The following is a 288,358-nucleotide window of genomic DNA, read 5'->3' as shown; positions in this document are numbered from 1 at the left end:
CATGTCTTTTTTTTAAATTTAAATTTAAATTAAAAAAAATTATATATATATTTATTAATTATATATATATATATATATATATATATTTTTTTTTTTTCCCCCCAATCTCACGGCCCGGTTTGGAATGTCTAGCGGACCGGTACCGGTGGTTGGGGACCCCTGCTATAACCTATCAGTCTGATAAACTGCGATGGGAAAATATTTTCAAAAGCCCTTGCATATCGCCTCGAGCGTATCCTCCCCTGTGTCATTTCAGAGGATCAAACTGGATTCATTCAAGACAGGCAGTCTTATTTCAATCTGAGACGACTGTTCAATATAATTTACACTAAATCCAATGCCTTATCTCCAGAAGCAGTCGTATCACTAGATGCCGAGAAGGCATTCGATAGAGTCTCGTTAGAATACCTTTTTTATACCCTGAAGCAATTTGGATTTGGTCCCCAATTCATAAAATTAATTAAACTTATATACACCAACCCAGTAGCCTCAGTCCGTACAAACTCTATCTCCTCTCAATCTTTCCCTCTTAAGAGAGGGACCAAACAGGGGGACCCACTCAGTCCATTACTTTTTGTTCTTGCTATAGAGCCCCTATCTATTGCCCTGCGAAGCAGCTCTAGCATAGAGGGCATAACACGTGGGGGCCTAATACACACTGTCTCGCTATTCGCGGATGACTTGTTATTATATGTAACCAACCCCATTTCTACCATACCAGAAGTTCTTAACTCTTTCGGTGCCACTGACGTCTATAGACGTCAATTTAAAAAAAAAACGTTCACTGCCAAAAACGTCTATAGATGTCAATTGCGTTTTTAACGGAGCAGGCTGGGGGACAATCTAGCTGAGTTCGTCACTAAATCTTAGGCTTGTAAACACTAAACAGAGAATATACTGGCAAAATTACCCGCTAGGTGGCAGCAGTGCCACTATGCGCAAAAAAAAAAAAGAGCTCGTTTTCTCAATCTTTTGGGTCAAACAGCTGTTTTTGGTGAAACCAACCTATGTTCTACTGTCTATTACTAAAAGACTGAAAATGGTAGAAACAAACTTTTTTTTCCTGATCAAAGAAGAGAGTCTACTCTTTCTTTTGGTAATTTCGGTGTGTACATAGTCATAAGACACACTTTTCTGCGGGTCTTGGAAAATCAGTCAAAATACTGAAAAACACTTGGCAGTATGGGTGGCTCTGAACTGAAAATGGCTGGCAGCCAATGAGTTAATGTCCTAGCGGACTTTGGTAATATATCAGGATACAAACTCAACTATGAAAAAAGTGAATACTTTCCTATCACCACCAATGCCAGGACAGTTCCCAATTTACCATTTAAACTTTCTCTAGATTCAATCACATATTTAGGAACAAAGGTTACCAAATCATACTTTGACTTATTCAAAAACAATTTCACTCCTTTGTTAGAACAATCTAAAAAAGATATCAAGCAGTGGTCAAATTTACCTTTATCCCTTATTGGGAGAGCAAATTCTGTAAAGATGAATATGGTGCCTAAATATCTATATTTGTTTCAAGCCATACCTGTATTCATACCACAGTCTTTTTTTAAATCATTTAACCATATGATTACTTCCTTTATTTGGAATAATAAATCTGCCCGCATCAGGAAAGAATTCCTGGAACGACCGAAAGTGGAAGGTGGGCTTTCCCTTCCAAACCTCCGCTCGTACTACTGGGCCGCAAATCTCAATGCCATCTCCCTATGGCTAAGGGATTGGAAAGATTCTGCCCCGGCATGGCTCTTGATTGAAAGGTCGACAAGCAAGCCATATTCACTTCCGGCCATACTTTGTTCATCTTTGCCACAACTTGTGAAAAAAATCAAAGGAAACATAGTTGTTACACAATCTCTACGTATTCTGAAACAATTTAAGACAAGTTTAGGTATTCAGGAGATCTCTATACATTCACCTGTAGTGAATAACCATCTTTTTCAACCATCTTTACTAGATAAGGGTTTTCAAACCTGGTATGAAAGGGGTATACATTGTATTGGGGACTTGTACATTGATAACACATTTGCCAGCTTTGAACAACTGTCCCAGAAATTTAATCTGAACAATACTCATTTCTTCCGCTATTTACAAATTAGGGATTTTGTACATAAAAAACTGACCATCTTTCCCAACAGCCCACCCCTCACATTCCTAGATTCTTTATTGAACGGCAATTTTCTTAGCAAGGGTAGGGTCTCTAAGTTTTATACACACATAATGACCACATATAGTCCTTCTACTTCACATATTCGAGAACAATGGGAAAACGATTTGGGGGTCTCGCTCTCTGATGAGGAATGGGAAATGGCCCTCACAAGGGTTCATTCTTCATCAATATGTTCCAGACATGCCCTGATACAGTTTAAGGTTTTACATAGACTACACTTCTCTAAAGCTAAACTAGCAAGAATATTCCCTAATACAAACCCCATCTGTGATAGATGCAAACAAACGACAGCAACCTTGTATCATATGTTTTGGTCTTGTTCAAAACTTGCCAATTTCTGGTCATCTTTTTTTGATACCTTGTCTCAAATATATGGTTTTGATGTTCAGCCTTCTCCCTGTGTTGCAATTTTTGGCATAATTCCTAATTCAGACCAATATGGTTTACCAGCCTACCTACAGAGAGCGTTTGCCTTTTCCTCTCTGTTGGCTAGAAGGTTTATTCTATTTAAATGGAAGGACACAACTTCTCCAGCACATAGCCATTGTATCAGAGACATGATGCAGAATTTAAAACTGGAAAAAATGAGAGGCACGCTAAATGGCTCCCTTCAGACATTTCATAAAACCTGGGACCCCTCCATAAGCTATGTGGATGCATTGCCTGGCCTGGACCTCTGAAATGGTCTTGTGACCGTGTGACCTAAGAATCACGGACTATCCTATCCCATGTATGAGCAGTGAATGCATTTTTTGTTTTGTTTTGTTTTTTGTTATTGTTTTATTGTCTTGTTGTGGGGTTTTCTGTCTTCAGTTTCTGTTATGTCTTGTTTTGCTTTGTCTTGTTTCATGTACATGTAGCAATTATCCTTTCAGACATGTTCTCATCCACTTTTGTGCTAAGTGTCAATGGTTCTTTTTCTGTTTTGTTCAAGTTGCTCTGTAACTCCTTTTATTTTTTAGCTGGATCAGTATTTCTTTTAACTTTGAAATCCATGCAACAGCCCTCTTCAATCTGTACCAACTGGAGCAGTAGTCCATCAGCTGGCCGAGAGGGTGTTGCTCTTCTCGAACTCCCAGAATGTTCACTGTAATGCTTTTGCTTTTAACCTCTGGGTCACTTGGATGGAGTTTGCTTTGAAGGTTTGGTGTTTTTGGGCCTGGAGCAGAAATGGTGGACCCCTGAGCCATACTTCTTTTCTTGTATGAAGTTTTTTGCTTTGGCCCCCTAGTGGCCAGGTCGGCAGGGTTTTCACTGGTTTTCACATAGAACCATTGGTTTGGGGTCGTAGCCTCACGGATGAGGTTCACTCTGTTTGCCACAAATGTTCTAAAGCGAGCAGCGTCATTGTTTATATAGCTGAGCACAGTAGTACTGTCTGTTCAAAATGTCATGTGAATCTGTTTTTAACATTTTGTCCATTTTCACGGCTTTACACACCGTTTTATTTTGAAGTCCGCAAGCTCAGAAAAATCCTTCAGCCATTGTGTCCATAGCTTACAGTGTGAGCTGCTGATTTCTTCATCCCATCCTTGTTTCTCTTTGCACAAGTCTCGGAGAAGTAACTTTGCGGGTAGGATGACTGGAGAAAGGCCACCAAGAGGGTCATACAGGGAGTTCACAACAGACAGAATGCCTCTCCCGGTTGCTGGTTTGTCCAGGGGCTTCATACAGTATGTGAATGTATCATCTGTGCACCACTGGACTCCAAGAGCACGTTGTGAGGGCAGGATGTCATGTGTGAGATCTAGATCCTTGTACTCACTGGCCCTCTGATCATTTGATATAGATGATAGAACATTTCTGCTGTTGCTCACCCACTTGGTAAGATTAAAGCCTCCTTCCAAGCATAGACTGTGCAGATTCCTTATTAACCTGACTGCTTATTTTTCTGTGGGCAGTGATCTCAAGCAGTCATCCACGTAGAAGTTATTCAGAATTCAATTCAGTTCATTTTTATTTATATAGCGCCAAATACAACAAATGTCATCTCAAGGCAGTTAGATAGTAAAGTCCAATTCAAGCCAATTGGAATTCAATTCATTGTAATCATAATTATTCATAAAATAATCCAATTCGTTCATATAGAGCCAATTCAAAAACAATTTCCTAGCTAAGGAAACAAACAGATTGCACTGAAAACTTTTTCTTTTTCGGTCCAATCTCCCATCCTGAGCGTGCCTGAGGCGACTGTGGAGAGAAACAACTCCCTTTTAACAGGAAGAAACCTCTGGCAGAACCAGACTCAGGAAGGGTGGCCATCCGCCTCGACCAGCTGGGGTTTGAGAAGACAGAAAGGGGGGGACGGCACTGTAACACCATTCAAAGGATATCTGTTGGAACAGGGAAACACAAGTTAATGACCACCATAATGTCACATATACATAAAGAGAGTAAAGTGAGGAAAGGTGTGACAGATGAGGCCCCCCAGCAGTCTAACCCTATAGCAGCTTAACTATGGGATGTTTCAGGATCACCTGAGCCATCCCTAACTATAAGCTTTATAAAAAAGGAAAGTTTTAAGAGTGGCCTTAAAAGTGGAAAGGGTGTCTGCTTCCCGGACATTTACTGGCAGCTTATTCCACAAGAGAGGGGCCTGATAACTGAAGGCTCTGCCTCCCAAACTGGCAGCTGGTTCCACAGAGAGGGGCCTGATAACTGAAGGCTCTGTCTCCCATTCTACTTTTAGAAACTCTGGGAACCTCAAGTAAATCTAGTCATCTATTTATTATCATTTATCACATGCTTTTATTCTTATCAAACATGCTGCTGTTGATATGACAAAAATGGGGGATATTTGCAATGTTTGCATGTGGATGTGGATGTGTGTGTGTCTGTGTGTATGTATGGATTGTAAAGATGGACTTTTTAAGTGTATTTGTGTTGACGCACTTTACTAGACTGGCTCTAAGAAATCTCATTGTACTAAATTCAATGACAATAAAGGCATTCAATTCAATGAACCTGCAGTTTGGGAACGAAGTGCTCTGTTAGGAAAATATCTTATAATGAGATCTTTAAGATATGATGGAGCTCGGTCATTAAGAGCTTTATACGTTAGGAGAAGAATCTTAAATTCTATTCTGAATTTAACAGGGAGCCAATGAAGAGAAGCTAAAACTGGAGAAATATGATCTCTCCTGTTAGTTCTCATCAGAACTCTGGCTGCAGCATTTTGGATCAACTGAAGGCTTTTCAGAGAATATGTGGGACAGCCCAATAATAAAGAATTATAGTAGTCCAATCTTGAAGTAACAAATGCATGGGCTAGTTTTTCTGCATCACTCTGAGACAAGATGCTCCTGATTTTAACAATATTACGAAGGTGAAAGAAGGCAGTCCTAGAAACCTGTTTTATATGCGAGTCAAATGATAAATTCTGGTCAAAAATAACTCCAAGGTTCCTCACTGTAGAACTAGAAGCCAAGGAAATACCATCTAGAGTAACTATATAGCTAGATAATCTCTCCCTGAAACGCTCAGGTCCAAAGATAACGACTTCAGTTTTGTCTGAATTTAGAAGCAGACAGTTCTGAGTCATCCAGGTCTTTATGTCTTTAAAGCTGCAGTCTGCAGGATTTGTTGTTGTCATACGTAAAGTCCTAATTTTTGGCATTTTAAGAGTTTACATGATCTATCAGAATGCTTGAAGTTGAAAACGGTGACCTCCGTAGTCGCAAAATGCAAGAAATGCTTATTTTTTAACCGAAAAATAAAAAGTTATTCAACTTCCTGTCCCGCCCCATCAAAACACATGAGAACTCGTGCACGTCTATGTGCACGCCAGATGCGCGTACACGACTCCTCATTCATCAACTCACCTGTCATTTGCGATCATGGAAGACACAGTAAGTAGACTAGCCCGTAATGAAGTTCAATAGTCTAGATAAATAAGCGTGGGGACGAGCCTACCTTGTATCGCGCGTGCACAATCGGTGATTGACAGGCAGCAGAGCCCAGCTCGTACCCTGATTGGTTACCTTTTACCGGTCCGGTCTGCAATTTTGTAAACAAACCTGCTGGCTTTGGAGGGACCTAGCGGGACATATAGGGGACCTAGAGAACTAATTTTTTTTTTGTATTGGGGTATTTAATGTACTACTTTCAGAATCCCCGGACAGTTCCAGGCATTATGCTTGAAAAAGAGTTGCAGACTGCAGCTTTAAGACATGCTTGTAGTCTGACCAACCTATTGGGTTCATCTGGTTTTATAGATAAGTACAACTGGGTATCATCAGCATAGCAATGGAAATTTACGCCATGCTGTCTAATGTTACCTAATGGAAGCATGTATAAAGTGAAAAGAATCGGTCCAAGCACAGAACCCTGAGGAACTCCATGACTTACTCTGGTGTGTGAGGAAGATTCTTCATTTACAAGAACAAACTGAAATCTATCAGATAAATATGACTTAAACCAGCCTAATGCAGTTCCTTTAATCCCAATAACATGTTCAAGTCTCTGTAATAAGATACTGTGATCGACCGTATCAAATGCAGCACTGAGATCCAACAGGACAAGCACAGACACAACTTTCAGCAGTGCTGTTTCTGTGCTATGATGCACTCTGAATCCTGACTGAAACTCTTCAACCAGATTATTTCTGTGTAAATGATCACAAAGCTGAGCTGCAACTATTTTTTCAAGAACTTTAGACATAAAAGGGAGATTGGATATAGGTCTATAATGAGCCAACACTTCTGAATCAAGAGTAGGTTTTTTAAGTAAAGGTTTAATTACAGCAACCTTAAAAGTCTGAGGTACATATCCTGGCAACAAAGACAGATTGATCAAATCCAATATGGAAGTGTCAATCAATGGGAAAACCTCCTTGAACAGTCTGGTTGGGATTGGGTCTAAAACACAAGTTGATGGTTTAGAAGAGACTATTGCTGTTGTTAGTTCAGAGAGATCAACTGGGCAGAAGCCGTCTAAATACAAATAAGGTTCTAAAGATACTTCTAAAGCTGCTGTACTTGATGATACATCACTGATAATAGTGGGAAGGACTCCATTAATCTTCTCTCTAATAGAAACAATTTTATCGATAAAGAAGCTCATGAAATCATCACTGCTGAGAGTTAAAGGAATAACTGGCTCAGCAGAGCTCGGACTCTTAGTCAGACTGGCTACAGTGCTGAAAAGAAACCTGGGATTGTTCTTATTCTCTTCTATCAATGATGAATAATAAGCAGTTCTAGCTTTACGAAGGGCTTTCTTATACGTTATTAAACTATCTTTCCAGACTAATTGAGACTCTTCTAAATTAGAGGAACGCCACTGTCTCTCCAGCTTTCTTGCAGTCTGCTTTAAAGCACGCAGCTGTGAATTATACCAAGGAGCCAACCTCTTCTGACTGATTACCTTCCTTTTCAGAGGGGCAACATTGTCCAGTGCTGTACGCATTGAAACTATAGTGTTGTCAACAAGAGAGTCAAGTGTTGCTGGAGTAAAGTTTAGGTAGTCGTCCTCTGTCATATCTGCACATGGCAGTGAAGAAAAGGATGATGGAATTAATTCTTTAAATCTGGTTACAGCATCCTCTGATAGACACCTTCTATTTGTAAATTTCTTCTCAGAAACTGTATAGTCAGGTAATGTAAACTCAAAGGTTATCAGAAAATGGTCAGATAAGACAGGGTTATGAGGGAACATTGTTAACTGTTCACTCTCAATGCCATAAGTCAGCACAAGATCAAGGGTGTGATTAAGGCAGTGAGTCGCTCTGTGAACACTCTGAGAAAATCCAATAGAGTCTAATATAGAATTAAAGTTCATATTCAGGCTGTCATTTTCAACATCTACATGAAGATTAAAGTCACCCACTACAATGACTTTATCTGTACTCAGCACTAACTGGGATAAAAACTCTGAGAATTCAGACAGAAACTCAGAATAAGGGCCAGGTGGACGATACACAACAACAAACACAAGAGGTTTCTGGGATTTCCACTTTGCGTGGGAAAAACTGAGAATCAGAGATTCAAAAGAGCTCAAACTAATCTTGGGTCTGGGACTGATGAGTAACCCTGATCTGAAAATAGCTGCCACTCCTCCTCCTCTGCCTGTGGTTCCAGGAACGTGAACATTTAAACAGTCAGAGGGAGTTGATTCATTAATGCTAACATGATCCTCCTGCTGCAGCCAGGTTTCTGTAAGACAAAATATATCAATATGATGATCACAAATCAACTCATTCACTAACAGAGACTTCGAAAGGAGAGATCTGATATTCAGCAAACCACATTTAATAGTTTGATGTTTTTGTTCAGTTAAAGTTTTTGTTTTAATAATTTCTTTTTGCACAAGAGGATTTGCTCCTTTTGTGTTAATTGATTGGGTGGGTAGCAGCAGGTGGGAAGCTGCAGAGAAGTGTGTAAGACTACAACTCTGCATCCTGGTCTGAGCCCTGGGTTGTCATCAGGGTCGGACTGGGAAAAGAAATAGGCCCTGGCATTTTCCCTCTGGACCAGCCCCCTATTGGCCCGACGAATCCACCCCCAAACACGCAGTCACCCGTCCATACCGAACCCCAAATGAACAAATACTATACACCTAAACACCATGAACACACACCTAAACACACACTTTCACTGGCATTACATCTTGATCATAGTACAAAACAGAAGTAAAAGTACACAGACGGAAAAAAAGCTTTTGTGTCTCCAAAATGTGTGTGTGTGTGTGTGTGTGTTTACTTTATCTTACCTTACAGGAGACAGTCTCAGGGATGGCCATGCACATGTTAGGCGATGAGAAGGCGTCTCATTAGGCTGCTCTTTTCGGCCACCAAGTCAACAACTTTGTCTGTGTCCAAGGACATCAAAATGTCTTTTTTCACATGACATTAGCATGAATGCCTCCAGGTGGTCCTGGCCTGTGGTGCTCCGTAATCGGTTTTTAATGAATTTCAGTGTGGAGAAGCTCCGTTCACATGCCACTTGGGTAACAGACAGGGTGAGAAGGAATTTATATCCCAGTCCAATAAGGTGGTAGGCATCCGTTAACAAATTGTAACGAGAGAGGATGTGGTAGCAGCACACTGGACAGTTTTTGCATGATGTGCAGGCCTTAGTCAACACTTCAAATTCCCCTTCAGATTTGTCCTGTCCATAGTCATCATCATTCTCAGTGCTGGTTCTCACCATATATTCCTCAGAAACAGACAACTTCAGTCTGTCCCAATGAGAAGCCAGACTTTCCAGCTCCACCTTGAGGGCATCTGCTGTAGCACAGCTGTCATATCTGAGAAGCTGTTTACTCAGCTCCTGGAGCTGAGATGCCTGCACACCTTTACTCTGTATTTCAGCAAAGGAGCGTGGGTCAAGAAGGCACAATTCAGCATAAAGTTTACCATTTTTTTCAAAACGCCGGCTAATGCTCTCGGTTACGGTGTCCAGGATGACATTATGGACTTTGTTTTGGTAGTTTGTGTTGCTGTCAGTAGTGGTCTCATCCTCAGCCCTCTCATCAAACATCCTCTTCTTCTTTCTTGGTCTTTTCCATGGCAGTGCATTTTCAACCTCCACTTCACAGTCCTCCTCATTTTGCAGCTTGTCATTTGCCCATGCAACGAAGGCATCTGCTGACCTCTGAACAGATTCAAAATCCCTTGCATACTTTCTGAGGTTCTCCTGGGTGCCAGTGACGAGGCGATGAGCTGTGACTAGATTCATTCCAGAGGTCTGTAGGTATTTCGACAAAGCAGATGTCTGTTCAAAGATGCGTAGGAAGATGTGAGCTGTCAATATTGTTTCATATTTCAGCAAACTCTCCACATAGCCTTTTGCCTTTGTGCGCACAGTGGATGCCATGTGGGTGTTGTCTCTGATGGCAGTGAGAGTTAACACAACACTGACATATGCACAATTATCAGGGACACCATACGCTCCAAATATTTTGGTTAGGGCAACGTCCTTGGCCCACCACCTTGTCTGCCCGATGACTGTGAGGCGCTTCAGGTGAGTATTAGCTACCTCTTCCCAAACACCCATTCTTTGGTGGGATTCTCTGAGGAACACGGCAATTTCATTTAATAGAGAGAACAGGGAAGCACTCTCTATGACCACACCTGTTGTGTCTGCAAGCACCAGGTTCAGTATATGGGCATAGCACCAAACGTGCACTTGCCCTGGGGCATGAGATGAAAGCAGAGTTGAAAATCCTCTATATTCCCCTTGCATATTTGCTGCCCCATCTGTCGCGTTACCTGCACACAGCTTCAGGTCAATGCCCATTTGGCCGAGGAGATTTTGGATTAATTCAACGAAGTACTGACCAGTGGATGCCTTGCAATTAATCACACCTATCAGTCTCTCATGAATAGCATCAGTTACATATCTGATGACGACAGAGCACTGGTCATGTGAGGATATGTCCTGTGTTGTGTCAATCTGAATGTAAAACATCTCTGCTTGTCTGACCTCAGCAGCAACCTTATCTTGAATGAGGCGGCCAATAACCTCTATCACTGTGTTGACAGTTGACTTGGACAGGAAAGTGACCTGTGACCCTCTACCCCTCACAGTACTGCCTGAGCCATGTAGCTTTTTGCTTGCCTCAATGCATTCATGTACATGTTTATGCAAACAGGGGTCAAACTTACTCAGCAACAGTACAAGTTCCAGAAACGTTCCGTGATCCATTGTGGCATCGTCAAGGCTGTATGCTGCCTCGGATATCCCTCCTCCTCGAAAGCTGAGCCCACGCTTCCCAATGACTTTGACAATCTCAACGACTCGTTCCATCACTTGTCGGCGCTGTTTCACTTGCTCACGCCTTGTGGACATCTGCTGCTCACACAACAAGGATGCGATGTCCTTCTTACTGGCCCATAGAAGATACGCATCAGCGCATTCTCGGTGCTGCTCACTTCTCTCATGCTCCTCGATGCGCTGTTTTATATGACGCCAGTCCTCCATACCTTTTGTGAACGAATTCTCGTGAGAAGAAAAGGCTAAGCAGAGTGAACAAAATGCAGTCCGTGTGATGTCGTTATAAGTTAGCCACGAACGTTCAGTACCATTCCTGCAACACAACCACTTATTCAGGGTCTTTTTTGTGTTCGGTGTTGGGTGTTTTTCAAAAAATAAAGACAGCTCGTTTCGGCCAGGGCGGGTGAAATAATCCATAGCAGGCTCGGCCTCGGACGTACCTGACGGGACGTTGACAGTAGAAGCACTACTACTAGCGTGATGGAATTCAGGTTCTGTCATCTCATGTGCATCCTTTCCCACGACCTGCTCTCTGGACACGGAATCCTCCGATTCCAAGTCAACATGGACATCAATTGGCTTTGAACCTGGACTAACCTCTCCAGTAAAGTTGTCCTCATTTTCGCTCGTAGTCGTAGAAGTTGCATTTTCGCCCGTTGTAGTAGGCACTTTGGGAGCACTAGCAGCAACGGTAGACGGAGCACTGCCGGAGATAAACAAATTATCTATTTTAAAACACCCGGACGCGTTAGCTTGTAGAGCTTTCTGCTTTTTGTCCCGAATCTTCTCCGCTCCCCCCTTCTTCCTCTTTTTGCCAGCTCTTTCCATGATTTATCCAGTGAAAATATAAACGCAGCAACATGCATCCTAGTTCCCATGGACCAGCACACCACATTAGCAAGGTCAGACTAATTTCAAGCGATGCCATTGGTTACCAGATGCATACCCCCATCATACACAGCAACACATTTTTTCGCTAAATATTCATTATAAATTCGCCAAACACAATAGGAACATCGTAGTTTGGTTTAAACAAAGTATTTTTTATTATATTGTAGTTTGTTGCACTTTCAAGGATGTAAGGCTACAGTTTTAATAAAAAGAAAATTATACCATCTGCCAACCGTCAGGAAGATGTGTACTACAACAACATATATACCCATGAAAGCGGCATGGACCGACTTTTATTTAAAAGTTAAAGTTGAATTTCTCCTATCGCTTTTTGAGTCATCACTAGTGACGCTCATTCGCCTCATAAATGGGGCCGGTGAGGAAAGTTCAGGGCCGGTGTAAACTTGATATGATCGGCCCTCGCACGTCCAAAAATGGACCGGCCCACCGGGCAAATGCCCGAAATCACAGATTACCAGTCCGAGCCTGGTTATCATGTTTTAGGGTGGCAAATAAATTCATCCATATTTCTAGAAATGAGAGCTGCTCCTTCCAAAGTGGGATGGATGCCGTCTCTCCTCATCAGACCAGGTTTTCTCCAGAAAGATTGCCAATTATCTATGTAGCCCACGTTGTTTGCTGGACACCATCTAGACAACCAGCGATTGTAGGACGACATGCGGCTATACATGTCATCACTGGTCAGATTTGGCAGGGGTCCAGAGAAAACTACGGAGTCCCACATTGTTTTGGCAAAATTATACACCGATGCAACATTAATTTTAGTGACCTCCGATTGGCGTAACCGGGTGTCATTAACGCCGACGTGAATAACTATTTTACCATATTTACGTTTATCCTTAGCCAGCAGTTTTAAATAGGATTCTATGTCGCCCGCTCTGGCCTCTGGAATGCATTTGACTATGGCCGCTGGTGTCTCTAATGCCACGTTTCTGAGCTGCCAATTACCAGGGTTTTGTCCTCAGCGGGTGTGTCGCTGAGTGGGGAAAATCTGTTAGAAGCGTGGACAGGTCGATGGTGAACAACGGGCTTGACTTTAGAGCTATGGCTCTTCCTGACAGTCACCCAGCCACGTTGTAATCCTGGCTGCTCAGGTTCTGCTAGGGGGAGGCTAATTGAGCTAGCTACGCTAGGTGGCTCCACACTGGCTAAAGGGACCTGGCTCGTAGGGCTGGGCGATATGGGAAAAAAAGTATATCACGATATGGATTACTTTATATCCCGATAGCGATACATATCACGATATACCACAACAGAGGTTGCATTAGACTTTTTCATAGTCCGTTATTTTGACGGACAGGGTCGGAAAAAATCCGCCATCGCCTATTTTAACCAGTCATCTCGTTTTCCAATGTGGGAGTCGTAACCCCGAACCGGGAACAACGCAGCGCAACTCTGGGCCATAAGAGTAAACAAACAGCTTTGTGAATACATGCTCTTTTACTCGACATTTACTGCTTGACATTCACAACTTTGAGGATGGAGTCCATTTTGCTGCGTCTGCTGTGTCTCGTTGCATTGCTTTAACAAAAACTGCAGATCTCTCTCTCTCACACTGACGTGCGTCTGCTCAGTGTTCAGCGCTTTGATCACCACAAGCACTTAAAAAAAACAAAAAAAACAAAGACCCGTGCAGAGATTTATCCAACAGATCAGGCTTTACCCTACTGTTTTTCGCGATGACAGTCAGGAAAGGTTGCGCTGTCAGTACAACTAACAGAGGAAACAGTAGTTCTTGGTACTCTAAAAGCCGGTCTGCAAATAGCCATAGCACTAGAACCTCCCTGGTAGTTCTACTCTGCACGGCTACTAGAAGGCTAGGCTAGCTTCAGTCCATCGGCCACGACTCACAACCAGCACATGTGTGCTAAAATACCCGCGACAGTAAACGACTTGATTTGTTATCAGTACCAAAGCAGTGTAGAATCATTGAACACCATGCACTCGGCGGTGCTATTATTAAGTAAACATGACTGACTTACCGGTACCCTTCCTTCAAACTTCCAAAAGTCCGTGAGCCTCTCTATATCCGTTCATCAATACGCCTATCCAATATGTTGTCAATTCGATCTGTTTAATACCATAGTAATTATACAGAAAGGTCTTTAAATCGTGCATTTCGGCGTAGCTTTTCAGACTGCAATCCATCGATGGCCCACGGCTTGGCTCCTAGCAACTTAACTAAGAGCAAAGCCGCGTGACGTAAAGCGGTGTAGTGTCGCAAAACCACGTTCTCTAAAAATATAATTTTATTCTCTTTTTTACAGTTTTATAAACTTAGAGTTTGCATAGCAAAAACGCAAAATGTTATATTAACATGTGAAATTATATTATAATGTATATTAGCTGTAATGATGAAAAAAAAAGTTTATCACGATAGAAAAAATAGAGGAGAAAGGTCACGATAGACATGTTTCTATCGTCCTCACGATATATATCGTCATATCGCCCAGCTCTACTGGCTCGCTATCGGTTGATTTTCAACAGTGCAGAGCCGAGCTTCCAATTCAGAGAACCTCGCCTCCAAAACTACAAAAAGACTACATTTGTTACATGTACCATTATCGCTAAAGGAGGCAGAGGAGTAACTAAACATCTGACACACGGAGCAGGTGAAAGCAGGAGATAGAGGGAGAGAACTGGTAGCCATGCTACGCTAGAGAACCAGACACACCGTTAAAAAGTGAAAATAAAGATTAAAGATCTGTAGGAGTGTGTTAGAACAGAACGGTAAGCTATAGAGTTTAACTATGCAAAATTGTGTTAGTTATAAATAGAAATAAAGTGATTATCAGTAGTCCAAGCGGAGCAAGAAATTCCACAGTGCACAAGCAAGGTAACAGGAAGTGATGCAATACGTCTTACCGCAAAGCAAAGCAAAACAGATCAGTTTGATCAGTTCTGACTGCTTCTGGATCTCTTTTCTGTCCTCCGCTGGTCTCCTCGGTGCATATGAAGCAACACTGGGGGATGATGTTGCACCAAGAATATGCACCGTCATCCAGTAATCTTTGAGCGGTGCATTCAAGTTTGCATCTGGCCACCAGAGAAAACGCAACATGTCGGCATCTTTGTTTGGCACTTTTACCTGGTAAAACATTGATTCAAAGTCCGCCATCATTGCCACTGGCTCTTCCCTGAATATTTGCAAAACACCTATGAGTGTATGAGTGAGATCAGGTCCCTGTAGCAGTTCACCATTTAATGAAACATCTCGATATGAAACAGTACAATCAAAAACAACTGGCATCTTCTTTTTTTTTGGGTGATACACCCCATGATGTGGGATGTACCAAACCCTGTGATCATCACGGTGTAGCTGCTCTGGGGGCATCTCCTCAGGATAGCCTTTTTCAAACAAAGAGTACATGAAGGCCATGTAATCCCCTAACAAGCCAGCATTCTTTTTGAGTTTATTTCTTAGTTCTGAAACACAGCGGTTGTTGGGCATTTTAATAGTGTCCTGCTTTAATGGCAGGCCAATGCAATAACGTCCATCCACACATTTTGTTGTCTTTTGAACAGATTTCATAAACTGCTTGTCCTCTTGTGACATTTCTACTTTGTCATCGTAGTGTCGCTCTGGGAAATCTGTGTTGTACTGCTGCACCAGGAGTTGCTCGATTTCAGTGAGGGAGATGCGATTTATTTTATAATGTAACGAACCATCGTCTGCTGCGCCATATACCATCCAGCCCAGCACAGTTTTAACAGCAAAAGGTCCATTTTGTTGGGTGTAAATCACGTGCCATGGCTCCAATCAGGAGACCAACATTTGCGCTGATTTCAGGTATGTACACTTCTGCAAGGTAAGGCCACCTCTTTAAATGTTGTTGCTTTGGAATGTTCTCCTCTTACAGGAATGGACAGGAATGGAGCTGTGAGTGAAGACTTTAGATAACTTGATATAAGCTGACTCGTCGAGGCCTGACACTTCTAAATCAGAACGCATGACACTTTTAAACGGCTTCTGTCCATTTTGTTTGTCCTGGCCCATTGTGTTTAGCACAATCTGAGTTGGCTTCCCTTTAACATCCAGTTTCTTCCTCAGCTCTTCTGTACAAAACGTTCCTGTAGTCCATGATTACTCCATGAATCAATAAATGCATATGTTTCAACACACATCCCACTTTGTTGAGATCTCACTTTAACAGGGATGATAGACAGCAGACACTCTGAGGAACCGGCAGCAGTAAACCCCACAGTTTGTTGAGGGACAGAGGTTGGATTGCATACAACATCTTTTTTGTCTGTGGTGTTGTCCTTTTCAACGTGTAGTATGTTTCAGAGAGCATGTCTTGCACTGCATTCGTATTTTTGCACGTTTTTATCATTTGTCCCTGAGTAAGGCATCCATAACATAGTCCATTGTTCTTTAAAAGTCTATTTGTTCCTTGTGAGCCAGCTGTTGGATTTTCCTGCAAGACTCCAGTGCATGGTTGTTTTGACAGTGGGTGCAGGGTGGCTCAAATGCAGCAACAGTAGCACTTGGCACAGATTTAAATGCAGTGACTTTTGGTGCACCGTAATTATACTTTTCCACAGTTACTTGTGTTGCAAAACTGTTACCCTTTACTCCACTTTTTGCATACTTGAAAGAGTCTTTTTGTTTTTCCACTTTTGGCAATATACTTTTGTCCTGAACGTTACCAAAAAGAGGATCTGTAGCTATTTTAGCTTGCCGGTCAATGAAGTTCACAAGATCTGCAAACCTTGCTCTCCTTCCTCTTTGTTCTTTGATATCATAGGCTATGTCCCGCCATCTCTCTCTTATTTTGAAAGGCAACTTTGATACTACAAAGTGGGATTGTGGGATTGTCCATTCCTCCATAGTATTGTTACACCCAGTGAGAAACAAAGCATAAGCACTCATAGCCTTGACATCTTCTGCCCTTATAGATGGCCATTGTAGGGCTTTTTCCATATAAACACTTGCAATAACCTGCTCATCTCCAAAATAGTTTTCTAAGAGTCTTTTTGCTTCTCTGTAGGCCTTTCTGTGGGGCATGTGTTCACAGCTGTGCACAAGCTCCTGTGGTTCACATGCTGTGTACTATAGCAAATAATACAGCTTATCAGATTCATCATCAGTCTTTTTTTGAACAGTCTGCTCAAAAGCCCTGACGAGGCTTCTACAAGTCAATGGATCACCTTTGAAAACAGTTACCTCTTTTATGGGTAACTGACAGTTGATTCTGTCACAAGCATTTCAGCGATTTAATTTTGTTTATTCATTACTTGCAAAAGATCAACTGCACTCATTGCATTTAAAGACTGTGTTGAGGCTGCTCCTGCAGTATTTATTGCTGGTGGTCTGGTGCTTGCAGACAGTGAAACTTGTGGGTGTGGCCCCCGTGGCTGGGTGGTTCTTGTGACAGGTAAGTTCAAAAAGATTTGTGTGCATTCTTCAGTTTTTCCACTAGATGGCCATGCTTGCATAGTTCAAGTTCCTTTTTTTCTGCTAAAAGTGCAGCACTTTGTTCTAATGCAGCCAGGTTTGCGGATTCTGTGGCGCAAATGATGCTATAGAACAGTGGTCCGCAACCAACGGACCTCGGTCCGGATACGGACCCAAATGCTATCCCATCCTGACCCGGAATAAATTGTTAAAATATTTTTAATTTTGACGGGAGAATTCATTTTAAGCCGGAGCGTTACTTTTTTCCCTATCTGATACAACCGTGCTTTTACCAGCCAGCACTGCACTGAGCAAGGATTGGAAGCTACAAACCAATCGCGTGCGAGTCATACTAACCATGTGGTTCAACTAGCCAATCAAATTCCCAGCTTGAACTCAGAGCGAGTTGTATGAGCAAACCAAAGACAAGGTTTTTGTAGCCAGACATCCACGTAGTGTGATATAAGGAAGAGAAGGTGAAAGGAGAGCGAAAAGCGATTAAAGCGAGAAACGCAGGGAGAAGATACAGGGAGACAGGACGTGAGGTAGTCAGAAGAGGTGCAAACACTATGGCGCTTTCAAATAAGAGAAAAGTAGACGCCGAAAATCGAGCGTTCAACACGGAATGGACTGATGCATACATGTTCATTTTTCCGCCCGCGAGCACGAAACCAGTGTGCCTCATATGCTCCAAAACCGTGGCACTTATTAAAAGTGCCAATGCCAAGCGCCACTATGAGACTAAGCACGAAACCAGTGTGCCTCATATGCTCCGAAACCGTGGCACTTATTAAAAGTGCCAATGTCAAGCGCCACTATGAGACTAAGCACAAAGCATTTGACCAATCATACCCACCTAAGTCCGAACTCCGGACGCAGAAAATTCGAAGTCTCACTGCCCAATATGAGCAGTCCACCAGGGTATTAAGCCGTGCTTTCAGCGCACAACAGCGTGCTAATGAATGTTCCCTCCGTGTTGCTTGGGTTTTAGGAAAACACAAAAAGCCCTTTACAGATACAAGTGTTGTTAAAGAGTGCATGACTGAAATAACAGAGGCGTTACTTGATGGTAAAGAAAAAGATGAGCTCTGTGACAAAATAGAGAAAATACCCCTGTCAGCCTCCACAGCCACAAGGAGAAGTGAGATACTAGCTCAAGATTCACTGTCCCAGCTGGAAGAAGCTATTTGTAAAGCACCGTGTGTAGGCTTGGCTGTGGATGAATCTACTGATGTGTCTAACAATGTTCAGCTATTGGTTTACATGAGATTCTTAAACAGGGAGAAAAATGAGTTCTGTGAAGACGTCTTAGGCGTGACTCCCCTGCAGACCACTACCAAAGGAGAAGACATCTACCTGGCCATTAAGGAAATGCTATCAAAGCGAGGAATAGAGCCAAAACAAGTCATATTAATAACCACTGATGGAGCCCCTGCCATGATAGGGAGAGAAAAGGGAGCTCTGGCAAGACAACGCTGACCTGATCTCTTACCACTGCATTATTCATCAGGCTGTCCTTTGCTCCGCCCTGTCAGATGAGTATGCTGAGGTGATGAAGACAATGATGAAAATCATAAACTTTCTCAGGGCATCTTCTTCTTGTCACCATCGCATGCTCAGGGAATTTCTCAAAGAAGTTGATGCAAACTCTGATGATATTTTGCTCCACAACAATTTGAGATGGCTCAGCAAAGGCAGGGTGCTAGAGCGATTTTGGTCAATTAGACGTGAAGTAACAGCTTTCTTGGAACAACTGGAAAGTCAGAAAGCAGCCAACTTTTCTGTCTTTCTAAATGACGAGAAAAACATTGATATCATTAGTCTGGCTGACGCGTCCACAATCTCGATGAGATGGTGGTCTGGGAACTAGGTGTGCATTTTCTCGTATTTGAGGCGTGGTTTACGAATGCCTAGAGCCGTTTATTGGGCGCTACGAATGTCTATCAAATGGCGTCTGGTTCTTCCCATGCAGCTTTGCGCACGATTCATAGCCAATTGTATCACTTAACTCTGGGCCTCTCCAGATGCAAATGATTGACCTCCAGGCAGATGTGGCCCTGAAAGAGCAGTTTGCAAGAACCAAATCTACCACCTTCTGGCTCCAGATGGTTTCTGAGACAGCTTTCCCAGAGCTGAAAAAAATGGCCCTGTTTATCTTGACCATGTTCGGCTCCACATACAGCTGTGAGGCAGCGTTCTCTACAATGAACATAATAAAAACAAAATATCGTTCCACGCTCACCAATGAGTATCTGCACATGTGCATGAGAATGGCCCTGACCTCCTTCAAGCCCAGATTTAAAATGTTGGCAGGGCAAGCCAAAGCTCAATTCTCACACTGAGCAGGGGAAATGAAGTATAGGGGGGAAGACATGTAAGAGAAATCTGTAAGAGAAATAGTTAAGGTGTTTTGAGAATGTTTTGTTGAGGAGAAATATTGAGATTGTTCAATCAAAAGGAAACTGAAGCTGCTATTTTTTCTTAAAGGCCAACTTCCATCGTCATTTCATTAATACTGCTGTGTTCACCATTGTTATTGAATGCATTAGGCGTCAGTTCTGTTTAAAAAAACGTTATGGTTGATTTGTTTCAAGCTGTTTTTGTGGGCAGGAAGAATGGCTTGATGACATACGACAGGGTTTTCCGGTCCTTCTCATGCATATCGGCGACGCGATAATGAGGCGTCTCTGATTGGCTCCCTCCCATGAATGAATGAATGAACCCCCGTCCTCCCCGCTCTGTGTGTATCCGAGAGCCTGCAATTTTTTTTTCAACTCAAAACCTGTCGAAGATCAAACTTAAACACAACCCATGCGGTAATAATTTAATCAAGCGTTTTCCTTTCCTTTTTCCAATATTTTTTACGTCACACGTCAATGTTTCAAAATGTAGTCCTATACAGCGCAGCACTGAAAATCGCGCGGCAGAAGTAGTGATTGTGGTAGACTGCAGAGATTGTTCGTGGCGTGGAATATACAACCAAAATGAAAAGGCAAAAACCAATTTTTGAATATTTCAAAGCAAAATAAGTAAAAAGCACAGCATTATCCGATGGGACAGCTGTGCCCCAACCTTCAACTGTGGACCAACCAAGCAACAGAAGCCCCTTTCACACTGAGGAATAACCCACGTTTAATTCGCGAATTTAGCGTGTCCGCTGTTCCTTTCACACTGCCGACCCGGGCTGCCGTGTCAACTCGACTCGCCTTTCGACCCGCGTCGGACCCTAGTCTTTTTGCCGAGCCGAGTTTGGTGTGAAAGCAATTGACGAGGGTCGGACGTGGGCGTGGCGTGACGTGAGGAGTCTTACAACGCCTCATCAACCAAGCAATCCCGATGTGCTAAAAAGAACCAGGAGGGTGCAAGGGACAGGTTCTTCACAACGATAGGCGCTTCGACCAGCGTGATTTCGGAGTAGTGGTGGACATTGAGAGGCTACTAGTGACAGCTGGGGACGGGGATGAGGTGACACTCCCATCATCTATTATGTCTCTATACAAAGATTTTGACTTTGATCAACTCTGCGCACAGTTGCGCATGTTGCCAGACACGATTAAGATATCTACACTTCAAAATGACAAACTGTCAGTGAGAGTCATAAGCAATGCAATAAATGCTGTTCCTGTCGCAAAAGACCTGCAGCCCGAAGTACACAAACTTTTTTTCACCATCCCAGTCAGTACGGCATCAGCAGAGCGTTTGTTTTCCACACTTCGTAAGTCAATGGTTTTATTAGCACCGCCGTGTGCACTCTTCTTTGTTCAATGTTTTTATACTGCATTGTACTGATACAAGCGAGTTTAAGTTGAGTTAACATCTTACTGAGGTACTTTTGTTGTGTACTGAGCATTTTACTCTGCACAGTTATGTGCTGGCATGTTGTGGGCTAAAGTCATGACCATTGATTCATCTATGTAGGCTATAGCCTTCTGTGCTGTGTTGACTGTTTTGGCAATTTGCGCACTTCTGTGCTGGCATATTTTGGACTTGGGTTATTAGTGTTGTTGGCTGTTTGGACATTTAAAGTAAAATCATCCTGGCAACGTGATGTGCATCCGCATTCTCTCTCTCTCTCTCTCTCTCTCTCTCTCTCTCTCTCTCTCTCTCTCTCTCTCTCTCTCTCTCTCTCTCTCTCACTCTCACACGCGCGTGCGCCCAGCTCTGATAAAACAGCAAGCATATTCCCATACATTCCTCTGACCAAGCACCACAGAACGTGCACTTCTCTGTGTTCAGTGTTTGTCATAGTGTTTTAGTACTGGTACAAGCAAGCAGCTTCAGTTGCGTTACCACCGACCACGATGTACCTTTCTTGTGCATTTTATTCTGCGCTGTTCTGTGCTGGCTGAAATGACTGATGGCATTACGTGCGTGTCCGTGTATACTGTGCATAGCCTCGGCTATGCATCATTTCCGACCTAAAATTTTGGTGACTCCCTCTTGCGATTGTGGCCCCCCCCCTTGTTCAAACACGTTCCGCGGTCTATGTAATTTGCCATGGTGGCTATGAAGTCTCCGTGTGCAGCGTTAGCATTTTAGTATTAGGTTAGCCAAGGAAAGATTAAGCTAGTTATTTGCTTGTTTTTTTTAGCAACTCCTGAAAATAACATTCTGTATATGCTCAGTGTCAAATGTAGTTGATGGAAAGGTGGTAGTGAGAGGCTCGATGAGGAGGAATGAGGAGCCCCACAGACTACAGGTTTCTGCTTAGTTATAGGGCCCGTCCGAGGGGGGCGGGCATAATCCCAAGTGGGCAACGCTTTTTTTTCAGTGTGACGTAGAATGTACAGGCTTTTTTGATTCGCTCGTGGCTCTGCATTGTTTATGTAAATTCGGGAACACAGCCTGTGGAGGTGACGCAACACTTGGAAGCCTAGTATGTGTATGTAACTAGGGGTGACCCTCTCTTTTTCAGAAGGAGCGAGTAAAACCGTTTTTTAGTGAAAATTGGCCTTTAAGCACTTTCTTTGTTTTTGAATACATCATTTAGTTATTTTTTATTTAAACTGCAGCCTCACAAGGTTATCCTGTGTTTCAGTGCTAATAAACTTCTTTGAAATGATTTTAACCTGTATTTTTATTTTTTTTAAACACAATTTATTCCGATATCGTCATACTGCAAATAGACATATGATGTTCCGGACCTCTGCTTGAGGAAATTTATTTGAACTGGACCTCCTCACAGTTTTCTTGAATAGCCCTGCTATAGAAGAGCGCCCAGTTTCTCACTTAGGTAAAGTTAGTTTTAATTTGGATATTCGACAGACATTTGCAAGCCACTCCAACATTTCAAGTGGACCCATATTGCAGACTTTAAAGTAAACACACGGAGAGGACGACCAACTTCCTGTTTTCAAAATAAAAATGTAGGAAATTTAAAGCAGAGATAAGCTACTATGTTTAAATTTATTGAAAATTATGAACAGATGTAAAAACAAGAGGTGTCTCTCATGCAGCCAGTGTAATTACATGATCCCACACTGATTTTGAGTCAATTGATCACGTGACCTGGGAGCTATGGAGCTAAAATGCTAATATTTACATAATAAATAAATTAACAAATAACAAATTAATAAAAATGATGAACAGATGTCAAATGTAAAACGTAGAAATAGAATAAATAAAATTAAGAAAAAAATAAATAAAATAAATAAAAATGTAAACCCTTGGAAAATAACACACGGACAAAACACATGATGAAAAACACGCTAAAAAAAAAAAAACACGAAAACTTCGGCTTTCCCGGAGCTGCTTTGACACTTTGCCTGGGATTACCATAACGGCCCGAATACCACTGAAAAGCGCAGAGTGTCTGCTTTAAGAAAACGTTTTCATTCTTTCGATTGTGCGAATCATTAAAAAAAAAAAAAAAAAACGGTGTAGAATTGTTATTGAGTCCTGCATCATTTAAAGGTTATCTTCAGCACCTACAAATTGATCCATTTGCTCTACATTTGTTCACACAGAGGTTCACGTAACATTCTGACTGAACACCTAAAAAAACCCATTACCTGTCACTCTCTACCTTGATGCTACAGGCTTTGTTGTCCAGAAAGTACCAGACCAAAACAAGAAAGTTCTGTATGTAGCACTTACTACAAGTACTAAAATAAAATAGTTGTTGGACCAGAAACCTAGATTCGTAGAAGAGCAGTAATTGGTTAAAATAATAATTGGCTAGAGAAACCAGAGAAAACACCACAGACCAAAAGATAAGTTTAGAACTGCCGGCTTTATCAAAAATAGAAATAGAAGTAGTATTATTAAGAAATAGGATCCTTCAAAACATTACAATACAAACATTCAACACAGAAAAACCATTGCATATGAATGCAAAGTGAATCCAAAGAAGAATCTGAGGTTTACTCAGTTACCCTTTAAAGCTGCAGTCGGCAGGTTTTCAAAATTACGAGTCTAAAGTCGGAAAATTCGAACTGATACAACTTTCAGGTCCCTCCCCCAACCTCTAACAAGCTCCGAATCGCCCCCCAAACCCCTCCCCCTCTGTGGACGAGGTTGTGCACGTGAGTTCACACCAGTGTGAGCACACACAAGCTGGGGCAGACTCACGCTCAGCAGCGTGTGCACAAGCTGTGATTGACAGGTAGGATTCCTCCACCCTAACTTGATTGGTTAAAAACAGCCGGGAGCGCTCGGTTTTTGCAAGCATGATTACAGGCTTCAGAGGGAGCTACAGAATTCGGGATTTTTCCTAAACAGCCTATTTAATATTCTACTTCCAGAATCCCATGACAGTTCAAGCTAATTTGACTAAAAAAAAGTTGCCGACCGCAGCTTTAAGTAAAGAAAACCATTATGAATTCTTAACATCTAATTAACTTCAACTCAGTCAGTTTCAGTTATTTAGTTAGTATCTTAGTTGAGCTCTTATTAGTATTCTAGTTTAGTTTGTCATCCAGTTAGTTTGCAGTTATTTGGTATAACTAGTTATTTTAATTCTACCAGTAGGTTATTACAACCAAGAAACATAGAGCATCTCAATAAACCCACATGAGAAAGTTAACACCAGTAGCAGTATCAATCAACCTTTCAGTTAAACTTGGGTGACCAACCGTCCCGCGTAGCGCGTGCGCGTACAGCGTTCGAGGCCAAAATAGTCCGTCCCGCAAATTCAGAGCTTGTCCCGCATAATTGATTCTTGCTGGGGTTGTCACTTTCCCCGCGCCACCCAGATAGCCAAACGAGCGTTACTTGACATTTCAGAACAGCACAGTCGCCGCAGACTGTAGAGCTACAACAGATCCCCACACGCGCGCACACACACACCCCTTGCAGTTGCATCTGACAGGCTGGCTGTTATCAAATATTTGTTGTTGCCATGACAATTGACTCAACGTTCGCAGTGATGAAGAACGTCAATTCACGCGCCTCATCACTAGGCACTTCAGTCAGTCAGTTGGCGCGGCATACTTGGCTAGAACTAGTTGTGGATTGTGGTTTGTGGAAAAAAAAAAAAAACACAGGGGAAAATGGCAGGTGAGGCACCTCCAATTAAAAAGCGAAAATGTATGTACCAGAAAGAATGGGAAAATGTGTATGAATGGGTGAAATTCATTGAGGGGTACGCCGAGAGGGCATTTTGTGACTTGTGTAAATCATCCTTCTCAATCGGACATGGGGGTGAATACGACGTCAAACGCCATATGATGACGGACACACATAAGAAGAGGCTTCTTCAAAAAGAAACGTCCAAATCTATGGACAGTTTCTTCCGGCCGAAAATCGATTCGATGGCAGACAAAATTACCGCGGCTGAGGTTACAAATGTGTACCACACAGTACAGCACGGGCCGTCATATCGAGCTGGTGAGTGTAGCTCAAAGCTAGCTGCAACAATGTATCATGACTCTGACATCGCGAAGAGGATGTCTTGTGGTCGCACCAAGGCAGAAGCCATCGTCACGGAGGTGCTTGCCCCTGCCTCGGTCGAAGACTGCTTGAAGGTCCTCAAAATAAATAAAATAAAATTCAATAAAATTAATATTGTGCTAAAGTTCCATCACGCAGTCACGCTTTTGCGTTGGGGATGGACAGAAAGCCACGGGTGGGAGGTTAACTTACTAAAATAAGCACACAAGGCCTTATTGAAACACATATACGACCAATAATTCTTTAAGAAAAGAAAAAAAAACATGGAAATAAATGTGGAGTTAACCATTCCAGTGGGCAGCCAGTTTTGTGAAGCATTTAGTTTAAACATGATGGACTTGATTCTTTCAGTATATTTTAGTATTTTTCTATTATACACGTAGGCTTGTTAATAAGCTCGGAAACTGTAAACACTGTGAAGCGATTTTACAACCTTATGTAAAAAAAAACAAAACATTTAAGACAAATACTGGACGAGAAATAGAGAAGTAAAAAAAAAAAAAAAAAAAAAAGAAGGAAGGGAGGGAGGGAGGGAGGGAGGAGTTTCCCATTCAGATTTGGGAGGTTTCCGTAGAAAATTAATGGACTACGTGACTCCCAAGTAAACAGGAGCTACGTGCGGAAAAGTGACGCAGGCAAGAGCCCTCAAATATTAATCTCGGGTTACTTCATCACAGTTTGAACAAAAAGTTTCGCGCAGAGGTTCAAACTATCTGAGCTACTGTACAGCTGCTCAGCAGGGACCTGAAATTTGTATCAGTTCGAATTTTCCGACTTTAGACTCGGAATTTTGAAAACCTGCCGACGGCAGCTTTAATTGTGTGCCCTATTCCTCGAGTCGGGCAAATTAGACGTGTTTACCTTATCTCCCCCCCCCCCCCCTTCCTGAAATGGTACAGTCTTCAAAGATACCGCATCGGAGGTGGTGGAGCATCCTCCTACCTGACGTTTTCCGAGTTATGCCCGTTAACAGTGAAGAAGATTTAGAATGTCAAGTAAAAGGCCACATGATTCTGGCGCTGACAAAAGAAAGAAAAGAAAACGGAGAGATGACGCTCGTGCATCCCTTGCTGGTAAGTTTGTGTTTTTGGTGTAATTGTTTTGCTAACCTAACGTTCAGTGATACTGTATTGCTGCGAGCTAACGTCAGCAACCTAGGCTAGGTTAGTGATTGGATTTGACGAAAAGTTTGGAGTTACGAACAAAATCTACGAATGCTGGCGACCGTGTGTAGAGTTTGTGTAAAGTTTTCGTTAGCGCATATAACGCTTGTCACTGTTGGAATTTGGAAATGACATTATTTATTCATATTGCGCTCTGTTATGTACACAAGACGCAGATGCCTTTGAAACAGGCGATCTAAAAACGAATAAATATATAACACACGGTTTCACCGTGTGACACACTCTTGCCTGTTTTCACACGCACACACGCCACACATCACATTTCACACGGCAAAAAATAATAATGCGACCTTGAGCCGCGAATACTCCTCCCCGCCGCTAGTCGGCGCTAATGAGCGCCACTGAACCCTCTGCGCTGCATCCAGAGTCAGCAGCAGAAGAAGAGACACAGCGGGACAGCTTGAGAAAGTCTGATGGATGAGAGTAATACATTTACAAGGTATGTTATTGTTAAAGGCATATTCCGGTTTTTAGCACTTTGAGCCTTATTTTGAGTTTGTTTATGATGAACTATATCAGTTCTGGTGCTAACTTGCACAAAAGTCTGTGTTTGGCGAAATGCATTATTTTCGCTAGCTACTTTTGACTGCTGGTGTTTTATTTTTGTGGGAACTGTGCAGAGCTAATAAATGCTTGTTGCTAATGCTAAGTAGTCATCCGCCTACATTTTTCAAAAATTGTACATTTCCACTTTTATTGTTCACACTTTTCACACTTATCTTTGCAGTGTGCACTTTCAAAACTTCATCAGTTGATATTTTATACAAAATGCACCCAAACTCATCAACTTACAGATCCTGAAATTTCAGAAACACATAACACACATAAAACATCTTTCTGTGGCAATGTCTGCTTGGGCCTGGGATAATGTTGAAGTCACCAGAAACTTGAGTGACTTGCATAAAAAAATCAATTCTCAATCTTGCCATTATGGTTTACATTAAAAAAAAATCAGAGGGCTGTGAATCAGATGGGATTTGCCATTATTCACCCCAGAATTGGTTAAAATGCAGGAAATTGCATCTAAGAAATAAAAAAATTTCTGGGGGAGGACCCCCAGACCCCCCCCACAAATGAGGTGTCCCTCAAACTTAGTTGGTGGTGGAGTGGCAAATTATGTCCCCACCAATGTCAACACCATTATTACGCCCTTGCAGCAGAGTGTCTAATCCCTCTCTGATTGTTGATTTGCTGGAAACGGCTTGTCATTACGTCAGTCGGTACGTCAGTCGGTACGTCAGTCGGTACGTCAGTGACGTTGGTTTGCCAAGGCGAAATCTGATTGGTAACGCAGCGCTGTCTCACTACAGCAATGTAGTGTTATTCGATTCAAGCGAATTTAGGATTTGCCATGTCTAAATAGTCACCCTAAAATCGACTAGAATGGAAGAAATTGCATTTAAGAAATGCAAAATTTTCTAGAGGAAGGCCCCACACTCTGCACTATTGCATATTCATAAAATGTATACATGTATCTACATCATATCTACACAGATATATATATATATATCTGTACTGTGGAACAACTTCTGAGATGCGTGTCGCGAACCGACCCGCTGAAATCTCACTCCAAGGTTTTTGGAAAAGTTGGCAACCCTGGTTGGCAGGTTTAAGATCCAGATTAGGTTCATGGTTGTGAATTATCTATGTAAATCGATTCTATAGATTGCACGTTCTTTCTACATGTTGAATGATGATTGCGTAATAAAAATATGGGCTATACATACAATCACAAAAATGCCTTTTCTAAACTGAAACTCATTAAAACCTATCTACGGTCAACAATGGGACAAGGACGCTTAAGTGGCCTTGCTGTCATTAGCATCAATGCTGACGTGGCACATGGTGTGTCTTATGATGACTTGATTAGTGATTTTGCTGCCAGGAAAAGTTGTCGTGCACCTTTGTAAAGCCTCCTGTGTCAGTGTTGGTGGTTAGTTTGAGAAGGACACGGATGCGGATATTCAAAAAAGCAAAGTAGATTTATTTTACAAAACAAAGTAACAAACAAAAGGCGCGGCTGAGCCGGATTCAAAAACCTAAACTGTGGAAAGATATATAACAAAACAATAGCATGGAAAATAGACTTAACTGTGGCGTGGCGTGGCGTGGCGTGGCATGTGATTTTCATAATCATATGGCTCTACCAAGCTCCAGAAATGCTGTGAATGCTGCTGCGACTTTAACTGCACATTGTTTTGAAGGTTTATAACCTCCATTTCCATTTCCACAGGATCAACACAGAAAAGTTCAGCTGTCTGTCCTGAAATCTCACTTATGTCCACATTCATAAAAGGGTTGGCCATAAATGTCACACAGGGCTCAAGTTTGTCAAAGTCACTGAATCTGTCAGCAAACTCCTGTCCAAGCCTTGATAAGAGGTCACAATACTTGGACACATTTAAAACGCTGGCTGCACCTGTGTGACTGTCCAGCATCTTTGAGATAGAGGGGAAGTGCTGAAATCTTCCCCTTTTCACTTGCTGAATGTACAATGAGAGTTTTGCACTGAACGCCTTGACAGCACTGATCATGTCACATATATTTTTACCGTTGCCTTGTAACTGTTGGTTCAGGTGGTTAATTTTCTCAGTTACATCGGTCAGGAAAGCAAGATCAAGTAGCCACTCAGATAATAGGGTGGTGTCCTCCTCCCTCGTTTCCATGAATGCCTTGATTTCACCCAGCAAGGAAAGAAAGCGCTGTAGTATCTTGCCCCGACTTAGCCATCTGACCTCGGTGTGAAGGAGGAGATCCCCATACTCCGCAGAGCATTCCTCCAGGAACAGCTTGAAGCTCCGGTGTTGCTTTGCCTTTGCTCGAATGGAATTGATGATCCTGATAACAGGCGTCATGACATGGTCAAATCCCATCACTTTGGCGCATATAGCCTGCTGATGAATGATACAATGATAGTTCAAAAACTTTGGAAAGTCCGGGTCCGCTTTGCAGTGCGCAATAAATCCGGAGTGACGACCTTTCATTGCAGGTGCTCCGTCAGTTGTTACAGCTGTTTTGCCGCATCCGCAGACAGCGCAGACACTCTCCTTCCCATGGTATTGGCGCCAAGCTGTACATCGGCAATAGCAGACAAAATGTCCTCCTTATTTTTATGGTCCCTGAATAACGTTTCAGCCACCGCGGTCATGGCCTCCTTCACGATCCCGCCATCGGTGAACAGCTTTTTGCGCTTTGTTAAAATGTGCGCCACTTTAAACGAAGCCTCTGTTGCTGAATTGGCTTTCTTTGTCGGTTTGGTGAACAGAGACTGTTGCCGTTGAAGCGTTGTCTTCAGCTCCGTTATCTTGTCTTTTCGTGGACTGCTACCCGCAGGAAAGTCCCGCAAAAAGTTGCCGTGGACTTTGGTGAAATGGCGCTCCACATTACACCTTTTACCGACCGACACACTGGCACCGCAGATCAGACACACACACACCTGTCGTTCACGTTGGTAAAACAAAATTCTGTCTCCCACTCTTGGTGAAAATGGTAGGTTTTAATCCGCTTGTTGGTTTGTCCACTTGTTGTCGCCATCGTAAACTCCTTCTCACTAGCCTAGCAAGCCAGACCTGTACAGCTTTTTATTGACGCTGGCTAGCATAAACAGTTGTCTTAACGACGCTCTGATTGGTTGTCATTGACAGCGACCTGTACGTGTCCATGTGGACACATATCACCCGAGACAGGTTTTCAGATTTTTGATTATGTTGTCAATTTTTTTAAGTTGTTTTTTGGACATCCACTTTGTACCCGTTACTTATAACATAGAATGTCTTTATTTTTGTTTACTTTCAGTATCACAGCAACAGTGGGCGGGAAATGGCAGCTTCAAAAAATACCAAGAGAAGAGAGAAACCACTGTATACTGTACAGAAAAACATTGTTCTGACTGGAAATTCAAGTGGATACCACATTGAGGATTTCCTCAGTGAGGGCGGTTTTGGAAAAGTGGCTAAGTGCACAAAACTGGATACAGGAGAGATTGTGGCAGTGAAAATTGTACGAAAAGACCTCTTCAGAGAAGGCAGAAGAGAGGCCAGAATGCTGAAAAAACTCAGACAGCTTGACCCTGACAAGAACAACTTGGTGAAGTTCAGGGAGCACTTCAAATTTAAAGGTCACTTCTGTCTGGTTTTTGAAAAGCTGGATTTAAGTATTTTTGACCTAATCAAAAGCAAGAATTTCATGCCACTCCTTGTTTCTGATATCAGAGTGATTGCTCAGCAGATGCTGGTGGCTTTGGATGCACTGAAAAGCATCAGCATGGTTCATGGTGACATAAAGCCAGACAATATAATGCTCGTGAACCATCAGTCTCAGTCCTACAAGGTAAAGCTGATTGATTTTGGATTGGCTACAAAGACATCCAAGCTGTGGTGGGGAGGCACCCTTCAGGCTATTGGTTACAGGGCTCCTGAGATCATCCTGGAGATTCCAATGGATGAAGGTATAGATATATGGTCTCTTGGATGTACTTTGGCCTACGTGTATCTTGGCCAGAATCTCTATCCTACACACTGTGAGTACGAGGCTGTAAGGATAATTGTACAGTTGCAATGTCAACCAACAAAGGATCTCCTGAAATCAGGATTCAAAGTAAAGCACTTTTTTACTCAGGTCCAAGACTCCCCTGACCGTATATTTAGGCTGAATACACCAGCTGAATACACAAACGTGACAAGTTTCAGTACAGAGGAGCTTCAGGGCATCTATAACAGTCTATACTCACTTGATGATCTGCCAAAGATGAACCCAGAGCCTTTGGATCCCTCTGAATGTACCCAAGCATTTATAAGTCTGCTCAAGCAGATGCTGACTGTGGATCAGGGTAAACGGATCACTCCCAGAGAAGCCCTTGGACACAATTTCCTCACTATGAAACTCCCAGCCTCTTCCTTAAAAGAAAAGGAGCCCTCTCATCTAAACTCAGAACAAACAACTTTGAAAAGTTGTTATCGAGGGAAGACAGAGATGAAGTCAGCTGGAAAATGCTCCAAAGACGGCAGGTGGAATAGAAGAACCATTATAAAAGTGAGGCCCCTTTATCCTATTGATGAATAATCTGAAGACAGAGCTGAGAGTGCAACAACCGTCAGCAAAGATGAACCATCGGCAAACGTCACAACTGCCGGGACCCATGAGAAGCTCACTGCAGCAGAGAATGAATCCACTTAGAGCTGGGCGATATGACGATATATATCGTGAGGATGATAGAAACATGTCTATCGTGTCCTTTCTCCTCTTATTTTTTCTATCGTGATAAACTTTTTTTTTCATCATTACAGCTAATATACATTATAATATAATTTCACATGTTAATATAACATTTTGCGTTTTTGCTATGCAAACTCTAAGTTTATAAAACTGTAAAAAAAGAGAATAAAATTATATTTTTAGAGGACGTGGTTTTGCGACACTACACCGCTTTACGTCACGCGGCTTTGCTCTTAGTTAAGTTGCTAGGAGCCAAGCCGTGAGCCATCGCTGGACTGCAGTCTGAAAAGCTACGCCGAAATGCACGATTTAAAGACCTTTCTGTATAATTACTATGGTATTAAACAGATCGAATTAACAACATATTGGATAGGCGTATTGATGAACGGATATAGAGAGGCTCACGGACTTTTGGAAGTTTGAAGGAAGGGTACCGGTAAGTCAGTCATGTTTACTTAATAATAGCACCGCCGAGTGCATGGTGTTCAATGATTCTACACTGCTTTGGTACTGATAACAAATCAAGTCGTTTACTGTCGCGGGTATTTTAGCACACGTGCTGGTTGTGAGTCGTGGCCGATGGACTGAAGCTAGCCTAGCCTTCTAGTAGCCGTGCAGAGTAGAACTACCAGGGAGGTTCTAGTGCTATGGCTATTTGCAGACCGGCTTTTAGAGTACCAAGAACTACTGTTTCCTCTGTTAGTTGTACTGACAGTGCAACCTTTCCTGACTGTCATCGCGAAAAACAGTAGGGTAAAGCCTGATCTGTTGGATAAATCTCTGCACGGGTCTTTGTTTTTTTTGTTTTTTTTAAGTGCTTGTGGTGACCAAAGCGCTGAACACTGAGCAGACGCACGTCAGTGTGAGAGAGAGAGATCTGCAGTTTTTGTTAAAGCAATGCAACGAGACACAGCAGACGCAGCAAAATGGACTCCATCCTCAAAGTTGCGGGGTTGCGACTCCCACATTGGAAAACGAGATGACTGGTTAAAATAGGCGATGGCGGATTTTTTTCGAAATAACGGACTATGAAAAAGTCTAATGCAACCTCTGTTGTGGTATATCGTGATATGTATCGCTATCGGGATATAAAGTAATCCATATCGTGATGTACTTTTTTTCCCCATATCGCCCAGCCCTAAATCCACTACATGCAAAGAAGTGAAAACCTCTGATCTTGTTGAAGTAAAAACCCACAAGAAACCTTTCAAAAGGATTCAAAACTTCTTCTCCAGGATATTCAACTCCATCACAAGCTGCAGAGGAAAGAAGCAAAAGAGGACACTTTCACCAGCAATTTCCACCACACAGACAAGAGTTCCACTTTACTCCCACCATCAACAAGATGAGACCTAAAAAAAACAGCAGTGTGTCTTATTGCAACAACTTGATGAATCGTGACAAACTATTTATTGTAAATTCTTCTTAAGGTATAAAATGAGTTGTTACAGCTGTCCTGTACTGGGTATATTTCCCTCAGACATGTACATTTTCAGACATTTCAGTAGTTTCTACAGACACTGACTGTATTTAACCCAGTATCATAGGATGATGTCTATGTATGAATACAATTGCTACTGCATTTTTTAAATCTGTGTTTAGTAAATGCCCATTTGCTGCTCAAAGTGTGTATTTTTTCTTATTTTCTAAGAGGTTTATGGCGTTACACAAAGCCACAAATCTGTTCGGATTCAGGAATCAATCTCACTGCTGCCTTAGTGAAAACGATTTTTCCAACCTGCAGAACAAGAAGTGATTAGTACAGTAAAGCAATATTTTAGAATTCGGTCTGACATGTAACTACATTATTCTCTGTCTTTCTCTTAATGCAACTGTCTTCAACATTTGTTATGCATAGAGGTGTTAAAACTGACAGCTGGATTGACCATATAGGTTCTTTGCTCATACTCTTAATTACAACCTACAACGGTGTTGTACTGTAAAGTACCATCCCTACAACTGGCATGTGGGAAGTACAACTAATATGAATGTTTCCATGTCAGAGCAGAGGCCATTCACGAGAGTTTCCTTTTAAAAGCCACAAACTCCTCACAAGGAGGAAGGAGGAGGGTTGGATGGTGATGCACAGTGCTTTCAGTCATTCATGTGTTCATGACACGAGTTCAACACTATCATATGACAAGCTGACGAGCCATTTCCAAATTCAAGTAATAATACAACATCTTACTAAAACCCTTTCTTTGTCTTTATTGGTTTTAGGCGATATCATTACGTGGTTAGAGCTGTAACAAAATCCGGGTTATCCGGTTTTCAACCCGGATAAATACGTCACCCGGGCAGACCGGATGGTGGCATGCATTTGATCCGCCTTAAAAAAAAAATTAAAAAAAGATTAAACCGGAATATATATATATATATATATATATATATATATATGTGTGTGTGTTCCCTCTCTAGTTGCCTACTAGGCTACGGTCTTTCTCAAGCATGGTGTTCAGTCACGAACACAGTCACAGACACACTGAGTGAAACGAAACCTAACTCCCGCCCCGTTTGTCACGAGCCGGTTAAGTGAGCCATGCCCCCTACTGATCCGTCCGTACTTGCGATCCGTCCGGACGGGACGAATCCCCGCTGACTCGTAACTGCTGGAACGGCTCATCTGCTCGCGCTCGGCTCTATCTCTCTGCTCGCTCGCAACTCTTAGTTGTATAAATGAGCCACACCACCACTTATGTTCCAACTTCGTAGCGTTGCATTTTTTTCTCTCGTTAAAGGTAGGGTAGGAGATCCTGGATTTTGAGTCCAGCGAAGCTGCATTTTGAAAATACACAGGGAAAAAGTCCCAACCCTTTTCTTCACTTTCCCCCCGAAGGCACGCCTCTAGAGTACATGAACGCGCACGAGCACGAAGGTGCACGAGCGCTGTTCTGACAGCAAGCATCGATCGTTGCCGTATTTAGTATTTAGTTTATGCTAACTATACGTTTAATAATGCTAGGTGCTAGCCAAGCTGGCTCTAGTTTAGCTTCCTGCCAAGCTTCTGGACGTTCACGGAGCAGGGTACGCGCACAGGGAGAAGGAGGGGGAGGGAGGGGGGGGGGGGGGGGGGGGGGGGGGCAGATTGCAGTTTGATAGACGGCATCAGAATCCAATCATTGTGAACGGTCCGTTCACAATGATTGGATACTGTTTTTCCTAGATTGTACGTTCTAGAGGCCACTAAAACTTTTCATATTTGTGTCAAAACTTTTAATTAATTGGTTGCAATGGGGGTGTGAAGAGTATTTCAAGCAATATGTAAATAAATGTTCCAGAAAAAGATCCCCTACCCCGCCTTTAAGCCAGCCACTTTGACGGATCCTTGCTCGGTCAGATCGTATATTGTGTTGTTTCTGTGTGGAAGCGGGTGCCTGAGTCTGGCGAATCATGCTGGCCTTCGGTGACTCACGGCCAGTCGAGTCACGCGGTAGAATCGAAACTTAAAATGATCCGAGTTGGCACGGATCCGCTACTTGCCCGTCTGACCGCTGAGTCACCCAGAGCCAGCGATTCAGCGGTCAGACGGGCAAGTAGCGGATCCGTGCCAACTCGGATCTTTTTAAGTTTCGATTCTGCCAGCAGCAAGGATTGTCGTCAACCCATCTGACTGCTGAAGCCTCTGTAGCTCGCTACAGGCTCGGTTAGCGTGGCTTCATGCATCTTGTACAGTCGTTGAAAAATAATCATTTAGTGATATAGGGAGGGCAAGATCATTCCATGTTGTTTACTTGTAGGTCTAAACTCAGCATTGCCTCACCTAATGCTACCACATTTGTCGCTGTGTAAATGCACACACTAGCTGTTGTGTCTGGCTTTCAGATAAAATGGCATTGAATTATTACTTGACAAAAATAAATGAATGAACTTGTAGCCGTAGGCTGCTCTTTGATTTATCAAAATGAATTGATAAATGGGACAAAAAAAGGCAAGGCCACTAAACGGCAGAAAGTTTTTTTTTTTTTTTTTTTTTTTTTTTTTAATAAGTGACTCAAGTGATTCAAGTGGTCCGTATAACTCGAATCCCCTCCTCGAAATGATCCGATCAGCCCGGATCACCCAAAAGATTCGAGTTAAGCATCTCTATACGTGGTTGGGGTTGGGGAAAATTCACGTAAACACAGAATACTGTGATTGAAACTTTGCCCACTCCTGCTTGGGCTTTGAAAATATCTTCACAAGCTTTGGGTTATAAATCCAAACTATTTGGTTTGGGATAGAAGGCAATAATGGTCAAAGCTAAATCACAATTACGAGTGCTACACTTGAGTTTGGGAGTATCCATCACAAGTGGCATCTCACATACAGGGCTCTAGAGTGCGACCAATTTGGTCGCACGTGCAACCTATTTTCTCAATGGTGCAACTAAAAAAAATCTGAGGTCGAACCACCCGTTCGAGGAAAAAAAAAAAAAAAAGTCTACGGGACTCTGAAAGTCTCCCTATGGTTCAACAACAGACACACATTAGACCCATATCGTGGTCTAAACCAATCAGAGATAGTGAAGGGCGGGACCCCCTTCTGATTGGCCCGTGTACGTGTGTATGTTTGAACACGTGCTTGCTAGTCAGACAGAGTTGATGAACCTCGGCCCGTCAGATAAACAGTGGATGTAGCCGCGGGTGATAAGATGAAAAGAACGATTGACAACTTTTTGGTTAAGTTAAGGCCTGATTCGTCCGAAAATAATCACAACCAATACTCTGACACGGAGCCATCAACCTCCCACGTTTTGTCATGCCCTGGTCCGGAGCTAGCATCAGATAATGAGCCACATACGATCGACTCCGAGCCAGAACCAACTGAAATTAAAAGGGATAAAGTGTATACATTTCTAAGAGAGTGGCTTGACCAGTTTCCCTGGCTAAGATACAGTAAAGCCGATAATATAATGCACTGCATTTACTGTAAAGTGTGGTAATAGTGCATTTGTGACTGGTTCTAATACATTTCGAATTGAAACGCTGAAAAAGCACAACGCATCTATGAAACACATTACCTGCTCAAGTGTCCCCTCTCCCCGCTGCCTTAAAGGGATAGTTCGCCTCTTTTGACATCCCATATTAGCAATATCATTTATGAACATTGACGATAGCCCCACCTGTTACGGTGTTTGCTGCTCGGAAGCAGGGGACTGCTCGGTCTGCTCTTCGGTCTGCACAGTTTACATTGGATGCATTGATATCAAGGGAGGCAAAAATAGCGCCAAGCGATGCGATGTCTGACTTTTTCATGCAAAACGATTTTGTGATGCAAATGTATTACTCTTTTGAATGCATATTGTTTTGAGAAGCAAGACGCTTTATTTGTTTAGCCCCAGCCAAGTAGCCGGACTACCTTCGTCAGCGCAAAAACTCGCCTGGAACTCTGCTCACAGGATGCAGCGGGGGGTAAGTCAATGTTCATAAATGATGTTGCTAATATGGGATGTCATACAGCTTCATGTCAAAAGAGGCGAACTATCCCTTTGAAGCGGCAGGCAGCAGCAAACACATCATCGGACGAGGCCGAGATGATAATCAAGTTTAACGTTGCCTACCATATTGCAAAAGTTCCCTTCACTAAGTTCAAGTCCGAAATAATTCTTCAGAAGAAAAATGGCTTGAACATAAACCCGACGTACAGCAATGATGTCACGTGCGCGCAATTTATAGGAGTTATAGCAGATACATTGAAAAAAAAAAAAAAAAAAGACGTCTGTGCTAACTGCGAACAGTGAGTGCATGGCATTCCTGATTGTTCAGGAATGCGTCAGTTTGTACAGCCGTATCTTGAGGAGAGGAAGACCGGTGAATACACTGATATTTATGTGTGTGTATATATATATTTAACCCAACTACAGGAATTGGCCATCCAAGGGGCATGTGACTGCAATGGAGGATAGTCCATAAGACATTGAGCCATGAGATGTTCAGTTTGAAGCCCTTAAAACACTTGCAATTTTAATTTAGATTTTCTTTTTATTTAATTTATCTTGAGATGTTTTATGTTTAAATGCCAGTGAAGCACTTTAAGCACCAACACTTTTTCAGTAAGTTTCAGTAAGTAGTTAGTAAGTTAAGTTCAGTAAGTTTGTAGAATTGTGCTTCAAATAAAGAACTTTATTTTGACCAGATTGCTAGTTAATCATTTACAAGTCAATATTGCCTATATGGACAGCGATTTAAAAATAAATAAATAAAAAAAGTGAACCTGTAAAACTGCGGTGTTAAATGCAATGCATTTGAAAATTTGGGTGCACCTAACTTTTGTGCTGGTGCACCTAAGAAAAAAAAAGTTGGGCGTACCAGTGCAAAAAGTTAGTCTAGATCCCTGTTCTGTCTACCTTGACAGAGCATAGAAAATCGGAATGGGACAAACCAACCTTTACAGTGCTTCATCTTTGCTTTGCCCACATTTTGAAGGCTGTATTATAAGCATTGGTGAAGAAAACCACAGACAAAGGCATAAAGGAATATGCCTTATACACCTATGCCAGGGGTCGGCAACCTGCGGCTCTTCAACCTCCTTATAGCGGCTCCCTTTGGCCTTGACAAAAAAAAAAACCCGAGCACAAGTAGAGTATTTCTTCATTAATTTGTATTCATATATTATTATTAGTTTATTTTGTTGCGCAGTTATCTTGGAGTTTGAGTTGATACGATCCAATTTTTAAAAAGCTAGACCTATTTCTAATTCATAATTTGTCAACAAAATATAGGCTACGTCACATCAACATCAAGCGCCTTTACCTGCTGGCAGCTTTTAGAATGTGTGAACCCGTGCGAACCTGTGTGCGAAGTTGTGAACCCTGAATAGCCATGAAAAAAAAAACAAAAAAAGGAAAGTTTCGGAAGAAAATAGAGAGTTTAATTCAGCGTGGACTTATTTATTTGCATTCACCGTCAACGTTGCTGGCTTCCCTGTATGCTTGATATGTGGCGAGAAAATATCGAACAACAAAAAATGTAACATTGAAAGACATTTTCAAAACAAACACTTAGCATTCGCTGAAAAATACTCAACCGAAGATGAGCGAAAGAGAGCAATTTCGGAACTGCTACGAAAATGAAGAGCGCCAACTATCTTTCAAGAAGTGGATCAGTTCTCCACAGTCAACTAGCACTGCTAGCTTTGTGGCAGCTCTGGACGGAGAGTATATGAAAGAGTCGTTCATGAAAATATCAGAGCATCTATTCTCCGACTTTAAAAACAAACGGGAAATTATTCAGAAAATTAGAGAAATGCCTCTCTCCGCAAAGACCGTCAGAGACAGGACCATTAAAATGGCAGAAAACATCAGCAGTAAGCAAATTGATGACATCAATTCAGCTCAAGCATTTTCAATTGCCTGTGATGAGTCAAGTGATGTAAACGATGTTGAGCAGACAGCACTGTTATGCAGATATGTAAACTCTGATGGGCCGCGGGAAGAACCGATTGAACTCATACTGCTAAAGGTCCAAACACGAGAAACTGTGCCACAGAGGCCCTGTCTGTCACACCTCTGCACTTTTCTGACCACTATTTCAGAGTGAGTCTCCCAAGAAGACCCTCTGCTTCCACCCCTATGGTTTCCTTCCGCCGCAGCCTGTCGCCCACCCGCTTCTCCTCCCTTGTTGCCTCCGCTCTTCCGAGCTCCAGCACATTTTCCTCCCTTGAGGTTAATGATGCCACGGAGTCCCTCTGCTCTACACTGAGCTCATGTCCTCTATCCACCAAACCCGCTCGATTCTCCCAGTCCCACCCTTGGCTTAATGATACTCTTCAAGCGTTGCGCACCAAACTCAGAGCTGCCGAAAGGAAATGGCACAAATCAAAAGATCCTGCAGATCTAACTAAATTCCAGGCACTACTGTCATCATTCTTATCCAGTGTCACTGATGCGAAAAAGTCTTTCTACATTGACAAGATTCACAGTACTACTGACACCCGGAAACTTTTTTCCACTTTCAAAACTCTACTTAATCCTCCGCCACCTGCTACCAATCTGACGGCAGACACCTTTGCCTCATTCTTTACTGACAAAGTGGCAGCTATAAGCAAACAGTTTACCCAACTGCCCACACCCGAACCTTCTACCACAAAATCGACATCCAGAAGTCCTACAGCATCATTTTCTTCATTCACCCCTCTCGCTGAGGACTGTGTGTCTAAACTTCTCACATGTAGCCGTCCTACTACATACCCGCTGGACCCTGTTCCTACTATCTATACCAATCCATCGCTCCTCCTGTAACTGCAGTGGTCACACATGTGATTAATGCTTCACTGACATCGGGCACATTTCCTACCACATTCAAACAAGCTCGGGTTACACCGCTGCTCAAGAAACCTTCCCTCCCTCCAACTCAAGTGGAGAACTATCGGCCGGTCTCTCTCCTCCCGTTTCTGTCTAAAACCATTGAAAGGGCGGTCTTTAAGCAGGTCACTGATTACCTCTCACAACACAACCTTCTTGATCCAAACCAATCTGGTTTTAAAAGTTGACACTCCACTGAAACGGCTCTGTTGGCTGTGACAGAAGCCTTAAAAGAAGCCAGAGCAACAGCTAAGTCCTCAGTACTTGTCCTGCTCGACTTATCGGCTGCGTTTGACACTGTCAACCGTTGAACCCTTTTGTCCATACTCTCCAGCATGGGCATCACAGGGAGAGCACACTCCTGGTTTGAATCATACCTCACTGGTCGGTCATTCAAAGTATCCTGGCTTGGTCACACTTCTGCAGCGCAACACCTCCCCACAGGGGTCCCCCAAGACTCAGTACTGGGACCTCTTCTCTTTGCCATATACACCACCTCACTTGGCCAGATCATCCGATCACATGGCTTCTCATACCAAAGTTATGCTGACGATACCCAGCTCTATCCGTCATTCACACCTAACGACCACACTCAGCACGAATCTCAGACTGTCTCTCTGACATATCAAAATGGATGAAAGCCCATCACCTCCAACTGAAACTCTCTAAAACCGAACTACGTGTCTTTCCAGCCAAATCAACCATACACCACAGCTTCTGCATCCAAACTGAATCCCTGTCTCTTGCTCCATCAAAGGTAGCTCAAAACTTGGGTGTCATGATTGATGACCAGTTCAACCTTCAAAGATCATGTTACCTCTACCGTTCAACCGTTGCTTGGTCATGCCGCTTTGCATTGCTAAACATAAGAAAGATCCGAACCGAACACGCCACCCAGCTCCTGGTGCAGGCTATGGTCATCTCCCACCTTGACTACTGCAATGCACTCCTAACTGGTCTCCCAGCCTGTGCTGTGAAACCGCTGCAGATGGTCCAGAACGCGGAGGCGCGTCTGGTCTTCGATCAGCCAAAAAGAGCACACGTCACCCCTCTATTCATTGAACTCTACTGGCTACCCTTATCCGTGCGCATCAAATTCAAGTCATTGATGTTAGCCTACAAAGTCCTTAATGGAACGGCTCCCATCTACTTGAATGCTCTTGCAAAGGCTTGTGTCACAACTCGATCACTCCGGTCGTCACAGGATTGTCGTCTAGCAGTGCCTACACCACACTTAAATCATTCTACTTCTTTCCACAAGTCTCGGATATAATTTTAGTCTTTTATTCTTTTTCTTTTAATTGTATATTTGTAAACGGTATTAGCCCTCCTGTTTACAAAGAGAATCGGACAATGTCTCCATAACCCTGCAGTATCAGTGAACTGCACACAGTGTGAGCAACTCTTTGTTAGGATAACACAGCTCGAGAAGAGGATTGAAACGCTGCAAGTAAGGCCCCACCGATATATCGGGCCGATATTTAGCATTTTGGGGATATCGGCATCGGCCATACTTTCCATAAATTTCCACCAATAATTTTATATAATTTTCACAACCAATTTTGCAGCCGTTTCTTACTGAACGCGTCTTCTGCTCTCGCCACTTTGAGTTCATGAGCATTGCCCCGCCCGTCACATTATCTGATTTGTTTGGCACACAGAATACAACCAATCAACACGCAAGGCTGCGAACGGTTTCAAGGCGGCTGCGGTGCAAGTGGGGCCACGGTGGTGGCAGTACTACTTGAAGCAGAGAGAACAAAGTCCCTTCAAAGTAAGCATATACGAAGCCTTATCCCCTGCAATAAGTCACAAACACACCAACGTTGCAAAAGCACGGCACCACAACGTCTTTATTAGTGTATACAACTAGTGAAAATGGTCCATTTGATCTGTGTAACAACGCAAACCTTCAGCTCACGTAAGGATAACCAGAATGACAGCGAATACTCCTCACTGAAACGGTTGTCCATAAAGCAGTCTCAGCATAGTGTACAGTCATTTTTAAACCCCCACATGGAAACGTGAACGTGTCTGCAGTTCTACACGAAAGGTGGACTGAAAGCCATGGTCAATGAAGACCAAATAAAACGTGTTTGTGTTTGTTCCTGAGACTAACCATTTGTTAGTGCAAGCCTGCTAGCTACTTGTTAGCCTGCCGGTGTGAGAGCCTATCTTGTTCCGTAACAACTGGTTACCCAGCACGTTAGAACCAGCGGTGATTGGTCGTAATGTCCCTCTTAATTAACTTTAATAGAATTAAGTTTTGGCCAGTTTTGACATCTTATTACGGGTAGCCAGACAGGCTGTCACACCACCACCAAGAAACTAGCAGGCTTGCGCTAACAACCATGGTGTTAGGTGAACAACTTCATGAAGCCGTACGCGACGCGACTCAGGCCGTAAAGGCACATTGCACGTTTAGCCTATTAGTTACTTTATTATGCGTTGCTAAGCCCTTTGACCATTTAAATGTAGCCCGTGGGAATTTGTTACACACGCACAGGACACAATAACTGGGGTTTTATAGCTTTACAGTTTATTTCAACAGATCAGTTGGCAGTAGGACAGTAACCCAAAAATCTGAGGGCTGTTCTCAGATATAATACTTGAAAGGATATAAAAATAAAATACAAAAATGTCACAAAATACGGCAGTGGCCTTTGGATTTCTCAGCAATACCTCAGCTCACACTCCACACTGGAGTACACGGATGGCCGCACGTCTCATTCCCACGCACAGGAAGTAGCCGTTCTGTGCCCCACATGCAGGCCTCCTGAACAATCCGTTTCAGAAATACACGATCTTGTTAAAATACTGATGGCTTAACCTTTATATGTAAATGTATTCACATATTCCAACAAGTTATGTGCATATTTACCAATTTCCTGGCCAAAATAACACCTTGTGTACTACGATGTATCACATCCAAGCGCCGCATGTAGCACAGCGAAACAGGAAATTACAAGATCCACTTCCTGCCACGTCTTGGAACATAGTAATGAATTTTAAACACGGCCCTCTGGTGGCCAAAATGTGCAACAACAGAGACCAACTACCTGAACATATTTACATGTGCAAAACTAACAGATATGAAATAAAATGCTGTAACCAAAACAAAATAATTCAATAGCATTGCTGCTGTAACATAAAAGAAGACTAACACCTTAACCAGGATAGTCACTCAACCAGAATAGGAAATATTTATTTACCACCCGGTTACATTCTCCCCTGCAGTAAGTCAACGTCCTCGGTGACTACAAAACATTTACCGACTCAAATGCTCCCTGCAATGCCTTTTCAAAGAGAGCAACACCAAGGCTTGTCAAAACCTGGGAAACCATGTCGGTGCTGACAGAGACAACATTGCAAACTGACTTTGGCAAGTTATTGGGGTTTGAATGAGACCCGGCATTTGCCCGCTTGCTACGCCTAATAGCAGGTGTAGGTGCATAAGCTTTACTTTCAGCTGGGTCTGTTGAAATGTCTCTGACCCCATTTTCCTTCACAAACAAATCACTGTCATTAGTGTCTGAATGAACATCATTGTTTACACAATCCCAGTCACTATATCTCACATCTGTCTGACCTTCCTCAGGTTCTTCGCTGCCACTGTCCTCCACAGGTACTGTCACAGGTAAATTTACCCTGTCGGGAACCCAGGACAGTCTTGGTGTCTGCATAGACTGAGGAGGCAGGATTTTTTCAACCACAACAAAATCTGGGTCAGGTGACTCAGGAGGTACATCCTCAACTACAGGCTGTGCACTGGCCGGTGACCTAATTTTGGTTCTGGGTTTGGGAACTGGTTTTGCACAAGGTCTCAACTCTGACCTATGAACTCTTTTTATAGGACCTCCTTCCAGAGGTTCAACAGTGTGTGTAGTTCCCTGAATGTCAACTACCTTGTAGATTGTTGGACTCCATGCATCTTGAATCTTATTTCTCCCTGAGGGTCTGTGACGTAGGAAAACAACCTGACCAATGTCTATAGGAGGACAATACACCTTCTCATTTTGCAGGGCAATTCTCTCAGCTGCCTTCTGCTCTGAGTACTCTCTGGCTCTCTCATGTGCCTGTTGGAGTCTCTCCTGATGAACCGACAACCAGTCCTGTTTACGGTCTGACATACACTCACGCCCCAATAATGCATCGACTGGGAGATGTGGCTGTACCCCAAAAAGCAGAAAATAGGGCGCATACCCTGTGGTGGAATGAGGGGTAACATTATAGGCATACACTAATTCAGGAAGATGCTCAGGCCAACGTTTTTTCTTCTCCGGAGGAAGTGTCCTCAACAAGTCATGGAGGGTGCGGTTGTATCTTTCACACTGAGCATTTCCTTGTGGCCTGTATGGAGTTGTCCGTGTCTTTTTGACCCCATAGAGTTTACATAGCTCTGCAACCACTTCACTCTCAAAATTTCTGCCCTGGTCAGAATGCAACCTCTCAGGGACACCATACTTCATGAACCACTCTCTGAGCAGAACTTTAGCTGTTGTATCTGCTTTTTGGTCCTTGGTAGGATATGCCTGTGTGAACTTTGTAAAAACATCAGTCACAACGAGGACATTCTCGCGGCCATCTGAAGCTGGTTCTAGCACTGTAAAATCAATAGCCACCACTTCAAGGGGTCTGGAGGCTAGAAATGCTTTAACTGGAGCCTGGATTTTTGGCTGAGGCATCTTTGTCAAAATGCACCGCTCACAGTTTTTAACCCAGCTCTCAACATCTTCATAAAGCCCAACCCAGAAACATCTCCCTCTGAGCAGGTTCACTGTACGTTCTATGCCCTGATGTCCCATGTGGTTGTGTACACTCTCTAAGACTTGGTCTCTTAGACAACCAGGCACAAGTAACTGCCACACTTCACCATGACGTGGATCTTTGATAACTCTGTACAACAAGCCTTCCTTTTCCTGTACACGACTCCACTGTTTCAACAGTCTTTTCACTGAGCTAGATAGGGCTGCTCGCTGCTTGGCAGTGGGCTTCTTCCCCTGCTCCCAAAATGTTCTGAATTCTTTCAGGGTGGAGTCACTAGTCTGAAAACCTATCAGCTCCTCTCTGGTAAAACCTGGAAGTGTGGGTGTGTTGCCTTGTCTCGTGCTTATCTCACCTGATCCTGACTCCATAGCACGGATCTGTCTCACCTTGTAACACTCAAGACTCTTAGAGACAAGATCAGAATCCAGAACTGTCCCTCTCTCAATCAGGTTACACAGAGCAATACAACCATCAAAATCTGAATCAGGATCAGTTTCAGGCTCCCCTGCAAACTCCTGCCTAGAGAGGGCATCTGCGGCAGCATTGCTACTACCAGGTCGGTACTTCACTTCAAAATCAAAAACAGACAGTTGAGCTACCCACCTCTGCTCAATAGCACCTAACTTGGCTGTTTTGAGGTGGCAGAGCGGATTGTTATCAGTCAGGACAACAAATTTTGCACCCAGCAGGTAACCTCTAAACTTTTCCGCAATTGCCCATTTTAAGGCGAGCAACTCTAACTTCATACTGCTGTAATTCCTGTCATTTTTCTCAGCCTGACGTAACCGGCGACTTGCGTATGCTATGACACGTTTGGCGTTACCTTGCTGCTGATACAATACAGCGCCTAATCCGTGCTGACTTGCGTCTGTCTCGACTAAGAAGGGTTGTGTGAAATCAGCAAAACCCAAAATGGGAGCAGAGGTAAGTTTACCTTTTAACTGGTCAAAAGATGACTCACACTCTTGTGTCCACATAGAGCCAAACTGGTGACCTGATTTAGTTTTCTTTCCACCTGAACATTTGTTGACCAAGTCGTGCAGTGGTCCAGCAATTTGTGAGAAACCTTGAATGAATCTCCTGTAATAACTACAGAAACCTAAAAAGGACTGCAGCTCTTTCGCAGTGCTTGGGACCTTCCAGTTATTAACAGCGGAGACCTTGGACGGGTTAGTCCCCACACCTTCCGCTGACACCTGATGACCCAGAAACTTTACTGACTGCTGTAGGAAAGCACACTTTTGCAACTTCACTTTAAGGCCTGTCTCTGACAGTCTTTTCAACACGGTTTCCAGTCTCTCCAAATGTTGCTCAAATGTCTCTGAAAAAACCAAGATATCATCTAGGTAGACCAGGAGTATTTGAAAAATGAGATCACTCATAGTGACTTGCATGAGTCTTTGAAATGTAGCTGGACCATTACAAACACCAAAAGGCATTCGCACATATTCATATAAGCCAAAAGGTGTAGTGAAAGCAGTCTTACTCATATCTCTCTCGTGCATGGCCACCTGATGATACCCACTCGCTAAATCTATAGTTGAGAAGAATTTCGCTCCTCTCAATGCATCAAAACTCTCATCAATTCTTGGTAGTGGGAATGCATCACGTCTCGTCTTGGAATTAAGTTTTCTGTAGTCGACACATAGCCTTAGACTACCATCTACCTTCCTCACCAGTACTATCGGTGAAGCATAAGCACTCGAGCTTTCTCTGATAACTCCTTTTTTCAACAGCTGGCCTATGTGTTCCCTGACTTCACTGTACTGTGTGGGTGGGATTCGTCTGTATGGTTGTGTCACAGGTATGTCGTCTGTGAGATGGATCTCATGTTGCACTTTGTCAGTGTGGCCTAGATCAGTATCCTCTGTTGCAAACACAGAAGAATATTTCTCCAGCAGCAAAGCCAGTTGTGCCTGCTGTTCTGGGCTACCACATACATCAAGTTGATTGAGGATGGACTGTACATCTGTAGGTGTTTTGGGATGTTTGTCGATACTCACTTCTTCAGTATCTGCTGAGATTCTCTGAAACTGTATCTCACAAAGTTCATCACTTTTTACACTGTCTACATGTGTCAAAACCCCTAGCCTGAGCCTTGGCTTCAGCCAGATATCTTCATCCGACATGTTCATGACTTGGACAGGAAACACATGACTCTCAGATGAAACTAAGGTAGGAACCACAACCAAACCTCCAGGCAAGGGTGCACTCACCGGCTCCAGCAACATTAAAGGGCCATGTTCACTCACAGTCCTAAGTCCCCTTGCCATGACTGTGGCAGCAGATAATGCAGGAACATGGACCATCTCCCTACTCACCACTCTTGCAAAAGAGAGCCTGTCTGTTACATTTACTGCATGAAGATTATTGAAAGCCTCTCTCCAGTTCGAATCAAGTTTATTCTGTAACGTGGTGCCAAATTCGGTGTGTACGAGCTCTCGACATTTTTGGACAACATTCATCCCTATGAGACCTGGTACAGAGGAAGAGTGCGCAGAATCCTTGACTATCAAGAAACCTCGCTCTGGAATAGTCAGACCCATTACTTTGACCTCGAGTTCTACATAGCCCATATAGGGTATGTCTAATCCATTTGCTGCAGTGAGCTTTAACCACTCAAATGCAGGATGAATGTCTTCACTTTTATCTGACAAGTGTTCCCTGAAAAAACTCTCAGAAATTGTGCTGACCTGGCTACCAGTGTCAAGTAGGCATGATACTGAGACTCCCTGAAGTTTCACCTCGACAGTTTTGCATTCCCCGACTGCCCGCTCTAAGATCCTACTTCTGTCTAGTGTTACTGCTGGTGAGCCAGGAGCTCCCCCTCGAATTGCCTGGCTCATGGCAAACGAGGGTGAAAGTTTTCCTGCACTACGCAAGGACCAGAAGTTGACTCATCTTGGCCTCTTTTGGCCTGCAGGCACTTTTTTGCAATGTGACCCACACCTCGACACTTGAAACAGATAGGCTGGCCGTCTGGTGTGAACCGTGGTTGCAATCTGGCTCGTGGCTTGGGCTCTTGGAAAGTCATTTGAGTGGTCCGTCTACTCAGCTCAGTTACAGCACTTGCTAGGTTGGCAAGTGTTTTGCCTAACTCTACTAACTGTATTCCTTGTTGAGCTACTGCTTTTTGAACATCACCCAACACAGTAGATTGGCCATTGTTTGTCTCAGTAGCAGAGAACTGGGATTCTGAAACCTCTGACTTAACCTGGCTGCTCTTTACAACTCTGGGACGGTGGGGCCTGCTTTCCTCCATTTCCCACAGGAGGGCTTCGCGCCTCACATCTAAAAGGCTACAGCCTGGTTGGTCCCTTACCATCTTTCTGAGGTCACGCCTGAGAGCTGAATCCCTTAAACCATCTGTGAACTGGTCCCGGAGAAGGACTTTCTCATTTGGTATCACATTTGCTGACTGCTTCACTACAGAGCTCAAGATCTGGGATAGTGCATGGGAGTAGTCACGGAGGTCTTCACCCTCTGCTTGTTTACGGTTGTAAAAGGTCTGCAAAAGCTGTGTGATGCTGCGTTTTTCCCCAAATGCATTCCTTAGATAGGAATATAAATCACTGGGCCCCACTGACTGACCCCCCATGCATAATCGAACCTCCTCCAATGCAGGACCACGCAACAGAGACAGTACGTAGTCACACTGCCCCTCTGTTGTCTGCTCTCTGGATCTTAAAACCCTTTCAACCTCTTCAATAAACTCTTCCACAGACCTCCCATCTGTACCACCCTCCCCACTAAATGCTTGGACCTGGCGTTCTCTTGGAACATAAATGTATGAACGCGTGGGTGCACTGTTATCATTTGCCCTCAGAGCCCCCATCTCTACATTTAACTTGACCAGTTCATCTCGTAATTTAGTGAGCTCTTGCATGCGAATCTGCATTTCTGCTGCAGCATCTGTACTTGTTCCTGCTACCTCATCGGAGTCCTCATGGGACTGGACATCCTCATGACATGAAGCAACCTCATCTTCAGCATCACTAAGCATGATGAAATATTAGCTTTTACTCAGTCCAGTCTGAAAGTGAATTTTAAGTCCAACACAAAAATCAAGGATACGGTGAATACAGTCTTTAACTTGAAGCACTGCTGAACCTTGCTCTTGGCAGCCGAAGGAAGTGCTGGGCAGCTGACGTCGCGGTGGGATCCTCGCGCAGGTCTGTATGAGCGTGTCGATCAGGAAACTGTGGCACCGCTTGGAGCTCCTCTCGTCGTCTCTCACCGGTCACCACTTCCACCACAGGCTGGCCTCTCCGACACAGTCCACCCACAGGCTTCTCCTGCAATCTTCACCACTGCCGTATTTCTCAAATAAAAATAAAAACTATGCTACTACTGCCAATTTAAAAAAAAAATATTTTAGCTATACCCCACTCCTGGTACCAAATTGTGTAGCCCGTGGGAATTTGTTACACACGCACAGGACACAATAACTGGGGTTTTATAGCTTTACAGTTTATTTCAACAGATCAGTTGGCAGTAGGACAGTAACCCAAAAATCTGAGGGCTGTTCTCAGATATAATACTTGAAAGGATATAAAAATAAAATACAAAAATGTCACAAAATACGGCAGTGGCCTTTGGATTTCTCAGCAATACCTCAGCTCACACTCCACACTGGAGTACACGGATGGCCGCACGTCTCATTCCCACGCACAGGAAGTAGCCGTTCTGTGCCCCACATGCAGGCCTCCTGAACAATCCGTTTCAGAAATACACGATCTTGTTAAAATACTGATGGCTTAACCTTTATATGTAAATGTATTCACATATTCCAACAAGTTATGTGCATATTTACCAATTTCCTGGCCAAAATAACACCTTGTGTACTACGATGTATCACATCCAAGCGCCGCATGTAGCACAGCGAAACAGGAAATTACAAGATCCACTTCCTGCCACGTCTTGGAACATAGTAATGAATTTTAAACACGGCCCTCTGGTGGCCAAAATGTGCAACAACAGAGACCAACTACCTGAACATATTTACATGTGCAAAACTAACAGATATGAAATAAAATGCTGTAACCAAAACAAAATAATTCAATAGCATTGCTGCTGTAACATAAAAGAAGACTAACACCTTAACCAGGATAGTCACTCAACCAGAATAGGAAATATTTATTTACCACCCGGTTACATAAACATGCCCGGTGTGATATCAAAGTGGCAAAGAAGGAGCAGTGCGAATCTCAGCAGGCACCATCACACCAGCCTAGAGTGACGGACCTGTTTCAGCGACAAAAACAGTGAGCCAATTCAGATGAGATATCTAAGCAAATAGATAAACTTATCGCAGAAATGATAGTTACTGACAACCAGCCATTTTCCGTTGTCTCCGATGTTGGCTTTCAGCGCATTGTGGCTGGTCTTAATCCAAGATATGCACTGAAAAGTGAGAAATTTTACCGCACTGAGAAGATACCTGAAATCCATGCAAAGGTTGTGCAAAAGATAAAAGCCCTTATCCAACCAGAGAATGCTGGGTTCCCATTATCGTTTACCACAGACTGCTGGTCTGGAAAAACAGAGTCCCTAATGAGCCTGACATGCCACTTCATTAACAACGAGTGGGAGAGGAAGCAAGTTGTTCTAAACACGACGGTCATGGAAGGATCCCATACAGGGCAGTACACCAAGGATAAATTCCTTGAAATGATTGAGGAATGGCACATTGACAAAGAGCGCATTGTCCTTGTCCTTCGTGACAGTGGTGCCAATATGTGACCCGCTCTGACGAAATGAGTCGGAAGTCGCAACATTCTATTTTGAGGTACGGGCAGATAACGTGAAAAAACAATGGATTAAAAATTTTTTTTTTTTAGCTAATTGCAAAGAATAGACATTAAAAAACAATCTCCCAAAGTTGTATAGTCCCTATAATTGAGGAAAGGCACGTAAATGACAATTCAAGTTGACTTGCAAGTTGTGTTAAATGCGTTAAAATTTAACAGGTTGAACAAATTCATCGACTTCTCTCCCGTTAACGTCTACCGTTCCTATTACCTCTGAGGATTTCCCTATCTCTGCTCGCTTCATAAAACCAATCAAAATGCTTAAAAATGTACACAAACAGTGACACAAACGCCCACAATAGGCGGGAAGTCACGTTTCGAGTGACTGGTGCACGCAATTGGTCCAGCCATCACTCCTGTCAAACTAGCTATCTGTGTTGGTGTAGCCTAAACTAATCGTAGAAAGTCTCTCAATATTCCATCCATCCATCCATCCATTATCTTCCGCTGGTCCGGGGATCGGGTCGCGGGGGCAGCAGCTTGAGCAAAGAGACCCAGACGTTCCTGTCCCCGGCCACTTCCTCCAGCTCTTCTGGGGGGACCCCGAGGCGTTCCCAGGCCAGCCGAGAGACATAGTCTCTCCAACGTGTCCTGGGTCTTCCTCGGGGCCTCCTCCCAGTGGGACGGGCCCGGAACACCTCACCGGGGAGGCGTCCAGGAGGCATTCTCACCAGATGCCCGAGCCACCTCATCTGACTCCTCTCGATGCGGAGGAGCAGCGGTTCTACTCCGAGCCCCTCCCGGATGACCGAGCTTCTCACCCTATCTCTAAGGGAGAGCCCAGACACCCTGCGGAGGAAACTCATTTCGGCCGCTTGTATTCGCGATCTCGTTCTTTCGGTCACTACCCACAGCTCGTGACCATAGGTGAGGGTAGGAACATAGATTGACCAGTAAATCGAGAGCTTCGCCTTCTGGCTCAGCTCCTTCTTCACCACGACGGGCCGGTGCAGAGCCCGCATCACTGCAGACGCCGCACCGATCCGTCTGTCAATCTCCTGCTCCATTCGTCCCTCACTCGTGAACAAGACCCCGAGATACTTGAACTCCTCCACTTGGGGAAGGATCTCATTCCCGACCCGAAGAGAGCATTCCACCCTTTTACGGCCGAAGACCATGGTCTCAGATTTGGAGGTGCTGATGGTCATCCCAGCCGCTTCACACTCGGCTGCGAACCGCTCCAGTGAGAGCTGAAGGTCACGGCCTGACGACGCCAACAGAACCAAATCGTCCGCAAAAAGCAGAGACCCGATACTGAGGTCGCCAAACCGGACCCCCTCAACGCCCTGGCTGCGCCTAGAAATTCTGTCCATAAAAATTATGAACAGAATCGGTGACAAAGGGCAGCCCTGACGGAGTCCAACCCTCACAGGAAACATGTCCGACTTACTGCCGGCAATGCGGACCAAACTCTGACACTGGTCATACAGGGACCGAACAGCCCATATCAAGGAGTCCGGCACTCCATACTCCCGGAGCACCCCCCACAAGAGTCCCCGAGGGACACGGTCGAACGCCTTCTCCAAGTCCACAAAACACATGCCAAATCTGACCAGTGATGACATGTTTAGCCGCATGTCGTCCTACAATCGCTGGTTGTATAGATGGTGTCCAGCAAATAACGTGGGCTACATAGATAATTGGCAATCTTTCTGGAGGAAACCTGGTCTGATGAGGAGAGACGGCATCCATCCCACTTTGGAAGGAGCAGCTCTCATTTCTAGAAATATGGATGAATTTATTTGCCACCCTAAAACATGACAACCCAGGGTTCAGACCAGGATGCAGAGTTGTAGTCTTACACACTTCTCTGCAGCTTCCCACCTGCTGCTACCCCCCCAATCGATTAACACAAAAGGAGCAAATCCTCTTGTGCAAAAAGAAATTATTAAAACAAAAACTTTAACTGAACAAAAACATCAAACTATTAAATGTGGTTTGCTGAATATCAGATCTCTCCTTTCCAAGTCTCTGTTAGTGAATGAGTTGATTTGTGATCATCATATTGATATATTTAGTCTTACTGAAACCTGGCTGAAACAGGAGGATCATGTTAGCATTAATAAAGCAACTCCCTCTGACTGTTTAAATGTTCACGTTCCTCGAACCACAGGCAGAGGAGGAGGAGTGGCAGCTATTTTCAGATCAGGGTTACTCATCAGTCCCAGACCCAAGATTAGTTTGAGCTCTTTTGAATCTGTGATTCTCAGTTTTTCCCACGCAAAGTGGAAATCACAGAAACCTCTTGTGTTTGTTGTTGTGTATCGTCCACCTGGCCCTTCTGTCTGAATTCTCAGAGTTTTTATCCCAGTTAGTGTTGAGTACAGATAAAGTCATTGTAGTGGGTGACTTTAATCTTCATGTAGATGTTGAAAATGACAGCCTGAATATGAACTTTAATTCTATATTGGACTCTATTGGATTTTCTCAGAGTGTACACAGACCGACTCACTGCCTTAATCACACCCTTGATCTTGTGCTGACTTATGGCATTGAGAGTGAACAGTTAACAGTGTTCCCTCATAACCCTGTCTTATCTGACCATTTTCTGATAACCTTTGAGTTTACATTACTTGACTATACAGTTTCTGAGAAGAAATTTACAAATAGAAGGTGTCTATCAGAGGATGCTGTAACCAGATTTAAAGAATTAATTCCATCATCCTTTTCTTCACTGCCATGTGCAGATATGACAGAGGACGACTACATAAACTTTACTCCAGCAGCACTTGACTCTCTTGTTGACAGCACTACAGTTTCAATGCGTACAGCACTGGACAATGTTGCCCCTCTGAAAAGGAAGGTAATCAGTCAGAGGAGGTTGGCTCCTTGGTATAATTCACAGCTGCGTGCTTTAAAGCAGACTGCAAGAAAGCTGGAGAGACAGTGGCGTTCCTCTAATTTAGAAGAGTCTCAGTTAGTCTGGAAAGATAGTTTAATAACGTATAAGAAAGCCCTTCGTAAAGCTAGAACTGCTTATTATTCATCATTGATAGAAGAGAATAAGAATAATCCCAGGTTTCTTTTCAGCACTGTAGCCAGTCTGACTAAGAGTCCGAGCTCTGCTGAGCCAGTTATTCCTTTAACTCTCAGCAGTGATGATTTCATGAGCTTCTTTAATAATAAAATTGTTTCTATCAGAGAGAAGATTGATGGAGTCCTTCCCACTATTATCAGTGATGTATCATCAAGTACAGCAGCTTTAGAAGTATCTTTAGAACCTTATTTGTATTTAGACGGCTTCTGCCCAGTTGATCTCTCTGAACTAACAACAGCAATAGTCTCTTCTAAACCATCAACTTGTGTTTTAGACCCAATCCCAACCAGACTGTTCAAGGAGGTTTTCCCCTTAATTGACACTTCCATATTGGATTTGATCAATTTTTCTTTGTTGACAGGATATGTACCTCAGACTTTTAAGGTTGCTGTAATTAAACCTTTACTTAAAAAACCTACTCTTGATTCAGAAGTGTTGGCTCATTATAGACCTATATCCAATCTCCCTTTTATGTCTAAAGTTCTTGAAAAAATAGTTGCAGCTCAGCTTTGTGATCACTTACACAGAAATAATCTGTTTGAAGAGTTTCAGTCAGGATTCAGAGTGCATCATAGCACAGAAACTGCACTGCTGAAAGTTACCAATGATCTCCTCTTAGCCTCTGATAGCGGACTTGTGTTTGTGCTTGTCCTGTTGGATCTCAGAGCTGCATTTGATATGGTCGATCACAGTATCTTATTACACAGACTTGAACATGTTATTGGGATTAAAGGAACTGCATTAGGCTGGTTTAAGTCATATTTATCTGATAGATTTCAGTTTGTTCTTGTAAATGAAGAATCTTCCTCACACACCAGAGTAAGTCATGGAGTTCCTCAGGGTTCTGTGCTTGGACCGATTCTTTTCATTTTATACATGCTTCCATTGGGTAACATTATTAGACAGCATGGCATAAATTTCCATTGCTATGCTGATGATACTCAGCTGTACTTATCTATAAAACCAGATGAACCCAATAGGTTGGTCAGACTACAAGCATGTCTTAAAGACATAAAGACCTGGATGACTCAGAACTGTCTGCTTCTAAATTCAGACAAAACTGAAGTCGTTATCTTTGGACCTGAGCGTTTCAGGGAGAAATTGTCTAGCTATATAGTTACTCTAGATGGTATTTCCTTGGCTTCTAGTTCTACAGTGAGGAACCTTGGAGTTGTTTTTGACCAGAACTTATCATTTGACTCGCATATAAAACAGGTTTCTAGGACTGCCTTCTTTCATCTTCGTAATATTGTTAAAATCAGGAACATCTTGTCTCAGAGTGATGCAGAAAAACTAGTCCATGCATTTGTTACTTCAAGATTGGACTACTGTAATTCTTTATTATTGGGCTGTCCCACATATTCTCTGAAAAGCCTCCAGCTGATCCAAAATGCTGCAGCCAGAGTTCTGATGAGAACTAACAGGAGAGATCATATTTCTCCAGTTTTAGCTTCTCTTCATTGGCTCCCTGTTAAATTCAGAATAGAATTTAAGATTCTTCTCCTTACATATAAAGCTCTTAATGACCGAGCTCCATCATATCTTAAAGATCTCATTGTAAGATATTTTCCTAACAGAGCACTTCGTTCCCAAACTGCAGGTTTACTTGAGGTTCCCAGAGTTTCTAAAAGTAGAATGGGAGGCAGAGCCTTCAGTTATCAGGCCCCTCTCTTGTGGAATAAGCTGCCAGTAAATGTCCGGGAAGCAGACACCCTTTCCACTTTTAAGACCAGGCTTAAAACTTTCCTTTTTTATAAAGCTTATAGTTAGGTCTGTTGAATCTGATAGTGTGTCTGCTAGTGTGTCTTGTTCTACCTCCACCTCTGGCACCCTCTATACTTTCATTACCCCCTACCCGAACCAGGGTTTGAATCCCATTCCCGCCTACCTTACCTCTTTTATTTCTACCCCTACCCGAACCAGGGTTTGCATCCCCACCCCGCTGTGACTGGTGTGCAGTTGGTGAGAGTGAGTTGTATGGCTTTGTTTTTGCTGGTATTTTTAGTGATTATAGGACTGTTTAGGTGAGTTTGTCTGCTGAATCTGCTAGTGTGTCTTGTCCTGCCTCCACCTCTGGCACCTTCTATACTTTCATTACCCCCTACCCGAACCAGGGTTTGAATCCCATTCCCGCTTTTCTTACCTCTTTTATTTCTCCCCCTACCCGAACCAGGGTTTGCATCCCCACCCCGCTGTGACTGGTGTGCAGTTGGTGAGAGGCTGAGGTAGCTTGTGGCTGTAAAAGATGGTTCTATATATGGATCTATATAGGGAGTATAGGGAATTACTCACTGAGTCTGGTCCTTTATTTATTTATTTATTTTCGTTAGCACAAGTTTCTTGTGTTTACCTTGAATAGGGATGGCTCAGGTGATCCTGAAACATCCCATAGTTGCTATAGGCCTAGACTGCTGGGGGGCCTCATCTGTCACACCTTTCCTCACTTTACTCTCTTTATGTATATGTGACATTATTGTGGTCATTAACTCGTGTTTCCCTGTTTCAACAGATATCCTTTGAATGGTGTTACAGTGCCGCCGCCGCCGCGTCCCCCCCCTTTCTGTCTTCTCAAACCCCAGCTGGTCGAGGCGGATGGCCACCCTTCCTGAGTCTGGTTCTGCCAGAGGTTTCTTCCTGTTAAAAGGGAGTCGTTTCTCTCCACAGTCGCCTCAGGCACGCCGCTCAGGCCGGGAGATTGGACCGAAAAAACAAAAAGTTTTCAGTGCAATCTGTTGGTTTTCTTAGCTAGGAAATTGTTTTTGAATTGGCTCTATATGAACGAATTGGATTATTTTATGAATTATGATTATTATTAATTAATTGAATTCCAATTGGCTTGAATTGGACTTACTATCTAAGTGCCTTGAGATGACATTTGTTGTATTTGGTGCTATATAAATAAAAATTAATTGAATTGAATTGAATGTAGACCGGTTGGGCGAACTCCCATGCTCCCTCCAGGATCCTGCGGAGGGTATAGAGCTGGTCCACTGTTCCACGGCCAGGACGAAAACCACACTGCACCTCCTGAATCCTAGATTCGACTATCCGGCGGATCCTCCTCTCCAGTACCCCCAAAAAGACCTTACCAGGGAGGCCGAGGAGTGTGATCCCCCTATAGTTGGAAAACACCCTCCGGTCCCCCTTTTTAAAGAGGGGGACCACCACCCCGATCTGCCAGTCCAGAGGCACTGCCCCCGATGTCCACGCGATGCTGCAGAGGCGTGTCAACCAAGACAGCCCCACAACATCCAGAGCCTTAAGGAACTCAGGACGGACCTCATCCACCCCCGGGGCCTTGCCACCGAGGAGTTTTTTGACCACCTCGGCAACCTCAGCCCCAGAAATGGGAGGTCCCACGTCCGAGCTCCCCAACTCTGCTTCCTCATCGGAAGGTGTGTCGGTAGGATTGAGGAGGCCCTCGAAGTATTCCCCCCACCGACTCACGACGTCCCTAGTTGAAGTCAGCAGAGCCCCGCCCTCACCATACACGGTGTTGACGGTGCACCGCTTCCCCCCCTGAGCCGCCGGATGGTGGACCAGAATCTCCTCGAGGCCGTCCGGAAATCGTTCTCCATGGCCTCCCCGAACTCCTCCCAAGCCCGAGTTTTTGCCTCAGCAACCGCCGAGGCTGCGTTCCGCTTGACCTGTCGGTACCCATCAGCTGCTTCCAGAGTCCCACTGGCCAAAAAGGCCCGATAGGACTCCTTCTTCAGCTTGACGGCCTCCCTCACCACTGGGGTCCACCAGCGGGTTCGGGGATTGCCGCCACGACAGGCACCGACCACCTTGCGGCCACAGCTCTGGTCGGCCGCCTCAACAATGGAGGCACGGAACATGGCCCATTCGGGCTCAATGTCCCCCACCTCCCCCGGGACATGGTTGAAGCTCTGCCGGAGGTGGGAGTTGAAACTCCTCCTTACAGGGGATTCCGCCAGCCGTTCCCAGCAGACCCTCACAATACGTTTGGGCCTGCCAGGTCTGACCGGCTTCCTCCCCCACCAGCGGAGCCAACTCACCACCAGGTGGTGATCAGTTGACAGCTCCGCCCCTCTCTTCACCCGAGTGTCCAGGACATACGGCCGCAAGTCCGATGATACGACTACAAAGTCGATCATCAGGCTGCGGCCTAGGGTGTCCTGGTGCCAAGTGCACATATGGACACCCTTATGCCTGAACATGGTGTTCGTTATGGACAATCCGTGACGAGCACAGAAGTCCAACAACAAAACACCACTCTGATTCAGATCGGGGGGGCCGTTCCTCCCAATCACGCCCCTCCAGGTCTCACTGTCATTGCCCACGTGAGCATTGAAGTCCCCCAGCAGGACGAGGGAGTCTCCCGGAGGAGCACTCTCTAGTGCCTCCTCCAGGGACTCCAAAAAGGGTGGGTACTCTGAACTGCCGTTCGGTGCATAAGCACAAACAACAGTCAGGACCCGTCCCCCCACCCTAAGGCGGAGGGAGGCTACCCTCTCGTCTACCGGGGTGAACCCCAATGTACAGGCGCACAGCCGGGGGGCGATAAGTATGCCCACACCTGCTCTACGCCTCTCACCTCAGGCAACTCCAGAGTGGAAGAGAGTCCAACCCCTCTCGAGGAGGCTGGTTCCGGAGCCCAAGCCATGCGTCGAGGTGAGTCCGACTATATCTAGCCGGAACCGCTCAGCCTCGCGCACCAGCTCAGGCTCCTTCCCCAGCAGAGAGGTGACGTTCCACGTCCCAAGAGCCAGCTTCAGTAGCCGAGGATCAGACCGCCAAGGTCCCTGCCTTCGGCTGCCGCCCAGCTCACATTGCACCCGACCCCCATGGCCCCTAGGTGAGCCCGTAGGAAGGGGGACCCGTGTTGTTTCTTCGGGCTGTGCCCGACCGAGCCCCACGGGCACAGACCCGGCCACCAGGCGCTCGCCGGCGGGCCCCACCCCTGGGCCTGGCTCCAGGGGGAGGCCCCGGTGACCCGCGTCCGGGCAAAGGAACATGGCGTCCAAAAGTATCACTCATCATAGGGGTCTTGTGAGCTGTTCTTTGTCTGGTCCCTCATCTAGGATCTGTTTGCCATGGGTGACCCTACCAGGGGCTTAAAGCCCCAGACAACATAGCTCCCAGACTCATTGGGGCATGCAACCCCCCCCACCACGGTAAGGTGACAGCTCAAGGGGGAGCTCTCAATATTCGTCATTGTCAAAAAAGTCATCGTCTTATTACAATATTAGTATCGTCTAGTACTGTAGTATCGTGTAGTGTGTTGATCTGTGTTTTTGTTTTAAAATGTCATTCGCTAAAGAAAGTAGAGTCGCGAAAGCTTTAAACTCTCTTGTGGCATCCAGTTTTAGCTCTGCTGCTGGACAGCAAGACTTGCTAGCGCTAGTTACTGATTTTTTTGGAGCTGAGGTGATATCTTCTGAAGAAGAAAATGACAGCGATGTTGAAGACTCGGATATGGAAAAGGAGCAAGAATTCGCCACTCATGTGGAAGATGACGATGAAGTCATTGAGCAACCTGTGACTGATATTAATGAGGTGACGAGAGCTATGTCGAGCTTTGAAGCAGTGTGTGTGGGAACAAAAATAAATATTTTGGGCTTCAGTCTGGTTTAATACCATTTTATATGTGTACAAATGCCTTTGGTAAAATTAAGATTTAAGATGAAGAGTTTATCCCTTTAAATTCACTTTAAATTCACAGGATTTTGAAAGATGTCAACAAAAAAACAGGCAAAAAACTTTAAACGCGATTTTCTCAGGTTTTCAATTGTAAAAAGAGGGTGGAAGATCATAAATCAAATGGCCATATTTTGAAAACCATCCAACGTATGACTTTGACTATGGAATCATTTTAAAGCTTATTTCCCTTCCTTTCTTTTGATACCAAAATCTCAATTTTGACATTTGGGTCACTGTGACTCATTTTGCTGGATCAGGTCACATATGATGAAAAGCATGAGGCTTGCTGAAGTGCCAGACCTCAGCTGCACTGCTCACCAGTTGCAGCTTGTTGTAAATGATGGCCTGTCCTGTCAGAGAGCAGTGATTGACACAATTGCTACAGTGAAGCATTGTGTCACACATTTTCAACATTCTCTCCTGGCCAAGGACCGTTTTAAAAAAATTCAGAAAGAACTTGGCCTTCCAGTCCACCAGTTCATCCAAGCAGTTCCAACCAGGTGGAACTCAACACTCCACATGCTGCAGAGAGCACTGGAGCAGAAAAGAGCATTAACACTATACTCTGGGGAGTATGGGGGGTTTTCTGCTCCAAGTGCTCACCAGTGGTAGCTAATCTTGTGGAGACCCTGATTCCCATTGAGGAGGTCACGCTGGAGGTGAGCAGCAGCAGTTCTTCTGCGTCCTCAATCATTCCATGTGTCAGCGTGTTGAAGATGCTGCTGGAGGATGAAGGACCCAGAACAACCGGGATCAAAACTCTTCGGCAAGGTTTGAAGGAAAGCCTCATCAAGAGGTTTGCAAAGCTTGAAGAAACAAAGCATGTTGTTCTGGCCTGTCTGCTAGAGCCAAGTTATAAGAATCAGGCCTTTTCCTCTGACCACACATTATTGAAGGCGAAGCAATGGCTCAAGGATGAAGTTGAGAGTGCCTTGGCGGAGGCACATGATGATGAAGGAACTTCAGCACAGGAGGTTGATGTGGAGCAAGAGGCCGAAGCAGAAGAGGACACTGCAGAACAGGACCGAAAAAAACAGAGGAGAGATGAGGCACCATCTGGCAGCCGGATAGATGCCATGTTCAGTTCTCTGCTGCGACCACACACTGGAGAGGCAGTCACAGATGCTGGTCTTGATGAAGAGTTGAGATTGTATCTCATGGAGCCCATCATTGACAGACGAAAGGGGGATCCACTCCAGTGGTGGAACAGCATGAGGATCGCTTCAAGCTTCCGTCAAAACAAGCCAGAAAGTTTCTTTGCGCGCCGCCCTCATCTGTACCCAGCGAACGGGTCTTCAGTGAGATCTCTGCAATTTACACAAAGAACAGAAAAAGCCTCACTGGACAACACCCAAGCGAATGTGCTTCCTCCACTACAACATTATCCTGCTAAATTGGCAATATTAGGCTTGAGAATGGGCATTAAAGCATCCCAATGTAGATGGTTCATTGTAAAATTGTACAGGGATGTTTATGTTTATTTTACTGTTTAGAAATGCTATAAGCAGCTCCCTACACTTGATTTTTAGTTCTCAGTCAGTTCATTTTCTATTACTTCTTAATATAAAAAATAGTATATATTCAAGTATTCTCATAACAGGGAATGATTTATTTTTTTATTGATAATTATGTATTTATATTATTATTTTATTTCCCGTTTTATTCTAAGTTATGTTTGGCTTTATTTTACAAATGCTGCTGGCAGCTCCCTGCACTTTGCATTTTTACGATTAAAAAGACTTAATGGATATGAAAGTTTGTGTCAGTGTGCTATTTTTAATTTATCGTGAATAATGTTTCTATTTATCGGTTGCACATATCGGTTATCGGCCTCCCATTTCCATAATTATCTGTATCGGCCCTGAAAAAACCATATCGGTCGGGCCCTAGCTGCAAGACATTCGTAACAACGAGGAATTTATTGACTATTATAGCTCCTGTGCAGGCTGTAGAGCCTTCATGTGCCAAAGGACTAACTCAGATCTTTCTACGCGTGATAACAGCTGATGTGGAATCTCACACTGCAGACCTGGCTGACACACTTCCCTGGATCTGTCCAAATGACACTGGAATATCTGGTGAAGCTCCCAAACCGGACGGTCCGACTGACATCTCCCACTGGAACAGTGTTGGTGCCAAACCAAAGTCATCAACCCCAGCCAGGATCTGGTCTCATGTTGTCCATCTGTCTACAGATAATCCCAGCACGAAACCTAAACCTCCAGCACTCACTCTGCCACCTGAAGTTCCATTGCATAATAGATACGATCCGTTGACTCCAAATAGAATGTGTGATGATGAATGCAACCCAAACATGAATGAAAACAAGAGAAAGGGCCCCAAACCTCAGCCAAGGGCTGACCAGATTATCAGGAGAAGCCCAAATCCCACAACCAAGGTGAGGACTACAGAAGCGATCGACACCTCCACACAAAATGGAATAGATACTATTCTGATAGGGGACTCTATAACACAGCATGTCAGAATGGCAAAGACAGAAAATATAATTTTTTCTGATACATCAGTCAGGGAAGTGATAGATATTTTGCCGACCATTCTGTCTACTCATCCAGATGGCACGAGGATCATTGTCCACACAGGGTTTTTTGATATTTTTAGAAGGAAGACTGGCTCTGAGATCCTGAAGAAAGACTTTTCTCTGCTGTTGGAGAGACTGTGTCACTATGGAGCACACCGTGTCTAAATTTCAGGCCCCATTCCTACTGTGGGTAAAGGAATTGAACTTTTCAGCAGACTTCTTGGCCTGAACACATGGTTGTCAAATGCATGCATCGCCCATGGGATTAAGTTCATTGATAACTTTAATATCTTTTGGAACTGTAAGGAGCGTTTCAGACCTGATGGCATGCATCCCAATCGAACTGGATGCAGATTACTTTTTTGCACACTTACGTCATGCTGTTGGGACGGCAAACCCAAACATGACTGTACAGATTAGACTGAAGGACACAGCAGCGAGGCAAACAACCCCCAGCCCTCCCCCTCACCAGACCCTTTACTCCACATCACCCAAGGTCTCCATAGGATGTCTCTATCCCAGCCAGGACTCCAGCGACCCCCATCAACCAAGAAACGCAGGGCACTCCCTCCTCCTCCTCCTTACATCATCTGTCCTGGCAGAGCAGGACACAAGGGGATGTGCAGGATGTTCAAGGAGCAGCAGAACATCCAGAGTTCAAAACAAAGATAGCATGCCATGATGTGTTCAGGGTCCCTGCTATAGTAGTCCTACTACTGACAGCTGTTCTGAGAACAAGCTGAGACCCAATAGGATTCCTGTATTAGTTGGTAAAAGAAGGAATCGAAAGCAGTCAACTTGCTGGGTGAATCTATCTAATCTGTTAACAGTACCACGTACAACTCAGAATACAACAGAGACCAGTGTAAACTCAACAAAGCTAGCCTTACTTAATATTAGATATCTGTCCAATAAGTCACTGTTAGTTAATGACTTCATAATTTCACACAATTTAGATTTTCTTTTTCTGACAGAAACATGGTTAACAAAGAGCACAAGTGCCACTGTTCTTAATGAAACAGCCCCCCCAAATTTTTGTTTTATGGATAAATGCCGAAATGGGAGGAAAGGTGTGTGTGTGTGTGTGGGGGGGGGGGGGGGGCTGCCTTATTTAAAGATACATTGTACAGTGTAAAGAGATCTCATTTTGCAATTTCACTTCTTTTGAATATCTTAGTTTTATTTTAAAGGGTGTTGCTAAAGTCCTGTTCTTAATCATTTACAGATCTCCAGGATACTGTGCAAGTTTTATTGATGAATTTTCTGAATTATTGTCTGTTATTTCGACTGATTTTAACCATTTATCTTGACCGGGGATTTTAACATTCACATAGATAACATGACGGATGGTAATGCCAAAGAATTTTCTTCTGTGCTGGACATGTTTGGTTTGTGGCAACATGTAACAGAACCAACCCACCTGCGAGGTCACATTCTGGACCTTGTCATTTCTAAAGGTGTTGATATTTCTTCTGTTGTGGTTATTGATTTGGCCTTGTCTGACCATTTTTTGTATTTTATTTTATTTAAATATTACTCAGAATGTTCAAACAACCAGCTTCTCAGCTTCTCTGTTGCACCGATAAGAATCAAGAGCACCTTGAGCAAACAGAAAACCCCATGGAGAAACACCACTACGGTCAAAGACCTAAAAAGAGAATGCAGGAAAGCTGAACGTAAATGGAGCAAAACAAAGCTTCAGATTCACTTTGAGCTGTACAATAAAAGCCTGCGTAGTTATAACAATGAGCTGTGCAAGGCCAGACAGCTGCATTTATCTGAAATGATTAATAAGAATGTCAACAACTCTCCAACTCTGTTTGCTATGGTTGAAAAACTCACAAATCCTCCTAAACAGTCAAACCCAGACCTCCTCTCCACAGAGAAATGCAACAAACTTTTTTAGCCAAAAAAAAAAATCAAAACAATTAGACAAAACATTCACGCAACACAGACAAACAAGAAAACTAATCTGTGTCTAGAACTTGGAAATAAATCTGACGTTATGTCACAATTTAATATTGTTGATTTAAAAATCCGAGAGGAAACAGTTGGGCATCTGAAATTAACAACTTGCACCCTGGACATAATACCATCCGACTTTTTAAAAACTGTTTTTTACCTCAGTAGAAAGTGATCTCCTACGAATAGTTAACAGCTCACTGGCATCAGGCATTTTTCCCAAGTCACTAAAGACAGCTGCCATTAAGCCACTCCTAAAGAAGAGAACTCTAGACGCCTCTATGATGAACAGCTACAGACCTGTCTCTAATCTCTTTTTTATATCTAAGATTATTGAGAAAGTTGTATTTAACCAGCTCAATGACTTTCTGAATGAAAGTGGAAGTCTTGATAACTTTCAATCAGGCTTCAGACGTCATCACAGCACTGAATCAGCTCTGGTCAAAGTGTTAAACGACATCAGGTTGAATACTGATTCTGGTAATGTTTCAGTCCTGGTTCTGTTGGACCTCAGCACTGCGTTTGATACTGTAGATCACAGAATCCTGTTGCACAGGCTGGAAAACTGGGTTGGACTTACTGGAGCGGTCCTTAACTGGTTCAGGTCCTACTTAGAAGGCCAGAGTTATTTTGTTACAATTGGCAGCTATTAATCTGAGCGAGTGGCCATGACTTGTGGAGTCCCCCAGGGGTCAATTCTTGGACCTCTTCTGTTTAACTTGTATATGCTCCCTTTGGGTCAGATATTGCAGAATTTTAACATCAATTATCACAGTTATGCAGACGATACACAACTTTATGTGTCTCTGTCACCGGATGACCGCAGCCCAGCAGACGTACTGTGTCAGTGTCTGGAGGAAGTAAACACCTGGATATGAGAGAATTTTCTACAATTAAATGAAGACAAAACTGAGATCATTCTGTTTGGTAGCAAAGAGAAGAGGGTCAGCGTTGGTAAATATCTTGCGACTCTGGCCCTTACAAGACTGCGCTCCAGGAAAGCAGCCAGCCCTGATGGTGTCTGTCCAAGACTTCTGAAAGCTTGTGCTGTTGAACTGGGAGAGCCCCTTCAGCACATCTACAACCTGAGCCTCCAACTGGGGAAGGTCCCAAAGCTGTGGAAAACATCCTGCCTCATCCCCGTTCTGAAGAAGCCACACCCCAGCGTAATGAACGACTACAGGCCCGTCGCGCTAACCTCCCACATCACAAAGACTATGGAGAGACTGCTACTGTACATTCTCAGACCACAGGTTCGCCATGCACTAGACCCGCTGCAGTTCGCCTACCAGGAGAAGGTGGGCGTTGACGATGCCATCATCTACCTTCTGCACAGAGCACACTCTCATCTGGACAAGGGAAAGGGTACTGTGAGAATCATGTTCTTTGATTTCTCCAGTGCCTTTAACACCATCCAGCCCCTCAGACTGAGAGACAAGCTTGTGCAGATGGGTGTGAATGCCCACCTGGTATCCTGGATTACGGACTACTTGACGGAGAGACCACAGTTTGTCAGGTTAAAAGACTGCCTCTCTGACACTGTGGTCTGCAGCACTGGCGCTCCACAGGGGACTGTGCTCTCACCAGTCCTGTTCACCCTGTACACATCAGACTTCTCCTACAATACGGAGTCATGCCACATCCAGAAGTTTTCTGATGACACTGCTATTGTGGGGTGTATCAGGGAGGGGCAGGAGGATGAGTACAGGAGCCTGGAGGATGACTTTGTGCAGTGGTGCAGACATAACCACCTCCAACTGAACACCACTAAAACCAAAGAGATGGTGGTGGATTTCAGGAGGTCTCAGCCTCCTCTGTCACCAGTCCTCATTGAGGGGGTCAGTGTGGAGGTGGTCAACACCTAGTTCACATTGACAACAAACTGGACTGGTCAACCAACACAGACGCTATTTACAAGAAGGGTCAGAGCCGGCTCTACTTCTTGAGGAGGTTGAGGTCCTTCAATGTCTGCAACAAACTCCTGTGCATGTTCTACCAGTCTGTTGTTGACAGTGTCCTCTTTTACGCTGTGGTGTGCTGGGGAGGCAGCATAAAGAAGAGGGATGCAGGGCGACTGGACAGGGTGGTGAGAACGGCAGGAGCTGTCGCAGGCACTGAGCTGGACAGTCTCATCACAGTGGCGGAGAGAAGGACACTGAGCAGGCTGCTGACCATCCTGGACAACGTTCACCACCCACTGCACAGAACTTTGGACAGTCAGAGGAGTATTTTCAGTGACAGACTCCAGTCACTGGCATGCTCATCAGACAGGCTGAGGAAGTCCTTTGTCCCCAGGGCCATTCAGCTTTTCAACGCCACACACAAGGAGAGGAGCAGCGAGATGGACTTCACTGCGTGAATCATCCAACACACCCTCCTCTACTTGCTATATTAGCCATTTGCACAAACATTTGCACAGACTCTGTCATCATGCACTCTCCCATTTGCAGCACAAGATCACTTCCCCCTGGGGCACTCACACTGACACAAACATTGTCATACCTCTCTACCATCTGCATCCACTACCATCCCACTCTTCTTCTTGTACATTTTTGTTCATTCCTTGTTTTGTGTATGTGAACTGTGATCTGTGATTTTAGTAAGCTGTGTTGAGTGTGGTTGTGTGTTGTGGTGCACTAGTGTTGTATTTTGTATTCTGATTTGTAATCAGTGATTTGTGTATTCTGTGTCTGTCTGTTGCACTGACTGTATAAGCTACTGGATCCTTAAAGTATCCATCTATCAGTAGCCCCTTTCACACTGCCGAATAACCCGCGTTTAATTCGCGAATTTAGCGTGTCCGCTGTTGTGTTCACACTGCCGACCCGGGCTGCCGCGTCAACTCGACTCGCCTTTCGACCCGCGTCGGACCCTAGTCTTTTTGCCGAGCCGAGTTTGATGTGAACACAATCGACGCGGGTCGGACGTGGGCGTGACGTGAGGAGTTTAAAAGACAGAATGGACAGCTGATTCAGAACAACAGCGACAGGTGAGGACAAGTTTTACTCTGTTTTAGCCCACATCAAGTTGGAGACATTTTTTAATATGGCCAACTGGGGAGACAAGGAGGTCCGCGAGCTCCTCAGCCCCCGAACAGAGGACGTTATTTTCCGCCACATTTCGGGGACGGTGAAAGATGGACCTCTGCTGGAAGGGCTGGCGAGAAAGATGGGAGAGCGCGGTTTCCCACGCAGCAAGACGCACCGTAAAGTAACATCTCCATGAACTGCATTGCAAAAACGAGTTCTCAAGGTGTCCCGCCATCGTTTGTTTGAAAAAATTGATGCAGACAGGTGTATTTAACCCTACCTCCGACGCATGGCTTGTGCCTACGTCATTGTACACGCCCAGCATTTTATGTGTTTCGTGTGACGCTCTGCCACTAGGCAACGCCCCCTGAACTCGGCTTCAGGCGACACGGGTCACCCTGACACGCCAAGCGTTCACATTGCTCGACGCGGGTCGAAGGTGCAATTTGGACCCGCTAAGATAGCGGGTCGCAGTGTGAAAGGGGCTTATCTATCTACAATCACTGACCAAGTTGGTAACCTCGGATCGGAGTGTTGATAGACTCAGATCTGACTTTCAGCAGCCACATCAAAGCTGTCACCAAGGCAGCTTTTTACCATCTCAGAAACATCAACAGAATTAAAGGTTTCCTCTCCCAAAAAGACCAGGAGAAACTCATCCATGCATTCATCTCCAGTAGACTCCATTACTGTAATGCTCTTTTAACTGGACTTCCCAAAAAGAGCATTAAACATCTGCAGCTCTAGCTCTAGAACGCTGCTACTGGAGTTTTAACCCGGACTAAGAGATCTGAACACATCACAGCAGCTTTAAAATCTTTACTCTGGCTTCCAGTAAGTCACAGAATAGATTTTAAAAGCCTGCTGATGGTTTACAAATCCCAGAACGGTTTAGGCCCAAAATACATCTGTGATATGTTCAGAGAATATAAACCCAGCAGAGCTCTTAGCTCCAAGGACTCAGGTCAGCTGGTCCAGTCCAGAGTCCAGACTAAACATGGAGAAGCAGCATTTAGCTGTTATGCTGCAAACAAGTGGAACAAACTGCCAGTAGAGATTAAACTTTCACCAAATGTAGACATTTTTAAATCCAGGTTAAAAACAATTCTTTTCTCATGTGTCTATGCATGAAATCTGCACGATATCTTTTAATTTATCTGGACTGTTGCTTGTTTTTAAATTCATTTAAATTATTTTATTTGTTTCTCTTTATATTCTTTTATGTATTTTTAATGCTTCTTCCAGTCCCTGCTGTAATGCTTTTATTTGATGTAAAGCACTTTGAATTGTTTTGTACATGAAGGCCCAATCCCAATTCTATTTTCTACCCCTTCGCCTACGCCTACGCCTCGCCCCTACCCCTCGCCCCTTCAAACGTAGGGGTAGGCGAAGGGCTAAGAATGTCACCCCTTCGAATTGGGACAGCACTTCACACTCACGAACGTAATAAGTCCGCACCGTCAGTTGTTACGTAACCAAAAGCGACAGCTTTAGCCAGAAGTAAACAAACATGACCGGTGCTGTGGTGTTCGCGCTGTCCTGGGCTATTCGGATATTTTTAGAAATATCTGCGTAGAATCGACGGAGTGCCATCAGGTGAAGGCGTCTTCGACATGTGGGAGCATTGCTGGATCTTGTTACGGTATGTAGAATGATAAAGTAATTTAAATAACGTGTGTGAGTGAGCAGCTGGTAGCTTCCAGAGCCGGCGTGTGAATATGATAATGTGTGTGTGTGTGTGTGTGTGTGTGTGTGTTTGAAAGTGCTTCTAACTGTACATTTGTGATATCGTGTAATATAGAAACAATTTGCTTGACTCGTTGGATTTGCTGATTTATTGACTGGAGTAATATCCTAACATGGCTAACCTAGCTGAAAGCATAAGCTAACGTTTAGCCTTTGTTACTCGCCTTGTTCCGTTTGGGATAAACATGCAGCTCATGCGTTTTTGAAGCGGTTTTCTTTGTACCAGGTTCAGATTTGATGACTTAAATAAATGCACTGCATTGTGTGTGCTATCAATGTGTTGGTTTGGGAGGATGAAAGCCTGATCTTTCCATGTTTTTCTTTTTTTTTTTCTTTTTTTTTTCTTTTTCAGGACATTGCACATTAATGAACATATACATAGTGTACATACATGTAAATGTGCCAGATTTTAGCACAAATGCTAATTTCCATCTGGTGTCCAAATAGACAGGCTAGGTGGAGCAAAGAAATTAAAAAGACAAGCATTACAAACAAGAACACTGTTAGTAACAAAAGAAATGGTACAAATACAAAAGCAATAAGCATGTTAATAGAAACAAAGAGACCCCAAAATAGGGCTATGTATTAGTGATGTGTGTGTGTGCGTGTGTGCGGGTTCAAACTAGTGGTGTGTACATGTTTGTTGAGCTCGAAGCCACGTTTTAATCTGGCTCTTGAAGGTGGCTAAAGAGGGACATTCCCTTATGTGCAATGGTATTGAGTTCCATAATGCACTGCCTTTAAGAGATAGTGCATTATGGCTAAAAGCGGTTTTCCTAAAAGGAACCTCCACATCTTTGTTAGCCACTGCTCGGGTAACCCGTGTCTGACGATATTTAAAAAAATCCTGTAAACAGGGTGGCGCCAGGCCATGCAAAGTTTTATAAAATAAGCAGCTGTAAGAAAATTTACAGAAATTGTCAAAGCTCAGTAGATTGTACTTATCTAAAATGTTACAATGGTGGTTAGAAAGAGGTTTTTTATCTAAGATTTTGAGTGCTTTTTTAAATACAATCTCCACTGGCTTGAGTGTGGTAGACCCCACCATAGTCCAGCTTGTGATGCAATAACTTAGGTGAGAAAAAATCATTGCATGTAAATATGTCAGGGCAGCACTATCTGACATAGCACCTCTAATGTGCTTAAAATTATGAAGGTGAAATTTAATTTTATTAGTTATCATTTTTATATGTTTTTTAAAAGAAAGATTGGAGTCTAGAATGACTCCTAGATATTTAAAATCCGTGACCACTTCTAGTTTTTCCGTACCTAAAGTGACACCAGGCAGAGCCATAAGACGGGAAGGTTGCTTGGACAGATACATGCAGACAGTTTTTTTTGCATTCAATATGAGACATGATCTGTTTAGCCATGTTTGTATATGTGTAAGAGATGTAGAAAGTACACGTGCTGCTTCTGCAGGGTCTTTGGCTTTGGTGAAAATGACTGTGTCATCAGCATAAAGCTGGACATCAACATGTGGACAATATTCAGGTAAATCATTAATGTAAAGAGAAAATAAAAGGGGGCCCAGAATGGACCCCTGGGGGACCCCTACTGGACAACTTATGAAGGTGGACCTAGAACCATCCACAGACGTACATTGTTCTCTATTTGACAAGTATGACTGGAACCAAGTTATAGATTTAGCAGAAAAATTAAAAAGAATAAGTTTTGATAATAATACTTTATGGTTAACAGTATCAAATGCTCTTTTTAAGTCCAAGAAGACGGCCCCAACACAACCATTTTTATCTAGGTGGCATTTGTTCTTTTCCATGAACATGGCCAGTGCAGTCTCAGTAGAATGGTGAGGACGAAACCCAAACTGCATTGGGTGCAGAGGTGTTCGACTATTACTGAGGTAATCAATGATTTGTTTACAGACCCATTTTTCAATCATTTTTTAAATGACAGGTAAAATGCTGATTGGTCTATAATTGTTCATATCAGTTTTATCGCCTGCTTTAAATATAGGGATAACAGAGGCCAATTTCCATGCCTTAGGAACAGTGGAATTTTCTATAGATAAGTTGATGAGGTGCGTGAGTGGGGGTGCAAGCACCTCTTTGTGTAATTTTAGAAAGTTAGTATCAAGACCATAAACATCTTTAGCTTTGGAGTTGTTCAAGGCAGTTATGATCTTGATAATATCTTGTTCTGTAATTTGTTGGATGTAAAAATTATTTTCATTGTCAGTGTGATCACTCAACAGCTCAGAGCCCCCAGTGAGTGTGAATTGCTTGACAAGGTCCTCTATGGATTTAATAAAGAACGAGTTAAGTTCTTGACATAGGACAGCAGGATCACTTACTAGCTGATTATCAATTGTTAATTGTAAACCTTTGTTTTCTTGTTTAGGACATTTCCCTGTCAGTTTATTAATACTTTGCCATATTTTTTTACCGCCTCCTCTGGCATTGTCAATGATCTGAATAAAAAAATTTGCCTTGGCTTTACGTAATTCTGATGTTACTTTATTTCTCGCGCATGTAAAGTTCAGTCTGTCTGTGTTAAGCCCAGACTCGACTGATTTTTTGAGTAGCTGATCCCCTTGTTTTATTAGTTTTAAACATTCAGGGTTAAGCCAAGGAAGAGAGTTGGGATTCCTCCTTCCAGGGCGCCCCCTCCTGGAGAAAGAAAGCACAACCTCATTTACTTTTGATAGGAATAAATCACAGCTAGTACTCGCGTCTTTACAGGCCAAGAAGACACTCCAGTCCACATTTTTTAACGCATTATCCACGTTTTCATGTTGGTTATTGGGAATGATCATAGTGTTAGTAGGCCTGTGTTTGTTCTGAGAAGGAAGTTTGTTAAGCTTCCTGGAGAAGAAAATAGCGTTGTGGTCTGAGAGGCCTGTTAATAAATTATGAGTGTTTGTGATTCTTTCCGGTTTATTGGTGAACAGAAGATCAATTGTGGACTGCGTACGGCATGTGATTCTTGTGGGTTTCTTTATTAGCTGTGTGAGATTAAAATAGTCAGTTATAAGTTTAAGTTTTTTTCTGTCTTGTTTGTTCTCCCAGTTGACGTTGAAATCGCCAAAGAGGAGTATTTCACGTTTATGATTACATGCCGCAAGGAGAGCTTTCAATTGGTCATAAAATTCTGGGCCAGCTGTGGGTTTGCGATAAACACAAATAGCTGTAAGAGACATCTCTTGAGAGAGGTGAATGTCCACACCAATACATTCAAGGAAAATGCCACTGGGAAATTTAATCTCATTACATTGGAACTTGTTCTTTACATACATGAGAACTTAAATAAATGCATTGCATTGTGTGTGCTATCAATGTGTTGGTTTGGGAGGATGAAAGCCTGATCTTTCCATGTTTTTCTTTCCAGCAGACGGGTCGTCCTACAAATTATTGCCCATTGGACCACAACATGTACCCCAATTTTTTTGTTATCCCTTGTATAATAAATCTCCTCATACCAATATCCGTTCCAGTCGTTAATATGATGTTGATGTGATAATCATGCTCACAAACCTTTTGTCCTTAATTTCTTTTATTAGGCTCAAATTACAGACTGGTAAGGCAGCTTGTTTTCAGAAATAACAGCTTAAAGTGTCTGCTGTAAAGTGTCTGCTGCAAATATGGACAATAAACAGTATGAATATAAACGGGCAACTGTGCAATCATCGAGAACGAGATGACTGGAGCAGGAACAGCGAAGGTGCATGGCACATCGGAGGTGCTGCATGGGCTCAGTGATGTTCTGGGGGAACAAGACATGACATTATAGCATGTACTTTCATCCATTGTAAAAAATTTAAAAAAGGTGTTTCAGAATGCGGTAGTGGTGGCTGTGTGTACAATAGGTGCATGGCGCATCAACTCACCGTAAAGTTTGTCTATCATGCGCTCAAACCGAGCTAAAAAGCGCTCCGTTTTCTGCTCGTGGCGCTTCTGCTCCTTCAGGCTCTCCTGTATCAGGTAATCCATTATGGGATTGGACTTCCTACTTCTTTTTGGGGATGGGGATGACTTTAGAAACAAATCTTCGTTTTCGGCGCTAAACCTGATCAGGCTCTTTGTTTGTGCTTGAGTCCCTGTGAATCAGTCACGTATATGAATACTTGTGATAATAGGTAGCGAAATGACGCTCATGTCACTCAAAAGGAACTTCTCTATGGTTAACCAACTACATTGCTTGTAAATACTCATGTTACAATTTAAAAAAACAACTCTTTCGCAGCACCTTCACATGCATTGACCGATTACTCCATGTAAAATAGCGACTTTTCCCATGTGCGTTTATAACAGAAAATAACTACACATTGCCACCATGTTAAACTCACACAATACACCAGTTATCACAACCTAAAACGATTAAAACAGTTAAATTATGGCAAAAAGATAGAAGAACTTACATTTGTGTGGTGCTCTTGCTTCTGCCATTTTTAAAAAGACTCACGATCTCCTGGTAGTCGCGTTGTACTCTGGGAAATATATCATACCCCTTCAAACGGAGTCTGCCTGGCCGAAGCCCTCCGTTTCAAGGGCTACAACGGAGGGGTAGGGTTAAAGGATAAGACCGGTTTTTTGACATTGGGCCCTTGATTTCACATTATAACATGATGTTCTACTCACCCCTGCTTGTTGTTGGTCATTTGGAGCTGTTCCGAAGATATTCGCGAGGCGTCTGGCTGCTCTCTTGAGATATTCGGCCATGAAACGGTTTCCTATGGGCAAGCTTATACAGGCACAAACTATGCTGTTTATAATTTATTAATTACTCTACACTAGCACTGATAACGTGGAGGTGCGTCGCTTACTTAAAAAAATCCGGGTTACTAATTTTGAATTTTAGCCGAATGAATAAATAGGCAGCAGGTCTGTGGGCTGTCTGTGGCAGTAGCACGACGAGGACGTCAGTAACACCCACTTTACGACAAAAAAATCAAAATTACAGTAACCCGGATTTTTTTAAGTAAGCGACGCACCTCCACGTTATCAGTGCTAGTGTACAGTAATTAATAAATTATAAACAGCATAGTTTGTGCCTGTATAAGCTTGCCCATAGGAAACCGTTTCATGGCCGAATATCTCAAGAGAGCAGCCAGACGCCTCTCGAATATCTTCGGAACAGCTCCAAATGTTCAACAACAAGCAGGGGTGAGTAGAACATCATGTTATAATGTGAAATCAAGGGCCCAATGTCAAAAAACCGGTCTTATCCTTTAAGGGGAAGGGCTTTGGAAGAGTATTGGGACAACACTACCCCTTCACGTGAACGCGCAAAACGGAGGGGAAGGGGTAAGGGGTAGGGCCAAGGGGTGAATTGGGATTGGGCCGAAATGTGCTATACAAATACATATTATTTGATTTGATTTAAGAAAATCCAGACTCTTTTCATGTGTTGTTCCACAATGGTGGAATGACCTACCAGAACAGGGGCGTCCCTGAATATCTTCAAGAAACTCTTGAAGACCCCCATCTCCTATTGAAGCACTTACCCTGTACTTCCCTCTATGCCTGCACTCTATCTCTACACTGTCACCTCTGACAGAGTCTGACTGGTGGTTTCCTTCTATGTAGGTTATTGTTAGCTTTGGTATTAGCTGTAATGTTATATATTTTTTCAATTGTAAGTCGCTTTGGATAAAAGCGTCTGCTAAATGCATAAACATAAAATAAAAGATTTATCGATTGTAACAAAACATTGACTATTGCTGAGCAGTGTTGGGAGTAACGGCGTTTAAGTATAACGGTGTTACTAACAGCGTTATTTTTCCAGTAACGTAGTAATCTAATTAATTACTTTTCCCATCATTACAACGCCATTATCATTACTGAGAATATAAAGTGGCGCGTTACTACAATTTGGTTGTAGGCTTTCGGCTACACATCAGCTACATGTTGCCTGGAGAGAGCAGGGGTGGGGATGATGACATCGTTGCAAATGCGATGATGATTGGCTGTGTGTGATGTGTGTGATGATTGGCTGTAAGGTGCTTCATCTACTCTGATGAAGCACCTTATATCAACCCACGCGCATATGACGCTTGTTGCTAACCCAACCGCAAGCCCAAATGCAGCTAGCGTGAACCCCAGCGAAGGAGACGGAGCCACGCTAAAACAAACCACACTTGATTCATTTTCATGACGCCATTGCAGTTGAGCTTGACAATATACCCTCAACATATGGGATAACACACAGAATCACAGCAACAGTGACTGATAATTGCTCAAATTTGGTTAAAGCATTTAAGAGGTACCAGCCACTTGAGAGTGATTCTGAAGACGATGAAGATGAGGTGACATTTACAGACATTAATGATGCTCTACATGCAACTGATGATGATGATGATGATGATGACGGTGATGATGTGATCACTTTGCCCCCCCACAAGAGATGTGCATCACACACACTAAACTTGATTTCCTGCACAGATGTTGACAAGTGGCTGCTGTCTCAACCTGAAACAAAGGCTGTTTACAGAAGTGCTACTGCCAAATGTACTGCCCTATGGAACAAGACTAGTCGATCAACTTTGGCTACTGAAACAGTTGATGAGTTGGTGTCAAAAAAGCTGCTTGTACCTTGTACAACACGATGGAATTCCTTCTATGATGCCCTGGCTCGAATCTGTGAAATATCCATCCAAGACCTTAACACCATCTCCTCCAAATTAGGATTGACAGCGATAACAGAAAGGGAACACCAGTATTTAAAGGAGTACTGTACTGCGATGAAGCCCCTTACAGTTGCTTTAGATATACTTCAGGGAGAAGACAACTGTTTTCATGGTACACTCCTACTAACGATGGAGACATTAATGCTGAAGACAGAAGCCCTTTAAAGCGGCCTGCAAATACTGAGGGACCTTCCTGATGTCACGCCATGGGACTCTGTTTAAGTTTTATGTTTTAGGTCACGTTTTGGTTCTTAGTCCATGTTTAGTTTAGTCTTAGTTTCCCTGCACTCGGTTAATTAAGTTCACTCACTTCACCTGTGTCTTTTCCCTCAGCTGCACTCACTCTCCAATCACTCTCACTCCCTATTTAGTTTCCAGTCTCCCCTCTCAGTTTGCCGGATCTTTGTTGCCATTCATCCCATCCTTACACTGCTCCTGAATTTTCAACCCCTCATGCAATGCCACAAAGTCACTTTCTGTTAAATATTTATCCATGCCATGCTTAGTCTTGTTTTTGGTCATAGTCCTGTTTATGTTTTTTGAGTCCACAGTTTAAGTTTTTGAATCCGGCTCAGCCGTGCCTTTTGTTCTTTGTTTTTGCTTTAATAAATCCAGTTTTCCTTTTTAAGTCCGCATCCGTGTCCTCCCTTCCATCCTCACCAGACCTGAAAGAAAGATCCGGCCCCCTCCTCACAAAATCTGACAGAAAGATCCGGCCAACAATGGACGCGGCGGACTTTAAAACCGCATTACGGCTGGCCGAGGACCTCTGTTCCTGTTTTGAGCAGGACAGCACCTCCTGGAGGAAATTGGACCCGGCCAATGACCTCATTAACCTTTTTTAGCAAAGCAAGTTCTCCAGACCTGGCCTGTGGACCTGTCTCGCATCTGGGGGAAGGCGAGGACTATGCAGCGCGCTGCAACACTCGACATTTTCGGCATGGAGCCACATCAGGTAGCTGCACTATACTCCTCCCCCCTCACCTCTTCAACATCTCAGTCCACAGTGTCCAGAGACCCAGCAGCCCCAGCCGTCCCAGAGGTGGCCCCAGCCGCCCCAGAGGTGGCCCCAGCCGCCCCAGAGGTGGCCCCAGCCGCCCCAGAGCTGGCCCCAGCCGTCCAAGAGCTGGCCCCAGCCGTCACAGGGCCTGACCACGAGGCCACAGGGCCTGACCACGAGGCCACAGGGCCTGACCAAGAGGCCACAGGGCCTGACCAAGAGGCCACAGGGCCTGACCAAGAGGCCACAGGGCCTGACCACGAGCCTGACCAAGAGGCCACAGGGCCTGACCACGAGCCTGACCAAGAGGCCACAGGCGGTGGTCTGGCGGACGCCCAGACCTCTGACGGCGTGGCAGGAACAGGCGGTGGTCTGGCGGATGCCCAGACCTCTGACGGCGTGGCAGGAACAGGCGGTGGTCTGGCGGACGCCCAGACCTCAGACAGCGTAGCAGGAGGAGGCGGTGGTCTGATTGGCACCCAGACAACCGTCGACATGGTAGGAGGAGACGGTGGTCTGGTTGGCACCCAGACATCCGTTGACGTGGCAGGAGGAGACAGTGGTCTGTTGGCACCCAGACATCAGTTGACGTGGCAGGAGGAGACAGTGGTCTGGTTGGCACCCAGACATCCGTCGACGTGGCAGGAGGAGACAGTGGTCTGGTTGGCACCCAGACATCCGTCGACGTGGCAGGAGGAGACGGTGGTCTGGTTGGCACCCAGACATCCGTCGACGTGGCAGGAGGAGGTGGTGGTCTGGTTGGCACCCAGACATCCGTCGACGTGGCAGGAGGAGGAGGTGGTCTGGTTGGCACCCAGACATCCGTCGACGTGGCAGGAGGAGGCGGTGGTCTGGTTGGCACCCAGACATCCGTCGACGTGGCAGGAGGAGGCGGTGGTCTGGTTGGCACCCGGACACCCGTCGACGTGGCGGCAGGAGACGGTGGTCTGGTTGGCACCCGGACACCCGTCGACGTGGCGGCAGGAGACGGTGGTCTGGTTGCCACCCGGACACCCGTCGACGTGGCGGCAGGAGACGGTGGTCTGGTTGGCACCCAGACATCCGTCGACGTGGCAGGAGGAGGCGGTGGTCTGGTTGGCACCCAGACAGCCGTCGATGTGGCAGGAGGAGACTGTGGTCTGGTTGGCACCCAGACATCCGTCGACGTGGCAGGAGGAGCCGGAGACCATCCAGCAGGCGGCTAGACATCCGGCGGGGAGGGAACTAAGACATGAATAAACTAAACATGGACTAAGAACCAAAACGTGACCTAAAACTTAAACAGAGTCCCATGGCGTGACACCTGACGCCATAGTCACAGTAAGAACTTGAATTGAATACTTTATTACTTAAGTGAACATTGCTGTAGTACTCAATAATAAATAGGCTACTACTAATTATAATTATAATAATAACACTGATTTGCGTGGATACATACATTTAATGTGATTATTCTTATCATTTCAGGCTATCAAAACCAGATTTGCTGATGTCCTGGGAAATGAAGAGGCTATACTTGCTGCTGTAACTCTTCCAAAATTCAAACTTCGCTGGTTGCAGTCACAGGAGTTAAAGGATAAGGCTAAGGCAAGTTTGCTGGCAGAGTGCCGTAAAATGGTCCTCGAAGAACCACAGCCAGGTACCAGCACATCTTCACATCACACAGATTCAGCCAAAGAAAGCGATTTCTTTGCTTTTCAGGAGGATGAGGAGGACACCTCCTCTTCAGCAGAAAGCCAGGTGGCAGACTATATTAGATCTCCAGCACAAAACTTCAACTCTCTGTGTGGATTTTCTCTCATCAAGAAAATGTCACTACGTTACAATGCTGCTACTCCATCTAGTGCACCTGTTGAGAGACTGCTCAGCCTGGGCAAACTTGTCTTCTCTCCGAAGAGAAACAGACTATCAGACAAAAGATTTGAAAAGCTTCTCCTCCTACGTTACAACCACTGGTTTAGTTGTTAGATGAGAGGAGTATTTTAGTATAGATAGATTAATACATTGTTCATTTTCACTGAGAACGAACAACATGTTAATCTACATTGAGAGTTGGATAGTGCTCTGTTTATTGTGCGATAATATACAGGTACAGAGGTTTGCACCACTTAATGGCCAGATCTTCCTTTGTTCCTTTTTACCCAAGTTTACATTTGTGTGTCTTAGTTTTGCACTTGATTGCAAACTGTGAATAGCTGAATATCATTTATTTGAGATTTAATTTGGTTACTGTACTGAATTATGATTATTATTAATTAATTGAATTCCAATTGGCTTGAATTGGACTTACTATCTAAGTGCCTTGAGATGACATTTGTTGTATTTGGCGCTATATAAATAAAAATGAATTGAATTGAATTGAATATTTAAGAGTTGGATAGTGCTCCGTTTATTGTGCAATGGTATACAGGTACAGAGAATTGCACTACTTAAAAGGTTAATTTTTTCTTTTTACCCAAGTTTACTTTTTTGGGTATTTGGTTTTGTACTTGAATGCAAAGTGTGTGAATATATAATATATTTGTTACTTTATGACATATAAGAGTAGGATAGTGTTCTGTTTATTGTGCAGTAGGCCTAAAATAGAATTGCACTACTTAATGGCCAGATTTTCCTTTGGTTCTTTTTACCCAAGTTTACATTTGTGTGTCTTAATTTTGCACTGGAATTTTATATTCAATATTTATGTTTTTATTTCTATGCATCATATGGCAGGCTGAGTTCAAATAAATACCGAATGTTCTAAATTACTGTATATAGTGTTTTTATTCTTCAATCAGTTAATATAAACATATTTGATGTTAAAGCACAGAATTTTGGGTGCCAATGCCGAAGCCATTAGACACACATCTTACTCTTGTTACTTTTACAATGTTGTAACTGAGTTACTAACTCAATTACTTTTTGGGAGCAGTAACTAGTAACTGTAACTAATTACTTTTTAAAAGTAACTTGACCAACACTGTTCCTGAGCATAAAAATAATAATAATTCTTAAATATAACACCAAAACTGGTATGAGACAGAAATACCGTTGTCATAAGTGAAATATTAGTTTATCTCAGAACTTTATTTTGATTCAGTGATTATTTTGATTAATATGTAATTACTCCAATTGTAGGCGAACTTCACTTAATTTGGAGCTGTCCTATCAACAATAAACACTGGAACTTGCTGGTTTGTAAATTTTGGATCTTGATCTCCTGATTTTTGTCTTTAAATGCATATCATCTAGCAAGTAATGGCACAGAAATATAGTGCCATGAGCCATGTCGTAAGGTACATTGACTGTGAAATAACCACAAAGATGAGTGCATAGCACAGTGAAACAGACAAAGAGAGACACAGGGGCAGACAGGCAGAAAGCAACTGACAGTACTGAGTAGCCATGCTACTGCCTAAATTCATAATATTAATATCACACATATCTCCATCACAATGTGGCATTCTCAACATTTTGGGCCAGAAATTTTGCAGTTTGACATTGTTTAGTTTGTTTTGTCACAGAACATGCATGCAGAAACCAGCACAGTGTACCTGGTGGATCCAGCGCAAAAGAGATCGGAGCTGAAAGCTTCACAAACTGCCGTTAAAAGAATGAGTGTATGTGTTGATGAATTTGAAGCTACTTTCAGTTTATGTTACAAATGTTATCAAATAAAGTGTACCTGTTTTCATTCAATGGGCCACATGCCAAGGTTCTTTTAATGATTCCCCCCTCCCACCAATGTTGTGATCTAATTCTAACTTTGGACTTCTGAAAATCTACCCTTAGCATTGATATTTTGGCAACATATAAAATAATTTGTTCCCTTGCAGTGATCAAAACTCCAAAGTCCCCTATTTTTTCTTGTTCTGGATCACAGTATCTGGAATTTTAGGATCCGGATCAATTTTTGATATCTGAACCTATTGGGAACTTATCCTGTATTTTTTTTACCAAGCACCCTGGCTATTTATTGTGGAGCTACATGCGCATATGCTTAAAACAGCCCTATCTCCCAATGATAAAGAATTATTTTAAAAGATCCTGGATCCAGACGGCGATCTGGATCACCCCCAAAATCTAATCACTTGTCCCATTGCGGACATTTCCTGAAAATTTCATCAAAATCCGTCTAACTTTTTGAGTTATGTTGCTAACTAACAAACAGACAGACAGACAAACAAACAAACCCTGGAGAAAAAAGATAATCTCCTTGGTGGAGGTAAATAAGACATTTCTAAAACGATATGGGTCAAAATCTTGATCAAAGATGTAAAGCCAGTGATTTATACATTTGCATTCAATGTTCAGACCTTAAAGCTATGACTTAGCTGCTGGGACTTCACTTGTAAACGGGACTGTTTCTTACATCTGCAGCAATGTCAGTTCAAAATGTTATCAATTGATGCATGTCCCTAAATTCATGTTTTGTAGTAAGAGCTAACAGAGAGGAAGGTTTTTCTATTTTGCTCGCTGTTGACATAACTGTCTGTGTCTTCCTGTTTCCGTTAGTGTGACTATCTTAAACCCATGCAGGATGCAATCATTGTATCATTAATTATCCTGTATCCCATGTTGCACTGTAACCTTAACAAGTTCATTTTAATTTAATTTAGATTTGAAAATAGTTCATAAAATTGAACAGTGCATCTCCATCTTGGGGGTTGCATTTGTAATTATTGAAATCATTGGTTATTCATTGGGTTGTTGCAAATGTGTGTGATAATCTCTGGACACGAGGGACCTGAATATAAAGAGGATGATAAATATAAACTTTATTCAGGGAGTACTTCATGATGAGGTGCATATGTCATGGAGAGACGGAATGGGTGGAAAGAGGGGGTTATGTCCCATTCACTCCAACAAGATGGAAGCAGCTGTGGTGTCATTGTTTTAAAGGTAAGCCAAAAACTATTTCTTTTCATTATATGTGAGGTAGGAATTTTTCTTGGGACAGATGAATTGATGTGAACCAATATCGGCAAATGTACAAATTATAGTGTGAATAGAGATAACAATTTTTTTGATAGCGATCACGAGTGTATGTCATTTATTATATGCCCCCCATTATTGTTGTAAGTACCTGCATTTGATGTTGTTTAGATGGCAAAAGCCCTGTTAAAGGCTTTCCCAGACATGAACTTCAGCACATCTAAAAAAAGGTTAAAGGTTAATTAAGCATACAAATCAAAAACAAGATAGAAAGGAGGTATATATAATTAAATGAATGTTTTTCTTTTTAGTCTTTGATGATCAAAACTGCTGTGCTATGTGCCACCTTCAAGCCACCAGGACCAGGAACTGCCATTGTACAATGGGTGAGTACTTGAAAAACAGTTAAAGACATGTTGAATTGTTATATAGCCATGAAAAAAAAAAAAAAAAAAAAAAAAGTTTAGGTGTCAAATAATAAATTATATCATTTGTTTTCAATTAAACAGATCAAATGTGATGACTGCGGCCGGTGGCTCCATGGTTCATGTCTGTCCATGGACATAAAGGATGCCAAGGACAAAACCTGGAAATGTCCCTTGTGCCAATAGAAACACCATGTTGTGTTACAATTAAATCATTCAAGCCCTACTAGTGTTGCATCATGTTATTCCACTGGCTGCACGGGGTACACCTCATATTTTTATATTTTACATCTGTTCATAATTTTTACATGTAAATATTATTATTTTTGCTCAATAGCTCCCAGGTCACGTGATCAATTAACTCCAAATCAGTTGGAATCATAGTACTACACTGGCTGCATGAGATATACCTCTTGCTTTTACATCTGTTCCTAATTTTTATTAATTTTTACATGTAAATATTATCATTTTTGCTCAATAGCTTCCAGGTCACGTGATCAATTGACTCCAAATCAGTGTGGAATCAAAGTACTACACTGGCTGCTTGAGATACACCTCTTGTTTTTACATCTGTTCATAATTTTCCTAAAAACTTTAAACAGTAGCTTATCTCTGCTTTAAATAGCCCACATTTTTATTTTGAAAACAGGAAGTTGGTGCACGCTGAAGTCGTCCTCTCCGTGCGTGTACAGCAAAGTCTGCAACAATATATAAAGATAATGTCTATGGTCTGCAGTACCGGTGCTGAAATGGTTGAAATGTTGGAGTGACCTGTGAATGTCTGTGGAATATCCAACTTAAAACTAACTTCACTTCAGTCAGTTTCTGATCCTGCCAATGATGCGCTTTCCACCATATCAAGATTAAGTGTTAAGGTGTGTGATCTCACATGACCTACGTCATTGCGCACTACGTGCTGTTATCTATATAAGTGAGTGATTCAAATAAATTCATTCTCTTTCCGGTTTACAATAACTGATGTGAGCGTGTCATGTGTTCTACTACTACTAGCTTATAAAAGTGAAATGGCTGCGCCAACAGGTTATGGGCCCAGGCAAAGGCATCATGATGTAGGGAGTAGGTGGAACAGATTATGCTTCAACGGAGATGAACGAAATTACGAACTCTGGGAAACCAAGTTTCTCAGTCACTTGCGTTTGCTGGGGCTGAAGGACACCATCTTGAACGAGCTCGCCTCGGACGACGGGGATGACGACCACATCGAGGACGACATAAAGAAAAATGAAGAGGTATATGCAGAAATGATACAGTTCTTGGATGATAAAAGCCTCTCGCTAGTAATGAGAGATGCTACGGACAATGGAAGAAAGGCTCTGACAATACTAAGAGACTATTACGCGGGAAAAGGCAAGCCAAGAGTGATTAGCCTTTACACTGAGCTAACGTCCCTGCAGAAAGGTGCAGATGAAAGTGTTACAGACTACTTAATTAAGGCAGAAACGGCGATAACAGCACTCCGAAATGCAGAAGAGAGATTAAGGCTACGGCTACACGAAAACGAAACGAGGTTTTTTTTGAAAACGGGTTCGAAAATTCTTGCGACCACACGGAAACGCGCTGCTGTCCAGACGAAAACGATGAAACGAGGCAGTACACACGCCACTGTGTCACGCCACGCTGTGAGACAATAGAGAAGTGTTAAAATTGGCTCACAGCGTCAACGTGTGACTGACGCAAAAACGTTTTAGCTGTAACAATGGAAACGAAACGAGGCCGTTTTCAAACTTTCCCACTCTGGAACCCGTTTTCAAAAACTATCGTTTTGGGGTAGTGGGAACGCCGGCTCCGTGTGGCCGCGACAGTGAAACGATAAGAAAAAGTATCGTTTACAGTGAAAAACGTTTCCGTGTAGCCGCAGTCTAAGTGACGGACTGTTGATTGCCATGATACTCAAGGGACTACCCGAGTCTTACAAGCCATTCATTATACACATTACGCAAGGTGACGAACATTTGACGTTGTTGTGGAGAAAAGAAGTCGAATCTGCATCGGTCAGCCTTTCATTGGGGAAGTTTATTTGAACAAGCCGTCACAGCAAATGTGCGTACAGGATGTCCGGAAACCTCCACCGACCTCATTTTGTGACATGGCTTTATACTGGTCCTGGATCATAACAAGCGTACGTGGCCAAGCCCCAATCTTCCTCAGACGCCTAGCTTTCGCCATTATCATAAACAAGCTCATTCTAACTATCAACAATATTCATATGAACCAGTCAACAAAGCACACAATGTAATTAGGCCATGTTATGACATTTCTCTCCCACATAATCCCCCCTGAAATCACTTATCAGTGATTTAATAAAGAAATAATCTAAAATGAAAGAAAATCATCCCACATAATTAACCTAACTAATTAATTAATTAACATAATCAACACTAAATGATTCTAATAATTCTACATCCTAAGTCAAAGGGAACATATTGAATAAATGAAAAGGAATATATATATGTACCCAAATCACATTAAATGATACTGAATTCAACAATAATACAAATTTTAACATTGCCAATTGCCATTGCTGAGTTCAAAACCAAGCTGAGGAGCTTCGAGGACACAGAGAAGTATCGTGCCAGCTCGGATGACAACGTGATGAAGGCGAGTGCTGCACTACGAGGGAGAGAGATCGCTAAAGGCACCGACATTGTCTGTTACAACTGCGGAGTGAAGGGACACATGTCCCGGGTATGTCCAAAAGAGCCACAGGAGAGGCAATGGTGCCGGCATTGCAGAAGTGCGACGCATTAAGAAACACAGTGCCGTCGCAGAAGAAAAGACGACATGAAACAGATAGCTGACTAACAAAGTGAGGAACAACATGCATACTTATTCCAAGCGAGCCACCTCCAGCCAGGCGGATTGAAACATGGAGGGCTGATGGTCGACACTGGAGCAACGTCGCACATCATTACAGACATCAGAAAGTTCAGAAAATTCGACTCTACGTTCCAACCCGAGAAACACTTCATCGAATTGGCGGACGGCACCAGAGCCAACGGTGTGGCACTGAAGAGGGGCGACGCGGAGGTGAGCCTGACGAGTCGTGAGGGGAAGATGGTGAAAGCTACGCTGAGAGATGCGCTGTTCATCCCGGGTCTAGATGACTATTCAAGCAAAGTTTTTGTGTACTTCCTGAAAGCTAAGAGTGACACCACAAAGGCCACAGAGCGATTTCTTGCTGACGTATCCCCATACGGGAGAGTAAAGTGCATTAGGTCGGATAATGGCACTGAATTCACAGGACAGGAATTTCAGTCTTTGCTTTCGAAGAATAGCATTAGACACGAGACCTCTGCACCGTATTCGCCACATCAAAATGGCACAGCAGAGAGGAATTGGCGCACACTTTTTGATATGGCAAGATGCATGTTGATTGAGAGCAACTTACCCAGAGAGCTCTGGACATATGCCGTGATGACTGCTGCAGTAATACGCAACAGGTGCTTTAACAATAGGACGAAGCAGACACCATATTACTTGCTTACAGGGAAGAAACCAAATTTGTCTAAGATGAGACTGTTCGGATCCGTATCCTATGCATACAAACATGACAAGAAGAAGTTAGACTCGAGATGTGATAAGGGAGTGTTTGTAGGTTATGACAAGAATAGCCCCTCATATCTAGTCTACTATCCTGACACACAAAAAGTTCAAACATCGATTGGTGAGGTTTATTTCGAAGAGTGTAGCCGAAAAAGACACCCAGACAGACACAGTAATGGATGAGTTCACTGAGAGAAGATATGTGCCACCCAGAGACAGTGCAGGTGATGCGACTAGGCAGGAAGCAGGGAGTTCAGAAGATTCCCAGGGAACTTTTGATAGTGCAGATACACCTGAAGAGATCCATGTTGAAGAGAGTGAGCCACGTTACCCTACAAGAGATAGGAGAGCACCACAATATCTCTCAGAGTATGTAACGGATACTCAGTCTAATGATCAGGTGTCAATCTGTGTTGATTTTTGTTACAGGATGTGTGAGGTGCCACCAGAGCATGTGAACGGAGCGGAGCGTGGAGCGGACGGTGGAGCGGAGCTGTGAAATATGGTGAGAGCGCAGAGCGGTTTTCAATTCAAAAACTGGAGTGAGGATTTTGCTCCGCTCCAGTTCGCACCGATGCGCTCACAACATCAATTAAAAATGTCGGATTATAAAATTTGTAAAATAACATTTTTGATTTAATGTAGTCTAGTGTAATAAATTAATAATTAAATAGGAAACGCGGGGCAACATGAATAGAGCGAGATGTTACGTTCACAGCTGGGGACAAGCAGCCACGCGGATAAATGAGGTAAATGTGGAAGTGAGCAATTCAAGTCGAGGGCGCAACGGTGTGTTCTATGTGTGGCGGAGCTAGCATTAGTTGCAGAGAGAGTGCGGATAATAAACAGGGAAACGCCCGAACTGTAGGGCCTACAAACGCTATCGAGCGTGGATTGTGTATTTCGTCTGGAGTTTTGGGACACGGGAACGCTCTGAACAGGTCAGGTACCGTGAAGACATATTCCCCTTTCTGATTGTCTGAATTAGGCTGACTGCTCAGGTGCTAGTTCTAACCGTGACCCTCGTTTCCTCTGCTTTGCTTCCGTTTCTGCTGATGCTCTCGCGGCCACACACACACACACACACACACACACACACCTCTCCCTCCTCCTGCCTAGCCCAGCCTGGGGTCTCTCTTTGCTGTGTCGTGTGATGCATATTTAAGCTGAGTAATCTGGCGGGCTTCGTCCTGACGTGGTAGTTTTCTACCTGGTGCCCAACATTTTCTAAACATTATTTTTTGTACGTCAGAGTGGCGATAATTTAACAGCCAGTTAAATAAGACAATACACCGGTCACATCATTAAATCAAACGCCGTGTGTCCCAGGGCCCTGTCATAATGACATGACGTAAAAATGTCAGAAAATTCCTTCTCCTGAAAATTTGAGCGAGCGTGGAGCGATTTCGCCTGAGCAGCAGGAAAATTAAGGTGAGCGTGGAGCGAGTTTTGAGCGGAGCGTCCTGGCTCAACTTTGAGCGGGGAGCGAATGAGCGAACATCCTCCTGAGCGGGGAGCAGGAATTGCGCTGCGCTCCGCTCCGTTCACATGCTCTGGGTGCCACAGACATACAAGGAAGCTATGAGTTCACCAAAAGCTGCGGTTTGGGCTAAAGCCATGCAGGAGGAAATGAAGTCGTTAAAGGAAAATGATACATTCACCCTGACCACCCTACCAGAGGGTAAACATGAAGTGGGGGGCAGATGGGTTTATGCCATTAAGTCTAATGCAGATCAGTCAGAAACCTATAAGGCCAGGTATGTAGCCAAAGGCTACAATCAGGTGATGGGTATAGACTACAAGGAAACATTTTCTCCAACTGCCAACTTAACGTCAGTTAGGATCCTGATGCAAATGGCCGCACAATATGATCTTAAATTGCATCAGATGGATGTCAAGACCGCATATTCAATATAAACACAAGAAACTTGTGCTAAAGAAAATAAAAAATAAAATAAAATAAAATAAAGGACCAGACTCAGTGAATAATTCCCTACACTCCGTATTATATAGATCAATGAGCAGTGCTGACCAACATATCATTGGGGTCATCAGGTGGGAACCTCCTTTCATCAGTGTTTTGTCTAGTTGGGCCCACGACACCTCCAGGAGGCTAGACAATGACCACTGGCGTCCCAGAGTCACCCCCCTAATGCCAGCCAACACTGCCCCTCACACCACAACAACCATAATCTACCTCAGCTTCTCACCAACTGCACACCAGTTACAGCGGGGTGGGGATGCAAACCCTGGTTCGGGTAGGGGAAGAAATAAAAGAGGTAAGAAAAGCAGGAATGGGATTCAAACCCTGGTTCGGGTAGGGGTAATGAAAATATAGAGGGTGCCAGAGGTGGAGGAAGGACAAGACACACTAGCAGATTCAGCAGACAAACTCACCAAAACAATCCTATAATCACTAACAATGCCAGCAAAAACAAATCCATACTACTCACTCCAAGCCAACTCACCCAAAATGGCCGCCTGGTTTCAAAAGGATCACATGTGCCAAACCCTCCACTTAAATAGCTTGAACTTCTTCTTTGCTTTTTCAAAAGTCTGTTTACCCTAAGTGCCCCCCCTGCTGGGCCCCCAGTTGCTATTGCATCTTCTAATCCAAATCCACTGGCTGGATTTTACTGCTTTATCTGAAACCTCCTTCACTATTTTTCTCACACTCTGTCCACTTACACCCAGCTCCCTCAACAATGAGACAACAGACTTTGCAACAAATCCTCTACATCCTACTTCCACTGGACAGATTCTAACCTTCCATCCTCGCTGCTCTGCTTCTGCCCCCAACTCCACATATCTAAGCTTTTTCCTTTCATATGCTTCCTCTACTAATTCCTCCCAAGGAACAGTCAGCTCTATGAAATAGACTCTCATTCTACTCCTAGACCACAAGACTATATCAGGCCTTAGGTTTGTAGAGGCTATTTCCTGGGGAACAACAAGCTTATTTCCTAAATCTACCTGCATCTCCCAATCACAAGCATCCTCCAAGCTGCCGTGCCTCCTTATCGTCTTTTTAACTTTCTCCCCCTCTTGAACAAACTGAATTGCAACTCTCTGTACCTTGGACCCTCCTAAGTTTACCTGCCTTTGTTTATCTTCAATACCTGCAGCTAAACTTCTTAATACTTGGTCATGTCGCCATGTATACCGGCCTTGTGACAGACTAACCTTACAACCTGACAAAATATGCTTTAGAGTTGCAGTACCTGAACATAACGAACATAACGGGTCTCCATTTACCCAGAGTTTTAGGTTCTGGGGAGTTGGCAATACATCATATGTTGCCCCTATCAAAAATCTAATACTCCTTTCCTCCATACTCCACAGTTCTTTCCAACTAAGCTTTTTCTTCTCTACACCTTCCCAATTCACCCACCGTCCCTGCTTAGCCTGAGCCACTGCCTTTGCACCCCTTAACATTTCCTCCTGTCTACGAATCTGCTCAACAACTAGCTTTCTCTTCTCCTTGGGACCTGCTCTACTCCACACTGGTTTGCCTGGGCCAAGCCCCAAGCCTCCCCGGCCTATTTGCACATTACCCACAACCTCTGTATGTCTAAGAGTTGCTTCTGCCTCCTGAGCTGCCATTCTTGGTTTCCACTTCCTCCCCTTGGTTGGGTTTGGAACCACCTTACTAACTACCACATCTTTACTCCCAGCTAACAGGAGCTCTGTCCTAACTTTAGTACATTTAAACTCCTCTACTAGACTAGATACTGGGAGCTGGAGTATGCCTTTCCCATACAGTGCCACAGTACTTAAGCATCTAGGAACACCTAGCCACTTCCTAATATAAAAGCTAACTAATCTTTCCATTTTTTCTACAACAGATAATGGAATCTCATACACAGACAGTGGCCACATCAACCTAGGAAACAATCCAAACTGCAGACACCACAGCTTCAACTTTCCTGGAAGCTCTGATTTATCTATTCTATCCAGTCCCTCAACAACATCTTCACGAAACTGCACTGACTGCTTTCCATCATTCATGTCTGCCTGGTACCACCTGCCTAAACTCTTCACTGCCTTTTCCCTTATTATTGGAATGCTTTCTTCATCTATTACAAACTTTCTATCACTTAATTTCCCTCTACTTATTGAGATACTTCTAGACTTAGTAGGTTTGATTTTCATCCCAGCCCACTTTAGATTTTTATCAAGTCTCTCAAGTATTCTCTTCATACATGGTACTGTTGTAGTCACCAGCGTCATATCATCCATGTATGCTCTAATTGGCGTAAGGCGTATGCCATCCTGACGTCTCTCTCCTCCTACAACCCACTTGGAAGCTCTAATAATTATCTCCATGGCCATTGTAAATGCTAATGGAGAAATTGTACACCCTGCCATAATGCCTATTTCTAGCCTCTGCCAACCTGTTGTGAAACCTGCTGTACTTAAGCACAGTCTAATATCTTGAAAATATGCTCTTACTAAGTTAACCACTACTACAGGCACTCTAAAATACTCAAATGCTTCCCAAATAAGGCTATGTGGCACTGAACCAAATGCATTTGCTAGATCTAGAAATATAACATGCAAGTCTTTTTTCTCAATCTTGGCTGTCTGAATCTGATGCCAAATCATGCTAGTGTGCTCTAAACACCCTGCGAAACCTGGTATTCCTGCCTTCTGCACAGTAGTATCTATTAAGCTATTCTTTTCTAAATAACTAGCTAATCTCTGTGCAACCAAACTAAAGAAAATCTTCCCCTCTACATTTAGGAGAGAGATCATCCGGAACTGACTCAGGTCCGAGGACTCTTTCTCCTTTGGAATAAGAACGCCTCCTGCCCTGCGCCATGCTCTAGGAATAACCTGTTTCTCCCAAACTATTCTTAATTGCCTCCACAAAAACTTTAGGATATCAGGTGTACTTTTATAAACCCGGTAGGGGACTCCATTTGGCCCTGGGGCCGACGAAGCCTTTGCACGCCTGACTACCTCCTCAACCTCCTTCCACCTAGGTGGTCTAACGTCCATCTTATGAGCTATCTCTCCTAATGGTGGCATGTCAGGTGGAAGGCCTACTACTCTACGCTGCTCAAGATCTAAATATATGTATTTCTTAGATACTCTTCCACCTCTAACTTTGTTGCCTTAAGCTGCCCTCCCTTTTCCTGGTTAAACAACCCTTTAACAAACTTGAACGGGTCCCTATAAAATGCCGTCCTTACATATTCTTTCTTCTTTCTCTTTTTCCTAACACATTCAGCCCTTCTAAGTATTGCTAGCCTGCCTCTCAGTTCTTCCTGCAAAACATTAATTCCCTCTCTCTCTTCTTCTGTAGCTTTTTTTCCACTGCTTTCTTAAATTTCTTCTTTCCTTAACCAATTTCTCCATCTCTTTTTGCCATCTAGACTTACCTAAATGTACTTTTTCAACCCTCTTTCTATCTTGCACCCCAAATCTCTCTACACCATAGGAATAAATTATATCTCCCATCTTCTCTAGCCTATCGCTTGCATTTCCTCCTAACCTACCCAATATTATTGACAAATCTTTATTGACTGCCTCCCATTCTTTGTAACTATTTGCCCTAGGCCACTTAACTCTATCTTTCTGCTCCATATTTCTCTCTCTAACTGGCCTGTTCACCTCAGTATCAGCTACATCCCTTCTTAGAACCTCCTCATCCACCTCCATAGCTGTGTTATTGATATCCTTCGGACTGTGGTTTTCTACCTGCCGCTGGACTTCATCCGACTTAATCGATTGACTTCTTAAAAAGTACTGATCGATGCGGCCACACTGCCCTTCTTTTACCACACATCTCTTTCTTCCCTGATGCATTTTAAGGCCTCTTACTGATGTTACTTTCTGCCAGCCACAAGGACAAACCTGAAGCTTACTTCCCTCTAGTCTACCACTTTTATTTACGCTCTCTTTCCTCTGAGAACTATTCTGGTCAGTTCTAGCCCTAGAGAATAGGCCCGTGCCCCTATCCTTCACTGAGTCGCGTATCCACCTCTTAGTCATGTTCATTCCAGTGTCAGTTGCCATGTAGTCTGCCTGTGAGTCATCTTCCGCCCCTGCTCTCGCTGACTCTAGGGGTATTCTCCTTAATCTTTCTGTAGCTTATGCTGGTTGTAACAAAGCGGCTAGGCCTCGCTACTGCTACCATGGATTGCTAGCCCATGGCAGCACCTTTGGGGTCTTTGCCTCCTGTCAGCTGTCTTTCCAATCTGTCACATGGTCTTTCCCTTGTTGTCAGCTGCCCTATTCACAACGGTCACTAGCTAGGCTAGATTTGGATTCAATATAAACACAAGAAACTTGTGCTAAAGAAAATAAAAAATAAAATAAAATAAAGGACCAGACTCAGTGAATAATTCCCTACACTCCATATTATATAGATCAATGAGCAGTGCTGACCAACATATCATTGGGGTCATCAGGTGGGAACCTCCTTTCATCAGTGTTTCGTCTAGTTGGGCCCACGACACCTCCAGGAGGCTAGACAATGACCACTGGCGTCCCAGAGTCACCCCCCTAATGCCAGCCAACACTGCCCCTCACACCTTACATACTTACATGCGCCTATAGATTGTGATGTATACATGGAACAACCAGAGGGATTTGAGGTGAAACCTGCCAGAGGTGAAAAATTGGTTTGTAAACTGAACAAGTCACTTTATGGTCTGAAACAATCCAGTAGAAACTGGAACAAAATACTTAGTGATTACTTGACTGAAAATGGATTTGTGCAAAACCCTGCAGATCACTGTGTGTACACGAAACAAGCTGGAAAAGAGAGAGCAATATTGGTCATTTGGGTTGATGATTTACTTATTGCAGCCAGTAGTAATGATCTACTGAATAATGTGAAGAAAACACTTGCTATGAAATTTAACATGAAGGATCTTGGGAAATTAAGACATTTCTTAGGAATTGATTTCGAACAGAGTGATGGAATAGTGAAAATGAATCAGACAAGGTACATATCAAAGGTACTTGAACGATTTGGAATGTCACAATGTAAACCTAGGTCAACCCCATGTGAACAGAAAATTGAACATGACTGTGATGCTGACCCTGTTGATGCCAAAACTTACCGTGAGGTTGTAGGCAGTCTGATTTACATAATGACATGTACGAGACCGGATTTAAGCTGGGTTGTGAGTAAGTTGTCACAACACTTGTCTGAGCCAAATGAACAACATTGGATGACTGCTAAACATGTGATGAGGTACCTGAAAGGTACATTGGACCGTGAATTGTGTTACAGGAGAAGTGAGACAAACCTGAAACTTGTAGCATATAGTGATTCTGATTGGGCTGCAGATTTGAATGATAGGAGAAGCACAACAGGCTATTGCTTTAGTCTAACTGATGAATGGAATTGAGGAAGATTGTCAATATACACCGGTGAAAATATTTGAGGATAATCAGGGAACAATCGCTTTGTCAAAGGACCCAGTTTGCCGCCAAAGGTGTAAACATATTGACATCAGGTACCATTTTGTCCGTGAAGCTGTCAATGATGGAAAAATTGTGATCGAGTACTGTCCCACTGCCAGTATGGTGGCAGATGCCATGACTAAGCCAATGACACAGTTCAAAATGAAAACATTTATGAAATTTATGTTTGGTAACTGAAGATATGAATTTCATCCAGAAAGAAAAGGAATAGACCAATGATATGTTTTATACTAGTGTGTTTATTATTGCACTGGTATCTTATTTTATTTTATTTTATTTTTTTAGTTTATTTTCTGATATTTTTGTTGCTGTTTTTATTTTATGTTTTTTCTGTGTTCATTATCTGAAGGGCTTGAGATCAAGTGGGGGTGTTAAAGCATTACTATGTAACATTTCTACCTTAAAATAACAGCTTGAAAAAAATTGTGCAGCTAGAATGAGTTTTAATATTACGATTGGCCTGTCTCCTATGCCCTTCGGGGGTCTGAGTTGGAATAACTGCGCTATGTAACTTTGCTGGACCGGCCCGGTAGCGGCCCGGGAGCTGAGCGGAAGTACTTCGACTTGTTTTCTGGCACACCTACCGCAAAAACAAATAGACCCCTCTCACGCTCCCAGGTACATTTGATTACTCTTACCTTCTCGGTCGACATAGCTAGCACCTTCTGACTCCTCGCCGGTTCGTCAACAAACGTGAAACGTGAAAGTGAAAGGGTGTTGTATTTACGACAGTGTAACCGTACATTACCTCCAAGCCTGTAGGGGGAGCTCCGAGTGGGCTTTTTGAGAAGTTACATTGTATTGCTTTAAAGTGTGTGATCTCACATGACCTACGTCATTGCGCACTACGTGCTGTTATCTATATAAGTGAGTGATTCAAATAAATTCATTCTCTTTCCGGTTTACAATAACTGATGTGAGCGTGTCATGTGTTCTACCACTACTAGCTTATGAAAGTGAAATGGCTGCGCCAACATTAAGATTAAGATCAGATTTATTGGTCATGCATACACACGAAATTTGTCCTTCGCTTTTAACCCATCCAGGTTGGCACCTGTTGACACACTCATGCACAGGGTCACACACTCAGAGACAGATGCCAACCTGGAGCGGTGGGCAGCCATTCACAGCGCCTGGGGAGCATGTACGGTGCCTTGCTCAAGGGCACCTCGGCTGTGACAAAGAGGTGGACTGACACCCCTCTAACTGTCAGTTTCACCAATCTTTTTGAGTGGGAAACGAACCGCCAACCTTCCGGTTATTGGACCACCCACTCTAACCACCCTATCATAAAGCATAGATCATCATAAACCCCTCCAGGAGCCTCGTACGTTTCCAATTTCAGACGTCAGATCTTTAAATTTGCACATCACGTTTAACAGCTGTTACTTGATTTCTTTGACTTTGTCAACATTAGCAATGTCATTCATTAACTTTTCAACTTTTTTTTTTTTTTAAACTTGTGATATGACCCAAAACTCCTCTTCTTGAATTAATCAGTCTGTGTAACTTTTCCTCCGCGGCTTTTTCAGCTCGTTTACTCACTCGTTTTGACTCCATGGCCTTTAGGTCCACGTCCTTTTCATTCAGTTGTCCTTCTGTATCCTTTCATCTTGCTGCTTTCACTTTCCCACCATCTTCACCACCATTTTCTTCAACCATCGTGTCCACAAAGAACAATCCGTGCGTAAATTGTGCGAATCCACTTCTTTAGAGCGCACAACTTCATCCAAACGCACAATCTTGGCTTTTTTTTTTTTTGAACTCACATTTTATTTTCACAAAGGTATTCCATTCCATACAAACAGTACACATTTACATTTTACATTTTTGCATTGTACTTTACACCATCACAGCTGCTTAGATATCCACTTCAACTTATCCTACACAAATAAATAAGACTGAATACACACATGAATAAATAAAGAAAAACACGAAAAGAGGGTAAAAATTAAGTACCGTATTTTTCGCACCATAAGGCGCACTTAAAATACTAAAATATTGTCAAAAATGGACAGAGCGTCTTATAACCCAGTGCGTCCAATGTGTTAAAAAAAAAAAAAAAAAAAGTTAACGGCCGCTACACTCATACATCTGTCAATATTTTAGAACGACTTCGGGAAAATGAGCCGAATGTTATCGCGTTCTTTGGCGGGATACAGTTAGTGTACTGTACACAATGGCACCTGTTAAGAGGCACGCGTACGAAGCTGGCTTTAAACTTTTGGTGATCGGTTTCGCATTAGAGCACGGGAATAGAGCTGCGGGGAGAGAATACAACATAAATGAATCAATGGTCCGGAAATGGAGAAAACAAGAGAATGAGCTGCGTCAAGTAAAAAAGACCCAAAAAAGTTTCAGAGGGAACAAGGCAAGATGGCCACAGTTGGAGGACAAGCTAGAACAGTGGGTTATGGAACAGAGAGCGGCGGGTAGAAGCGTCTCTACCGTAACAGTCCGACTCAAGGCCACAATGCTGGCACAGGACATGGAGATAAACGACTTTCGAGGGGGGCCTTCTTGGTGCTTTCGTTTCATGAAAAGGCACAATCTCTCCATCCGTACACGGACGACGGTCTCGCAGCAGCTGCCTAAAGATTATGAGGAGAAGCTAACCATTTTCCGCAGCTACTGCAAGGACAAGATTGCAGAGAAGAGTATACCGCCAGAGAACGTGATTAACATGGACGAGGTCCCACTCACCTTTGATATTCCCGTGAATCGGACCGTCGAGAGAACTGGAACCAGCACCGTGTCTGTACGAACGACAGGGAACGAGAAGGCATCATTCACTGTTGTCCTGGGTGTACATGCTAATGGTCAGAAACTGCCTCCCATGGTGATTTTCAAAAGAAAGACTTTGCCAAAAGAAAAGTTTCCGCCCGGTGTCATCATCAAAGCGAACCCCAAAGGCTGGATGGACGAGGAGAAAATGAGTGAGTGGCTTAGAGAAGTCTATGTCAAGAGACCGGGTGGTTTTTTCCACCAAATTCCGTCACTGTTGATTTTCGACTCCATGCGTGCTCATCTCACTGATGTTGTGAAAACCCAAGTGAAGCAAACGAATTCGGTGCTTGCCGTTATTCCGGGTGGGTTGACCAAAGCACTCCAACCTTTAGACATTGGTGTCAACAGATCGTTCAAAGCCAACTTGCGAGCTGCGTGGGAACTCTGGATGACCGAGGGCGAACACACTTTCACCAAGACAGGGAGGCAGCGACGGGCGAGTTACGCCACCATCTGCCAGTGGATTGTGGATGCCTGGGCAAAGGTACCGGTCCCCTGCGTTGTACGAGCTTTCGCGAAGGCCGGAATCATCAATGCACAGCAAAATGTCAACGACACTGACTCGGATGGTGACGACGAGAGCGAGCGGGCCATGCTCATTGCCGAACTTGCCCAGCTGTTTAACTCAGACACCGAGGATGAAGAGTTTCAGGGATTTATGGAGGAGGAATGAACACTGTTTTATCTCGAATGAATTGCATGGAAATTCTTGCCTCAGTTCATTATTGCAGGTGGACTTTTCTTTCATCTGACTGTTCTGTCGTCCCCGCTGTTTGCTGGGAGTCAAATGGATTAATATGACATTAAATGGAATTAAGAGGATTTACAATTGTTGCCTTATGGCAGTTGATCCTTGAAACGTGAGTGATTATATTTACATTTTTAAACTATCCGAATTGTAAAGTGGAAAGTAGTAGAATAAAGTTTGACATATGTGAGACATGTTTCATTGTATAATTCTACGATCTCTGTCTAACATGTTTGATTTCTGCCAAGTCCCCGTATGTGCGCGACTTGTGAGTAACCATGGCTACGAGAGTGCCTCTGCCTAGCATTACTCTGTTTCGTCTGCCTGTTGTTTGCTACTGACAGCTGTCTCTGCAGCGCAACCAAGTTTCTTGGCTGTCATCGCGAAAATGGCATTGATCTGGCGTTGTTGTACAAATAAATACAGACAAAATGCCGTTACGCTGTATTGAAAATAAGCGTATCGGTCCAAAATTATAGCGTAGCGGGCCGTGACGCAAGTTTGCGCTAGCTAGAACCCTGAATATATTACTGTATGAATATTACATGGGTTGAAACGTTTATTTTCATTGGGAAAAACATGCATGGAAAGTGCGCCTTATAACTCTGTGCACCTTGTGTGTGAAAAAAGTCACGCTCGATGATGGTGCGTCTTTTAACCCAGTGCGCCTTTTGGTCCAAAAAATACGGTAGGTAAATGAATAGACAAAGTGAATGAAAGTAATAATTACAACTAAAGTACACCTCTTATTGCATTAGTAAACGTATTACAGGGCTCCATCTCTTTATAAATATGGGTCTTTGTAACCTTATTACATATGTAATTCGCTCCATCTCGTACAATTCCCATTGTTGTGGAGGAAATAAAGTAAAGGACTGTATGGGCTCTATTTTAGGAGTTAAGCTGTCACTACTCTGGAGTGCCGGCCAGAGCACTACTTGGGCCAGGATGAATGTGCAGATGGATGGAGAGAATGAGGAGGCAAGGGTTGACGTTTAGGTTTGTATTGAACATCAGATGAATACAGGATGACAAAAGGTGTGACACGTATTATATAGGTGTGTCTGTGTGGTCTCTGAAATAAACATAAATAAAATACACAATTACTAAGTTGTCCTTACTGACCAACAATACACAGGAATAATACAAATGCACAAATACACAGGAATTGTATTTGTGGAATGTGTATGAGTGTTTAAGCCATAAACACTAAACTAAGGAATATACACACTAGGTACAGTCTACCCAACAGCATGAGAATGAGTTAGCTTGAATCATGCTAGCTAGACAGAAAAAGACGAATGGCAAATAAGGCACTTAAATCGACTACCAGAATATCACACACAGATCATATAACATCACACATGTTAGGGAACAAACTTACTTCTGCATAAACGCACACTTGACAGGAATCACACACACTTTGCATGAAGTATTCACCAGGAGAAACGAACTTCTGAAACCATGTCTAACTCTACTGGCGGTACAAGCACATAACAGGCTGCAGTGCCCCCTGGTGGACACTCCGAAACTACAACCAAATAACGCATTAAACTAAAACAGCCTTATTCAGACTGTTGACATTGTGAATGTTTTTGTGCTCTCATTTGTTGTTTTTTTGTTGTTTTTTTGTTATTGGATTATTGCGTGTCACATCACGTGACCTGTCTAATTGAACACACTCGTGTACAATAAAGGGTGTGTCCTTCAGACAATGAGGAACAACATGAAAGTCAAACCGACTCTCATTGTGTCACGTTGAACGCTGTGCCGAAAGATGATTCTGCTAACAGGTTATGGGCCCAGTAAATGAAGAAACGGGTGAACGTCTAGACAGACAGTGAGCACCTGCTGTGTAAGTAAACCAGGAAAATGAACAGAAGAGAAAAAGAAATGGCATACAGCCGCTGGTCAAGACTTCTCTTTGATGGAGACGAGAAAAATTATGAACTATGGGAAACAAAATTTTTAGGACATCTTCAATTGCAAGGGCTGAAACAGACAATTCTGTCAAGCACCACCGAGGATGACGATGAAGACGAAGACGCAAAGAAAAACGCTGAAGCTTATGCAGAGCTCATTCAGTTCTTGGATGACAAAAGTCTATCACTCATTATGCATGACGCGGCAGACGACGGACGTGCGGCGCTTGGAATCCTGCGGGCTCATTACGCCGGCAAAGGAAAGCCCAGAGTGATCAACCTGTATACTGAGCTGACTTCACTGCAGAAATCGCCCGGTGAGTCGGTTACAGAGTATGTCATCAGAGCTGAGACCGCGATCACCGCTTTGAGAAGTGTAGGTGAGGAGCTGAGCGACGGACTTCTGATAGCCATGGTCCTGAAAGGACTTCCAGAGACATTTAAGCCATTTGCTATTTATATCACTCAAAGCGAAGTTGGTGATCAGTTGACTTTTGCAGAGTTTAAGACTAAACTCAGAAGTTTTGAAGACATTGAAAATATGCGTTCCACAGTATCTGAGGACAATGTGATGAAAGCTAAAGCACATCCTGGCACAAGATGCGCACCAAGAGCTGTAAATGATCCTAGAGCAGGAAGTTCTGACAACATGTGCTTTAAATGTGGGATGAGAGGGCATATAAGCAGAACCTGCCAGCGGAAGCAGTGGTGCAGTCACTGTAAGAATAGCAGCCACAGCAACGCAACCTGCAGACGGAGAAAACAAGGGGATAACGCATACAGAGTAGCCGCTGAAGAGACGGGCGGCGACAAAGAGTTTGCTTTCCGGGTGAGCGACGCTGACACGGGAGTGGACGACATCAATAGAAGAGGTCTGATGGTGGACGCCGGTGCGACGTCGCACATAATCACCGACATCAGGAAGTTTCGGAAGTTTGATGAAAGTTTCCGGGCCGAGACGCACTGCGTGGAATTGGCTGATGGATCCAGGTGTCTTGGGGTTGCTAAGCAACGAGGAGACGCGGAAGTGTGTTTGATCGACAGCAGAGGTCGACGTCTTAAAACAGTGCTGAGGAACGCACTGTACATCCCTTCATATCCGCAAGACATGTTCTCTGTGAAAGCAGCAACATCCAGCGGAGCAACGGTGATCTTCAAAGAAGGAAAGAACGTTCTTCTCAGAGACGGTACCAAGTTCCCCATTCACGTATGTAACAAACTGTATTACTTGCACACGATGGACAAAGAATGTGGTGATCAGTGTAAAAAATGTTATGACTTACAAAGTTGGCATGAGATTCTTGGACATTGCAATTTTAGAGATGTACTGAAGCTAGAAAATGTTGTTCAAGGCATGAAAATTAAAGGGAGAAGTGAACCAATGCCATATTGTGAAGTCTGCACAAAAGGAAAATTTGTTCAAACTAGGAACAGGGAGCCAGATGTAAGAGCTAAAATACCACTAGCAATGGTCCACACAGATTTAGCAGGACCTATAGACCCAATGTCAAAAGGTGGTCACAGATACGCATTATCCTTCACAGATGATTATTCTAGTGCAGTCTTTGTATACTTTTTGAAGAATAAGAGTGACACAGTACAAGCTACTGAAAAGTTTATTGCTGACATGGCCCCACATGGAAAGATTAAATGTATGAGGTCAGACAATGGTACAGAATTCACAGGAAAAGATTACCAGGCATTACTGAGAAAAAATTGTATCAGACATGAGACCTCAGCACCATATTCTCCACATCAAAATGGTACGGCAGAACGAAACTGGAGAACTTTATTTGACATGGCTAGATGTATGTTAATCGATGGTGAGTTACCAAAAATGTTATGGCCATATGCAGTACAGACAGCTGCTGTAGTGCGAAACAGATGTTTTAACAATCGCACAAAGCAAACTTCTTACTTCATGCTGACAGGCAGACAGCCTAACATTTCTAGGATGCACAGGTTTGGATGTGTTTGTTACACTTACAAACAAGAGAAAGGGAAGCTGGACTCAAGGTGTGAAAAAGGCATTTTTGTAGGGTATGACAAGAATAGCCCAGCCTATATGGTTTACTATCCAAATAGCAGAAAAATACAGAAACACAGGCTTGTGGAATTCATATCCAAAGAGAAAAATGAGATGGATGTAACTTTGGATGATGATATGATTGAAATGAATCCCAGAGCAACCAAAACTCCAGATGCTGACCCAGTAAATGTTTCTAACCAGAAACTGAGCACAGAAGACAAACCAATGGCGAGTACTAGCCACACAACAAAACATGAGGAACCTGAGAGGCGATACCCTGCCAGAGAGAGAAAGAAGCCAGGTTATTTAGATGACTATGTATGTAGCATTGATGATGAAGAGCAGATAGCTAACATTGATTATTGTTACAGACTGTTAAGTGGAGCACCTCAAACCTACAATGAAGCTGTAACATCTGTGAATGCAAAAGAGTGGGTTACAGCAATGGATGATGAAATGCAGTCATTAAAGGACAATGTTACTTTTTCCCTGACCAACTTACCTGAGGGTAAAGCTGTAGTGGGGGGAAAATGGGTGTATGCAATCAAAAAGAATAGCGATGGAACAGACAAATATAAGGCCAGATATGTTGCTAAAGGATTCAGTCAAAAGAAAGGTGTGAACTATGATGAAACCTTTTCACCAACAGCTAGTATGACCAGCATCAGAGTGTTGATGCAAAAGGTAGCACAGGAGAACATGTTTGTTCACCAGATGGATGTAAAGACAGCATATTTACACGCCCCGATCAAATGTGAACTTTATATTGAACAACCAGAGGGCTACAAGAAGAAATCTCAAGAAAATGAAAGACTGGTGTATAAACTGCAAAAATCTCTGTACGGACTTAAACAGTCGGGCAGAAACTGGAACAGAATGTTGCATGACTACCTATGTGAAATCAAGTTTGTTCAAAACCCTGCTGATCATTGTGTTTACACAAAGATGACTGATACTGAAGCTGTGTTCATCATTGTATGGGTTGATGATCTGATTATTGCTGCCAGTGATATGAATATCCTTAGAGATATAAAAGAAAAACTTGCATCAAAATTTAGGATGAAGGACTTAGGAAAGTTGACATATTTTCTTGGCATTGACTTTGAGCAAGATGCTGACAGTATTAAAATGTCACAGTCGAAGTATGTGAGAAAAATACTGGAAAGGTTCGACATGCAGAACTGCAAACCACAAACTACCCCTTGTGAGCAGAAACTTAACTATTCTGATAAAGCTGAAGTAATGAATGATGTCAGAAAATATAGAGAGGCAGTAGGAAGCTTAATATATTTATCAACATGTACAAGACCAGATTTAAGCTATGTAGTAAGTAAACTGGCACAGTACTTTGCAAACCCAACCACAGAGCAGTGGAATACGGTAAAGCATGTTTTTAGGTATCTAAAAGGCACACAAAATAAGGAACTATGTTTTAAAAAGGGTGCTTGTGATAACCTTATACATGCATATAGTGATGCAGATTGGGCAGGTGACGCATCGGATCGAAAAAGTACAACAGGTTACTGTATAAGCCTAAATAAAGATGGTCCGCCAGTCTCATGGAAGACCAAAAGACAGCCTACAGTAGCACTATCTACATGTGAGGCAGAGTACATGGCACTAGCTGCTACTGTACAGGAATGCTTATACTTGAAACAACTGTTATTTAACATGGATAATAAGGATTATTTAGCTAAGATTTATGAGGATAATCAGGGTACCATATCCTTAGCCAAAAATCCTGTGGATAGACAAAGATGTAAGCATATTGATATTAAATATCATTTTGTCAGATCAGTCATAAATGAAGGAAAAGTTTTTCTAGAGTACTGTCCAACTAACGAAATGGTTGCAGATGTACTAACTAAACCAGCAACAAAGATCAAGTTGAGGAAGTATGAAATGTTTATGTTTGGTGTATAATGAATGTATTTTGGATAAAATATTAAGAGTTGGAGGAAGTTACCCAAATGTGAGCAAGTGGGGGTGTTGACATTGTGAATGTTTTTGTGCTCTCATTTGTTGTTTTTTTGTTGTTTTTTTGTTATTGGATTATTGCGTGTCACATCACGTGACCTGTCTAATTGAACACACTCGTGTACAATAAAGGGTGTGTCCTTCAGACAATGAGGAACAACACGAAAGTCAAACCGACTCTCATTGTGTCACGTTGAACGCTGTGCCGAAAGATGATTCTGCTAACACAGACGTAGAAAGAACTGAAACAGAGGGGCCTTTTGTACACCCATACTTTTTCAAGCCATACATTATATGTTGGTGGTTCTGGCTTTAACCATCTTATTGTGATACACTTAATAGCAGCTCCCAAGAGTATTTGTAAAAGGTAAATTTTTGCTCTTCCCTCAAAGCCTTCTGGGATTGAACCAAGGAGGACTACCCTTGGATCATTAGGGACTTTTTGGTGGAACACTTCTCTCAGGGCGTCTAGTACGTCCTTCCAAAAAATATTCAACTTCGGGCAGGACCAGAAAATATGAGTGTGGTTTCCAATTTGTGGCCCACAGTTCCTCCAACATTTGTCTGATGTCAGGGACCATTTTACGGTTATTTGAGGTGTCCTAAAATATCTCATTATGACTTTCCATCTAAACTCCCTCCAAATATTAGCGTTAGTCACCTGATGTGCCTCTCTACAAATCTGTGTCCAAGTATCTAATGAGATATTTGTGTTCATTTCAACTTCCCATTTCTCCTTTATTTGTATAGTATTATTTGGGTTCATCAACAAGAAAACTGAATATAATTTAGAGATCTCTTTTCTAGCCTCCTCTCCAGCTTGCAACCTAGAGAGAAATTCTTCTATTGGACTTGGATGTTTCACTTTTTCCCATTCCTTATGTGTTGTAAGAAAATGCCTCAGTTGTAAATATCTAAAAAAGTCAGCCCTTGGGAGGGTAAACTCCCGTCTTAATTGTTCAAATGACTTAAGTTCTCCATTATGAACGAGTTGATTCACATAACACAAACCATATTCAGACCACTTTTTAAAGCCTGCGTCCATATATGCTGGTATGAACCCTTTCAAACAACTTATATAGCCTACTGAAGAGATTTGCTTTGGCAGGTTAAAGGCAGTTTGTATCGCTCTCCAGATTTTTAGGGTTACCCTAGTCCATTCCCCCATCCGGACACCCTTAAAATTGATATCCAGAAAGGGAAGCACTCCGAGGGGTTTTGGGCTGAGGTCCTTTTCAATATCAAGCCATCGTGTATGCGGCAAATCCTTAATCCAGGATATTAAGGGTCTCAGTTGTGCGGCCCAAAAATAATTTCTAAGATTTGGAAGTCCCACACCTCCATTTGATTTATCCAACTGCAATGTTTTTAATCTCACTCTTGGTCGTTTACCTTGCCAAATAAATTTTGAAATCATTTTGTTTAATTTGTCAAATGTTAATTTTGGAACTTCTACGGGCAGCATCTGGAAAAGATACAGCAATCTGGGCAAAACATTCATCCGTATACTCTCTACTCGACCTATTAAGGAAAGGGGAAGTGTTGACCATCTCTCGAGATCTTCACTAATGTGTTTGACTATTTTCTGATAATTAGCTTCATATAGTCTTGAGGGTCTGGAATAGATACAGCCAGGACACCCGGTCGAATGCTTTATAAGCGTCCAGTGATAATAACAGCGCCTCCTCTCCTTTAGATTTAGAATAGCTCATTATGTTTAATAATCTACGAAGATTGTCACCATAGTATCTCCCTGTGATAAAACCTGTTTTGTCTGGATTTATAATTTGTGCAATATTTTTATTCAGCCTCTTTGCTAAAATGGCTGTCAGAATACGTATATCACCATTCAATAAAGAAATGGGCCTGTATGATTGGCATTCAGTGGGGTCTTTACCTTCCTTGTGTATTACTACTACAATCGCTTCTCTCCAAGACGGTGCCAATGTTCCAGACTGTAAAGCATGATGATATGCTTTTAATAGAAGGGGCGACAACATATCTTTAAAATTTTTATAGAATTCATTAATATAACCATCTGGTCCTGGACTTTTATTATTTTTCAAGGATGCGATTATCTCTTTAATCTCCCCCTCCTTAATCGGTCCATCCATATCTTTTGACATTGTCTCTGATAATTCAGTTAATTTTATATTTTCCAGAAAGGATGATAAGGTATTAGCATCAGAACAGGTGTCAGTATTTTCATACAATGATTTATAAAATCCTGCAAAACACTCAGCTATTTTATCTGGTTTTGTAATGGGGTTAAGCGAGTTATTACTTTTTAGCTTCTGCACTATATTCGACGACCGTTGTTTTCTCAGTCTGAAAGCCAATAGTCGACTAGCTCTATTTCCATGTTCATAATACTTCTGACTGGTGAACCTTAAATTGCCTTCAATTTTCACAGTAATCAGACTGTTATATTCCCTTCGTGCATCTCTAAGATTTGTTAGGAGTGTAGGATTTGAGCTTTGCATGTGTTGTTGTTCCAATTTTAGAATTGTTTGTTCTAGTTCCTGTTGTCTAGCATCCCTCTTTTTCTTTTTGGCACTTGCGAAAGAGATAATACGACCCCTAAGGTAAGCCTTTGCACAGTCCCATAGTATAATTGGTGAAATTTCTGGGGAGGAGTTGGTGTCCAGGTAGAACTTAAGTTCTGTTGTGATAAGGTTGATGAACTCTTTGTCATTAAGGAGAGATGCATTTAACCGCCATTGTTTAGATGTGGACTTATGTCCTATGTTCCATAAGAGTTCAATAGGCGAGTGGTCCGAGATTGTCATTGGTAAAATCTTCAAATCAGTTATTCTGTACAGTTCAGCTCTGGGGGTGAAAAAAATAGTCAATTCTAGAATAGGATGCATGTCTATGTGAATAAAATGTAAAGTCTCTACAATTGGGGTATATGCCTCTCCATACATCGACAAGTCCCAATTCTGAGGATTGATACTTTAATGTTTTACTCATTCGGGAGGACGGAGTAGTAGAGACTGGTTGTTTATCCATGAATTGTGACATAACGCAATTAAAATCTCCACCCATCAACAGGATCCCCGAACTATGCTGTGTTATCACGCTGAAGACTTTTCTAATGAAATCTGGGTTGTCTTCATTTGGAGCGTATACATTCATAAAGGACACATCTATACCATCAATGGAACCATTTAACAAAATAAATCTCCCCTCTGCATCCTTATGAACTGAGACTAAACTGAAATTGACTTGTTTATGGATCAAGATAGATACACCCTTTTTTCTCCCCGACGGATGAGAAGAGAAGTACATTTTATCAGCCCATGATTTCTTTAATTTTTCGTGCTCCGCGTCAGATAAATGTGTTTCTTGTAAAAATGCTATTTGACACTGAGATTGTTTCAGCTGACGCAGGATCTTTTTCCTCTTAAGAGGGCTGTGAAGTCCTTTAACGTTATAACTTATTACCTTTAGTAAGCCCATTCAAAATTCTGTGTGGTTACATTGGGAGTGGGGAAATAGTGGAGGTGTACACACACACGCACACAAAAAAAGGACATACCGTAGTTAAGTGATCAACAGCTGTAGGATAAAACCATAATATTAATACTAAGCACTGTGATATTGGTGAGTCTGTGTTTAGGAATGATTTGCTTCTCTTGTCACTTTTCCTAACATACCTAGATCCCAAGGGGAACACTGGGATCAGAACAAACAGAGCCATGGGAAACTCTCTTGAACTCAAGAACATAGGTATTGAGCTAGTTCTTTGGGACCTAGTCCCAAGCCGCACCAGGCGAACAAGCAGCTATGTAGGCCATTCTCTATACTACAATCAATACCTATTAAGCCACCGTACGTGTTAGTAGCTGCTAGTGCTTACAGCTCCAGATATGGACAGGGGTTATCAGATGTTCACTACACCCGCCCCTGCAGAACCACAATACAAGATAAAAGTAAGGCATAACAATGGCACCACAGGTTATACACATCCCAGACTATTTTCTGCATATAAAACACAATCATGTTCTCAGTATCTTAACTAAAGGACTCACAGGATGTAAGATGAGACTTTAACTGAGGACACTGTGGGCTTACCGAAATAAATAAAGTAAAAGTGTTAAGTAAATCCTGTGATCTTAATTTGAATCTTGGCTTTTGTCAGGAAAAAACACATGATCCAGTGAGTGAGTGTCCATGTATGTAATCCAAAGTTGTATCAAAGCTCACACAGTTCGATCTCAGTCCATTCTTAAAGTTACCTCCGCCGTGCAGATCTAACGGTAGGCGTCCATTGTTCCGTCAACGCAAGCCGTATCCAACGCATTCAGTTCATTTTCAATGAAATCCGGCTGATCGTTGTCGCCGTGCTCGCAAAGCATGCTGGGATTCCGGCACGGCGAGCGGCGGACCTGCGGCACGTCAAAAAGTTTGGCTCGCTCGAAGTTTATGCAAATTTGCCACGGCAGACGGAGTGCGTTACCCAATGACAGTAGACCATGTAGTTTTTTTCCCCTTTGTTTATTCACCCCTGAACGTTTCGGGTATTGCTCATGTCATTGCTATTGCGGGCAAAATGAACAGCAGCAGTGGCCAGAATGGCTGTGCTAAAACGATTGTAGGCGAATAAACACACCTAAAACATCAGGCAATTGTGTGAGCATCTCCACTTTTGCAGTAAAGTAATGACCATCAAGGAATAGAGGTTCAATCCAGTGCATCAAATTCTTTCATGGGCAGAGGTGGAGTAGTGGATTAAACGTTATCAATAATTGTGATAGGCATTCATTTCAACAAAAGAACCAAATCACACCCATGGCCATGTTTTCACAAGATGTCTTCTTCATGTTTCATTTTTAAATCAGAGAAAAGGTGCAGGGACAGGTGATGCAGCGAGAAGGAGATCTCCTGTGCCGCAGCACAATAGCAGCTCTCCTCGCTCGCAGATCCACATCCATGATGCAATATGAAATAATGTTCCATTGCTGACGATTTATACACATTAATTTCCCTCCAAAACTCAAATTTTTAGAGGGAGAAACTTCGGTTGGTTAAAATCACAAGTTATTTACTTTCCCCCGGAGCCATTCTACCGTATGTTCCATCTACAACTTCGTATACACGCCCACTGTAGTAGCAACACGGCGACACTAGGCATCCAATCCGGCGAGTTCAGTTGACGTGACGGAACAATGGACGCCTACCGTAAGGCTTTACTCCAGCGTAGCCGTCGTGGAGCTGCCACCCGCTGTTGTCCTGTTTAGTTGTCTGCGTGGCTACAGAGGTTGCAGGCCTTGCCTTGTGTGGAGAAGATTTTCTAATAATGCTTTACTCAGCTAAAACAGCCACATTGAGACACAGGAGTGCAAGGTTTCTCACACTGATGACCAGGATAAGTAATCCGTTGAAGTCCATTTATTTCAAACAAATAAAAAATGAACATGACATGATTCCTTTGTCAACAGGTAGAAAATCTGTCTGCTCCCACACCTGTGCTCAACTCTAGGTTGACTGATGACATCACATGCCTCTATAAAAGGAAGTGCCAACTTAACTCAGTTTTTATCTGTACTCACCAAATTGTATAATTATGATTAAGGTATTTTCACTTAATTTGTCTTTATAAACTTTAATCATATTTAACATTTAGTTTTCATCTTTTTAACATAAGATTTTAACCTTAGCTTTTAAACCAAATGGCTTGTCTTTTAAACAAAATAATGTTTAGCTTTTAACTTTTTACATTGAACCTTTAGCATTTTATTGGCTTTCACAAAAGTAACTTAACAGCAGTTAAGCTCAATATCAGCTGAGACCAATGTTAGGCGGAAGTATCTGTGCATCCCTGCGTTTTTTGTTACATGGTAGCAGAAGAAGCCTCTGACTGAACTGACCATTTTTTAATCTTATCGTGTGTTGAGGGAGTTCAGTGCTGTATGTTATGTTGGATCATTTATGCAACATTTTCTTCATCTGCTCTTTGTTGAAATTAAATTACATTAAAAAAATACTTTATTTATCCCAATTCAAGGTAAACACAAGGAACCTGCTAAAGAAAAAATGGACCAGTGAATAATTCCCTATAATCCCTGTATAGATCAGTGAGCAGTGCTGACCAGCATGCCGTCTGGGTCATCAGGTGGGAACCTCCTTTCATCAGTGTTTCGTCAGGTTGGGCCCACGACACCTCAAGTTGGCTAGACAGTCTGGCGTCCCAGAGTCACTCCCCTAATGCCAGCCATCACTGTTCCTCACACCACAACAACCATCTTTTTTCTTTTTTTTCCACAACCACAAGCTACCCCAGCCTCTCACCAACTGCACACCAGTCACAGCGGGGTGGGGATACAAACCCTGGTTCAGATAGGGGGTAGAAATAGAAGAGGTAAAGATAAGTAGGAATGGGATTCAAACCCTGATTCGGGTAGGGGGTAATGAAAGTAGAGGGGGTGCCAGAGGTGGAGGCATGACAAGACACACCAGCAGATTCAGCAGACAAACTCACCTAAACAGTCCTACAATCACTAAAGATGCCAGCAAAAACAAAGCCATACAGTCCAACTCACCTAAAATGGCCGCCTGGTTTCAATATGCTCACATGAGCCACACCCTCCACTTAAATACATCCTAGATTTCTTCTTTGCCTCTTCCAAGAGTCTGTTTACCCTGAATGCTCCCCCTGCTGGGCCCCCAGTTACTATTGCTTCTTCTAAACCAAATCCACTGACTGGACTTTACTGCCTCATCTGACACTTCCTTCACTATTTTCCTCACACTCTGTCCACTTACACCCAGCTCCCTCTACAATGAGACAACAGACTTTGCAACAAATCCTCTACTTCCTACTTCCACTGGACATATCCTAACTTTCCATCCTCGCTGCTCTGCTTCTGCCCCCAACTCCACATACCTAAGTTTTTTCTTTTCATATGCTTCTGCTACTAATTCCTCCCAAGGAACAGTCAGCTCTATGAAATATACTCTCATTGTACTCCTAGACCACAAGACTATATCAGGCCTTAGATTTGTAGAGGCTATTTCCTGGGGAACAACAAGCTTATTTCAGCTGATTATTTAAATCTACCTGCATCTCCCAATCACAAGCATCCTCTAAGCTGCCGTGCCTCCTTATCGTCTTTTTAACTTTCTCCCCCTCTTGAACAAACTGAATTACCACTCTCTTCACCTTAGACCCTCCTGAGTTTACCTGCCTTAGTTTTTCTTCAATACCTGCAGCTAAGCTTCTTAATACTTGGTCATGTCGCCAATTTGAACACTATAAGCGGTTGATTACTAAAACCGAATTTGTATTATTTTATTTTTTTTGCTATTTTATTTTTTACTCCCTTGATTCCTTTCTGGACGTCTGCTTCTGCCCTATGCTTCTGCCTCGCTAGCTAATGTAACGAGTTGACACCGGGCAGCAAGGCGAGATGCTGCGGCGAAGCTTGGCATTCCTCAGCTACCTTGTGTAGTCTAATTAAGCAACGAGAGACAGTCATGAATGCTAACGATGGAGAAAGAAAACGACGGCGCCCGGGAAAAGCACCTGAGGAATGCCAAGCTTCGCCGCAGCATCTCGTTGGCTCGTTTTTGGTAATTTGTCATACGTCTCGAGGAGACGTTTTTCATTCAGAGAAAATGACTTCCTTTTTCCAGCCATGATTCGCGCGCTTGCTGCCCGGTGTCAACTCGTTACATTAGCTAGCGAGGCAGAAGCATTGGGCAGAAGCAGACGTCCAGAAAGGAATCAAGGGAGTAAAAAATAAAATAGCTACACGTAGTTTTAAAATTATTTTTGCACAAGTTTACATTCATAAAATGGCCAAAAATGAACATTATAAGCGGATTTCTTGATTACTATAAACGAATTATTTAAACAGCATTTGTATAGAAATGATTCTGTCCCAAGCCTTTTGATCTATATAAGTGGTTGATTACTATATCCGTGACCACTATAAGCGGTTTCCACTGTATCTGAACATAACGAACATAACGGGTCTCCATTTACTCCATTCATCCATACGCCACAGCTCTTTCCAACTAAGCTTTTTCTTCTCTACACCTTCCCAATTCAACCACCGTCCCTGTTTAGGCTGAGCCACTGCCTTTGTGCCCCTTAACATTTCCTCCTGTCTACGAACCTGCTCAACAACTAGCTTTCTCTTCTCCTTGGGACCTGCTCTACTCCACACTGGTTTGCCTGGGCCAAGCCCCAAGCCTCCCCGGCCTATTTGAACATTACCCACAACCTCTGTATGTCTAAGAGCTGCTTCTGCCTCCTGAGCTGCCGTTCTTGAATTCTTGGATGTTGAAATTAAATTAAATTAAAGAAAATACTTTATTTATCCCAAAAGGAAATAATATAATAATTTGAATCTGTTGAATCAATGATAAAATTAAAAAATATTTTCCTCATATATAACTCCCACTATGCACCTCTCCTCCCTCTCCTCTCTTTACTCTCCATGTGCATATGACATCATTGTTGTCATTAACTTGTGTTTTTTTCTCAGCAGGTATCCCTGGCCTGGTGTAATGGTGATGTTTCCTCTTTCCTCTTGACCCCCAGCCAGTTAAGGCAGATGGCTGCCCTGGCTGGTTCTGATGGAGGTTTCTTCCCCTCCACTGTTTCTTCATGCATGCTCTCGATTGGGGACTGATGAAATACGATCCATTGATTTCCTTAGCTAAGCGAGTGTAAAGACACAACATGCCATGTTGCATATCAGAATAGTAGCACCATCTTGTGAGAAATGTATTCCCATTACCTCCATTTACAACTATTTTTGCCTGTTCAGATTTTCTTTGGCTAAAAACATTTTAATCTAGTTGTAAGGTTTAACCATGGGATGAAAACTTAGGTAATGCAGAGTGGTGGCGTCCACTGAGGTGTAGAACCCAAAGAAACAAAACCAATATTGGCAGAGCTTTGATTTCATTCTTTTTTACCCACCTTTTTTTTATATATAGTTTACAACATGCATAGATATATATATATAAATAATATTTCTATAGCCTGTTTTGTTTCACTCTCTGGAGAGACTTGTGAACATCTGCTCCTATAATAAAAGCTTTGGACATAACATCTCCTGCTCCTGCGTCCTCCATTCCCTGGGTGTGACAATACTCAATTACTTCACACCTAGCCACCTTTACCAAACCAAAGTAACCAATACTAATGAAGCAAAAAAAAACTATTTAAACTTCTTTCCCAAATCACCCCTCTCCTCAGACCACTTGGTTAGTGCCAGCCAACTAATGAAGCACACCATGCCCTTATTGGCAACACTCATGGGTGCGCCTCCACGACTGTGCTGATCTCCAAATCACCTCAGAGAGAGAGAGAGAGAGAGATTAGAAGCAAACCAAAATATATACTGAAAATAAACTCAACATAGTCACCAACTAAATTGGATCCATCTTTCGTGGATCAACACATGACCAAAAACCCAATGAAACAAATAAATAGCAACAGGGTGTAAATACAACTTGAGTATGTCCAACATGAAACTAGGAACCTGCTTAGTGAGGAGGGGGTATCTACATCTCCCTCACACTAGTATAGAGGGAAAAATAGAGAAAGAAAAAACAAGAGAGAAGAAACAGAAACAAAAGAAATGGGAATAACCCGGGAAAAAACAAATCGCACCACTGAATACGAGAATACTGCACCAAAAACTGATCCCCTGCTATATACGAAAATAGTTTTTTGGCAAATTTATCCATGTAAATAAATTATAATATCTCCAAATACATTCAGTGATGTATTAATTTTGTGGAGTCAAGTGTAGTGGACTCAAACATAGTTTGAAATGAAAACTGTATTTTAATATTGAAACAGAATAAAATGTTTTTTTTTTCTTAATGTTTTTTTTTAATGCAGAGAACCAATATGTGTAACGGTTAGAAATAAGGTCTATAAATGGACTGATATTTGATTTTAGAAGCTAATCCTACAGTTTGAGTGTAGAAATACTAATCTGAAATTAGAATTCAGGTACTCTACATACAACCCTGAATTCTAATCTCAGATTAATATTTCTACACTGAACATACAACTTTACATACAACTACCTCAGAGTGCCCCTCCATAGAATCGCCACATTAATATGGTGGAGGGGAGTATCCCCATGATCTTGAGAGCTGTGTTGTCGGGGGCGTTAGGCCCTGGATGCACCAAAGTTCAGATTACCTGGCCCTTGGGCCCAAACCCCAATTCTATTTTCCGTTTGGGATAAACATGCAGCTCATGCGTTTTTGAAGCGGTTTTCTTTGTACCAGGTTCAGATTTGATGACATAAATAAATGCACTGCATTGTGTGTGCTATCAATGTGTTGGTTTGGGAGGATGAAAGCCTGATCTTTCCATGTTTTTCTTTCCAGCCTACGGGTCATCCTACAAATTATTGCCGATTGGACCACAACATGCCTGTTCTAAGGTTGTACGGTGTATATATTTTTTGTGACTTTAAATGCTGAAACACTGAAGACTTGTTTAAAATGATCTGTTAAGATGTTAGTGTTTTGTTTGAGAATGTACCCCAATTTTTTTGTTATCCGTTGTATAATAAATCTCTTCATACCAATATCCATTCCAGTCGTTCATATGATGTCGATGTGATAATCATGCTCACAAACCTTTTGTCCTTAACCCTTTAGGCGCCAAGATTGTTTTTTGAAAATACTGGATTTTGACATTAATATTTCAAAAGCTGGTGGCTGAAAGGGGGTTAAAGATAGATGCCTACTGTACATTAGAAAAATGTTGCCCGTGATCCATAGTTTATGTGGGGTATGAAATTATTGATCTAATTTGCATATTATGACGTCATCAGGTGGCAGCCATTTTGAATCTCATTATGTTCAGGAAATATTGGAATTGAGTGATTATGAACTTGTTTTTTTAAAACTTTTTTTTCTTTTTGTCTATTTATCATCATCTATAATGATCAGGGAACAGGAAAGCAACAATAAAACAGAATAATGTAGTAAAATATTACTATATCATCATTACCATATAGTAGGAAAACACATGCGAAAAGTTGCCTATATTTTTTCAGGAAATGGTGGATATTGACTTGATGTTTGAACTTATTTTCATTTTTCTGTCTTTTACCATCATTCATAAGGAGGAAACCAACAATAAAACAGGAGAAAGTGGTAAAATACTGTCATCATTAGGCTACCATAGGGTAGGAAAACACATGCAAGAAGTGGAAGACATTGAATTGATTTTTTTTTTTTTTAACCTGTTCAACCTTATTCATAATGATCAGGAATGAGGAATACAATAATAAAACAAGTGGTAAAATGTCAGGATCATTGCGCTGGCAGATAGGCGCGCCACGGCACCGGGGGCTGGATGGAGAGAGCGCATGCTAAAGATACCAGACCCACTTCTCCCACCCCTGATTCCTCGACCAACACCTCTACGGACACTGCGACCGCGTTCCCCACTACCACCCACTCCATTGAGGTTGGATAACGGCACCGAATAAGTTGGAGTGTGTGTGTGTGCTTAGAGAACAGCCTCGCTTCGCATGCCGGCACCATTGCCTTCGGAAGTTTCACCGTGGGAAGCATGAGTGCTCGTCCGATCCTCCTCCTCACGAGGTAAAAACTCTCCTTCGGAGTCGGAATCAGCAAATAGCATGCTCAATACTTCCGCACGGTTCAACTTCTTACAAGCCATGGTGTTAAAAACTCACTAATAGTTCGCTGAAAATAAAAATTCGACTCGCACGTCTCTACAGAAAAGCTCTGAATAACTGCTTCCGTCTGAGCTCGCGCGGCTTTTTTGCACTGCCTTATAAAAACACTGTGAACTACAAAATGACTACAAAATGATGTGAGCTTGGTCTTGTTTGAAAGGGTAACATGTTTGCAGTGTTGTGCGTGAACGAGTTCAAAAGAACGCGTTCATTGAACACGCTCATTTTTTCGTGAACGTTGAACTGAACGCCACACATTTTTTAATAAAGAACTTGAACGTGAATTAGTTCACATTATGTGTCATGAACGGCAGACATCACTGTAAATGAACGTTGGAATTTGTTTTCCATTGAAAACTGAGTGACATCTGTTTTCTCTTTTGAAACGCAACGAGAGAAAGTTCCTCCCTCCTGTATTCTCGCTGGTTAAATCATGTATCACCAGACAGAAATGGTTTTGACATAGTGTGCGCAATGCATTGCGGGCAACGTAGTGTCCGGCTGAATAACATACTGGCTTCCGCACGACTTTACCCGTGATGAATTGCAGCAGAGCAGGGCAGGCATAACAACGCCGCGTAGCAGGCAACGACGAGAGCGCGGAGGGCTGGAGGAGCGAGCGAGCGAGAGAGCGCGCGCTGCAATTAAAAAAAAAAGGCTAGTGGAAGTGATGGCACGGAGACAGACACCGATTCTCCTTATGAACATTTAAAACAATTTTACACTCTTGCAAACCAAGACCCCGATGGCATTTCATATTATATATTCTTTTTTTAATTAAATGCTGGTAGATTTCATTGCGCTAAGTATAGAACTGGTCTACCTTGTCTGTACTGCTGCAAGTTTCATCACCTGGTAAGAAACCCACAATTGCAGTGTCATGAGCAAATGTCTACAATGAGCAGTTTCCAAGAATGTATAGTGATTTCTAGCTTGTAGTGTGAAAAAAAGTATTTATTTGAATATCTCACGAAAAAAGTAAAATGAACTGAACTTTGAACTAGTTCAGAATTAAAATTGTGAACTTTGAACGTGAACTGTTCACTTTGAGCATGTATGAACTGAACTTGAACTAGTTCAGAAAAGCTGTGAACTGGCACAACACTGCATGTTTGCCAACTAGTGGTAGGAGGACTGAACACCTTAAAGCCCGTTTAGTTTATCTACAGACTGTTTTGTCTATGCTGACGTCATGTCGCAATTCTGCGACTTTGGCGGTTAGAGGGTTAATTTCTTTTATTAGGCTACTCACATTACAGACTGGTAAGGCAGCTTATTTTCAGAAATAGTGCAAATAACAGCTTAAAGTGTCTGCTGTAAAGTGTGTGGTGCAAATATGGACAATAAACAGTATGAATATAAACAGATAAAGAAACTAGAAAGAGCTGTTCCTGCGAAACAGCTGTGAGAATGCAAGAGCTGAACAACCATGCTAAAAAATCTTAAGAAGCTAAAGCTAAAGGAGCTGAAGAAGCTAAAGCTAAAGGAGCTGAAGAAGCTAAAGCTGAAGGAGCTGAAGAAGCTAAAAGCTAAAGGAGCTAAAGAAGCTAAAGAAGCTAAAAGAAGCTAAAACAGCTGAAGAAGCTAAAATAAGCTAAAGGAGCTGAAGAAGCTAACAGCTGAAGGAGCTAAAGAGTTAGAGTTAGAAGTTAGCTAAAGAAGCTAAAAAAGGCTGAGAAGAAACAGGAGTTTGAAGTTGAAATGACATTTAAAAGACGAAAGTGTAATGATTTCAAGCTAGAAACAGTTGAAATGGCTGAAAGTATGCTCAAATAGTTTTTTTTTTTAAATAAAATAAAATAAATTGATCTGACATGCTGAGGATCGAACTCCAGTTGCTAAGTTGAAGACTTTGTTAAAAACAGAAGGAGAAGAATTATGTTGATACAGAGTATTTGAAAAACAAACAGCTACTTGAACATGTTAAAAAGAAGTACAGCGTAAGGAAGTTCAGCTGTGAAACAAATGTACATTTAAAGAATCCAATATGACCATTGGTATGCACTCTTATATAAGAGGGAAAGGAATAAATGAAAGTTTAAACTGGACAAGTCCAGTAAGATTATTGATTGTTCAGTGTTTATGAAGGCGACACAGTAATTGTTTTTCAATGCATAACAAAAATTTTAATAGAATACAACAGATTTGTTCATTGATATGTTAATATGTACATAATTACAAAACCTCAAGAACACTTAAATTACAAAATCATGTTGTCATTTCTAAGTATTATGGATTGCAAATAATGTCCATTATCAGTAGATAGATAGATAGATAGATAATTTATCAATCCCGAAGAAAATTCAAAGTGATTTTTTGTTCAAACAGTAATATTGTTGGACAAATATCTTATGTTAATATTTTTACAGAAAAGAAAACTTAAACTACTAATATGAATATCTATTGTAACAAAAAATATTTCCCAAAACCAAAATACCAGCTGATACCCCACCCTAAGACAGGATTTACTCAATTGTGTGTTCATTTCAAAAGTTTGTCATTTCATCTATTTGCAATTTTTTGGGTCTTTAGAATGGCCAAATATAATTTTCTATCAACTGTTCTGCTATTATTGGTTTCCACATGGTGGAAAGTTGATCAGGTGGACTTCATGGAGAGCATTCCCAAATGTCAGGAATGCTCTCCATGAGTCAGCACAATATGAATGTGAGTCCTGTCTTATTCCTGCTATAGTTACTACTAAATCCACCCTATTCACTTACTTCATGTGTACATTTATATGTGATAACTGAAAAAGTCAGTTTTTTAGTTTAACTACTTCATTGTTTCAACAATCAAATCCAGGAAAACATGATGGAGAACAAAAGAAGACTAATCCCCTGTTCTGAAACATGAACTAAGCATGCTCTGCTTTAACAGACATTATAAATAGAAAATATCCATGAAAATAAAATGGTGAATGAGACAACATGTAAGTTTCAATAACAACTGAAGTTTTTGGGTTGAGGGGATAAGCTCTGTCATTTGTTAAAGTTTGGTATCCAACAATCAAAGTAATGGATTGATCTTCTTCATGTGGAAAATATAAAAAGACAAACTTAAATATATCAAATAAAAAGTTATTTTTTGGATTGTAAGTAGTTGTATGAGAGAATGATCCTAGAATATTTCTTTAAACTACTCTAAACTTTTGGATAGATTAAATAAGAAAAAACAAATAACACAAATAAATTAATACAAAAACTAAATTCCCATTATTGGTTTCTGTGATCATATTGAAAGGCAGGGCTGAACAATGTAAGTCACTAACACACTAAACCTGTTGTTCAGACATCCTGTGTAATTTACATTATTACTTTTTTAGTGGTTTTATGGGAACTGTTGTGTCCAAATAACACAGTTTGAATAACACAGTCTTTCTTCCTTAATGAATAAAACAAGGCAGATAATACGTGAGTTATGGTAAAAACTGTGTCTTTACCATAACTCACATGGTAAATGTGTGGAAAATGATAAATTTATGTTTATCAGTATTCAAATAACACTGTAAAGATACAACAATTTCAATGAGCCACAGTTTTGTTCAGTCGTATCTCTAAAGGCTTTTCACATGGTGCTCAGTCCAAAGCTAATGTTCACACTTGTTCATGCGTCCAACTCCATGTCACGTTGACTAAAAGTCATATTCAAGCTGTTAATTAATCATGTTATTGTCACCTTTGTGTAAAATGTCAAACACAGGAACCCTCACATCATTACATGTGGCCTGTGTGACCTGGTGGCCATTCTGAAAACATCTGAACACCAAGAGGTTCAGTTTTCAAGTCTGTACACATGACTAAGGTCTTTACATTTATATTATCTATACATATATTTATATCAGCCTGGTGTAACTGCACGATGTGGGAAGCCTTTCTGATAGCAACATAGCAGCTGATACCCCACACTAAGACAGGATTCACACAGTCACGTGTCACACTCCAACAGTCCATGTTTTCATCCATTTTCAATTTGACAGGTGTTTTAAGTGTTTAGAATATGGTGGAGAGTTCATGATCAACAATCTAATCAGGTGACCAAGTATTACACATTCCTACATATCAGGAATGCTCTCCATAATGACTCAGCACAGCCTGTGTGGGAGTCCTGTCTTATTCCTGCTATGAGTACGACTAAATCAGTTCTCTGGTGCTCATGAGCACATTTGCACGTTACATCTGAAGTAGTCAAAGTTTCTGCTGAACAGTGACAGACATGAGGAAACATGATGGAGAAAAACACTGATGCATTGTTCTGAAACATGAAAGGAACATTCACATTTCCACAGATGGACAGGATAAAATGAGCGGTGTTACTCAGAGTCCTCCATTTTGTCCACAGTTCAGTTTGATGTGGTTGCTGTTTGTTGAGGCTGATGGTGCAAACTAAAGAGTCAGAGGAGCACAGAGTCAATGTGAAGATGGAAAGTGTTGTCACCATGTGACCTTTTTCATTTTTACTGGCTGCTGAGCTGCTGCTTCCATGTACCTGCTCAGTGTCCGCTGCAACACTGGAGAGATGGGTGCAGTCCTTCCAGAGGAAACAGGAGTATTTTTACCTGTGAGGCTCATTATGAAGGCCTGCTGCTGCACTGAGGACCTGCTGCAGCTTCAGCTGACACAGTGGGACCTCCTCTCTGTCCATGCAAACCATCTGCACAGCTAAATAACACAGTGAAGCGCTCATTAATGTAGTTAGCACAAAACGTGTCATTGTTACAGCTTTTATTTAGTAAAACATTTCTAATACTGCTTTGATTAAAGTTAGTGTTTCAGTGTGTTACTGTCATCAACACAATCAACATACTTGCATGATTTTCTCCTTCATGGTGAGGAGGCCCGTGATGACGGGGGACACACATCTGATCACAACCAAAGTCAACAGCAGTTTGTCTCTACTGGAGAGGAAGGTGATGACATGCAGGCATGAAGGTGGAACTGATCCTGAGGACACAACAGTTCACAAATATATTGTCATGAACTTTAGTCTTTAAAATGACAAGTAGAAAGGTCACATGATGCATGATAAGTATATACCTGGAACAGTGCCTGGGAGCACAAAGCATCTCCTGTCAGTGAGCTTTAACATGTGGATGTTTCAGAGGTGTTGATGGTAACTTTCTGCTCAGCTGGGTCTCAGCTGTGAGGGTCTCAGCTGTGAGGGTCTCAGCTATGAAGGATTCACAGGAGAGGAAGGCCTACAGAAAAACAATGGAACAGTGAAATACTGGGATCTGTAATATGAAACAATGGATTCATAAGAATGATATCAACAGGTGAATAAACACAGCATACTCAGAGGAATGAAGTGAACGTTTGTCTTTCCAAAGAGAAGATCTCCACTCTACCTTCTGTCAGCTGAGAAGAACCCTGGTCACTGGCAGGAGGAAGACATGTCTCTGTATGAGGCAGCAGCTCCCTGTTGCTGGTGGTCTGGGGCAGCATGATGGGTGGTTTTTCTCAGGGTCAGCCAGGTGGTCAGGTGAGGGTTAACAGGGGCCATTTTCTCCTCTGCTTTGCAGAAAGACTGGGATGGCAGGGTGCACATTTCTCTGTGATGGCTCTGGTTTAGGCTGACAGTTCATCAGGATGATGTAGAAGTGTGTGTTGTTGTGCTGGAGGATGTTGTCATGCAGGATACAGGAGAACATGTCTCCTGTCTCGAGGAAACAGATCTAAACATCTAAACAGTTTTAGGTGTAGTAGAGTTACAATTCTTTAACCGCCCACCCCACCCCCAACCCACCTTTCCCCCCACCCCAGTGGGGTATCAGCTGGTATATGTTATTGGTACATCAGAAAGCACGAGTTCTAGGTGTAGCTCATGCTTTCTGATGTTGCGTCTATGTTCTGGTAAATGTAGCAGCTTTTATAGAGCTGCTCAGTTGTGGCCTGTGCATTTATCAATCCTGACCCAACCCACCCAGATAAATGCACAGGCCACAACGTGTTCAATACCTAGAAAATCCTTGTCTTTATAAATAATTATGACCCATAATACCAAATCTTACCACATTGAAACCTACCATATTACATCTTACCATGACATTATTAACCATACCGTTAGTGACCATACCAAATCTTACCACATTGAAACCTACCATATTACATCTTACCATGACATTATTAACCATACCGTTTGTGACAATACCAAATCTTACCACATTGAAACTTACCATAGTACATCTTACCGTGACATTATTAACCATACCGTTTGTGACAATACCAAATCTTACCACATTGAAACCTACCATAGTACATCTTACCGTGACATTATTAAACATACCGTTTGTGACAATACCAAATCTTACCACATTGAAACCTACCATAGTACATCTTACCGTGACATTATTAAACATACCGTTTGTGACAATACCAAATCTTACCACATTGAAACCTACCATAGTACATCTTACCGTGACATTATTAAACATACCGTTAGTGACCATACCAAATCTTACCACATTGAAACCTACCATATTACATCTTACCATGACATTATTAACCATACCGTTTGTGACAATACCAAATCTTACCACATTGAAACTTACCATAGTACATCTTACCGTGACATTATTAACCATACCGTTTGTGACAATACCAAATCTTACCACATTGAAACCTACCATAGTACATCTTACCGTGACATTATTAACCATACCGTTTGTGACAATACCAAATCTTACCACATTGAAACCTACCATAGTACATCTTACCGTGACATTATTAACCATACCGTTTGTGACAATACCAAATCTTACCACATTGAAACCTACCATAGTACATCTTACCGTGACATTATTAACCATACCGTTTGTGACAATACCAAATCTTACCACATTGAAACCTACCATATTACATCTTACCGTGACATTATTAAACATACCGTTAGTGACAATACCAAATCTTACCACATTGAAACCTACCATAGTACATCTTACCGTGACATTATTAAACATACCGTTTGTGACAATACCAAATCTTACCACATTGAAACCTACCATAGTACATCTTACCGTGACATTATTAAACATACCGTTTGTGACAATACCAAATCTTACCACATTGAAACCTACCATAGTACATCTTACCGTGACATTATTAAACATACCGTTAGTGACCATACCAAATCTTACCACATTGAAACCTACCATAGTACATCTTACCGTGACATTATTAAACATACCGTTTGTGACAATACCAAATCTTACCACATTGAAACCTACCATAGTACATCTTACCGTGACATTATTAAACATACCGTTTGTGACAATACCAAATCTTACCACATTGAAACCTACCATAGTACATCTTACCGTGACATTATTAACCATACCGTTTGTGACAATACCAAATCTTACCACATTGAAACCTACCATAGTACATCTTACCGTGACATTATTAAACATACCGTTTGTGACAATACCAAATCTTACCACATTGAAACCTACCATAGTACATCTTACCGTGACATTATTAAACATACCGTTAGTGACAATACCAAATCTTACCACATTGAAACCTACCATAGTACATCTTACCGTGACATTATTAAACATACCGTTAGTGACCATACCAAATCTTACCACATTGAAACCTACCATAGTACATCTTACCGTGACATTATTAAACATACCGTTAGTGACCATACCAAATCTTACCATACAGAAATAGTGTAACAGGCACAAACCAAACCTTGAACTTGAAGACTCACCGACCACTTCATGGTTCCCTGGTGGACAGGACACAGAACACTGGGTTGTGATAGCTGTAATAGGTTCTCATGACACCTGAGTGGAGACATCGCTGTGGCTGGGAAATGAAAATAAGGTCAAGCAGTGTGTTCTTGTCTGTGGTGGCAGAGGTGATCAGCTGAACATATCCCTTAGACTGAAACAGATCTAGAATTGGCTTTGTTGACCTGAGTAGCTGATTCTCATTGAAGTCTCCACACACAATAACAGGGTGACAGTCCAATACCTCTAGTGCATCCAAAAGGCTTCCCAGGTTCTCCAGGAACGGTCTCAGACTGTAGTCAGGAGGTCTGTACACAGCTGCAATCACTGCACAGACTGGAGCCTCAACCTTCAAAGCCACAAACTCAAGATCAGTCACATTATGCAAATACTGTCTCTCACGCACCTGAATGTGGTTTCTCACATAGACAGCAACCCCGCCACCTGCTCTGCTGGCCATCTGAGGATACTGAGTGTAGGACGTGTGTCTGTTGCGCTTGAACATGTTGTAGCCGTCCAGATGCAGACTGTCTGCGACAAAGGAGCCCTGCAGGTGAGTTTCTGTCAGACACAGGACATCTGCCAGGCACAGCTCATGATGTCTCCTGATGTCACCGATGTGAGATGGCAGTCCCTCTGTGTTGTGGTGAACAAGGGTCAGAGTGTCGGGCCTGTTTACTGTTTCTCTCACCTGAAGAAGAGGCATCATGTGATCCACATCGCCTTGTCTCATGGTCTGGAGCGCTGCGGTCACTTCAGTATTGGCGTATATTTTCTTCTCATCCAAATCCAGTAAATACAGCCCACTGAGAGACGTCACCCTGCTGAGAGCTACATAAGCCATACCTGCTTCAAAGACTTTCTGCAGGGACACCACAGCTGCATGTGTTGTGAGGCCCTGGGTTTTATGGACAGTGCAGGAGAACGCCAGCCTCACAGGAAACTGTCTACGTACCACTCCGTTCTGTTTCAGCTTCTCCTCTGCTCTCTCGATGTAAACCAGATTGGCGGATTCTGGAGCTCCACTCTGGATTCTTGCCCCACCTGTCTGATTATCCATCCTCAGGCCCAGCTTAGTGATGTGTTGATCATCCTCAGAAGTCACTATGCACATCAGTGTGGCAAAAGCACCATTAACCAGACCGTTCTGAATATCAAAGTTTCTGGTGAGCATGACACGAGCACCTTCAGCAACTTTCAGAGTGTCGGCTAACTCATTTCGGCCTCCCTTACATGGCGTGTCTTTACGGGCCATTCTGCCTGTTCGGGGATCTTTCTGGAAGTCATCTGCATCGATCGTGATAATGTTGGAATGGAACAAAGCCAGTGTTGCTGAGTTGTGTTCATCAACCAACTTATTGGTGGGGAAAATGTGCAGAACCTCAGTGGGACAAAGAGCTGGTTCAGTGATGGCCTGTGACAACAAATCTCTGTCAGCCTGAGACAGCTCGTCTGCCTTTGGTTTCACCCGAATCCTGTTCAGCACGTCTGCAAAGGCAACATCATCCTTCTGTCTCATGATCTCAGTCAGAGTGATCATCTGAAAATGTTCCTGCCACAGGTCAATATCTGCTGGATCGTGTACACACAGAGGTTTAGACTGGCGCACAGGCGGCAGCTGATAGAAATCCCCAACAGCTAAAACTGACATTCCACCAAACGCTCTCTGATTGCCTTTGATCTGTTTCAGTCGTGCGTCCACATAAGCAAAAAGAGGCTTTGAAACCATAGAGATCTCATCGATAATGAGGATTTGAGCATTAAAAAGTTCAGATCTGAGTTCATCCAGTTGGTTACCGAGTCCTTGGATTGGTGGTTTCAGACTGCGTGGAAGCTTCAGCAGAGAGTGCAGTGTTGTGCCACAGATGTTGAAAGCTGCAGTTCCAGTGAAAGAAGACAGTAAAACAGTTGGGTTTGATATGTCAAACTCCTCTGAATATAGCTGCAGTTTGCTCAGTATCTTAGATGCCTCTGAGTAAATGCATTTTATCAGGTGGGACTTTCCTGTTCCTGCACCACCGTTGACATAAAAGAAAAACTGCTCTGGATTTAGGCCACACACAAGTTTAATGCACCAGTCTCTGATAGCATGGAACACACAGGCCTGCTTCTGGTTCAGGTTCTGATACATCTGCCGCAGCACAGCTGGATCCATAGCGGGGGGTTCTCTGATGGCTCTCATTTCTGTCACAGCAGCAGACTCTGGACAATAGTCGGGCACATTTTCCTGCTCATCGTCTGGCTCTCTTTGCTGCAGCTCATCATCACAGGGCAACCTCACAACTTCAGATTCAGGAGCCAGATTGCACCATTCATCCATCACATGGTCTCTGCTCTCCTCAAACTCTACAAGTGCATTCTCAATCTCCTCAGTGTTTTTCTCATATTTGTCTCTGTTTGTTTGTATGATGCTTTTCACGCTCTCAGGACGGTGTGAGCCTGGCAGCTGGACCCAGCCAGAGTTGTAAAAAGACTCGTAGGTTGGAAGATCGGCACTGCGTATTTCATACTCGGATCGGTGAGGAAGGTACAGTCTCAGTAATCTGGCATAAAACTGCTCGGGGTGTTTCTCCTTGGAACATTGGTAATATCTGATGACAGAGGGCTTATCATTTTTCCGCCTTTGGACAAATCCCAGCTCTTTCAGAAGTGGTGAAACACCATCCCGCTTTGAGTGGTCTGCACTGACAAACCTGCAGGTAGCAGCAAAATCAGCCAAGCACATCTCCTCATACTCTGGGGTCTCGGGTCTGGCTTTGTATTTGTCACTCAAACTTGTCATCCAGACATTACAAGACTCTGATGGGGTGTCCTCCAAGAATGACATGGGGCGACTCATTTTCACTGGATTGTCATCAGTGGGAATGAACACAACACTGCGTGAGCACTTCTTCATCTTTATTCCACACGCACGAGTCACACACTCCTGAGCACTGATCTCTCTCTTTTTGGAGTAAGCCTGCATGACAGCTCTCATCTCATCACACTCGTTAACTCTGTCCATGTTGGAATTCTCCATGACAGTTTTCAGGTACTCTGACAGACCACTTTCCTTCTTTGTGATGTATTTAGTCAGATACTGTACACACGAGTAAGCATTCAGAATGAAGGACACATCGATGTTACTGTCCCAGGCTTCAAGCAGATGTGGGTTGTACCCGTTTATCCAGCAGTCCTTGGGATCACGCTTCAGGTAGATTGCGGTCTTTCTGTTCAGACTCTGAAGGTACCTTTCATACTCGGCCAGTGTCAAGTTGCATCGAGAGAGGACCTGCTCTAGACTCAAGGAAGCCACTTCAGGTTCATTCAGCAGCTGCAGCAGAGGTCTGAGTTTGCTCTTTGCAGTTCCAGTGTTCTCACCCTCATCAGGTCTTGTGATCATTGTGTTTGTGCAGGGCGGCTTTGGAAAACCAAACCGACAACCAGAGTTCACACTCTTGAAGCAACTCCTCGTGTGGTTCTTACTGTGCTTCTGAACTTCAGAGACTTTCTTGAACAGTTCAGGTTGTGTTTCTGGGTCAGGTAGTTCTGCTGAGATGTATCTGTCTACAAAATCACACACAGTCTGATCATCACAAACATCCAGTTCAGGTGCTCCATCAACCCAAAGCATTGCATGAATATGTGGGCTTCCTCTGTGCTGAAACTCAACTCTGTAGAAAAAGTCGATCACTTTCCCCAGTGGCTGAGCATCTGAGAGCAGCAGATCTCTGAACAGGGCCTCAACACGCTTATCAAACAAACGCATGCAGGTGACGGGGTTGGAGCGCAGAATCTCACACTTTCCAGTCCAGTCCAGAGATTCAAAATCAACCTCTTCACCCTGCTGTCTCTTTATTGCTTCAATCACTTCAGGCCACCTGAATTCAGCAGCTGAAAATGTGCAGAAGAACGTGGGAGTTCCCAACTGTCTGATCATGGCAAACAGATCTTTAGTGGTTCTCTCCCAGTATACTGGAGTCCCTCTGAGTGGCTGCATGAATCTGACTGCATCTTTATTTCTCACCAGTCTCTCAACCTCTCGTTTGTCTCGTAACATGCCTGAGGTTATACTGCGTCCATCTCTGGTCCTAGTTTTCCCTTTTCTCAGCTGTATCGTCATGCTGTTATTAGCGATGTGTATCTCTATCACAAACTGTGCAAAGAACAAGTAGTTTGGGTCTCTGGCAAAACGATCATCCACATTAAAAAGCCGTGACTTGAAATATCCACTTGGACTGACTTTAATGAGTCTCATTTGGTCCAGTGTGTTCTCACCCGTGGGAAATTGTACAGGGAATGACATTGATTCCAAATGTGGAGTCCTGAAGAAGCTAACTGGACTGTTTCTTTGTGCAGGAGCCACACAGTAAGTGTTATCACTGTAACAGAGGATCTCTTCTGATATGTCAAGAGGCTGAAGGCATGATTCTAAAGCAAACCCTCCATTTGGCAGATCACCTTCGTCTCCATCATCTCTTTGCTGCTGTGGTTGTTCACATTCACCGTCCTGATCATTTTCAGGCTCATTTTCTGCTTCACACAGTGCATTTCTCTCACACATGTCAATTTGCATCAGATCTGCTTCATCATAGTCCTGCTCCCCCATGCTAACATCATCCTCCTCATCATCATCATCATCAGGAAGCGTTGGGTCACAGAGTTCAGCTTCATCTCTGATGGTAACGTCCTGATACTCTGGATGAACCTGCTTCAGCTTCATTAATGCAGACACTAGTTTAGACCAGGTTACTGTCTGAAACAGCTGATGCCCTCTGTAAGACAAACGTCTTTTCAGTTTCACCCTCATCACCTGAGACTCGCTCCTCAGCCTGGGTAATGCGTTGACTGTTTCCTGGACCTCAGATGGCACACACACAACATTTCCCCTGATCAGTCTTTGTCTGCCTCTTGGAAGAGGAATGATCTTTGCAAACGGTATACATTTAGCGATCAAATGTCTTTCCAGAATATTCAGACCTGACAATTCGCTGGGAATTTCAGACAACTCCAGTTTATTAGCTGCTGCGAGGTTGGGCATGCGTCCTTTTTTCAGATGAGCGTGGCAGGTGTGACAAATCCACTCTTTCCTTCTCTCATCAGGAACTGTGCAGGCTTCATTTCTGCAGCCTTCATCACACACGTGAACATACTTTCCTGTCAGACATTGGGAAACCACGTGAGGACTTTTGTCATACTTTGACCTTGTGCAGGTTTGTACCTGGTTGGGAAACGAGGCCTTATGGCACACAGTGCAGACATAAGTGGGACCAGCCTTAATATTAGATTTGAACACAGCTATGGCTTCATTGATCAATCTGTTCTCAACTGTCTCATGTTGCAGACTCTGTGTTTCTCTGGTCTCTGTTTCACTCCGAGTGTTTCTGTTCATTCGTCTGTATTTTCTTTTTATGCTCGCAGCACATCTGACGTTATGCATCATCCTGAATGAATGACTGTTCCTGTATCTGTTTCTCATGAGGTTTTTCATCACTTGTCTGTGTCTGATTCTGAATACTCTGTCATTTGCATAACGTTGAGTAACATAACTTCTCTGCCTCTGTCGAAAGGTTTCACTCTGTCTGTAACGGTTTATTATGTACATCTTTTGTCTTTGTGAAAAGCCTTCTTTTTCTCTATAAGACCTCCTGATGTATGATTTTTTTTTCTCTCTGTATCCTTCTTTTTCTCTATAAGATCTCCTGATATATGCCTTCTGTTTCTCTCTGAATCCTTCTTTTTCTCTATAAGACCTCCTGATGTATGATTTTTTTTTCTCTCTGAATCCTTCTTTTTCTCTATAAGACCTCCTGATATATGCCTTCTGTTTCTCTCTGTAACCTTTTTCTCTGTAAGACCTCCTGATGTATAACTTTTTTTTCTCTCTGATTTCTGCATTCTTTTGATATAACATTCTGAGGCGGGATCTTTTCTTTTCTCTCAGCATTTCATTAGACGCATACATTTCCCTTTCTCTCATTTTTTTATTCACTTTTCTCTGTTGAGGTGTATTTCTTGCCATCATTCTCCTTTTCATTTTTCTCCTCTCCTGTTTACTAAGTTTGGACAGTTTACATGAGATTTCCTTCAAAACATGATCTGGAAGATCAGTGTGACAGATATTTGATCCACTGTGAGAAGCATCATTTGGAGGGCAAATGATTTCACTACATGGTTCATGTTCAATTTGGGCACAAGGAACTGTGTTCTGTTCTTGTCTCACAGATGATGGAGAAGTGATATCAGTGGATAATTCCTGCAAAACATTGCAACAGAGATCATTGAGGACAGTGGGCAACACTGAGGCAGATACGTTTGGCTTATTATGAGGAAAATTCTGTGATGGGAACGTTGTCACTTCAACTCGTCCTTCAACATTTGTGTCAGTTGATGGTGAAATGTTCTGAGACTGGTCAGTGGCTGTTTGGGATTCATTGACAGCTTCCTGTAACAGGGGAGGTGCATCAACAGCTGTGTGTCTGCAGTCTGTGTCTGAAACAGCGTTTCTCTGGTTGGATGTGTTCACACAGTGAAATGACAGAGGCTTGAGTTCATACATACAAGATGACTGGATGTCAAACATTGTGTAGCACAACTTGATCCTGTCAATCATGTCAGTCAGATGTGGGAATTTCAGCATCACAGCAGTACCAAAGCTCAACCGCCTGGAGGACATTGGCAGTCCATTTTTGTTCCTGGAGTGTGGGTCAAAGTATCCGTACAGACCAGATCTGCATCTGAAAACTGCGACACATAACCCTGCCATGATCAGCAGCCCGTACTGTACATCTGATGACAAAAAGCTCAGTCCGTGCTCAAGGCTGAGAAGCCTCTCTCCACCTCCAAATGTTCCATACACAGACAGCTGAGTCAGGTCCACCTGATACTTTGACCTGCGTGCACTAACTTCATCTGGAAGTTCATCCGATGCCAAATGGACACTGTTAGGAAACCTTTCTCTGGCCTGTCTGTACACAGCATCACCTTTATCCAGGACTAGGTCCAGATCTGCTCTGCTAATTCCTTCATGTTCATGAAGAAAGGACAGAAACACCAAACTGTTGGCCACACACTGACTGTTCCTGTATTTCCCATATTTTAATGAGGCCTGACTGCGTGAGGCACAGACATGTGTCACTGACGGCTGAGGTTCCACAATCACACTGTGCTGCTGAGACGCTCCAGCTGCATCACGTCCTCTCTTCACCATGTCAGCATAAGATGCCTGAGGTACACTCTGCTTTACCTGCTGGAAAGCATTCATGCCGGTGTTCCCATCAGAAACTGCACTCTGACCTCTGCTGTCTACCTGCTGTCCAGCAGAAGACTCTCCAACACACATACCATCACTGGGACGTCCTCTCTGTACAACCTCAGCATAAGAAAGCTCGTGTGACACCAGGTTGCTGCTCTGAGAGCCCATACCTTCAGCTTGTTCACTCGGAGATTCCTTCTCTCTCTGCCTCCTCAGCTTCTGAGCCTGAGAACCCTTACCCTTCCTTGGCATTGTTGCTGTGCTTCAGAACCTCAAACTTACTTTGTCTGTACTGATGTCACCAACACACAGGGCTTCTACTCAGTTGTAATATTTCAAATGTAGCTTTGTGCTATTTATCAATGCTGGTTTCAGTTAGCAGATTGACACGCTATCTATCTAGAAAAAGATTGACAGCAAAAAAATTCTTGTCAAATAGAAGAAACAGAAGTTTATTATGACACAGTGAAGAAGTTAAAAGTTATATCTGAAGATTCCAACAGACCAAAACTTCAGTTACGGTACTTTTCTGATAGAAAAAGAAAGTATCCAAATAAAAGTCTCAGTTCTTTCTGATTTTAAAATGTCAGGTTAGAATAACGCTCAGTGGTCCTTGGGTATTTTCTTCCAAATTAGAACTATTATTTAGCAAAAACTACTGTTGTAACACTTAGATGTAGCAGAAAAGATCAACTATGAAAATGTTTGCAGTATATGCACCTCAAAATAATGTGCGCTACAGAACGGACAATTTTAAAGATATAATCAATAGTTCAATCAGCCCCTATCTGTCAACAGACTCTCACTATTATTAGCTTCTGAATCACAGACAGTTTTAATGAGACCAAGCTGAATTCAAATCTCTTCTATATGAAGTGTTGTGATGCAGATCAGGAGCTCAGCAGCAGCAGCAGCGGGATGACAGATGCTTCTGGTAGCTGGATTCCACTTCTGGTCAGGTCAGAGCAGACGGCACGCAGACACTCCAGTCCTCCTTACAGATGTGTTTTATTTCAACACTTATGAACTAACCTGCAGCGAGTCCAGCAGCACAGGAACAGATGCAGTGCTTTTCTTTCAATTTATCAAATGTCTTTCTTTATATCGATAACAAAACTTAACTGTTCAATTTATGGAAGCACTGTTTTCAAATTTATAGATTCAAAGATCAACAATCTCTTGATTGATCTCCCTAAAATTTGCCAATAATTATCAATTAGTATCAAAATAGTTTTTCCAAAACAAGTTACTGTTTGGTTTTAGATTTATCTAGAAATCTGTCAAGATCAAGATTTATCTTTAAGAATTAAGTTTGTATAACAATATTTCAAACTTTAGCCAAATGTCAATGAAAATGTGCCAATTTTTCTCCAATTTCAAAGTTTATCAGCCTATGTATGAGAGAGGTAGACAGGAAAGACAGAGCGGTGAGAGTAGAGTCTCAGATCCACAAAACAGTAAGACAAGGTTCCAATCAACCTTAGTTCTCAAAGCCAGTCATCAAAATCAGTCATCAAAACCAGTCATCAAAATCCATAGTTCTCAAAACGTGAGAATTCCAGTAATAGATAGAGCGGGGAAAGATGGATACAAGATAGAACTCCGGTAATTAGATAGAGCTTGGAGATGGGACAGGAGAGATAGAGCAGCCAATGTGATAGAGGAGAAGGAGATGGTGTGGACAGCAGGACACCTGGGAGACACAAAGAGATAACAGTTAGACAGTTTGATGAAGCAAAGATAAAAACAGGTGAAATGTGTGGAAATGCTACTTAAACTGTGCTGCAATTCATGTCTTCAAATGACCTGATTATTATCTTTTTTTTTTTTTTTTTTATTAAAACTTATTAGTCCAAAACATTTATAGAAGTTTCCAGATGTGTGTGGAAACAGCTGGTAGCATGAAACATGGACTTGGTTAGAAGAATGTCAGAGCCACTGACTTGTTCAACATGAAGCAGATCAGTACACAACATGTTCTGCTCACATTACAGTCCAACTGGATCCTGACACACCATCACAACAATCCAGATGTTCTCCACAGGAAACACCTGATGGGTGTGTTTTGTTTAATGAGGACTTTGGACCTTTCAAAATGTTCTTGGTTGATCACAGAGCGTAATATGATTGACAGTACAGCTCAAAAAGACTCAACAGGACATATCAGAGCTCCAGTCCTGGGTTGTTATTCTGCTGATTCATGTTTTCAGTCCCTGAAGATAGTCTGAGAGGGAGCGGTGAAGCAGCTGCTCACTGATGTGATGATGGACTTATTGAATAGATGAATGAACCAGGATGGAGCTGCAGCAGATTGATGTCAGAATGACATCAGTACACACTGAATTCTGCCTTTAGTGATGTTCCACTAACACTGTCAGCTTTCTGCTGCTGGGATCTGTTCTGATCCACTTTACTGGCAGAACAGCTCAGCTCACAGGGCTCTAACATGACTTCAGTCAGTCTGTTTTTACTACATTTACATTCATGTGTGAACTCCACAGAAACTCTCTGTGGTGAACATGTGAAACACTCCTGCTCTCAGTGATGGGATGGACTGAAGCTCACTGACTGGAAATCTGCTCACCAGCTAAGCAGGAGTTCTGGTCCGGTGGTCTCTGGGTCTGAGAAGAGAAACACTGTGTTAGTATCAGATCAGAAGACTCTAAACACACACACCATCTGATCTCACAGCTGATTGCTTCTGCTCTCCTCTCTACAGGATGAGCTTTGGGCCAGACTTTTGTGGACTTGAAGTAGTTAAATGTTGTTGGTTGATGATCAGTTCAGAGAGGCTGAATGTGTCCATGATCAGAAACATGGAAACTATCCAAAGCTTTGGGGATCAGATGGAAAACAGAGCAGTAACACATCAGCTGTGGGCCCTGTGATTGGCTGCCCACCGCTCCAGGTTGGCATCTGTCTCTCTGAGTGTGTGACCCTGTGCATGTGCATGTGCATGTGCATGTGTGTGTCAACAGGTGCCAGCCTGGATGGGTTAAAAGCAGAGGACAAATTTTGTGTGTATACATGACCAATAAATGTGTTCTCTGACTAATGATCAATGTTTCACTTCATTCATGCAGTTTGAGAGGGAAAAGGTCTGCTGGGTCCTGACAGGAAGCTCCACTTCATATGACACAGAGCAGGTAGCAGGAACACAACCATCAAGGAAGTAAATGTTGGTCCTCACCAGTCAGAGCAGGAGCAGGGGTCAGAGTTCAGTTAGTCTAAAGAAAGGAGGAAAAGAGATTAGTCAGTTAAATTCCTCCAGCTGAGGACACAGCAGCTAAATAAAACACCAGGTAATGACACTGCAACTTTGACTGTGTGTCACTGGGACATGGAGCTGCTGCTGTTGTGGGCTTTTCACACTCAGACCATGTAGAGAGCTCAGCTGTGCTGCCATTTCAGCTTTATTTCCACAGAAAATAACCGATGAGACAAAGTTAGAAGCAGCACAGTCTCATCTTCTGCCAGCTGCCCTGCAGTGGACATCATGTGCTGAGCTGCTGCTATTGGCTGCTTTACCTGTCAATCACTGAGTGGGGTCACATGGCACTGAAGGGATCGGATTATTGGCTAAATCACAATCAGACTGAGTTATTAAGTGCATGTAGACACCTTAATCTGACTAAGAACTGGATCGGATCGGATTATTGGCTAAATTACAATAAGACTGAGTTATTCAGTGCATGTAGACACCTTAATCTGACTAAGAACTGGATCGGATGGGATTCAGACCCCGAGATAACTGGGTTGAAAGTCACTCTAAACCTGCTTGTAGACGCTAAAGCACGTGGTGAATCAGACTTTGCGTTCTGCGCATGCTCCAGATGTTTTCCCGGGGTCGTGACCCGGAAGTCAAAGGAGACGATATTCCTGTTGTTGTCGCCGTCAGAAAGAAAGAAACAACGCGATGGAGAATGCTCCGTTGGGCATCGAGTTTGTGCAACAAGCAGCTCATCACAGACCAAATGTAGAGGGACGTAGCTTCATCTGGCTCTGCGTTCTCCATCTTTCTCCAACGCCTGAGTTTGTTGTTGTTGTTGGTGGTGAAGAGGTCAACAGGAAGTGGCTCTATTAGCAACAGTTGGAATGGGTACAGCGCCACCTATCATACCGGGGTATGACACGCTTTGTGCCTCTGATCCCATTCATTCACCGCCATATATCCAAGGAGAATTACCCTCGCCCAAATAAGGAGCAGAACCCAACTATAGCTGTAATGGAGTTCCTCTCATCATGTAGACCCACTGACTGACACTGCCCACAGGAACAGGACAGTAAAATGGGGATTTTACAGAAATAAGGAATTACTTTCTGCTGACATGGGAGACTCGCTTTAACTGGAAACACTTGAGATATTTCAGTCTGAATGGAAGGTTTGGACTAAAACTGTCAGTAAAACATACATTAGCCGCTTTCGGACAGACCGTTCTAAGAAAGTAGTTATCAGAACTACCCTCCTCGAATTTCGTTCTGATAACTATCCTTCCCCAGCGGAACTGTTTCAGTCTGCATTCGCACATGAGTCGGGACCTGATAGGGACTGATGCGCCGCGCGCAGCCGTCTGCGTCAGTGACGTGTTAGCGGTTAGCCGTTTAGCGCTACATTCAAACACAAAACAAAACGGTAAAAGTAATGAGAGTAGAAAAAACACCACCAAGAAGCTAACATGGAGAGCGGGGAGGCCACTGTGTTTACGGTCTGCATGATGGTGATATTAATCATGGACAATCACATCAGGCGTCTAATATCGAGGCTGGAAAAGCTCACAGAGCAGGAGACGATACTTTTTCATTTCATGAAGGAAGAAAGGAGAGCAGAGCGCTGCAGACAAATGAGACCAGTGTAAGTTTAACTTATTAAACACCCGCCGGTTCTGTCTGTGTCTTATGAGGAAACATTTCAGCCGTGATAGCATGACATGGGGCGTAGCTACCGACCACCACACACCTCCGTCAGATGCGTTCTATAGAACCATGAAAAGACCCGACCTCGGAGAAGGAGCTAAATAGTTATAGGAACTAAGGGAGAAAGCCCCGAGTTCCTGTATGTCCGAACACGGGAGAAAACGGCCCCGCGGATTAAAAGGTTATTAGAACTGCCAAAGGTTCCTACAGTCCGAAAGCGGCTATTAATGCACACAGTATAATCATCAGCAGTCCACATATTCATTCAGTATTTCCGGGTGACAGTATCTGAATACAACAGTGGTGTCAGAAAATCTACCAACAAAGTGAAGATGTTTCCTAAAAGCTTCAGTAAGTGTGGACAGAATATTTCTGTGTTCAGGAGGAAATTCACTCACAAACTCTGATGTATCCCAAATAAAGTTAATCTGATCAGAGTTCAATTATCTTTAAATACAGAACATATTAACTCAGTCAGCTGTTGTGATCTACAGCCTGTTTAACTTTACAATAACTCTGTACTTACCAGCCAAAGCAAGGATCAATGTTCTCTCTCAGTCTGAGGAAAGACACAATCTGTTAGTTATCCGAGTGGAAACACTGCATTTACCTGAACCACTGAACACAGAGGGAGAATACTGCTCATTATCAGCTGTGTCTGTCTCTCTGATCATTTACATTCAGGCTTTTAAATAGAGTCACTATCATGTCTCAGTTACAGAGACGTTAACATCATCTGGTGCATGTTATTTAATAGGACCAGTTTTTTGCTTCGTGAGCATTACTGGGTCTGTGTTTATTATTTTCTCACATGAACTTTCAATGACACAGACCTAGTGCTGGGCGGTATGACCAAAAATACACATCACGGTATTTTTTCACGGTATCACTGTATTTTTTTTTCATGCATAATTAGGTGTTCACAGCATTTTCTACAGATTGAGAACAGAATTACTGCAGTAGATTAACTTAGGATGGTCTATTTTACCGTCATAGAATAACGCCCCACAAAATGATGCCGTTTACAAAGAAGTGCTACTCATGATTCTAATGAAGTGAGGAATCGGAATGCAAACACAATTGCAGTCAAAATACAGAACTTTTACTGTGCAAATTTCAAACATCTTTTATGAAAATAAATACAAAAAAGTAGTGCAACTTGCAATAATTATATTTTTGCATCAATATGAGGTATTCACATTCATATAAATGAGGTAGATTCACGTTCTAACTCTAGCAAACGCATCTTGAAGTGACATTTGGCTCGACTTTTCTTTTGCTTTCCCCGTGTTACCTGCTGGTGTGGCGGGTGCTGACCTTAACTTCATGCATTCTGGATATTCTAAGACATGCTTACGGCTAAGGTGATGGAGCAAATTTCTCGTGTTGCCACCTCCAGCGACAACTGTAGCCCGACAACACTTGCATAAAATGGTTGTTTGGTCGATGTAGTATTTTTTTAAACCAAAAAACTTCCAGACTACAGACACGGCTCCTTTTTTTGGCACAAGTTCTTCTGTGTCAGCATGTTCTACTAGTTCTGCAGCTTCGATTTCGGAACTTTCCATGTCTATCCTATCCATCTTCACGTAACGCAAGAGCTTATTACCACCTCGCACCCATAGACAGTAAACATGCGTGTTTAGAAGCGCAACACTGAAAAGGGTCCCGTCTCAAACAATGTCGCGAGACGCAGCGTTCCCCCCCTTGTGTAATCAAATACACTGGTATGGCGGTATATTAAAAATTCATATCATAAAGAAATTATAAACCGGTATTCGGTGTGAACCGGTATACCGCCCAGCACTACACAGACCTCAATTCTCCGTGAACACACCTCCAGCTGAGAGGCTCAGCTCGAACTGACACATGGTCAACACTCAGAAACAGACATTAGCTCTAACATTATTCCTTTAGTAACGTGAACATTGCCGGAAACTGTTGATTAAAACTAAGAAGAGACCATATAGATAGTTTCAAATCGTACTGCTTGTTAAGACCTCTCAGACTTATCCAAGCCGCGACCGTTGAACGTTAGCATTGATGCTAACACTAACGGCGCTAACCGTAGCTAGCCAAAATGTTATGTGGCTCACAGAACAAGATATTTAGCTGTTTTTTGCTTTATTTTCATTCAGTTGCTGTTAAAAACCACTTATGTCACTGATTTAAACAGCAAAAGTGTTTGCGAGTTCATAAATTCCTCATTTGGGAAAGACCGAGTTAGACAGCGTCACACTTACCTTTGCAAACGAAGAAGAGTGGGCCGATGTGCTATCCAATGAGCCGTATAATGTTCAGAGACGTTCAGGGGCACTCAGACATTTCTTTCCAATGACGAGTATTCCAAATACAAAATGTAGATGTTTCTTTTAATGAAATCATGTTACATTTTTTTATATTTGAATGTTCACCTTCAAAAATAATTTAGAAAGAATCATATTCTGACAACTCCTATCAGTTTAAACATTGTTACATATCCAACCTGGAGTAATTGTACCTGTTGTACTCTATTCTAACATTCTGTGGATTGAATGTTTTTACACTAACACTGCATTTTATTTTCATTCAGTTACAGTTAAATACAACTTATGTAATTTATGTAAACAGCTAAACTTTCATAGTTTATCAAATTGACGACAGACCGGGGTGGGGAGCGTCTTACCTTCAGGGAGAACGCCAATAAAAATGAGATGAGTTCACAGGGCATTTGGGAAGGTCCAAGAAGTGATGACTATGTGGCGCAAATGTTGAGAGGCGTCTGGCTGCAGACCTGCACTGTCAGGACCCATGACGTGCACTGTCAGGACCCTTAGTTGCAGACTTGCACTGTGACGTCACCTGCACTGTGAGGACCCGAAGCGACAAGCCAGGAGCACGTATTTTTCGTTCCCCATTTGAACTGTGGAGACGACGAGGTGAGTAAAAGTCGAGTGAAAACAACTTTCTTTCATACGAAGAAACAGAAACAGTCTTTATTCACTGGAACGTTACGTTGCACACTGTTTTTTTTTTAACTTTTGGCTAGTCTTCAGCATTGTTATCGTATCGATAGTGCTCACTTGTATAATTTTGTTTGACTTATTACGACATTATTTGTCTCTTACAGATGCATATTTCAATAACTATATACTGTAAAGTTATATTAATTTTAAAGAATCAGGTTTTTTTTACTTTTGGCTAGTCTTTAGCGTTGTTATCGTATCGATAGTGCTCACTTATATATATATATATATATATATATATATATATATATATATATATATATATATATATAATTTAGTTTGACTTATTACGACATTATTTGTCTCTTACAGATGCATATTTCAATAACAACCGCCGGCACTACGCCCAAAATCGAACGCTGCACGTCATGTTGCAAACTGTTTCACTGCCCTCTGTGCCTACAATTTAAACCAGCAAAATTGTCCAAGCTGCAGAGCCACTTAGAGGCACATACAAAAGGTGGCATTTTATTTAAAGGTAAGCATAATGTATTTGTCTGTTTGTTTGTACTCATAAGTATTAGCCAACGCTACTAACTTCTGGCAGGTTGTGGTTTGGTTTGTAAAAGGGTAAAAGGAAAATGAAGGGAATGTAGGTTGCAGTGAAGAACATCTGACACCTCACTTTCTGTCTTTTAGAAACCTATCCCAGTCACTAAATTCTGGCAACTGGACAGAGAAAACTGGACTACAAATTCAGGTAAGAGTATAAAGTATGTATAATGCATGTTTTCATATTAATAGTTGAGTACTCAGGAAGAAGAGCAGCAGGCAGAGGTCTCCAAGAGAGCCAGACTTGCTGATGTGGACACACCAGTGGAAGGCGTAAGCTTTTGCACAGTATCTATTGGTCAGATACTGTTGGTGTGGCAGCTATAGTACAGACATCTTTCTTTCTGTCTTTTCCATAGGACTCGGTTGAAGATCGCATTCTTAAAAATTGCAGACATGCAGCAGAGTGGGCTGAGGCCAACAAACCACTGTTGTCTGGCAGATTGGACCTGCCTGACGTTCTGGGCATGGGGGAAGAGGAACAGGCAGAAGCTGCTCTACAATATGGGAGGTTGTGGAACGAAGAACTGGACGAGGATGAAAGAGAAGCGATCCTGGAGCCTTTCAAAATGATATTTCACAATATTAACGACATGTTGATATTTTGTGAACAGGTAGTCGACAAAAACAAAGATTTTTTTGTCATATTGTGAATGTTTGACTGAATAAACACTACAGAACATTTGATCATGTTGTGACTTGGTGTGCTTTTATGTTTTCTCATTGATCCCTTAATAATTTGACTAAGATTATACTGTAGATATCAAGAGTTAGGGTACTATTTAGTGGTACTAAGGTGTTCCAGCAGCACAAAAACATAATTGGCATAGACATAGAACCAAACATGAAATTTATGGTGGTTAAGGATAAAAATACAGAATAATACAACAGAAAAACTAATTGAAAGAAATATATATATAAAGAGCAGAGCGATAAAGTCAAAATGAAATGATAATGATATACCAGTGACTTACTCTATAGTACACAATAAAATGTACAGTATAGGCCTATGGCATCTTGTGAGATGTTGGCTTATGAATATGAGCCTAAGAGAAAATGTGTGCAGTGACCAAACAAAAGTTTACAATACAGATAAAAACAATAGACCGGGAATTGATAGATTTTATGTCGTACTGTTAACTAATTAATTCATTTGTGAGGACCTCTTGAAAAATATAGCGTTTAAAATCGTTTAAAAATACGTGCTTCCGATACACACGCTTTTATTTTGAAAGGCTTCGAATCAACTTCCGGCCCTCACAGTGCAGGTGACGGTCTGCAACAGGGTCCTGACAGTGCAGGTCTGTGGGTCCTGACAGTGCAGGTCTGCAGCCAGACTCTCTTGCAAATGTTTGTAAAAATCTTTAAACTGAAGATGTTTCACTAGCTTTAAGTATCATGTACAATTGTTTTTTATAAATACATCAATTTGATATTTCATTCAATTAAATCATGTGACCGATGTGTATTACCATGTCCCCATGCACTGTGGAACTGCTCTTTGCTCTTTCTATGATGCTTTACTGGTTCATTTGAACCTTTTAGGAGTATGATTTATTAAGATTAAAAGAACAAACATGGACAAAACATAGTGATTACAATTAGGAAGGTACTTTGTAACAGTATTAGCATTTTTCAAATGTTGAGATAGATACAAGAAGAAACAGTCAATTGTTCAAAAAACAGTGAAGTCTAAAATAAAATACAACTTCAGTAATTAATTAGACATAGGCATATTTTCTTACATATCGAAGACACTTTTGAAATGTTTTTAATTTGTTTTCATTTTTTAATCCTTTGACAGTCAAAGTTCATCTCTTTCAAAATGATAGCTTGTATATATATAAAATAAATAATAATCCAATAATAATAAATAATCAGGTAGTGCAGCTCATCCAGGATGGCACAACAATGCAAGCTGTGGCGAGAAGATTTGCTATGACTCTCAGCACAGTGTCCAGAGCATGTAGGAAATACCAGGAGATGTGGAGGGGGCCGTAGGACGGCAACAACCCAGCAGCAGGACAGCTACCTCCTCTTTTGTGGAAGGAGGAACAGGAGGAGCGCTGCCTGCAGAATGACCTCCAGCAGGCCACTAACATGCATGTTTCTGCTCAAACTGTCAGAAACAGACTCCATGAGGATGGTATGAGGGCCTGACGTCCACAGGTGGGGCTTGTGCTTACAGCCCAACACCATGCAGGGCAATTGGCATTTGCCAGAAAACATAAAGATTGGCAGATTCAACATTGGCGTCCTGTGCTTTTCAGGGATGAGAGCAGGTTCACACTGAGCACATGCGACAGACGTCACAGAGTCTGTCACACGCCGTGGAGAACGTTCTGCTGGCTGCAGCATCCTCCAGCAGCACCGGTTTGGCGGTGGGTCAGTAATGCTGTGGGGAGGCATTTCTTTGGAGGGCCACACAGCCCTCCATGTGCCAGCCAGAGGTACCCTGACTGCCATTAGGTACCGGGATGAGATCCTCAGACCCATTGTGAGCCCATATGCTGGTGCAGTGGGCCCTGGGTTCCTTCTGATGCATGACAATGCTCGGCCTCATGTGTCTGAAGTGTGCCAGCAGTTCCTGCATGATGAAGGCATGGATGCTGTGGACCGGCCCGTTCCCCAGACCTGAATCCAATCCAGCACATCTGGGACATCGTGTCTGGTTCCATCCACCAACAGTCTGGTGGTGGATGGACTGGTGGTGGACTGTGGTGGACTGTGGTGCATCAGTCTGTGTTGCACCACAGACTGATGTTGACTGATGCTTTAATCCAACTCTGGGAGGAGATCCCTCAGGAGAACATCTGCCACCTGATCAGGAGCCCAGGCGTTGTAGGGAGCTCATAAAAGCAGGTGGAGGCCACACACACTACTGAGCCTAATTTTGACTTGTCTTGATGAATTTCCACAAAAGTTGACCAGCTAGAAAAATTATTTTAACACCGTTAGAAGCAGAAGGCTTAGAGGAAGCTAGCAAAGTAGTTTTACATCTGTGGAGTGAACTATATTTAAATCGAAGCAGTTTGAACACACTTGAAGCGGATTTTTGAGGACTCAAAAAGTTAACATTGGAGTTGATGGCAGATTTCGTCAGAATTTGAGATTTTGTTCAAGCTTAAAGGCTCATAGTTCAAAATCTGTCCATGTGAGCTCTTTAGGAGTTACATTGGCTGAAAGAGGACATGTTTTCCTACATTTTAAGGTATAATTTGTTTCTCTCAGTTAAACTGTATGAAAGTTATAGTAATTTGTTTGAAAAATTGAAACTTATCAGCACTGCTGAATGTCTCACTCTAAAATCGAAGAAGGAACTTAATTTTCATATTTTTGAAACTGTCATATTTCAAAATTGGCTGGATATTTTTAAAAGATGAAACAATTGGTAACAGCTGAATGTCTTATGAACATTTTAAAGTTTGAATGGTGTCTCTAGGTTAAAGTATGCTGAAGCAGTTACGATTTGAAAGGATTTGAAAGGATTTGAAGATAAACTTAATTTTCATATTTTTGAAACTGTCATATTTCAAAATTGGCCGAATATTTTTAAAAGCTGACACATTTTCTAATAGCTGAATGTCTTATGAACATTTTAAAATTTGAATGGTGTCTCTAGCTGAAAGTATGCTGAAGTAGTTAGGATTTGAAAGGATTTGAAAGGATTCGAAGGATTTGAAAGGATTTGAAGATTTACCATTACTTTTAAAGGGAAAAAAAGTTGAACAAAAATGTTAATATCTTAATATCTAAAGAAGCTAAAAGCTGAAGGAACTATGGAAGTTAAAAAAGGCTGAGAAGAAACAGGAGTTTGAAGTTGAAATGACATTCAAAAGACGAAAGTGTAATGATTTCAAGCTATAAACAGTTGAAATGGCTGAAATTGTTAAAAAAAAAAGAAAAAAAGATTCTAACAGCTAGGGATCAAACCCATGCAGCCCACACGAAAGGGAGTTAGTCTTACCATTAGGCCACACAGTACTGTTAAACCGAGAGTGCATACGACCAATATAAAGAGTACTGATAGACACAGGCGGCGGCAATCGCGAGAGAAAATCGAGGCGGAACATTGTCTTCTAAGACGTCTTGTGAAAAAAGTTGACCAGCTAGAAAAATAATTTGAACACCATTAGAAGCAGAAGGCTTAGAGGAAGTTAGCAAAGTAGTTTTACATCTGTGGAGTCAACTATATTTAAATCGAAGCAGTTTGAACACACACAACATATGGAGAGATGAGACACACACAGAGGTCCTGCGCCGGGCGAAAGCTGAAGCGCAAGTCTCCATACTATGACATCCTGTGAAAAAAGTTGAGCAGCTAGAAAAATAATTTTAACACCATTAGAAGCAGAAGGCTTAGAGGAAGTTAGCAAAGTAGTTTTACATCTGTGGAGTGAACTATATTTAAATCGAAGCAGTTTGAAAACACTTGAAGCTGGTTTTGAGGACTCAAAAATGGCAGATTTCGTCAGAATTTGAGATTTGGTTCAAGCTTAAAGGCTCATAGTTCAAAATCTGTCCATGTGAGCTCTTTAGGATTTACATTGGCTGAAAGAGGACAAGTTTTCCTACATTTTAAGGTATAATTTGTTTCTCTCAGTTAAACTGTATGAAAGTTATAGTAATTTGTTTGAAAAGTTGAAACTTATCAGCACTGCTGAATGTCTCACTCTAAAATCGAAGAAGGAACTTAATTTTCATGTTTTTTAAACTGTCATATTTCAAAATTGGCCGAATATTTTTAAAAGATGAAACATTTTGTAATAGCTGAATGTCTTATGAACATTTTAAAATTTGAATGGTGTCTCTAGCTGAAAGTATGCTGAACTAGTTACGATTTGAAAGGATTTGAAAGGATTTGAAGGATTTGAAAGGATTTGAAGATAAGGATTTGAAGAACTTAATTTTCTTATTTTTGAAACTGTCATATTTCAAAATTGGCTGAATATTTTTAAAAGATGAAACATTTTGTAATAGCTGAATGTCTTATGAACATTTTAAAATTTGAATGGTGTCTCTAGCTGAAAGTATGCTGAACTAGTTAAGATTTGAAGGATTTGAAAGGATTTGAAAGGATTTGAAAGGATTTGAAGATTTACCATTACTTTTAAAGGGAAAAAAAGTTGAATAAAAAGCTTAATATCTTAAAAAGTTGAAAAGTTAGAAACACCAAAAAATAATTGCAGGAAAGAGCTGAAAGAGCTGAACATTTTGATACCAAATTTGTTGAAATAGCTGAAAGTATGCTGGAGTAGTTGAATGCCGAAAAACGGCGGAAGAATACGGAATAATACGGAATAATAATAAAGAGAAACAGGAACTTAATAGTGAGAATGCTTAATGCATTCTCACAATAAACATAAAAAGACAACAGTGCAATCATCGAGAACGAGATGGTGGGGTGACCGGAGCAGGAACAGCGAAGGTGCATGGCACATCGGAGGTGCTGGGCTCAGTGATGTTCTGGGGGAACAAGACACAACATGACATTATAGCATGCACTTTCATCCATTTACATTACATTACATTACATTACGGTCATTTTGCAGACGCTTTTAACCAAAGCGACTTACAATAAGTGCGTTCAACATCGGTAGGCAAAAGAACTTCAGGTCACAAGAAATCATAAGTGCATTTCCTTCCAAAACCAAACAGCTAAGAGCAAAACTAGTGCTAGAGTAAGTGCGATAAGTCAGGTACTTAGACAGATGGGAAGACAATTTAGAAAACAAAGACAATTTAGGATTCAATATAAACACAAGAAACTTGTGCTAAAGAAAATAAAAAATTTAAATAAAATAAAGGATCAGACTCAATGAATAATTCCCTACACTCCCTATTATATAGATCAGTGAGCAGTGCTGACCAACATATCATTGGGGTCATCAGGTGGGAACCTCCTTCCATCAGTGTTTCGTCTAGTTGGGCCCACGACACCTCCAGGAGGCTAGACAATGACCACTGGCATCCCAGAGTCACCCCCCCTTATGCCAGCCAACACTGCTCCTCACACCACAACAACCATAATCTACCTCAGCCTCTCACCAACTGCATACCAGTCACAGCGGGGTGGGGATGCAAACCCTAGTTCGGGTAGGGGAAGAAATAAAAGAGGTAAGAAAAGCAGGAATGGGATTCAAACCCTGGTTCGGGTAGGGGGTAATGAAAATATAGAGGGTGCCAGTGGTGGAGGAAACAATAAGTGCGTAAGGAACTAGGACGGAGCAGGTGATGTCCTAAGAGGGCGGATCAGGGTAGTGTTTCCTGAAGAGGTGGGTTTTCAGCCTGCGGCGAAAGATGGGCAGTGACTCAGCTGTCCTGATATTAGTCAGGAGATCGTTCCACCATCGGGGTGCCAGAACAGAGAAAAGCCGTGACCGTGTCGATCGTGCGCAGGGACCCCTGAGCGACGGGGCAGCCAGGCGCCTGGTGGCCGCAGAGCGAAGTGGTCGGGCGGGGGTGTAGGGCTTGACCATAGCCTGGAGGTATGAAGGAGCTGTTCCTTCCACTGCCCTGTAGGCCAGCACCAGAGTCTTAAACTGGATGCGAGCAGCTACAGGGAGCCAGTGTAGAGAGCGGAGAAGGGGAGTGGTGTGGGAGAACTTGGGGAGGTTGAACACCAGACGAGCAGCAGCTTTCTGAACCAGCTCCAGAGGTCTGATGGCAGAAGCCGGGGCGCCAGCAAGGAGGGAGTTGCAGTAGTCCAGGCGGGAGATGACAAGAGCCTGGATGAGCACCTGTGCTGCCTTGTCGGTGAGGAAGGGGCAAATCCTCCGGATGTTGTAGAGGAGGAATCGGCAGGAACGGGTCACTGATGCGATGTTTGGCGAGAACGACAGTTGGTCGTCCAGGGTCACACCCAGATTCCTCACGGTCCGGGTTGATGTCACCACGGAGTCATCCATGGTGATGGCCAGATCTCTGAATGGGCAGCCCTTCTCCGGGAGAAACACCAGCTCAGTCTTGTCCAGGTTGGGCTTAAGGTGGTGCATCGACATCCATCCCGAGATGTCTGCCAGGCACGCAGCAATGCGTGCTTCCACTTGGCTGTCAGAAGGGGGAAAAGACAGAATCAGCTGGGTGTCGTCTGCATAGCAGGGGTAGGAAAAGTTATGGGACTGGATGACAGAACCAAGAGATGATGTGTAGAGGGAGAAAAGAAGAGGATCCAGGACCGAACCTTGGGGAACCCCAGTGGTGAGCCTACGTGGCTTCGACACAGACCCTCTCAGTGTGACCTGGTAGGAGCGATCTGTCAGGTAGGATGAGAACATGGAGAGTGCAGAGCCAGAAACCCCCATTCCCTCCAGGGTAGAGAGAAGGATGTTGTGGTTCACTGTGTCAAATGCTGCAGACAGGTCCAGGAGAATCAAGACAGAGGAGAGAGAGTTAGCTCGAGCAGTTTGGAGTGACTCAGTTACTGCTAGGAGGGCCGTCTCAGTTGAGTGGCCCACCTTGAACCCGGACTGGTAGGGGTTCATAAGCACTGTAGTCAGTGTACATCATTGATATATTTCATTTGAGTGATCAACACCATAGCACTCAATAATACTTCCATATATGCAGTTTTCACACATTTATTTTCATTGAGACACAGTGACAACAATTGTTTATTTTGTATTGCAGGATGCTCTAAGTCAGGGTTAATTTAGTCTGTCATATATTCCTTTTGCACAGCAGGTGTCACAAGAGAGACCGTTTCAATGAGGCTTCGGGTAATGAACCTATTGGCGAACCTTTGGGCTGGAAAGCCTCATTGGTTCATGAAGCCTCATTTTTCCATCATTATTTGATGGTGCTCTGGGATCATCAAAGATTTAGATATTTTTTTAATAACCCAATCCTGACTTGTACTTCTCAACAACTTTGTCCCTGACTTGTTTGGAAAGCTCCTTGGTCTTCATGGTGTGATGCCTCCTGCTTAGTGGTGTTGCAGCCTCTGGGGCCTTTCAGAAAAGGTGTGTTTATACTGACAGATCATGTGACACTTAGATTGCACACAGGTGGACTTGATTTCACTAATTATGTGACTTTTGAAGGTCATTGATTACACCAGAACTTTTTAGGGGCTTCATAGCAAAAGGGGGGAATACATACGTATACACATGCCAATTGTTTCAGATTATTTTTTTCATATATATATTTTTTTCGTTTCATTTCACCAACTTCGACTTTGTGCAGATCCATCACATAAAATAAGATTTAAAAACATTTAAATTACAGGTTGGAATGTAACAAAATAGGTAAAAATGGAGGTGAATACTTTTGCATGCTTCCTGCTTCTGAAGAGTGCAGACGTGTCTCTGCTTCCTCCTGCTGCTTATTGCTTTATTTGCTTTTAAATAATTTTATTTCTTTCCACAAGTCTTGGATATAATTTTATTCTTTTTCTTTTAAGTGAACCAAGACTTTTTTAAATCGTTTTCATTCTTTTTACAATTTATCTGACGAGCCAGCGACTACAATCCTTTCAACATGCCCTGTGAAAGCTGTCGGATATATCAACAAGAAATTTGGGCGCTACAAGAAAGGATTTTTGCCTTAGAAACTGAAATGGGGCTTCATGAAACGCTCCCAATGGAATCCAGTGGTAAGAAGTCCACATTTACTTCCAAAGGAAAGGGTGAAAAAACTGCTACCTCCAACTTAAAGCTAAATGATACTGTGACTTTTCCAAGACTCTGTAAAGACACTTATAATGGACTTGGTGCTAAGCCAAAGAATCGTCAAACTGTTGGTATCAACAGAGGATATGTAACATCACCCGGAATAAAGTTAACAAACAGATTTTTACCACTGTCAGAGCCAAATGTGACTGAGTGTAACAGACAGAGAGACGGTACAAAGTAGAGCCCTGCACTCCCGCGGGACCCAACGCAAAGCAGTGCGGCGCGGGACACATTTTGAAAGCTCATTGCGGGAGCGGGCGGGAGCGGGCGGGAGCGGGCGGGAGCGGTGATAAGCTGCAGTCCCGCTGACTAAAAACGTGAGGCACAACGACGAGGGACAGGGCATGGTTAACCTACTTAAATAATAATTGGATTACATGTTACATTTTCAACATTCTGGGTTTAGAAAAGGTAGGGTAATTAATAACACATATTGTTTTCATTCCACTTGTTTGCATTTAAATCAATGTAACGTGAGCTGTAGGCTTAGATATGTATGCTCAAATCCACTCAAAGTAGGGGGCGAGGCTCCATCACGCTGTGTTTAAAATCATATTAACTAAAAATATATACTTTTACTTCCAAAAATGGAAATGTGAGGAGTGGCATTAAACATATACACAATGTATTATTCTTAATATTCACGGTAGATTTTGGTAGGTATGTTGGGTAGGCTTATTGCTGTAAAGCCTCAGCTGCTTGTGCCATCTGATGTGCTCCTGCACTATGTGCCCCACGTGAAGGATCGGACAGTGGTGTGCGCTGCTAAGATCATGTTTCTTTCCTCAAGCCAATGACAAGAACTTCCGTGAGAAGTAACGCGAACGTCTGAATCATGCGGGAATTGCGGGCGGGAGCGGGACAAAATATGACAGGTGCGGGCGGGAGCGGGACTAAAATCCTATCTTTTTGCGGGAGCGGGCGGGAGCGGGACTGTAAATTCTGTCCCGCGCAGGCCTCTAGTACAAAGCAGCAGATGGACAGAGAAACTGTGCCGAGTGTCAAGGTCAAAGATACTCTTGTGCTTGGAGACGGAGCCATATCTAATATAAACATAAACAGAATGGTTACATGCAGCTATCCAAGTGCCACTGTCTCTGACATCACCACATTACTACCTGAGGTACTGGCAAAACACCAAGGGGTGAAACAGCTGATTGTCCACGTGGGTGCAGTGGACATCAGAGATAATCAGTCTGAAATCTTAAAAAAAGACTTTGAGAAACTGTTTGAGAGTCTTGATAAAGTGACGATACCAACATTCATTAGTGGACCTCTCCCAAACATTGACAGGAGGATCAACAAATTCAGCCGGCTGCTTCAGTTGAACACATGGCTGTCCAAAGTCTGTGAGTCCAGAGGACCTCATTTCATTGAGAACTTTAATCTTTTCTGGCAAAGAGATGACCTGTTTCAAAGAAAAGGCCCACACCTGAACAGAGGTGGAGTGAGACAACTGACGGATAATCTCCTCCACGCTCTGAGGCATCACAAAGGGCCAGGGCCAGGGCCAGGGCCAGGACCGGGTCCCGTGCTGCTGCCGAGAGAGAAGAGGAGCCAGAGAAGAGCTCCTGCCTCACCACCCAAGGACCCAGCAAAGGATTCAGCCACAGCAGCCACAGCAGCCACAGCAGCACCTCCAGCATCCCGAACACAGGATTCAGCAGCTCCACCATCGCCTTCACCACGGCCCTCACCACAGGCCTGGGACCCACCTGCTGCATCTACACCCTCCAGAGATGTTTCTCCACCGTCACCCAGGAGATTTCCTGATCACCTTGAAAGCTTGGTGAAATCGGGGATTAAAATGGTTCCTCTCACGCCAAACATGGCAAGATCAAGAATTCTTTCCTCAAAGAAGCATCGAGCCCCTCTCCCTCCTCAGCCTACTCCATCGACCAAAGCCCCCCCAGCTTGGCCCCCACCACCGGTGCCCACAGCTGTTATTTCCAACAGCGTCAATGCTGTTGTCTAGGAAGCTAAGGGCCTCTGTGTTGGTAAACACCATCTCAACCAGAGGTCCAAGGATGGAGTGAAGAGAGGGACAATCAGACTGTCCAATCAGAGAAATCTTATCCATATCCCTTGCAAGAACACAGCGTCCAGTTCAACTATATGTAGTATGGTCAGGTGTCGAAGGTGGTATAAATGTGTTCAACCCTCCTAATCCACTATACTCCAGGTAAGTGTCCAGAATAAACAGGACAACAGAGAGATGCGTCTATCAATAAATTACAATTTTTATTAGAAATGATTTGGACACAGATAGGATAAAAATAGTATCGGAGCAATGCAGGCAGTAACTCCTCAGGCCGCCAATCCTAGATATCAGTTTTATGCATTTAGGACCCAAAACACTAGTTAAAATATAGCACCAATACACGTCTCACACTACACACAGATAAGGTGCTTAAAACAGTTCAAATCACAACAAAACAAAAGCGCCCCAAAATGTACAATTAGTCTAAAATGGCAGTCTGAGGAATAAGTTGCTCAATATCAAATAAAAGAATGAATGATGCCCTCTAACGATACTAAGGTTTTAAAACAAAATAAACAAATAAAGAAATAAAATAAAACAAAAGCCCGTCCTAACAAACTCCTTTTATGGGGAGAAAAAACAGCGACAGTCCCTTTATCAGTCTGAGAACGCCCGACGAGCCGCGTATCCCCGTCCGCCAATCAGCCGAAACTAATTGCATAGAAAACATATTACACTCAACATTCATTCCGTTTGTATAAACCCTCATGCATCAGTATATAATACTCACATCTACACGCCTTGTGTTAGTGATCAGTGCCCCTGCGTTTGCGCTGCAATCGTGGAACACTGAGGAAATCAGAACGGTAAACAACAGGACGCACAATGCCACACAATGTGCGCATGAACAGGGATTAATTATAAACTGCAATATCGAAAGCGCGTGTACCTGTACAGCAACGGATTCGTCTATTCAGTGGCGACTGAGCACGGAAGCCAGGCGTCCCCTCACACTGGCTGAGTTCCCAATGACCCGGCAGAGGAAGAGAGAGGACGAATCCTGCTACCGGCGCACCTAAATAGCCTCCCCAGGTGAGGAGGCAGCGCTGCCTGCTGGCGAGGACCCCGTTACATATAACTAATCTCAAACACGCAGTACTCAATGTCAGAGCTTTGAGTAACAAATCATTCCTGATAAATAGTTTTATTTCCTCTCACAATCTTGATTTTTTGTTTTTAACTGAGACGTGGCTCGACAAAAACACAGCAAATGTAGTCCTGATTGAGTCTAGTCCACCTCACTTCAATTTTGTGTCTGAAACACGAGAAAACCAGAGGGGTGGGGGTGTTTGTGCCATGTTCTGGGACAATATACCCACCCACATGTTGTAATTTGGGGATTTTTCATCATTTGAGTATGTGTCATTCAAAATGGAGATAAAACAATCTTCCATACTTTATATCACCATTTATAAACCACCACAGAATTATTTTATTGATGATTTTACTGAACTACTTTCAATTGTGTGCGCTGCTTTTGACTGTTTAGTAACAGGAGACTTGAATGTGCATGTGGATGTAGCCCATAACAAGCAAGCTAAAGAGCTCACTGCTGTCCTTGAAATGTTTGGTCTAACTCAGCATGTGACTGAGCCCACCTACAACAGAGGGCACACTCTAGATGTGCTCATTTCAAGGGGTGTTGTTATTTCAAACCTGGATGTCGTCGATGTTGCTTTATCTGATCATTTCTGTGTTTTCTTCGACCTATCTACTTTACCCAAACCAGCAGCTGGGTCTGCAGTTGTTCGGGGAAGACTCATAAATGACAGAACAGGGACACGGTTTATGGAAATGATTAGGTTTGAGAACACCTCGTGTTCTGATGTTGATGATCTGTTGAACTCTTACACATCAAGTCTCTTAAATGTTTTGGATACCATTGCTCCTGTCAAGGTTAGAATGGTTAAAAGTAGGCAGATGGCGCCATGGAGGAAAGAAGAGTCGGTCAGGGCACAGAAAAGGGAGTGCCGGAGAGCCGAACAGAAATGGCGCAAGTCAAAGCTCCAGGTTCATTATGAGACTTACAAAGAAAAGCTATGTGTGTTCAACCAGACTTTGCTGCCTTGATGAGTTGCCCACTAGATTTGTAAAGTCTGTGCTGAGCAGTTTGTTACCACAACTCGCTCATCTAGTCAACATCTCACTTCAGACTGGAACATTTCCAAAGGCCTTAAAACCCGCTGTCATTAAGCCCCTTCTAAAGAAGAGCAATCTTAATGCCACAGTACTGAACAACTTACCTGACTCCCGCCCTCTGGTATTCGTATACCATCTGGGACGAGCCCACAACTGACATGATTTCAAATGGGGCTACTTTCTCTAAAACTCGTGCATTTGATTGGATGAAGAATCTGTCCGTCACCTTGACTGACACGCCACTTCAGCCACTCCCAATGACTCAACCCGTGACGTAGCTCAGAGCTTACCTGACTCCCGCCCTCTGGAGCATAAATGGGCGTCCATAACGCCGCCATAACGCCGCCCATTCATCCAAAGTCCCACCCAGCGATTAATGATTGGCTCTCATTATTTTCTAATCGGACGAAACACATATGACTCCCAGGCTCCTCAGATGGTTGTGTGAGGAAAGGGAACGCCCCCACGTGTAGTTGGTGAACGCAGCCAGATGACGTGAGTCAGGTTACTGAACAACTACCAGCCCCTATCAAACCTGCCATTCTTAGGCAAAGTCCTAGAAAAAGTTGTACAGTATACCAACAGCTTAGTGACTTTCTCCTGTCTAACAATGCTTTTGATACTTTCCAATCAAGCTTTAGGCCCCACCAAAGCACTGAGACAGCTCTGATCAAGGTGACAAATGACATCCGCCTGAACACAGATGCAAGTAAAGTCACAGTCTTAGTTCTGCTGGACCTGAGTGCTGCCTTTGACACAGTTGACCATGCGATCTTATTACAGAGGTTAGAAGACTGGGTGGGAATCTCTGGTCCTGCTTTAAACTGGTTCAAGTCCTATCTGGAGGACAGGAAATATTTTGTTGAAATTGGTGTCTCAGACCAAATGGCTATGACCTGTGGGGTTCCCCAGGGGTCAATCCTGGGACCCGTATTGTTCAATCTGTACATGCTTCCACTAGGCCAGCTAATACGCAGCTATAATGTGTCCTACCACAACTATGCAGATGACACTCAGATCTACGTGTCACTGACGGCAGGAGAACACAGGCCTGTAAATACATTGTGTCACTGCATGGAACAGATCAGTGTGTGGATGCAAAACAATTTTCTCCAGCTAAACTCAGACAAAACTGAAATCATTGTCTGTGGCCCACAGAAACAAAGAGAAAGTGTTAACAGTCACCTTGAGACTCTCTCTCTAAAACCTAATTATCAAGTTAGAAATCTCTGGGTAATAACATCCCATAGTTAAGCTGCTATAGGCCTAGACTGCTGGGGGGCATCGTCACACCTTTCCTCACTTTACTCTCTTTATGTATATGTGATATTATTGTGGTCATTAACTCGTGTTTCCCTGTTCCAACAGATATCCTTTGAATGGTGTTACAGTGCCGCCGCCGCTGCGGCCCTCCCCCCCTCCCCCCCTTTCTGTCTTCTCAAACCCCCGCTGGTCGAGGCAGATGGCCACCCTTCCTGAGTCTGGTTCTGCCAGAGGTTTCTTCCTGTTAAAAGGGAGTCGTTTCTCTCCACAGTCGCCTCAGGCACGCTCAGGCCGGGAGATTGGACCGAAAAACAAAAAGTTTTCAGTGCAATCTGTTGGTTTTCTTAGCTAGGAAATTGTTTTTGAATTGGCTCTATATGAACGAATTGGATTATTTTATGAATTATGATTATTATTAATTAATTGAATTCCAATTGGCTTGAATTGGACTTACTATCTAAGTGCCTTGAGATGACATTTGTTGTATTTGGCGCTATATAAATAAAAATGAATTGAATTGAAAAATTGAATTAATATTGGACTCAGACCTGAACTTTAACAGCCACATTAAATCAGTAACATCAGCAGCTTTTTACCAGCTAAAAAACATTGCCAGAATCAAAGGTATAGTTTCTAAACCAGACTTAGAAAGACTGATCCATGTGTTTGTCTCCAGCAGGTTAGACTACTGTAACGGCCTGCTAACTGGGCTCTCTAAACGGGCTGTAAGACAGCTGCAGTACATCCAGAACGCTGCTGCTCGAGTCCTGACTAGAACCAGGAAATACGACCATATTAGTCCAGTGCTCAGGTTTCTGCACTGGCTTCCTGTCGCTCAGAGAATAGACTTTAAAACAGCTCTGCTCATGTACAAGTCTCTTCGTGGTCAAGCGCCAAAGTACATCTCTGACATGTTAAAGCCATATGAACCAACTCGGGCTCTGAGAACCTCAGGGAGGGGTCTCCTGCTGGTGCCCAGAGTCAGGACTAAACAAGGTGAGGCTGCGTTTCAGTTTTATGCCCCTAAAATCTGGAACAGTCTTCCAGAAGATGTGAGACAGGCCTCAACTCTGACAATGTTTAAATCCAGGCTGAAAACAGTTCTGTTTAGCTGTGCATATGACACCTGAAAGTATTTTATCTGCATTCTTCATTTTTAAATTAATTAATTAATGATTATTTTTAATGGGTTTTTAATTTTTTAAATTTTTTTTATTATTATTATTATTATTTTAATAATTTTTATTTTAATAATTTTTATTTTAATAATTTTTTTATTTCCTTTTAAAGATTTTATTGCCTTCTTGTGGTTTTATATAGCTGTGAAGCACTTTGAATTGCCTTGTGTATGAATTGTGCTCTATAAATAAAATTGCCTTGCCTTGCCTTGCCTTGCCTTGCACTGTAGATGCACTTTCTGAAATTGGTGTAGTTTCTACAGTGAAAATTGACAGTAACTACTTTATAAAATAATAGAAAGTTGATATAAGAGTTTAAATGTATATCGCAGTGCATCATGGGTCCAAAATAAACAATACTATGCAGGATTTTTCCACAGTAAGATATTTTGAATCATAGACCAGATATGTTCTGCCTGAAGATGGGGTGTTGTTTACTTAAAAACTGATAATATCGACCTGTTTTGCACAAGGCAGTTTGAAAAAGAGGTAAATGTGAGAGCATTTGAGTTTGCGTTTAAGCAATAACAATAAAAAAAACGTTAGAAAATGATCATGGCTGATCTGAAATATATTGGCTTAAGAAAATAACAACAGGGTTAGAAATCAAAACTATTTGGTTGAGGTTACAAGACAATTATTGTATGGGCAATAAAAACACTCTAACAATGCAAATACAACATCATGGACATAATTTTTATCCTTCATATGCTTGGGTTAGGTATTCTTTCTATGTAATAATTACCACATACTCACATGTGTATTTTATCGCATGATTCCAAGATTTCCCAAAGTCATTTCACTTCTCTGCAAAATTTGTTCACACATTTACGGGGTACCATTTGCACTTATTGAATGCCATAGGTGAACTCTCTTGTTAGATGAACATGACCAGGTGTCACAGATTTTGTTTGAAACTCAATTGCAGACATGAACAGAGAAAGCTGGTTTAAGACCTTTTATTTACAAGAAGTTTTAGATTGTTCAGGTAAAGTCCAGCGCTTTAGTATCGCAAAACTGTGATGCTGAACTGGACCTGACATGATCCTGGCACTTTCAAGAATGATTAAAAGCAGCGAGTGGCATGAGCAGGTATCAAAGTGTCTGTGAGAAGCGATAATAAATAATAGCACTGATTTACAAGTACACTAAATAACTTGATTAGGCAAAAACTAAGGGATTTGAGCAGTTTTATGATCTGACAGCTTATGGAGGCAGCAATCAGGAGCTGTATTCATAAAAAAGTCTTAAGAATCCTCCCAGTGAGCTCCTTACTTAGCTTAAAAACTTCTAGCCAGGAGTCTCAGGGGACCAAGCTCAGAGCAACTCTGAGCATGGAAAAGACAAAAGCCCTTATCTTAGTGAGTAGGCAGGACTGACCCCATTGTTAGATATGACATCATATTTTGAAGACTGTGATTTTTTTGTCCAAAGGGGAAAACAAAAAAACACCAAAACATGTAAGCAGTCTATATATATGGTCAATATATTGTACACCAGGGGTGTCAAACTTAAATACACAGCGGGCCAAAATTAAAAACTTGGACAAAGTCGCGGGCCAGCCTTGATATTTATTGAAAAAATGTCCACAATTGAGGAAGTTTTTCCTTCTCTTCAGATATAACGATGAACCTTTTCATATGGAAACAAACTTTAGTTTTGCCTAAACACTGAATGTGAACAACCAAAGCTTGATACTATAAACATGTGAAATCAAATGACAAATAAAGGACACATCTGTGGCATTCATTCCTAAAATAGAATCTAAAAAAATCTTATGCCCCTTTCTCTATTTGTAGCCCTCTGAGTTCAATTTCAATGGTAACCTTTTTTTCACAGACTAACATTAATCATAATAATAATATTAATATTTTTTTGGGAACAGATATTCTGCTTCCCATATGTCTAGAAAGCTCCTGTTTTCTATCGTTCGTTTGGCCATTTTCAGGAGGGGTAGCCTGATGCGACTGGTTGCATGAGGTCGCTAATGAATGTCAACAGAGGGGGCACTTGTGGGTCCTGATTGAGGCACCAATGCACCAGCAGAGCATTCTGGGATTTGTAATATTAGGGTGCATGCCCTGTGAACCAGCGGGCCAGTTCTAGTTGACACTTGGTATTATCTTATTGGCCAAATATAATTACACTGCAGGCCAGATGTGGCCCGCAGGCCTGAGTTTGACATCTGTATTATTTTTGTTGTGGGTACTCAATAAGGACACCGTTGCTTGAAGAAAGAATGTACTTTATCAAACTGGTCTTCATGTAGACAGGAACAACAACCAAGTCTGACCCCAGTGGTTCATATGCTCACAGACACGGCACGCCCCCTGCTGTCTGGTAATATAAGCTAAGCAAATAAGCATTTGCTGTTATCATTACAACATCTATATTATATACCTTGATTTTAAAATAGCAGGCTTATTTTTCCCAACTTTACCCTTATCACTCGTGCATATATATTTGCTCTCTTCCATTTATATTTGATTTTGGCAGTTGATGTATTTGATAGTAATGAACAATAGCGTTCTAAAAGGGTGGCATTTAGTGTGACTGTGCTGTTGGTAGAAGATGTGACAGATCAAATCATGGCTACTGCATAGTTGCATTTTCCTGAGAGACTTTATAATCAACTCTCTGAACTTTTTGTGCCCTTCTTGTTTTACATTATATTATATGCTCTTGTTTGTCTTTTTAAAAAATGTTTTTAAACTTTTTAATTGGCTTATTTAGTTTTGTTGCTGAGTTATGTGTCTTACCCAAGAAAGCCAAGAGTTGAACTACCAACCTTCTGACTGCTCTTTCTCCTTAGCTACAAATGATGTGGGTGAAATACTGGATAAATTAAGACAGATTTGCAGAGTTCTCTGTTCACCTTATACTCATTAGACATTTTTAAAAAGGCAAAAAACCACATGAAGCAAGCAAATAAACAGTTTTTGTTCTTTTTGTAAAACTGAGGACACTGTGTGTGTCTGGAATTATTTTGGTGGTAATTTTGTTTTACACCATTGAAATGCATAATAGAAAATTATTTACAGTTGGAGAAATTGATTGAGTTTTCAAAAGCCCAACTAATGCTTTGAATAAGACCCCAAACCCAAATCAGTTGAGGAGTAGATGACTTGGACATAGAGCACAATAAAAAACTTGAGAAAAAAACGAGTTTAAACCATTTCTTACCTTGACAGTCAGCTTTGAGATTCCTGGAAGATAAAATGAATGAGCTTGAAGCACTGATAAATATACAGCAGGATTATTGCAAGGACAATTTTATTAATTTATCTTTTTTTATTGAAACATGTCTGCAGGAGCAACTCTACTCAGCTTTAAGACTATCCGGGCAGACAGAGACTGCAGACAGAGACTGCAGACAGAGCGGTAACACGAAAGGAGGAGGATCACAGAGCTGGTTAACAACAGATGCTGTAATCCTGGACCTGGCTGCAGGAACAGCTCTAACCGCTCTCTGCTCAGTTTTAACACTATCCGGGCAGACAGAGACTGCAGACAGAGCAGTAACAGGAAAGGAAGAGGATCACAGAGCTGGTTAACAACAGATGGTGTAATCCTGGACATGTCACTGAGAAGGAGCGTCTCTGCACCCCAGATGTTGAACTGATGTTGCAGTTTCTGTCCATGTTGTCTACTGAGAGTTCACCTGTGTTACCTCCTGACGCTGTGTGTGACATCATCAGCTAAGCTGTTGCTAAGCTACAAAAACAACACCCCAACCCACTGATGGAGACCTCTGAAGATTTCTACCTCAGCTTCCTTTCTTAATATTTTTTAACTGATTTTCTTTTAATTTGATTTTGTTATCCATCTATAACAATAGAAAATCTTCAATAATAATTTATACTACACCAATATAATTTTCCTTTGGGGATTTGGGGGATTAATAAAGTATTATTGAATTGGATGGAATTGAATTGAATTGAATTGAACTCTGTCCCACATGTCATTGCTATTTTGTTATTTTAGTAATCAGTATGCATATTGTCAGCTTGGTTTGATTTCCCTCCATGGATTTTGCCTTATTATGCTCACGTGCATCAGTTACCTGCCTAAGCATAAAAAGATATATTATAAAGTATTATTTCTCTTATCAGTGTTAGTAATTCAAAATTGTAAGGTAATAGCTAGAAAATGAAAGACATCACAGGCTGCCCTCATTTGCTGCTCACACTCATCTACTGTCCTTCTATCTATTTACTTGTTGCTTTGAATGTTGAGGCTATAAGGAATTGGGGAATGCAAATGGGTTATTTCCTTTCCTTGCTCTGTGCTAAAGAAGATCATAAAGGAAGCACTCACGCTCCTTAGCATTTAGACATTCCATTAAACTCTTGGGTCATTTCAATAAGTTAGAAACTGTCCTAAGTGAAGAAAACTTTGTCCACTTTTAGAATCCTGCTCCTCATTGTGTCCTCCTGGAGCCACACACTGATCAATCCTCCAGGAGAAGGCAAAGATTGTGGTAACATCATCTTTCCAAGCTGCTAAATTCCTCATTCTCTTCTCTTGTTATATGGTTCATCTGTCCTTTAGTTCCCTGCTGTCATGTTAGAATCTAGAGTCTGCCTGCCGTGTCTTCTCTGGTTTCCAGTTGAAATCTGGTCCTGTATTCCACTATCAGGTAGCCCTCTTCCCAAGGCTCTCTTAGTCTGACAGGCGAGGCTGCACATACGCTATGGACAACAGGAATGGAGACAGGAAATATGGGTGAAGTGCAAGGTGGTGTCTTTGTAGAGATTACAGCAATTGTGCTCATTTTTGTAGGTGTAATAAAACATTTGCCATAAAAGAACCAAAGAGTTATTTCTACTTACATGACCTGTTCAACAAGCTTAATCATGAAAGGTGATATTTTCACTTGATCCTATCTTCAGTGTTCAACTACAATCCGCCTGGGTAATAAGAACTGCAACAGCAACATGGCATGATATTATCAGGAAAATGAATTTGGTGTTAGATTATGCTTGTCTGAATGACAGCCAAACTTTCACAGATACATGAAGACAATGATGTTACATATCACATACATTCAGCGAGTTACACTGATGCTTACTGTTAGCTGAGTATGAGTCTGATTAAAAGCTTCTACGTGAGTTCTTTTAAGAAGAGTCCTCTTATTGAGCACTTAGACAGTCTCACCTGTTCCTTGTTATTCATGGAGACAGAGAAAGGTATTTCTTACAGTCAGCTGTGTTACGTCTAAGCCTTGGACTCGGACAAACAGAAGAACGCAGACCAACGCAGAGACTGTTTGATATTTGTACAGAACAGTGCATGGATCAAAGCAAAGCCGGCAGCTATGTTGACTGGTGAAAAAAAACCAGTTTCATTGCAGCATTCCAGAAAAAAGCTGGGAGCATGGAAATCAAACAAATGGAGGGGGATACAGTTTGGCTTCTTTAGGGTAACTGTAAACCATTAGCTACAGTATCTATTTCTTTATAGATTTAGGGGTGTTAATGCTGAGTTGACTTGTTACTTCCTACTTGATTCCTCTCCCGCTCAACACATTTCGTTATACTATTGGCCCTTTGTTCCCATATTATAACCAAAAAACTCAAACAGGACATCCTTTGGAAGTTTCCCAACAGAAATATAACAATGTTAAACATTTTGGGATTAATGCGGTGCTATTCAGTTGAATTCCATTTTAAAAAGGGAAAGAAGCAGCAAGGAGCTGCACTGTATATCTCTTCAACATGCTGATAACAAATGTCAAATTTCAGGTTAAAAATGGGCACTTACAGAAGAAACAGATGTCCAATACGGAATCACTTCATTACAATATGCTGTGTAAAATGATCTAGTGAATGATTGTATAACATATACATTTCACACAATATATTGCACATGATAACAATAAAATAATGAACGTTACCCTGTAAAAAATAAACTACACACATTACTAGCTCTGTTACTAAAACAATAATACCTGCTCTGTGTTGCGTGTGGTGTGGAATAGCTGCCTCTCCTACAGGGAGATGCAGAGCAGGAAAACATGTGGTTTGAGTTTACAGAGCCTTTAATGTGGAGGCCAGTTGGAGCAGAGAAACAATGCAGTCTGAAAAGTAAAGAGGGGCTGACAGGGTTGGCTTAGTTCGAGGTGTGTGAAGACACACATTTGGGGCGTTTTATCTTTGTTCTCAGATCACTATTGTTTGCATGCGACAGCGTATGTCCATCTTTCATTTACAAAACATCACATTCCTCTTGCTACCTTTCTCTCAACCTTATTGATGTTAAGCTCAGCAAAAAAGTATTAACCATAATAATAATATCCTTGTGATTCTAGATGTTGTGCTGTGTGTTACTGGAAGATACTATGGAAAATCTATTGGTATGTGATACAGATGTGCTGTCAAGCAGTGGCCCAATGTTTGGAAGGTTAGTCAATTCAGAGAGAGCCAAGTTCATTTTTCTTCCTTCTCCAACAGCGATACATTTCAGAAAACAGAAACACGCAAGCTTTAGATATTCATTACATGGCCAAGTGTACAGGGACGTGGGAACAATTCCTCATTAAATAGTTATTTGTGTGCTGCTATCGCCAAAAAAATATATAAAAGTTTGAGGAAAACTGTTGTCTACATTAAGGATTTCTAATTGGAAAATTCTAGGCCAATACCGGTAAAAGTGTTAGAAATAATCATTTGGCAGATGGCTGATAGCGAATCCTGATTTATTTTCTTTTTATTGCTAAGTAAACAGTATACTTTATAGAAGATAACATCGTTCAAGTAGTTCAGCCCTTCAACACCAAATCTTTGAATTACTGCAGTTATTTAAAAAAAAAATTATCAAATCACCATTAGTTTAATCTTTTACATAGAAATATCCTTAAAAAAAAACCAAAAAGTTTCCTCAGACTTTATAGTTTGTTATTGCCAACTGAAAGACTTTTCACACCTTACATGGCCGAACAAGTTTTTTATGCTGAACAAAATGAAATGTGAATAAATAAATGAATGTGACACAACCAGGACACAGCAGGTAGATAATGACCTCTGCCTCTGGTTGATTTTTACCCTGTTTGCTGTTGGGCTGATTGTGATACTGATGTTAGGCTGATATACAGTATCTGGGCAGCCCTCTAAAATAATATGGTATGCTGGAACTCTGTCTTGATATTGGAAAACAATTTTGGGAAATATGCTTATTTGTCTTTTTGTAGTGTTGTAATAAGAAATTTCATATTAATTTATTAACTTCTGATATGAGGCTCTATGCCCAACACACAGAGACAAATCCTGGATATCTTGTGCTGTTATTTGTTAGCAGCTGACAGGAAATAAGGGAGTCAGCCACAGAGCTACTTCAGCATAGATATGAAACTGATGTTTTCAACAATAAGTTTTAAAATGATGGACTGAGGATCTTGTTCAATCTTGGAAAACGATATTTAAACGGTACTACTTATTTTCCTGACTTTACAGGCAGCCCTGACAGTGAGGCTGCTTTGGAACTGTTATTTTGCATGTTTGTACAGTATGTTACAATATTCTCATCACTCCAAAGGTCCATTTAGAAACTCTAATTGATTCCACATTGCTAAAGTGTTTGTTAATTCACCACAAGGTCACCGAAATGTGTCGATTTTGATGTGAGCGCCATTTTTTGGGTCCAATTTGGCATTATTGAAGTTATTAGATCATTTACAGAGATGCCCTGGAGAAAGATGAATGAAAATAGATAGGAGAGGTGAAGAACTGCTTTTTAAACTCCTCACCTTACTCCAGGTTTAATAACGTGCAGTTTCTACTCCTGCACAACACCACTCAGCGAGTCTGGGAGCTATGGGCTTAAAGGTGGGGTCTGTGATGTTTTCTGGAGCATTTTTTATCATATTGTCTGAAAACCTCCTCACGACCCCATTGCACCCACTAAAATAGAATGTTTGGGAAAAAAAACAAATCTTTTAGTCCATTGTAGAGGGTGTAGCAAGAGGAAATGTCTGACCAATAGAAGTAATGATGAGAGTTACTTCTATTGGATTCTGACACGCCAATCAACCGTCAGCCCCCCTCCCCCCTCCCCCCTCCCCCCTGCGCGTTCACAGACTCGTGACTCGTTCATGTGTTTTGAAGGCGTGGTTTCGAGGGCTGGGCTGAAGGGAGAGGCAAGGTTGTGTATTTTCAAAAATATAGCTTGCAAGAACCGTATTTCCAAGATCTCAGACCCCACCTTTAAATTTGTCTAAAAAATAACTGCAACTGCACAGAGGGTGATCTACGAAAATGCCTTGAGTTGCACACGTGTTTTGCTATCCACAAATACAAATTTCCTATTTGTAATCTGTGGGTTGTTTTTTTAAAAATATATGTGTATTTGTAAATATATCAAAGCCATTTGTGAAACTGAAAATTCTCACAACATCTATAAATGTTATCACATCCAACTGACTCGTCCATGTCGTTACTGCTAATCAGCGATCTTCTTTCTTCGTCGTTCTTAAGCCGAGCCACAGATACATCAGTGAACAACAGTGCCATCTACTGGATGGTGCTTTGTGAATCACAAGCTATTTGTTTGTGGATCTGTGTGAATTTGCGGAAAGACGTTTCTCAATACCAAGTACGCTAAGTACGTACTTGTGTACTTACAAGTATGAACTTGTCGGAAGTACGGACTTCTGAGTACAGAAGTACACAAGTATGCTCATTGTGCATTTGGGACGGAAGCGTACTTGATTGCGTCGAAGACGTTGACGTTGCCGCCAAAAATTTATTTTATTTTTTTCTGTTCATCGCTGCCTGTGTGTGACTTCAACAGGAAAGAATAATCTAAAACTTCTAGAAAAGATTGAAAATGGACCGAGCTGTGCTTGCAGCTGCTGTTGGAATGCTTTATTTTAAAGCTGAAGAGGAAGCGGTGAGGCTGAGGAGGGAGAAACGGGAGCGACGAGCCAGGATGCGGAGGAGGACCAGGCTAATGGCATACCTGTCAACTTTTGTCAACTCCTCTGCCATCTTCGCTTGACCCGCACTGCTTTCTGGGATAGCAAGCTGTCTGAAGTCTACACAAGTCACCACAGAAGCATACTCGATAAAATGGGCAGAGCAAGTACACATCCGGTGTAGGTACCAGATCGGCTCGGCTTCCAGATCGGCTCGGGGTCCGTCGTCTGGTGAACATGTCACACAATATGGATGTACGCTTGAATGGGAGTACATTGCGATTGGCTGTACGTCGGACAGTTGAGATTGACTCGTTTTTTCTTTCATCTTATAACCTTATGTGTGCCTTGAACATGTACAACCCGATTTACCTTTGTGTCTATATGCCACATGTTTCTGTACATTTTGTTAAAAATCTTTAATAAAAAAAAAAATAAATAAAAGTTGAGATTGGCTCAGACAAACTTCGTTGCGTTCGACTTTCACGACAGACAGACAGATAGATAGATGCCATTTCTTTAAGCTAATTTTTCAGTGTGTGTATTTGTCTTATTTACGTAGACTGTATGTATATATATATATATATATATATATATATATATATATGTAGTGTATGTATATACACACATATCCAACAGAACAATTTTTACAAGTTTTATGTACATTTATATCCACACGCATATAGTCAAAGAGGTTAGCTGCTCAGCACACAAACAATACACAAAACTGAAAATGAAGCTTCTGTTCAGAGTGAACCAAGGCCAAAATGATTGAACAAAACAAACTAGATTTTAAAGGTTTGAGGCTAGTGGTGGTCAAGGTGTGGTACACACTATTTTGTAGGAAATATTTCATTTCTTCGTAAAAGCTCTCCATAGCTGCTGCCGATCACCGAAAGACCGAGAAAAAAACTCTCCGACGCACAGCGCCTAGTTACGGTTATTATGGCTACTACAGCCAATCACAACTGTCCGACGTACACCAATCACAATGTACTCCCATTCAAGCGGACAGCCATATTGTGTGACGTAATCAGCAAACGATGGAACCCAAGTCGATCTGGCAGCCGAGTCGATCTGGTACCTACACCTGGGCTGTGTTCGCAACCGCCTACTACATACTTGCAAACGGCATACTCATCGATCAGACAGTATGCAGAGCGTTTACACACAGTGCACTTCGCTCCTGCCCGAGCCGAAATCAGCCGGCCTGAAGCTGATTTCACTTAAGCTATAAACTCTGTAAATATATAACTTTAGCAACATTTGAAACATTTTCAGGCGAGAAAGTAGTTGTTTATGTGGCAGCCGAGCAGACTAAGTTAAGCTCAAATGGTTTTCGGTGTGATCCAACAACGCCACTCCAGGAATTTCACCCAGAGAATTATTAAGTTTAGGTTCAAGGACACGCAGGTTCAATATACTAGGAATGAGAAGACGTAGTTCGATGTTTATACAAAAAGATCTAGTTTTTATTATAATAGTTGTCTTTTTATAATACGATTTAAAAACATTCATACAGAAAAATTAAAGAAGACCTAAACAGTGCTGAGCGTGACTGGGGAAACAGGGGCTAGTGAGAAGGGGGGCAGAATCCTAACTAAAATATATAAAGAAACAACAAACCAACTTAAAGGCACCAAAATGTGAGAACTCAAATCCCAAAGGAACACAGCAAAAAAAAGGGGGAAGACCACCAGCCGGACCACCAGCACCCAGCCACCAGACGCCAGCACTGAGAAGGAGATAAACAAATCTTAATAATGGTCAATTTAGTAACTGAAAAAGAAATAAACAAAACCAAAATACAAATGTACTCCAAAAGAAAACAATATACAAATTATCTCAAAGTAGCTAACAAAGAAAACAAAACAGAAACTAAGGAAGTGTAACCTCAAAATCAATTAAAACTGCCAGACACCCTCCGTGCGTCAGGCACAGCGCTCAGACCGCCGTCCGTCGGCGCCAGGCGCAGCCGTTAAGGCTGAAGCACTAGACGATTACAACATTAAAACAGGGAATCCCAAGCAAGACCTTGTTCAGGCAATACTTATCGGCGATAGATAAAAACCCTGAGCAGGTTGGACGAACTGTCAGTCAGTAAAGCAGGATCAGAAGCTCCGTGCAGAGCAGCAGGATAAAAGCTCCGTGCAGAGCAGCAGTGTCTCCAGCCTACCGGTCAGTGCGCCCAGAATTACAACGGCATCTTATGATGACACGCTCCGGAGGAGGAGAGGACGATCCAGGCGGCAGTACACCTGTTAACTGAGCATACTAGCGTTAGCCCTAAAATGTAGCATATATACAGAGACACAGAGAGATCAAACACTCACCACCGCGAGGGGAGACAGCACCCCGAGAGCCATTGGAGCCAGGGATGCATAACGGCCACCACTGCAGCAACAACAAATAATCAGCACACCAGAGAGACCAAAAGGTGAACATGCCGCGAGAGCAGCAGACATACCTTGTCGAGAAAATGACCCCTAACCCGGAAGCAGACAATTCAATGGAAGCAGACAGGGAAAGCATGAGGGAGGGCTCCTTTTATACTGCCACTCCTCTGATTGAATAATTGACAGCATGCCTACAGGCAGGTGAGGGAACTGGTCATGCATCTATGCTGCTACATTTAGATCCCCAACGTTTTGAAAATCTGACAAAATACCGACTATTTACAATTTTGTTCCAACGAATTCGGCGCTACTAAAGCTAGCCGCAGTGAGTAATGCACTTCCGGTTATTTTCACAAAATGAACCTACCCTCGTTGTAGCTAGCTTGAAACTGCCGTTTTGACAGGAAATGACGATCGGCGACGTCAAGTTACGTTGCATCTTGGGTAGTTTAAGTATGACAAGTAACCTCATGATGCATGCTCAACATTTCGGCGAATCTAGTATGCATCCGGGAACTTAAAAAAAGTTAAAGTTAGTAGGAGTAGTGGGAGTAGTAGGCGGTTTCGAACACAGCCCTGGAATGTGGAGCGTACTTGTGTGGATGCGTACTTTGAATTGGAACAGTACTTGGTCCTTTTGTGGGGACGTTTCAGAAGTACATGAGAACACAACTACAGACAAGTACGCATATTGAGAAACGGCCACTGTCTCAAAAATACGAACGTGTGATTGGTGATCCACAAATGCTGAGTCACGATTCACAAACAGAATTTTCTGTTTCACAAATGGCTTCTTTTTTTTTTACAAATGGATAATTATATATTTACAAATACACAGATTGTAAAAAACAACACACAAGTTACAAATAGGAAAAATGTATTTGTAAATGGTAAAACACGTGTGTAACTCAAGGCATATTTGTAGATGCCCCTCCGTGTGTTTGCAGTTATTTTTGAGACTAATTGAAGCCCATAGAGAATCCTGCTGCTGTGGAAATGTTCACACAAGTGAGCAAAGATGTTGCCGCCTCGTGTCGGGTGACGTCGTAAGTCCGCCTACAACAGCCTGCCCTTTCTCTCCATGCTCGAGCTCGACGGTCCAAAGTGTAAAGTAGCTCGAGCGTCATATCAGGGAAGAAAAAAAAAAGTATCTTGCATAGAGACGGAGTCCTACAGAAGCACCAACAGACTCCCCCCTGGTCCTGCTGAACTCCAGGCCAACAAGTGTACATGAACACACGGAGAAGTGGAGCTCTTTCTAACGGACGGAGTAAAATGGAGTGGGAGTTCTGGATTTAAAGCGAAGAGGACTTGAAATGGGTGGTCTGCTCGCGGAGCTGCTGCTGCTGTGGAGTTGCCTGCTGTCGGCGGTTGATGGTACGTTGAGTTTTTGTTCACAATATGGATCCTTAGGGAACAAGGGCTGTGGAGCCGCTAGGACGAAAATCTATAAGAACTGTGTAGTAACAGAGCCACCGGTACTCCGCTAGTTTCCCTCTGAGCGACACCTTTTAAATGTTAGCAGCGAAATGTTGAAAATGGAAAGTTGAGCGTTTTATTTCCCAAGGGTATAGCAACACACTACAGTAGATTTGGTGACAGTCTCCAAACTTTACGGTTCGGTAGAGGCTCAGTCCAGTGGGACCAAACTGTCACTCACGCTTCGTACTTCCCTGGAACTCCGGGTCTGTGAGTCGGAGCAGAAGTGAAGTTTGAAGCCAGTCTGGCTATTTTGTCGGGCCTCTACAGACCAGCCATTCCTGCTAGGTGTCGGGTGTCACTCAGTCTTTCTGCTTTATTGATTAAAAGAAGTCAGACTATGCATTTGTGGAAGAAAACGCTTTTGGACGCAGCTAATATATCCCCTCAGGTCAGAGTGTTTTTGAGCCTTTCTCCCTGCTCTGCCCGCTTTGGGTCTTACATTTAATCACCTTGAAGCTGCCTGGCAGGAGGCGGGGCTTGGCTGTCCTTCGGATGGATGCAGGACATTTTATTACCAGCTCTTAATTGGCTGCTTGCATTTGAAAACTAAAGCAACGCATTTAATGTACTATAATTTAATATTTGATTCGCTTTCACAAGTCAGGTCATTACATTAAAGCTAAAGATTGAGATCTGCTGCTTTGCCCTTTGCTGACAGGAGAAGAATGTTTACTGGCTCACCATGATCCAGGGATGGGACTGACTCCGGTGCGCCACATGTTATATTATATTATATTCTGACATAAGTGGAAGATAGGAAAAAGTTAAGGACCTATAATCTGGTGTAAAAAGCATCGAATGCTTTTTCTGTAACCTGGAGTTATTTTGTTGTAGATTTTAGTGTCAGAAAGAGAAGATGCTGGAGGCTGCTGTAGTTTCGGAGAAAATGTAATAGGGATTTATGGTTCGCCATTGAAAGTTAGATTGAAACAAAGCCTAAGTACAACCCAAAGTTCTTAAGACCTCAGGACAAACTTAAGAATACACAGGCAGAGAAATATAACACAAAAGAGTCAAGACATGAAAACATGTATAAAATCAATATAATGGAGGTAAAAAAGCATTCAAAAAGGTCATTGGATGAAGTAATGACTCTTTGCTCAACGCCTGAGGGCAGAGACACTTTCTGCATCCCATACTCAAACTGGGAGCTGATTTCAAAGACAGGTGCCTGAAACTCCCATTCCAGCCCTAAAATCCTGGGAACTACAAGGTGGTGAGCATTCTGAGAACAAAGAGTTATGGGGTGAAATGGAATGATGAGCTCTTGCAAATAAGATGAATGGAGGGCATCAGGGGCTTTATATGTGAGTAGGAGCACAGTGGCTTATAGACTGAACATTTCAGGGCAGTATAGTGAGGCTAACAGGAGGTGGGACCAGTCAGTACTCTGGCTGCAACGATTTAGATTAACAGAGGGTTTTAACAGTAAAAAAATTATATGAAATGATTGCATATTCACATAAATGCTGCTGTTTGAGCTGGCCACAGTACTTGTTTGCATTCAGCTGAAAACTTTGTACGTTACATTGTTGGTAAGCTGTAGATAATGTGCTGCTGTTTCTGCTTCCTCTACCTCGTTGTATTGTGCGGTCAGTGACACTGAAAGAAAAAAAAAACCTTTAGATTTTTATATTTCATATTTGTCACATTGTCAGTGCCATTTGTTTTATTAAATGAAAATACTGAAGTGTCAGGGTCTGGCTTCTACTCAGCAACACAGATTAAATGACTTTCACACGTGAACACTGGAGATTTTCAGGAAAAAGAACAAACTCTTTGATCCAGTCTTTTTCCACAGTTGCTGTTCACACAGGTGCATCACAGCCGAAAAGCTTCCTGCTGGAGACACACAAACGGAAAGTGTATATGACACAAGCACAAGGTGCGCCTCTCAATGGCCATCGTGCCATTGATTGTGGCAACCGTTGTAATAGACAATGACAAAGTTGTCTTTCATTTTTACTATATTCATTTTTATATGGGTTCAAAGTCCAATCTGCTGTTAAGTAGCAGTCAGTTACAGCTTCCAGATAAATGTGGAGAGGACTACAATTGTTCCCTCTTAAATAAAGTACAGCTTAAGAAGAAGCATGAGACGTAAATGGTAACTGGACTGTACTTGTATAGCGCTTTTATAGTCTAGCTCAGTGGTTCCCAAACTTTTTGTGCCCAAGGCACACCAAAGGACAAGTAAAAATCTCAAGGCACACCTATTGTGCAAAATAGCCCTTATAACACGTGTTATCACTCATATCATGTAAAATATCTGTAAATGTGCATAATTATCTACTAATGCTAAATAAAATGTGACAAAGACAATTATATTACTCATTAAATATTTATTAACAAAATATTTCAAAAATAAATTTGAAACTTTATCAATTTAGGCTTCATCAAAGTAGCAACACATTCATTTAAACCAGACAGGTCACAAAATTAGAAATGAGACAAAGGAAACAGCAGAAATTCAGCACAGAGAACTGTCAATGCAAGGAAGCTGTATTTTCCATGGTCCTAAAATACAAATTATCAATGCAACGTGGTGGGAGATGCTTGGGTACTACGATGCAGAAGCATTAGCTAACTAGCAGTTAAGTTAGCATTAGCTAACTTCTCCCGACAGGACGCACTCGGGCTGAGGATTGTTGACATCCCCGGTCCAACTGAAGCCATAAGACGGGTAACTTTCATGATACTGTCAGCTGACAGTTTTTTCCTCTTTTCTTTCGGTGGTGGGTTGTCAGGAGTCTCTGTACTGGTGGTTGGTGGTTTGCTCCACACCAGAAAGCACTCCATTCCCCCCTCTCTCTGTTTTAATGTTGTCCTTCAGCCTCTGATGTCTCACAGTCTCATAATTCCCACCTGCGCAGCTGCGTTAACAGCGAAATATGGGTTCTCTGAGGATTTTTTTTTTTAAATAATTGTTTTTAAGTATAGAGTTTGCCTCTGTATTATGAAATGAGTGGATACAAAGTACTGATATAGTAAATTAAAAAATAAATTTTTTTGTGTAGTTGTATATTGCAATAATAACGTATGGTTGTCACAAAATCCCACGGCACACCTGGACTTGCCTCATGGCATACCAGTGTGCCGCGGCACACAGTTTGGGAACCACTAGTCTAGCTGACGCCTCAAAGCGCTTTCACACTACACGTCACATTCACCCATTCACACACACACACACTCATACAGCACGTTACGCAATGCTTTGCTCTCAGCAGTCACACACATTCATACACCGATGGATGCATCATTAGGTAACGTGGGGTTCAGTGTCTTGCCCAAGGACACTTCGACATGCGGCCTGGAGAAGCCCGGAGTCGAACCTCTGACCTTCCTCCTGAGCTACATCCGCCCCATGATGACATTGTTAGTACTGTATTAGTACTTACAGTGTTTCCCACAGAATTTTTGGAAACTATGGGGGGGGGGTAAATTCACGCGGCGTGAATTTGTGCGGCGTAAATTTGTGCGACTGCAGATTTTATTTTATTTGATTGATTTGCACACATTCATTCAAATATAACAAAAAAATACACAATAAAACACAACAAATTAAAAAAAAGGAATGTGTGCTGGAGATGTCAGAAACCCTTGTGGGCTTATGAGGAAACCTCATCTTGTCATTAAAACCCAATGATAACAATTGTAATAGAAAATATTTACAGGTTAAAACTAAACTTCATGAAAAATATGAATGGATCATATACAGTGAGGACTTATGCCTTTTTGAGAAACTTGAAAAGGTTTTCCTTGATAACAAAAGGTGTGGGAAGTACACAATGAGTTCAGGAACACATCAGAAGTGGTTTGGTGTTGATATCTTTAAAAACAAGAGAGCTATTACAAAATAAAAATCTAAAATGGAATTAACTATGCACACTGAGTAAATGTTCTACCTAAAATGATTTTTCTGGAAACTAAAAGACTGTGAAAGTTTTATAGTGAGTTCACAAACCCATCCGAAGTGGTTTGGTGTTCATTGGTTGAATATCCAGTGAGAACAAAAAAAGGCGTTGCACTTTTGCGACGGTCCCTAAGCGCTCCGGCTGCCGTAGTTCACTTAGAAATATATTCGGCGCGGTTACTCTGATCTTTCAGGCTTACTTTGGTGAGTTGATAAAGCCTGTGGTATGTTAGTCTTAGTTTTCTGTAAATATTAATACCATCCTGAGGCTAATTGGTGCGGTTTTCGTGACGCTATTACAATTACAAAGCTGGAAAATAGGCGAATGTCGAATATAAAACCAACTTCACCCCGCTCCGCCTATTCGGGATGGTTGAACCACACATGCGGGACGGATGAAACACCTTATTTTAAACAGAAACTATTGAGCTTACTATTTTTTTAAGCAACATACCGGACAACATACTAGTGTACTCGTCATTGCTCAAATTTCACATTATTTCTCAGAATATAAATAGGTCAAAAAAATATGTTTGTCAACGAAATCACGATGATTACAGCTGATCTTTATGCACGCGCACCCACTAATCTATAACGTGTGTCAATCGCCCCGACAGCGACTAATAACACATAAACCTTTTTTGCCACTAAACTTCAAAACTCTGACATTGCACACTTTAGGACATGTTTAATTACTAATTCACCTGTTGTATAGTCATATTGGTTGGTTTTCGAGGAAATCGCTGTGTTTCAAAAAAAAAAAAAAAAAAAAAAAAAAAAAAAAATCGCTGTGTTTCAAACGATTGGGATTCGGAAACTGTGGCGGCCAAAAGGAAACTATGGCGGGCCGCCATAGTTTCCTCAATGTATGGGAAACACTGACTTAAGAACTAGTCTGTTGAAAAAGTTGAGGATATTTCTTAAGTTACTATATACAACTGCTAAATCTCTTAATGAATGAATTATTAACTTGACATAGCCAATGGATTAGTCAGTGGCATTATATAGGTGTGCCCAGTTTTCTTCACGCTGATATTATACATTGCAGTCCATTAACAGATGGGGATTTCTCAGGGATCAGGAAATTTTGGAATTTATATTAAATTTCAAACTATTTTAAACGTGTGTCAAACCTCCATCTCAAAGAAAACCATCACCACAGAATTATTATTACTGGAATGCATAAGCACTTCAGAACAACAGCGGCAAAAATTCTTCTGCTATAGATTTTACAATTTACCTTTTCAATACCCTAATGAATGTTCAGGCAATAGATGTCACTGAAGCCCACATTATTGTTTTGTGCTATTTGCTGTGTGAGTGTATGAAATAAGAAACACCGTGTGAATGGCAACACAGCCAAGGTTAGAGGGTAAGGCTATTTAAGTGTGACGCATTTCTCAGTTGCTCTGAAAGTCTAAAAGGCAAAGATAATGAGTTTGATAACATAGAAAACTGACGGGTTTAAAGAAGCTGACACACACACACACACACACACACACACATTCTCACTTCCTACTCGTATTTCATAAGTCGCCCAGATATACCCCTGAGAAATATGGTCACACTGTTTCCAAAAATGCCACAAAACATGGCATTAGCAGTTTTAAGTTGGTTTAACTTTCATTGGAGGCCAAGAAGATGACAAATTGGTATTTAGACTGAATCCAATGATTTTCCTTTAGTGCAAAATTTTTGGATCCATTAGTAACTGATCATTGACATTTATGATGACACAAGTAGAATTCCACATAGATGTTCTGGGCTGGTCTTTGGTACCCCTGGGGCTGACACCATAGGTGCATTCCCACTGTAGGAGCCTTTTGCAGTTCCTATAACCTTTTCAGGAACGGGGCCGTTTTTTCCCGCATTTGGACATACAGGAACTCCGGACCATCTCCCTCAGTTCCTGTAACCATTTCAGCTCCTTCTCCGAGGCTGGGTCTGTTCTGGGTTCTATAGGAACACATCTGACGGAGGTGTTTGGTGGTCGGTAGCTCCGCCCCTTGTCATGTTGTCACGGCTGAAATGTTTCCTCATACGACATGGACACAACCTTGGCGTGTTTAATAAGTTAAACCTCCACGTGGTCTCCTTTGTCTGCGGCGCTCTGCTCTCCTTCCTTCATGAAACCAAGAAGTATGGCCTGCGCTCCATCCTTCGTCTCCTGACTCTCTCTGTGAGCTCCTCCAGCCTCCATGTTAGACACCCGATGTGATCGTCCATGATTAATATCACCATCATGCAGACCATGAACACGGTGGCCTCCTAGCTCTCCATATTACCTTCTTTGTGGTGTTTTTTCTTCTCTCCTTACTTTTACCGGGTTTTGTTTTGTCTTGTTGTTGAATGTGGCGCTAAATTAACACGTCGCTGTCGCAGACGGTTGCGTCGCATCAGTCCCTATCAAGGTCCCGACTCATGTGGTAATGCAAAATGAAAGAGTTCCCCTGGGGAAGGGCAGTTCATAGAATGGAATTCGAGGTGGACCGTTCTTAGAACTGCTCTGTCCGAATGCGGCTCATGTCAGGGTATCCGCGGGGTCTTAAAAAGTCTTAAAAAATCTAAAATCCAATTATTTGAATTTAAGGCCTTAAAATGTCTAAAATTCTCTTGAAATCTCACAAAATGTCTTAAGTACGATTTTGAAAAGTCTTAAAAATTTATTGACATGACTTTTACTGAAAACAAATGTATAAACTTCAGTCTCGCTTTTAATTGTTTTGATTTTTGAGGACGCTATAACGGAACTAAAGTACCTGTGCAGCCCGGTCAGAATTTATCGAGCACAACCTGCTACATAGTTTGCTGTTTGTGGTTGCTAGCAGCGCCGCGACTGAGGAGCGGCTAATCAGTTAACGCTTTGTTTAAGGTGGGTAAATGCAAATTTGACAATTTGTGGCTTCAGAACGAACAATTTACCTCATGGTTGAAGCCGGCTGATGGAAATATTTCTGAAGCACACTGCACCCTGTGCAAGAAAAGTTTAAAACTTGGCTCATTGGGCATCAAATCGGAAAAGCATAAAGAGGTCTTAAAATGCCAGCAGCAAACGCTTTCCATCAGCCAGTGTTATTCCACATCAGGATCTGGAGCATCGAAGTCCACATCGACCCAGTCTGCTACAGCTCCAGCTGACCTCCAGACAGCGTTTGGGTCTAAGCCCACACTAATGGCGCTTTTCCACTAGCTTGCTTCGGCTCAGCTCGGCGCGCTATTGCGTGTTTCCACTAGCACGCCATACCTGCAACCGGGACGATTTTTCGTAACACCTCAGCCCTGGTTCCAAGCGGGCTGAAGCGTTACTAAAACGTGACGTCAGCCGACTGCCTTCCACTGATTGGGCAATGAGTGTCGTCACTGGAAGCGTCATAACGCGGATAATAAAAGCTAGCGTTAGCAACCGTTAGCTTACCTCCAAACGTTGTCTTTTTGAAGCTCGTAACAAAACTCTCCGGTACTTTTCAATACTGTTTTGTCTGGCGGCCAGGAGTCTTCTCTGGCTCTCTTCTCTTGCCTTCTGTGCGACAAAAAGCCACAGGGTGAGCAGCAACACGCGCAGCCGTGTTACGACGACCCCGCCCACGTCGAGGAGGCACGAAGTGTAATGGAAACACAACCAAACCGAGCCGTGCCGAGCTAGTGGAAAAGCGCCATAAGAGCGGAGGTGCTCTGGACTCTTCACACGGTAGCTAAGCACCGGTCATGTACTGGCATTGAGAACATTGATGAGCTGTTCCAGACCATGTTCCCGGATTCTGAGAAAGGGAAAACGTTTAAGTGTGCAAAAGACTTTTATTTTGCAAGTAATTCCAAGCCTCCTTTTTGCCAGTATGGATGTGAAATGGGTCTTAAATTATATTAATTATTGTCTTAAAAAGTCTTAAATTTGACTTGTTGAAACCTGCAGAGACCCTGCCATCTGGACACACAGCCTTTTTCCAGTTTAGTCTCTCCAGCTGCGTCTTCACCTGACTGCTGGGGGGAGGAAAAGGACGTATGAGTGTGTCCTGATGTGGGGGGAGATTTTGGTGAAGCTGTATTATCCTTTGTTTATGCTTGTTGTCCTCACCCTCGCAAACTACATTGGATGCCAAAATTCACTTCACAAAAGCCGATGCTCTGTGTGCTTTGGGGTCGTTTCAACCAGTTGTGTACCTCCTTGATTTTTGTAATCTGGCACTTGCTGCGCAATGAGCTCATTTAAAAAACAGGAAGAGTGTGCGAGCAAGTCCTCTACAAGCATCTCAATGACCCATCAAAATGGTAACCTGGTTCTCACGCAGATGGATGTTTCTCATCCATCTGGAATTTTGTCGGTTGCCTAGCTGTTCTCTGCTGTGAGTAGGCGGGGCTTGTATTCAAAAACCTCTCGAACCTGATTGGAGAATTCAATGTGTGTGTCACGTACTACTTCGACCAATCATATTGAAAGCAGACGTGACGCGTTGGAGCGCGACCAGTCTCTCGGTCTGTGGTGGAAAATAAACAAAACACAACAGCAGCGAGCAAAGCAGGAGCTAGCAGCAGCTAATCGTCCGGCAATGGCGGTAAATGATAGATGTCGACTGTGCAGTGACTGTGTTTGACTGTGTTCGTTGTCGCGCCGGATGCTACGTCATACCTGTTAACACCCCGCCCCACGATTGTGATTGGATCTAGGCATAGAGGCGGGCCCGTTTATGGGGTAACCGAAGACTTCGGGCTCAACAAGGCGCGCCCAGACCCTCGTGCGAGCTCACGAAGTGTAACGAAGATGCACGAAGCACGAAGGGTCTGCGTGAGAGCCAGGCTATCAAAATGGTACAACTATTGTAAATATTACAAAATCTTAGAAAATGACTTAAAAGTGAAACCGAAAAGTTGGAAGGTTGTAGGTGGACCGGTAGGGGGTGGGTAAGCTGACTTTTGATTTTTCGATGCTTTGTATCGTTAATTTCTCACGGCGTACATAGGTGCCGTACATAGGGGCCGTACATAGGCGCCGTACATAGGCGCCGTACATAGGGGCCGTACATAGGCGCCGTACATAGGGGCCGTACATAGGCGCCGTACATAGGGGCCGTACATAGGCGCCGTACATAGGGGCCGTACATAGGCGCCGTACATAGGCGCCGTACATAGGCGCCGTACATAGGCGCCGTACATAGGCTCATTGACTCTGTCCAGACTTCCATCAGACTTCCTCTTTCACCATTAAGCCAGTGATCTTTTTCATCCCTGACCACACTTATCTTTTTTTTCCAACTATTTCTGTACACTCTTCAATAATTCCCCGTCTCCCTTCCTGAAATCTTTCTTCCTCATGTTCAGCAGGTTTTTCAGGTCACTGGTGATCCAGGGCTTGTTACATGGGGAAGCGCTGCACTGTCCTAATTGATATTGCCTGTTAAACACTCAGGCATAGCATTGATGCCATCTCCACATGGCTCTCAATATATCCCAGGCTGTGTCCTCAAAACACACTATCAGAGTTTGTTCAGCTGCCTAAGAACACCTCCTTATGGTTCTTTTGATCACCAGTTACTGTAGAATACAGGATTTATAGGTAAAAGTGAGGAGGGCTAGAATGTGATAGGATTTTCCTAATGAGGAGCTTTTACATTTGCACAGAATCCACTTTTTTAATTTCTCTGGTGGAGGAGTTGACACACCTTTGAAAGGTTGGAACTTGTGGAGCAGAGAGGGAGATGTAGTTTAAATCATAACTGAGCTAATGATGTAACAGACATCAGTAGCAGTGAGAATAACAGGTGAACTCTTTTGGTAGATAACAATGGATGTAAACTCATGTCCAGGATTACTCCATCTGTTGGTAACAGGCACTGCTGCACACTTAATCGAACGTTAACCTCTATCTTGATTTTGACTTCCTATGATTAAACGGACATGATTGTCGGCTATTTAAAAGGCTGCCAATGCAGCGCAAAGCAAAAGCAACTCAAGCCCTTCCTGTCAACCATGTGCCTGCATGTGCCACTCAGCTATTCCTGGAAAGGAGCAGCCAGGAGTTTCCTGGGTGAAGTTTGGACGAATAGTGACATAAAGACAGATATACAAGAATAGATAGCAGAGCATGGAAACAAAAACCAGATGCCTGGCACGGCGGAGGGAGAAGAGCTTGTCCCTGGAAGCGGATCAATATCTGTTTGGAAATACTTCAGATTTATGAGCGATGTTAACCAAGAACAAATAATATCCAGAGAGTGCTGTAGAGTTATTGAAGCATCTAATAACACACCACAAACTGCGGTATGATGAATGCACGAAGGCCAAGAAAAACAGTCCACTGGTTAACGTGAAAGGACCAACTTCAACCAGCACCGCATTTGTTTTCTTCACTCATTTGAACACAATTTGAAAATTAAAGCATTGCCCTGTTGATTGATTTTTGCTGCTATTTTGTATTTCTATTTTTCTTCTAAGAGACTCTCTATATATAGCTAAATGAAGATCTCCAGTTGTATTTGATGAGAATTTGTACATTAGCAGGAATGTAGCACAATATGAATGAAAGCAGAGTTATGTTTACAGAAAAGTGTAATGAAAGCATTTTTCACAAAAATCAATTAATAATTGTGATACATATTCATGATCTCAATATTAGTCAAAATAATTGTTCTTATTATTTTGGCCAAAACCATGAAGCCCTACCTCCACCTTTGCTTTTACCACTGCTCCTAATGTCTCTGTTGACTTGTATCATCTGAAATTCGTGTAGAGAGGCTTTGGAGTCCAGTATATGCTCATGCAGCCATGTTTTGGTGGAACAAATGATATTGCACCCTTTGTATTCCTGCTGTCTCCATTTTATTTGCTAGGGACCTGACATTTCCCATGAAGATCAAGAGAACAGATGGTTTAAACTTCCCCTACCTCTAATGCTGTATTGGTCCTGCCCAGCATCCTCTTAAATGTAGGGTCATTTTCCAGGCATTAGTTGGTTTTTGGTCAGCTGATAATGTTTGTGACAAATGACTCATTCACTAGTGTGGCAACTAACAGATATTAAACAGTGCCTGGAGTGTGAGGAGAAACTTGAGCTGCACAGTTTCTAAGCCATGAAAGAAAGATCTTTAAAGCAATCCTATGTAACATTTCTACCTTAAAATTAGCATGGGAATTCCCATGCTGCTTTGCGCTCGATTTCATTCTCACTGCAAAGTCAGCCCGGAAACCACCGCCCTTATTTTTGCCTGAGTTTGGGAACCAATCACAGAACGGGGGGGTGGCTGCTCAATTTCTCCATTGATAAAATAAATTCACAACTCTACAACATAAAAATTCATGTAGAATATAGCATATACTTTGTTGTCTACAGTAGTAGATCAACCCTCATCTTACTTTGAAGCTCCCAGATCAAGGAAGTGACGTTGACGCAGCTTTAGCAGCAGAGAAGCTGTTAGGCTTGTGTTGATAATAATAAACTCCTGGACTATGTACAAACTTCCAAATGCATCGTTTTGTGAGTACAGACCATATTTGTACTACTGTAGAAGTTTGGTGTCATGGCATGTGATTTTAGTGTGGTAATTTTGGAGATACTGCCAGGGTCCATTAGCGCTTGTACTAAGCTATTCGGAATAACTCTGATGTTCAGCCAATATCGGAAAAACTTGGCTGGATGTCACGGTTCAAATGACCCTAGGGTGAATCTACTCCGAACCATCACTTTAAGTAGCTTAGAGCGCAAGTTTACTTTTATTTTACTTTTTTTTCTTCTTCTTCCTCGTCGAATTTCTGTCGTCATCTGGTATAAGTGATACAATTGGCTATGAATCGCGCGCAAAGCAGCATGGGAAGAACCAGACGCCATTTGATAGACATTCGTAGCGCCCAATAAACGGCTCTAGGCATTCGTAAACCACGCCTCAAATACGAGAAAATGCACACCTAGTTCCCAGACCACCATCTCATCGAGATTGTGGACGCGTCAGCCAGGCTACCTTAAAATAACAGCTTGAAAAAAATTGTGCGGCTAGAATGAGTTTTAATATTACGATTGGCATGTCTCCTATGCCCTTCGGGGGTCTGAGTTGGAATAACTGCGCTATGTAACTTTGCTGGACCGGCCCGGGAGCTGAGCGGAAGTACTTCGACTTGCTTTCTGGCACACCTACCGCAAAAACAAATAGACCCCTCTCACTCTCCCAGGTATAAGGCTAAGCTAGCGCAACATTGTCAGTACGATCATCATGGCAGAGGCACCGAAGAAACAGAAGAAGACATTGGCTGATGAAGCAAGGAAGAGAAAGAGATTTACGACAGTGTCATAACCGTACATTACTTCCAAGCCTGTAGGGGGAGCTCCATAATGGGCTTTTTGAGAAGTTACATTGTATAACTTTAAAGGTTTTTCATACAAAAATCTCAGACAAACAGGATTAAAGTGGTTGTTGATCAAGAAGCAGCTCCAGATACTTTCCCCCACTTTTAATGTTTCATTTATTCTACAGAATTGATAATTGAAAATAACAGTCTAAGAAAATAAATGCTTTTTTCTTTCCGTGTTCAAACTCTGACAAAACATTCCTATGCAAAGTCTTAAATTGTAGAAAATTGAAAGGGATTTCTGATGTTTTTTTACAACCATACAGTCAGTGAATAAAGAATATGAATAAGAAAAGAAAAATAGTAAAGTGTTGAAATTTAAGAAATAAAATATGGTAACAGGGCTGAGGAGGAATGTAAAGACGAGATTGAAGTCTTTTCCTGTTTGTGTTGCTCTGATGTGAAAGTTGAGGAGATGTAGGACTGTTTGGATTTCATACAAACCTGATGGATGAAGGGCAGAGGGACACAGAGAGAGAGAGAGAGAGCTGGGAAAGAGGGGAGGAAGAGTGAGAGCTGCTGAGGGAAAAGCGAAAAGAGGTGGGAGAAGAGGTAGGGAGGAGGCCAAGTTAATGCAGGGATAGAGGAAAAAGAGAGAGAGGGAGGGAGGAATAGGAAAAAATAGCAAAGAGAGGAAGTCAGTGGCAGTCCACCTTGATTCCTCTTGGGTCAACACACACACACGCACACACACACACACACTCCCTACGCTAATCACGCACATTCTCTCGGGCCTCACATTCTCTCATCCCTAATGGGAGGTGTGAAAAAACATCTCTTCCTTCCTCTCAGCCCTACACACACACACACACACACACACACACACACACTCACGCACGCCTCGAAATCCTAAACCTAACACTTTCACTAACAGAATGCTTTCCTTTGGCTCAATTCAGACTCTTAGCTTACAACTGAATACCTAACCTAAGTCTTAACCCTAAAAAATGACTTTGGACGCACAGGAACTGGAATGTTGTCCCCATCATTATAGAAAAACAAACACACACACAGGCTTCTGTTTTGAGGGTCTCAGATAACGCGAATTTAAGGTAGCCCTGGATTCTCCAGGAAAAATGTCTTGAGTGCTCATGCTCTGAGGCAGTCTGTGTGGTGTCTGTTAGTTAGGTGGCTACCTGAAATGGAAAATGGACTGTACTTCTGTACTGGACTCTTCCACTATGAAGCTGTGCTGTTGGAACAGATGCAGGATGTGGTTTAACTTTGTCCTGCTGAAATATGCAAGGCCTTCCCTGAAGAAGGGAGCAGATGTTGCTTTAAAACCTGTTTATACCTTTCCGCATTGATGGAGCCTTTCCAGATGTGCAGGTTTCCAGTTTCTTAGGCGCTAATGCCCCCCCCCAATCAGAGATGCAGGCTTTGAACTGAGAATCTGACCACAGAACAGTTTTACACTCTGTCTCAGTCCATTTTGAATGAGCTTTGGTCCTGAGAAGAAGGCAGAGTTTCTGGATCATGTTCACATGTGGCTTCTTCTCTGCCTGGTAGAGCTTTAACCTGCATCTGTGGATGTTACGGTGAGCTGTGTTCACAGACAATGATTCCTGGAAGTGTTCCTGAGCCCATGCAGTGATTTCCAGGACAGAATCAGGTCTGTTATTAATGCAGAGCTGCCTGAGGGCCTGAAGGTCACACACATCCACTATTATTTCATCACCTGTGTCCCTTTTTCACAGAGATGTCTCCAGATTCTCTGAAAGGTTTGACGATATATACTGTAGATCAGCGGTCCCCAACTGTTTTTGCGCCACGGACCGGTTTAATGTTAGACAATATTTTCACGGAGCGGCCTTTAAAGTGATAGTTCAGAGTAGATTCACCCTAGGGTCATTTGAACCGTGACATCCAGCCAAGTAGCCCACACGAAGTTTTTCCGATATTGGCTGAACATCAGCCGAGTTACTGAGTTATTCCGAATAGCTTAGTACAAGCGCTAATGGAACCTGGCAGTATCTCCAAAATTACCACACTAAAATCACATGCCATGACACCAAACTTCTACAGTAGTACAAATATGGTCTGTACTCACAAAACGATGCATTTGGAAGTTTGTACATAGTCCAGGAGTTTATTATTATCAACACAAGCCTAATAGCTTCTCTGCTGCTAAAGCTGCGTCGACGTCACTTCCTTGATCTGGGAGCTTCAAAGTAAGATGAGGGTTGATCTACTACTGTAGACAACAAAGCAAGGCTGCTCAATTTCTCCATTGATAAAATAAATTCACAACTCTACAACATAAAAATTCATAAAAAATCATGTAGAATATAGCATATACTTTGTTGTACTACTGTAGAAGTTTGGTGTCATGGCATGTGATTTTAGTGTGGTAATTTTGGAGATACTGCCAGGTTCCATTAGTGCTTGTACTAAGCTATTTGGGATAACTCAGTAACTCAGCTGATGTTCAGCCAAGATCGAAAATGGCTGGATGTCACGGTTCAAATGACCCAAGGGTGAATCTACTCCGAACCATCACTTTAAGGTGTGCGGGATAAATACAACAAAGTAAAATGTTTGCTTGTTTTTTAAGGCAGGGTGCTTGGTCTCCAAGCGGCGAAGCAGTTTTGAAGGCTTCATTGCCTCATTGGAGAGCCGGTCGCCGCATATTATGCAGAGCGGGCTTGGTGCGTGGGAATCACCTGTTCAATTTAAATTCAGTTCAGTTTTATATAGCGCCAAATACAACAAATGTAATCTCAAGGCACTTAAATAGTATAGTCCAATTCAAGCCAATTGGAATTCAATTCATTGTAATCATGATTATTTACAAAATAATCCAATTCTTTCATATATTAATTTTTAACCCGGACTAAGAGATCTGACAGCTTTAAAATCTTTACTCTGGCTTCCAGTCAGTCACAGAATAGATTTTAAAAGCCTGCTGATGGTTTACAAATCCCAGAACGGTTTAGGCCCAAAATACATCTGTGATATGTTCAGAGAATATAAACCTAGCAGAGCACTTAAATCCAAGGACTCAGGTCAGCTGGTCCAGTCCAGAGTCCAGATTAAACATGGAGAAGCAGCATTTAGCTGTTATGCTGCAAACAAGTGGAACAAACTGCCAGTGGAGATTAAACTTTCACCAAATGGAGACATTTTTAAATCCAGGTTAAAAACATTCCTTTTCTCATGTGTCTATGAATGAAATCTGCACGATATCTTTTAATTTATCTGGACTGTTGCTTGTTTTTAAATTCATTTAAATTATTTTATTTGTTTCTCTTTCTCTCTTTCTATTCTTTTATGTATCCCTGCTGCAATGCTTTTATTTTATGTAAAGCACTTTGAACTGTTTTGTACATGAAATGTGCTATACAAATAAATTTGATTTGATTTGATTTAGAGCCAATTCAAAAACAATATTTAAATCCATATTTTAAGTAGGTCTCCTGGTATTGTCTGTTAAATGTAGCTTTCTTTTTCTTAGTGGTCATAGGCTCTTCTTCTGTCTCCACACTGGGCCTTTTTCCCTTTCCGAAGACGTCTGTTTTTTACTCATTTTGCTAGCTTGTGGGTTTAATATTAGCGTTAATGAATCACGTGACCGAGAATTCGGTCATTTTTCAAAATAAAACGTTGTTCAGACTCGGAGAATAAATAAAACGGAAATAATGTAAGTTATTTATTCTTTCCGTGCGGCTCAAACCAAACTGGGTCGGGGGTTGAGGACCGCTGCTGTAGATGATGGAATAATCAAAGTCTTCATCATTTCTATGTTGAAGAACATTATTCTGAATCTGCTCCACAATGCGTATTTACATTTTAAACTCTGTCCAAATTTGTTCAAACTCTGGTTGTATTAGAAGACCAGCTCAAGAAGATTAGACTTCTTACTGTAAACAAACCCAATGCATCCCTTTTCTTCTTACACCTTAAGGGCTTCTCCTTTAAAGGGATATGCCACCCCCAGGCCAAATTAAGTGTATCCCCGCATTCCCGAGACATAAATAAGTGTGTGGGAGCGTTTTCCTGGCGACCCAGGCATTGTCCGAATCTCACAGCACTGACCACTGCTTGGTTGCGCGTAATACATACATGCTAGCGTTGCCAGCGTCGCCAATCGAAATATTTCGCCCAACGTGAATTAATTTACTTGATTTACCTTCTAATTACTGTGTGAGTGGTGTACTTTCACATCGAGTACAAATGACTGTGTAAATCTACACGGAAGGCTTGTTTTGCTCATGTCGGTTTGGGGACTAGTTTCCAGTGCGGAAAACACAGCCGAAGCACACTCCCCGCTACGTCTTTGGGAATCCCCACCCCCGCTTTCCTCAAACAAACCAGCGTGAAGCAGCCAGGGGGTGGGGATTCGCTAGCATGTATGTATTACGCGCAACCAAGCAGTGGTCAGTGCTGTGAGATTCGGACAATGCCTGGGTCGCCAGGAAAACGCTCCCACACACTTATTTATGTCTCGGGAATGCGGGGATACACTTAATTTGACCTGGGGGTGGCATATCCCTTTAAAGGCAGTAAACTGTCATCTAGGCTCTATTAACAATGTTTCAAATGCTTCATTTGTCATTCCACGATGAAACAATATGTACAGCATGACAAAAGAATCAATGCTGTGAAGATAAATGATATACATACTAGTGCTGGGCGGTATGACCAAAAATACACATCACAGTATTTTTTACGGTATATCACGGTATTTTTTTTTCATGCATAATTAGGTGTTCACAGCATTTTCTACAGATTGAGAACAGAATTACTGCAGTAGATTAATTTAGGATAGTCTATTTTACCGTCATAGAATAATGCCCCACAAAATGATGCTGTTTACAAAGAAGTGCTACTCATGATTCTAATGAAGTGAGGAATCGGAATGCAAACACAATTGCAGTCAAAATACAGAACTTTTACTGTGCAAATTTCAAACATCTTTTAGGAAAATCAATACAAAAAAGTAGTGCAACTTGCAATTATTATATTTTTGCATCAATGAGGTCGTAGGCAGTCCCTCTAGCAAACGCGTCTTGAAGTGACATTTGGCTCGACTTTTCTTTTGCTTTCTCCGTGTTACTTGCGTAGTGTGGTGGGTGCTGACCTTAACTTCATGCATTCTTGATATTCTAAGACATGCTTACGGCTAAGGTGATGGAGCAAATTGCTCGTTGCCACCTCCAGCGACAACTGTAGCCCGACAACACATGCATAAAATGGTCGTTTGGTCGACGTCGGATTTTTTTAAACCAAAAAACTTCCAAACTACAGACACGGCTCCTTTTTTCGGCACAAGTTCTTCTGTGTCAGCATGTTCTACTAGTTCTGCAGCTTCGATTTCGGAACTTTCCATGTCTATCCTATCCACCTTCACCTTCGCGTAACGCAAGTGCTTATTACCACCTCGCACCCATAGACAGTAAACATGCGTGTTTAGAAGCGCAACATTGAAAAGGGTCCCGTCTCAAACAATGTCGCGCGACGCAGCGTTCCCCCCGTTGTGTAATCAATTACACCGGTATGGCGGTATATTAAAAATTCATATCATTTTGAAATTATAAACCGGTATTTGGTGTGAACCGGTATACCGCCCAGCACTAATACATACTGTATTTTGCCACTACATTATTCTGCGCAAGGATAATTTGATATTACAACTTGATATTATAGAATAGAATAGAATAGACAAATACTTTATTCATCCCCCAATGGGGGAAATTCAAGAATATATATATATATATATATATATATATATATATATATATTATAACTAGAATTTCAGATTTAGGATTTAGAGACACAGCCATTCATCATGTAGTGGTATGTTCTGTTATACATATATATGTATATATATATATATATGCACTAAACCAGATCCTCTTGGATCTGTATCTTGTATATACTTTTTTTTTATGTACTTGGTTTGGTAAACATAATGTTTCAAATATTTGATTTGAGTACTTTTCTTTCCAGGTTCACCCCTCCTCCTTTTTGCCAACCGGCGTGATGTGCGATTACTAGATGCAGACAGTGGGCGGGGGGAATCGGCCATTGTTGTTAGTGATCTGGAAGATGCAGCAGCAGTGGACTTTCTGTACGCAGAGGGCTTGATATTCTGGACAGATGTCAGTGAGGAAGCCATCAAACAAACACACTGGAATCAGTCATCCAACTGTAAGACTGCCTGTCATTTCCTCAGAGTTTACTTAGGAAAATACAGTGATGCACAGGAACACTGTGGCTTTGTAAGGTTCACATCATTGGTGACTTATTGAAAGAAACATTCTCTGGTCATCATTGTATTTGAGTATGTTTTGTGTTCGCAGCCCTTAAAGAAGCACTGGGAACGGGCCAAACTGTGGTGGTATCAGGGCTGGACAGTCCTGATGGGCTGGCATGTGACTGGTTGGGTAAAAAGCTCTATTGGACAGACTCAGAGACCAATCGGATTGAAGTGGCCAAGCTTGATGGCACCTCCAGGAAGGTGTTGTTTTGGATGGACTTGGACCAGCCTCGGGCAATCGCCCTTAACCCTGCCCAACGGTAACAAAGTGCACCTGGAACATACAAACACTTATAGTACTGATCAACCAAGTGGTTGCTGTGGAACAAACTTATCAACTACTTGTGTATATTTATTCATTAATTTATAGATTTTCCAAATATTTATGGTCGTAGTAAGGGCTATGAATAGTAAGGGTTGTCAGGGGTCATTTAGAATCACCAGTTAACCTAACCATGCTGGAAGCTGGAGCACCCAGAGAGAACCCACGCATGCATGGAGAGAACATGCAAACGGCCCACAGAAAGAAGCCACTGAGATTCCAACCAGGCACGGAAGCTTCTTCAGATTTTAGAAATATGAAATAGGAGGTTAGGCAGTGCACAAATGTTCTACTGAAACAAGCAGACAGGAAGTTAATCAATTCTGAAAAATTCTTACCAGCTGAGTTCAAGTTTTACATTTGCACAGTATAGGGATCAGCTCAATGTTTATCCAGTTGTTAAAGAAGTCCTAAAAAATGAAAATATTCTGCGATACGGCACAAAAGGCGACTGGATAGTGTAGTGGTAAGATTGCTGCCCTTCGTGGGGGTGCATATGGATCAGCTGCTGTCGTAATACAGTCACAGTAACATCAAAATTCTTAGAGCTTCACTCTCACCTCCGTACATATTTTGATGTTATTAGAAAGGAGCTGGTGGATGATTTGGAGCTCATCACCATAATGCCCTGGCCTGTTTGAATAAATAAATGAATGACCGCCAATTGACTGACTGAGAGCTTGAAACATTGTTTTTTCATTTGGCTTGATCTTATGGGTATAGCTGTACATGATATCTCATATGTTTAGAAGTATCTTTGCTGTAGTAATTGCACAATGAAAATTAGTACTAATTTATACTGATAAAAAACTATTCTAAAAATGGAAGAATTATATAGAAAATGAATAAATACAACAAATCAGTCTTCAGGAAACACTACCCTGATCCGCCTTCTTAGGACATCACCTGTTTCGTCCTAGCTCCTTACGCACTTATTTGTTTCCTAAATTGTCTTTGTTTTCTAAATTGTCTTCCCATTTGTCTAGGTACCTAACTTACCGCACTTACTCTAGCACTAGTTATGCTCTTAGCTGTTTGGTTTTGGAAGGAAATGCACTTATGATTTCTTGTGACCTGAAGTTCTTTTTCCTACCGATGTGGAACACACTTATTGTAAGTCGCTTTGGATAAAAGTGTCTGCAAAATGACCGTAATGTAATGTAACAAATGTCAGATAAGGTAAAGAAATAACCTGATATGCAGTAGAGTGCAGTTCATGGTATCTACATGATAGAAGCCAAAAATTCAGAATTAAGGGAAGGCAAGGCAAGGCATCTTTATTTATATAGCGCATTTCATACCACAGGCAACTCAATGTGCTTTACATAAAGACAAGGCATTTAAAAGAACAGCATAAAGCAGCATAAAAACAAGCAATTTAAAGAGAAAGAAAATAGAATAAAAATTAAAACACAGTTAAAAACTATCAATGAAGAGGGAAAAAGAAAAATATAAACTCAACCATAAGCACACCGAAAAAGAAATGTTTTTAACCTGGATTTAAAAGTGCTTACAGTTAGTGCTGGGCGGTATGACCAAAAATACATATCACGGTATTTTTTCACGGTATCACGGTTTCACGGTATATCACGGTATTTTTTTTTCATGCATAATTAGGTGTTCACAGCATTTTCTACAGATTGAGAACAGAATTAAAAATTAAAATAAAAATTCTTCAAAATAATTCCTTCGTTAATAATTGGTCACACAGAACTTTATTGTATTAATATTCACATCTTCATTGTAAACAAATTAATAACATTAATTACACTGGTCGGACTGTTCAGCTGTTTCAGACTGATACCTCCGGTTCAGGCTGGTCCTCATCCTCAACACGTCTCTTTTTCAATCGCGGAAAATATTTTTCAATACTCATCTGGATTGAAGCAGCAAACATTCAGTGTAAGAGTTTAAAAACCTACTTTATTTGATTCACAGCTGCTAGTGTTTTGACCTCGACAACCCAACTACATTTTTTTTTTTTTTTATGGCAAACTTGCGACTAGTTAACTTTATAAAGAAGGCGTAATCGCTTGTTTGCTATGGGTCGGGTCGGGACAACATTGTATTAAAAATATAAAATATTTTTATAGGACTATTAAATGTGTGATTTTATAAAGTTGCACGTGATACCAACCTTTTGTGAATTTCGCCAGCCGTCTTCTTTCGGTTGAGCTAATCTAACGCGACGCTGAAGCTAGCAAGCTTCCAGGCATGATCTCGCTGATGGAGACACACGCGTTGTGCACGGAGGGGAGGGGCTGTGTGTGTGTGTGTGTGTGTGTGTGTGTGTGTGAGTAGGCTATGCGAGAGAGACGCATGACTGACAGAGACGGAGGGAGAGCAGGGAAAGGAAATGCAGCTTAAGAATACGAGTATTTTTTAAATAGCGTTAAAAATAGACAGTAAACATGCGTGTTTAGAAGCGCAACACTGAAAAGGGTCCCGTCTCAAACAATGTCGCTCGACGCAGCGTTCCCCCGTTGTGTAATCAAATACACCGGTATAGCGGTAATTAAAAATTCATATCATAATGACATTATAAACCGGTATTCGGTGTGAACCGGTATACCGCCCAGCACTACTTACAATTGGGGCTGATTTCAGTTCTGCTGGTAGTTTGTTCCAGTTGTGTGCAGCATAACAGCTAAAAGCTGCTTCACCGTGTCTAGTTTGAACTCTGGACTCCACTATCTGACCTGAGTCAGCAGATCTCAGAGCTCTGCTGGGTTTATACTCTACTAGCATGTCATTAATGTATTCTGGACCTAAACCATTCCGTGATTTGTAGACGAGTAGCAGAACTTTAAAATCTATTCTGTATCTGACCGGGAGCCGATGTAAAGACTTGAGAACTGGGGTGATGTGATGTGATGTGATCTCTTTGTTCTGGTTAAAACTCGGGCTGCAGCGTTCTGAATGAGCTGCAGCTGTTTGAGACTCTTTTGGGGGAGTCCAGTCAGAAGACCGTTACAGTAGTCAAGTCTGTTGGAGATGAAAGCATGAATCAGCTTCTCCTGATCTGTTTGGGACATGAAACCCTTAATTCTGGATATGTTCTTAAGTTGATAAAAGGCTGATTTCATGACTGATTTGATATGATTGTTGAAGGTCAGGTCTGAGTCTATCAGCACGCCAAGGTTCCGGACTTGGTCTTTAGTTTCTAGAGACAGTGACTCAAGGTGTTTACTGACAGCAAACCTCTTCTCTTTGTTGCCAAACACAATGACCTCAGTTTTTTCTTGATTTAACTGAAGGAAATTTTGGTTCATCCACTTTTTGACTTGCTCTAAGCAGTCGCACAATGACTCTATAGGACTGCAGTCATCTGGAGACAGTGCAAGATATATCTGTGTGTCATCTGCATAGCTGTGATAGTTGACTTTAGAGTTCTTCAGAATTTGACCCAGAGGCAGCATGTATAGAGTGAACAGAAGGGGTCCAAGAACTGACCCCTGAGGAACTCCACATGTCATAACCATTAACCAGAACTTGTCAACAGTGAGAAGCTACTCATGCCATCACTGACTCATCTGTGAACTAATTTTAAAAATGGCACTGGGTTTGTATTATTCCTATTTTTCTGCTCTTTTTTTTCCCCCTGCAGATACATGTACTGGACAGACTGGGGAGAGGAGCCCAGGATAGAGCGTGCTGGCATGGACGGCTGCAACAGGTACAGTCCCTTTACATTACTTCAGCCTGTACGATGCATAGGTACATCTGAATCTGCAGGCTGCAGACTAAACGTAGTCACACCAGCTTCTGTTCCTTCTTCCTCTGGGTTTCTCTCAGGAAAACATTATCTGGTACTGCCACCTTTATGCACAGGGTAGTGTCAGTGGAAACTGTTCCGATTTGTGGTTTCATGATGGTGGAATTAGCTACAAAAATGCTACCAGAGCAGGGATGTCCCTCTCCACCTTTAGGAGCCTGTGAAGACTCATCACTAGACCTCCTCTCCTAAAACCTCTGATATGAAGGGCTGAAATAGTCACAATCGTAAATAAATACTAGATGAAATTTGTAAATGGCTCAATAAATGGGTCATTAAATTAACTAAAATAAAATGATTTTTTTCTTTTTAATTTCTATTCTTGTTTATTTTCATCCTTGTATCTATTTATGTATAGTTTTTCCTTTATCCCTGGAATCCAAATCATTCCTGTGTTTTATTTAGATTTGACTCTAAAATTTACTTATTGTCATCTCCCAGATAGCAAACGGACTCCGGACCGGATCCGTTCCGGATTTAGGGTAGGCTCAGGAATGGATCTGCAAAACGGACCCGGATCGGAGTCCACTTGCACACCGGAACGGATCCGGATCCACACATTAAGTGCCACATCCGGCCCGGATCCGTTTTGGATCCGTTCATAGATCACATCATCTGGCCCGGAGCCGTTTTAGATCCGTTCATAGATCACATCATCTGGCCCGGAGCCGTTTTAGATCCGTTCATAGATCACATCATCTGGCCCGGAGCCGTTTTAGATCCGTTCATAGATCACATCATCTGGCCCGGAGCCGTTATGGATCCGTTCATAGATCGCATCATCCGGCCCGGAGCCGTTTTAGATCCGTTCATAGATCACATCATCTGGCCCGGAGCCGTTTTAGATCCGTTCATAGATCACATCATCTGGCCCGGAGCCGTTTTAGATCCGTTCATAGATCGCATCATCCGGCCCGGAGCCGTTATGGATCCGTTCATAGATCACATCATCCGACCCGGATCCGTTTCGGATCCGTTCATATAAAACATCATCCGGCCCGGAGCCGTTCATAGAACACATCATCCGGCCCGGATCCGTTTCGGATCTGTTCATATAACACATCATCCGGCCCGCATCCGTTCATAGAACACATCATCCGGCCCGGATCCGTTTCGGATCTGTTCATATAACACATCATCCGGCCCGCATCCGTTCATAGAACACATCATCCGGCCCGGAGCCGTTCATAGAACACATCATCCGGCCCGGATCCGTTCATAGAACACATCATCCGGCCCGGAGCCGTTCATAGAACACATCATCCGGCCCGGATCCGTTTTGGATCCGTTCATAGATCACATCATCCGGCCCGGATCCGTTTCGGATCCGTGTATGATACTTATAATGGAGGTGGACTCATTTGGTCCAGAACCTTTATTTATTATGAATTTATTAACAAAAGTAGATACAGATAAAAACTTGCTTACCAACTAGAAATGACTCCATAAAAACCGCACCAGTTTAGCCTTATACACCTGAAAATGATTTATTGTGAAGCTGCAAAAGACCTAAAATTGGGTTATTATTACGAGTAAATTTACAGTTTTGAGGTACGAAACTGCAGTGAAACAGCACAGGGAGCACGTAAACTCCCAAAACTGGTTCACAGAGATGGGCAGAACTTTGGGGAAAGAGGGAGAGTTCTGTAAGAATGTGTGGAAGAAGCTACGGGACAGATACGTGAAGGCAAAGAAGAGGGCAGAGACTCTGTTGATGCCGGGGGCTTCAAACCTTCACCTCTTTTAACTGAATTAAAAAATTAAAATGATCCGAAAACTGCAGCAGTATCATTAATTACAGTATTCTTGCTCTTGACAGCGGCATTGTTTTCTTCTCCACTTTCGTGGTTGTAGAGTAGAGGTAACCTTCACGTAGCAGCGACACCTCTGTGACGGAGAAAATTGCAACTACTGGCGCGCAACGACTTGCGCCACTATATATGGTCCTATGGCGGGCACGAACTCGTGACGTCATCAACACCGCTCGCGCGAGCGGACGCGGCAACCATGCTAGAGCCTTGAGCGTGAGTCTGCCCCAGCTTGTGTGCGCTCACACTGGTGTGAACTCACGTGCACAACCTCGTCCACAGAGGGGGAGGGGTTTGGGGGGCGATTCGGAGCTTGTTAGAGGTTGGGGGAGGGACCTGAAAGTTGTATCAGTTTGAATTTTCCGACTTTAGACTCGGAATTTTGAAAACCTGCAGACTGCAGCTTTAATTGTGCTGTTGAAACTTCAAAGGACTGGCTGGGCCACTAATAGCCTTGTTTCTATGGTAATTAATCTCCCTCAATTAACTGACAGTTAAGCTGCCCCAGCTGCTGCTACATTAATTATATGAGACTCAGGCTTCTCAGAGCCAAAAAACCTCTACGAACAGATGCTTCCCATTCGGAAACCGTAAGAGCTACGGAAAAAATTCTCGCAGAATGAGCGAGGGACGCCTTTGGACTTCAATATTCCCGCGTTTCAGATCTGTAGCACATTCACAGTGAAAGCACGGATGAGAGAAAGAAGGGCTGCAGGAGCTGCTGAGATTCTGAGAATTGGATGAATTAAAATGGGGATTTGAGGTCTTTGAGCCCCGACATCACTTTGCTCTGAGGGGCTCTGAGAGCAAACGGTCAGCCCTAGATGAAATATGAAAACATTTTATGAATCCCAACATGCGAGCCTATATTATGACAGTACATAATGGCATTGGAGTGATATTTGTAGGCGTGAGGGCAATTCGAAAATGAATCTGAGGTCAGAACTCTTGCTCTTCCCACACTCTAATGAAATGGCAGTTGTGCTCTAAAAATTAAAATTTTGCAGATTTTGGTCAAAACTTTGGATCGCTTGGAGGCATGCTTTGGGAAATCCGTAGCAGGTATCGACATGGCGTCTTCACTCTTGAACACAGCACGGACGTATCTACAAACTGACATTTGAATGGCGTTTCTAGGTTAATGCATGATGACACAGTAACTGCTCAAAATTTTGTTTTTTTTTATGATTTTTCCAGGTCATCCCCCTGTTTATTCCTATGGGGGCTTTGGGGGGCTGTTTTTTGCTTATTACGTCGCCATGTTAACTCCAATCTTCAATAAAAGTAATAGCCCGCGAAAACTCATCGAGCTGGTCGTTTTGATATATATATTGTTGGGATGTGTGGGCCCATAGGGCCCGCATTAATGTGGACGGAAGAATAAATATAGCCTATAAAGAGACACGTTTTCAATGTTAAATCCCATAGACTTTTGCCAACGGAATAGTAATAGGTGCCTTGCCATGCATTTGCATGCAGTGCTCTCCTATGCAATGCTATGGCAGGCCCCAATAAACAAGAACTGGCATAACATGTGATGTGCTGTGCTTAGACACTGTCAGCAGGATGAACCTCGTGTTTACTGCGTCTCCTTGAGGTTCCCGTCTGCTGCCAAGTTGAACCACCGGATGGCATGCTTGCAGACATCATGTTCAGTGGAAGCACGAGCGACAGGATTTTTTCTGACAGAATCTGTAATCACAAAAGGAGATTTTCATTAAGTTATCATCATCCGCCATCATAATCACAATTTGTAATGTGACAGGATACACATAGTAATGCACTCCAAAATAGACAATCTGTCACATACTTCAGACATAGAATTTCTAAATATAGAAATGCAGTTTAAGACTAACAAAAATAACCTGTGTAGTCAACTTAGATGAATGAGTAATGAGTGAATGATATAGTGACCAAAACTACCAGGGTTAACTCAAATCTACATTACCTACCGGCAATATGCTATGTGACATATTAACAGTTTACTTACAGTGTACGATCTGCCGACACGTTTCGCTGTTGCTCTCCAACTTCCAACTCCGAATGACGCTGTAATGACGCTGAACACTGTGTGGAGGCGGGGTGAGTGGTTGATCAGGACGGCGGATCCGCCCCGGAGTCCACTGCTATCTGGGGAGCGTGTACAATGTGCGGATCCGCCTAGAGTCCGCAACGGGTCCTATAACACTGTGGGGAGGCGGGGCGAGCGGTTGATCAGGACGGCGGATCCGCCCGGCTTGAGGGCAGATCTGCCCCGGAGTCCACTGCTATCTGGGCTGATTTATTATTATTTATTTCTCTCTGAACTCCGCTTTGCGTTTTTTTCTCCCAATTTATCTCGAGCAACTCATTATCTCGACGTGTCCTTTTTCTTCTTTTCTTCTATGAATTTCCATTCATTATGATAAAGATTTTGTTTCACTGTAATTGGCAAGCGAGGAGAAAAAAAAATCTGCGAGAACACAGACACAATCTGGGTGCAGGAGGAGGTCTGAACCTAAGCAGAGCAGAGTCGCTGGCGAACGGAGAGGTTTTGAGTGTGAGGACAGAGTTTTAAAAATGAGAAGAGCTAAATCCAAGCATGAAAACAGGGAATCTTTGTCTCCATCTAACACATATACTCCTGATTTAAGACGGGGATTTATCCCCATACCAGTGGAACCTCGCAAACTGTTGACAATGACAAAGTTTCCCTAACACAGGCCATGTGCATGAGCTAATGTGGAAACTGAATTTGGCTTAACGTGTCTAACTCACACTTACTTTGAACTTCTTTACATTTTCAACATGTTCTTTCAAAAGCGCAGGTTTAATACTTGAAGGTTACATCAGGGTTTTCTTACTTTTGAAGCACTAAGTCACTGGCTAAAAGTGTTCCCTAAATGAGTCGGATGAAAACGTAAATGAGATTCAAATGTAATAAACATTCGTAAAAACGTAACAAAAGTGATTTCAGACAACTCAAGAGAAAACGGGTTCCTAAATTGGTTTATTCATTTTGTGCACCTGTGTCTCTTTAACAGGAAAGTGATAGTGAAGGAGGACATATACTGGCCCAACGGCCTCACCATAGACCTCGTGGAACAGAAGTTGTACTGGGCTGATGCCAAGCTCAGCTTCATTCACAGAGCTAACCTGGATGGATCGTCACGGTATGTAATGTAAATGTAAATGTGTTTTATTTATACAGCCCTTTACAAACAATGGTACAATGTACCAAAGTGCTTTACAGTAGGTAATAAATAAAGAGAAGAATAAGTAAAAACAAATAAAAACAATAAAAGAACAGTGAAAGCAATAAAATACAACAAAATCGAATAAGATAAAATAAGATAAAAGTGTCATCATACTACTGGGTATTAAAAGCAATCCTAAATAAGTAGGTTTTTAGCCTAGATTTGAAGAGGCCCAGGTCAGAAATAAGCGACGGAAAAGGCTCGGTCACCCCAGGGTTTGTATTCTGACCTGGGCACTTCCAGCAAAAATTGATTTGTTGACCTCAGAGCTCTACCAGGATGGCGGACTGTTAAAAGCTCACATAAATATGATGGGGCGAGGCCATTAAGAGCTTTAAAAACAAACATTAAAAGTTTAAAATCAGTTCTATAAAGGACAGGAAGCCAATGGAGAGAGTTAAGAACAGGAGTGATGTGCACATGTCTGTTAGTGTTGGTTAAAAGACAGGCAGCAGCGTTCTGCACAAGTTGAAGGCTGAGAGAAGACGCCGACATAAGGTGCATTGCAATAGTCTGACCTTGAACTTATTAAAATATGTGTATATATAAGTGTATATATACATATAAATGTATATATATGTATATATACACGTATGTTGAGAATTTAGCAATGAGTCATGGTAAATATGGTCTGTTGATGAAACTCTCACAAAGAATGCATGAAGGTTTGCATGTATGTACTTGAAGTGGTATTGTTAAGCTGTGTATTTGACGCTTCAGTTTTCCTCTGTATGAATGGCTTTTTTTCTTTAACCAACATTTTAATAAATGTTTATTTTTGGGTTTATGTTTAAATTCTCTTGAAGGTTCCAACACAAAAATTTCTTCCTGGCTTCTTTTCATTCTAACAACCCATTTATTTCTACCTACAGTGAACCAGTGGTGGAGGGCACCCTGACGCATCCTTTTGCACTGACTCTGTCAAAGGAGATTTTATACTGGACCGACTGGCAGACCCGCTCCATCCATGCCTGTAACAAACACAGTGGAGACAAAACCAGAGAGATTCTCAGTGGGATTTACTCTCCCATGGACATTCAAGTTCTGGAGCCCTATCGACAGCCCTATAGTGAGTGAATTGTTAAACCTATGTGTATTTCCAGTGCAGCAGAGAAAGCTCAGCGATCCAGTAAACTGAAATACATTTATATCTTTGGGCACAATTACTGACTAAATAATCACATTGTTGCAGCACAGCTGTTCTAAAGCTGTCATTTCTTGCATTAGAAATGTTAAATGTACCATTGTGACCAAATGGCATCAGAAACCAGCTAAATGCTGATATCATATGAAAAGTTACCAGCAGATTTTGGATATTTTTCAGTATATGCTGTCTGGGTTATCTTCTAAATTCCCATTCCCATGTTCCTTCTTCTTATGTCGTCTTTTTGTTGGTATCATGGCAGTCCAGACACCCTGCAGTGAGACTAATGGAGGCTGCAGTCATCTCTGCTTACTCTCTCCAGTCCAGCCTTTCTACAGCTGTGCATGTCCCACAGGAGTCCAGCTTCAACCAGATGGAAAGACATGCAAGCCAGGTATGGATCCTATTTGCATTAATATCCAAAAACTAAACAACCACTGCTAATCCTGTGTAAAAGTTGTTTTTTTTTACATGGTATTGGGTGAATTTTTTGTGTATGATGTACCTTGGTTCCCACAACTATCACAATGAAGGGAGTCGGTGCTCATAGTAGAAAATGCGTTTTTTTGCTCTCATGCTAGTAGAAACTTTGGGTAGATGACAATGACAAGGAACAATGTAATAATAAAGTAGAATTGGACCAAAAATGTAACATGTATTAGTTTTTATATGTATATCTCTCTCTCTCTCTGTATATATATATTATAGCATGCCGTTCAGGAAATTAATCTTTGAATATATGGAATTAAACTTTGAATATATCGAGTGAACCTTTGAATATATTGAATGAAACTTTGAATATATGGAGTGAAACTTAAATACATTGAATGAAACTTGAATATATGGAATTAAACTTTGAATATTTGGAGTGCCCCCCCCCCATCAGAGATGCAGTCTTTGAACTGAGAATCTGACCACAGAACAGTTTTACACTCTGTCTCAGTCCATTTTGAATGAGCTTTGGTCCTGAGAAGACGGCAGAGTTTCTGGATCATGTTCACATGTGGCTTCCTCTCTGCCTGGTAGAGCTTTAACCTGCATCTGTGGATGTTACAGTGAGCTGTGTTCACAGACACTCAGTGGGGTTACAAGGCACTGTAAAAATTATTGGCTAAGTTACAATAAGACTGAGTTATTAAGTTCATGTAGACACTTTAATCTGACAAGAAATTGGATCGGATCGGATTAAGACCCGGAGATAACTCGGTTGATAGTTGTACTAAACCTGCTTGTAGACGCTGAAGCACGTGGTGAATTGGACTTTGAGGTTCTGCGCATGCTCAAAATTTTTCCCCGGGGTCGTGAGCCGGAAGTCAAAGGAGACGATATTCCTGTTGTTGTCGCCGTCGGAAAGAAACAAACAACGCGATGGAGAATGCTCCGTTGGGCATCGCGTTTGTGCAACAAGCAGCTCATCACAGACCAAATGTAGAGGGAGGTAGCTTCATCTTCCTCTTCGTTCTCCATCTTTCTCCAATGCCTGAGTTTGTTGTTGTTGTTGGTGGTGAAGAGGTCAACAGGAAGTGGCTCTATTAGAAATAGTTGAAATGGGTACAGCGCCACCTATCACACGCTTTGTGCCTCTGATTCGATTCATTCACCACCATATATCCAAGGAGAATTACCCTTGCTCAAATAAGGAGCATAACCCAACTATAGCTATAATGGAATTAATCTCATCATGTAACCCCACTGAATGATTCCTGGAAGTGTTCCTGAGCCCATGCAGTGATTTCCAGGACAGAATCAGGTCTGTTATTAATGCAGAGCTGCCTGAGGGCCTGAAGGTCACACACATCCACTATTATTTCATCACCTGTGTCCCTTTTTCACAGAGATGTCTCCAGATTCTCTGAAAGGTTTGACGATATTATGAACTGTAGATGATGGAATAATCAAAGTCTTCATCATTTCTATGTTGAAGAACGTTATTCTGAATCTGCTCCACAATGTGTAGAACCCAGTTTCTCTGTCCATCTTTACTTCTGAGAGACTCTGCCTCTCTAAGGTGCTCTTTTTATACCGAGTCGTGTTACTGACCTGTTGCTAATTAACCTACTAAGTTGTTCCTCTAGCTCTTTCCTTTTAGTCCCACTTTCCAGCCTTTTGTTGCCCAACTTCTTCTTTGAAACATGTTGCTGCCATCAGATTTAAGATAAGCTCATATTTTTCATGAAATAGTAAAATGTCTCACTTTAGAAATGTGATATGTTTTGTTTGTTCTATTGTTTTTCTGGAATTGGAGTTGTGTACAGATGTAGATCGATCAATACATAATTAGTGTGCCCTGCTGCTGGAGTTACTTGGCATAGCTTTTTGTGTGTGATATAGTGGTGCAGCATACGTCGTATCAGCTGTAAGACAAGTAATAAAGATCTCTGTTAACACAGTGGGACACTAACTGACCAGCCGCCATGTTGATTCCCACAATGCCAAAACAATAGAGCCTTATTTTGCAGAAACAGAACACAGTGTTAAGGTTCTGTTATGTTAATATATTAAATAGGAATCAAGCATGCCAACCAATGGCTGAGCCACTGTTGACAATAAAAACAACAATGCTCTATTGTGTCAGGCTGCAGTTTGTGCTGCTGTGTGTGTCTTTGTGTCTGTGCTTCTAATTTGTTTTGCTTGGCTGGTTAAATTGAAGGCGTTTGTTATTGTGGGGGCAGTTGAGCGTGTGTGTGGCTCTGTATGTGTGTGTGTGCATGTGTGTGTTTCACCGTTTTTTGGTCTTAAAATGTCTCAACATTAAGTCAAGCAAGGAGAGGAGTAAAATCACAGATGCTTTCCCTCCTCTCTATTCATTCTCTCCCTTGATTTATCCAGCCCAGTCATTTATGGAACGACGAACCACCTCTTTATCAAATCTGATTCGTACTAAAGCTGAGAGATTCCAGACTTTAAGTAGTTGTGTAAGGGCCTCTGGAACAAGAAACAGTATACAGCACGCAGAATCACAGGTTGTGTTTTTTTTGGTTTGTGGCAGTTTTGTAAATGTAGATATTATGATAATAGATATTAAAGAGCTAGATAAAATGACTGGGTTATTTCTGCTACTCAGTCATGGAAATTTAAGTGAATGGATATTAAACATGAGACAAAGATGAGGAGGAAGATGAGGGTCATTAGGGAATAAAGAGATGCTACTACTGCTTTAAATGGAGCTCTTCAGAGTCAGAGGTGTGAGAGACAAAGAAAAACAGCTAATTGTCTCTCTTGAGATGAGTTTGGCTCTTCTTGGATCGACCATCAGGCAAACACAGTGGAAGACCCTAAGGGCAGCACAGGCCTTTGTTTACAGAGGAGGAGACAGGAAAAGTGTTCATAATAGAACTTGGCTAAGGCTTTAAATCTTTATCACAGATAGATGATGTTGGATTCTTAGCTTTGACTCGAATCCAGTTTCTTTCTACTGTGCCTTGGATCTGTTAGATGACATCTAGCATTGTACTGTTTATAGTTTTCTGTGACTATGTTTTCAGTTGGTTCAGACTTCCATATATTGTGCGACACTAGTTACTTAAGTAGATACCATGGTAATTTTCTGAGATTTGTTATGAGTTACCATGCTGTGCGATATGGACAAAATTTTATATCCTGATGTAGATCATTTTATATCCCGATAACGATATATATCCCAAAATAGTATTTTTTATCTTAAAATTATAAATATATATATATATATATATATATATAAATAAATATGAAATGAATGTCAATTTTTGAATGGCAATGGCCTCTGTGATTTGGCGGTGTCTGCGGGACTGCTTGTCATAGGGGATGCCTTTGGTCAACGATTCGTTCAGGCTCGTTTGGTGTGTTTTTTTCTTCGTTTGTGGTTTCGAGGTAGTTTGTCGCATCTTCACGCTGTCTCTGTACTGTTCTTAATGTCATGTCTGTAAGTGATAGAACAGATTAGACGTGTTCAAATTGCTGCATGTTTTGCAAATTACCGTTGTCTGGTCGTTGTCTGACTTTTTAAATCGCACTGTTTAAAGGAAATAAAACATACTATGGAATTCCGGTTCCCTCTTTTCGGCACTAATTCCTCTCTGGGTTCTGTTTTCATTGTGTTTTCGATTGTACTCTCCGCCAAGCTCTCCGCCTCCGCCATGATGTTGTTTGTATCCATGCATGCTCCCTTAGCACTGCAGTAAATGAGTCTTTTGGCGTGTTTCCACTATACAGTCCGGTACGGGTCGGGTCTGAACGGTTCGCTTATTTCAGTGTTTCCATTATCACGAAAGCGTACCGATCCGTACCGTTACCATTTTCGTAACCCTTCTGCTTGGGGTACCTAGCACACAGGACAGGTTCCAGGCTCTGCTCTCCGTTGTTGGTCGAGGAGGCTGTGCAGCGGGAGCTCGATGGCGCTGTGCCAAACCAAAAAGTTTTCCAGCTGATTGCTGCAAAAAATGGCCGAGAGTGGTTTCATGCCAGTGTGGCCTTAAGCTGAAGAAGCTTGGAGGTGGTTCGAAATTATGGATGTTATTTGCTGTTATTTGCTATTTCCGCTTCGGCATTTACTCCCCCCCCTCGCTGCAGCTGGCCCCGGTTCGAGTCCCGCATCGGACGGCCCTTTGCTGCGTGTTATTCCCCCTCTCTCTGCCCCCTGCGTCCTGTCTCTCTCCACTGTCCTATATAAAATAAAGGCATAAAAAGCCCAAAAAATATTTTAAAAAAATGTAGGAAAAAAAAAAGAAATCCTACCGCAAAGTAGCAGCGTTGCTGCAGTTACATTTAGCCTTCATTCATTGTTCATACAACGTATAACAACGAGTAATTCACTGCTTCTTGAGAGTCGGGACAAAATACTTTCTGAAAAACTTTTTTTGAAAATTTACACTATATTGATTGGTTAAATATTCATGTAGATAAAGATCTGTGCTATTTAACCATGTAGGTGCAGGCTGGAGGTTAAAAAACATTTCTAACAAATTCACATGTTTACCATAAAAACTTGATTTGTGTCAACTCTGTCAGACACTAAAAGTATATAATTATATAATTATAATAGCCCAACAAGAATCTTCAGTTCTGATGTATGTTTTAATAGTGTTTAGTTACTCTGATATGTAATAAAATATAATATATAAACTGAAGGCTTAATTTCACACTGTTATTAATACACAAATTTCTAAAAAATTGCATTTTCAAACTTTATCTTTTATTTTGCCACTAAAGAAAACAAATCCTTAAGTGAATAAGACACAAGAGGATGTAGATCTGATGATCTTTTCTTACTTAAACAACAAAAACTGAAAAAAAGTATTAGTTTTTCCCCCAAAAAATTACAAAAACATAGATCTGACGGTGCTGATGAAAATCTGACGGTGTTGACGGGAAACTGATGGAGTTGACAAAATTGTATTTTCATTTCTAATTAATGAACAAATGCTTTCTTAAACAGATGGAAGTGACAATAGATTAATAAATAACAACTCCTTGTCTTATACTGAACATATTTTTAATGCAACTGTAATAAACAAACTGCAAATACACCATTTCAAACTATAACAAATTGCCCTGTTTCCAACACTATAACTATCGCAATTTTAAGCGAGTCATGTTACTCCTGCCATTTACCGGCATTTCACTGAATATCTTAGCTTTGACATTCAGAGCCTGGGCGAAAGATATCCTCGAGCAACCTGTACTCCAAGGACACAACAAGTGGCGGGCCACAAACCGCTTGGAGACCCCTGAGGGGGGAGACCAACCTGCCAATATGGCCGACTTAAAGTACCGGACCGAACCACCCAAGTGGGTGTCCGGCTGGCTCTGGTTTCGAGGTTTTTAAAGACTCTCGTTGTCTGTGGGCCGCCATCTTTACCCACTTCATCATCCAGTAGATATTGATACGCTTAGCGAAAGGCGAACGGCCCAAGATCCCAAGGCCCCCCACCAAACACACCAAGCCGCAGGTGGGGGCAGACCTGACATTGCTCAGAATCAAAAGAAGAGCAAGTGGAAGGCACATAGGCCGGTGTGAATCATGGTGAATACAAAATAAAATGAATGAGTGGGGCGCTGACGAGTATGTAGCAGGAGTATTGGGAATGCGGTGGAATGTGTTTCACAGAGACAGCATCAGCAGCATACACTATACTGCCAAAAGTATTGGCTCATCTGCCTTTACACGCAGATGAACTTAAGTGACCTCCCATTCTTAATCCAGAGGGTTTAATATGACGTCGGCCCACCCTTTGCAGCTATAACACAAGGTTTAGGAGTGTTTATGGGAGTTTTTGACCATTCTTCCAGGGAGCAGGTCGTTTAGGCCATTGGCGTTTAGGCCGCAGTCGTTTAGGCCCCCCTGCAGTCGTTTAGGCCGACAGAGGAGTCGTTTAGGTCACAGGGAGCAGTCGTTTAGGCCAGGCTACCTGAGCAGCTGAAATCTTTATTATTGTACATTTGTTATTATTTGAAGTGGCCGTTTTATTTTGAAGACGGTTTGTGCAGTTCCTCTTCCTTTCTTCACGTTCACCACTCGACATGTTTACACCGGTGCGGCAGTCACTGACGATGTAAGTTATGTTCATACTGATGTGAAATGAATGTGTACATGTTACTTACCTTTCTGATAGTGTTTTCTTGCTCCTGGTGTGTATTTGCACAAAATGTCCGTTTCTGCTCGTTAGCATGATCGCGATTTAGCATTGTTAAGCTAACCGAATTTGTATTATTGTTAGCCTGCAGATTACTTTGTTTACCTGTGTATGCCACAGGATTAATGGATAAGCAGCACTAATGAATATCAGATGATTGATATTGATATTAATATAAATGTATTTCTATTTACTGTTTGGTGTTAATTTCTTTACCATAGATATGTAGGCTACCCAGACAGACCAGTAGAGCTGACTTATATCTTATAATAACGAATGTACAATAATAAAGATTTCAGCTGCTCAGGTAGCCTGGCCTAAACGACTGCTCCCTGTGGCCTAAACGACTCCTCTGTTGGCCTAAACGACTGCAGGGGGGCCTAAACGACTGCGGCCTAAACGCCAATGGCCTAAACGACGTGTATCCTTCCAGAAGCACATTTGTGAGGTCAGACACTGATGTTGCACAGAAGGCCGGGCTCACAGTCTCTGCTCTAATTCATCCAAAGGTGTTCTATCGGGTTGAGGTCAGGACTCTGTGCAGGCCAATCAAGTTCTTCCACACCAAACTGGCTCATCCATGTCTTTATGGACCTTGCTTTGTGCGCAGTCATGTTGGAACAGGAAGGGGCCATCCCCAAACTGTTTCCACAAAGTTGGGAGCATGAAATGGTCCAAAATCTCTTCGTATGCTGAAGCATTCAGAGTTCCTTTCACTGGAACTAAGGGGCCAAGCCCAGCTCCTGAAGAACAACCCCACACCATAATCCCCCCTCCACCAAACTTTACACTCGGCACAATGCAGTCAGAAAAGTACCGTTCCCCTGGCAACCGCCAAACCCAGACTCCTCCATCAGATGCCAGATGGAGAAGCGTGATTGGTCCCTCCAGAGAAGGCGTCTCCACTGCTCTAGAGTCCAGTGGCGGCGTGCTTTACACCGCTGCATCCGACGCTTTGCATTGCACTTGGTGATGTATGGCTTGGATGCAGCTGCTCGGCCATGGAAACCCATTCCATGAAGCTCTCTACGCACTGTTCTTGAGCTAATCTGAAGGCCACATGAAGTTTGGAGGTCTGTAGCGACTGACTGCAGAAAGTTGGCGACCTCTGAGCACTATGCCCCTCAGCATCCTCTGACCCCGCTCTGTCATTTTACGTGGCCGACCACTTCGTGGCTGAGCTGCTGTCGTTCCCAATCAGTTCCACTTTGTTATAACACCACTGACAGCTGACTGTGGGACATTTAGTAGGCAAGGCAAGGCAAGGCATCTTTATTTATATAGCGCATTTCATACCACAGGCAACTCAATGTGCTTTACATAAAGACAAGGCATTTAAAAGAACAGCATAAAGCAGCAATTTAAAGAGAAAAAAAATTAATAAAAATTAAAAACACAGTTAAAAGCAATCAAAGAAGAGGGGAAAAAGGAAGAAATAAACTCAACCATAAGCACACCGAAAGAGAAATGTTTTTAACCTGGATTTAAAAGTGCTTACAGTTGTGGCTGATTTCAGTTCTGCTGGTAGTTTGTTCCAGTTGTGTGCAGCATAACAGCTAAAAGCTGCTTCACCGTGTCTAGTTTGAACTCTGGGCTCCCATATCTGACCTGAGTCAGCAGATCTCAGAGCTCTACTGGGTTTATACTCAGCTAGCATGTCATTCATGTATTCTGGACCTAAACCATTCTGTGATTTGTAGACGAGTAGCAGAAGTAGTAGAGAGGAAATTTCACAACTGGACTTGTTGCACAGGTGGCATCCTATCACGGTACCACAATGTTTTTTAAAAGGTGTAGTGTATAAAGTGAACTACCTTTTTGGGTAACCTAAGTTGACCCTTCTAACTGTAAGGTATTTATGATTTAAGGGGTATTTCATATGATAATGCACAGCTCGTAATTTTAACACATTTTGTATGGCTAAATCTAAAGATCAAAGCTTCAGCCTATAGAAAAACAGAAAGAAAATATTCATAGACTTATGTTAGTATGCACTAAATTGACTCTTGGACTGCAAATAAGCCCTCCTAACAATCTACATGAGTATATTATGAATAAATCTTGTTTGGCCTTTTCAGGGGCAGAACAGGTTTTGTTACTTGCTCGTCGAACGGACCTGAGGAGAATCTCACTTGACCTACCAGACTTCACAGACATAGTGCTACAGGTAGACACACTAACACACATGCACAGAATTATCAGACCTATCTTGTTATGGTTGGAGTCTCAAATGTCATCATTGTCCCCCCACACCTGCAGGTTGACGACATTCGCCATGCCATAGCTATAGACTATGACCCGGTTGAGGGTTATGTCTATTGGACAGATGATGAGGTTCGGGCCATCCGACGATCCTACATTGATGGCAGTAACGCCGTGATGCTGGTAACGACAGAGATTGATCACCCAGATGGCATCGCTGTTGACTGGGTAGCCAGAAACCTTTACTGGACAGACACTGGCACTGATCGGATTGAGGTGCATCCAAGACTTTACATAAGCTGTTTGTTTTGTTGTTGTTATATTCAAGCTGTCTCTGCACTGTGTGAGTGTTGGTTATTTTTCAGAGAAAACAATACATGTGAACAATATCATCAATATTGTTTTGTTGTATTGCATTTTATCATTGTAACGTCATGTGATGTAACAGGTTACCAGGCTAAATGGAACTTGTCGGAAAATTTTGATTTCGGAGAACCTGGATGAACCCCGAGCCATTGTTCTGGATCCAGTTAATGGGTAGGTCCCTCAGCATCCCACAGCTTGCAGCTTATAGGTATTTGTCAGAGAATTTGAGAGATTTTAAGAAACAAGAAGGACTTTACAAATGTAACACAAACAAAGTGACCAAAACAAAGATGGGGGTACTGACTTGTTTAAAAGAATGAACTGAAAACACTACTGTGGAAAGACTTTGTTACAGTATTTGGATTTTATCACTTTTAAAATTAAGTTTAAGGGATTTTATCTCCTTGCAGTCTTTAGAAAATGATTTGAGATACAATGATAACAGTGATGATGATAACTAGGAATGATTGTCCGCTGTACACCATGGAAACCTTTAACAATAGGCTTTATCTAAAATGCATATTTCCCTGTAACTTTAGCTAGAATCCACATTAACTCGTTGTGTCTGTGTCTCTTAGTTTAATGTACTGGACCGACTGGGGTGAGCATCCCAAGATCGAGCGAGCCAACCTTGATGGAACAGACCGGGCGGTCCTGCTCAACAGCTCTCTCGGATGGCCCAATGGACTAGCTATAGACTATGCTGCAGGAAAACTCTACTGGGGAGATGCGAAAACTGACAAGATAGAGGTACATTTAACAGCATTTTGTATGGTCTGTTGAAGCTGATTTTAATCTTGGAGATATCTGAAAGCTTGGTTGTAAAAGTGAAACAGAATTGTTGGGATGAGTTTCACACTGCTGAATATTGAAGTGAAATATCATCAAAACAGCAAAGGACATCGCAAATTAATTGGAGTGATTAACTCTTTTCACACTTTGTAAATCACTCATAGGCTTCACCTCACTGTTGGATCGAAATCTTTTATTCGGGCTGTTTCAGTGGAAAAGTAGTCACTGCTGCAGTACGTTTCTGAACTGACACCAATCATACACCAGTAGGACCCTCATTCCTCTTATGTTAATGTTGTCTTTTTAAGTAAATCTGAACAAATCCTTTGTGATTTATCCTAAGTGTTGCCAAGGCCTCTGATGTTGATGTGAGTTTATACTACATCGAGTTCAGTATTTCCTTAAAGTCTAGACTTAAAACTTATAAATGACAAAACATGGAAGACAATATGACCAGAGGTGAGACAATATTCTCAAGTAAATTATTTATTTCTAAAGTCCAGAGTCAAGTTCCAAGTCTGAAGACTGATGAATTGATAAATGAGTTTTAAGTCAATTTAAACACCATAGAATTAATTTCCGAACTTTCTGCAAATTATGATTTTTTTTTAATACTTGATTTATTTAAATAACTTTGTAAAAATAAATGTAAACAAAAATCCATTGTTGCAGTTACAACAGATTGAATTTAGTATGTTTCTGTTCGGTCTTGTTTTTCTGTACATAATAAGCGGAGGGGTGGGAAGTGATACGAATGGCTTAGTGAGCTGTGTTGAGCTGAAAGTCAAAGCTTTCAGTGTCAGGAAGGTGGCTTTCTTTTACCCTGACCTGATCTCCATGGTTACTTCCACTGAACTTATAACTTACCCTGCAGCAGTTTTGGATGAAATTATCTGAGAAATTGACATTCTTTCACTTATTCCTGTCCTGCAAATTCAGACGGAAAAAACATTGAAATATCTTTAGACTGAAGGATTAAAAGTTAATGTCTCACCACAAAGTGAAAGTGCTCAATTAATGTTTGTAGGCATTTTGATAACTAGGGCCTCACAGTATATACGATGATGTATCATTGAAGCAATATATACATTTGCAATATCAATATAGCAAAGAGATTTTGATTTGAAAGAGGACAAGCACAGTTTATTAGCAAGGCAGCATTCCACCTAAAGGAAGTAGAAACTAAAATGGACACATGCAGAGGTGGAATGCTGCCTCGTTGCATTTTAAGTGCCAAATGTCATTTTACTACAATGGTGAATCTGTGTTGTCTATTCAGCACTTCATCTCTTAAATATTTGATCCACTTAGGAATGTATTCCCAACTAAAAATCTGACCCATTTGACTGGTTGAGGTACTTGAGAGACGAGGAGTACAAAGTGAGCTGGTGCTCAGGGGGCTTGTTGCACTGCCCTTCCCCCTCTTACCAATATATGTGTAGATCCCTTTGAGCAAGTATTCTCCATTCCCCTCCAACCCGTCAATGTCACATATAGGGTCTTTCCTTTTAGTCATTGAACCATCTCTTTCTCCTTTTGTCACACTGCTTGGTGTTTTCCACTTAAAGCTTGTTTTTTTTTCCTTCCTTTTGATGTTTCCCTCCAACATTTCCCCTGATTGGGGTTGTCATCACTAGATTTCAATTGCTCTTGTGGGATCTCTGGAGCTGTGTGAGCATCTTAATGTTTGCTTGTGTAAGCATATTTTCATATCAGCATAGTCAGGCAGGGAGAAGAGTGCAACAAAACGAGTGCCTGAGCAGCCTGAGTGTGAACCAATGGGAAAGCAGTGGTTGCTCTGTCCCCTCAACCCTTCCTCCCACCCTCTGTCAGGGTGAAAGGAACCACCTCAAAGGGCTTTTCTCACATGTTAGCGTGGTTTTATCAAGTTGAAAAGAAGTTGCTGCTAGGGGTGAAGACATTTTTACTGCACAAAGTCCATCACTCTGGGTGTTAGTATGTGTAGTCAGTGTTTGTTAATGCTTATATCCATGAACCCTGAATCTGAATCTCCACTATAACATCTTTATGCCAAAGTGACAGACGAGTTGATTCACTGAAATCTTAAGGATTATTATGGTTCTGTCAGAACCACTCTCGTCTAAACGAGACGAGAACAGAGATGAATTTCAGAAGCTTATTCTGAATGCATACAATTATGTTTGGCGGTATGGCTCTGTTCGGAGGAAGTTCCCGACTTTTCCATGAGCTCCATGGAAGCCAAGACAGGGAACAGCAGCATCCTCAGGTGGAGTGCCTTCCATTTGCTGTAAAGGCAACAAACCCCCCAACAGACCATACCGGAACCCAGCCAGCCAATTGGATTGTTGGACCAGGGTGTCCTACAACCCCCCAACTGACCATACCGGAACGCAGACCAGCCAATTGATTAGTTGGAACCAGGGTATCCTACCCCCCGACAAATTATTAGCTACCAATTTTATTGGGGCAAGCATTGACCTCAACCACTTAGGTACACCATAAAAAATATGGTCAGTCTCCACAGCAGCGACAGCGCTTTGCAGCAGGGCAAAGCAGGCAAGATCCAAGCAGAGCAAGATCCGATCCAAAAACGCAAACGAGATCCAAGCAAAGCAGAGCAACATCCAAGCCAAGCAGAGCAACATCCAAGCAAAGCAGAGCAACATCCAAGCAAAGCAGAGCAACATCCAAGCAAAGCAGAGCTTTTAACACACTTCACCTGAACCACCTAGGAAGTTAAAATCACCGTGAGCTTGCAATTTTTTTTTTTCTATCCACACAATTAAACTAGCCATAAAGCATAACACAAATGACCTCTGTCATTGCTGTTCTTGCCATCAATTCCGGAAGCGGTTTTAATGATTTGACTTCATCCCAAATTATTTTCGATCTTAATCAGTATCTTTCATGCAAGTTAAGCCCTACCAGTGGCTCTTGTTTTATTTAAACAGAGGCACAGCTGCACAATGTCTTTTTTTTATTTTTTATTTTTTATTTATTTTTTATTAAAACCGAGCCACCTAAAAATGTATCCACTGTTTAAAAATTTATAATTCCCAGAGCTCATTTACCAGTTGAATAAATATTCAAAGGTAGTTCAGTCAGCCAAGTACACTTAGGCTCTATTACCAATAACAATACAAAACATGTATATCAACTGATTGCTATACAGAATCAAATTACAGAAGCTGTATGCAACGATTGCTGTGCAGCAAATCTCCTAACAACTCATCCAAATCTAAATTTTTGCACGTTTAGACTCAATACTGAGAATTGCTAAACCTGTGAGTCTGTTCTCTGACATAGTTGAACGCAGGTGATTTTGATGAGTTTAAGAGAGCAGAGAGCAAAAAAAAGCAGTGACAGCAAACCAAGTTAAATGAAGTGCCCCAAATGCCAGCATCCAATTGCGAGCAGCAGCTGATTACCCATTGAGCGCAGCTGGCCATAAGGGTTGGGTCGGCGTCAGCCAATAGGCAAAGGGCGCGTTGACTACGTGGTCTGCCAGAACTAACGCGATGCTCCATTTTTGTCAAACCTTGGTCTTGTTTTTGTAGTTTTTTCTAGGCCTGGGCAAGTTAACTCGTTATTATCGCGTTAACTCGTTAATTGTTTAACGCCGATAAATATTTTATCGCGCATTAACGCAGGTTTAATTTATTTATTTACTTTTTTTTTTTAAATTTGAAAAAAAAAAATATACATTTAAAATTTAAAAGAACATTATGGCAGAGAGAGGGGGAATGACACGCAGCACAGGGCCGTCCGGTACGGGACTCGAACCGGGGCCATCTGCAGCGAGGACTATAGCCTCTTGTACATGGGGCGCCTGCTGTTCCCACTACGCCATGGACCACCCCTGTTTTATTTTTTATTTTATTTTGTAAAAGTCTGTTGCTGTCTGCTGCGGAACTGGAAAAGAAAGTAATCGGCGGATCCACCAAACATGAAGAAGGGTACGGAACTTTTACCCGGCCATTTTCATTTTAAAGTTCTTCCAGACGGCGGAGTCGACAGAACCAAAGTCATCTGTAAACACTGCCAAGTTGAATTGTCTTCTCAGCGTAGTAGTTCCAGTCTAAAATATCACTTAAAGGCAAAACACACAACTGATAGCAGCAAGTCATTCAAGGAAACAGACAGTGGAGCGAGGCTTCTACATAAAAACTACAGAAAGATGCTGATGTTAAAAGTGTGTTTGCACAACAAATGTTATGGCACTTTCATATGGCAGCACATTTAAAATAAAACTAAATGCTAAAAGCTATACACTACTTTTGGATTTTGCGTACAAATGCGATTAATCGTGATTAATCAGGGAAATCATGTGATTAATTAGATTAAACCTTTTAATCGTTGCCCAGCCCTAGTTTTGTCATTTCAGGAACTGCGTGAATCACTTAGGCTGTAAGAAATATGATGAGTCAACAAGTGGTTGTGTCATCTTCTCTGTGTGTGTGGCATTTGGACTCTTAGAATCAGCAGGTGCACTGTATGTTAAAAAGAGTTGGCTGGAATAACAGGAACAAGAAAGAAAACACTGAAAAGCACCTGAAATGCTGTAAATAATATTTATAGAGTTGAAAAAAATCATTCTTAAGGTGACAAAAGACAACGCAAATCTAGCATAAATCAAAATGAAGTTGTCAAACATTAGATGGCCCAAGGTTATCAAATCTGTGACATTTTAGTTATATTTCTTTATTCTAACTGAAAATCATTTTTGCAGTTTTTGTAAGAACCTTCCATTGTTTTTGATCAAATTCTTTCAAATCTGGTCAGATAAAATCAATACTTGGGATTATTCACCCCTGTGTGTGTAGACAGTAAAAAACAGCTTGTTGAAATAAAAAAGCCAGTACAACGCAAAAAACAATCCTGAAATATATTCAGACGTGTGAGCACACAGAGCCAGAAAGTTACCACCAACATTTGATGTGTGATTCTAAAATGAGCTGGTAATGAGTGGTGAGATGATAAAACCTGCCCATGTGCGTTCACCTTCTGTTGGTTCCAGTTAAGAGCCAAAGCTGCAGCGTTTGGTACAATCCAGAGAGTTGTTGATAAGACCAGTAAAGAGCCTGTTACACTGATCTGAATAAGAAGGAATTTAAGCATGGGTAATCATCTCCAATTCAGACTTTACACTGAGCTCTTCCTCGTGGGAAAAGCAATGCAAACATAACTTTGTTTCTGCACTGATACTGCAGGGACTTTAAGACTTGGTATAATGTCAAGTCATAAACCCAAGCTTGTGCTGGGGCTGTTTGTTCCGGTTATGGTTAGAGCTATGGTTAGTCAAAGGAGTTTTTTTGGCAAGAGTAAGCATTCAGGAATTAATGTCACTAATGAAGGTTCTCTAAAGTGATAGAAACATGACTGTGTGTGTGTGTGTGTGTGTGTGTGTGTGTGTGTGTGTGTGTGTGTGTGTGTGTGTGTGTGTGTGTGTGTGTGTGTGTGTGTGCGCATGTAGCCAGCCTGTCAAACAACTGAGCAGCACTCAACGTTTTACTCTCTGACAGAGAGAATAATAACAGACTGGAGGAATGTTCCAACCCTGTCTGCTTCTCTCATTCCCTCTCTCACTGCTGCTGTGGGTCTTTTCTTAAAGAAATCGGACTCCTCCTCCTCCACTGTGGAAAAAAAAGCCATCTGAAGTTACCACTCAGGCCTTAAAGGGAGAGATGCTTTCTCTGAATGCACACGCACACAAAGATCCTGCTCTGTTGTGATTATGCAGATTGACTATGCGTAGCGCCATTCATCCACACAGTTGAGCCATATGGTAAATGCTTTTGTGTGTGTGTGTGTGTGTGTGTGTGTGTGTGTGTGTGTGTGTGAGTGAGTGTGTGTTTGTGTGTGAGGGAGTGAGAGAGAGGTGGAAAGCAATGAGGTGTAAATGGTTGGATTTTCCCTGCTTAAGGGCGTACACCTTGTCTCAGCAGATAGTTGCCTTGCTTGTGTCTTGATTCGGCAACTAAAATGTCTGAAGCTGTATATGGAACTGTCTGCTGTAATCAGCACACACACTGATTTGGTCAAATTGTAGCATGTACTATGCGCTACGCATGAAAAGAATAATAAAGCATGTCAAAATATCTGGATGTTGTACCGGTTTGGAAGATGTACCCATGATATCCCACAATGCACAGTGCCCTGCCAGACCCACAGACTGGCGCACAGTGACACCTCCACATTATACGTGAAGAAAAGAAAGATCTGTGCTTCTGAAGCAATAGAAACAACTTCATCCAAAACTGAGAGGCCTTATCTTTAAGGTGAAAACAAAATGTAATGATAAAAAAGCGTGGAACTGTTGTTAGATATTTAGTCAAATACAGTCTGGCCCTATTATACTTATTTATTGGGGAGGTTAAACACCAAATCCAGGATAGCAATGTTTTATTAGCTGTTGCTTCACAGCTGAGGTTATTCTCATACATAAGCCTGGTTTCCACTATGCAGTACGGTTCGGGTCACTTCGTATCGGTACGGTACGGGTCGGGTCGCTTTGGGGTCAGCTTTGCGTTCCCACTGTACAAAGGGGACCCTCAGGGGTGGGCGGAGTGTGTGCCGAAGCGGAAATAGCCAATAACAGCAAATAACTGAAATAAGCGAACCGTTCTGAACCGACCCGTACCGCATAGTGGAAACCGGGCTTTAGACACATCCAGGCCCAGATTTACTAAGCTGGGCTAATTGTGTGGTCATGAATCAGAAATAGCACCGATTCAGTTGTGCAGATGATCCTAAATGATGCTGATTAGGGCTGCACAATTAATCGAATTTTAATCAAAATCGCGATTTTGGCCGCGACGATTATGAAAAATGAAAATCGCGATTTTTTTTTTAACATTTATTTTCTTAATGCGGGTTCAGTTGCATTATACTCTAGCATGCAAGCATTTAACCAGTAGTCCGCCAACAACCAGGGGGCGAACATGGACCTATTCGTTACGCCGCCTAACTGATCCACAAGCAAGTTAAGCGTGCAGCTCCTGACTAGTGCAGCCAGCAGTGGTGTCAACATTAGGTGGTAAGAGCAGAGTAGTAGTGATATAAGGGAAGACAAAACTGGTGGTGAGGATGATTGAAATGACCGAGAGCCAAGCTGAAGCTGCGGCAGAAGGTAAGCCCACAGCCGGTCTCTCTGTTGAGAAGGACGAGCTCGTCCCTTGAAGGGGCTCAATTTCGGCTGTGTGGCGCTACTTCGGATTCAGGGCTAGCAATGTCCAACAAAAGCAGGTGTTGTGCAAAGACTGTGCAATAATAATTGCATTTCAGTTTTATTTTGTTTATTCCTTACATAATACATTCTTAGCTAGATTTCATTTCGTGATTTTAACTTATACTGACTGCACTGAAAATTGTTTTTTTTTTTTTGGAAAGAAGTGCAATAAAATTCAGTTGTTTATCGTTGTTCCATAATCGTGATTAATAATCATGATTTCAATTATGATCCAAATTATCGTGATTATGATTTTTTCCATAATCGTGCAGCCCTAATGCTGATGTACAAACACAGTCACGAGCAGCTTATTTCCTAACTGAGCTAAGCAGTCCACCCTCCGCTGCAGGAATTATCTTAGAGATGCAAACAAGTAGACCTGTCGATTAACCAGACGGAGCTCGTTTCCTTTTACAACTCAAGGCATAACAGTATGATCCTTGTTACCTGTGCAGGTAATATATTTAAGATATGCTTTTTGGCTCAGATAAAAAAACAAGACCTTTTTGTTTGGTATCAATTTATCGAGTAATTTTGGTATTTATCGAGTTAATCGATAAATTAACTCCTCCGTGAGTCTTATCAGACTTAATTTTTTTGTTTAAATTCAAGGAAGTCATTGAAACATAACATAGCCAAATTCCATTGGTAAGGAAAATATTTTAGACTTATCACGCAGTCAGCTATCACTGCAGTCTACTGTCAACCCAGTTTTTATTCCTTAAGAAAGAAAAAAAGAAAAGCTGCCAAAAGGTTTGCCCGAGTCCGAGTTAGAGATTGGAGGTTGTCATTGAATTCCTCTAATCAGTTCACAATGATGTGGCCTAGCAATCCGTCATTTGCTCTGATAACATCTGATCATGGCATTACAGATAAATTCACATGAATGGATCCATTTCTTCACACACTCAATCAAAGAGGTCCAGACAGATATAGCAGTGTGGACCCTCTCTTACCACTGCACCCAGATAGATGACACTTATAGTGAAAAATGAACATGAAAGCAGAGTGTGTGACAGGCACGCCGCCAAAGTAAATCTAGGCCCAAGACTACAAAAACTCATTCATACAGGCATGGAAAATGTTAAGATTTGATTGATAGCAATCCAATTAGACTTACAGACTTTATTGTCATTCAAAAGCACATTCACAATGTACAATTATCAATGCTTCTTATCAACCTGGCTTTCCCTGATTGATTCTTGACTCAGAAATATAAAACACAGGTTTTCAGCATCGACACCATTCCATACTTCCTTAAATCCTTAAAACAGGATAAACTTTGGGTTTAGTGCTTTTGTTAACTCTATACAAATATTGTTAATAAAACACTTTACTGAGGAGAAGAATATATTGACTTAACCCCCAACTCAGAAAACTATCTCGTTGAATATCATATTATTATACCAGACAAATCAATTCTATGTAACCTGACCTACCGGAAATGTGGATCTTCTGCTTCTGAGGAAAGATACTCTCCTTTTACCACTAATTTTGTAGCAGAACAGTGACACTTAGTTACTCTTTCATTACTCATCACTTTCCCTGTTTGTGCAGCAGATATGAATGGAGCTGTCAGCAGCAGCAGTTTCTCCTTCAGTATCTAAAAAGGAAAATGAGATATTGTTTTCATTGAGGCTTTCTTAGTCAAAGAAAAATGTGCTAACCATGTGATTATAATGCAGGATATTTACTGTTACAGCCCATCATGGCACTTGCATTCTTCTTTGTCCCAGCCCTTTACACGCTTGCTCTCCTACTCCCTGTGCTCACATATACAGTATCTTAACACAACTTAATTTCCCAAGAAGCTGCTGTCATTCACATATTTTTCTGTTTCTTCTGTCACTTGGCAAACTGATCTGAGTGCATCACAGTGGCAGCAAGTAACAGCAGCCCTGATTATATTGTGTGTATTTTGTACTTGCAAAACTGTGCAGCTAAAACCCAAAGAAGGCCCGAAATCTGATTTGATGATTTGAAGTAGAAATTTCATTGATGACAGACATGCAGATGGAGAAACAGTTTAGAAAAAAATCCCTTTTAACAGGAAGAAACCTCTGGCAGAACCAGGAAGGGCGGCCATCTGCCTCGACCAGCTGGGGGTTGAGAGGACAGAAAAGAGGGGACAACAAACACCGTAACACCATTCAAAAGATACCTGTTGAGAGAGAGAAACACAAGTTAATGACAACAATGATGTCACATGTACATGAGCCGCATTTGGAAAGAGCAGTTCTAATAACTGCCCTTCCCCAGGGGAACTGTTTCAGTTTGCATTCGCACATGAGGCGGGACCTTGATAGGGTCAGTGGGTCAGTGTCAGGTGGTGGTGGGTTGGACACGGACTCAAGAGGTATAAAGCAAAACTTGGTTTGTTCAAAAAACAAAGTTAAACAAAAGGTGCGGCTGAGCCGGATGACAAAAAACTAAACTGTGGGACAAAAAAACATGAACATGACTAAGACTAAAGAAAACAGAAGACTTGGCATGATATTGAAAAAACACTTATCTTGGATACGTGGCGTCATGGCATGAGGGGTGAAAATTAGGGGAAAAGAATTTCACAACATGACAGGGGAGCCTGGGAACTACATAGTGAACTGGGAGTGATTGGTGACTTGAGTGCAGCTGGGGACAATGACAAACAGGTGACGTGAGAAACTGTGGGGAAGGCAATGGCAAAACTAAAGAAGAGGAAATCTGACAAGGGGCGTAGCTACCAACCACCAAACACCTCTGTCAGATGTGTTCCTATGGAACCCAGAACAGACCCAGCTTCGGAGAAGGAGCTGAAATGGTTATAGGAACTGAGGGCGATGGTCCCGAGTTCCTGTATGTGCGAATGCGGGAAAAAACGGCCCCATTCCTGAAAAGGTTATAGGAACTGCTAAAGGCTCCTACAGTGGGAATGCGCCTATGGAGAGTAAAGAGAGCAGAGGGAGGAGAGGTGTATCATGGGAGGTCCCCCAGCAGGCTGGGCATATAGCAGCTTAACTATGGGATGTTTCAGGATCACCTGAGCCATCCCTAACTATAAGCTTTATCAGAAAGGAAAGTTTTAAGCCTGGTCTTAAAGGTAGAGAGGGTGTCTGCTTCCTGAACCCAAACTGGCAGCTTATTCCACAGAGAGGGGCCTGATAACTGAAGGCTCTGCCTCCCAAACTGGCAGCTGGTTCCACAGAGAGGGGCCTGATAACTGAAGGCTCTGCCTCCCAAACTGGCAGCTGGTTCCACAGAGAGGGGCCTGATAACTGAAGGCTCTGCCTCCCAAACTGGCAGCTGGTTCCACAGAGAGGGGCCTGATAACTGAAGGCTCTGCCTCCCAAACTGGCAGCTGGTTCCACAGAGAGGGGCCTGATAACTGAAGGCTCTGCCTCCCATTCTACTTTTAGAAACTCTGGGAACCTCAAGTACACCTGCAGTCTGAGAGCAAAGTGCTCTTTTGGGAAAATATTAACAATATTAACAACAAATGATGTAAAATTCAATATCAGACAGGCTTTCTCTTCATGACTTCAGTTTGACTGCAGTCCATCTTTAATCACCCCACCCAGAAACTCAAGAATTGTTTCTGGGAGCAAAAGCCCAAACAACAGTCAGCGACTGTTCCCTGAAAGGTGCAGGAAAACCTCCCTGGGTAGTACAACTTGTTTAGCAGATGCCCCTTGTAGAGTAAGGTTGTTAAGAAATCAATACTCAGATACTGACCTATATTCAAAAACTGTATCTAATTAGATATTCATTTGCAACATTAACAATACCAATTGTGCCTTCTTTACCCCATTTAGTTGAAAGACAAATTCATGCAGCAGTGCTGCAAACAGACGGGCACGTGGCCCATCCTTTCACCTGCAGGTGAACATGTGATCATTGGTCTAAGTCCAACACTCATTTGGCTGCTGTTGCCAGCATAAAACTAACACAACATTGTGTTCATTGGTATAATGTCACCACTTTGTATTGTATTCACATCGAAAGTAGTGTCTTTTCAATTTTTTTTCAAATGCAGGTACACCTGCTAAAATAAGCGTATTTAAGCTGTTCCCATTGCTTGTGACAGCACAGTTATCTTCAGTGCTCTGAGGGTTTTCTTGTCCACTTGTCAGACTGAGAGTGCATTGTTGTCTTGTCTGCATTTGAAAATGACACTTGTGTTCCCATTAGCCGCTTTCGGACTGTAGGAACCTTTGGCAGTTCTAATAACCTTTTAATCCGTGGGGCCGTTTTCTCCCGTGTTCGGACATACAGGAACTCGGGGCTTTCTCCCTTAGTTCCTATAACTATTTAGCTCCTTCTCCGAGGTCGGGTCTTTTCATGGTTCTATAGAACGATCTGAGGAGGTGTGTGGTGGTCGGTAGCTACGCCCCATGTCATGCTATCACGGCTGAAATGTTTACTCATACACGGACACAACCGGTGGGTGTTTAATAAGTTAAACTTACACTGGTCTCATTTGTCTGCATCGCTCTGCTCTCCTTTCTTCCTTCATGAAATGAAAAAGTATTGTCTCCTGACTCTCTCTGTGAGCTTTTCCAGCCTCGAAATTAGACGCCTGATGTGATCGTCCATGATTAATATCACCATCATGCAGACCACAAACACGGTGGCCTCCCCGCTCTCCATATTAGCTTCTTGGTGGTGTTTTTTCTACTCTCCTTACTTTTGCCGTTTTGTTTTGTGTTTGAATGTAGCGCTAAACGGCTAACGGCTAACACGTCACTGAAGCAGACGGCTGCGCACGGCGCATCAGTCCCTATCAGGTCCCGACTCATGTGCGAATGCAGACTGAAACAGTTCCGCTGGGGAAGGATAGTTATCAGAACGAAATTCGAGGAGGGTAGTTCTGATAACTACTTTCTTACAACGGTCTGTCCGAAAGCGGCTATTGATGCTGAGCTGAGCTGCTCGGTATTGTTTTTTTTCTCCAGTGTATGAATGGCTTTAGTTGCATTTTGCGACCACTTTTGCAGATGTGTGATTTGGAAATATACCCAGAATTGTATGTCTATTTATTTTTATTCATCATGAGACATCAGGAGGGAGCGAGAAAATGTATGTAGAGCCTGTCTCCTGATCATTTGAACAATGCCGGGTGGGAAGCCTGGCATGTTATTGGCCATTTGTCAGATATGTAAACAGCTGAATGCTGCTGTTGCTTTCCTTTCCTCACACCTAACCCTCAAAATATGAAGATTTTTTGCAAAATCAACAAGATTTTACAATTGTGACATGACAGTTCTAAACAATGAGGAGAAGATGTGAAATCAGAAAGCAAAGATCGATGTCTTCTGACATGAAATGGTCAGATAGTTCACAAGATAAATATATTAGCTCATGTACCTCATATATCCCATGTACTGCTGTAGCTTTGGCCGAGCATTTGTAGAATAGTGTAATTGTACAGGAGGAGCTGCCAAGTGAATTTGACTCCAAGACCGGACACAATATGTGTGAAACTAATTGGAAGTGATGCAACTTATCACAATGATGCTTATTCCATCTTAACAGCTGTTCTGATGAGTGGTTTTGTATTAAATGGACAGTTTAGCCAACAGAAATAGAGGAAATACATATGATGTCATCAGACATGCGAATGTACTCAGGCTGTGCCCACTGAGGGGCAAAAAACAGCAGCCTGGTTAAAAAAGATGTGCCTGAAATGGAGAAGACTTGTGCCATCGACTGTACCGACAGATTTCGCAATAAGCTGACCTGTTCTATTTACAAGCTTCTTAAAAGTAACGACAGCTAAATGCATCACTGCAGTTCAAACTAAAAAAAAATCTATAATGTAATTGGAAATCTAGTCCATAGTTTTCTATGTTCAGTTATTATTTTTTAAATTTTAGATTTATTACCAAGAAAAATGACTGACTTAATATATCTAAACCCACTTTTAGTCAGTAAAAATCTGCCTTTGTTGATCTTTTTTGTCTGTTGATGAGGGTGAGATTTTAGCTCGTCATGAAAAGCCAGAGTAACATTAAAAGTTGTATCTACATTATATATATGTCGACAACATGTCTGTTGTCCCTTACTCCTCAGTTCAAGCGGGTCAGTGTTGGGTGTTGAGGGACCTCCTCGACTCTCCTCCACCCCTCTCTTCCTCAGGGTTATCTTCACATCTGTAGTACTTGTTATTTCAGCCTGAACAATTTACCACACTCCAAACTGACAGAAAAACACTTGACTGACAATTTTGTTCTCAAATACTTTAAAGGGACACTATGTAATTTCTTCCCCCATCTAGTGGTGCAATTTTATTTTGCAAAGTCGAATGAATTTGCTCTCTAGCGCCTCGCGTTTTCAAATGTGCGTTGCAACTTCTTGAACTACGGCAGGCGGTATGTGTCAAGATTCAAGAAGCTATAGCTTCAGACTCAAGGTCCATACAAACAAAAAGACATCAAGACACAGAGTACAAAGGATTACATAACACACATACAGTAACACTATAAATACATATGACAGATAACATAAGTTGACATAGCCTTTGGTGTGCAAACAATGCAATTAGTCATATTCCGGGAGTTACCGGAAGTGACGTCGACGCAGCGGTAGCGTTAGCAGCAGTGTGTAGTTGCTATCTGGAAAGTGTTCTTTTAAATAAACTCCCGGTAAACTTACAAACTTTCTAATGCCTCGTTTTATGAGTTAAGAGCCTATGTGTACTACGGCAGAAGTTTGGTAACAATCAATGCATTATTAGTGGGATAATTTACGAGATAAAATCTATTTACCATTAGCGCCAGTAATAAGCCATTAGACGGACGTGACGTCAAAATGACGTCATTTCCGCTTGCAGGCCTGGCGTTGGGGAAAACGCGATTCGAAGTGCTTTATGTCCCTCTCGGCACTTCGTCGTTTTTCATAGACCGGAAGGACATGGCAGCCTCCATAGAGCTTACCTGCTCTATGTAGATACAGACAAGTTATTCTTCACTCAGGAGGATAAGTGAGATTTTTGACAGAGATAATTTTACACCAATGAGGACTAATTTATGAATGAATATGTTGATTTGAGCTAATAAATGACTTAATTTATTACATAGTGTCCTTTTAAAGAAGAGATATTCCAACCTTTTTTTCTGAGGTATTCTTAAAATCTGTGAGACATGCTTTGGTCCAGATGTCTTCTGGGAGACAGAAGGTTTGCTGAACAGAACATGGCTGTCTCTGACAGAACCATGTAACCATATTAGTTAGAACCAGAGTCAGACTCTGAGAAAGAAGAACCTCCCGAAATTGGACCATCAAGGCTTCAACAAAACGTTGGTGAATGATTAGTTTCTGTATGTTCGTACATTGGCTGACAACAACTGACTGCATATGACATGTTTTAGTATGTTACCTGTTATGAAAACCTGTAACTCTGGTGGGAGATTTAATTCGATCAACACAAACATAATAAAGTTCTCCAGTTCCTCCAGTCACACCAATGACATCCCAGCAGTCTCTCTATATTCATGGTGAGTCCTCCCCACTATTTCTGCATCTTGCTCCTATCTACCATCCATGTAGTTTCCCCCTCAGCTTCTTTGGAATTTGCCATCTTAAACTGACATTAGTTAAGTTCTCGACAGCTCAATTTGCTTTGTCCATTTGTAAACAACTCTTCCATTAAAAAGTAGGAGAAATCCCTTTCCTTAGCTAGGAAATTGTTTTTGAATTGGCTCTGTGTGTATGAATTGGACTAATTTTGAATTTAATTAATCTGATTTGACTGGATTATGATTACAATGAATTGGACTATTATTTAAGTGCCTTGAGATGACATTTGTTGTCATTTGGGGCTATATAAATAAACTGAATTGAATTGAATTGAACTTCCTGCCCAGCTCAGAAAAATCTCTCAAAGATATGCTGCTGCAACTCACTGCCACTATGCATTCTACGCATTCTGGAAGAAAAAGATTGAATTATATGACAGATGGGAATATACAATGACATTTGGAAATGACAGGAAATCAGAAATATAGGCAATACAGTAAATATAGAAGAATTGAAACAGGAAAAGCAGACACAGTCACAGTTGCATGATTATCACCACAGTCCCTTACACACAGCCCCGTGCCCTCATACACAGGATTTGGTAATCTGGTTAAAACTCCAAGTGTCTACCTTGAGAAAGATACTGCGGAATTCATTATGAGTTAGCATATCTTTATATACACCCTGATGTTCACCTAATAAAAAACAAGCTTACAAAATTCAAAATGCATTCAAAATGCTCTAGTGACCTCAGATTTCCTGCTGAATTCACAAAACATTTGCTTAAATGCGAACACACAATCTTACACAGTTCCAATCAATCAATCAATCAATCAATTATACTTTATTAATCCCCGAGGGATTAATAAAGTATAATTACCCTATAAAGTATAAATAACCCTATTTTGTAAAGGTAACATTTAAATAAAAAAACACACGGGCTGCATGTGCCGTTATGATCAGCAGCCATGTACAGCTATATGTTGCGAATAGTCATTTAAATATCCATTCAGATGCTGGAAGGAAAAAAACATTCACTTTGACGGGCCTCCAAACCAAAGAGGTTCCTGACTCTTCTACAAAAAACCCATTCATTAATCAATGTGACAAAATTAGACATGCCCATCCCAGTGAAAAGATGGCAGAGAGACTCCCCTTCTCTGCCTCCTTTTCCTCTTGTACTCACGCTTTCAGTGTGTTGGCTTTTTCAGGAAGAATTAAGCACCCCTACGCCCCCTCCCCTCCCTTATGTGTGTTTCCATTTTGTGTGTGAGAATGTTTCATTAAATGATGGATATGAGGGGAAAAGGACAAAAAGGCAAAGAAAGAAAAGCAAACAGAAAGGCAACAAAGGTCTCATCAGACACGCAGAGAGAAGTCAGACTGTCAGAGGACACTTCACATACGCTCACACATGGATATTCTCTGCTAAACATAAGGAAACATACAGGGTGAAAGGAGTCCTGAGGAAAACAGAAAGATCCTACAGAGCCTTATCCAGGACCCCAAAACCAAGCATCATTCAGGAATTTAGTTCAAACAGTCAACTATGTGTCCCACATGCAAAACTCACAAACTGTTAAGTTTGTTCTAAAGCACGCAAATGGAAATAAACTATATTATTTCTGTATTTGGAAGGTTTACACAGTACACATGGAGGATCTCAATTGAACATTTTTATGATCCACAAACATGCCTCAGTAGTACATATGAAATATGTAGTAAGTATAATAAAAACAATTTCAATTTCCAGTTGCTCGCACTGCTCATTGTCACATGTACTCATCCTAAAATGACTTGATCTCATTTTTACCAAAAGGTTACGATATATGACAATCATTGCCTAAAATCATTTCATATAGAATGAATAGATCTTGAGATTTTAAAAGCATGGCTGCCATGAGATAAACACCACGGTGACAAAGAGCACAGTTTTTCAGCCTCACATGATACTGTGGCACATACTAATGGTACACTGTTTGAGCCATTAGCAGTTCCAGTTTTAACAATAATCATGGATGAAAATCACCATTTGAATATTTTGATAGAGTAGGAGTAGGAGTTCCTTAGCTAGGAAATTGTTTTTGAATTGGCTCTATATGAACGAATTGGATTATTTTATGAATAATTATGATTACAATTAATTGAATTCCAATTGGCTTGAATTGGACTTTATTATCTAAGTGCCTTGAGATGACATTTGTTGTATTTGGCGCTATATAAATAAAAATGAATTGAAATGATCAAACACAGGAATGGAAATGACACCAGATGTCATAAGAAATAAGAAACATCTCTGTTTTGGACTTTGACACAGATATCTGGATCTTTATAAACAACTGACATCAGTGGTACTGTGATTATTTTGGGAGAAGTTTTTATGAGCATGAAGTACTGTAAATGCAGACAACTAAAACCATAGTGTCCAGCAAAGGCTCGGATGGCATGGTGCTTATAGTGCATCCTGAGGAGACACTTTGTACACTAATTTAGATCCAACATTACATTGAATGATTTCATTAATTCACTCTGACCATTGTGCATGGCAGTTCTGCACTTATGTCTTTTTCATTCCACAAACAGTATTGTTGTAGTATTATTTATGAATACTGAAAAAAGTGAGAGTATAGTATAATCAGGTAAATAATTACATGTAAACATACACCCACTTTCCTAATGGGTTCACTGTTTTAAAAGCAATGGAATTTGAATTCCATTTGAGTAAATAAGGTGACTATCTGTTGTGTGTCGTTATGAGGCAAAAAATAAGAAATAGCTGTTAGCTTTTGCTTGCTCACCACAACAGTGCTTACATCAAGCCACAACATTACCTTTCTAATATGATAAATACTGTAAGAGAAGCTACAATGCACACCCACACACAGATGTAAGCCAGAGGCTGGGCTCTCAGAGGAATTAGGATATGCAGCTACTGTCTGAGGTATGAGGGAGAAGGATCCACAGGAGACAGAGGGGAATGGGATGGATTAAACAGAGAGGAGAGGGCTGGCTGTATACTGTGGAAACTCTGAGCAACAGCGGGTGTTTCCTTTATCTCTCGAACCTGAAAGCTGCATGTACACAGGATTTATGGAAGCCATGGCATAGCCAGGAAAAGGTCAAACTGCTGAACCTTCAGGTTGATAATAGATGTAAAAAAAAAAAAGCTTGTTGCATACACCTAACTTCCACTACTTCAGAGTATTACAAGTCCTGCAATGCAGTCTCCTTTTAGGAACGGCATCAAGTTTTTGCTTATTTGTATAATTAAAAAGTAAAAGTTCACCTGATTTTTTTCAAAATACCCAATTTTATAGGTGCCACGTTTCGTTTTTTATTTTTTTTAAAAGCTCTTTGCCATTGGTGCAGTCTGGCATAGATAGTGCCAGTGTTTGTCATCAGCACTGGCATTAGATGGATAAAGGATGACAGTCCTTTTATATTACCTAAAGTTTCAATGCCATCTGAGACCATTTCATTTAGTTTTGGGGTTAGGAATTAAAGCAGCTAGACATCAATTAGAAATGTAATGGTTAGATACCCAGTCTCCCCCGTCGACCTGTCCGAGTTTGACAGAAGTTTGACACTGAACCCCACGCTAACCGTCATGTGCTCTTCTGTGTGTGGTTGTATATGTGTACCATTTGTGTTTATGCTGTGGATGGTAGACAGGAGCAAGATGCAGAAATAGGTGGAGAAAGTTTAAACCACCTCTTCCCTTGATCCGCTTGGTGAATGTGAGATAAAGAACGTGATTAGAGAACTAACAAGGACCCAAGATGAATATAAAGAATACAGTATTATGTGTTTCTGAAAGACATACCAGAAGGAGCAAAAACCAGGCTCCAATGCCTCTCTACCCAGATGGAAACTTGTTTGTCAGACAATCTTGGGGACGACCGGAACTTCGAAGGAGCAGCAATCTCTCTGGCGGATGACTGGATGTCCAGTTTATTTGTATAGCACATTTCATGTACAAAACAAATCAAAGTGCTTTACATAAAATAAAAGCAGAGTGGAAGAAGCATTAAAAATACACAAAAGAATATAAAGAGAAACAAATAAAATAATTTAAATGAATTAAAAACAAGCAACAGTCCAGATAAATGCAAAGATATCGTGCAGATTTCATGCATAGACACATGAGAAAATAAATGTTTTTAACCTGGATTTAAAAATGTCTCCATTTGGTGAAATCTCCACTGGCAGTTTGTTCTACTTGTTTGCAGCATAACTAAATAACTAAGCAGCATAGCTAAATGCTGCTTCTTAAATGCAGCAGCATCAGAGCCAGAGACTCAAAGAAAGTGAACAAAGTGATACAGAAGGCTGGCTCTGTGCTGCTCTGGAGCCCCTGGAGCTGATTGTTAAAAGAACAATGCTGCACAATGACTAAACATCTTGAACAACAGCGCACATCCTCTACATAACACAGTGATGCAACAAACATTAAAGATCATTCCTGCCCAAAGCATAATTCTACACAGTTATTTTTTTTTTTTTTTACAATAACCGTGACTTATAACCTCTTTAGGATTGATAAATGATCATTTCATTCCAAACAACTCAATTAACATCTCCATGACATCACTGTAGCACTGATGTTGATTTGTTATCATTGGAGTTTAATCCTGATTGCAATTAATAAGCATCTAATTGAACCCAGAGGAATCATGAGGAGATCCTTTCTTTATCCAGACGTTAGCCTTTCCATCACTTAGGTAAAGGTTAATCTTTGTCTCATCAGTCCATAAAACTTGTCCCAGAATTTTTGAGGCTCGTCTCTGCAGTCTTTGGCAAATTCTGGCCTGGCCTTGCTTTTCTTCTTGCTCATGATTGGTTTGCACCTTCTGGTGTAGCCTCTGCAAACTCTTCTGTAAACAGTAGATTGTGATACCTTCAGTCCTGCCCTCTAGAGGTTGTTGCTGATGTCACAGTTGTTTAAGGTTCTTCCATAACAGCTGTCACAATGTTTCTGTCATCAGCTGCTGAGCTTTTCCTTGGTCTACCCGTTGGACGTCTGTTAATCAGCACACCAGTGCTTTCCTTCTTCCTCGGGACATTCCAAATGGTTGTACTGGCTATGGCCAGTGTTTGTGCAATGGCTCTGATTGATTTTCCATCTTCTCTCAGCTTCACAATTGCTTGCTTTTCACCCACCGACAGCTCTCTGGTTTTCATGTTGGTTACACCTCTAAGTGTAAATGCAGTCTGCACAGACCAAGCCCAAATCTGAGACTGAGCTTAGACATTCAGCACTATCTGTTGCATGTATGAAGAATCAATGTAATAGGATCAGTCACATGTTCCAATACTTTTGCTTACATGATAAATGGGTAGGTTCAAACAAAAGGTACTATCTTCTAAGTTGTGTATTAGATCCAGATGTAAATACCTGGAAATAAAAGCTGAAATGTTCATCTCCAGAAAAACGCGGGCTAAAATCCTTGATCTTGCAGGCTAAAATCCTGGATTTTGCGATTGAATATGCGGGATTTTTTAATTATTTTATGCCGTGAAATTGCGAGAAGTTGCCGAAAACTTGCGAATTATGCAAAAAGTTGTGAATTATGCAAAGTTGCAAAATATGCTGCTACTGAATGAAAAAGAGTCATTTTAAAGACCTCCTATGAGAAACAAGCATACTGGAACCAAGTTACTTCACAGAAGGTTTTTTTATTTTAACAACTTGAGCAGTTTCACAATACATACACACGCACGCGCGCACACACACACACACACACACTTCTCGGTTTCATTTATTCTTTATTTGGCCAATTTCAAGCCTCGGTGAACGTCAGCTGTCTGGCTTTGGCTTTCCTTTCCGCAGCTGCAGAAAGCATTTTCAAATGTTTCGCGCTGGTAAAGTGGCACGTCGCCGACGATTTTCTTTTATGCTCCAACACACAGTTGCACGGGATGCACAATAGTTCCCCCCCGCTTTCGTGCAAGACATCAGGGTACTGGTTTGCCCGGTCTTTGGCAGTAATGTGCGTCGGTAGGTGAGATCGATTAGCTTTTTTCATTTTGTCTCTGGTTAATTTTCAACATTTTTTTCTCTTCCCAACTTTATGCAGAAAAGTGCGGAGATTGTGAAATCAAGCGAGTCCTGCATATTTCGCATATTTTGCGCGAAAAATGTGATTATTGCGGTGAATATGCAGCTTTTTTGAAAAATATTGACCCCCGCATACAGCGGTATTTTGCTGATTTTGCAATAAAATCAGCGATCGCAAAATCGCGTTTTTCTGGAGGGCCTATCTTATATCCATCTTTTGATGCCAAACCCAAATGTTTTCAGTCTACAGCAAAAATAAAGGAATTGGCCTCCCTGTTCCAATACTTTTGTGTATCATGTATGCAGAAATTGACCTGGATGTAAAGCACTGATAGCATCAAATACAATGATGTGAAGTTGTCAAAAAGGAAGGGCAGAGCCCCCGCCCCCCGTGGGGATAACTTAGCTGATCAGCTTTTACAAAGACAACTCAGCCCATAACAGTTGTTTTTACCACCAATCATTTTTCTACAAAAAGTAACAATGGATAACATATTTCTCTTTGGACACAGTAGCATAGTATTGAGGATAATGTTCCCTTTTTTTGTCAGAACATTTTGTTTAGTTGTAACAATCAAGTTTTCACTACTTTTCTGTTCAGAGTTTCTTCAGTTGCAAGCTGTATGAGGGTTTTCTGAGATGTCCTGACATGTGACATTAAACATTCATTTAAGGGCCATTTCATATCTTTCAGTTTCTTCCTTTTTAGGCCAGTTTGTGGTGGATTTTACTTTCACAACACATGTTTGATGTTACATCATGTTACTTCAGTATTTAAATATAGAACACAATAATCCTGATGGTAAGTAAGTAAATTTGTTTGGCTGTTAGATTCTCACAGATGAGCAAAAACTCGATTTAGGTAAGCCTCCCATGCAGGTCATTTTACGAAAAATTCTCTAAATGTGACCAGACCAGAGTTGGTCTGAATTTGATTTATTCCTAATAATTTGGAGGGCCTTTTCAATAACCCTAAGCCTTGCCAGTGCCACACTTTTCATTTAAAACAAATACCACCTCCCAAATGTCAGTTAAGACATTCTCCACCTGTCACTGTCTAAGGGAGTTTAAGAGAAAACCGATCAGTCTGTGTTTTTTTTTTGCATTTATTTGAATTATGAAATGCCATGGAGTCAAAGGAGGAGTTGCCACTCGCTGTGCAGTGGGAACATAGCAGGGCAAAAAAGCTTTGAAACATCCCAGCACAACAACAAATGACAAAACTCTTATTCTAACAAAATTCTTATGCCCGTGGTGGTCGGCCTCTGTGGTCATTGGTGGGCTGGCTCCCGGTGTGGACAGATCCCCAAGATACCGTTTCCTCACTTCAGCGTCAAGCCAGATTTTAATGTTGATTTTAATGTTGATTGTTGTTGATATTGATGTTGCTCATGTTGGGGGTGGTGGGGGAGTAGTATGTGTGCAGTGTGGTTATCGGTGTGATGTTATGTGTGAGTTTATGCATGAATTGATTTGATTATTGATTTTATTATGTAAAGCACTTTGTGCTGCTTTTTTAGTATGAAAGGTGCTATATAAATAAAGTTTGAAGTTTGAACAATAAAAGAAAAACATGGCAAAGAATACTTTTCCCTTCTAGGATTAGCAAATTGAACTGAATTCATCTTTGGGCTTTAAGTATGCAATCCTGCACAAGCCGAGAAAATATGATTGTTAAAAAAAGAAGAAAAGAAAAAAGAAGGCTGGCTCTGCGCTGGCTGTCCATCATGCACCTCGAAACACCAAACTCTCCTCCTGTCTCTGGTGGAGGACAGTTGTTGGTGTCCACAATCAACATTTATAATGATGATGTGTTGATAAAACATGATATAATGTTGTAAGAATAATAGTAGAAGGAATTTTACTGTTCACTTTAGCAGTGGACAAGATGTAAATGTTTCCTTGTTGCGCTTCTGTCTCAGGTGATCAATGTTGATGGCAGTGACAGACAGACTCTGCTTGAAGACAAGCTGCCTCATATCTTTGGTTTCACTCTACTGGGGGATTACATCTACTGGACTGACTGGCAGAGACGCAGCATTGAGAGGGTTCACAAAGTCACGGCTGTACGAGAGATCATCATTGATCAGCTGCCAGATTTAATGGGGTTGAAAGCTACTAAAGTGACAGAGATACACGGTAAGCCTGGTTTGCTTTTTCTTGTGATTTCTCAACAGCTGTATGCAAAGCAAAATATCAAAAATAGAAATGTGGAAATATGTCAAATACAGTATGACATATCCCCAAACTGTATCCCTTTGCCCAGGTACAAATGGCTGTGCTGTGCATAATGGTGGATGCAGCCATCTGTGTTTCTGGCGCCTACAGGCTGTCAGCTGTGCCTGTCCCATGGGGATGGAGCTCCTTTCAGACCTCCAGACTTGTGTGGTGCCTGAGGCCTTCCTGCTCTTCACCAACAGGTACGCACCTGTTAATAGGGCTGTCTGAATTATGGAGTTTTTATCATACAAATCACCACCAATTTGTCTCTTTTCATTTCTATTCCACTAATACACTGGTAGCCTTCTATTGAATTAATATTCCACATAAACCTGATAAAGAATAACAGACATTGGAAATCAAAACAATAACAGGAATAAAATAGTTTTGCCTTTTGGGTTCAGTTTTGTCAGTTTCAAGCCAAAGTAAAAAGACAATTCTGATGATTATGTAACCACGATGACAGGCTTACCTGCCAGCTGTTCCATCTTCTTGCTCTCTACTAATAGGGGAACATGCGTTGGATTCATGTTATCTGATGGGTCCTGATGATCGGAGCTCGCCAGCACAGGATGTATTTTAGCTGCATTTTAGTATCTGATGGATTTGGTGTACTATTCAATCCATTTTTTATTTATTTTTTGTTATTATGACATACCACTAATTCGCTATGGACTATGTACACTCAGCTCAAGTCAATATGGTCCAAATTAAGGTGAGGTGCAACTCCCTGTGTGTTGATGTGCACTTTAACATCACCTTTAGTGTAGTTTTTCCTTTGTTATTATCCATGAAACCACAGTAATTATGTGGTGGGCTCAGAATGCGTCACCATTGCAGTATATACCTGATGTTACAAGCTACAAATTTAAAGATTAGAACTCAAAATTCTTGTTTCTGCACAATTCTGTCATGTCAAACTGCAAGTTTGCACTATTTATAGTGCAATCTAAATAGTGCAAGTTTGCACTATTTAGATTCTAATGTATGAAAAAACGCCATTTCCAAAAAAGTCAAGATGCTGAACAAAATGTAAATAAACAGAATGAAATGGTTCATAAATCTCATAAACAACATAACATAGAAAACAAAGAAAACTGGTCAAAGTGGGACATTTTACTATTTCATGACAAATATCAGCTCATCCTGAATCTGATGGCAGCAACACGTCTCATGAAAGCTGGAACAGCTCCATGTTTCCTACTGTGTAGCATCCACTCTTCTTTTAACAACATCTGGAAACATCTGGAACTGAGGAGACCAGCTGCTGGACCTTGGCAGAAGAATGTTGTCCCATTCCTGTCTGATAGAGGATTCCTGGCTCTTCTTTCTTGTATCTTAATGGAACGGCTCCCATCTACTTGAATGCTCTCACAAAGGCTTATGTCACAAATCGGTCACTCCGGTCGTCACAGGATTGTCGTCTAGCAGTGCCTACACCACGCTTAAGACAATCCAGACTCTTTTCATGTGTCGGTCCATGATGGTGGAAGGACCTACCGAGCGCTACCAGAACAGGGGCGTCCCTGAATATCTTCAAGAAACTCTTGAAGACCCAGCTCTTCAGAGAGCATCTCCACTTACCCTGTACTTCCCTCTATGCCTGCACTCTATCTCAACACTGTTATTGATGCAGCATGCTGAATCTCTGTCCAGTCTTACTTCTGAGAGACTCTGCCTCTCTAAGGTGCTCTTTTTTATACACTGCTCAAAAAAATAAAGGGAACACCTAAACAACACAATATAACTCCAAGTCAATCCCACTTCTGTGAAATCAACCTGTCCAGTTAGGAAGCAGCACTGATTGTGAATCAGTTCCACCTGCTGCTGTGCAAATGGAACAGACAACAAGTGGAAATGAGAGGCAGTTAGCAAGACAACCCCTATAAAGGAGTGGTTCTGCAGGTGGTGACCACAGAGCATTTCTCTGTTCTCATCCTTTCTGGCTGATGTTTTGGTCACTTTTGCATTTTGTCAGTGCTCTCACCCCCAGAGGTAGCATGAGGCGGTGTTTACAACCCACAGAAGCTGCTCAGGTAGTGCAGCTCATGGCAAGAAGGTTTGCTGTGTCTCTCAGCACAGTGTGCAGAGCATGGAGGAGATACCAGGAGACAGGCCGGTACACAATAGGTCCATTTCACGAAGCAGGTTTAGTGAAATCTCTGAGTTGATTAACCCTGAAATGATGGAAACTCTGAGTTTTCCGTTTCACAAAGGGAGGTAACTCAACCCCGAGAAAGAGGGGTAACTCTAGCCTGTTTCTCAAAGAGAGGTAACTTAATCTCTCGGTCAGTTACCGGAGTAACAGACTCTCTGAACCTAACCTGGTCGGGACCAGGTTTTATTCAAGAAACCTGGAGTTTCTCTCTGTCTCCGCCCTCTTTCAGCCATTTGATTTCCTCATTCATTCAGTCAGCAGAGCGAGTTCTTCTACTTCTAGAAGTCCATTAGGCACAGTAGGAGGCGACTTTTTTCACCAACATGTCCTTTTGACAACGATCCCGTGGATGAAGGTGCAGCAATATTGTGCAGAGAATTAAATATACGTCAGGAGATGGTTATCAGACCAGTAATAGATGTTTTAGCATTTACAGACAATTATCTTTTTGAGCGGCACCATCAGAATTTTGTTGGGACAAAAGAAAAAAAAGACATAAAAGACAAATAAATATTTGTATGAATAGGCTTAAAAAAGATATATACTGTATAGGCCTATTATATTTTATAAAGGCACTTGTGTCTTGGGGGTGTTGGCTGAGTAGAAGTCTGTGTTAGTATAAATAGGCTTGATTATTTAACTGAACATGATATAGATGAGAAAACATTTATGTGTGTGGAAACAGCATTATGTTGGGGATAAAATAACTGCACGGTCAAATAGCCACTCAATATTTATTTTACAGTGTAAAACATGATCAAAATGAGCCTCCATGCTGAGGTCTCACCTGTTTGAACAATGTTTTTATATTTCATCTTAAGCTGCTGCCAAGTACGCTTCTCCCCCGGTGGGATTGCACCTAAATGAAATAAATGAATGGGCTACCATTCAAGCAGCTTCCCCCTGTAATATTATTGTGATTGCAAAGGCCTACATTTAAACTTACACTTTTGCTGCTGCAGCGGTGTTGCACTTATATCTAAAAACGTGTTGAAACTCGCCATATGAGCGCATTAAGATTTCCAATTCAAGGTTGGTGAAAAACGTAGCCGCTTCTCTTCCCCGTTGCCATGGTGACTCGTGGAATCGGGGCTCCATTGATGCTGGCTTTTGAAAGTTGTGGCGCACGTGCTAAACTCAAGGTGAACCTACTCAGAATTTAAATGATTAAACTCACTCAAATCAGCGTTTCTGGAACCGAAAACTCAGAGTTTTCTATCTCAGAGTAGATCAACTCAGAGATCAAGAATAGACTCAGAGTTTGTTGAACCTGCTTTGTGAAACGGACCCCAGGAGACGTGGAGGGGGCCGTAGGAGGGCAACAACGTGGAACAGGAGAACAACACTGTGGAGAACGTTGTGCTGCCTGCAGCATCCTCCAGCATGACCGGTTTGGCGGTGGGTCAGTAATGCTGTGGGGAGGCATTTCTTTGGAGGGCCGCACAGCCCTCCATGCTAGCCAGAGGTACCATGACTGCCATTAGGTACCGGGATGAGATCCTCAGACCCAGTGTGAGACCATATGCTGGTGCAGTGGGCCCTGGATTCCTTCTGCTGCATGACAATGATCGGCCTCATGTGGCTGAAGTGTGTCAGAAGCTCCTGCATGATGAAGGCATTGATGCTATGGACCGGCCTGCCCGTTCCCCAGACCTGAATGCAATCGAGCACATCTGCGACATCGTGTCTCGTTCCATCCACCAACGTGACTGTCCAGGAGCTGACTGATGCTTTAATCCAGGTCAGGGAGGAGATCCCTCAGGAGAACATCCGCCGCCTCATCAGGAGCATGCCCAGCGTTGTAGGGAGGTCATACAGGCACGTGGAGGCCACACACACTACTGAGCCTCATGTTGACTTGTCTTGAGGAATTTCCACTGAAGTTGGATCAGCCTGTGATGTGATTTTCCACTTTTATTTTGAGTAGGATTCCAAATCCAGACCTCCATGGGATAATAATTCTGATTTACATTGATCTTTTTTGTTATTTTGTTCTCAACACATTCCACTTTGTAATGAATAACACTTTTCAACTGGAATATTTAATTCATTGAGATCTAGGAAGTGTTATTTTAGTGTTCCCTTTATGTTTGAGCAGTGTAGAAATACCGAATCATGTTACTGACCTGTCTCGTCCGATGACCGCTGGGATAGGCTCCAGCTGTTACTGACCTGTTGCTGATTAGTCTGATTACTTGCAACATCTTCCTCCAGCTGTTTCTTTTTAGTAGCACTTACTTTTTCAGCCTTGTGCTGCCCCGTCCCAACTTTATTGATGTTGCTGTCGTCAGATTTAAAATGAGCTCATATTTTTCATCAAATCGTAAAATGTACCCTTTTCACATTTGATGTGTTTTCTGTTTCACTGTGAATAAAATGTTGGAATTGATATTGTACCGAATAATTTCTAATATGATTTTTTTTGATAGTCACAGCATTTGTAAATAAATTTGTAAATTTACGCACATTATTGCGCACCAATGCTTGTCATCGCAGAGGATGGAGAGACTGGGGAGTACTGCACGTCTCCAGTTTTGTCTTTATTTCATTATTTGTTTTCTTGTGTCAGTAATAACTTTTTTGGACTTTGACTTGATCTCAAAATAATTGGAGCTCAGACGCTCAGTTATAACGATGTTGTAACTTACACTCATTATGAAAAACTGAAAATCTGTAATTTTCTCATTTCTTTTTCTTTTTCTTCTCAGGGACAGCATTAGAAGCATTTCTTTAGGTACTAACAGCAATGACGTGGCCATTCCTCTGACAGGAGTAAAAGAGGCCTCTGCACTTGATTTTGATGTCTCTGAACGGAGAATATACTGGACGGACATACAGGCCAAGGTAGGCCGGGCTCCAAAGATACATTTGGATTTGAATTCAGGTTCTGTCAAATGAAGAAAAAAACACAATTATTAAATCTAATTAAATAAAGGATTTTATTTTTTAATTGGTAGGGGAGGCTAGGACTGAGCTCTTTATTTTAAATTTTAGCCTTAAGTGTTTTCACTTTTGTTGTCCCCTTACTCTCTCCCTTTTACCCCTCCCCCTCCCCCTCAGACAATCAGCAGAGCTTACATGAATGGCAGTTCTGTAGAATATGTTATCGAGTTTGGACTGGACTACCCAGAAGGCATGGCAGTTGATTGGATGGGCCGCAACATCTATTGGGCAGATACAGGAACTAACCGCATTGAGGTGGCCCGGTTGGATGGCCAGTACCGACAGGTTCTGGTCTGCAAGGACCTTGATAACCCACGCTCACTGGATAACCCACGTTCTCTAGCACTAGACCCAGCCAATGGGTAAGATCACAACCAGTAGCAACTAAATTCTTGACTACTCTTAAATCTGGCCAGCATGGTCATAAGCAGCATTTCTGACATCTAATATTGCACGTTTGACATAAACAGGTGTCAAAAGATAAACATGTGGGATAACAAGTGTAGCAAACTCCTGGCACGGCAATACCAGAAGAAGTTTTAAAGTGTTCTTACTATTAAATTAAATAAAGCTCTTTGGGGGCACCATTCCTTCGATAAAGGAAAAATAAATCATTAATATCGAAATTAATCTTAATCAGTCTCAAAGTGCAACTTCATGAGTTCTCGCTTGAATTGACCGAAATTACATAAAGAAACATTGAACAACGACTTGTTAAATATATATGAACTATTTATTGAAAGATGTAACCAAAACATGAACCTTTTAGCACAAACAGGAGAAATGCGTTGACTATGTATGGTGGTACAGAGAGCACTTTATGTTTTGGGAAATGGGCATTAGAATAGAATAGAAAAAGGCTTTATTCATCCTTCAGTGGGGGAAATTCAAAATTAGTCAAGTCGCTCAAATTTCTTTTTAAAAATATTAGAAATGTTAGAACAATACTAATAACAATAATGATAAATGAATACATAAATAAATTAATTAATTTGAGAAAAACATCAAAGTCAGCAGTCACTGTTAAAAAGCCTTCTGGCAATTCAACCCTGCTGTCGGATGAAAACTTTGTAAAGTTTATCCAAGATGAGATACGTTTCTTTTTTGCTACTAACTCTTCCCGAGAGACCTCCAGCCTTGTTGTATGGGATACCTTTAAGGCCTACATCAGAGGCCAGATTATTGCCTACTCAGCAAAAATTAAAAAACAGTCCACCTATGAACAGAACAACCTAATTCAGCAAATCAAAGAGGTAGATGTAAAATATGCTCTCAATCAGTGTCCTGAACTGTTCAAAAGGCGTGTTGAATTTAAAACAAGGCTTGACCTATTGACAACGCACTCGGTTGAACGTCTGCTTTTACACAACAAAGCCAAATTTTATGTGCATGGCGACAAATCCGACAAACTATTAGCAAATTTGCTCAAAGGCTCCAGGGCAAGGCAAACTATTTCTAGAATTCGAAAACAAGATGGCAGTATAGTCACAGATCATGGACAAATTAATGATGCATTTAGGGACTTCTATGAGGAGCTTTACAGCTCCCAATCACAAACCAATTCTAACATGACTGATGACTTTCTAGCTAAACTTCACATTCCTGCAGTTTCACTAGAACTTAAGAACAAATTAGATGAACCCATCTCCCAGTCAGAAATCTCCCTAGCAATAGCCTCAATGCAATCTGGCAAATGCCCGGGTCCGGATGGTCTCCCCTCAGAATTCTTCAAACAATTTTCAGAATTGCTCTCTGTGCAGCTCAGCTCTACCCTTACCGATTGTTTTAAACACGGATCCCTCCCTCAGTCATTTTACGAAGCTTGTATCACACTTATTGCAAAAAAGGGCAAAGATCCAGAGGAATGCACTTCATATAGACCTATCTCTCTCCTAAACACAGATGCCAAAATTTTAGCCAAAATTCTTGCCCGTAGACTCGAAACTGTTCTACCATCAGTTATTTCAAAAGACCAAACCGGTTTCATTAAAGGTCGGTATTCATATTTTAATATTAGAAGGCTGCTTAATATTGTTTATTCCAGCGCCACAGATTCGGATGAGTGTGTTGTCTCTTTGGACGCTGAAAAAGCCTTTGACCGGGTTGAGTTTGATTATCTTTTTGCGGTCCTTAGTAGATTTGGCTTTGGAGAAAAATTCATTTCATGGATTAAACTATTATACCAGCAACCGTCCGCCACAGTTCGTACCAATTTTCAGACCTCAAAACCATTTAAATTACAAAGAGGCACCCGTCAGGGCTGTCCTCTTAGCCCCCTGCTTTTTGATCTGGCCATAGAGCCCCTCGCCATTGCACTTAAAACCAGTGAGGAAATATCCGGCATTTGGAGGAATGGCATGGAACATAAGGTGTCGCTTTATGCAGATGACCTTTTACTTTTTATTTCTAAACCATCAACCTCACTGCCTTTTGCTCTAGATATACTTAGCCAATTTGGTCAGGTTTCTGGGTATAAGTTGAACCTTACCAAAAGTGAGCTTTTCCCCATAGGTAATAAAGTTGATATGTCAGATTTAGCTAATTTACCGTTCAGAATTGAAAGACAAATATTCACATACCTGGGTATTACAGTGACAAAAAAACATAAAAACCTCTTCAAAGAGAATCTGATTCAACTGTTGAACCAAGTGAAGGGATCCCTCAAAAAGTGGACGCCCCTTTCCATGTCCCTTGTGGGACGTATCAATTCAATTAAGATGAATATACTACCCAAATTTCTATACCTCTTTCAGGGATTGCCTATTTTTATTCCTAACACTTTTTTTAATGAGCTGGACTCCATTTTTTCATCCTTCATTTGGCAGGGTAAACGCCCAAGGCTTAATAAATTACAACTTCAAAAACCTAAACATCAGGGGGGGTTTGCATTCCCCAACTTCCGGTCTTATTACTGGGCCGCCAACCTTAGATGTGTAGTGTATTGGTATTTCTACCATAACCTGGACGGCTGCCCCGACTGGGTGGATATGGAGCTGCGCAGCGGCAACAATATATCCATCCCGGCAGTGCTCTGTTCCCCACTTTCACTTACTACACTTAACCTTATTTCAAACCCTGTGGTGAAACACTCGCTGAAAATATGAGGCCAATTTAGGAAACACTTTGAACTCCATGATTTTTCCCTCTTAAGTCCAATCGCACTTAACCATTTTTTTAAACCATCTGTTCAGGATGGGGTGTTCCTAGAGTGGCACCGGAGGGGGCTTATTCATTTTAAGGACCTTTTCATAGAGAAGAATTTGGCATCCTTTGAGGAACTTAGCAACAAATATGGTTTACCTAAATCACATTTTTTTAGATATTTGCAAGCCAGAAACTTTATTCGGTCTCACTTTTCAGGCTCAGTTTCCCTATCAGAGTGTACATTGTTGGAAACCATCCTATTATTGAACCCGACTCGTAAAGGGATGGTTTCGTGGCTTTATAATAAAATGCTGACCATGAAGGAGACCTCCTCACATAAACTCAAAACTTCATGGGAAGAAGACCTGCATATGACTATACTGGATGAGACATGGGCCTCTATACTTAAACTGGTGAATACATCATCTCTGTGTGCGCGCCATTGTCTCATTCAGTTTAAAATAGTACATAGAGCCCATCTCTCCAAAAGCAAACTATCTTGTTTCTATCCAGAAATCACCCCATACTGTGACAAATGCAAAACTGCCATAGCCACATTGGTTCATATGTACTGGTCCTGCCCCGCTCTTGGTCAGTTCTGGACAGATGTTTTCCGTACGATGTCCGGGTTGGCCGGAGTTGCCGTAACACCTGGCCCTCTTTTGGCTCTTTTTGGCCTCAGTTATGAGGGGTCGCCTTTACCAGCCTCTAAAAGACAGGCACTGGCATTCTGCTCATTGTTAGCGAGGCGTACAGTTCTGACCAGGTGGAAGGGTGCTGTTCCTCCAACTCACAAGCAGTGGTTATGTGACCTCATGTCCTGTTTGAAATTGGAAAGAATTAGATGCTCTCTTCAACACTCAACTGGTAAATTTGAAAAAATATGGGGGCCCTTTCTTAACTCATTTCAAAATATACAATAATCCTCTAGATCAATGTATTTTATTAAAGTGTGCTCTGTTTCTGTTTGGGATAAGAATGTAGTACGTGGACCTATTGGGCAGTGACCTGGGTGGGCTAAATGGGATTACTTTGTAGGGATTAATTATTTATTTTGTATATTATTTTATGTCTGTGCCAGATAAACACTTTGTATTCATAAACTGTATGCATAAAAGGAAAAAAACTTAATAAAAAGACAGTGATTAAAAAAAAAAAAAAAAAGGCTTCTGGCTGTGGGGACAAAGGACCTCCTGAACCTCTCAGTCCTGCAGCCTCTCACTGCAGCTGCTCCTCTGTCCTGCAGGATGCTGTGGAGAGGATGTTTATTATTCTCCAAAACAGAATACAATTTCCTCCTCATCCGTTGCTCCACCACAGCACTGAGAGGGTCCAGCCTTCTGCCTACAAGAGAACCAGCCTTTTTCACCCGTTTGTCCAGGCGCCTACAGTTTGTGTCTGTAGTGCAACTCCCCCAGCAGACAGCAGCATAGAACAGTGCACTCTCAATGATAGTGTGATAAAACATGCACATCATATCACTGCAGACATTGAAGGACCCGAGCCATCTCAGGAAGAAGAGACCTTCGTATCACTGCGTGCTGTGTAGACCGTGCAGACCGAAGTGCAGACCGAGCAGTCCCCTGCTTCCGAGCAGCAAACACCGTAACAGGCGCGTCTGTCGGCAGGCGGTAGCACGCAGTGATACGAAGGGAGAGAAAATAGACCCAAGCGATTGTGTTTCCTGGAGAACGATTTTGTGATGCAAATGTGATGCAAATGCAAACTCTTTTGAACGCATATTGTTTTGAGAAGCAAATCGCTTTATTTTTTACACCCCAGCCAACTAGCTGGGGTTGTCTGCGACGAACTACCTTCGTCAACGCCAAAACGAGGCCGGAACTCGGCTCATAGTACGCAGTGGGGGTTAAGTCAATGTTCATAAACGATATTGCTAGTATGGGATGTCATACAGCTTCATGTCAAAAGAGGCAAACTATCCCTTTAAGTACTTCCTCCACAGTAAACGGTTGAAAACTGAATCGGTGTGTACCATTCACAGTAACATCAGAACAGGGTTTCATAGGCACAGTATAGGATGGATCACTCAGAAAGCCAGAAGATATAAAATGCTCATTTAAACAGTTCAACATATCAGTTTGGTCGTGAACAGCAACAGAATCCTTCATAATATAGGTTGGTAAGGTATGAGAGACACTACTCACTGAAAGGGATTTCATGACTTTCCAGAACCTCCTTGGGTCATTTAAACTATCAGTGGTAATTGATAGATAAAACTCAGATTTCGCCTTTTTGATTAAAGAAGAGCATTTGTTTCTCAACTGTCTAAAAACAAGCCAGTCAGTGCTCAATCCAGTTGACCTCACTTTAGCTCAGGATATATATATATCAGGGGAAAAGCAAGGATTATCCTGCCCTTTAACTCTATACCTTCTAAAAGAAGCACGTTTATTCACAATTATGTTAAAACCATCTTTAAAAAATGACCAGGCTGACTCAACATCAGCCATCAGCTCAATCGTATTTCATTTGAAATTAAACAAATCTTAATTAAAAACTCTGATAATTAAAATTGTTAAGATTTCTCTTTGTAAACCAAGCGTGGTTTTGTTTTAGGAATCTTAGTATTCCTGACAGCAGCAATTACACAATGATCACTGAGATCATTGCAAAAGACACCAACTGCGAATTTCTATGGAACATTAGTTAAAATTAGATCAATTAAGGTGGCCTTCTCTGGGAATTTAGGATTCAGAGAGTTAATCAACTGTACAAGGTTTAAAGATTCACAAAGACATTTAAAATCATCAGATACGGGATTGAGCCAATCCCTGTTAAAATCACCAGCTAAAATAATCTCACTGTAGTTGAGTCGAGATAGAAAGTCTCTCAAAGACTGCAGCGCAATAGATGTGACCTTGGGAGGCTTATAGCATCCTCCAACAGTTATACCAAGACTCTTAGCAATATCCACTTTGAGAGCTAGGAATTCAAATTGCATGCTGATAGATTCAGAAAGTACCACAGTAACACAAAATGTCGATTTGGTGTAAATAGCAACCCCACCTCCTTTCTTTGTTCTGTCTACACGATAAACATTTTTGAATTGGCTCTATATGAATTAATTGGATTATTTTGAAATTAATTATGATTACAATGAATTGAATTCCAATTGGCTTGAATTGGACTATACTATTTAACCCTCATACCTGATTTAAAACACAACTTAATTTCTGAAAAGGGACATTTTTGTCCCCTTTTAAAATGACCTAAAAACATCATATGTTAATATTTTTTTCTGCTTTTTTTTTTCGTAGATCTTTTATTCCACTTCAGTTCTGATCATAACTACCAAGTTTTCAATTATTTTAAAAAATTTAACCCTTTAAATACTGGTTTATATGATGTAAACGCCAATTTCTGTAAAAAAAAAAACTCACAAACCTTGCTATATTTTCAATATATAGAATGCAAAGTGGAATTGTTGAGGGGGGGATAATTATGGTCTGGGATATGTCAATGATCAGCAACAACACTGATTTCTAGGGATTTTTAATTTTTTTTGCTATGTCTGATTTAAAAAGAAACTCCTTAATTTCTGAAAAGGGACATTTTTGTCCCCTTTTAAAACGACCTAAAAACATCATATATTAATATTTTTTTCCACTTTTTCGAATAATGTTCAAAAAAAATATCCGGGTCACGGCACCAGTTTTGTAGCGTACTTGATTCTGCGTTGTGTCTTGTGGGAATTAACAGCCAGACAACAGCTGATCTGAAGGCACCTTTAATGCTCCTGCATTCAAATAGCAGAAAATAGTAAGCAGAGACAGGCTTTACTCATCGGTGTTCCACAGCGCCTTCTCCCACAGAATCCGAACAGAAAGGAAGAAGCGTGCGACTTGTGTAAAATAACACGTAATAAAATTAAAATAAGTACAATAATTAATAACTAAACCCAAAAATGGGCATAATAATCTTAAGCAGTACATGAATAACAAAAAAAGTAATAATTAAACAAAATAATCCCAGACCAAAAATAATGAAACATCACATACCTGCATTCAAATAGCAGAAAATAGTAAGCAGAGACAGGCTTTACTCATCGGTGTTCCACAGCACCTGTTTAACCATGAACAGTACTATTTTCAGCACGTGGATGTAGCATTTTCATTAGCAATGTTTCATGTAGCATAGATCGGCTAAATATCTGGTAACACAGTTCTATCACTGTTTAACAAAGTTTAAGTGCGCCACAGCACATTATTTTACAAGAACAGTAGTAAAACTATCACTTATTAGGCTTAAAATACACTTATTGAACACAGAAACAAAACTTCATACCTTCTCCCACAGAATCCGAACAGAAAGAACGCGACGGAGAACGTGGGAAAACCTTTCACGGACTGTAATAGTATGATCCATTAATTTAGTTTTCTTGACCCCGAGCTGACACTCAAAACAAAAGTCCATGAACTCAAAATGTTCAACAGTAACGATAATAGTTCACATTTTCGTTCACAGCACATAAAATTTTAATAAAAATAATAATTTTGACACAGGAAGTTACCTGCTGTATTGCAATGGATCAGTCGTCTTTTCAAAATAAAAGCTGCCGGTGCTCATATAATTTCCTACCGGAATAGCTTTTCACTTGACAATCTAGTGTAACAACATCACATTTTACACTTTTTATGTATTCATTATAATGGATGTTTATGGGAGCCGTTTCTGTAATCTGCGATTGCAGAAAAACTAAAAAGCTGATAAAACTGATGTTGTAGCTCATCAATGACATATCCCAGACCTAATATTCCCCCATAGAATATTTCACTTTGCATTGCATATATTGAAAATACAGCAGTTTTTGTGTGTGTTTTTTAACAGAAATTGGTGTTTACCTCATATACACTAGTATTTAAAGGGTTAATTTTTTGAAAATAATTGAAAACTTGGTGGTTATGATCAGAACTGACGTGGAAGAAAAGATTTCTGAAAAAAAAAAGTGGAAAAAAATATTAACAAATGGTATTGTGGGGATCATTTTAGAAGGGGACAAAAATGGCCCTTTTCAGAAATTAAGGATTTTTATTTTAAATCAGGCATAACAAAAAAATTCAAAATCCCTAAAAATCAATGTTGTTACTAATCATTGACATATCCCAGACCCTAATTATCCCTACTCAATAATTCCACTTTGCATTCCATATTTTGAAAATACTGGCACCTAAAGGCTTCAAATTTGGGCTAAAAAGTTCAAATTGGCATCTAAAGGGTTAATTTTTTTTTAAATAATTGAAAACTTGGTAGTTATGATCAGAACTAAAGTGGAATAAAAGATTTATGAAAAAGAAAGTGGAAAAAAAATATTATTATATGATGTTTTTAGGTCGTTTTAAAAGGGGACAAAAATGTCCCTTTTCAGAAATTAAGGAGTCTCTTTTTAAATCAGACATAGCAAAAAAATTAAAAATCCCTAAAAATCAATGTTGTTGCTGATCATTGACATCCCAGACCATAATTATCCCCCTTCAACAATTCCACTTTGCATTCTATGTATTGAAAATATAGCAAGGTTTGTGAGGTTTTTTTTACAGAAATTGGCGTTTACATCATATAAACCAGTATTTAAAGGGTTAATTTTTTGAAAATAATTGAAAACTTGGTAGTTATGATCAGAACTGAAGCGGAAGAAAAGATTTCTGAAAAAAAAAGTGGAAAAAAATTAGGCTGTGACTCGATTAAAATTTTTAATCGCGTTAACTACAGGCTTTGAAATTAATTAATCGAAATTAATCGCATTTTAATCGCATATACTTTATCCTTTAGAAAATTAACATTTTCAACAATATTTCAACAAACACAGAACACATCCCTATTTGAAATCTGAATGTAGCATGCATGAAAACACAGTATATAGAATCTTGGACGTTAAGCTGCGTTGGGCCCCCGTTAGCTTCCACGCTAGCTGCTACATGTTTAGCGTTGAGGTGATATTTGAGGCTTGATCAGCGGCGGCACCAGCGATTTTTCGTTGGGGTTGCTATGCAGTTGCTGCATGAATGTGAGGGGTTGCTAGTCAAAACAGCAACCCCCCCCGCGCATCAACGCAACAACGTTACTGACCCATTACTCCACCGTCTGCATGCAGCCTTGCATAGTGTAATGTAGCCTTGCATACTGTAAACTTTAAGTTATCAGCAGAGCTTACTGCTCACAAGCAGACAGATGTCGCACTGTGCGTTGTGGTGGAACAGCTGCATAGAAGACCCAGGGGCAAGACAGCCCCAGCCCGTGTACGCAACCACACACGCACACACAGGCATACTTGTCCATCTCATTCATACATAGCCCGTTCACTAAGGATAAAATAGCCAATCCACAAAGGCTACTTTGCCCACTGTGTTCCTCAAATAAGTTTTGATCAACTTCATCTTGGAAAAAAAGAGCTTGGAGTGAATGAGCTACAGTGCGGACTTTCTATTTCATCTCATCTGACGCACAACAGTTGTAGGCGACAACTTTCAAGAGATAGTTCTACCCGGCGGGCTTCCAACAGTAGCCTCGTACAGTGCTAAATCACACAGGCACAACATTACGTTCAAACTTGTTGCTCACACCAGTCTGTCCGCTGCCACAGCGGACACATAGCCTACTCAAGCCAATCTACTCGCATCACATTATGGCAGAGGAAGTGTAGCAATGTGATGTTGTTACACTAGATTGTCAAGTGAGAAGCTATTCTGGTAGGAAATTATATGAGCACCGGCAGCTTTTATTTTGAAAAGACGACTGATCCATTGCAATACAGCAGGTAACTTCCTGTGTCAAAATTATTATTTTTATTAAAATTTTATGTGCTGTGAACGAAAACGCTACAGAAGCACGCTGGCAACCTAACATAAAGTAAAAAGCGTGTCCGTTATTTTCAAAAGATGGTGCCAACTGCACTGACACTAGGCTACTGAGCAAGTAGCTCTAGATAGACTGCGCGCACCTAGAGTCGACTAACAAACCAAGTCACAAGAAGACTATTTGATAATAGGGTTTCGGCGAGCATATGAAAAACAACTGGGATTTCCTACCTTATTTGTGTTACTTGAAGAAGGACATTCTCAAAATCACCATATTCCAGTTAGAATCGCCAAATATCCATTTAGAATTGCAGTTTAGCTATGTTATGAGTGAATGGGTGCTAAAATGAGAGGAAAACTGTAACATATGACTATTCAAAAACGAATTAAACTGAGAATACAATTAAATAGGGTTTCTATTTATCTCATAAATCTGCTTTATGGAAATATTATTTTAGACCTCCGATTTCCCCGGGTAATTTAGAACAGACGTGATTGGCTGACTGTAGAATGACATCACCACAGCTACTATAGATCTAGGAACAATGTGGATAGCCGTTTCACCAGTAAAGCTGGTGTTTTATACCTTTCCATATGTATATTTATCAGCTAAAGAACAAAAAACGGGGATAGGCTACCACGCAGCAACATACGTGATTCTTTACTTCTTAATATTGTTGTCGTTGTTGCACTGCACTTCTGTTCTTTGTGAGCAGTAAACCTCTGATCAAAAAAAAAAAATTATAGTGTGCGATTAAAATGCGTTATTTTTTTTAACGCGCTAATATGTGTGTAGTTAATTAATCGAAATTAACGAGCTAAAGTCCCAGCCCTAAAAAAAATATTAACAAATGGTATTTTGGGGATCATTTTAGAAGGGGACAAAAATGGCCCTTTTCAGAAATTAAGGAATTTTTTTTAAAACCAGGCATAACAAAAAAATTAAAAATCCCTAAAAATCAATGTTGTTGCTAATCATTGACATATCCCAGACCCTAATTATCCCTACTCAATAATTCCACTCTGCATTCCATAGTTTGAAAATACTGGCACCTAAAGGCTTCAAATTTGGGCTAAAAAGTTCAAATTGGCATCTAAAGGGTTTATTTTTTTTAAACTAATTGAAAACTTGGTAGTTATGATCAGAACTGAAGCGGAATAAAAGATTTATGAAAATAAAAGTGGAAAAAAAAATAATATATGATGTTTTTAGGTCGTTTTAAAAGGGGACAAAAATGTCCCTTTTCAGAAATTAAGGAGTCTTTTTTTTACACAATGAAAAATTGCATTGTATATGATGTGTGTTTGAAATTCGAAAAAACAGTCAAAAATTGCACAACTGGACCAAATATGATGAGTATCACTATCTACAGTGTGGAATTAGAGGAGAAAGTACACCCCAAGTGGACAAAAATGTCCCCTATCAGGGATTAGGGTTAAGTGCCTTGAGATGACATTTGTTGTATTTGGCGCTATATATATATAAATAAAAACTAAATTAAAACCATCAATAGAAATGTCCTTATCAGACACACATTTTTTCAGCCAGGTTCCAGAAATAACAACAATGCAGATGCAGAGAGACGCCCGCCATACTCCTTTCAAAGTTGGTAGCTTTAACCACAAATTACGAAACTTGTGACTGGCAGACAAATAGAGGAGTCTATTCATTCAAATACAAAGTAGCACAGGTGACAGACGAGTTATGACATTAAGACACTTAAAACAGACAGAGAGACAAGAATAGTGTGCTGTCTGTGTGCTGCCATCTTGGAATTGGACATGAAATTGGAATTTGGTTGGCACTTAGCCCAGTTAGTCAGCTGTGAACCCACCAGGTGGATGGCCAGCGGTGTCCAAGTGGGTCTCTCTCAGGTCCCCTGTCTCTGGGCCTTTCTCGGTAGTCAGCTGGTTGTGGACGACTTTCTGTGGACTTTCAAGTTGCTTGGCAAGTTGTGATAGCTCTCTCTTCTCTTCTCTTCTCGTTGCCAAGGAGTCGGAATTGGTTGATATCGAGCCTTCGCCATCAAAAATTTTTTTTTTTTCAAATGTTTCTTTATTGGTTTTTCAAAGGTAAATACAAAGGTTTAGGATCTTTTCATGTGGTGTATGTCCAGAGCCCAACAAGTAAGGCAATTTGAGTGGCTGACATTAGGAATGATACCACACATTGGTTATAAAAACAACAAAGAACAAACCAGACCCCCCCACCCCCAACCATATACAGTACACCATTTAACACAAACTAAACAGAAACATAACAAGAACAAATAAATTATAAAAGTAATAATAACAACAACAATAATACCAAAACTTAAATTACAAAATAAAAACATACCTACACAATACACAAAGCCTGTAACCTTAGAAAAAAAAATAAAAAAATCTGTTACCACAGTAATCCATTTCCTGTAACATATGCACACAGTTCTAGTCTGTCACAGAGGGGAGGTTCAACTCGTCAATGTAATCAGACAAATATCCCCATGTTTTTGTGAACTTGCGGGTAGAGCCCTTCATGCTGTGTTTTATTTTTTCTATTTTCATAAAGTAAAGGATATCTTTAATCAGGGAACTGAATGAAGGGGCATTAGGAGACTTCCACCTAAGCAGAATTAGACGCCTTGCTACGAGAGTGATAAATGCCACAAAGTCAGCCTTATACGAAGATGTGGACATAGTAGAGGGGAGAACACCAAACAATGCAGTTAAAGGAGAACGGAGAAATTGTTTGCTCTAAAACATAGGACAGGATATCAAAGACCTTGGACCAGTATTCAAATAGTTTTGGGCAACACCAGAGTGTATGTCCCAGTGTCGCAGGTGCTGAGTGACACCTCTCACATGTAGGGTCAATGTCAGGGAAAAAACGGCTTAATTTGACCCTAGTCCAGTGAACAATCTTACACTGAATGACGCCATGTTTAGCGCAAATTGACGATGAATGCACACGTAGTAAGATTGAGTCCCATACATAATCTAAAATATCAATTCCCAGGTCCTCCTCCCATTGAGTCTTAATTGAATTGAGATTTACTGGTCTTAAGGCATACATTCTATTATAAATAGAGGATATCATTCCTTTAGCATTAGGAAGAGGCATTAAGAGGGAGTCAAGGGGGTTAGCAGAGGGCACATTAGGGAAATTGGGATATAAGGATTTAACAAAGCTGCGTATCTGTAGATATCTAAAGAAATGTGATGTGGGTAAGGAATATTTTCCAGATAGCTGTTGAAATGATGCAAATACCCCATCTATATACAGATCCTTTAAGGACTTGATACCCAACCTAGACCATATCGACCACGCTTCGTCAGTCAGTGAGGGTGGAAAAGCAACATTTGAAGTGAGAGGAGAGAGGATAGAAATATCACCCAGATTGAAATGTTTTCTGAACTGGTTCCAAATTCTCATTGATGTTTTAACACATACATTTTTAGTGTATGAAGACAGAGAAAATCTGAGAGGGGAGTACAATAATGCCTTCAAAGAAGTGGGTTTACAAGACAAGGCTTCCATCTGTAGCCAAGTAGGCTGTGGACTAAGAACATCTAGATGCAGCCAGTAGTGTAGGGTTCTAATATTGGCAGCCCAATAATAGTACTGAAAGTTAGGCAATGCCATGCCTCCAAGTCTCTTAGGCCTTTGGAGTAGCAATTTGCGAATTCTGGGTGCCTTCCTATTCCAGATAAACTCTGTAATCAGTTTATCAATCTTACGAAAAAATGTTTGTGGGATGAATATGGGGATGGTCTGAAAAAGATATGAGAATTTTGGCAGCGTGTTCATTTTAACAGAATTAATCCTAGCTGGCAGTGATAGGGGTAAAATAGACCACCTTTCAAAGTCTTTCTGTACACTGGATAGCAAACTTGCAAAATTAAATTTAAACAAATCCTGAAATTTTTCTGTGACCTGTACCCCCAGATAAGTAAATCTGTGATTTGCTATTTTAAATGGGAAAGAGTGGATAGGATATGCTCGAGCTGCGGCATTTATTGGGAAAAACTCACTCTTACTAAAATTTATTTTATAGCCTGATATAGAACTAAATGTTGTAAGGCACTGAAGTGCTGCTGGTATGGATGTGGAGATGTCTGACACATAAAGGAGGAGATCGTCAGCATAAAGCGACACCTTATGTTCTATACCCGATCTAGATACGCCTGCAATATCTTTGTTGGATCTAAGGAGTATTGCCAGAGGTTCAATTGCTATGGCGAACAAAAGAGGGCTCAAAGGGCATCCTTGTTGGGTAGAACGATGTAGGCGGAAGTATTCAGAGAAGTTGCTATTAGTCCTGACAGAGGCCTTTGATTCTGAGTATAACAACTGAACCCAGGAGATAAATTTTTGTCCAAGGCCGAATTGTTGCATAGTGTAAAACAGGTACGGCCAGCCCACTCTGTCAAAAGCTTTCAAAGCATCAAGGGAGATCAGGGCTTCAGTTGTTGTAGATGAGGTTTGAGTATAAATAATGTTATAAAGGCGCCTTAAATTGTAAAATGAATGCCTATGTCTAATAAACCCTGTCTGATCTGGGGATATGACGGTCGGCAGTACAGGATCTAAGCGAAGTGCTAACAATTTAGAAAGTAATTTTAGATCCACGTTCAACAAACTTATGGGCCTATAAGAGGCACAATCCAGAGGGTCTTTGTTCTTTTTAAGAATTAAAGATACGGTGGCATGAGTGAGAGTAGATGGGAGGGTATGATTTTCAAATGATTCATTATACATATCAACAAGGAGGGGGGCCAGTAAAGGAAAGAATGTTCTATAAAACTCTACTGGGTAGCCGTCAGGGCCTGGACAGTTACCACCCTGCATTGATGTCATTGCGATCTTAAGTTCTCCCACAGAAAGAGGTTGGTCTAATTTGCTAGCAGCCTCCTCGTCCACCTTTGGAATGTCCAATGAATTAAAATAAAGATCAAATGCAGAGGAATCTGGAGTGTGCTCTGGAGTGTATAACAGGCTGTAGTAATCCTTAAAGTGATCATTAATTTGTTTTGGATCTGTTGTCGTGCCCGGAGGGGTCCTAATTTGGAGTATATGGTGAGAGGAGGCTTCTTTTTTGAGTTGGTGTGCAAGCAGCCGGCCTGCTTTGTCACCCTGTTCATAATACTTATATTTAGACCTAAGTAGCATTTCTTCCTCCCTCTGTGTAGAGGAAATATTAAAATTTGCTTGTAGGGTAAGGCGTTCTTTATATAAGTCAGGGGAAGGATTTGCTGCGTATAACCTGTCAGTTTCTCCAATTTTCTTTATTAGCTCAGATAGTTTTTCTTCTCTTGTCCTCCTCTCAAATGCAGTATATGAGATAATAATCCCTCTGAGATATGCTTTCAATGTCTCCCAAAGAGTGGATGCAGAGATATCAGGAGTTTTATTATTCTCTATAAATTTTTGGATCTGTGTGGACATGAGCTGTAAAAAGTCTTCATTAGATAACAAGCGTGTGTTCAATCGCCAAGGAGGGCGAGTAGAGTTGATTCCTTGAATGGCTATTGTTAAAGAAATTGGTGCATGGTCAGATATTACTATGGGGTTGTGGGTTACAGATTGGACAGAGGGCAATAAATGATTATGTATTAAAAAGTAGTCAATACGTGTAAATGTTTGGTGGACAGAAGAGAAAAATGAATATTGTTTACCATTTGGGTACAGAAAACGCCATGGATCAGATATGTTAAGTTCCTCCATAATGGATTTAATTAATTGTGCAGATTTGGATGAGGAGTGTGTTTTGGTTGAGGATCGATCAAGGGTTGGGTTTATCCACCAATTAAAGTCTCCTCCAAGTATGAGAGAATGTGTTGCGATATCTGTGAGCTTTGAAAAAAAAGTTCTGAAAAAATTATAATCGTCCCAATTAGGCCCATAAATATTTGCAAGGATAAGGGGAGTATTGTTAATTTTCCCAGTGACAACAACATATCTTCCATTTGGATCTGCTAAGACATTAGAGCATATAAAAGGGATTGATTTGTGTATGAGAATGGCTGTACCCCTTGCCTTGGACTGAAAATTTGAATGATATATTTGACCTATCCAGTTCTTTCTCAATCTAATATGGTCTGCTACTTTTAGATGTGTCTCTTGTAAATAAATTATGTGTGCTCCCAGTTTACAAAGATGACCCAGAACTTTGTTACGCTTTATTGGTGCATTTAGTCCCCTGCAGTTCCAACTGACAAAATTCAGCTCATTCTTATTGAACTGCTGCATAAATCACTGAGTGATAAAACACGAATAATAAGTAGGTTACTGTAAGGCGCCACCACAAATGAAATACTTTTAAGCAGGCATAAGGAAAAACAAAAGCACACAAAATCAAATTAAAAAGCCAAACACAGACAAAAACAAATAAAACACACCCCTCCCTTGCTAAAGCGTCTACTGAACATGACGCGCGCTTCCCCCCCTTAAACTCTGACGAACTAACTGAAGTAGCACCATTGCTCGTGCACATTCCAGAGCCGCCTCCGTGCCGTAGAGGTTAGTGACTTCACTTAAATCATAATTGTAGCCAAATGGCTAATACAAACACTATATTTCAGAATATAGATTGAGATATGTCATAAACCAGATAAATCAACCAGCTAAGTTAACCTGCCCCATATTTTGAAGCAAGTAAAGCATCACAGTTTACTCGGTTACTTCCTCACCATCAGCAGTATTATCCGTGTCGTCGGGTGGTCCGAGGGGTTTAATGCCCCTGATGAACTCCACCGCGGCGGAGGGGTCTTCGAATTTGTGCAATGTTCCATCAGGCAGCGTAATTTTCAGCAGGGCTGGAAACACCAGCCTGAATTTCACCTCTCTGATGGGACGAAGGAGGCGCTTTGCTTCCCCGAACTTTGCGCGTTTCTTGGCCACGGCAGTTGTGTAGTCAGGGAAAAACCACACTCTCCTTTCTTGGCAGACGACGGGGGGATAGCTCTTCGGCCTTGCGTAGAATCCGGTCCCGATCTTGGTAGTAGTGTAGACGAATGATGAACGGTCTGGGAGGGTCCCCTTTCTTGGGTTTCTGGCGTAAACTGCGGTGCGCTCTGTCCACGATAGGTTTATGGTCCAGTCTCAGAATATCCTGCAAAAGTCCAGAGATGAATTCGGTCGGGTTGGAGCCCTCCACATCTTCCGGTATTCCAACCAGTCGAATATTATTCCTTCTTGAGCGCCCCTCTAGATCCTCACACTTAGCATTCAATTGAGACACTTGCTTATTCAGAGTTTGCACGCGATACTCCAATTCGCCCAAGCGGTCACTCTGGTTAGAAGCAGCATACTCCAACTCTTTAATGTTGCTATCTTGCGTGTCCACTTTTTGTTGCAACGGTGTTATAGCACTCCTCAATTCGGCTCGTACTGTTGCAATCTCAGATCTCAGTTCGGTGGACAGCGAGTCAATTTTACCACATATGTCGTCCCGGATAGTATTCATCATCTCCTGTAGCGAGCTAGCATCTGGATCGCCGACATGTGAAGGATTTTTTTTGGTTTTCCCCGACTCTTTCTGTCGTCCAGAAGCCATTACACAATCAAATATTTGCCAAACTCGTTACTGGTTAAATACAATAGCTGTACAGTGGAATATTCTGCCAAAATAAATGACAAATAGGTCACTTAGCATCGGAGCACTGAAGCACACGTCTTACATGTTCCGTGTCCACGTGTGCCCCCTTCGCCATCAAAAATAACAGAATTGTAGATGTTCACCTGAATTATGGAGTTGGTTGTTTGTTTGGTCAAATAACCAACTCTGGTGAGGTGAACTTCAGTTCACAAAAATATTTAAAAAAAAGTTGATAAGCTTACTCTGGCTTTCTTTGTATGAAAAATATTACTGCGATAACTTCTGCAGCAGCGGAGGTTAAAGTGTTCGACCAAAAACAGACATGGAGATGAGCTAAGGATGGACAAATGAAAAAAAACAAAAAACTATATCTTTCTACTTCATTCTGCTTTGTTTCTGTTCTCTTTCTTGTTCTTTTCCATTCCTACACATACATACTTCTTCTTCTTCATCTAATTTACTTCTGGCGGTTTTCCGAATTTGATTCGCGGAGGCGGGGCATGACGCAGGCTTACGCTCAGCCAATGATATGCCTGAAACCGTTATGGCATTTGCCTGCGCGCGTAAAGTAGAAGTTTTAATTCCAGTGTTAAGAGTTTGATCAAACAAAGAAAACTCCATTTCTCCATTCTTTTGTCTAAACACACATTTGGTCAGAGGATTCTGAAAACACCACACCGTGTTAAGATATGAAGGTAAAGACATGAAATAAACAAAACACTGACTAAAATAACATGGATAACGAGTGTGGATCTCGAATACCTCTCAAATTCAGATGGCTATCTGTACAGTAATGACATATGAATAAAGGACCAAACAATGTTATCTTCCTGTGTTAACAATGGAATACAAAATGAAACCACAGGGAACATCTGTGAACAGTTGAGTTTCTTCATATCAATGTCTGATTACTGAATTCATTTAGATTGAACTACTCAGTGCTACAGACCACTAGGAGGCAACATAGCTCCAAAGAAAAGTTAGTCATTTTCCTAAATGATGATTTCTTCCTTATTGTACCAAGTACGATCGTGAAAAAGGTATCAAAATGCAGCTCGTGATATCATTGAAAACCTTAAAGAACCTGTACAAAGGTATAAAACACAATTAACACAGTTTTAAAAATCCAACTGAGAGTGAATCTGAAAAGACTAGTTGGTAGAGATGTGAGAGGTCTGTTTCTTGTCTTGCTAGATAAAAGCAGATAGGTGTCACCACTGATTTACATGTCCAGATAAGGGGGAAGAAACATTTGCTCTGGTTTCTCCCCCGACGCTCATATGAGGGGGTTCGTTTGTTTGTTCAGAGAAAGCTTCACTCGTTGGCATTAGGGCGTTAATGTTTTCCACACAAGTTAAGGCTACGGCTACACGAAAACGAAACGAGGTTTTTTTTGAAAACGGGTTCGAAAATTCTTGCGACCACACGGAAACGCGCTGCTGTCCAGACGACAACGATGAAACGATACAGTACACACGCCACTGTGTCACGCCACGCTGTGAGACAATAGAGAGGTGTTAAAATTGGCTCCCAGCGTCAACGTGTGGCTGACGCAAAAACGTTTTTGCTGTAACAATGGAAACGAAACGAGGCCGTTTTCAAACTTTCCCACTCTGGAACCCGTTTTCAAAAACTATCGTTTTGGGGTAGTGGGAACGCCGGCTCCGTGTGGCCGCGACAGCGAAACGATAAGAAAAAGTATCGTTTACAGTGAAAAACGTTTCCGTGTAGCCGCAGCCTAAGGGACAGTCCTGGTGGGAGAGAGTCCCCCAAATCGTCTCCAAAGGACAAAGCTTGGGGTAAATAAGGTGATGTCTGTCTCTTCCTGGTGTGGACACGTCCCATCTGTGTCTTTGAACAAACATTAGCACACAGGAATGTTGCTGGGGCTTCCCAAAGGTTAAGTTTAAAGGGACACTTTGTAATTTCTTCCCCCATCTAGTGGTGCAATTTTATTTTGCAAAGTCGAATGAATTTGCTCTCCAGCGCCTCGCGTTTTCAAATATGCGTTGCAACTTCTTGAACTACGGCAGGCGGTATGTGTCAAGATTCAAGAAGCTATAGCTTCAGACTCAAGGTCCAAACAAACAAAAAGACATCAAGACACACAGTACAAAGGATTACATAACACAGATACAATAACACTATAAATACAGATGAGTTCTAACATGCACTTTCGTGCAACTTAAAACACATCATCAGTGTTGACACCTGGGTTCACTGGGTGTTTCGGGTCTCACAACAGACACCCTCGCCCAGGGGACCCAGCCGGGGGTGATCAAGTCCCGGCTTGTGTCTTAACCCTTTAGGCGCCAAGATTTTTTTTTGAAAATACTGGATTTTGACATTAATATTTCAAAAGCTGGTGGCTGAAAGGGGGTTAAAGATAGATGCCTACTGTACATTAGAAAAATGTTGCCCATGATCCATAGTTTATGTGGGGTATGAAATTATTGATCTAATTTGCATATTATGACGTCATCAGGTGGCAGCCATTTTGAATCTCATTATGTTCAGGAAATATTGGAATTGAGTGATTGTGAACTTGTTTTTTTAAAACTTTTTTTTTCTTTTTGTCTATTTATCATCATCTATAATGATCAGGGAACAGGAAAGCAACAATAAAACAGAATAATTTAGTAAAATATTACTATATCATCATTACCATATAGTAGGAAAACGCATGCGAAAAGTTGCCTATATTTTTTCAGGAAATGGTGGATATTGACTTGATATTTGAACTTATTTTCATTTTTCTGTCTTTTACCATCATTCATAAGGAGGAAACCAACAATAAAACAGGAGAAAGTGGTAAAATACTGTCATCATTAGGCTACCATAGGGTAGGAAAACACATGCAAGAAGTGGAAGACATTGAATTGATTTTTTTTTTTTTAACCTGTTCAGCCTTATTCATAATGATCAGGAATGAGGAATACAATAATAAAACAAGTGGTAAAATGTAAGGATCATTGCGCTGGCGGATAGGCGCGCCGCGGCACCGGGGGCTGGATGGAGAGAGCGCATGCTAAAGATACCAGACCCACTTCTCCCACCCCCGATTCCTCGACCAACACGGACACTGCGACCGCGTTCCCCACTACCACCCACTCCATTGAGGTTGGATAACGACACCGAATGAGTTGGAGTTTGTGTGTGTGCTTGGAGAACAGCCTCGCTTCGCATGCCGGCACCATTGCCTTCGGAAGTTTCACCGTGGGAAGCATGAGCGCTCATCCGATCCTCCTCCTCACGAGGTAAAAACTCTCCTTCGGAGTCGGAATCGGCAAATAGCATGCTCAATACTTCCGCACGGTTCAACTTCTTACAAGCCATGGTGTTAAAAACTCACTAATAGTTCGCTGACAATAAAAATTCGACTCGCACGTCTCTACAGAAAAGCTCTGAATAACTGCTTCCGTCTGAGCTCGCGCGGCTTTTTTGCACTGCCTTATAAAAACACTGTGAACTACAAAATGACTACAAAATGACTTGAGCTTGGTCTTGTTTGAAAGGGTAACATGTTTGCCAACTAGTGGTAGGAGGACTGAACACCTTAAAGCCCGTTTAGTTTATCTACAGACTGTTTTGTTTATGCTGACGTCATGTCGCAATTCTGCGACTTTGGCGGTTAGAGGGTTAAGAGCATTTGCCCACGGGTCGCCCCGCTTGATCCACAGCCATCTGGACGCCTTTTCTGCTGCGTCACTGATGTTCTTGATGGCTCTCCTGTTTTGCAGTCCTTTCAGTCCCAGCATCTTGAGTGCCCTGATAAGAGACTGGCCAGCGAATCCTCTGCATCCGACCTCGATGGGGTTGCATCGGGTCCTCCATCCCCTGCTTCGGCATTCACTGGTCAGCTCCTCATACTTGGCCCTCTTCCTCTCAAAGGCCTCCTCTACCCTGTCTTCCCAGGGGACAGTCAACTCCAGCAGGACCACTTGCCTCGTTGTTTCCGACACCAGGACCATGTCTGGCCTGAGTGTGGTCATTGCGATGTTCTCCGGAAACTTGAGCTGTCTCCCTAGGTCGACTTTCAACTGCCAGTCCCTGGCTGTTGCCAGCAGTCCCCCTGGTTTGCTCCTGAGCTGCTGTGGCTTCTCCCCAGCCCTAACAAAGGCGATGGCCTGCCTTGTTGGTTGTAGGTGTTTGCTGGTGGAAATCCCTGTGCTGATGGCCTCAGCAATGACCCGTAGCACTTGGTCATGGCGCCACCGGTAGCGCCCCTCACCTAGTGCTCTTGGGCAGCAGCTCAGGATGTGCTCCAGCGTTCCAGCTCTTTGGCAGAGAGGGCACAGTGGGTTCTCAGCCAAGCCCCAGCGGTGGAGGTTGGATGGGCTTGGGAGGACATCGTAGACCGACTGGATGAGGAATTTGATCCGGTGTGGCTCAGATCGCCACAAGTCTGTCCACGAAACCTTCCGGGCCGCTGCCTCCTCCCAACGGGTCCATGCCCCCTGCTGACGCATCCCTACAGCCCTACTGCAGCGGACTTCCTCCACCCCTGCCCGGACCTCCTCCTGGATCAGCTGACGGTCCTCACCTCTATGCCAGCCGAGGAGACTTTGATGTCACTGGAGTCCCTATACAGCAGCACCTCTCTTGCTCGGGTAACCATGAACTCCTCTGTCAGACTGCTGAAGGGTAGTTTAAGTTTGTTGTTCCTCCCGTACAAGGCGATGCTGCTAAGGCTTCGTGGTAGGCCCGACCACTTCCGCAGGAAAGAGCTGACCTTCCTCTCGAAGCACTCGACGGTGGTAATTGGCACATTGTAGACCAGCAGTGGCCAGAGGAGTCGAGGCAGGATACCATGCTGGTAAAGCCAGGCTTTAAACTGACAGTTAACATGTCAGATAACATAAGTTGACATCGCCTTTGGTGTGCAAACAATGCAATTAGTCATATTCCGGGAGTTACCGGAAGTGACGTCGACGCAGCGTTAGCGTTAGCAGCAGTGTGTAGTTGCTATCTGGAAAGTGTTCTTTTAAATAAACTCCCGGTAAACTTTCTAATGCCTCGTTTTGTGAGTTAAGAGCCTATGTGTACTACGGCAGAAGTTTGGTAACAATCAATGCATTATTAGTGGGATAATTTACGAGATAAAATCTATTTACCATTAGCGCCAGTAATAAGCCATTCGGCGGACGTGACGTCAAAATGACGTCATTTCTGCTTGCAGGCGTGGCGTTGGGGAAAACGCGATTCGAAGTGCTTTATGTCCCTCTCGGCACTTTGTCGTTTTTTCATAGACCGGAAGGACATGGCAGCCTCCATAGAGCTTGCCCGCTCTATGTAGATACAGACAAGTTATTCTTCACTCAGGACGATAAGTGAGATTTTTGACAGAGATAATTTTACACCAATGAGACTAATTTATGAATGAATATGTTGATTTGAGCTAATAAATTACTTAATTTATTACATAGTGTCCCTTTAATATTAAATCCACACTTGAGTTCACTACATTCCCCCACTCAATTAGGATCTGGACACGAGGAAGCTCCGAATCGCAGATGAAGAACTCCAGTGGGTCTGAGCATGGTGGTTGATAGACCTTTCAAGAGGGTTACGGTGGTTGTCTTGAGACAGCTTAATATAACTGACACTGAAGGGCTTTAAAATCTACATTTGGTTAAGCCATTTAACCTTCGTGAAACTAACTCCTAAGTGATTGCTAGTTGTAGGATGGAGATTTTGGATGAAGAGTGATTTGAAATTTAGGTCTTCCTCTGTCCCAGGTTCATTGTGAAAACCAAAATATGCCTTGAGGAGGGAGTAGTAGAACTGCTGGGGCGACTCATTTCGTCCTTGCTTATCCTTCATGGCAGCAGTTAAACCAGAAACATCCTCTGAAAACTCTTTTTCCAATGCTTGGCAGAGGAGTTGGTAGTCATTCCTGATGTAATCAGGTTGTCGTTCAATGAATCTGTTCACTTCCCGGTTCCCCATGACGAGGGACGGGAGGACAGGTCTGTATCCTCCTCCTGGCGCGGTGAACAGCTTCCCCGTCTTCTCCTCTTCAGCTCGCGGGCAATGTTGGGTCTCTCATGGGGCTGCACCAGTGAGCCACGCAGCACCAACAGCTGGTCCCTACCGTAAACAATAGTGCCATGGCTGCGTTCAGGATCTCCGGTAACGGTCGTGAACACTGAAAGAAATAGGAAAAAGTGATAAGTGCAGTGATAAGTAAGTCAAAACATGAATAATTACAAGTAGTAAAAAAAAAAAACAGAAAAAAACTCAGTAGTGAGTTGGAGCTGCTGTAACAAGCCGCCACTGGAGTGGCGCCATCTTGCTGTAAGAGTGTTTCACTGAAATATTGCTACCTGCCCACCCTAATCCTAAAAAGTGGTTTGTTGCCACAAAATGTGAATAGTAGAAATGCTGATTTGTGAGACAACCCTTACTCAGTGTCAGACACCTGAATCATGCTGGTGGAAAGTCTCTCTTCCTGTTTTCAGGATGTCGTCACCCACATCTGTCAGCAGGTTTGTCTGGAGGTGTATGGTGTCATTTCACAATAATATAACCGTTAAAACATCAACAAGGACAATAACAATAAAGTTGTTGTGTTCTTTCATTCAGCTTGATGAAACAAATATTGCACCAGAAAGAAACTTGAATGAAACAACCATAAGCACAAGTTATGATTTAAGTTGCTCGTGTGCATTGTGTCTGCAGCTACATGTACTGGACAGAATGGGGTGGTCGACCACGTATAGCCCGAGCCTACATGGATGGCAGCACGATCACAACTTTGGTGGACAAAGTGGGGCGCGCCAACGGGCTGACCATTGACTATGTGGACCATCGACTCTACTGGACTGATTTGGACACATGTATGATTGAAAGCACCAACATGCAAGGTTTGTTCTCACATAACCACATGCATGGCCATTACCATAATAACATAGCAAATCTTTTAATAAAGAATGAAGAAATTGTCCCCATTTCCACTGTCTGCAGTACGCAGCTCGTCTACCACACACACATGTTGAAGCTGTAATGCGTGCTGCAGTCAGCAGTTTCTGAATGGACTGTAGTTACACTACATATCAAATCTACACTTTGCTGATAGTTGAAGCTTTGTTTCATGTTTGATGATCACATGGTTAATGCTAAGATGATGAACTCTTGAGTAGCCGCTGTATAAATGAATGATATCTCTGGCAGGTCTTCAGAGGGAGATCATAGTGGATGACCTCCCCCACCCCTTCGGCCTGACTCAGTACAGGGACTTTATCTATTGGACAGATTTTAACCTGCGCAGTATTGAACGGGCAGACAAACGCAGCGGCCTCAACCGCACTGTGGTACTTCAGGTACGGAATCAGTTAAAGCTCTGGGCCAAGTGCCTGATAATCTAATCAACATGCATTCTTACTGTTATTGTGCTTTTAGACTGTTCTTTTGTTAACCATGGTTAAAGGCAGGCAGGTTGGGAGACAAAAGGGTCACCTTTTCAAGACAAGATGTCTCCAGTCGCAACATATTATAAATACATTTATTAAAATTTATTATTATTATTATTATTATTATTATATTGTAATTATGGTCTCACTCACCTGTTCACAGGGCCAGCTGGAGCTGATGCTGGACATCCTGGTGTTCCACTCCTCGCGTCAGGATGGCACCAACGACTGCTCACATAACAACGGAAACTGTGCCCACCTCTGCTTGGCTACCCCAGCCGGTGCCCAGTGTCGCTGTGCCTCCCACTACACCCTGAACTCAGATGGAAGAAACTGTAGCTGTGAGTAGAGAGCTGCTGGGACTAAGAGAGAAGCATGCATATGCATGGGGAAGGTAGACCGGTGAACTAAAAAATAAACTGATCCCATTTCCTGGAAAGTTTGAGCATTTTCCAAAATGCAACAAAAAATTAAATTTGTTCATCATTTGAACCTTTATTTCAAATTTAAACCTTTAAACCTATTTATAAAGCACGTTTAAAACAACCACAATGAACATATAGGCATATAAGCAGAGACAGATTTAAAGCATTTAAGAGCAAACAAGAAAACACAAAGTAAAAGCTTGTTAAAAAGTAAGAAATAAAACAATGCTTAAGAGTGTTCCACAGCTTTGGAGCTGCCACGGCAAACACTCAGTCAGCCTTATGAACTAATGTTGATCAAAGAACAGCTAAAAGCAGTTTTCAGAGGATCTAAGAAGCCTGGAGTTTGAGTAAGGGCAGAGGAGTCAGGTATACAGTATATTCAGGTGCCAACATATGGAAAGCTAAATTCTGTGTTTAATCGGGAGCCTGTGATGCGAGTTATGAACGGGGAGGATACTTTGTCTTTTTCTGATAAACAGACCTGTGTCCAAAGAAACGATTTCAGTGTCTTCACCGACCAACTTGATTTTATTTCGAAAATAAAATCAAATGTAGAATCTGATGCAGCACACACTCAGTAAAAGTTGTTCTGGAGCAGGTATCTCAATCTCTGGTCCTCGAGGGCAGCTGTCCTGCAGGTTCTAGATGTTTAGCCCTGCTTCAGGACACCTGTAACCACACAGCTATGTTTCCCATTGTGTTCCATTGGCTTCCTTTTAATGACACGGGAGAAGACGTCACCTTGATGGTAGCATCTGTCTCTCCAACACTCCAGCATCAGTGGTACCTTCACACATATGAAGCCATCCATGCCATGGACCCTGATGCAGCCCCACACCATCACAGACGCTGGCTTTAAACCTTTCTCTGATCACAGCCTAGATGCTCTTTCTCATCTTTGTAGAAGCAGACGTCAGTTTTTCCCAGAAGCAGCTGAAACGTGGACTCATCTGCCCACAGAACACGTGTCCACTGTCTTTCTGTCCATCTGAGATGAACTGATGTCCAGAGAAATCTTTTTTTTATAATATTCTGCTCTGTAGATGCTGAAAGACCAAAGTTCTTTACAGTGTGACTCTGAGAAACATATGCTGAACTTACTGATGATTCTCTGATGGAGTTTGGCCCAAAGCGGTGAGCCACGACCCATCCTTGTTGGAGAGACAGAACCTTTGGTGGATGCTGCTGTTATACCCAATCCTGACACCCTCGCCTGTCAGCAGGTAACCTGCTGGTTGGAGAAGCTTCCAGAACGCTGTTCCTGTAGATTCTGTAAACTTTCTTTCTTTCTGTGACTCCAGAACAACCTTTACTCATTGTTGCTGCATCAGATTCTAGATTTATTTCTATTTTCCTAATTCAATGAAGCTGGTCGGTGAAGACGCTGAAAATAATTTATTTGGACTCATGTCTATTAAAGCTTCAAACCAATTAACTGTTCTGCTGCTCTTACTTTCTGTTTTACAGATATACTGTTCACATCCATTCATTATTTCCGTCTTATCAACCTTTTTTGTCGTCAGTTTACATCAGTGCAACTCAAAACCTTTTACGATATAAATTCAACATCAATTTCCTACATTGTAGTTTGTACAGGGCTTTTGATGTTAAATATCTGTAGAGGGAGTGTTGGCTTTCATTGATAGTAGGATGAAAGCAACTGAAAGGTAATTATTGAATGGACACTATGTGTGTATATTCTGTTAGAATGGGAAAATAAATATTTGAATGCAAATATGATAAACAGAACTCTAGACACATCAGGTGAACTCCAGAGTTTGGAGTTTGGACACATGGGATCGGGACTTGTTTTGTCATAGGCCTGTTTGAAATAAGAAGTGTCTCTGCTGCAGGGTAAATAAGAAACACTTCAAAATCTACAGTGCAGTCGCTTCAATGAAGCTTATTGCTTATCAACAGCGATAAGCTTCACTGACAGATGGGCCTTCATAGTGCATCATGTCTTGTGCATTGGAACCGGGAAGTTGGAATTGATGAGTATCTGAGCCAAAAGAGGAGGTAGTAACAGAAGTCACATCGAATGGTCTGCGTGTAAAGGAAAACTGAACCAATGACAGACGTCATTCAGCTTATATTACCACAGGAAGACTGAACCTTGTGAGCTGTGGGAATTACTAAAAAGGGACTGCAGGGGCTTTTTTTTTTTTACAGGCCGATAATGCACAACCGATATGTGAAAGGCCTTTTAAGGATGTGCACAGGAGAGTGCTTGGAAACTAATGATCTTGGCCCCTCTTTAAAGCGTCCTTGGACTTCTACGGCCATATCTTGTCACAGCTTTCACTAAGTAGCAGGATACAAATGAGCAGATTAAAGATAAATGTTGAGCTCTGATAACTGCTGCACAGCGGCTCAGCTCTTGGGATTGTTGATCAGCACTGTTTCAGGTTTCAGCTGATCTGATGGGATGACATGTGTGTGTGTTTGTCTAGACTTATTGTTCTGGGTCAAGCTGCTAGTTTGTTTTTCTATTGCACAATTTGTGTTTAGCAAAGATTGGCTCTCTTTTAGCCAGGGAAAACACAGTGCCCCCTAATCAAACTCTGCTCCATTCCCTCATGCTCTCCACCCCTCCATCTCTGTGTCTGCAGCTCCTTCAAATTTCCTGCTCTTCAGTCAGAAGGCCAGCATCAGTAGGATGGTTTTAGGAGAACAGAGCCCTGATATGATCCTGCCCATTCATGTCATGAAGAACGTCCGAGCTGTCAGCTATGACCCGCTGGACCGGCTTGTGTACTGGCTGGACGGACGACAGCACATACGAAGGGCCAGAGATGATGGAGTCATGGTAAACCTCACTCTGATCAGGACACTGACAGCTCATTCAGTCTATGCCAAAAGTTGATTGTGAGAAAATATCAAATGAGTCAAAAGTTGTATTTTGTTGTGGTTGCCTCCAGTCTTCAATGATAGTGAGCAGCACAGCTCAACCAGTGGACAACCAAATTCATGACCTGAGCTTGGACCCTTATAGTCGCCACATCTACTGGACCTGTGAGACAAACAACACTATCAACGTCCAGAGGATGGATGGTTACATTGTAGGTGTGGTTGTCAAGGACGACATAGACAAGCCAAGGGCCATCGTGGTCAACGCTGAAAAAGGGTGAGCTCATTTGTTTTTCAGTGGCTGCAGTTCTCAATCTGTATGCGCTACTTTATGCTAGGCCTATAAACTGGTTGTCCGTCCCTGTCCCAGTATACAGGTGGGGGGATGTTGAAGAGTGAATCAGTATCATGTTGAACAGTGAATTCGACATCTTTACAGCTCTGTATGCAGTAATCTTTACTTTTCTTTTTTTCTTTTGCAAATGAGATGCAAGGCAATTTTATTTATAGAGCACAATTCGTACACAAGGCAATTCAAAGTGCTTTACAGCTACATAAAATCACAAGAAGACAAATAAAATCAAAAAACATAAAAAATAATCATTCATTAATTAAATTAAAAGTGAAGAGTGCAGATAAAATACTTTCAGGTGTCATGCACAGCTAAATAGAACTGTTTTCAGCCTGGATTTAAACATTGTCAGAGTTGAGGCCTGTCTCACATCTTCTGGAAGACTGTTCCAGATTTTAGGAGCATAAAACTGAAACACAGCCTCACCTTGTTTAGTCCTGACTCTGGGCACCAGCAGGAGACCCCTCCTTGAGGTTCTCAGGGTCCGAGTTGGTTCATATGGCTTTAACATGTCAGAGATGTACTTTGGCGTTAGACCATGAAGAGACTTGTACACAAGCAGAGCTGTTTTAAAGTCTATTCTCTGAGCGACAGGAAGCCAGTGCAGAGACCTAAGCACTGGACTAATGTGGTCGTATTTCCTGGTTCTAGTCAGGACTCGAGCAGCAGCATTCTGGATGTACTGCAGCTGTCTTACAGCCCGTTTAGAGAGCCCAGTGAGCAGGCCGTTACAGTAGTCTAACCTGCTGGAGACAAACGCATGGATCAGTCTCTCTAAGTCTGGTTTAGACACTATTCCTTTGATTCTGGCAATGTTGGTAAAACGCTGCTGATGTTACTGATTTAATGTGGCTGTTAAAGTTCAGATCTGAGTCCAATATTAACCCGAGATTTCTAACTTGATTATTAGGTTCTAGAGAGAGAGTCTCAAGGTGACTGATAACACTTTCTCTTTGTTTCTGTGGGCCACAGACAATGATTTCAGTTTTGTCTGAGTTTAGCTGGAGAAAATTGTTTTGCATCCACATACTGATCTGTTCGATGCAGTGACACAATGTATCGACAGGCCGTCAGTGACACGTAGATCTGAGCGTCATCTGCATAGTTGTGGTAGGACACATTATAGCTGCGTATTAGCTGGCCTAGTGGAAGCATGTACAGATTGAACAATAGTGGTCCCAGGATTGACCCCTGGGGAACTCCACAGGTTATAGCCATTTGGTCTGAGACACAGTTACCAATTTCAACAAAATATTTCCTGTCCTCCAGATAGGACTTGAACCAGTTTATAGCACAGCCAGAGATTCCCACCCAAACTTCTAACCTTAGATTAGATTAGATTAGATTAGATTAGATTATACTTTATTTATCCCACAACGGGGAAATTCACTTGTCACAGCAGCAACAATAGACATGAAACAAGAAATTAAAAAAGATAAACATTTTTTTAAAAGAGAAAAAGCAAGTACTAAAAAGTAAGAAGAAAAAAAAAGTAAGTACTAAAAAGTAAAGTGACCAAAAAGTAAAGTGACCTAGTATAAATAATATTGCACATTGTGAAGTTGAAATGAATAAATATAAATAATACGGGTAAAGAAAAATCTCTGTATGATTATCATGGGAAGGCAACAACATGATCAGTGGGTGCATGTGTTGTAAAGTCTGACAGCAGCCGGGATGAAGGACCTGCGAAACCTCTCCTTCTTGCACCCTGGGTGTAACAGTCTGATGCTGAAGGAGCTGTACAGGGATCCCACAGTGTCATGGAGGGGGTGAGAGGAGTTGTCCATGATGGATGTCAGCTTAGCTAACATCCTCCTCTCACCCACATCCTCTATGGAGTCCAGGGGACAGTCTAGGACAGAGCTCGCTCTCCTGATCAGTTTGTTCAGTCTCCCTCTGTCTCTGTCCGTACTGCCCCCTCTCCAGCAGACCACAGCATAGAAAATTGCTGAAGCTACCACAGAGTCGTAGAACGTCCTGAGGAGAGTCCTGCACACACCCAAGGACCTCAGTCTCCTCAGCAGGTGGAGGCGACTCTGGCCCTTCTTGTAGAGGGCTTGTGTGTGGTCAGTCCAGTCCAGTTTATTGTTGAGGTGAACACCCAGGAATTTGTAGTTCTCCACCATCTCAATGTCCAATCCCTGGATGTTCACCGGTGTGAAGTGGGGTGTTTTCCTCCTGAAGTTGACGACCATCTCCTTTGTTTTGCTGGTATTTAGCTGAAGATGGTTCAGCTCACACCAGCTGACAAAGTCCTTGATGACCGTCCTGTATTCCAGTTCGTTATCCTCAGAGACGCATCCAACAATGGCTGTGTCATCGGAAAACTTCTGGATGTGGCAGTGTGTGGTGTTGTGTGTGAAGTCCGATGTATACAGGGTGAAGAGGAAAGGAGAGAGCACCGTACCCTGAGGGGCCCCTGTGCTGCAGAGCACCACGTCAGACACAGTTATATAGCCTCACATACTGTGGTCTGTTGGTGAGGTAGTCTGTAGTCCATGTAGTCCACAGAAATGATCTCTGTAATAAGATAGCATGGTCAACTGTGTCAAAGGCAGCACTCAGGTCCAGCAGAACTAAGACTGAGACTTTGCCTGCGTCTGTGTTCAGGCGGGTATCGTTTGTCACCTTGATCAGAGCTGTCTCAGTGCTGTGGTGGGGCCTAAAGCCTGATTGGAAAGTATCAAAAGCATTGTTAGACAGGAGAAAGTCACTAAGCTGTTGGTATTCAACTTTTTCTAGGACTTTGCCTAAGAATGGCAGGTTTGATATGGGCCGGTAGTTGTTCAATACTGTGGCATCAAGGCTGCTCTTCTTTAGAAGAGGCTTAATGACAGCAGTTTTTAAGGCCTTTGGAAATGTTCCAGTCTGAAGTGAGATGTTGACTAGATGAGGGAGTTGTGGTAACAAACTGCTCAGCACAGACTTTAGAAATCTAGTGGGCAACTCATCAAGGCAGCACGTTGATGAACTCAGACTGCAGATGGTCTCTTCGACTGTTTTGTCAGTAACAGGTGTGAAATGTGTCAGCTCTAGGTGTATAGCTTGCTGCAGAGTAGTTATTTGTGTTGTGGAAATGATTGCATTCTTAATGCCTTGAACTTTGTCATTAAAGAATGTTGCAAACTCATCACACTTGGATGTAGAGATGAGTTCTAAAGGCTCGTGTATACTCTCGCAGCAGTGTGTCGCAGTGAGCTTGTCGCAGACACGACGCAGTTATTTTTGATTTATGCCTTGAAGCGCTGTCTGCGCTATGTTAATCCCACGCCACAACGCAAGAGGGACAATCACGAACAAGCTAGGATTGTGGGTGTTACGGTTACGGAGGTCATTCAACAACAATGGCGACTGGACGAATGCGCACTTTGATTGAGATGCAGCTGATCGATCTAGAAATAGAAGAAATATTGCTACTACTGGAGCTGGCAGAGAGGCGAAAGAATCGTCACAGTTAGCACGGTTAGCGTCAGCCGGTTAGCAAACCGGAAATACGCATAGTGTAGAGCGGATGTAGAGTTGACCAATCAGAGGCCTCCTTTCTCTCCTCCCTGCGGCGATGTCTGCGGCACTGTCTGCGGTGAGTTACAATTTTGAGGAGGTGCACCAGAGTGTCTGCGTAGTGTCTGCGTAGTGTCTGCGTTAACTGCGACACACACGCAGACGACCTGGTTTCCGAGTATAAATCAGGCTTTAAGGCAGTGAAACTGGAGGGTTTGTTAATCTGTTTACTGTAGCAAACAGGACACAAGAGTTGTTACTGCAGTTTTTGATGATTTCAGAAAAATAACTCTCCCTTGTTCTACGCAAAGTCTGGTTGAACAGACCTAGCTTTTCTTTGTAAGCCTTATAATGAACCTGGAGCTTTGACTCGGCTCTCCGGCACTCCCTTTTCTGTGCCCTGACCGACTCTTCTTTCCTCCATGGCGCCCTTTGCCTACTTTTAACCATTCTAACCTTGACAGGAGCAATGGTATCCAGAACATTTAAGAGACTTGATGTGTAAGAGTTCAACAGATCATCAACATTCGAACACGGGGTGTTCTCAAACCTAATCATTTGCATAAACTGTGTCCCTGTTCTGTCATTTATGAGTCTTCCCTGAACAACTGCAGACCCAGCTGCTGGTTTGGGTATAACAGATAGGTCGAAGAAAACACAAAAATGATCAGATAAAGCAACATCGACCAAATCCACATTTGAAATAACAACACCCTTTAAAATGAGCACATCTAGAGTGTGCCCCCTGCTGTGGGTGGGCTCAGTCACATGCTGAGTTAAACCAAACATTTCAAGGACAGCAGTGAGCTCTTTAGCTTGCTTGTTATGGACTTCATCCACGTGCACATTCAAGTCCTGTGGTGAAGGCGATGGTGGAGCTGCTGAATCCTGTGTTCGGGATGCTGGAGGTGCTGCTGTGGCTGAATCCTTTGCTGGGTCCTTGGGTGGCGAGGCAGGAGCTCTTCTCTCTCAGCGGCAGCACAGGACCCGGTCCTGGCCCTGGTCCTGGCCCTGGTCCTGGTCCTGGTCCTGGTCCTGATCCTGGTCCTGGTCCTGGTCCTGGTCCTGGTCCTGGCCCCTTCTGATGCCTCAGAGCGTGGAGGAGATTATCCGTCAGTCGTCTCACTCCACCTCTTTTTCTTGAAACAGATCATCTCTTTGCCAGAAAATATTAAAGTTCTCAATGAAATGCACTCCTCTGGACTCACAGACTTTGGACAGCCATGTGTTCAACTGAAGCAGCCGGCTGAATTTGTTTATCCTCCTGTCCATGTTTGGGAGAGGTCCACTAATGAACGTTGGTATCGCCACTTTATCAAGACTCTCACATAGTTTCTCAAAGTCTTTTTTTAAGAACCGCTTAATCAGTGTGTTTTTGCAACTTTTAGAAATTCAATTTTGTGCTACTTCAGTCAGTCTGACATGTTTACGTTTATTATAAATTTGGATTTTAGTCCAGTTTTCTATTTTCAAACATTATTTAAACATGTCATGGATTATATTAATGTTAGTGTATGTATGTCTCTGCAGGTACATGTATTTTACAACAGTGCAGGAGCGCTCAGCTAAGATTGAAGGAGCTAGCCTGGATGGAACAGAAAGGGAGTCTTTGTTCACCACTGGTCTGATTAGACCAGTAGCTCTGGCTCTGGACAACAAGCTGGGAAAACTGTTCTGGGTTGATGCCGACCTCAAACGAATTGAGAGCAGTGACCTGACGGGTGAGTTATCAGAAACTCAAGTCAGGCTTTTTCATGAAATAATAACGCACATTTTGGTTAAAAAATATATACAAATAGAAGCATCAGCAGATGTAGGATATATACACCAAATGGTAAGAAGTGATGAATAATTCAGAATCTAAAGTTACTACATGTGTGATGCTAAAAGCTCCTGCTAAAGCCTGGGTTCACACACACATAGTTTTCCTATGTGTGTGTGCTCCCAGGCTTTGTCCCACACTGCATGTACTGTAGAAGACTGTGCTGCATCCTGCTGTTCATGCCACCACATACATGACAGAGGAGGGAAAGATTCATATGTCCTTTTTGGTGAAAAATAACCAAACTTTGGAGCGCTTCTGCCTCAACGCCATGTTGGAAACATTCTGAGCCAAAATTCGAAGCGTGCACTCCCTCGGAGAACCGGTTCTCATTCCCATCCCTACGAACGACACTTGTAGGGAAAAAACTAATTGGGGGAAAAAGAATTGGGAAAGGGGAAAAGCAAAAATCCAAAGTAATAGGAAAAGCGTCAGAGAAAAAACACAAGCAAAGTTAGTATGAAATGGCAATTAAATCTACTAAAATCAAAAGCTGTATGGAAACCCACTTCATTCAGCTTGGCTGGAGCCTATCCCTGTCAGCACTCCATGTTAAGTAAATGTGCCATTCCACATTAATGTCACTGGACACTGTAAAGCTTGTTTACGACGGTGAAAATGTTGGCAGCATCAAAATGCCACATATGAAACCTGAGGAGACATCTACAGCCCACAGAGGCCCTCCCTGTTTAAAACACAATGTAATAAGTTACATTGACACAGATGTGTTGGTTTGGTTTCCAGCTACTTTTTCTCAATCAAATGCAAGAGATGGAAATTCTAGTAAGTTACTGGAAGTGAATGGTAAATGGACTGTACTGATATTGAGCTTTTCTAGTCTAACCACCACTCAAAGCTCTTTTCCACTACAAACCATTCACTCATACACTTAAGCCGCATTCCCACTGTAGGAACCTTTGGCAGTTCTAATAACCTTTTAATCCACGGGGCCGTTTTTTCCCGCATTCGCACATACAGGAACTCGGGACCATCGCCCTCAGTTCCTGTAACCATTTCAGCTCCTTCTCCGAGGCTGGGTCTGTTCTGGGTTCTATAGGAACACATCTGACGGAGGTGTTTGGTGGTCGGTAGCTCCGCCCCTTGTCATGTTGTCAGGCTGAAATGTTTCCTCATACGACACGGGCACAACCGGCGCGTGTTTGATAAGTTAAACCTCCACGTGGTCTCCTTTGTCTGCGGCCCTCTGCTCTCCTTCCTTCATGAAACCAAGAAGTATGGCCTGCGCTCCATCCTTCGTCTCCTGACTCTCTCTGTGAGCTCTTCCAGCCTCCATGTTAGACACCCGATGTGATCGTCCATGATTAATATCACCATCATGCAGACCATGAACACGGTGGCCTCCTAGCTCTCCATATTACCTTCTTTGTGGTGTTTTTTCTTCTCTCCTTACTTTTACCGGGTTTTGTTTTGTTGTTGAATGTGGCGCTAAACGGCTAAAGTAGCACGTCGCTGACGCAGATGGCTGCACGCCCCGCATCAGTCCCGACCTGGTCCCGACTCATGTGCGAATGCAGACTGAAACAGTTCCGCTGGGGAAGGACAGTTATCAGAACGAAATTCGAGGAGGACCGTTCTTAGAACGGCTGGAGCAGTCACTACTCTGTCCGAAAGCGGCTAATATCACCATCATGCAGACCATGAACACGATAGCTTCTTGGTGGTGTTTTTTTCTTCTCTCCTTACTTTTTGCGGGTTTTGTTTTGTTTTGTTTTGTTTTGTTGAATGTGGCGCTAAAGTAACACGTCGCTGTCGCAAACAGTTGCGCCGCATCAGTCTCTATCAGGTCCCGACTCATGTGCTAATGCAAACTGAAACAGTTCCCCTGGGGAAGGGCAGTTATCAGAACAGAATTCGAGGTGGACCGTTCTTAGAACGGCTCTGTCCGAATGCGGCTTTAGACAGCAGCTCTTAGTCTGCGGGGCACATACACATTCATACACTGATAGATGCTATGGTAGGTGGGCCACATGGAGTTCAGCGTCTTGCCCAGGAATGCTTCAGCATGTGGCCTCAGGAAGCAAGGAAATCGAACCACCGACCTTTCGATTGGCAGGTGACTGCTCCTCGCCCTGAGCTGGAGCCGCCCCAATGCAACACAATAATACAGTAAACATTCCAAGGATTAGAGTTGTCCATCTCATCCCATCCTGTCTGTCAGGCTGTCCACAGCACCACCCACAGACATCGTCCTGTAACACTAAGGTCTTGGTGTGCCAGGCCCCATGGCTCGGACTGTGGCACTCCGTCACTCATTGTTTCCTTGTGATTAACCTGTCTGCATTTCTAACTGCAATGTGTCCATGGCGTCAGAGTGAGTTCCTGTTTACATGTTGGACATGCAGCCCTCCGTCCACAGCAATCAAAGTAGAAATTCTTTCCTTCCCAGGGGCCAATCGCATTGTCCTCCAAGATTCCAACATTCTTCAGCCAATGGGATTGACGGTTCTTGGGGATCATCTGTACTGGATTGATAGGCAGCAGCAGATGATTGAAAGGGTTGACAAACTGAGTGGTGATGGCCGCACGCGCATTCAGGGACGGATATCTTACTTGACATCCATCCATGCTGTGGAAGAGATGGACCCACAGGACTTTGGTACAGACTTTGATACACACTGTCAAAAACTTATGTTGATTAGCTTATTGTAACACACTATATTGTTTAGGGCCTTTAAATATACCTTTAAAGTCATGACTGTTTCTTCTATCCAGCATCCCACCCTTGTTCCCGTGACAACGGGGGCTGTTCTCACATCTGCATTGCAAAGGGTGACGGGACACCTCGCTGCTCCTGTCCGATGCACCAGGTGTTACTGCAGGACCTGCTGCACTGTGGAGGTGAAGCCACACAAAATATGTCCCAACTTGTGTGTGGAGACAGTCTGAAGGAATTTAGGAGAAGCTTTTACATTCAAAGTGAATTCAAAGTTTATTTGATATTATTACCTATTGGTATTATGTATACTGCAAAAGAAGAAGGGATACTGAGTAGCTACTGTGTAGCAAACTGTGTTTTAATGTCTTTGTTTTGTCTGACGCTGTCCTCTGTCCTCCACACTCTGACAGCTCTTACTGCATGTTGAAGGTCTCTTGAAGTCCAGTGTTCACCCCATTTAACATTTATTGTAACACGTCTCTCTGGCTCTTTGTGCCTTTTCTCTTCCTCTCCTACTATATAATGTTGCCTCCCGTATCTCTCTCAGAGCCGCCTACCTGCTCCACAGAGCAGTTCACCTGCTCCACTGGAGAAATCGACTGTATTCCTATGGCCTGGCGTTGTGACGGCTTCTCTGAATGTGAAGACAGCAGTGATGAAGACAACTGCCCCATCTGTTCTGCCCTCCAGTTCCAGTGTGATGAAGGAAGCTGCATTGATGCTCAAAGCCGCTGTAATGGTGAACCCGACTGTGCCGATAAGTCTGATGAGCAGGACTGTGAAAGTAGGTTTACTCATTCGATTTGGGCTCAGTTGGCGTGCCGCTGTTGGTAGCTTCCATCTCCCCTTCGCCTTTCTGTGTCTTATGTGTAAAATAAACTTCAAAATTTGTGTTTGATAAGGCACTGAGCTGTGATGAATCAGCATCGTTTTACCCTGCCTACACCAGATTAATGATATTATATAAAGCATTTCTATGCTCCTGTCAGGTGGGCTGGAGTGGAGAATTTAGTCATGAAGACTTTCTCAGTTTCAGAGAATTTAATAGCAGTGCTTAATGGAAACAGCACAGTTGAATAAGGTCACAGCAGCAATGCAGTGCAGTGCCTACACTCGTGCATATGAGCCTCCAGCTGAGAACATGCTGACAGATGTGCAGAACAGAAGAAAAGGATCCATGAATGCACTTTTCTGATTTAGACAGAGAACTTTGAAAAACTAAAAAAGGATGACTTTTTCACTCAGACATAAAGCAGCCACATTTGGAACACTTTGGGAAGTGCTCATTAACCTGAGAAGCGCCTGTTGGTATTGTTCTTCACAGGTTGGATGTCTTCAGTATAGTTTTACAGTGCAGAAAAATAAAAGTATGGCTGTCCAAGCCTCCAGCTTAAAGCTTGCTTTACTTTGTCAGTACAGTTTGCTGATAAGAACGCACTTGCTGTAAGATGTTTGTCTCGGAGAGATTTCGGTTCACTCAGAGGACACGTGCCATGCTAACTCTTAACACTGATAGGGGTGTCCATGTTTCCTTCTCTCTTCCAGCCATCTGCTCTTCCAGTCAGTTCCGCTGTGGTGACAACCAGTGCATCACTAAGAAACAACGCTGCGACAACTACTCGGACTGTTCCGACGGATCAGATGAACTTGCTTGTGGTAACAGCAATAAAACGTTCACACAACAGAAGCATTTATTTGTTCTTCCTCATGAAGTCCTTTTACATTTCCTAAACTTTGCTGAGACTGCTTTTTTCCCCTTGTCCTTTTCCAGAGTATGTTTCCCCTCCTTCAAGCTTCATCCCGAACCCTGATCCCAACCCCATCGGCCCAGTCATTGCCATCATCCTGCTGGTGTTTGTGATTGGGGGAGCTTATTTTGTCTGTCAGCGTGTGGTGTGTCGGCGTTACAAGGGCCCTAACGGGGCTTTTCCTCATGAGTACATCAGTGGGACGCCCCACGTGCCCCTCAACTTCATCGCCCCCAGCAGCTCTCAGCATGGTACCTTCCAAGGTTAGATGAGGCGCACAGCAGCAGTAGTATACAGTACAGCAGTGCTCATATGATGTGCTACTAATAAGATCTAAATGTGTGCAGGTATTTCCTGTGGGAAGTCCATAATGAGTTCAGTCAGCTTAATGGGCAGCAGCAGCAGTGGAGCTCCTCTCTATGACAGGAACCATGTAACTGGAGCTTCATCCAGCAGCTCATCATCCACCAAAGGAGTCTTCTACCCTCAGGTGCACACACACACACACACACACACACACACACACACACAGTTTGCTATCTGTATTCTGTAAAATAACACAGATATTTTTTGTTTGTAGATCCTGAACCCTCCTCCTTCTCCAGCCACTGACCGCTCTCTCTACAATACAGAGATCTTCTATTCCTCCAACAGTCCATCCACCACCAGATCATACAGGTCATACAGCTCTCACAGTCTCCTCGTTGTCTTCCACTGCATTGCCTGGACAGTAGTCCACCTTTGGGAGGACTGCTGCCTTCATCAGCTTTTGATTAACTTGTTTCACACTCAGTTTGGCTCAGTTTCTACAAGCCCTGGAAAAGGATGGAACCCCCACACCTGGATGATTTACATTCAGCTTTTTATTTAAAAAAACACAGATATGACTTATTTATTTCCTTGCTTTAAATAGCTGGATATTCTGGATTTTTAAAACAAACCTTAAAAAATGTATAAGATTTTACTGGGGTTTTTTTTTTCAGATGAAGTGGAAGTAACACACACACACACACACAATCTCAGTCAGTCCTCTGTGGCAGCTCCTTTGACTTTTCTGCCAGCTTGAATTCTTTGAGGCTTTCACTAATGAAAAGCAACCTTCTTCATCAGTCAGGTTCCATCTTTGTTGTACAGCAGCTGACAGACCAGCTCCGCAGGATGGAGCTTTCTTTTTTTTCACTTTCCAACATAAAGTTCAGCTCAAACTGAGATCTGGACTGTTTGCTGGTCATTGAGCTGATGTGTCTTTCCTGGAGAAAAGTTTGGACCCTCTGTGCTCTGTGGAGAGATGCATCATCATCATCATCATCCTCCTGAAAACGAATGGATGCGTGCACCTGTGCATCTCCTGCAGAGGTAATGGCTGCCATCTCCCCTGGTCCTTTCCCTCACATCAGCCCCAAATGTGAAGGTTTCCTTCAGCCAGTCATCTTTCTACGTTTCATTGGAGCAAGCTAAAGTTGCAGCATCGTCTCCATGGTGATTCATCTCTGAGTCTCACTTCCATCCAACCATCCACAGTCCATGGCTGCTTCTCTTCAGCCGCTGTGACCTGCTTTTCTTCTCTTTAGGAGTTACTGATGCTTCACTTTGGCTTCTCTGGATGGAAATCCCATTCCCTTCAGCTGCTTTCTTACACTTCTCTCACAAACATCGACTCCTGTTTCTGTCCATTTGTTTTACATTTCTTTTGTTGGACATTTTCTATTTTCAGACATTTTGCTTTGAGTTTTCTGTCCTGACTCTTTGACGCCTTCCTTGGTCGACCTGTATGTTTCCCTTTTACAACCTTCCCATTTTGTGCTGACACAGCTGACTGGGAACATCCCCATTCGGAGTCTTAGGATCCTCTGCATTGTTTCCCCTGACAGCTCTCCTGCTGGGGCCATGCTTCCTCTCAATCAGCAGCAGCTTGTTTTCACTTTTCACTGCAGACTCTTTGTGCAGGTTTTTGTTTTTGAAATGCAAATTACAAGCAGAGTCCATATTTTTTTCTTTTGCATTACCTCGAACAAAATACAACAGTGTATTGCTTTTCTAGGTCTGTTTCACTGGAACGTTCACACACGAATGAAGATAGTTTTCTTTTATCTGTGATTTTAAAATAAAAGCTGAATGAGCATCCAAAGTTTGGGGATTCTACATATTTTGTCAGCGGTCATAACTTGTGCTGATAAGTCAAACTTTTCTCATTCTTCTCATATCTTGATTTTAAATTCTGGGAGAGGTGGCACATCTTTCAAACACAGCAGGCCAGAAATATGAAAAAGTGCAAATAAAGTAAAAGTTACAGTTGAGTGGACTGGTGCTGGAAAAACATACAGACACCATTAAGAGCTGGTCGAGGTTAGTGCAGATTATACTGTGTGAGTATGTAGAATATGTGAGTCTAATATATTGAGATGAAACAAAAGGTTCACAAAGTATTTTGATAAGCTGAACATTTAAGTCCAGATTCTTTGCAGACATACGGTGAGGCACTGTGAGCTTTCAGACCACAGGGTCCACAGATGGGAATCTATTGTCTTCCGTGGAGCCTGATGGGACATGTAGTTTTTCTGTCTGAAGATGAGAAAGATCTTCAGATGAGAGATGCCTTCCCAATGTTGCTGCTTCTATAGGCTCTGCTGGATGAAGTGAAATATTTCAGTGTGTGCATACAGAAAGTGATAGGACCGTGTTGTATTGTGGAACCGTGCCGGCGTGGTCCCTGAAAGCTCACCTGGAGCTGACATGTCCTGCTGGTGCCTGCTGTGGAGAGCGTTTACACACAGTGCACTTCGCTCCTGTCGAGCCGAAATCAGCCGGCCTGAAGCTGATTTCTGTTAAGCTCTAAACTCTGTAAACTTTAGCAACATTTGAAACATTTTCAGGCGAGAAAGTATTGGTTTAGATCCCCAACGTGTTGAAAATCTGACAAAATACCGGCTGTTTACAATTTTGTTCCAACGAATTCGGCGCTACTAAAGCTAGCCGCAGTGAGTAACACACTTCTGGTTATTTTCACAAAATAAAATACCCGTTGCCTTTTATCATAGGGAAAGCCATTACGATACAATTGGTGCTTTTGTTTTGAAAACAGGAAGTGAACCTACCCTCATTGTAGCTAGCTTGAAACTGCCGTTTTGACAGGAAATGACGATCGGCGACGTCACGTTACGTTGCATCTTGGGTAGTTTGAGTATGAGTAGTAACCTCATGATGCATGCTCAACGTTTCGGAGAATCCAGTATGCATCAGGGAACTTAAAAAAAAGTTAAAGTTAGTAGGAGTAGTGGGAGTAGTAGGAGAAGTAGGCGGTTTCGAACACAGCCAATGTATGACAGCTTGAATAATGACATAAATGAACTCTGTCTCTTGTATCCCATCAGGCCGTACCACCCGATCCGTGGTGCTGCTCCACCCACTACGCCCTGCAGCACTGACGTCTGTGACAGCGACTACACCCCCCACCACCCCCCTGCTGGGCTGCAGTCCTCAGCAAGCCGCTGGAAAGCGTCGGGCTACAACAGCCACGGCAAACACAACAAATATTACATGGACCTTAACTCAGACTCTGACCCGTACCCTCCACCCCCCACCCCCCGCTCTCAGTACATGTCAGCTGAGGAAAGCTGCCCCCCGTCCCCTTCCACTGAACGATCTTACTTCCACCTGTGCCCCCCTCCTCCCTCTCCCTGTACTGACTCCTCGTGACCCTCCAGCAACTTGGGAGCCCAATGAGGAAGAAAGGGATGAAGTCCGAGCTGCTCCCACCCACAGCACCAGGGAAAGAACACAGACCCACCTGGGACCCACCTGGGACCCACCTGGGACCCACCCACAGCACCAGGGAAAGAACACGGACCCACCTGGGACCCACCTGGGACCCACCCACAGCACCAGGGAAAGAACACGGACCCACCTGGGACCCACCCACAGCACCATGGAAAGAACACGGACCCACCTGGGACCCACCCACAGCACCATGGAAAGAACACGGACCCACCTGGGACCCACCCACAGCACCATGGAAAGAACACGGACCCACCTGGGACCCACCCACAGCACCATGGAAAGAACACGGAGCTCGGCTGTCAGCTTTCAGTGCCTTGTGTCCCACTTTGCTCAATTCCTCCTTCCTGTCACTCTGAGCACTATCTGGGGAGTTGTGTCCTGCTGGAACATTTTCTAACTCCTGGCCACCTCAAAGTTCAGAGAGGGGATGATGAATACCTGGAGCAGCTCCTTCCTTAACTTCCATTCCGTCAGATGAGGAAACTTCTTTTGCTGGGACACCTTTTACTTCATTACAAAATTTCAAGATTCCCATCTAGCTGAACGAGCTCCTAAATCCTCGTGATGCTCCGTAAGTGTTCAGCGTGAGGACTGAAGTCACCGTGTAAAGTTTCCAGTAGGTGGAGAGAGAAAACCTCAAAGCCAAGCCCACCCCCATTGACCCCTGTTTCACACCACTTGTCTCCTCCCATCTCACAGTGTTTCGGAGACACGGCAGCAGGACTGTATATAGTATTAGAATATTTGGAATTTTTTTCAGCTTTTATTTGTACTGGCTGCAAACAAAGAACAGCTGGATGAGTGTGAATGAGTGTGGATGAGTGTGGATGAGTGTGGATGAGCGTGAATGAGTGTGAATGAGTGTGAATGAGTGTGAATGAGTGTGAATGAGTGTGGATGAGTGTGAATGAGTGTGAATGAGTGTGAATGAGTGTGAATGAGTGTGAATGAGTGTGGATGAGGAACTGAGGGTGGATGAATGATGGACAGCTGTGAAAGACTGCAGGATGTACAAACAGGACAGAGTTGATGACTGAGTGATTGTATGACTGACTGAGTGGATAGATGGGAAAGGTCCATGAACAAATTGTGAGAGGTGATGGACATTGTTTTGAAGTTGTGTCTCTCCACATCTGAAATCCTTTGGGGCCTTTTGAAGAGAGAGCTTCCCTCACCCAGCAGAGAGACCCGACCACATACCAAACCCACATCTATATATAAAGCTATTGTACATAATGATCATGACTGAGTTGTAAGAAGTAAATGACATTGTGAATCTGAACCTCTTCCATCACCCTTTCTTTACTCTCATAGTCCTGTTTACCAAAAGTATGTTTGCTGCTATCCTGTACATAACCTCTCAGATACTATGACCTGAATTACACAGAAAGGCCAAAATGACCACTTTCATTCTGACAGTTATGAAGCTATTTTACACTTCCTAACGATGTATCCTTATAGCATCTTGTGTTCTTTGTATGTTTCTGTGTGTGTAGATCATTGTGTATGTTTCTGTCGGCCATGTTTGATTTGAAGAAGTTCCAGCTGAGACGTTTGATCCTGAACTTCTCCAGAATCAGGTCCCATGAATCGGACTCCCACTCACACTTTGGCTCTTTTGTATGTCGCAGTGATTTCTTTCACTGTCATCCTGAGTACAGTGGGCATGAGAAGGGGTGTTAGTTTTCCTAACAAGCACTTGAGTTGTTTGCCACTGCTACAGTGAACCCTGCTGAGGACTTTGAATCCTGCAGACCCTGTAAAGCCAAAGCCAGAAGTCTGCCTCACATTATTAGTAACTTTTATCTTGACTTTGTCACATTTAGTAAGACATCATGACAACGTTGCAGTAACCCCCCCGACTTTTGCTCTTTTGTTACGGGACTTCCTATGATAAGCATCGATGACCGGGAGGATCACTCAGGCTTCTCGCTATTTTAAAGACCAACACCGTACACACCCACTGTTCAGCCTGAGGACACATTGATTTATTTCACTTTTTTGAAAGAAAATGAAGCTGGGACCAGAAGCAGCAGTGCTGGGAATGTATGAAACACCACGGTGATAAAGCTGCTCTCCTTCAGAAGAGACTGGCTCCTTATTGGAGGAGGTTGGATGAGTCACAACATAGTGTTGTTTCCTCACAGATGCGTTTTCCAGCACTTTTTAAAGGAGAGGAACTTCTGAACTTACAGTAAGCGTGTTGCTGTCAGCTGATCCCTTCATGTCCCATGGTGAGACGGAGCTGATGCCTGGAAACTGGCCTCAGATCAACTTCCAGGTTAGCTAGCTAAAGTAGCCTGTGCACAGTGCGTCAGTGGGTACTCTGAGCAACATTTATATCAAGGGCTCTAAGCCCTGTGTCAAACCACTAAACCTTGTATTTGCTATCTCAGCTAAGAATGCTTTGTGTAATTTACACTTTTTGTATCAAAAGCATTTTTATATAATAAAGGTTTTATTTTAAGGAATATTGGCCTACATTTTTTTCATCACTGAGTTATTGCTGAAACCAGGGAATGCTGAGGTCCGTTATTGTACAAATCAGTAGAATCAGTCAATGAGTTGATCTCACAGAGATATTCAGGAACAGAGATGTATAGTAACGAAGTAGAACTACTTCACTACTCTACTTAAGTACTAAAATGCTGTATCTGTACTCGACTGGAGTATTATTTTTTTCTCCTACTTCCACTTTTACTTCAGTACATATTTTCAATGAGTTTATTACTTTTACTCCGCTACATTTTTTATGTGCTGCATCGTTACTCGTTATTATAAACATGTTAGGAATCATTCCAAACCCCACAGTCACTCAAGTGTGAAGTGATGGGAGATGCTTTAAAGGGGGAAGGGACATACTTGCCAATACATATTCTTTTGTTCAAAAGAGTTAAGCTCAATGTTTTAAGGTGCTCTTGTACATTCCGCTGTACTGCTGTTACAGCCAAACATTTTGAATAATATAAACAATTTGATTTTCAAACTTTTGACTGATTTCTTTAATAACTACATCACACAATACTTTTACTTTTACTTTCAGTACTTGAGTAGTAATTTTAAAAATAAACTACTTGCAATACTTAAAGTTATGGTAGGTAATCCTAGAGAGCTAGCAAGAGAGCTAGCAAGATTCGAAAGTGGCCCCTCCTCTAAGCTCCACCCCCCCCTCCCCATTCCGTCAGTGCTTCATCCAAAGCCGGTAGAACCGCGTGCGCACACGGAGCAGGGAGCCGACAGAGGGGGGCGTAGGCAGAAAGCAGAGACATCTGATTGGTTTTTTGTAGGCGCTCCATTGGTCAGCTTTTTCTCAGTCCTACAGCTGCCACAGGTCTGATTATTTTCGTCCCTTTTTCTAAATACATCTTGTATAGATTTCTCTCAGGATAGACGGACCATTTCACCCAGTATTACAAAATGTGTTTCTGAACAGGATTACCAACCATGTCTTTAAGTACAAAACATGTTTAATACTTTAGTACTTCCACTTAAGTACGGTGCTTAAAGAGCACTTCTACTTCTACTCAAGTCACTTTTTTGATAGAGTACTTGTACTTCTACTCAAGTCTGAATCGCTAGTACTTTATACATGTATGTTCAGGAATCACCGCTGTAGTCATTAACAGCTCTGACCTGTGGGGCAGGGCCCTCCACTGTGGGTGGGCCTTTCATTGGCTCAAACACTAATATTAAAACCAATCACTTTGTGACAACACCTCAGGTCTCAGAGATGGAATCAAATGATTGAATAGAATTTATTTCAAAAGGACAGCTTGCTGTGCTGCTTGGAAATGTCCATCTGAAAGGAGATTTTAGACTCTTTGTTTCCTTGTTGGGCCACCAGGACATGTTCCAAGTCACACAAGTCTCTGTTTGCTGGTCTTTACTGTGAGAGGGTGGCATCTATTGGTGGAATACAGTAGCTGTGACCACTGATGGATGGCAATTCTATGATTCAAGAACATGACTTATGTATACAACCACAATAACAATAATGATGATAATAGTAGTAATACTAGAGTAGCATTAGATTTAGGGTTTTTCAAGAAATATGTCTGCTTTAAATGTCATTGTGGCTCTGCTCTGTGTTCCAGCTGCTCTGCTCATGTTCAGATATACAGAGCAGAAAACTAACAGCAGGGGTCTGTACCAGGAAGCAAAAGTTAAACACATCCAAGGGCACTTCTGTCTGGATTAACTAACCCCAACAATGGAAATCTCAGCAGTACTGTGACGCTGGTCATCAGCTGGGCGAGTCCAGACATTTCTCCAGCTCTGGAAATGTGCGCGTTGATGTAAAACAGGCAGAGCTGCAACACAGCTGCTGCAGAAAAAGTAAGAGGACAAGCAGACAAGAGAGAAAAAGATCAGTATCAGAGTCGCCTCATGACAGCAGGAGCAGATCTGATGACATACCGCTGCGTTTAAGAGCTGTTTTAAATGCTCTTTGGAGCAAATAAGGACCAAACAGAAAAAGCATTCACACCAGTCAACGGGCAGATTGGAGATGTCTGAGCTCAGGCACGCTCAGGACGGGAGATTGGACTGAAGACAAGTTTCAGTGCAATCTGTTGGTTTCCTTAGCTAGGAAATTGTTTTTGAATTGGCTCTATATGAATGAATTGGATTATTTTATAAATAATTATTATTACAATGAATTGAATTCCAATTGGCTTGAATTGGACTTTATTATTTAAGTGCCTTGAGATTACATTTGTTGTAATTGGCGCTATATAAATGAAAATTAATCTCCTGTCATCCAACCTCTAAAATATTCCATGAAAGGGTTTTAGTTGTTCCCGGATTTTGTAAGATGACGAACATGAACATACAGACATCATGTGATGCAGTTTGGTGGGTTTGACACGCCGACACAAACACTGTCTGAGAAAAGAAGAAATGGCTTTGAGTTCAGAGATTTGAATCAACATGCTTGTTGGCTTGTGCTGCCACATGTTTGAAAAGGATGAAGGGGAGAGTTCTTCTCAGGAGGCCTACACGGCCTTCCAACCTAAGATAGCTAGATCTCCTCAAAGCTCTTCTGTCTGTTTTTTAACTTTCTATGTGGACTGATTGGTCTGGAGGTGGTGCTTTTTCATTTGCTGATCAGAGGGATTCAGGATGAAGCAAGCTCAACACCGCCGGACTCTCTTTGTGTGAGCTGAGGCTCCTCTCAGCGAGAACGAGCACTATGATGGTGGATCTGATCTCAGTCATAAAGAAAGCCGCTTACTGAAAGTACTGAAAATGTTGCTCCAGTTCAGTTGGGAGGCCTGCTTCAGGAAAACTGTTTGTTGTACAAATGAACAAGTTATTACCTACCTGCTGTTTATTACCTACAGCTGCCTGCACCAAAGCTCTAAAGTGATGAATTTGATCAGTTCCTTCAGCTCTGCCATTGTCCCAGAACAATGCAGAATCACATAAGTCTGACCACATATGATATAATATAATGGAGAATCTACATTGTGAATTATTCATTCAAAACTGGGTTCAGGTCAAAAGGACAGATTTTTGTGAGGATTTAAAGCTCATGGTGGATCAAATCAAAGCATGTCTGCACCCAGATGTTTCTGTGGTGGAGTTCCAGTATGTTGGGGCAGCAGCATCAGAACCAGAGACTCAAAGAAACCGAACCAACTGATCAAAAGGCTGGTTCTGTGCTGGGGACTGGTCTGGAGCTGACTGTTAAATAAGCTCGCTTCACAAGTTAATAACATAAAGAACACTGTAGAAATAACAAACTGATCAAAGAAGAGTCTTCAGGTGCAGATCTACAATTTATCTGTAGTGATATGCAGTCTACTCTGTCTATTTATCTAAACATGCACATCAGTTATAAGCACATGGACTGTTTGGACAGAATACTCCGAGGACAAAGTTGCAAACTAAGACATTTTCAAAGAAGGTGAGAGGAAGCAAATGTGTAAAGTGAAGTGGTAGTCTCTCCAGTTTAGCCTTTCCAGCTGGCACGCAGGTGCTGAGGGCTGAACAGAGAGGGGGGGTACAACTTTATTCTGTGCTCAGCACTCTGTAATTACGCCAGCTGCTTGTGGGTTGTCTCCACCTTTCCAGCTCCACTTTCACCGGTTTTAACTCCCTCTCCTCTGAGATTCTTATTAAGTTCTCTCACAAAAAAAGCGATCCACCTGCCAAATGAGCACATCTATTGGCCTGCAAGGACTCCATGTTGATTTGAATGTGATATCTTCACTGTGGGATCAGTTAGGCTAACCACCTGCAGTTCTGCGTTCGCACACAATACTTTGAAATTAGTTTTTCAAAACAAAACAAAACAAAAAATAGATATATATCGTTAACAATATTGCAGCAATCATACTCAATTGTTTCTTGCTGAGAAACAAGCATATTACAAACAATTGCAATAGAAAAAGTCATATTAGCACATAATCATAAGGCATTCCATGAGCCTGACTGTGAATGAATGTAGAATTATTCATATGGAACATGTTTAGCTCAGGAGGAGTTGAGCAGAGGGTAAACTTACATCATGTTAAGGGTTAACAAAGAGCCATTGTTTACTCAGTTCTTTTGATACCCAGTTAGCTGTATCCACTTTACCCTTCAAAGGGCCGAGGGCCTCTGGAGCCTATTCAGCTGATACTGGGCAACAGGTGGGCTCAATCACAGGTTCCTGAGTATTCAGCCACATATCAACATTATTCTAACAGCAGTCAGTGGGGCTGCAAGTATTCACACAGTCACACTTATGTGTGTTTGAATACAAAGTATTTTACAAGTAAAGGTTGTGCATTCAGAAGGTCAGATTATGTATGTACAGATGGAACACTTTTCAATCTGGAAAAATAGGGTAGAGTATTAAAACTCATGGGAAATTTTATCTTGAATGGTTAGGTTCTCAACTTAAGGCAATTACCATTTTGACTAAAACAGCAGAGCTGTTCTCTGAACTCTATTCTCTGAGCGACAGGAAGCCAGTGCAGAGACCTGAGCACTGGACTAATATGGTCGTATTTCCTGGTTCTAGTCAGGACTCGAGCAGCAGCGTTCTGGATGTACTGCAGCTGTCTTACAGCCCGTTTAGAGAGCCCAGTGAGCAGGCCGTTACAGTAGTCTAACCTGCTGGAGACAAACGCATGGATCAGTCTTTCTAAGTCTGGTTTAGACACTATTCCTTTGATTCTGGCAATGTTTTTTAGATGGTAAAACGCTGCTGATGTTACTGATTTAATGTGGCTGTTAAAGTTCAGGTCTGAGTCCAATATTAACCTAACCTAACTTGATTATTAGGTTCTTGAGAGAGAGTCTCAAGGTGACTGATAACACTTTCTCTTTGTTTCTGTGGGCCACAGACAATGATTTCAGTTTTGTCTGAGTTTAGCTGGAGAAAATTGTTTTGCATCCACACACTGATCTGTTCGATGCAGTGACACAATGTATCTACAGGCCGTCAGTGACACGTAGATCTGAGCAAACACCGTAACAGGCGCTGCTGTCGGCAGGCGGCAGCACGCAGTGATACGAAGGGAAGTGAGAATAATGCATAACTTGCACATTAAGTCAGGGCCCATAAGATTTATGGGACACAATTCTGACAGCAAAAATGAATGTCTGAAGGAGGACCCATTGCGTGTGACGCACGCAATGGGTGTGACAAAAAAATTTATCATGTGAGTCACAGTCAGCAAGTACATTTTCACTGCAAGACCCAAAAGGATGTGTATCAGTAAGCATTTCTTCATAGCTGTGTGTGCGTGTACGTGGTGCCGTCACCCGGTTTCAGCGGTGCCGGTGAGGTCACATCACTGTCTAACTCTGTTCTTTTAGCAGTGCAGTTGGACTCATCAGCTCGTGCTTATGAGTGCAAACTTGCCCTTTCTCGCAGCAGCTTGGCTAAATTGTTGGTTTCACCATCTTCTGATTTCATGCAGCCTGCTGATCTGCACTGCACATCACACGTCTCACTGGGGCCTGATAAAGATTATGAGCGGAGGTGGTTTCGCACTCCTTTTGAAAAACTTTCTACTTTGTTTTGGAACTCTCAAACTACTGCGCTGGCGGTGACAGCAAGAATTTTTTGACGTTCACTGCTCCTATCCCCATGTCTCCTTGGCAAAACCCAAACACTAGCTTTGGCAGGGAGTGAATGAAAGAAGAAGAAAGCTGCAAGAAAGAAGCTGATTGGGATTCGCGGGAAATTTAAATTTAAAGTTTTCCAAATGATTTTCTGCATACAAAAAACCATTATTGAGTACATTGTCAAAGAACTCTGAAACTAGTTCCGACCACAAGGTTACATTTTAAAGCATGCTTTTTATCTGAAACAGATATGTCTTCCTTACGTATGTTACCTACTGATCTTTGGGCCAAGAACAAATACGATGTGGGGTTGATAAAAGGCTGTGAACCGGTAATTGACACCCCTAAGTCTGACTATCTTCCATGTCAAAAACAGTACCCTTTGAAGCCTAAAGCAGTTAAGGGGATTAAGCCTATTTTTCAGTCCCTACTGAAAGAAGGCATAACCCATAACCCCAAACCATTATTTCTTGTTAAAAAGATGAACCAGATGTCAACCAGATGAATGGATTTTTGTACAGGACCTCCAAGCTGTGAACACTGCAGTTCCACGTGCTCCCACTATGCCAAATCCCCAAACCATTGAGTCCCAGATTCCCTCCAGATGCACAGTTTTTCTCAGTTGTCGTTTTGTCTAACGTGTTTTTCTCTGTCCCTGTGCACCCTGACAGCCAGTTTGGGTTTGCATTTCAATTTGAAGGGAGGTCTTGGACTTTCACCCGCTTGTGTCAGGGTTATTGTGAGAGTCCCACTATTCACAATTAAAAACAACTCTGCTTGGCACCATCAACAAAAATCGTCGGGAGCTACCAGCAACTGCAAAGGAAACCTCGGCGCGCCAGTTGTACCCCACACAGGTGTTCACATCTGTAAGTGCCTTTGCTGACGGTGTTTGCAACAAAAAAAAAGAAATCTGTTTATCTTCTGAGCACCATCACTGCACGAAAAGAGGGATTTGTGTCACTGTGGACAGCAGTGAACATCCGCGAATTTGCCTAATTTTCGGACGCACCTGGGCGCTAACAGGCAGACAAACTTTAAGTTTGTTGAGCGAGAAAATCGTCGGAAACGAACCCGACTCGCGGCGGGCTCTCACAGCGGGGTGCTAATGGCCCAGCGATTAGCACCCCGCTGTGAGAGTGCCTGGACCTCTCACTGGCCTCGCTGGTATTGGACGAAAAAGGCACGTGATTACATGAAAAAGCTCCTGTAAAGCTGACCGCCCATTGGCCAATAAGGTTAATATATGCATACTTTATATGGGCATATCATTCAGCAATTATGATTAATAATTGTGATTATGATTATTAATATTCCTGGGATGTTTGTGTACTTCATATATTCACGTCATTCTTATAAGCTGCACTATGACTAGGCTATGAATGCAGGCATGAATGACGTGAATCTATTGAGGAAATGAAAAAGGAAACTTTTTTTTTTAAAGCGCTTTTATTGCCACACCACACAATGTACATAGCTTACATTGTAATAAGAATCATGTTGATGATAAAGAATTGAAAACTATATACACACACTGCTGTAGCCTACAATATACACAATAAGCCTAAACGCCGCCGTTTGGAATCCGCATTCTTACTCCGGTCCCTGCAGGGTCTGCGGGAGTTGTCAGACGTCCTCATCCTGGATCAGAAGCTGGCTTCTGGGAGCTGTTGGAATAACCAATAAATAATCAAAACATAGTCTAGCCATGCACAGCATATTGACAACTTGTCTATAAAGTAACAAAAGTCATATTGACAGCGTATATGTTCTTACTCTCTTTCACTCTTCTGTGGTGAGACTGAGAGTATTTCGGGTTGGCTTCAAGACGCGCCTGTAGCACAGCACACAGGTCCGTCACGCAGCTAAAAAAAACAACAAACAAGAGGAATGAATAAAATGACCAGTGCTTAAAAGTGTCAGTGCCAGCCGTGGTAAAAGTCAGCGCCGCTCACCCTCGATAGTGTCCCCGTCTGCCTCTCTGAAGTTCGGACTGTTTGACACCGCCTCCTTCAAGCGACTCGTTACATCCATATTGTGAGGTGACAGTAGCCTGTAAAAACAATAGGCCTATGGTTAATTAAAAAAAAAACTGCATTAACATAACGTAACATCGGGTCCAACTCAACTAGATATTGGGAGAACATTCACTTATTCTTACCCTTGACCTGGATTATAATGCCACGGTGAGTTATGCAGGCGGCGAACTGCTTCCTATAAATTGAAAACACGAAATACATTTTTTTAAATAAAGCAACTCACACTGGTTTTCACGTGATGGACACAATTAAGTTGAGTTTAGCCTAAAGCCACAGTCAATAACCTACTCCGCGATTTTCGGATTCTGTATCCGCCTTCTCTTGGGCTCTTCAACTTCTCTGGAATGTAACTCCAGTCCGTTCTCGACGGCCATCTTGCCTCCAACCTAGCGAATCTCTGGTCGATTCCCTCCAGCACCCTCTCCACGACCGTGTCCACAGTGCTGGCCACCATACGAGACATTCCGGTCATAGCATTCAACAGGACTTTCATTTTATCTGCCTGTAAGCAAGTGTGTAAGTAAGTTTAATATACAGCACATTTAAAATCAGCGAGAACTGTCCCAAGTGCTGTACAGTGTCAACAAGACTAAAATTAAACAATCAAATGGTCATGTGCAAGTAGAAAAAAACACACAAACCTGTAGACCCGCAGAGAGTTGCTGGGGAGTTGAAAGCAAGTCGTCTTCCAGCCATTGTATTCCGCAAACCAGGGCAGTTTTCACAGCACGGGACCTCAGCGATTTCTGTCTCCCTTTCTGCCGCCAGATCTGGGGCCCGTTGCACAAAAGTAGGATTTAGACATCCAGGATGAGTTACTTAGCCAGGTTCAAGGAATCCAAAACATGGGCGCCCAGGCTTAGTTGGTTGCACAAAGGCCAAGCCAGGATGAGCAGACACGGATTCATTGAGCCAGGTGAAAGCGATCCTGGATAAGTGCACACGGCTTGCTTAAATAGACCCCACGATCGATCATAGATTCACTGATTCACCATGGCAACAAGGGCGGCGTATTTCTCCCCAGCGGAGCAATAATTATTAATGGAAGCATATGAAGAGGTGAAGGAGAAAATAAAACAAAAAGGAAATACTGCCACAGTTAAAAAACAAAGGGAGCAAGCGTGGCAAACCTTTGCTGACCGCCTGAATGCGTAAGTAGTGCACAAATACACACTCACCACTCCACTGAAATTATCACAATTAGGCAGTGTTCGAACTACGGGGGACTCGGGGGATCCGAGACCCCCCCGAAAACAGGATTTGGGAAATGTTGGGGGGTCTCTAAAATATTGGCAAAATGTGATTTCCCCTGATGAGTTATGATTGCAGACGCGATGTGTGTGGAGGTGTGGAGCCTGTGTGCATAATTGGCATAAAGCTGTGCTGTCCGCCGCGTATGATTCTGTATAGCTTCTCATGTGTTTTCGAGATCCGCGCTCTGAGTCAAGCGCAAGCAAGCAACCAAAATGGACATGGCAGCAACTTTTTATTAAGAATGTGCCTGCCCACACATTGCCTGTACTGTTTTAGCAGTGAAAAAAAAACGCAATTAAAGGACTTGCAAGCATCTTCATCTCCTTCCCTGGGCATAGAAGACTCTGTGACATCAAGGAGGAGTTCTATAGGATTGCAGGTAAGAATTTTTTTTAAATTTTTTTTTAAATTACAGTTACAATTACAATGTTAACATTCAGAGTAAGATACTCATTGCATCGTATTACAGGTTTCCCCAATGTCATTGGTGCAGTGGACTGCACACACATCAAAATAAAATCCCCCTCAGGTGGCCATGAGGGGGATTTTGTGAACAGGAAAAACTTCCACAGCATCAATGTACAGGTGAACATGACTTTTGATAAAGTTAATTAATGAACACTGTACATTGCCTGTACTGTGCATTAATGGGTTTAACATCTTATCATTTCAGATGGTCTGCAATGCTAACTATTTGATCAGTAATGTTGTGGCAAAGTGGCCCGGCTCGGTCCACGACTCCCGAGTGTTTCGGAACTCGGAGATCTATCGGCGCCTATCACAAGGTGAGCCACAGAACCTCTATTGATAACCACTTTTAACATCATGGCTGTGTTAAGAATGTCACTACTTATGAGGTTGTGATGGTAACATTTTGTGTTCACAGGTGATTTCCTGGGTGTATTGCTGGGTGACAGAGGGTATGCCTGCCAGCCTTTTCTGCTCACTCCATTTGCAGACCCTCTGGAGGCACAACTGGCATACAACCATGCCCATGCCAGAACAAGGGCCAGATAGAAATTACATTTGGCCTACTGAAGGCACGCTTTCAGTGTCTGAACCACCTGAGAGTCAGCCCAGACAGGGCATGTGATATCATTGTGGCCTGTGCTGTCCTCTACAATGTGGCCTGCCTGAGAAAGGAGAGGGCCCCCAGAGTGCCAGCTCTCATAGACTGGGACATTCCTGCCATCTTCCCAGATGACGACTGTGGTCGGCTGGTCAGAGACCAATATGTGTTAAATAATTTTAATTAATATGCATGTTGATTTAAGTTGGGCCTGCAATGGCAGAGGAATTTTTGTTGGTTTTTGTGCTGTATAGGCAAGGCAATTTTATTTGTATAGCCCATTTTTACAAACCATTTGTCTCAAACTGCATGCTTTGATTCTGTGCTTTTTGTCTTGTAGAGCACTGTGTGACTTCAGTTTTGAAAGGAGCTGATGGTTTACTTGCTTTGATTCATCCTTGTTCAATAAAGGAACATCATGGTACACTCTAATGTGCATTTATATTTATATGGTGATGTACTTTATGTGTAGTCTGTGGGAAACTAAATTATCTAGTGGTTCATCTAAAATCATCAGTTATCTAAAATGATTGTAATTATCCATCCATCCATCCATTATCTTCCGCTGGTCCGGGGATCGGGTCGCGGGGGCAGCAGCTTAAGCAAAGAGACCCAGACGTCCCTGTCCCCGGCCACTTCCTCCAGCTCTTCTTGGGGGACCCCGAGACGTTCCCAGGCCAGCCGAGAAACATAGTCCACCTCATCTGACTCCTCTCGATGCGGAGGAGCAGCGGTTCTACTCCGAGCCCCTCCCGGATGACCGATCTTCTCACCCTATTTCTAAGGGAGAGCCCAGACACCCTGCGGAGGAAACTCATTTCGGCCGCTTGTATTCGCGATCTCGTTCTTTCGGTCACTACCCACAGCTCGTGACCATAGGTGAGGGTAGGAACATAGATTGACCGGTAAATCAAGAGCTTCGCCTTCTGGCTCAGCTCCTTCTTCACCACGACGGGCCGGTGCAGAGCCCGCATCACTGCAGACGCCGCACCAATCCGCCTGTCAATCTCCTGTTCCATTCGTCCCTCACTCGTGAACAAGACCCTGAGATACTTGAACTCCTCCACTTGGGGAAGGATCTCATTCCCGACCCGGAGAGAGCATTCCACCCTTTTCCGGCCTAAGACCATGGTCTCAGACTTGGAGGTGCTGATGGTCATCCCAACAGCTTCACACTTGGCTGCAAACCGCTCCAGCTCTCACTGGAGCGGCCTGACGACGCCAACAGAACCAAATCGTCCGCAAAAAGCAGAGACCCGATTCTGAGGTCGCCAAGCCAGACCCCCTCAACGCCCTGGCTGCGCCTAGAAATTCTGTCCATAAAAATTATGAACAGAATCGGTGACAAAGGGCAGCCCTGACGGAGTCCAACCCTCACAGGAAACATGTCCAACTTACTGCCGGCAATGCGGACCACACTCTGACACCGGTCATACAGAGACCGGACAGCCCATATCAAGGAGTCCGGCACTCCATACTCCCGGAGCACCCCCCACAAGAGTCCCCGAGGGACACGGTCGAACGCCTTCTCCAAGTCCACAAAACACATGTAGACCGGTTGGGCGAACTCCCATGCACCCTCCAGGATCCTGCCGAGGGTATAGAGCTGGTCCACTGTTCCACGGCCAGGACGAAAACCACACTGCACCTCCTGAATCCGAGATTCGACTATCCGGCGGATCCTCCTCTCCAGTACCCCCGAAAAGACCTTACCAGGGAGGCTGAGGAGTGTGATCCCCCTATAGTTGGAACACACCCTCCGGTCCCCCTTTTTAAAGAGGGGGACCACCACCCCGATCTGCCAGTCCAGAGGCACTGCCCCCGATGTCCACGCGATGCTGCAGAGGCGTGTCAACCAAGACAGCCCTACAATATCCAGAGCCTTGAGGAACTCAGAACGGACCTCATCCACCCCCGGGGCCTTGCCACCGAGGAGTTTTTTGACCACCTCGGCAACCTCAGCCCCAGAAATGGGAGGCCCCACG

The 288,358-nt window shown here is 42.3% G+C and overlaps 2 protein-coding genes and 2 long non-coding RNA genes across 5 annotated transcripts; 2 read left to right on the top strand and 2 right to left on the bottom strand.

The window, feature by feature from the left end:
- Window positions 1-71,965: 71,965 nt before the first annotated feature.
- LOC142384585 (uncharacterized) lies at window positions 71,966-72,814 on the bottom strand. The gene is made up of 3 exons (XR_012770077.1): window positions 72,708-72,814; window positions 72,177-72,386; window positions 71,966-72,052 (listed from the first exon to the last, which is right to left on the bottom strand). It is a non-coding gene; the product is annotated as an uncharacterized LOC142384585 (long non-coding RNA).
- A 69,480-nt stretch (window positions 72,815-142,294) lies between these two features.
- On the bottom strand, window positions 142,295-148,598 carry LOC142384584 (uncharacterized). 2 transcript variants are annotated; one of them, XM_075470880.1, is made up of 3 exons: window positions 148,520-148,598; window positions 144,101-144,268; window positions 142,295-143,967 (listed from the first exon to the last, which is right to left on the bottom strand). In XM_075470880.1, exon 3 carries the CDS (start codon window positions 143,916-143,918, stop codon window positions 143,157-143,159), a length of 762 nt encoding a protein of 253 aa, XP_075326995.1. In that variant the 5' UTR covers window positions 143,919-143,967; window positions 144,101-144,268; window positions 148,520-148,598; the 3' UTR covers window positions 142,295-143,156. The 2 variants fall into 2 exon arrangements, with proteins under 2 accessions (XP_075326995.1, XP_075326996.1); XM_075470881.1 differs by having other exon boundaries at window positions 148,361-148,590.
- A 15,984-nt stretch (window positions 148,599-164,582) lies between these two features.
- lrp5 (low density lipoprotein receptor-related protein 5) lies at window positions 164,583-276,936 on the top strand. Its single transcript, XM_075469280.1, has 29 exons — window positions 164,583-164,894; window positions 183,193-183,393; window positions 183,546-183,762; window positions 187,432-187,500; window positions 192,431-192,559; window positions 193,516-193,712; window positions 194,050-194,181; window positions 202,477-202,565; window positions 202,658-202,876; window positions 203,049-203,137; window positions 203,545-203,716; window positions 226,443-226,659; window positions 226,787-226,940; window positions 231,607-231,742; window positions 231,959-232,203; window positions 256,062-256,246; window positions 256,554-256,702; window positions 256,956-257,133; window positions 259,833-260,029; window positions 260,142-260,347; window positions 265,457-265,647; window positions 268,156-268,365; window positions 268,482-268,607; window positions 268,973-269,209; window positions 269,971-270,081; window positions 270,197-270,436; window positions 270,521-270,663; window positions 270,754-270,851; window positions 273,545-276,936. The coding sequence occupies exons 1-29, from the start codon at window positions 164,834-164,836 to the stop codon at window positions 273,867-273,869; spliced, it is 4,923 nt and encodes a 1,640-aa protein (XP_075325395.1). The 5' UTR covers window positions 164,583-164,833; the 3' UTR covers window positions 273,870-276,936.
- Window positions 276,937-285,427: 8,491 nt separating this feature from the next.
- Window positions 285,428-286,087, top strand: LOC142384583 (uncharacterized). Its single transcript, XR_012770076.1, has 3 exons — window positions 285,428-285,683; window positions 285,774-285,889; window positions 285,978-286,087. It is a non-coding gene; the product is annotated as an uncharacterized LOC142384583 (long non-coding RNA).
- The last annotated feature ends 2,271 nt before the right edge of the window (window positions 286,088-288,358 follow it).

The sequence above is a fragment of the Odontesthes bonariensis genome, chromosome 7 (assembly GCF_027942865.1).
Source record: "Odontesthes bonariensis isolate fOdoBon6 chromosome 7, fOdoBon6.hap1, whole genome shotgun sequence".
NCBI lineage: Eukaryota > Metazoa > Chordata > Actinopteri > Atheriniformes > Atherinopsidae > Odontesthes > Odontesthes bonariensis.
This window is presented reverse-complemented; position numbering and strand designations above follow the sequence as displayed.

Bases quoted from the DNA above. Each gene is read 5' to 3' on its own strand.
- LOC142384584 (XM_075470880.1), bottom strand. From the start codon at position 143,918: ATGTCGATGCACCACCTTAAGCCCAACCTGGACAAGACTGAGCTGGTG.
- lrp5 (XM_075469280.1), top strand. From the start codon at position 164,834: ATGGGTGGTCTGCTCGCGGAGCTGCTGCTGCTGTGGAGTTGCCTGCTG. The intron at 257,134-259,832 runs GTGAGTAGAGAG...CTGTGTCTGCAG, and splicing joins AGATGGAAGAAACTGTAGCT to CTCCTTCAAATTTCCTGCTC. The intron at 260,030-260,141 runs GTAAACCTCACT...GGTTGCCTCCAG, and splicing joins CCAGAGATGATGGAGTCATG to TCTTCAATGATAGTGAGCAG.